The sequence below is a fragment of the Heterocephalus glaber genome, unplaced genomic scaffold, assembly GCF_053883595.1.
Source record: "Heterocephalus glaber isolate CG9 unplaced genomic scaffold, H.glaber_assembly_v1.0 deba00001550, whole genome shotgun sequence".
Taxonomy (NCBI): domain Eukaryota; kingdom Metazoa; phylum Chordata; class Mammalia; order Rodentia; family Bathyergidae; genus Heterocephalus; species Heterocephalus glaber.
The window spans coordinates 14,749,120-15,037,477 of NW_028258343.1; the positions used below are offsets into that span (position 1 = coordinate 14,749,120).

Sequence of the window (288,358 nt, forward strand, 5' to 3'; positions counted from 1 at the left end):
ACTCACCCAAGGACATTCAGAAGTGTGATCCACCAAAGCCCTGAGCAGATCCCAAAACCAATCAATTTTACATTCCACCTAACCACCACAGCCTCTAGTCCAATTCTCAATAAAGTCCTCTTATCCAACTAAAACCTTTTGAGCCTTGACTTTACTTTCTTCACCCCCCGCATTGGGTTTATTGGTACATTTTCGGTATAAAATACAGTTACATTCATCATTGGGATCTTGTGCCTTTACATGAGTATCTTGGTTCTTGTTTTTTTTCCCCTTCCCTTGCCCTCCCTTCACCCCCTCCACCCTTCCCTATTTGCAAAGAACTTGTTTCCATTTTTTTTCCTCTTCTCATATTTTTTCCTTTCTTTTTTTTCCCCTTCCCCTACCCCTCCCAATTCCCCTGCTCTTTTAGACCTTTTCTTCCTGTTACACAATATTAGTTATACATTTTTAAAATTACAATATCAAGATCTAGGAGACATTACCACAGATTTTACAGAATTTAAAAGGATAAAGAAAGCATATTACAAAAATCTGTTTTGAAATAAATTTGACAACTTCTAAGAAGTACCTTGGAAGACAAATTAATGAAACTAACTCTGGAGGAAATATAAAATATGAATAGCACCTATTAAAGAAAGTATATTCCTAGCTTGAAAACTTACCTATATAACAACAGCACGGTCATAAACATTTTAACTGATAAATTATATCAAACAATTAAAGCAGAAAAAAGAAGGAACACTTCTCCCCTCATTTTAGGAACTCAACATTGTGCTAATCCTAAAACTGGACAAAGATAATAGAAGAAAAAAGTATGACCATAGATAGAAATTTGTTTAACAAAACAAACTATTGGAAGTCAGATCTGGCAGGATGTAGAAAGTGGTTTTGTTATAGGGATGGCAGTGTTGGTTCAGCATTGGAAGATCCACTCCCAAAAGTCATCATGTAAACTGAGGAAAGGAAAAAGCCATATGATCCTGTCACTAGTTGGAGAAAAAGTATTGGACTAAATTCTACAGCTGTTCATGGTAAAAGCTATCAGGAGCCTAGAAGTAGAACAGAACCTTCTCAACAGATTAAAGACATGTACACCTTACTTCCAGTGAGAATGCCTTATATAAATGGAGAAGACACAATGCTTTCTCCTTAAGGTGAGAAACAAGGGCAGATGTGCTTACTCTTCATCTGTCCATTAAACTTTGAAACCTAGTCCCCACCAAAATAGTCTGGCAATAAAGTGACACAATTAGGATAAGATTGGCATGGCAGAAGCAAAATCTTTATATGTAGATGAAATGATCATCTACAGAGAAAATACTAAGAAATCTCTAGGAGCCCCTAGAACTTGTACTTGAATTTAGCAGGATTAGAAAACACAAGGTATATGTAAAAATTCAGGTCTGTGTATACTTGCTATAAATGAAGAATTGGATATTGAAATTTAAAAGTTATGTGGGAGTACAAAGGACCTAGAAAAGTTACAAAAAACAAACAAACAGTGTTGGAAGACATTTAGTACCTAATTTTAAGACTTCTTCTAAAGCTACAGTAATCAAGGCAGTGTTGGTGTAAGGAAAGACATATAGATCATTTGAATAAAACAGAGAATCTAGAAATAGAACCACACATATATGGTCCACTGAGTTTTGAAAGATTATTTAACATTAACATTTTATAGAATATAAACTCAATTCAAGAGCTGAGGAAGAGACAGTGTTTTCAGCAAATGGCACTAGAAAACCTGGTATCCGTATATAAAAAATTAACCTCAACCCTTTTTTTTCCATACATGAAAATAACTTGAAGGGATCTATGAACCTAAATAAGAAAGCCTAAAAGTATAAAACTTTAAGAAGAAATTATAAGGGAAAATATTTATGAATTCAGGGTAGGCAAGAACTACCTAGGATATAAAAGAAAAAAATTGATAAATGAGATTCCATCAAAATTTAGAACTTTAAATGACATCATTAAAATGAAAACTAGTCCTTAAACAGACCATATTTACAATACATATAACCTATGAGGAGAATATATAAAGAATTCTTAGAGCTCATTAATAGACAACCTAATTACAATGTAGACATAAGAAGATGATAAATAGCCAGTATAGCACAAGGAATGGTGTGCAACTCTAGAATCAGAAAAATACTAATAAGTACAATAATAAGATTGAATTATACACTCATTAGGGAGATGAAGTTAAAAGTTTTAAAAGCCTTGTCATGACTTTTTCTTTTTGTTGGATTCTCCCCCTTTCCATTTAATTTCTTGTCATGCCAGATGGGTTCATTCTGCTTTGCTTCCTGGGGTTGTGATCCTCAATGTCTGTTCCTAGGATATTGTCTAAAATTCTTTGGAGTGCTGGTTTGGTATTCACGAAGTTCCTAAGGTGCTCTTTGTCATGAAAGTATCTTATTTCTCCATCCATTTTGAAAGATAGTTTTGTAGGGTATATCAATCTGGGTTGGAGGCTGTTTTCTTTTAGGGCTTGGAATATGTCACTCCAAGCTCTTCTTGCCTTGATGGTTTGTGTTGAGAAGTCTGCTGTGATTCTGATGGGCTTTCCTTTGTATGTGATTTGTTTCTTTTCTCTGACTGCTTGGAGAACTTTGTTCTTCTGTTGAGTTTCTGGAATCTTAACAATTATATGCCTATGTGTAGATTTTTTTTGATCAAGGCTATTTGGAGTCCTATATGCCTCACTTATCTGTATGTCAAGCTCTTTTCCCCTGCTTGGGAAGTTTTTTGCCATTATTTCTGTGAAGAGATTTTTTATGTCATCTGCACTCGCTCCTGTTTTTTCAATGACTCCAATCAGTCTTATGTTATTCTCTTTTGCATCATCTAGCAGCTGCTGGATTGATTTCTCATGTTCCCTTATAATTTTGAAGCAATTTTTCTTTTCCTGGTCACTAATTGCAATCTTATCTTCCATATCTGAAATTCTGTCCTCACATTGGCTCATTCTGCTGTGTAGACTTTCAATAGAGTTTTTCATGTCCTGGAAATCTATTTGCATCTGTTTTATGGATTCCATTTGTTTCTTACGTTGGGATTCCATCATGTTCCTGAACTCCTCTCCAGATTTATTAATCATGTCTTGCACTAGGGGCACAATTTCTCCTGTTATCTGAGAAATTATTTCTGATTTCATTTTTTCCAGATCCCCTTTTGTTTCCAGTTCAGTGGGTCCAGGTGGTTGAGTATCAGAGTGTTCCATCTCATTTCCCTTTGGGGTTGCTGTAGGTGATCTGGAAGTCTGGTTTTGAGACTTATTTATGTGTTTTCTCATTTTGACTGGGCCGGGGGGCTGTTAATGCCTGCACGGATTACCTCCTCTGAGCTGGGTGAGGTAGGACAGGGGCTGGGAGCAGCGGTAGGGATGGTGACCCAAAAGCCCTTTCCTGTGGGCTGGGAGCAGCCGGAGGGATGGTGGCGGGGAAACCCCTTCCTCTGGACCAGGAGCAGTGGGATGGTGTCTCAGAAGCCCCTCCCTCTGGGCCGGGAGCAGTGGGACAGAAGGTGGCCCAAAAGCCCTTTCCTCTGGGCTGGGAGCATCGGGAGGGATGGTGACCAGGAAGCCCCTTCCTCTGGACCAGGAGCAGTGGGACGATGGCTCAGAAGCCCCTACCTCTGGGCCGGGAACAGTGGGACTCAGGACCATGGTCTGGTGGTCTGGTGTCCTCTACGTCTTTGTAGTGTGGAATCAGGTGGCTGCCTGTCTGCAGCGGGGTGATTCAGTGTCTTCTGCGTGACTCAGGACCTCGGTAGGGTGTGCACAGACCTGCCTGTCTGCAGCGGGCTGATTCGGTGTGTGTTCTGCATGACTGGGGACCTGGGTAGGGTGTGGGCAGACCTGCCTGTCTGCAGTGGGGTGATTCGGCGTCTTCTGCGCGACTCTATTTATTTATTTATTTTGAGACACAGTCTTGCTAAGTTGTCCAGGCTGGGCTCAAAGGTGCAACCTTCCTTCCTCAGCCTCCCAGAAAGACAGCTAAAGTGCATTTTAAAAGACAATCAAAATTCGTTATTGAAAATGTAGAAAAGGAAACAATTACTGTCATCCCACTTCTAGGGGCCAGGTAACCATGACATTAATACCTTCCTTTTTAGTTTCTAGTCCAGATAGAAGAAAAATTTCCAACTTGTATTCATAGTAGTACAGAAAACGTTCTTCTCTGCTTTTTAACTTATTGTGAAGAATGTTTCTTGTGTATTATTAGTAAAGGCTAATTGATGGTGATTTGGGAAATAAAGGCTGTTCAGTAAAGGAAGTGTACTGAAAAGGTTTGGTGTAACAAATGGAATCTGGGGAAATTTACACCACAGAGCAGGCTACTCAGGCCAGAAGAGATCAATTCAGGGTGGCCATTCCTGGCCTCTGCTCAGCATTCAGATTTCTGCCCAAGGGACTCTGTGACATCCTGACTGACAGCCACCAGGAGGAAGTGCCAACAGGGGAAGGGAAGTATGCCCAAGCTTCGAGGCGATGTGTCCCAGAGAAGGAATCCAGGAAGGACAGCTAGAGCCAGGTGTCCACTTCCATGTGCCAAAGACTGAACTAGTCCAAGATCTCTCACCATGCACTGATGTAAAATTGAAATGGATCAAAGATCTAAATATAAAAACAGAAACACTTAATCTGCTGGGACATAAAATAGGTAAAACTCTCGAAGACATAGGTGTAGGCAAACACTTTATGAACAAAACCTCAACCATACAGGAAATGCTACAAAGAATCAATAACTGAGATCACATTAAATTAAAAAGCTTTTGCATAGCGAAAGAAACCACCAAGAGAGTGAAGAAATGCCTCACAGAATGGGGAAAAAAAAATTGTATCAGCTTCTGCTCAGACAAAGGCTAACATCTATAAAGAACCTTAAAAAAATCAGACACCCCTCCCCCAATTTAAAGGCTCAATCCTAAAATGGGCAACTGAAATGAATAGACACTTCTCAGATGAAGAAGTAGAAAGAGCAAATAAATATATGAAAAAAGGTTCAACATCTCTGGTTATTTAAGAATTGCAGATTAAAACAACACCAAGATTCCATCTCACTCCAGAAGAATGGCTCTCATCAAGAAATCAACCAATAACAAATGCTAGCTAGTGAGGCTGTGAGGAAAAAGGAACCCTTCGCCATCGGTGGGGGTGCAGACTGGTGCAACCACTGTGGAAATCAGTATGGAGCTTGCTCAAAATACTAAAACTAGAGTCTCCGTTTGACCAGTCACGCTCCTTCTAGGATCTTCCTGAAAGAGCTAAAAGCATCATAACACAAAGATATATGCACGCCCAAGTTTATAGCAGCACAGTTTATAATAGCTAAATTTTGCAAACAGCCCTGATGAATGGGTAAAGATTTTGTGGTATTTATATACAGTGGAGTACTACTTTGTCACGAAGGATAAGCTTGAATCATTTTTAGGTAAATGAAAGCGACTCAAGACCATCATCTCAAGTGAAATAAATCAGACACACATGTTTAAATATCACATTGTTTCTCTGTGTGAGGAACCAAAAGAGGAAATAAGGAGCAAAACGGAGTGAGAAGGGGAATAAGGGAGGAGGAGGGGCAAGGGAAGGAAGGGAGAAGGGATTTTAAAAAAGAGAATGGCAGGAAGAAATGGAAACAAAGCTTCTGTAAATGGGATTGAAGGGAGGGGAGGGAAATGGGGAAAAAAACCTTAAGACATATTATGTACAGGTACAAATCTCCTATGATGAAAAAGATCATTATGTATAGCAAATACTGTATGTACTAATAAAACAAATTTTTTTAAGAGGTTATGTGTCCACTGTCTTCGACCTTGGCGCTGCTGTAACAGAACACCTGAGATGGGAACTTTTAAAACACAGAGATTTATTCCTGTCACCTTGCGGCAGTTGGGAAGTCCCGGATGCAGGCACCGTGGTCAGGTGGTGTGGACTGTCTTCTGATCCTCGCATGGAAAGGGTGAGAGACCGCCGGCCTCTGTGTCCTCGGAAGGCAGAAGGCCACAGCGCAAACCCAGCCTCCAGCCCTGTGCTCCCGCGCGGGTCCAGTGGGCCGCAGAACCTGAGCCCTTGCCCTGGGCGTCGCTTCCAACACGCTGCGCGTGGAGGGAGAGTCACACTGCTGCAAATGCCTCAAACATAGTTTTAGATTTTTCTTAATTGCTGCGAGAGCCAATGACTCAGAATGAGAGCCCCTCTCCTCGGTGCCCCAGACCCCGGGCATCCTCGTGTCCCTCTGAGGCCCTGTGGCTATTTTACTAAGACCTTGGAGTTTGCTATATAAATTGCAGTTACTGGCAGTGGTGCCTCAGGGCTCCAGAAAAATTCCGCAATACCTTCTAGTGCACACGGTGAAGACAAGGGCTGCATTTAGAAAGGAAACTTCTGGAGCTAGGAGAGGCGTCTCCTCCTCCCCGTGTGCTCTCTGGGCACGCAGGAGAGGCCTGGGCTCTTCAGTTTGCTCTTGCTCTAAATTCCTCCAACCTAATCTGCATTTGTACAGCTGAACATAGATATGATCTGGGGAATTTCGAAATGCCTCCACTGGTTAAGTTTTCCTTAATTGTGTAATTTAAAAACTACATTAAGTTTGAAGGGTTTTGTTTCCCATTATTAGCATGGCTAGATAAAATCAGGCAATGTTTGATTGATGGCAATGTAATAAAAATGGCTACATCGTTGTCCCTTGGTAAATGTCTTGTTTGTGTCCATATCAAGGGAATACAAACAAAAAGCCTTTCAGAATAATAGATCTACAATCAGAGGGGAAAATCATAAAATGTAACAAAAATAGATAAAAGGTAACAGGCTAAAATTATTATCTTAATGACACAGCACCAATATCTTCATCTAATTAAATAGACAATAACCGGAAAACTGCATTTCATACCACAAACTAGCCATAATAATTTGGGTAATTTTAAACGCCAAACCTTCTCTTGCTTTTTTTTAGTCTTAATTTGTTTAGGCTGTGGGAAACATACCTGAAGTCTAACTTTCGGTGCCTTATAGTCCAGGCTGCTGTAACTGAATACTACAGACTACTTTACAGACATTAGTACCTATGTGTAATCCACTGAATGTAATTACTTTTCCACAACATAACTTTTAAAACTAAATAGTTGAAAAAGTTTTACTATTAAATAAAACTCATTAGTAACTTGTAAAGATCTAGAGAAATAAAATAAGTGCATATATTTAAAATTGTAATAGATATATCTCAGAACTAATTTTGAATATTTTGAAAGTATGACTACAAGTCAATGATTTTATAATTATTTTGTTATGGGTACTGGAGGTTTGACAGCAACTTTACTTATTAGCTATTAAGTTATTTGTCTGTATCACTACATCCAATTACAGAATGAATATAATAGTATTGCTATCATGCCATTAAATCACATAATCCTTGTAAGTCATTTTGCACAGTTCTTGGAACATAAAATTTGTTACTCTTGTTATTATCATGGTTCTTATATACTAACTAAAAAATAGCCTCTACTATGTAATTTGAAGATATTAACCATATTTTATGTGTATTTTAAACAGTTTCAAATACAAAGAAATAATGGCATAATCTTAACTTTTAAGGAAACCACCGATGTACATTCAGTTCCCATGTCTTTTTAGTTTGTGACAGTCAGAGAGCATAGAGCTTTAACCATTTTGCAAACCTCAGGCCATGGTCCTGGTAGAAAACTCCCTTCAGGCACTATAAGGACTGAACAGAAATTTTAAAGAAAATTACATTATTAAAGAAGATGCTATGAAATTTGAAACTCACCACAATGTTCAAGCATAGTAGAAAATCAAATTATTACTTTCAATCTCAGCACAAAAACTTGGAATGGGTTTGTAAAAAGCACTTGTAAAAATAACAGCTCTACACTAAGTTTGAATGATAAGAATACTGCATACAATATAATTTAGCTCTTCCAGAAGACAACGTGATTGCGTATAGGCAAGTTATATCATTTGCATAAAAATTACATTTTGTAGCATCTTATAAATGCTGCTAGAAACAAGTATGTGTGAACATATGTATGTATCCACACATGTGTACACTTGCTGTTAGTAGCTTACTGAAAAACTTTGATGCTTCCCTATTCTTATAAGGCAAAAAAGTAGGAATTTGTCACTTTGACGAGCTATAATTTCTTCATTTTTTCTTAAAATCTATTGTAATTTCAAACAGACCAGCAAAATGTATAGCGAGATCACAGTTCTTTACAATCTCGGAAATGAGCAAATATTGAGGCATGGCTCACCCATTCCTTATGTGTATGGTAGAAGAACAGGGGGAGTTTAAACTCCAAGTAGTTTTCTTGTATCTGTTCAAGGCAAATCTTACATCTCAGTTCAAGTTTGTTATGCAGATTTGATAGTAATCCAGAACATGTAACTTTGGGGGTGAGAGTGATGATTTCATGAAGATTTAAGTAGAGATAGGCAAATATCCATACATTCATGGATACATATGTATATTTTAAAGGTCATCATGTACATTTTTTAAATATGCAGTTTATTGTACATTAATTATAATTTAATAAATATATTTTAAATAAAACTTCATTATTCAAAAGAAATAGTCAAGCAAACTATAAAAGATACACGAACTTCAAATAAAAATACATGGATCTTGAACCTATGAGCAATGATTAATTCTATCCATAAGTGAGGAAAAACTAAACCTCAGCTAACAACTTCAGAGTGGCAAAAAAATCTCACAGTTTGGCAACCTCCAGTGGCAAGAATGAGGGTGAGGAACCACTTTCTCCCTTTACTAATAGTAATAAAAAATGATGAAAGCCTACAGAGGGTAGTTAGGCAGATTCTACCAAAATTTCTACCAGAGTGACTAATGCATTTAATTTTGATCCAGCAGTTGTTCCCTGGGGAATTTATTTCACAAATCCCCAGGCTTGAGATAAACAGCACACACACCAACATGCAGTACTGTTCCTTTTAGTCAGAGTTCAGAGCAGTCCTAGAGGATCCTGTGACACTGGCTCACAAAACTCCACTGTGTTCACACAATATGCACACATTTGTAGAAGGAATAAGGAGACCCTGCTCTGAGTGAGGTAATAGTCCTGAAACTCATCGTTAATAAAGATGGAATAGCGTTGTATTTGACACACTACTGTTACTAAAATGAGAAAACAATGTGTATTTGCTTTGTTATGTTTACATTCAGCACTAACAAAAAAGTAGTAGAATAAAACATGGTTACTTGTAAGGAGAACTTTGGTCAACAGAGACAGGAATGGGAATAAAAGTTTTCTTTATATTTCTTTTTAAATCATTTTTATTTTCAATCAACTGAATGTACTTCTAATCCAAAATAATGAAATGTGGTTTATATTTATTGGGAAGCAATTAATGATCTTACATCAAGGGTTTGTTGTACGAGTTTGTTGTATGAGTTTGTTAGCGCTACAGTTTGGATCTGGGATCTACCTCAAAGGCCCATGTGCAGAAGGTGTGGTTCCTGGGTGCTGTCGGAAGGAAGGCACCTGACACAATCAGATACCACACAGGGACAGAGGACAAGCTCCGGGCCTTAACCTGTTATGCAGTGAGAGCATGAGTTGTGTTTTCCTCTGAGGCAGTGTATCAGTCAGTGCTCAGAAGAGAAAGCAGATTTAATACAAGATACACAAATGAATAAGATTTACAAAATTGGCTTACAAGGGCCTCCCCCAGCATGAGGTGTGGAAGAGCACAGAGGTTCTGTCTGTGCAGTGGAAACCGAAAGATCCAGTCGAAGGCGTGGAGCTCACTGCGGTGCCCTGTGAGAATCTGTATCACGAGGCTGAAGGCTCTGAGCTGGGAGCCAGGAGATGATATCCAAGGTGAAAGCCAAGATTGGAGCTCCTCCAAAGAAAACCAGAGCACTGCTTCCTTCTTCATTTCCCTTTTATGCCATGCTGGCCACAGTCCTCCCCAGGGTGTCTTCCACACCCAGAACTGTGCCGAACCAATTTAGCTGAGCATTACTTACTCATTGACACAATCAATCCACCATCACAGGCAGTTAGGGACTTAAATGTGGTTTTTGTACTTGGGCCTACAGATGCCCAATAGGTAACTAAAAGCAGAGCACAGTTTGATCTTCATTTATTACCTTAAAGCTTGGATCAGGTACTTGTTCATCTCTCCCTATATTCATGTTAATACTTTGGGGGTGTCTTTACTAAAACTTGGCAAAACAAGGTGAATTAGCCCAAATTTGTTTTGTTTTGTTTTGTTTTGGTACTAGGGATTGAACTCGGGACCTTGCATTGGTGAGGTAGGCAGCGGAACCACTGAGCTAAATCCCCGGCCAAGCCCAAAATTTACATAATCTATCTCTTCACTCTTCAGGACTGAGGACACCAAGAAATAAGATAGATGTACATGTCAAAAAAAAAAAAAAAGATTTACAAGGACCTTTAACTGTACCGGAAGTTTCCAGTTATTGCCCTAAGCCTAAAGTCTCCTTGGATTAGAGCAGAGTCTCACAAAACTGTTTCTCACCCAGCAGAAACAACCATTGCATGAAGGCTGAACTTCCTCCTCACACAATAAGGTTGTCCCCTGAGCCATCCTGCAAACCAAAACTGAGACCCTGATCAAGCAGAGCCTGTCACACCCCAGAAAATCCACCCAGCTGTGCCTTATTGTTTTTGCATCAGAACTGTGCTCCTTCAGCTACTCAAACTGAAGTCCCTTCCCTATTTTCTCTTATTGGCTACTGCTACCTAAGAAATCTGTCACTGCCTCTCACTACTGCATCCTACAATGCTTTTTTGTGACGACAGTCAAGGAATCTATTCTGTTGAGGTTCCCATCTCCTTTGAGGGGATCTTTTTAATGAATCCAGTGACAGAATCATTGAGAAATGGAGCCTTGTGGGACATTGTATGTCATTGGATCAATCACTTGAAGGGTATTCTGAGACCCTGGTACTTCCTCCTCACTTCTTTTTTTTCTTTTTGCTTCTTGGCCATGAGGTGAGCAGTTTTGCTCCACTGCACTCCCCCACCATGACCTGGAACCCCTCCCTAGGCCCAGAGCAACAGGGCCAATCATGGACTGCAACCTCCGAAAACCGTGTGTCAGAGTAAACCTTTTTCCATTGTAAGTTGCCTATCTCAGGCATTTGTTATAGAAACAAGAAGTTGACTAATCCAGTTAAAAATCAGGGAATATTATCTAATCCCTACAGCGACTCAAAATTCATGTAATTGCAATCCCTAAATGAAAGGATTCTTTCCTGGAGATACTCTGGGAATTTAGATATTTTGAGAGATGTCTTAGCTTATTTTCTGTTGCTAGATCAGAATAGGTGACTTACAAAGAACTGAAGTTTATTTTGGTCACGATTCTGGAGGCCAAGAGGAGCATGGTGTTCAGCTCTGCTTGGCTTCCAGTGAGGGCCTCATGCTGCTTCAATTCATGGCAGACAGGAGAAGGGCAGGTGGGCACATGCAGAAGAAACAAAAATCGAGGGGCAGCCTTGCTTTAGAACAATCCCCTCTCAGGAAACTAACCCAGACCCTAAGAACCAGAACTCATTCCCATGAGAAAGGCACTCTTAGCAAGCTAGTCACCTCCCAGTCTTGCCACAATGGCAATTAAATCTCAATATGACTTTTGCCTGGGACAAAACATCCAAATCATAGCAATGGAGGGACATGTCCATATTTATACATAGATATAATTAAGAAGCAAAACTTAGTCCCAAAAAACCTGTTGAACGATCATGGAATTGAAGTAGGAGATTAGGGTTAGGACAAACCAGATAATCCCCTGGGCAGAATGTGTCAAAGGTCGTAAAAACCCACAGCTAACAGGTTGAGAGAGACATTTCCTAAAAAGGCAGGATGCATGCAGAGCACAGGACCCAAAACGATTTCAGGCTTATGGCTCCTGAGCACTGTGGACCAATCAGAAGGGTGCTATTTTTAATCCTTCATTTGAATATGGCACTGTTTGGAGGACCAATCAGAAGATGCTATTATCAATCTTTCATTTGCAAATCAAAAGACACTGTTCATGATCCTTCATTTACATCCTGAGTGAGGTCAAGCGAATTTTTGATGGGACAAGTGTTCCAATTTGCATGAGATGGAAGTCGATCTAGGTATTTTGGACACTAAGGATTCCTTTCACTTTATCCTCAGGGTCACTGGGGACCTTTACACCAGCCCACTCTTACCCTGTAGAGGGTACCTGTTTCCCACCTTCAGTAAATGTAACACCTCGCTGCCTTTTGTGTATTTCTGTATTTCGTGTCCAATTCTTTGTTTGGGACACCAAGGACTTGGACAAAAGTCCTGAAGGGCCACCCCCTAATCCAGTAACAGAATTACCTTTTGAATGTATATGTATATATTCTTATTGTATTCTTATTGTACAGGCATATAGAAAGATTATTCACAAATCCCACTTTATTATTATTATTATTATTATTATCATCATTACTACAATTATTATTACTTGGTATTGCTGGGGATCAAACCCAGCTTGGCATGTTCTCTAATACTGAGCTATACTGCCAGCCCCAAAGCTTACTTTAAAAAGAAAGTAATATGTTCTTAACTGCAAAAGCAATTCACTTATATTAAAAAGCAATGTTTCATAAAATTAACTTTAAAAAATAAAGTTAGTTTTTATGTCTTGAACGCTAGATTAATCTTATATTGAGCAAGTCAGCTTTCATGGAATAGAAGTCAAATGGTTTCACTCAGGGTTTAGATTTAAAAAAAACAACAACAACCTCTAGCCTATCCCAAAGGCCAAATATCACCTCTCAGCAGTTTTGTTTTTTAAAGTGATTCCTTCCTAAATAATCATTACTGAATAAAAATTCTACCGATGCTTAACATTCAGTCTTCCATTCAAAGCAGGATCCTTGATGACCTCATTCACTTTTCATTCACATTGCTAGATTGCCGGGAAGACAGTGTGAAGCTTTTATTAATCTGAAATTTAAATCAAATCTTTTCCATTTTTAGCTTAGAATTTAAATCCTCAATGATCATCCAGCAATCAAGGCAGACAGCTAAGGTTGTCTAATGCTCAAGGACTTGTACCAAAATGAAAATTCCAGTTTTCATAGGGCAAATCGAAATGCCTAGTCAACCTGTATAATCTGCATTCTAGGGGAAAAGTGACAAAGAAGAATTTTTTGTGCTGTTGTGGCTCCTCATCCTGAGAGGAAAGGTGAGCACTGGCTGTCCTGCTACAGCAAACTGCCTCCTTAGCTCAGCATAGGCCCCAAGTGGATTTCAGACGTGACAGACAGATTTTGGTTCCAGGTGTTTATTGCTTATAAAGAAGTCAAGGGAAAGGAAAGATTTTGATTTTGGTCTCTACCATTTCTTGGATGTAGAAAAGTTGAAGTGGAAATCAGATTGTGGATTATAAAGAAGGTTCATACATCCTCCTTGTCCTGCATCTGGGTTCACTAAGCCATGTGGAAGATGGCAGCCTATTATTTGGATAATTTCCAAAGAGTTCCATGTCTCACTAGGTTGTGGCTATGATAGAGTTTTACTCATATTTATTTTCCTATTGGACTTTGAAACCAAAAGCATTCAGAGTGGTTAGAAAGAATAAGGGTACCAGGTCCAGTATGCCCAATATTCACAGTGGTTAAAATTCTCATGGTCCAATTACTCTCTAGACTATAATTGGCTGGCTTTTATCTCTGGAAGTAACTTCTAAGTCCTGGGGTCCTCCCAAGTGATGGGAGCATCTGTGTTGTGATTCAATCAAGGATGCCTAAAGAATGAGAACCCCAAACACACCGGGCACTGAAGCTTGGGTGATTCACCACCCTTGCAGAAGGAGATTGTGTGATGAGTGTGACAATTCCTCAGGCTGCCCTGTGTCTCTCTCCCATTGGCTGAATTTAATTTGTGTCCCTTTGCCATGGTAAAACTGAATCCCAAGTGTAGCATTTTCGATGCATTCTGTGAGTCCTTGTAGTGAATGATAAGACTTGAGTTTGGTTGTGTGGGTCTCCAAATGTGCAGCCAGCCAGTTGGCCGGAAATGAGGGTGACCCTGGAAACCCCACACTTGCTATCTGAAGCAGAGGCACCTTGGGGAGCACTGTGTCCCCAGGCTCTGTGGCTTGAGCAAGTCGGAGCACTATCTTTTCACAGTAAACAGTGTCGCACAGTAAATAACTTGAAGCTTGTGCCACATCTGAGAACTGCTCTCTTTAGCCTCCCACCAGCCAGTTTTTTCAAGAACCACCCTGAAAGGGATTCTAGTTTGTCATAAACAAAGTTGACTCATATAGCAAATCGTTTCAGGTGCCCCCTTTCATTACTCACCATTACTAAAAGAAACAATAAAATAAAACAGTAATAAATGCTAAGTGCCAGGATTTGGCACTTGCAAATCCATAGTCCTAGGAGCTGGGCATAGTTATTATCTTTCTTTTTACAGATGAGGACTCTGAAATGTGGGTTATATAGCTTGTCCAAAATCACATATCCACAGAGGGCAGAAGCCAAGATCTGAACCTCAGTGGTCTGTACCCACGACTCAGTGTTTTAATCTTCATGTTTCCAGAGCACAGTGTTTCCGATCATGCCAACAAGTAGGTGAGCTTGGACAAACGGAAGCCCTCTGATTTGGATTCCCCGGGACGCACATCCTTAGATGACTCAAGTACAAAGAAATACCAGGAAAAGGGTGGAAAGCAAGAAATAGGGGAGTAAGACTGTAAAGGTCAGCTAATTAGCCTACCACCATGTAGATTCCTAAACTTGATCCTACCTGGGGACTCTCAAAGTCTGGATACAGCTGTGCCTCTGAGATATCTTCAATGGCATCTCCCATACTCTGCAGGGGTATCTGTACCCCAAATCCCACCAGACCCTTCCCTTTCTGGGACTGTGCATCAAGGGCTCTGCTTGCCACAGAACTCCCCAGGGTGAGAGATGATCTTGCCCACAGTGCTGGTGAGGGCTGCCACGTAGACACAGAGGAGGTCTGTCGCATATTTCTTGTAATTAAAGCTTTAGTGACACAGAAACTATCTCCCTGTACTGTCAGCTACAGCAGCCACATGCCTCTTTGAATTTAAATTAGTTAAAATTAAAAAGCCATTACTTCAATTGCATTACCCACATTTCCTGTGCTCAGTAACCATGTGTCTAGGAGCTACAAATTGGATACTCCAGATACAAAATATTCCATCAATGGAGAAAGTGACATCTTTCTAGAAAGCAGTTTGGTAGAAAAAAAAAAATCAAAAATAGTTATACCTTTTGAGTTTCCTGATTGTTTATGAAAATAATCCTTGAACCATCTATGAGGAGGCATCTATGACAAAAGAGATCACCATCGCATTGTTTGTAATAACAAAACCCTCCTATACACACACCTAGAAACAATGTAAACTCTCAAACTTTGAGGAAGGTCCAATAAAATTATACTTCCATAAGTTGAAATGTGACTCATTCAAAATTACATTTTAAAAAGTTGAAGAGATAGGAGAAATTTTTTGGTATCAGGAAAAGTGATAGAAGTAAAAAAAGTAAATATATCTGTGTATTATAGTCTTCACTGTATTAAAGCATATATGTTTAAGCCCTGTGGCTTTAAATATTTGTCTTTATGTCTTTCATATTTTACTTACTAGTAATGTTATTGCTATTTTGCATAAACAAAATAAAAATATATTACACTCATATTCGACTGCTTTTAACATCTTTGAAATCTTTGTTTACTTAGCTATGTCATTGATAACTCTATTGAAGAAATCATGATTACAAGCTGAAATGAGAGACAAATTACAGAAGATATTTCCCTGGGTTCAATTTAGCTTTATCAGAACTTTGCAGGGACGATTATTCAACCAAGTTTAAATCTCCCTTAGTGTCTTAGGCTCCAACCCATACAACTTTATCTTGCCCACAAGATGGTAGCAAGTCTTCTTCAATCAGGACTGAAATTGTTTGTTCACTTAGTTTGTTACACGGACAATTATGGCAGAGATATCTGGTCCTGAGTGAGACAGGAAGGTGCCAGGATTGTGCACACAAGAGGTTAAGAAAGCCAGCCTTTCCAATCAGCACTATGGACCCGCACCGGGGCATGATTTGGGCAGCCATCAGAATCATTGTCTTCCCACTCTTCTGACTGTCCCTGCCTCCTGGCCACCCACACCTCTTCTGCTTACCACACTGACGTAAGTACAGAGAGTTCTGATATATCATTCTTCTGACGGGCTCGGTGTAATCCCTTCAGTGTTGAGGACCTTGTAAAGGAACTCTATGGAAATAAATCTGCATTATTTTCTTAGTAATTTAAACATCAGCACTGTTCTGCACCACAATTTATGCTACATAAGATAGAAAACCACATATTGCAATTTATTATAAAACATTCGATAGTGTTTATATGAGCAAGTAATCATATGAATTATGATGACAGAAATATTATTCCTCCAGCTGGGAAGCCTGCCTGTATTTCAGTCTGCAGTTACCTGTTTGATAACCATTAAAATTGTCAGTGTAGTGAGGTTTGAGATTTCCTTTTGCTTTGAGCTTCCTCTACAGTCTCCTCCCTATGCTATTCATTAACTTGTCATTCATTAATAACTTCCTTTGTTCCAGGCATGGAACTAAGTACTGGAAACACAGTGTTGAATAAGAAACAGTCCTTGTCCTCAAAGAACTCAGCCTAACTGGGAAACAATAGATCTATAGTCAATTTTATTTCTATGTGATGAATGTCATAATAGAAGCACAACACAATGCTTTGCTACACCTAATTCCTATTGTGTCACCTCCAATTTCTCTTAATACTTTATGACTTACTTAATTTTTAAAAATTGTCAGCACTCGGGTATAAATCTCAGTCCAATAACTCAAGAGTGTAAGACATAAATCTTTCATTGTTGCACAGCAATTTAATATCAGGCTCTGGGTCCCGAATCAACCAAAATAAGGAGAAAGAAGTAGTTTCAGTTTCTTTTGGGATCTCCCACTCTGCTCCTCCGAGCAAGGTTGTGGATTCTACAGCTTGTGCACCGTGAAGGGATTGGGAGTGGAGGGCAAGGGACAAGGTGTGAGACAATCTGGCCATCGGTCATTGAACACAGAGTCAGCCGTCACAATATCCACTGTTCCTGTCAATGTGGGGCCCAGGTCCAGAGCCTCACGACCCCACCTGGACCCTGCTGAGACACAGGAGACGTGCCTGAGGCCTCCGGAGGCCTCTGGAGACCCCCGGTGCAGGCTCTAGCTCAGCAGCGCTCCCGTGGGGATTGCTGTCTTCACTTAGAGCTCAGGCTTTTGCTTTAGAAAAACAGAACCACCCACCAGCAGTCATTTCTGGTTTCCATACTGCCATGTTCCTCTCCAGGGCCAATCGGCCTGGGTGAAAAATGGCAGCAAGGAGGAAGGAATATGGGCTCAGAGGGACCCAGATGCGGAGCAACGCCTGCGCACAGCACGATCAGCTCATGCTGCCCTCTGTAGTCCCTGAGGACAGCCCTCCTTCAGCTGACTGCAGACAGTGCAAGAGAGGCTCTGGGGGTCGGTAGCACACACTCGTAATCGCAGCACAGAGGAAGCTGAAACAGGAGGATTACAAGTTCAAGCTCTGCCTGGGCAATGTAGCAAGACCTTGTCTCATAAGAAAACAAAAAGAAGAAGAAGAAGGGCTGGAAGAAGTAGCTCACTGTTAGAATGCCCCTGTGGTGTGAGATCCTCAGTACTGGAGGGAAAAAAAGGAATTCCTTCCATGGCAAAATCTGTCTTGGTTCCTGGGTATCTGTTCTCCGGTCTGCCTTGCTTAACACCATTAGTTCCAATCCCTGCTTGCCCTGGAATCACCTGGCAGTGCATTTCATAAATACTAGTATCGCTGATTCACTCTGCAGAAATTCTCACTGGAATGAATGGGAGTGGAAGCTGGGTACCCATTTATCTTTTCAGTTCCAATGGAGATTTAGATGCAGCCAGAAGTTACGACTCAAACCATTGCTGTATCCTCCATCCCCTCCCGGATTCCCCAGGCTCCATTTTGCTAGACTAGCCTTTGTGCTTTTCAAACTTTATAAATCGTGTTGTACACAGGTGTGTTTGTGTGTGTGTGTGTGTGTGTGTGTGTGTGTGATGGGCCACAGGACTGAGGTTGCTTGAAGTCTCTGGGCATCTGGAAGGAGCTCAATCTGCAGCAGTGTCTGCAGGCTGGAGCCGTGCAGTGTGCTGAGGCATGGGGCTCAGGCAACCCTGGGTTAATATAGGCACCTGCCCCTGCACACATCTTCACACCGTCATTGTACATGTGTCTGAGTTTGGAATTTTAATTCAGTAAACTTTGAGGGCCTGCTACGTGTTATGCTCAGCCTGGGGAACACAAAAAGGAAAAGACACAGCTGTCTTCGAGCAAGGGCTTCTGGTTTATATCAGGATGAAAGCGTCTTACTGGCTGAAATCATTAAATATAACTCATTTTCCTTGCTCTACTGAGCCTGTTAAAAGTTCATCTTATTCAGCTACCAATGTGGTAAGTCATTTTGCATTTCTGAAATTCACTTTTTCTTTACCTAGAAAATATGAGGATTTTACCACATCTGGAAGATCCACATAGGTTCCCATTATGCTAATGATAGGCAATTAGAATATGGTGAGTAATTCTTGGGGTTTTTATAACTATCAAAATCAGGTTGCTGAGGCTGGGACTTGAACAACAGTTTCACACCCACCTTTGTAGCAGCACTGTCCACAATAATGAAAAGGTAGATACAACCTCAATGTCTGTTGATAAATCAATGAATAATGAAAATGAGGTCACTGGGTGCAATGGGATATAATTCATTCTTTAAAAAGGAAGGAAATCCTGGTACACACTATGATGGAGATGAACGTTGAAGAAATTACAATAAGTGAAATAAACTAGACATGACAGGACAAATGTATGATTCCACTTATGAGTAAATATTAGGTATGTGAAATAGTAAAATGTATAGAAACAGAAAGTACATTACTAGTTACCAAAGACTGGGGATTAGGGGTGGAAATGAGAGTTATTGTTTAAGTATGGTTTCAGTTTGGGATGATGAAAATGTTCTAAAAAATAGATCATAGTGATGATTGCATAATAATTGGAAGTTAATGCAACTGAATTGTCCATTCATAAAATGGTCAGTTTTATGTTATGTAACTAGTCTACAGTAAAACAGCCTACAAAAATCAGGTTGCTACATTTATTTCACGTACTTAGCTTTGTTAAGATTCTTTGTAGGTGCAGTATAGCCACTTTAAGTTCAGTGACACGTACATGAGTTGTTCTACAAAGAGCTACAAAATTTTTCCAAATAGTATACTTTGTGTATATAGTGCTTTGAAATGGTTTGGAAACTTTAACTGTTGAGCCACAAAAACTGTAAATAAGTCGTAATAAACCTTTCCATTGGTTTTCAGATGTGGTCTTTCATGAGAATTCCTGGAAATGACTGGAAATAGTCATTAAAGAATTCACCTCCATCCAACTGGATCAGGGTCTCCTGGGAAAGGGCTTGGGAGTGGATACTTTCATGAAACACCCCCAGATGACTTTTATATTACATAAACTGGAAATACATTTTCAAAAATAAAATTCTGAATTCAACAGAGAGAGAGGGAGGGATTAACTGGAGCACCTGCAGTCGTCAATAACACTGCTCACCGCCCTCAGCCTGAGCCTTCCCTCCGGCTCCACCAGAAACAGGCTGAGAGCTTCACAGATACTCTCTCCCGGGGAGGCCAGGGCTGCCTGGAAATTGCAAGCATTTCTGCAGCAGTGGATGGAAAACTGCACCAGGAAGAGAACCATCTGGTCAAATAACTCAACCAGGGCTAAGAGTGCTCGGACAGGAAGGCTGCTGAGATGGTAGACAGAGAGGCAGGATTAGGCTGACCACTCAGGAGGCATTCTGCCCGGAAAAGGTCCTCACACAAGCATTTCTCACGCTAGGTTCCAAGTGCCAAGAAATTTGAAACCACGAGTTTGTCTTTAGACTGGTTATGGAAATACTGACGTTTTTCATGTTTTAAGCTTTACAAAAGACCTAATTTATGAAAAGTTTATTTTTCTTCCTCTTGTTCCAAACTTCTCTTTATCTTGGTGTTTGGTCACAAATGTCATCAAAGATGGCAAAGTCGGTGGGCTAAGAATTAAGATTGAAATGTAAGGATTGCAAAATATTTGTTTGCAGTGGAATAATATGTTTTATTACAGTCCTTGTGGCCTTATTTCCAGTGTGAGTATTCTTCATTTATTTGTTATCATTTACAGTAACCCCCCCCCCACACACACACTCAAGCACGAGCACTCAGATATAGTGTTGATGGTCTCTCTAGAGGGAGACCTGGAACCCTGGAAAGCATCGACTTTTAAAGAAAGAAAAGGAGACAGCCTGGGGGATGAACAGCAGTTTAATTTCTCTGGCACTATTTGACAATCACAAAGGAAAGAAGCAAGGCTTTTATACATGTAGGAAAGCAGCTTAGTTATTCTGGCTATCGTCTTTCTGATTTTAACCTCTGATGATAACCAGTGACTTTAAGTGACTCAGAAAAGCTACAGGCGAATTCACAAGTCCCCTGATTCCCTTCACCAATCCCATACCACAGCCCTCTTCTTATCAGACAGTATCAAGAGAGCAGGACGATTTCAGCCAAAATCAAGCCCAGCGGCCCACCATAAACATCACAGATGTGCATAGTGAGTCGTATCTCTCTCACCACCCGTAGAATCGTGTAGAGTCATTGGGTCATGGTCCTCTGATCCTGAGCAATGGTAAATAAGACAACTAGGAAAACCTGTTTTTCTCCTGTGAGACTATTACAAGGTCTCAAAGTTTTCTGGCATTCTTTTAACAAACAGACTTGTGGAATTTCCCAGAAACGACCTAATTCTCTTAGTTAACAAACTTCTTGTGATCTATTCTTATAACTAGATAGCTGAATTCTACCATTTCCCACAATATAGTAGTTGACTACATCTTTAATAATGGACTATCCCATGCCAATTGGTGGCGTTTTTATTTTTTTGACCAAGTTTTACAAAGTTAGCTTTGTAACAGCAGCATATTTGAATACCCTGGCCTCACCCAGATGAACACAGGGCTGGCAGAAGCATGAGCATTTGCCACTCACCTTGTACCAATCTTGTGAGGCAACTGTGGAGTCTCACGCCTTTTGGTACCCATGCCTCCTAACCGTGACTTGAGGTGCTTTGTAGGATGAATGACAACTTAGTACTTTCTGCCCTCCTCAATGATGAGCAAGACATCTTGCTTGAGTCACAGTACATCAAGAAAATCCACCACCTCCTGTCCTCTTCTTCCTGACGACATCGACAAAGTCAGACCAACATTTCCTGGAACAGATTGAGAGAGCCCAGGTTGTCTCTACCAGCTGAGCCTTCTAAAAGGAGACAGAAATTACCTGTCAGGTGTTCTTGTAGATGTGTCTCAGAAGAAACAGTTTAATAACTGTAATATTTTAATAATGTAAGTTCCCACCACCATGTAGAGCTCTAAAACAAGCAATTCTCACCTGCACTTTCACATATACATCAAGCTATGTAACAGGAATTACATTAACCCAATACCTATGTTACGTAAAAATACATACATTTCAGTTCAAGGACATAGTTACCAGGAAAAAGCCCCAAGGCACTAAAGAAACCTAACCCTGAGCATAACCTGCCTATTAGTCAACACCTAAATTCTACCATATCTATGATCTGTGCCTTATGGTCTCTGTACCAAATGTTTTTCTGATTGATACTTTCTCCTAGAAGTTACAAAAGTTAATCAATATGGAATATTGAAAGCTATGTTATTGTGCACATATACATACACTATATATACACATGGGTGTTGGTCTAACTTCTCAGAGCCTTCTTCCCCAAAGAGCTGTCAACATGACCATCTGAGATCCAGCCTGCCTCAGAGGTGCTTGTGTCTGCTGGACCCTGTGGCACCCTCATGTCCTGCCCATCTGTCAGAAGGGCAGCCAGTGCCTGGTTGTCATTCAGAAATATGAGCCCAGCAGGGCCATAACTTCTGATTTTCTCAAGAGAAACCAAGATCCCAGGTTTGTGAGATGATTTTAAACAATTATAATTTAACTGTATTTCATGACTTTCTATCTTTCTAATATGATACTCTATGCTGTATATTCCATTATGAAAATCAGTATCCAGCTTCCTCAAAAAGCTAAAACTAGAAATTCCATTTGACCCAGCTATTACATTTCTAGATATCTTCTGGCAAGAGTTACATATATCATATCACAGAGATACATCCACACTCATGTTTATAACAACACAATTCGTAATAGCTAAATCTTGGAAGCAGCCTATATGTCCATCAACAGATAAATGGATAAAGAAAATGTTTTATTTGTACACAATGGAGTACTATTCCATCATAAAATGAAAAATAAACTTAAATTATTTGTAGGAAAATGGATGACCTTGAGACCATAATGTGAAGTGAAATAAATCAGATACGTGAGCTTAAATATCACATGGTTTCTTTTATGTAAGAAGACCAAAATAAAATTAAAGAGCAAAAAATAAAGATAGATAATAAGAAATTGGGAGACAGATCCTTTGCAAAAAAGAAGAGGACCAAAAATGGAGAGAGGGAAGAGGAATGGGATGAAAAATGAATTAAGATGTGTTATATGTATTACCAACTCCTCATGAGGAATGTAACCATTATGTAATGCAAACGTGTACTAATAAAAACTGAAAAAAATAAAAATTGTCATAATTCATTACTGAATTTCTATTGCTAAAATTTACAGAACTGTTTTGCTATTCTACCTATTGGTAAGGAACACGCATACCTTTGTGTTCATTTCTGTTTATGTCCTTTAGGTGTTAAAAATGTTATTTTGGAGTCAAAGGGAAGGGAGACTCTGAAGGGTTTTGATGTAACTAGTAGGCTTTAAAGCTAGTTAGAGTGGAATTCAAAGCCACTCTTTCTTCATGTATTATGGAACATTAGGTGAATTCCTTTGGAAAACTTCAGGATTTTTATCCATGCAGTGGAAATAACGTGACAGAAAAAGCTGTATGGTTTCTTACTCCCCTTCACCCTGGCACTCTTGCTAATCTTTTTCATTTTCACATTTTGGAACACAGTAAATGAAAACAGTATTTTACTTTTTTTTTTGGTATGGAGGATTGAACTAAGAACCTTGCATTTGCCAGGCAGGCACAGTGCCACTGAGCTACATCCCTGGCCTGAAAACAGTATTTAATTTAATTATTTATTATTTGTATTACAAAGAATGTAGTACATTTTTAGATTTAAAATTATTTAAAATTTTGTTTATGAATTGCTTATTCCTATTTTTTCTATGGGGGAATTTGGGTTGCTTTTTTTTGGCACCAGGGACCGAACTCGGGTCCTTGAAATTGCAAGTCAGGCGGCGGAACCACTGAGCTAAATTCCTAGCCCTCTATGGGTGTATTTGTTTTATTGGTTTTAAGGATTATAATACATATTTATACACATGTATTTTTATTTTTGTAGTCAAATCTACCAATCTTTTGATTTTATATAATCTTGTTTTAATCCATTTTTTTTAACTCTTTCATGGTTACATTTGACTACACTAATTGCCAAAGCCATACCATCTGTGTACATATTTAAAAAGTGGAGACAAAATGGCTTTTTCCTTACTCTTCTCTTTAAAACAAATCTAAATGACACGGTCTGATATTACACTTAATTGTTTATATTTGTTTTTTGTTTATATTTAAATATTGACTCTAAGGAATTTGTTTTAGAGATGATATGAACTATTGTCCCAACAATCTGATGAATAATCCCTTCACTCACCACTAATTTAAAAAAAATTCTAAACATTACTGTATGTAAATTTCTATTTCTGAGTTCCTGTCCTGTTTCAATCATGTGATTGATCTCTTCTATTTTGCTCCAGTATTATGCTTTTATATTTCTTATAATTGTGTAATTCTTTTTAAAATATGGGCATGCGGGTCCTTCTGGGAAGCATTTTTATCTCTTTATACCTCTTACTATATCTCTTATTTCTCCAGATGAGCACTGAGTCATAATGGATAAAACATATAATAACCATGTATCAATAGTCACTGGAATCCATAGATTAATTCTGAGAGAAGTAACAGCCTCAAATTCCCACGAGTTCTCAGTAACATGTGCAGCTTTGGCTAAAATTGAAGAGCACAGCTGATAGTAATGGAGCCTGGCCTGGGCCAGGAGGGCTGGAGTTTGCTTCTAATCACCAAGCTTTGGGATTCAGGCAGGTACAGCCAGGATGAACTCCAGGATGGACACCGGAGACCTGAATATAGGTCACACAAAAGTTTGGGACTCTGCCTCATTGCTACTTTGTTCATTATTATAAATAAAGCTTCTTGATATATTGTTTCTTTGTAAACGTAAAACATTTAAAGTTATCAGTCTTGTGTTCATTGCTTCTCCTAGCTCTCAAATTTTGGGATTGTAGTGTGAATTATAGATGACCCTGATGAGTGCTGCTAGAGGAAAAAAAACGACAAAGACTTAGTCATTTTCCCAAAATCAGTACATTAATCAATAATTTCAACCAGAAGAAATTACTGATCATAGTGTCTGGCACATACAAAAATGGCAGTTCCACATGGCTTAGCTAAATGGGCACTGGCCATTCCTTCCGGTATGTTTTACTTGATGTCACACTAGCTTTATAGATTTCCTTGCTTTTCTGATCATGATGCATTAAAAAAAGAAAAGAAAAAGAAAAACTGTCTCTGTAAGTGTCTGAGCTATTAATATAAACAGCTATGTTTTATAAAATGAGGGAAAATCGGCACTTCTATGAATGTTTAGTGAAAGCTAAACTCCCTCGACCCATACAGCATTTACTACTAGAAAGAATCCTTTCCTGGAATTTATCTGACCCGGTGCCTACACAACCTTTGGAAAGCACGGAGCAGCATAGGACCCAGTGCCTCTCCCCAGCTCATGCCTGTCTGTAAACTCTTGAATCAATATTCCAAGCTCCTAGGTAAAATTCAGGCCCTGTCCCCTGCCATCTTCTACCGTGCGACCACTCCAGGCAGTGTGGTCTACTTTTAGGTCCCCAAATACAACTTGCTTGTCTCTGCTCTTTGCATTTAGTTTGTCATATTGATCCTGCTTCTTCTAGCTCCTTCACCTTCATAACTCTAAATTGTGTCTATCATTCACACTCCATACCAAGACTTACTCATTTCCAGGAGTCTGTGGGGGAAATCCAGCCCCACAATGACTGCAAAAGCCACCATGATTAGCTCTCCACAATGTTCTCCTTTTCCAAGTGTTTTATTTTCCTGGTAAGGATTCTACCTTCTTTAGTGTATCATCATTCACCCAGCTCTGGGCTATGTTGATGGCTAAAGTATGTAAAGTATTTCAGCTGACTGTTTTCATTTCATTCCACTTGGCCTGGTGATGGTTTGGGTGAACATCAGCCCCAAACAGAGATGCTAATGTTCCCCAAAGTATGTCTGATTTACTTCACTCAATGTTGTATTTTCCAGGTGCATCCATTTTTATACAAATGCCTCAAATTTTGTTTATCCAGGCATCTATCGATGGGTAAATAGGCCTCTTCCAGGATTTAGCTACTATGAATTGTGCTGCTATAACCATTGGTATGCAAGTATCGCTGTGGTATGATGACTTAAGCTCTATGGGGGAGATACCTAGCAGGGGGGGTAGCCAGGTCACGTGGAATTTGTAATTTCATCCTTTGAGAGATCTCCATACTGAATTCCACAGTGGTTGTACTAGTTTGGATTCCCACCAACAATGTAGGAGAGTTCATTTTTCATCACAACGAGAAAGGGAAGGGGAATTTTTTTTAAAAAGCCAAAATAAACATAAACAAAACAAGCTGGAAAGTACCCAGAGTACAGGATGCCTTTATTCCATGCCCCTGTGAGACGGCTACCCCCACAAAATTCCTAGACATTGTACCAAGTGACAGCCTCGCTCTACTTTTGTACCGAAATTTTCTTTTCTTCACCAACAGGACCTGACTTCTGCTAAGTGACTGTTTCTTCCCATATGCTGTACTGTAGTGGAAGGTGCTCTCTCCCAGGGCAGAAGGGGGTACCCATCCAGGAAATGGTGCCTACCTAGGGAGAGCATGTGCTGCCTGCAAAGCTCCTGGGGAATCTTTGTAGTCAAACAGAAAGAAAAATGACAAAATGTTTTCATATTTTCCTAAAACGTGCATCTGTGGTGGATGCTTTTCTATTACATTGCCTGTGAATAGAACCCATGTTCACAGCTGCTTGCCGTATCATCTTTCTTTGTAGTTTTAACAAATTTGTTAAGCAAAATTTGCTCACATTTAGGGTGCTTTACCCAAAGTTTTATCTCTTCCCAGCTTCAATTAGAGGAAGCCCTTTAATATTTAATAAAAATTTACTTTATTGAAGTATAAGTTAATTAAATAATGAGACTGCTTTGACTGGAGCATTTGCATATAATGCTTTTATTAGTTCCCTTTAGTCATTTTTTTATTACTGTGCCTTGAAATATTTAGGGATAATACTTCCCCTCACAGTTTGAAATCTTTTCAGATGTCTCTGAAATGCAGAGTAAATCTACCAGATATATCTTTTCTCATTTGCAATATAGTTTATTTCTTCATGGTGTAGATCATAAATAATATATCCATTATTTATGGGAGAGGAAGTTACAAGGTTGCTACTTAAAGATGTTCCATTGCCTAAGTGGTGATATTATTTTATTTTATTTTATTAAATATTCAGAGCAACGATAGGCAGAAACTATTTTTCATTTTGTTATATTCATATCACATTATAATTTCATAACTCTTCTGTTTTTACCAGAAGTAGTACTGAAGTAAAAACCTGCAGATTAGAAAATATTTGTTTGACCCTAAGTACTTACTTTATTTTCAAATTTCTTTTTACCTATCAGTGATGGGCTGTGAAGCAGTACCTTCTACTCTGCATATCTTTTAACTTTAGAGTTTAGAGAATTGTTTTTTCTTTTTTTTTTCTTACTTTTCTAGTTTTTTTTCTAAGTCCTGCTCTTCACAAGGAAGCCAGAAGTGTGACAGAAAGGTGTGATTTTTAATTTACACCAGTGTCTCGCAAATAATGACTTTTCACACCCCAGTGTTGCTACTTAGCCTAGGGAGGAGCTCAGTGGCTACTGTCTGTCTTGGAAAATTAAGCCCAGGCTGCAATTCGGAAAGGCTTCTTCTACATTTAACCCTTACTTTTAGTTTTCAGCTCAGCGCTGTGAACACTTATGAGCCTGTGGTTTATTCCTTTGAAAAGTACTTATTTTCCAGGAAATTATTTTTGAAGTCTGTTATTGTCAGATGGTCAGGTATGAAAGATAAACATCTGTTCCCTGTCTTCTGTTCTCATCATGAGATGGTAATTGTAACTTTTTTAAATACACAAAAAATAAAAATACCAGAATATTTACTTGTAGAACTTCCAGCCATAAAATTTGAGTACATAATCCAATTAGTATTTTATTCTATCTCATAATTCTATTTCTGTAAGAGTAGCTTTTCCTGTCTTTACACAATAGTCACTGAATTACTGTACTGATAAATTTATTATTATTTAGATTAAAATTTGAAACTGAAAGTGCTATTAAATGATTAAGATGTTTTCAGTTTCTGCCAAGTCTATTAAAAGTCTTTTGGACTGAATTGTAAAAAAGGAATAAGTTGCTCAAGGAAAATAGGAAAAATTATTCAAATTAGCATGCATGATTTAACATAGAAAAAAATATTAAAATTGCAGAATAGCAGCAGGCAAAAATAACTGGATGTCTAAAGAATCTATCCTACAAACTCTGTATATAATGCTTTCACTTAGAGAATTATTTACGTGTTTAATTATTTTCCAATCTTGAAACTGCCACACTGTTAAAGAAAATGCCAGTTTATCCTAGTTATCTTACTAATCCCAATAGCGTTCAAGAAAGTTCTAGAACTGATGGAGTATGTAAGAATAACATTGGGAGGAAGGACAGACACATTGAGATTCTCCTGAGAAAAAATGGCTCCTGCTTCCTCTCGTTGCTGACTGAGCAAGGAGAAATGGTAGCAAAAAAAGGGTTAAACAGTCTTAGTTTACTAAGTATCTCAGTCAGGCTTTTATCTGATCCTCTCTCCCTTTCTCCCCTGCCCACCCTTTTTGTAAATGTCAACCACTTCCTGATGATTTCACACCTTTCTTTTCTTTGTGAAGAAACCTTGGTGTTAATGGTACAGGATTGGGTACCATTGTATGCTCTGGCTGTCTGTGAGTGAAGCTGAGGGATGTCTGTGGGGAAAAGTAGGAGAAAGTGAAGAAATTTGAGAAAAGAGACCAGGCAATAAGTTAAAAGCTGTCTTGCTTTTAAAATGAGTCTTTGCTTTCTTAGCAAATTGTAAAAAATATTAATTTTACAAAAGCTTATTACTGAGAGTCTAAAAGAGTCTAGCAGAGGAAGGATCTGATTATTTAAAAAAAAATCGAAGAGCAGCAATCAGGAAAAAAACACTGGCGAATCCTTCTCTGACCTTTTATTCTACGGTTGTATTGTTTATAGGGTAAAACAATGGAAACTTGGTCAGTTGATCAAGTCTGCAATTGGTTGGTGGAGAAAAACTTAGGAGAGCTAGTTTCCAGGTTTCAAGGTGAGTTATTTACACTTTCAAATAATTTCATTTGAGCAGCCCAGAGACCCTGTGTCCTCTGCTGTTGAAAATTGCCTTTGTTCCCTCGATTGTTGAGAAGTATATTTGGTCCCCACTGCCTGCATGTATGTGACAGTAGGTGTGGACTTGCTGCATCAGAGAACTTTTCATGTCTTTATGGACTGTGACACTTGCTGTTTACTGAGTGTCTTCTCGAGAATATAATATTTCAAGAACTGTCTTACCTGTTACTTAAAATGCATATTTGATACCTACATTGTATATTGCTTTTGCCTTGTATAGTCCGGTATGTGTTTTATTTACAAATATTGGATATTGGCTAGGAAGTTTTACTTAGAATAATTTCTTAATATTTCCTTTTTGCCTTATCAAATGTTCGTTAGAATGGGAGTGGGGAAGCTTGTGAATGTGTAAAGAAAAGTTTTTATTGTGACTTGCTGCCCTGGTTCTTGCTTAAGAGTCAACATCAATTTGGAAGTATGCAATATCAAAATGTGGCTAATTTGTCAAAAATGTGGCAAATTTTATACCTACAGAGGACTACTTTGCTTTTGCCTGTTTGTAATATCTGTGTTTTACTGTGAGTCCATAAAGAAACTATTTTCTCCCCAGAGGAAGAAATAAGTGGAGCAGCTCTTCTAGCACTTAACGATCGCATGGTTCAGCAACTGGTGAAGAAAATTGGTCACCAGGCTGTTCTGATGGATTTAATTGAAAAATATAAGCAGAACAGCCAAGGACTGAGGCCTCCGGGATCCCCTAGAGACACAGCACCAGGGACACAAGCAGAAGCAGCCCTGGAGTGAGTATGCTCTGAGCCCCCAGAGTTTGAGTCTCAGCTTTCCCAAGGAGCATCTCACTCGGGTTCAAACCCCTTGAAAACTGCAACCATTTTCAGCTGGTTTGTGTGTTTGGTATTTCTAATAATGCTCTTTGCTAAATTTTATGTATCAAGGTACATCATTTTTATTTACCACTCTTTAAACTATGATTCCAGCTGTTAGGGAAGTCCTCGAAGCAGGCAGATCCTGTACAGCTCACTGGGGAACAAGCAGCAGACTCAGATGCAGAGTGGAAATGAATTCCTACAGCTCAGATTCCAATCCCAGTGCTAGCTAAAGGCATCTCTGACTGCTCCTGTATTTTCCCCAAAACTATTTATCTATGTATTTATTTATTTGCTCTAGATTCACCTTGTAACCCCCAAAGGCTTCACCATATAATTTGCGAACCACTCTTGCCAGAGTATTCTAATTCTCAGAATAATAAATGCTATGATAGCACCCCACAGAAATCATAGAGAAAGATTTGTGGTGGCAAATGAAAGCCCTGGAACTTGAGGGAAGTTTTGGTTTTGGTTTTTTATCATTGTCTCCTGCAATAAAAAAAAAAAAAGATATGACTACAAGATTTATCAAATTAAAATTTTCATTTCAGAAATTTATATCCCAATATTCTAATAGGTATTTTGATTTGGTGTTTTCATATACAAGACTTTTTGAAAGATTTTTAAGATTAGATATTTGCCAGTTATTCATTAATTTTAAAAATTAAATGTGATGTTTGATGTTACCCATTCTATTTTTACCTTTTTAAAAACTAAATCTGTAGTAATACATACTTTCTTCTTATTGATAAGCAATATAATGTTACAGAGACTAAGCTTAAGTAATTTGATTTTCAGAATGTTTGGATATTGGGGGCATGGAGAGGTCTGGTTGGTTTCTAGTTGGACTGGAAATTCTCTGTACTGATTTGCTTGAATTATTTCTCCTAAAGATTGTTTTGGTGCACTCTTGGATATGTGATTTTTGGTAAAGTTCCCATTCCAAGCTTCTAATCCTTTCTAGCAAAAGGGAGGGTGTGAATTTCAAAGAGAGTGCAAAGTATTTCCGGCCCTTTTTGGATGAGTAGAGCTTTAGAGCTGGACGTTCTCTCAGTTGACTGGAATCTTGATATTGCCTTGGGCACAGCTTAGAAGCAAACAGGCAGCCTGGTTTCCACTGCAAATCACTTTATAATGTTCTCTAGTAACTGAGAACTGGTTGGGTTGCCAGGAAATCTGGGCTTCATTCCTGGTGCTTCCACTCACTGGGATGATTATATTAAATGTTGGCACTCCTGTTTCTTCATCATGGAAATCACCTAACTCTTGGTTAATTCCCGCTGATGGTAGGGGGATCATAATCCGTGAACAAGTCTTTCTTCCCTCTCCCAGACCAAAATAGTCCTTTGTTAAGTATGGACCTTTGTTCATCTGGTTGAGAAAATTAGTTTCAAATGTAGCCAAGAGTAGGAATATTGTACAGGAATTTATGAGTAGGGGCTTGTTTCCCTACCCAGTAAGCAGCTGACTCACTTTAAGAATTGTATTGTCTTGAATTTAGGTTAAAGAGTGTTCTGGTGCAAAATTACAATTACATGTGAGAAGAAAATGCTTGTTGGCTATACTTGCTTATTGTCAAATATATTTGCCAAACACATTGTGACTTGACAAATACACTGTCAAGTGGGAATGACAGTAGAGAAATAAGAAAATATACTATTTAATTAAACTCTTTGTAGAAAGTGCTTAATAAAGATCAGAAACTAAGTATAAGAAAGAACCCTGAAGTTAGGTACCAAAACACTTGATTTCAAACCTGTTGTGATATTTGCTAATCATTTAACTTTGGGCATTTGTTTTATGTTTTTCCCAGTTTTAGCTTCTTCAACTATAAAATAAAGTAGGTAGCCTTAAGAGCCCACAATGGCATTCTAGATCCAAGATAGTAGATGGTTTCGACCTGAATGGAAATTCCATTTAATGGTCAGTGGTTGTTTGGTATGTTACTTTGCAAAGCATTTGCAGGTCATGTCTGGACAGGATATTTGACATCCTATTTAGAACTAAGCAAATGATAGGTGCTATGGTGTAGATCTAAAATGTCTTTCAAAACTCATATGTTCGGAATTAGGGCATTTAGAAGGTAACTGAATCATGGGGCCACTCTGCATATAAGTGGATTTATAGCTAAATGTCCGGTTAGAAGATGGAGCCTGGGCAAAAGAGGTGGGTCCCTGAGAGCATGACCTATAAGAGTATATTCTTATCTTTGGCCTGGCCCTTCTCTCTGCTTCCTGGCCCCCATGGGTTGAGCATCTTATGTCTGCCATGCCCTTCCATCATGTTGTTTCTGCCTTGGAGCCAGAAAACCATGGACTAAACCATCTAAATCCATGAGTCAAAATAAACTTCAAGTTGCCCATATTTTGTTCTAACAAAGGGAAAGGAATTAATACAATAGGGAATATTGGGAATATTGGCCATTGGGCTTTGGCTGCTGCTGTTGTTGAATCTGGTAGAAAGATCATAGGACAGGAATTTGGGAAAACTGAATACAAAGCCTGGCCCTATCACTGACTAGCCTGGAGCCATGAGCAAGTTGATTCCCTTCTGAATTTTGGTTGCATTACTAGGAAAATGAGGTAGGTAGTGGCATATGGTTCCAGGATGATGAGATATCACAGACAATAAATGTTCTTCCCAAATGGCAAGGAACAGAGGAGAGATCTGACGGGGATAGCCATTTTATTTTGCTAAATGGAAATATTAACTAAGATTGGCATACTCTATTATCACCATCATTTCATAAAGGAAAGTATTATCTTAACACAGTTTAAAAATATAAGATTGGTGGAAATGGCATTGTAATCTGGCACCAGCCTGCTTCCTAGCACAGGAAGCACATGGTGAGATGGCTCCAGAGGGTCCTCCTTGCACTTCTCTGTCTCGAGTCCCATGTGGTCTTGGGTGGGCTTCCCTACCCTCAGAGACAGCGTGACAGCAATGGTTGTAGCTTCAGTCCCACAGCCCCTGAAGCCTCTCTTCCCTTTTGGTAACAGAGTGAAGCAGTGCTGCCGTCCAGCCAGCCTCAGAGAGCAGGTGCCATCTTTCCATCCTGCAGAAAGCCTTGACAGCGGACAGATTGACCACAGAGTACTGAAACAGAGGTGAGGTGGCAACTCTAAGTCATTCTGAGGCCAAAAGACTCCACTATTCTTTATTTTTATGAGGTTTTGTGTGTTTAAATGCCTTTTTATTTTAGAAGGGAATTTTTATCAAATGAAGATATTTGGTGAAATGAGGGTCAAATTTTCTCTGTATTGAAAAAGTAAGGTTTTTAAAATGATGTCATACATCTCTTTTGGATATACATTCTTAGGAAAAACAAAAAAGAATTTCTCCATCGTAAATTGTCCACAGTGATTTGCAGTGGCCAAAACCAGATGCATTTATTCAGTAAATAATGATCTACAGAAACGTGCCTTGTGGAACCTGGCCTTTCATTTTGAATTTTGAACTGGTTGCTCTAACTTTTCTTGACAGAGGCGCTGTTTTGGTAAGGAGTTCCTGTGTGTTCCTAACCTGGGTTTTGCGTGTAATATGTTGGTGTATGGGTTCCACTGGAACAAAGTAAACTGTCGACCTCAAGAACCACACGTAGGAGTGTGGCACTCAAAGACGTGACCGTCATAGTGAGGAAGCCTCAGAAGCCTCCTCAACCTGCGCGGCCACCTGGCCCAGGCAGTCCATGCATCTCTGCTGGACATAAGTTGCCTCCAGGTGCTAAGAAGCGAGTTCCTTTCCTTACGCACACGGTCATTGATAAAAGAGACTGTCTGCTTAGACAGCAGCCAAGCAAAGCCATGGTCCTTGACAATTTTTACAAATCCTTTCCTCTGTCGCCTCGTTTAGTTCTCACATCGGTCATACAAAGGAAACATTATTTTCTCTGTTTTGTAAATAAATCAAACACAGACTTAGAGAAGTACGGGGTTTCCAGCTAGTTTTCCCAAATGAGATCTCCCAGGAGGACGGCTCAATGTCCTTCATCCATGACTCCTGCTTGGGATGGTGGTTGAGAAAGCGGACGGGGACATTCTAGGTGGGAACTTGGATCCTTGGCCTGAACTGTGGTTCAGAAAGTGTAAACATGTCTTAAGGTGGCTTCATTCGCTCCTCTCTGCACATGGGTGTTCATTTATCCCTAGAATCCGCCTTTGCGCCAGGTGTGTGGAGCAGGGTGAAAGTTTTCAGCTGCGCCTTCAGCATGAAGCTGCTCACACAGTCATCCCTCTGTCGGTACGGAAGTGAAGGGAGACGGAATGGTCATCAGTCCTGTGACACCTTCCCTGGTACCTCTGTCTCAGGTCCTTCTCAGACAAATGGCAGCAGCAGCCCTTTCTCTCAAATAGAGAGAGCACTCAATAGACAGTGCCTGCTGAGTGCTCCGCAGAGAACAGGCACAGGGGAGCTATCATGTGAGGTTCTGACCTTCCTCCCCCTGCCTGCTACCCTGCCTGCAGGATCATCCCAGCCAGCTGACTGAGTCTTTTAGGCTCAAGTATCTGGGGAAGAAAAACTAACAGCTCAGTGTGCATGAGACAGCCACCCCCAGGCCCTGGGCTCTGTGAGGGATGGATGGGCGAGGTCAGGATGGGTGGGGTGCTGGTTTTACCGAGCTCCCCTCTGTTCATGCCCTTATCGGGGGCTGTGGACTGGGGTCCACCATGCAGCCAGGTGAGATGGACTCAGGGCAGCCACGCTTGACCTTGTCCTCCCGCCCCTCACAGGGCTGGAGAGCCTATGGCACGTGTGCTGCATCCAGCTGTTTGTTATCATTGAAAGCTCTGAAAAGTTCGCCATCCCTGGCCTAGGGCTGCATTCATTTGGAAGCTGTTGAAGAGGGGCCTCTTTCACTGCTGTGGTATCTGGCTACGTTCTTCACCTACCTGAGTGAGACATGCTTATCCTTCAGGACTGCTTAGGCAAGCCTCAGGAACATCCGGCCAGACACCAACCCCTTCTCACTTGTGTAGCGTCCTCTACATAACTCTTGCTTGGATTGTAAAAGTAGGTAATGAGACATGGGCATGGTGATTGCTTGCCTGTGATCCCAGCACTCTGGAAGGCTGAGGCAGGAGGATCACAAATTTGAGCCCAGTCTGGGCAATCTAGTGATTTACACCCCATCCCCTTCCCTTCCCCCCAAAATACTGGGGAAGTGAAGACCAACAGGATTCAGTTCCCAGTATGCTGCCCCCCACGAAAAATGCAGATAATGAGATTGACTACTTCCGAGTCGAGTCTGTATTCCCTCTTTCGCCGCCGGTGAGCACTCTAAGGACAAAGGCAAGGACTATGCCATTTTGCTACGGTGAACTCAGCATTTTGCTCAGCCTCTGGTGCTTAGAGGCTCACTCTGACTTTTAAATTGAACTAAGGAAGTGTGAGCCAAAGGAGGACTGAATGTACTTTCATGGGATTGGAAAAATATTTGAACAGCATCAGTATCTTTTTAGACCTTTTGATACAATCCACACGGCATGTGCTAATCTTTTAACTTCAGGGATTTTGAAACCATTCACCCACAGTGGGCTACAAAGCTGAAGATGTTTGGCCACAGGGCTTTCATGAAGCCAACTGCTTCCCGCAGGCAGGAAGGGCTGGCTTTGGGTCTCTCACGCTGAGCTCTGTTCCTGACTCCACTTCTCCTCTGAGGTCTGTGCACCCCATGGGGTGGGTCACCTACCTTGTTATGAATGTAGTCCCTGAGGTCCAAGTGAGATGTCTGGCCATTGTCACCACACCACATCACGTGGCAGTTACTATTCTTGTGGTATTTTTCTCTGTGTTCCCTGAAAGCAACATATGCTTCCTGTCCACATGATTTGCAGCCAAAAAGTAAAAGAAGGCTCTAATGGCTGGAAATTGGATGTACTTTTCTCCAGTGACAGGTGATTCTGTGCTCTTTACTGGATTGTTTAATGCCTCTTTCTGGGTGCAATGCCCCATTCTAGTCATGTGTTCTCCATCCTTTGGGAATAGCTTTTCCTGCAGGGGTATTCTTTGCTTTAACTGTACCCTATTGGAAACCATTCACTTCTCTTTTAGTACTTAGTAAGACATAAAATCAGATAAACAGGTGGAGGTTTCCTCCATATTAAAGATACTTCCCTTAAACTTTAAATATATGTGTGCAGATGTTTTGCTTCTGCTTTGGGGCATAATTATGAATTAGTCATGGTTTCATGCACATTTAAAAATTACTGTAATGATTTTTTTCTTAGTGCAGCTTCTGCTATGAAATGATGTTGAATGAGCATACCTTCCTGCCTGTGCTCAGCATGGCAAATCTCCATGGTTCCTCAACACTCTTGCGGCTTTATATTCAGTCTTTTTCCCACATGTGGCTCAAACACATGTAGGGAGACACCGTGGTGCGTGCATGCTGTGCCTGGGTGTAATAAAGGAAGGGCTCAGCGAAGTCCAGCAGCCTGGTTACAGGTCTCTTAGTACCAGTTCCGGTTAGATGCGTGATTAGGCTTTTCAACGCCTGTACTTTTCAATCCTCAGAGTTTTGGGAGACGGGGGTGAAGGTTACTCACCTTTGCAGGGTCTGACACAAAATAGGTGATCAACAAAGGTTTACTACAGGAAGGAACAGAGGTGTGGAACATTTTCTGTGGACCCACTGTGGCTGAGTCAAATCTATGTGACGGAAATAGTGGAGTGAAAGAGACCAAGGGCCACACCTGGTGGTTAAGTCAGCCATGTGAGTCAGCACAGGTGGGAGAGAGGTAAACACAGGGATTAGGCCAGGATGCCAACCCTGCTAATGGCCAGGACTGCAGAGTTTGGAGAAGAATAGAAAGGAGTTAAGAATTTTGTTTTAAATTCTAGTTCTGTTCTGTATCAGCTGAGTAAACTTGAGCACTTGGGACACTTTCTGACCTTAGTGGGTTTCACTTTTCTCATCTGTAGAATGAACCAAAGAATGAGTTCATATATAGAAAACTCTTTGGTTTGGGACCCATGGAGGAGCTCATAAACTTTAGCTCTTGTTTGTGTTATTTGGCCAGCCACCAAAGCACAGGGTCCAGTGAGACTCAGACAGCTCTGGTCTCCACTCTAACAGGTGGTCCCGAGTTGAAGAGCAGGGCTTGCAGCAGCCAGCAGTGCCTAGAAACCTCCCAGTACTCAGGCTCCAGCCAAAGAGGAGATGCTTTGGACCTTGGCTCTCCCTAGCACTGAACCCTCCTCCCACGGAGAACATCTGCAGACCCAGCCAAACAGGGATTGCTATCCAAGGAAACTGGGCTGACAAGACTGATAAATGGCTCTGACTCCTGGCCGTTCCCATTCAATTTCCTATGAAGTCTTCAGAGACAGCCAAAGTAAGCCTGATTCCTAATCTGCTTTTCCCCTGTGTTCAGTCCACAGATCACTGGCTGTGCACCATGAGTTAGTTACCATTCATACATGGGGGCACAGTTCAGTCCTCACCTCGGGGATTAGTGCAGTAGGCAGTAGTGAGACATCTGTTGGAAGATGCAATGCACAGGGCAGAGATGTAGCACAGAGGGAGAGAAGAAGAAAGCTCGAAGGGAAGAGACTACGGAGATGGCCTCTGGGAAGCTTCACACATTCTGAAGGAAGATTTTGAAGCATAATTAGAACTTTGTCAGAAGGAAAATGGAGGCCAGAGATGTAGCTCAGTGACACTGCACCTGCCTGGCAAAGCATAATGTCCTGAGTTCAATCCCTGGTACCAAAAAAAAAAAAAAAAGAAAGTGGAACCAGAGAGGAAAAGGACATTCACAGAATTGCAAATGTACAGCCACTTGAAGCTGACAGAAGGTTTCACATGGATTGTTTTTGGAGCATGAAGTGCAGAGGTAGAGAAATTGAAACTGGTGGAAATGGTAAAGAGACTGTTAAAGGGAAAGGGATGACTTCTACACCATGCTAAAGAGGAGGACAGTGTTTCCTTACCTTAATGCACTTTAGATTCACCTCGAAGGACCTAAACAAAAACTCGCAGTGCCCTAGGCTGGTGCTTCACAAATACTAAGTACATAGAATTGAATCAGCTGATAATTTTTTTCAAAGGCTGATTCTGGTTTTGGAGTCAAGTGTTGAACCTGAGATTCTGTGTTTCTCAGTGCTGTTGCTATTCTGGGGCCACCATTTGGGTAGCAAGGCAGGAGACCAACAAAGAATGGGAGTAGGACTTGTGCATTTATGTTTTCTAAAGTTTCACAAGTAATTCTAGTGAATAATGAGAGGGAAGAGCAGCTGCCATAGGTTATGCAGAATAACCAGAGAGTTCGGGCAGTGGAGTAATTTGATCAGATAGGTCTACTTTTCATCATTTTCTGTCTGGCAGAGATGTAGAGAAATGGATTGGAAAAAAATCAGGGAGAAAAGGAGATTCACCAAGACACTAGGTGCAGGCAGGAGATGATGAGGGTCACCGAGTATGGGGATGCATGCTTAAAATCCCAGCACACCAGGAGGCTGAGGCAGGAGGATTGCAAGTTTGAGCCCCGCCTGGGCAACTTAGCCACTTACCAAGACCTCATCTTAAAGTCAGTAAAAAGGCTGAAGATGTGGCTCGGTACAAAGGCCCTGGACCCAATTTCCAGTACCAGGGCAGTGGGGAAAATGATGATCTAAACCACGGATGGCCAACCATTTGACTCCCCTGAGCTGCACCGAGTTGGGAGGAATTGTCCTAGGCCACAAATAAAATGCATAATATAGTTCATAAACATTCGTAACAAAAACTTCCCTCATATTTTTAATATTTCAACTCATGAAATTATTTTACAAAATTACACAAGCCCAAGTTTAATAATTAAATAAGGAAACTGACACACCTGCTTAATGGCAGTAAATGCCCGTCCTCATGGACACAAGTGTAGGTGGGGTGAAATAGCATCACTGGTGATCATTGCTTTTTATTCACGCAGTCACACGAGTGAAATAGTGTCTGATACCTTGGGCGTGGATTTCATGGGCTGTGCATTGGGCACTGGGGCAGAGTTTGGACTGTGTGGCATCCTCCCCATGCGGGCTCCATGGAGAACCTTGCCATCCATTCCTGAAAATGTTGCTAAATGCCACCAAATGTGAACAGTTGACAATCTTAGGGGGCCATGTTGTTAGCTGTCCAGCAGCCAGCCACTTTTGGGTTGGGCAAACCTGTTCTAAACTAGGAAAGTGACGATATGGATGTTAATATATTCAATCAATAGAACTCAGTGGTCCTGATAATTAGGGGGAGGAGAGGGCTTGCTAGGTGGTGAGTTGTCTCCCAGGTCCCTGACTTGTGTAACTAGAGAATAGATGAGAAAACAAGCATTGAATAGTACTGTGAGGGAAACGCTCAATAGCTTATTCAATAGAACATAGCAAGATAAAAAAAAACAGAGATTCTGATAAAGCCAGGGCTGCTTCTCCCTGCTGACATATTAACATTGCACATAAGTCAACACCAAAAAGGAGCCAGCCTGCACAAGCAGTTCTGTGTCACTATCTCCCTGGGAATGCTTTGCCATTCTCGGTCTGAAGCTCGGTTTTCTGTATTCCGCCATAGCTACTGACTGTTCTTGCCCACTGCAGTAGTTGGTGATAGAGTAGGTTAGTTGAATGCTCACAATGGAAGAGTTTTCAATTTTTTATAAATCTACAGGTAGAGGGACTGGTGAAACACAGCCTGGATAAAGTAGAGTTGGGAAAAGATCAAATCATTGAAGGACATAAAAGCAGAATTCTAGGCCAGACTGGAAGAGTGAATTTTCCACTCCTTCCTCTCCAGTTCCCGAAAGAGACTTTCTGCGTCCACTCAGCCCTGAACCAACAAAAGTCGATACTTCTGACTAGGGAGTGGAAGCACTGAACTGTTTTGAAACAATGAGCGTGTCGTGTCTCGTTACTTCCTCTTATGTATGAATGAGGAAGAAAAAAGAAAAAGAAGGACTGAGATGTAATAGTCCATGAGGCCTGTTTACTTGAATGTCACAGTAGAGTGGGTAAACCTTGAAGGCCAAGGCAAGTTTCTGGAGCTTTGCATTTCTGCCAAATAATAAGAGGAACTGGGGGATGGGAAGATATAAAAGATGTATTTATTTCTGGCTTCTTTTCTTGATTACTCAGGGCCCCAAAAGCTCTTGGGTCCTTGAATTTCAGACTGAAAGCCAAGACACAGTGTTGGGAGGTATCCATCCCACTGTCTGACTGCTATGCCAGATGCTGTTCAGCTCGCCCCCTTTCCTTTGTGCTTGATGATGTGTTCACACATGTATTTCATAAACTAAATTCCTCTGGAAGTCTCCTAGACTGATTAGCAGATGTGAAAGCCTCGGCTATAAAACATAAATTAGAAGCAAACCTTGACAAATGTGGGGCAGAGGTTTTCTGAATGAGTGGTGGGTACCATCCGCGGCAGCAATAAAACAGCATTTCCTTCCCAGTCCCACAAGCAACACCATTCAGTGTGTCAGAGATGGCATCTCGCCTTATTTATCAACGCAACATCTCTTTCGTGGACTTTCCAATGTTTCTTGTTGACTTTGTTTTCTTAGCAGTAGAAACTTTTTCCAAGTTAAAGTAGGGCAAATCATTCCCAGGTTACTGCCATAATTAACACGGAAGCTACGTTTCTGCTTAACTTTGGTAAAATGTGTTCTCTGTGTTGAGGATATAAATCACAACATCTTTTACTGTCCTAGGATAAGATGACAGCAGATTCCTGAAACAGATGTCTAAGCCTTTACCAGCTTCTCCTTCTTCTGTGTTCCAAATACATGAAACCTTTCAGATAGTTCTGAGTTCACATGCCATTTATTATCAGAGTTGCCAGTGTAAAACCGAGCGTCCCAGTCTGTGTGTAAATACTCCCTCTTGCTTTGAACATACTCATCCCATCATTCTTGCTACTTTCTGGAGCAGCTCTGGAAGTCCTCTTTCCTGAGTGTCTTTAGTTCACTTTTGTGGCTGCCTCAATGCCATGAATTGACCCAAACCATTTACCTTTCACGATCTTTTTGACTTTGGGGAAGAACCTGAAGTCACATAGTAACAGATCTGGTGAATGAGACGGATGAGGACACACCATAATGCTTTTGCTGAGTGTTGCTCACAGCAGCATTCACCCTATCCTTGATTACACCTCATGAAGACACTCAGGAAAGAGGCCTTCCAGAACTGCTAAAGAAGCTGGCAAGAATGATGGGATGAACGTGTTTGAAGAGAGGGGGAATGTTTTGAAGGGGATTAATGGCAACAGGTCTATTACTGTGATACATTAAAAAAATTAAACATTCATTATGTTTTTCAATCACTCCTTGTATTTATCTTGTTCTTCCTGTACTGGGGGGTGCAGTATTTCAGATTCGAAGGCTTAAGGCCTTAGGGACCTGGCTCTTCTTTTTGTTGAGTGTTGTCTTGGTGCCTTGCTAGTCAATTGTCCCAAGTGGGTTGTTTTAAGAGAACAGTACTCTCTTGTTTGAAGAGAACGGAACCACAGGGTTATATGACTGTACACTGTCTGTCATAGAATTTTATACTTGATATTCAAACATTGCTTCAAACCCTGGTCTTTTATGTACATCTTTATTCCCAACTGTTCTATTTTACAAGAACATAGAGAAATCAAAACAGATAGGGAGCCGAACATAGCTGAGTGGCCCCAGGATGAGAGTTGGACCATGTGGTGTGGAGGATCATGACAGAAAAGCAACCTGAGGGCCCAGAGCATGGGGAGCAGTGTTCGCCTGAGGAGAGGGCTTAACACAGGCCTGGCAGAAGGGAAGAAACTCAGGGCACTGTGTGAGAGGATCAACTGCTGTCACCTACATAATGGCTCTGGAGAATTAGGAAGGCTTGAATCTTGCCTGAATCTGAGAATTCACCTTTGCTGCTACAGTAGTTGGTAATAAGACGGCATGAGAAACTTTACCATATGACAAATTGTCCTAATTATAAAATATGAAAAATTCAAATTTGAGATAGTAAGGAGTTATATATTAATGAATTTCATTTTTTTCTTATAGAATTTGAAAATTATCTCACTTGCTTTATTCATAGAGATGAGTTAAAAAAAAAAAGGGAAATGTTTCCTTGAATTTGAGAATCAACTAAATTGGGGGAGAAAAAAATCAGTTTCAACCAAGTAGAAAACTACAGCTCACTTAATAGGAAAAAAATTTTAAAAGGAAGCAACAGTTTTGGTCCCTTAAGATTCTTCTAATTCATCAAAAGGAAAAAAAAAACACATGAAAGCTTTATATTTTGGAAGTTTAAAAGCTTTACTTTTTTCTCAAAGCAATTCTGCCAGTTTCATGGGATAAAATAGCTACAAATACTCAATAGCTCTAAATGAGGCATAAATGCAAAAAACAGACTCAAGTTTTTCCTTCCAAATGTGAATTTTCATATCCAAATATATAAACATATCATGGTTATTTTCTCTTCCTGAGAAGCCCCAGGAACCCAGAGGGATAGTAAATAAAGGACAAGCCTGTCTCAAAATTGCCCTCACAAACAGGAAGCAGTAACTCTACTCTCAGAAGATGCTGCTGGCCACAGACGTGTGCATAGTAGTGTGAGTCTGAGATGACAGGCCCACCATGTTCTCTGCATGGTGTCTGATTGTTGGCTAGAGCAGGACCTTGAATCAATGTCACCCACATCCTGGTTACACTGTCCGGGAACAGGAAGATGATCATGCTTACAAAAGGCAGATATCTGGCATGGTCAGGTATTGAACACGAAGCTGCATCTGTCCCACACATAGGGTATTTGCACTATGAGACTTTTAAATGTGAAGTTACACTTCCACATCGGTTCCCAGTACTCTTTCAGTACCTGAGGTGGTATGTGAAATTCATTAACAGATGTAGGAATAGTCTCTAGAAACTCTGGATTCTTCAGTATTCGAGCTACAAATGGCCCCTACATGAAGAGCCCAAAGACAGGCAGATCAGCTCCCAGGAGTAAAGATGGATACCCAGTGAATGGTCCTTCAGAATAATTTCTTCAAGAGGCACCAGTTTAAGTGATAGTTGAGGTGTTCTTCAAAGCAGAGCGAAGTGTACCACATGACCAGGCAAGCGTGAGAGGCCAGCCACGGCCAGCTTCTCATGAACTGTGCTTCTTTCCAAACCCTGTTGGTCCCTGTATAGGGACCTCATTCTTCGTGTTTGTGTTCTCTCTATAGACGGTCATCTATGGATGTACCTCTTGGGTTTCCTTTTAACCATCATCATGAAGCTAGTTCCAGAACAGTCTCTCTGTAGGAATCTGAGAGGCTGGCTCATTCCAGAGAAATGTTATTTCTGAATAATACCATCAGCTTTTTCAACAGTCCCGACTCAGAGTAGCCAACTCTGAGTTGATGTAACTTACCACACTTCCTCAGTCAGACGAGGAGTCATGTTCCCGCAACTTGGGTTGCTTTTTCCTTCCCAGCATGGTCGCCAGGTCAAGTAAGACTGGGCTATTTTACTGTGATCCTGGATTATGTCTTGGGCCGAAGCATTGGCCTCAGAAGCCATTGGCGAGCTCTACCTGGCTCCTGCCCTGAATGGCATGATGAAATCATGATGAAATACAAAATTGGGTACCAGGTCCAAGAGAAGATGGCTTTGTGGTTGCATGGGAGTTAAACTGTGAGAAACTAGAAGTAGAAAAATGGAATTTTTTTTCTCTACTTTCCATTCTTCTCTTCTTATTTAACTGATTGAATAATTTCTATCACCTTCAAATTCACTACTCTTTCATCTTCATGCTTCATTCTGCTTTTAATCCTATCTGGTACTTTTTTCTTAACTTTCAATTTTATGCTTTTCTCTTCTAAACTTCTGTTTTGTTCTTTTTAATCGCTTCTATTTTTCTGCTAAAACTTCTGTTCATTTCAATCATTCCAATGTATTTTCCTTTAAGTCACTAAGCAGTGTAACAGCTGCTTTAAAATCCTTGCCAACATCTGGGTCATCTCAGCATCACACACTGCTAATCATCTTTACTCTCGAGAATGGGTCACATTTCTCATTTCTTTTCCTTTTTTGTATATTACATAATTTTGGGTCATGGACTGGAGATTGTGAATGTTACAAGGTGGAGACTTGAATCTGTTCTCCTCATCAAACTGTGTTGTTTACCTTAGCAAGAAAGGTTTTTGGACTAAAGTAAAACAATTCTGTCCATTGGATGTCAGTGTGACATCTTTTTAGTTTCTTTCTTTCTCTTTTTTCTCTTTCTTTCTTTCTTTCTTTCTTTCTTTCTTTCTTTCTTTCTTTCTTTCTTTCTTTCTTTCCTTTCTTTGTACCAGGGCTCAAGCTTAGGACCTTGCACTTGCAAGGCAGGTGCAGTGGCACTGAGCTACATTCCCGGCCCTAGTTCTTTTTTTTTTAACTGGACTCTGCACATTTGTGATTTAAAGTCATCCAGAGATCTGAACTGTTTGTAGATGGAATTTAAGCTTTCTTTTATTAGATCTTTCTTTTCTGGAATTCTCCTTTTTTTTTTTTTCATAGATGTAGTTGCTCTAAAGGCTACACATTGGTTTGATAGTCCAGGAAAATTCTGGGCTTTCTTTTAGAGTTTTAGCAGCATCTCCTGGGTCCTCCTGAAACCCTCAGTCTCAAAGCCATCAAAAGGGAAACTCAATGTCTTTTTCTTCCAAATCTAGGCTTCTGATTAGAATCTACTTGTTTACTCTCTTGTGCTTTCAGCTATTTTAAAAAAAATTGTTTTTGGTATTTGCTCTTAATGTTTGTGGACTAGCTGGTCCAGTGTGAGCTTGTGAGAACATTCCAACAGCAATAATCTGCTAGTAGACTACTGAAGTTGTGTGGTGAATGCCTGGATTAGCCTAGAACAGTGGTGGTGAACCTATGGCATGCGTACCACAGCAGGCTGTTTGTTATTATTAAAATCTCTAAAAGAGATTTGGTCTAGAAGCATGAATCATAGTGAGAAGTAGACAAATACAGAAGATAAAATGTAGAGAAATTTTTGTGGCTCCTAGGAGTAAGGAATGAAGCTAGAAAGAATGTCAAGGTATTAAACTTGAGTTGCTAAGAGGAAGAGGTACTGTAAAAAAAGCAAGGAAATTGGAGTGCCATATTAGTGCTGATAACAAAATATCAGTGCCTAGGTAGCTTAAACATCAGAAATTTATATTTTTCAAAATTCTGTAGTCTGTCAGTCTGAGATCACAGTGCTGACCATTTTCTGGTGACTGTCCCCTGCCTGCAGATGGCTACCTTGTCCGTATGTCCTTCACTAAGAGACAGTGAGCTCTCTGGTGGCTCTTCTTCTAAGCATCTCAAGCCCCCTTTAATCTATGTGTCCTAGTTTGGCATCAGTTACTTCCCTCAGTGTGACTGTATTTTGACCATATTTTGAGATCGCCCCTCTTAGAAGTAATTTATATTAAACTAGGACATGAAGATCAAAGGAAGTTTCACAGCATAGAATTTGAGAAGGGGGAGCACAATTTAGTCCATAGCAAATGAGTATCTCATTTAAAAGAACAAAAATGGTGGATTATTTGTGGTATTTTGGATATGTTGAGTATGAGATGAACAATGCATAAATTGGTGGAGATCTGGGATGGAAGGTGGCAAAGAGAAGATAGTATCAGATAGATTTGTACTTCATCAACATGGAGTTAGAGCTGAGGATGGTAGATGAATTCCCTGAGGGAGAAACCACAGATCAATAGAAGATTAAGGATCAAGACAGTAAGGACTAAACCACAGGTAAATTCCCACAGATGGTAAAGAGGAATAAATGAAAATAAAACAAGTCGTCAGAGGGATACAAAGAGGATCACAAAAATAGAATAGCATCAAGGCAGAAAAGAAGGTAGTGAGGAAATAAATGGTCAACACTGCTGAGTTTGGTAAGAAAGGTCTTGGAAAAGCACATTGTCACAAAGCTCTTGGTTTGTGAATAAAGAAATCATGTTGGTTCTTGAGGAAGCAGTCTTGGTAAGGTGATTGGGAAGAGATTGGGATAGAAGACATTGAGGAAAAGCAGCGGGCGGGCGGTAGCAGGGAGATGTTTAGGGTTTTGATAGGGAGTTGGATTGGTAAATGCAATAAAGCATTACTGAAAATGTAATGCCTCACGTAACATCTGTATATCTTCTGCTCCCTTTCAATTCAATTTGTGGTCTTCTGTGCATTCAGATTTTCCTTAGCAAGCTGGTAAGGACCTATTCTTAATAGGACCATCTTTCTTACCCTGTGTGACCTCCACTGGCTATATTGTCTGCTCTTTGGGAACAAAAGAAAAACGAATCATTTTTCACTTTTACTATAGTTAGACAAAGTTGGAGTCTCAGTGAGCTTTTCATGAGAACCCTCAACTGACCTTTCTTTTTGGTACCAGGGGTTAAACTCGGGATCTTGGGCTTGTGAGGCAGGCGCCGGAACCACTGAGCTAAATCCCCAGCCCTGACCATTTCAAATAATTTCTCCATAATCAGAAGGTAAAATGTTTCAGTGAGAGGGGATAAATGATAAGAATTGAGATGCTAGATACCTTAACTAGCTTGATACAATAATTCCACATTGTACACATATACCATTACTTCGTACCCCATAAGTACAAGGGGTGATCAAAACATATGATGAATGTTTACATTTTTTTAAAAAGTTACAGTAAAAGGCACATTGCCATTTATCTCTCTCAAAATATTTCTCCTTGGTTTTAACACACTTGTCCTATCATTCTTGCCACTTCCTGAGGCAGAAGTCCTCTTTATAAGTTGTCTTTAGAAGGTAATCAAAAATATGGTGAATGCTGTCCTCTAACAGAGAGGCGGTCTTGTGAAAACATTGTGGTGTATTTGTGCCTTTCACTTTATTCACTGCATCTGGCACCCTGCAGCTTCTGACTCTTCCCCAAAGCCAAAACGACCATAAGGGTAAATGTTTTGGATTGTTTCAGGATACCAAACACCCATGATGGTGTAAAGACACTCGGGAAAGAGGCCTTCCAGAACTACTCCAGAAAGAGGCAAGAACAGTGGGATAAAGGTGATGGAAGCAATGGAGAGCATTTTCGGGAGAATTAATGATAACATGTGTTTTACTGAAATAATTTTAAAAAATTCACTGTATCTCTGAATCATACCTGATCCAGACAATTATCATTTGTCAATATCCAATACAACTTTAAAAACTCAATAATGATGCTGCCAATTATCAAATTGTCAGCTTCACTTTGTTTCATTTTATAAACATCACTCACATGAACAGGGTGGCTGGTAAGCAGTAGGCTGATTCAGTTCATCTGTGGTCAGTCCTAGGCAATAATGTGTTCTAAAGCTTTTCAGCTAATTTTCTTTGTACCCAGAGTTGAGAACCATTGATTTACAAATCTGTTGCTCTATGGTTATGATTTTGTCAAAGAGCCTTGGATCTGAGGTAATAGCAGAATTATCAGTGTTCTTTCTAAATTTGGGAATGCTTTCTGATCCCGCACTCTTCAGGTGACTTCTGCTGGTGCTCCGAGATATTACAGTAGAGATATTACAGTAGATGGTACGAATAATTCCCACATCACAATAAAGTTTTTTTAATGCAATGAAATATAATTTTACAGATGGAACATGGTTGTGCCTACAGTTATCTGCTTCCAAATTAGAATGTGTTTTTAATTTCTGATGAGTCATCTTTCTTGTGTAATAGTTATTTTGATTTGTATTAGTTGGCATAGTAGGGATTGTGGTCATTTCCAGAGTTCTTTTTCATACTGCTTTAATCAAAAGAAAAGGAAAATTTGATGCCTAGTAACTTTATTTGGAACCTAAGGGTTTATCTTCCTTCAGTAGATCCTATATGTGTCTCACTACATTCTGAGTGTTGGATAGAAATAATCTCATACATTGGAGTCACTATTCTAAGGCATGATTTCTCTTATATGAGAAACCCAAATTATAAATAAGGAGCAAAATGAAAGATAGACAATAGGAAGTAGGCAAATAGATCTCAAATAGGAAAAGGATCAAGAGCTGAAGGGGAGAAAGGGGGAAGGAAAGAGGATAAAAAAAGAATGACGATGTATTATGTACATGCACCAACTACACACAAGGAATATAAACATTATATCCTGCAAACGTGCACTAATAAAAAGAAGAAGGACACAGAAGCCAGAAATGGTACCAAGGCTTGTTTTACAGCATGGGAATATTGAAGGGATCTATTGATATGGTGCGAAGTTAGATGAGGGCAACCTCAAAAAGCTAAAGGGAGCATGCAGCTAGCTTAGCTACTTGGAGTTCATTGGGGAAAAGGAGATGGATGCTAAAAGGTACAGAAACCATGCTTAATATCTGCCTAATTGTATTGCTTTTTAAAACCCCTAAGGAAGACAAAACACACAGCCAACAAATTTGTTTTTATTTTATAAACCTTGGTCTAAATAGGTAAGGGAGAGATAATTTGGCTGTGGGAAAAAGGAACAAAATAATGGATTTAGAAGGAAATGGTGCTTACATGAGACTAGCTGGAATATGGTAGATTCCCAGTATATATTGGTTGAATGGATGAAACGAGAGAAAAACATACTTAGAAACTAATTTGGGCTGGAGCAGAGATTTGTGTCTGAGAACTGTCTTTTGCTGTACTGAATTCAGTAGCAAATTATCGATGTGCTTATTTTAGCTAGGACATTTTCTTCACCAGTGATATCGTGAGTGCCGAAGGGAGGAAAAGGCAAAGGAGATTGTCGTCAGAAGGATGAAAGGGATTTCTTCTGCTTGCTTTATTCCCCAAATCCTGTGACAGCTCCTGCATCCTCACTGAAGGGGACCCAAAATGCTGAGAGAAGCCGGGCCTTGCAAAACTCATCTGAATTTTGTTTGCACCACTAAGAACTCCACCATCGTCAGACAGCTGACTTCCTCACTATAACATGGGACGTTTCTCTGCTGTCGTCTGTGCCAGTGCTGGCCCCTGTCCCTTCACTCCCATCCCCACCAGTCAGATTAGGAGACATGTCGTCAGCTATGCAGTGCCTTCGATTAACTTTGGCTTGTAAAGTTTACTTTAGATTCTTTATGCACACAATGATCAGTGCCAAATTTCAAGGTTTTAAAGTGGTTCTGATGCTTCATCTTATAAATAGCCTTACTGATGTTTGATTTCCCTAACATAAAATCCACCCATTGAAAGTACACAGATAAGTTAATTTTAGTAAATTTATAGGGATGCATGGCCATCAACACGATCCATTTTGGCCACTCTCAGCCTTCAGCAACTGCTGATTTGTTTTTTGCAGTTGCAGTTTTCTGTCACCTTGTGCAGAAACTTCATACGAAGGGAGTTGGAATATTTGATACTTGTATTTAATTTAGAAACTAAACTTACCTTATTGAAATAACTAAAACTCACCAAAACTAGGTGGATTTTGTATTCCACTATAAACAGCATAATAAAAAAATTTCTTAATCAGGTACTAAGACTAATTCATTATAGGCTTCATTTGCTTTGTTGAATTGCAACTTACATTTTTCCTGTTAGATGCCTTGCTCAATTTTGAGCTGTGCATTACATGTTACCACTTCAAGATATATGGATTGGGGTCCAGGGATTTAGCTCAGTGGTTTTGATGCCTGCTGCACAAGCACAAGGACCTGAGTTCGATCCTCAGTACCAAGAAAAAAAAAAAACCAAGATATACGGATTGATATCTTTTCCACCTTTAGACTTTATTCTAGAACCTACATTGTTATGACACTTTTTCTAGAACTACAAGTACTTATGTGTGTAGAAAGAGAAGGAAAACAGACACCTCATAAGACTGGAGGTGTTTGTGGATAACGAGTTGGTGAAAGGTGGATCGATGATGTCATATACTCAGGTCTCAGGAAAGGGGTTTATATCATAGGTTTCAGGGTGTAGAGAGCTAATGGATCACACACATATCTGAGATAGAATTTTGCTCTTTACGCGTTTTTATTTCACAGGAGCAACACGAAGCATCTTCTAGCAAGGAATAAAGCGTTGCAGTGGACCCGGTGCTATGTGTTACCAGAGTTTCCCTATGATGTCAGATGCATGCTAGCAGAGCAGAAAGGTCCCGATCACAGCATGAGGATACGGATCATTGAGTTTCTGCAGGCCGACATGACCAAGTATCTCCAAGGCTCACTGTGAGTAGCAGCAGGGCAGATGGGCTGCTTCAGGGTAGGGTCTGTTTTCAAAGAAGAGTAGAATTCCTTTGGAGTCAAGTCTCTTCAGATGTTGCATGATGAACTGGATATAAATCCAGCACACCCAACATTTTAGTGTCGACTTTGTTACGTAGAACACTATGGGGGAAACTGAGTGTGACACAGCCTCCTCTTGCATCTGGCTGTGAGAGGTGAAAGGCATCTTCCTTGTCATGGCACGCAGGTACCCCACCGCCCAGCAGTACAACGACGTGGTCAACGCCCTGCTGCAGGCCCACCCTTTCCTGGATGAGGACGGTTGTGGCTTCGTAAGTGACTTCACACCTCTACCACCGGCTAATCTCACCCCATCTTCAAATAAGAGCTTTATTTGTCCATCTGGGCTCTGATTTTTTTCCCCTTTGTTTCTGTTTCAGCTTCTCTTTCTGTCAGTTGCTACTTCTTACTGTGTTTTGCGTTCTTTCTCTGTGATCCTTTCTGTGTCTCTCTACACCCTGTGTTCCTCTTCTCTGTCTTTCTGGCTTCATCTTTCTGTCCCTCTCTCAAAGCAGATTGGGAGCTCCTTGGTAACAAGGTGTCTCTAGGAAGGAAGGGTCTTTAGAAGATGTGACTCCTGGAAGGGGAAGGCTGCAACTGTGTCTGCATCGAGCTGGAATCAGTAGTGTGCTCCTTGCCCTGGGACTGACCCAGTGGGCGGTCATCCAGCACAGAGGTCTTGCTCACCTGCTTCTCCTGGTCTCTCAGGTCCCCACTGTTCAGAGCAATGTGGATCCCAGGCTGCTCTGGACAACAGTTCTAAGCTCGGGCTGCACCGAGGAGCCCAGAGATTCTGATTCCTGTGATCTAAGGATGGGCTTCTGGCATTAGTGTATTCAAAAGTCCTCCAAATGAGTCACCTGTTCTGCCAGAGACGAGAACTGCTTCTTATTATAAACTCCTCTGTCTGAACCCCCTGTGTCTTGGGTTGAAAAGACCCGAGCCTTCATTGTACAACAGTGTAAAGGCACTTGATGCTACTGAAATATGCAGTTAAAAACCCTAAAGATTGTAATAACAGGGCTGGGGATTGAGCTCAGTGATTTCGCAGCCTCCTGCGCAAGCTCAAGGACCTGAGTTCGATCCCTGGTACCAAAAAAAAAGAGATTGTAATAACAAATTCAGTGTGTTTGACACTAGAAGTTTATGATTTAAGGAACAATTATGAAGGATTTAAGGAACAATTACTCTCATATACGTAAAGATACACAATTAGTCCCTGTGTCTCTATATGCCACATGCATACACATCAGTAGTCGTAGCTAAATAACATAGATGTCCTCTTGTATGTTACTATCTCAGATATCTATCAGAAAACATTTTGTTGTACTGTCTTGAAGACATGGAATTTAAGCAATCAACTCCAGTTTGAACAATGCTTGGTCAACACTCCATCGTCTCTGGATGTTCCCTAATGATTGTGTCTGTGTTTAAACTACGGGGGAAAGATCTGCTCATAGTCCCATGGGTTCCTTTATCTGTCACAACAGGAAGCTCCTAATTTCAGGGCTGATTTTATTATTTCAGATTGATTAAGAGACTTGTTTCCATGTAGAACTTTCCATACCTCCTCTAGATGGAAAAGTACGGGAAAGGGGGATGAGTGTTCTATAATATAAATATTTTCTACTGAGTCTCTCTACCTAAGGCATTTGTGTGGGTAACTCACAGTGCCAGGCATAAGCAGGTGCTCGGCAAACATGCATTGATTGAACACTCATGCAGGAGACTGCATTTGATTGGTTCTTTTGCTGGTTCTGGTCACTTAATAAGGAGAGATGGGAGAAGTTAGAAGAAGAAATCGGCAATTTAACAATGTCCTGGCAGTTGATTGCTATAACACCTCCCACGAGGTTCTGAAGGCTTAGAGACCCTTCAGAGCTGAAGGAAACATGAGAAACCAATGCATCTGCACTCGTTCTTATTTCAGGGCTAAGAAAAATATAAACCGTCAACCATCTATTATTTCGGTATCATGGTAACACAGCAATGGCAGAGTCCCCAGGATGCTGGAGTCAATGAGGCACCTCTGACTCATTCATACCCAGGAGCTTAATCAGTGCTGAAGCCGGGCCCAACTTCAACATGCAGCCAGGACGGCCCTAGTGTTTTATGAACTGCACTTTGGTTTATAAATACCTTCCCTGAGTGGCTACTCAACTGACTCTCTTAAAATCCTAGTGCAGTTGACAGGAAAGATCTTTTTGCTCCATTTTCATAGTTGCAGAAACTAAAGCTAAGCAGAGTTATTGTTGAAGGTTACTTGAGAATTATGAAATAGAGCCACCGCTAGACCCTGGGTCCCCCCGATGCAGGCCATGCACGGTACCTTCTGAAGGGCAAGGATTAGGGTTTCATCAACTTGAGTCACAGAATCAGGCAGAATCTTAATGCCATACTCTTGACAGATGTTATCTCAGTGGTGTTCTCATTTGCTCATAAGGAAATAGAGATCATTTCTCCGACTCTGCTTCCTTAGCTATAATTTTGGGATTTTAATTGGTATGGCAATGTCTCAAGATTGTTCTAAGAGTAAATTGAGGGATAGATATATGATTTATATTACAATAACGTGAAAATAATGTCAAGCCTAAGAATGATAGACAAAGATTTTATTGTTTATACAGAATGAATGCAATCTTCTTAAAGATTCACTGGCCTGCTTTGTTATTTCCTGCAGTTTGCATGGAAAAGAGCTCTCAAAGATCGCTTTAAATATGTTCGAAGACCCATAGAAGACGATGAACAAGTTATGAGAAATAAGTGCAAATTTGGACACCGAAGAGGCCAGAGAAGAAAATCTCTTGCTGATACAAGATTTGATGAAATTAAAACTATCCAAATAAAAGTAAGATTCCACCTTTCGATGTTATGAGGACTTTGACTCACTAAGGGATAATAAATAGTGCCACTTAGAATCATTACAACAAAGTAAGATACCTTTTAAATTCTGAGGTGTGGTCAAGAACTGATACGATCAATGGTTCACATGGCTAATGATGCGAGTGATATTTCCAACAGAGAAATTCCAAAATAGTTTGAGGCAGGAATGTTACTGAATATCTCATGGTCATTTTTTCACCACCTGGCAAAACCCTTATGACCTGAGTCCTTGAAGGATGGCACTTTCTCTCTTTCTACCACACACACAGACTGCTAGAGGAACTGGTTATTGTGCTGCAAGGGTTAGGTGGCCTTCGGTCTCAAGGTCTTAGGGAGCCAGTAACCCACGTCCAGAGTTGCAGAGCTCCCTGCTGGCTTCCCGGACCTGCTGGGCCAGAAGAGGCTGTGGGGGGCTTCAGACTGGGGCCTCAGACAAAGCCTAGAGATTCTAACAGGAAGGCTAATTTGCTGTGATCCTCCAAGTATCCCATAACTACTCCAAAGCCCTAATCATCCTCAGAAACAATTCCCCCTGCTAATAAAGCTCCTTAGGAGAGTAAAATTGCCAAATGTAGATGCTAACTCCCTTGTCTTCCCAATTTTATTTTCTACCTTAATCCACATGAATAAGTAAATCTTAACTCTTTACCACACTCACGTTTACGTTCATGAATGTACTTGATGTAAATTTTCTAGTTCCTTTTTCAGCTAGTATATTCATTTGATAGTAATAGAACAAGCTACTTGGCCACCTCATTTTATTAGTACCAGTTGCAGGCTCCAGGGGGCAGGCATATTTTCACTATGTTTTATAAGCCATTCATCCTAGCATCGTGCATAATGAAAAATTTTGAATGGGTGTATACTTTATATGTCTAATTATAATTTTCAATGATGCCTTCAAAGGAAAGTTTAGTTAAGATAATATGATTCTATATCTGCTTTTTGAAGAAAAGGTAGTGCTCTAAGTGTTTAGAAACTCTGGTTGCAAAACTGCAATAATAAACTAAAATCGTGATGAGATAGAATTATATTTGTTTTAACATATCTCTCATATTCTTAAGAAGTCCCTTTGGAAAGGAACGTAATTGTATATAGATTCATTTTTCTAAAATTTGATTTTCAGTGCACTCTGTAAATGAGCACTAGAAGTCAGGGTCCGTCCACGAAGCCAGAGGTCACCATGAAGGACATGAGACCAAATCGAAGCTCTTGCCTATTATTGATGCATCGTCTTGGGAACCATTTGGTACACTCTTCATTCCTCCTCGAAACTTAGCTCTGTGAGGAACCACAGACTTTCTGCTCTCCTACTCCCTTCCCTAAGCTTCCAAAGCAAGATGAATCTTCGGAGGCCCAAACGGGGGCCTTGGCTTCAAAAAGAATAAGAAACTGAATATGTCCGAGTTAGGCATTAAGTTGCAATAAAGTTTACTTTTTCCCTTCCTGGCAGCTGGGCTGAAAAAGAAATTGCCCGTTGTTCACATCTGAACATAACATTTTTCCTGGCAAACAAATCTAGTAGGAAGGCTTTTCTTTTCTGTCTCTTATAAACAGGGCTTCAAGTTGCTGTGTTTTTAACGTTGGTAGCCTCCTCGTTTGTGATCTTGTATTCTGTAAGCCAAAGGCTCTAGAGGATGGAGGAAAACGTACAATGGGCTGTTACGCAGATGATGTGTTTCTGTGCTTTGCATCTTCCCTGATGATGGAACAAATGTACAACTGCTAAAGGTTAAAGGGGAAGGGGGCTTCTACATGTTGAATTTGTCTTATAGAATTTTACCTTTAAACTCATTGCCTAAATTATTTTCAATCCCCATTTTGACTTTTTGCTAGCTCCTTGTTAATATCTTTAAGATTTCTGAAAAATCAAAGAGTTTTGGATTAAAATACCTTTAGGTATTCTTCACATCTTTTAAATCCCTTGCCTGAGCACAATATTTCCAGGAAAAATATAATTTCATGTACGGTAGAGATGGAAAATGTTGATACAGCCAAGAAACACCAGTCTGTCCAATGAACGCAAGAGCAGGGAAGCAAATTTGACTAACTGGAGAGAGACCTCGTACAGCAAGTTGGAAAGATTTTTACTGTTTTGCTTTGGTTTGTTTCCACTGTTGTTTTCCTGTGGGGGGAAGAATTAAAGGTAGATGTCTCAAGGAAAGAGGTGGGCATCTTTGTCTTGTTCCATGAGCTTCCACAGATATCCCGAGCTGCTGTAGGATTTGTGTGGCTCTCACAGAGGCACAAGGTCTTTTGTCCCTAACCTCCACTTTCCACCTTCATCTCTTGCCAGTTGAGCTCTCCTTAAACTACATTCTCTTTGGCCTCAGGACTAAAAGGATCAGCAATGCCAAAGCTCCACCCAGGCATCATTATGCCTTGTGATTCTTATTCCACTGCTAAAAAGACTTTCACCATCTTAAATGGGTGACTAGACTTGTTGTAACCCTAAACTATGTCTCAGACTAATCCCACAAAATGCTGGCTGTTTTGCAATATTTAAAAATACCCTTTCAATGTCCAGACCCCATGTTGCTGCTTGTAGGGTCCTGCGAACAATGCACAACTGTGTGGTCTCTTCCTATGCATCTGACTTTTGTGTTAAAAAGAAATAAATTAAAACAAGGGAAAGGCTTCACACAGGGCAATGATAATATGCCGTGAGGAAGCAATAGGTACGATTAATTTATGTCTAAATAATTTGTATCCCCATGAGTTGATAAATCTGTTTCTTTTTCTTAATTGTCTTTTACTATATACATCATTATGTGTTTATGAAGAGATATAATTAGATTCTCAAAACAAGTAGGTTTAAGTCCATTTTGTAAGTTGCTGACATCTTGTTTGAATGATGAAAACATTGGTTTTAAAAGCTCATCGGAATTGTATAGAACTGCATGGCAACATACTGTATTCGACTTTATATTGGAGTAAATTTTATAAAACATCTCAGGTGCTAAAGATAAGTGAACCAAACTCCTCACTTCATGGCATACTTCGATTGCTCTGGGCTAAACCTCTCTCTTGTTTTATTTATTCCTTTTTATCCTGTTCCTATTGCTCTGCCGACGGATAGCCCCTCGATAGTGTTTCATCTGTATCTCTTTGTTTGCAAGTGTTCCAAAACATACACTGTTATTTTGAGGATTGCATATGTTTGGTTTAATGTAAATGGTATTCTGTACCTCGTTGACTGTTCAGTTTTTTCTTTGTTTTACTGAAACTCTTTTCAATATTCATTCATGTTGCTGTGTGCATTGCTGGTCCGTGGATTCTCATCATGGTAGAGTGCTCCTTACTCAAGCTCTGTCCTGTGCATCCAGGCTGCACTGTGGAGATCCATTATGCAGATTTGATGGTGGGGCTGTGAGTTATTCTTTTGGACAGCACATCCCGTAGTGGGACTAATGGGACACAGGCGGACACGTATTTATTTTCAGCAATTCCTCTCCAGAATGACTTCGCTGGTCTGCTTCCCCCAGCAGTGTGGTCCCTGTCTTCCCACCACCCTTGGCATGACGTGCCTTGCAAAATCTTGCCAAGTCTCGTGGGTATAAAGTGTAATCTTCATTCCTCATTTCCCTGGATAACTGAAGACTCTAAGCATTGCTTCATATGTTTTTTAATCTTTTGAGCTTCTTCTAGAAAATGACTTCTTTATATCCATTGCCCATTTTTTAATGAGTTGGCATCTTTTTCTTGTTAATTTGTAGAAAGCAATTTTCCCCATGTCCTGAGTCACGAAGATACTCTTTATTCCAAGTTTATAATTTTAGTTTTCATGTTTAGCTCTCTGTCTTAGTTCCTTCACTCTTGATGCTGAGACAAAATACCTGAAACCCAAAGTTAAAGGAGGAAAGGTTTCCTTAGCTCACGGTCTGTAGAGCTTTCAGTCCATGGTTGGCTTTCTCCAAGGCAGGGTGGCACATGGCAGAGGGGCAGCAGCTCATGGCGGTGGAGCACAGCAAAGGAACCAAGAGAAAACCATGCTCTTTCTAGCCCTTAGATCTTATCCAGGCTACGTAGGGCGGGTAGCGCTCACACTCTTAATCCTAGTGCCCTTGAGCCTAGTATTGCACCATGAATCAATCACCCTCTCTAAACTCAGCCACCTCTGAAAAAGCCCTGTCACCACAGGAGGCTTTGGGGGCATCTAGACACAAGCCATAACCATCTCTAAATCACCTGGAGTTCATCTCTGTATATTAAATAGAGGTCTCCATATGTGAGCCTCGTTCTCATGACCAAACAGCCTGCTCTCTCCTTGGTTTATAGGGCCACTTTTATCATACACCAAGTCCCAGTAGAGCCTCTAGCAATAGAGGACCTGAGAAGCCTCTTATTCCACTGGCCTGTCAATCTCTTTTTATGCTATTCCACATGCATTTTGCTACTTAACATTTATCACTTAGTATCAGAAACTCGGTGGAGAGACCTCTTCTGTTGCAAGATGTACTGTGCCAGGGAAACCCCTCTGTGTGCAGTAGACAGGACTTTGGGTCCATTCATTCTCATTTTTAGAATCGGGGAGAACAGTAGGCCTCCTTCTCATGAGTTCATGCAGCATCTGCCTTCTCACTGGAGAGCAGTGCCCTGGGCTGGGTGCTGTGCATAGGTGGGAGTCTCGGACCTAGGTAGGTCCCAAGTGTCTGCCAGCACAGCCTCATCTTGCCCTTGAGGAAGACCTGTTGTGAGAGCATGGAGATGGCCTGAGGGAGGCCCTTCTGATGTTTCCCCGACCTGGGCTGAGGAGTGGAGTCCGTTGTCCATGCAGGGCTGGACCCAGGAGCTCACCACTCTCACAGCCTGATGTCCATCCTTTCTTGGATTCCTTGTAGACCCTCCAAGAACTCCACTAAGTACCTCCCTGAAGCGTCAGGATGGATACATACTATTTGAAGTGCTTAATATTCCTTTAATACTTTTTTGATAATGAATGCATTTTCTTTTCTTAAATTACTAAAATCTCTTTCAGCCAATAAGCACTCCCAACCTACTATCATAAACTTATCATTGATGAGACATAAGCATCAGTGATAACACTCACTAATTTTTAAAATTTTCTGAAAAACAATGGATTGTATTTTACAGATGTTCAGCTCTTTAAATTAATGGTAGATCTCTTCATCTCTTTTGAAAATATTCAGCTTTGCTGCATGGGGCTAAATTCTCTCTAAATTTTGATATTTGGTGAAAATAATTTTGCGTTCTAAAACAGTACAGGGAGGACTGTTTGTTTGTTTGTTTTTTGGTACCAGGGATCGAACTTGGGACCTTGAACTTTCGAGGCAGGCAGTGGAACCACTGAGCTAAATCCCAGGCCCTACAAGGAGGACTTTGAAGTTCCAGCTGTGGCTACAGATTTGCCTCTCTTTTTTCTGTTTATTTGGTTTGTCTGTCTGTCTGTTTTGTGGTGCTGAGGATCAAACCCAGCACCTGGCGCATGCTAGATAAGCACTGGACCACAGCGCTACACCTCCAGCCTCTGGTCATTCTGGGCTTTTGTTTGTTCATTTTTGTTTTCTAATTACTGTGGCAGTATCTCTGTTTGGAGAATTTTAATGTTACCATTAGGAACACATATTATTTTATCTTTTTCAGTTAGTTTAGTAAGTACATTTGGTTCCTTTTTTGCATTGAATTTTAAATTGGTAATTTAATAATGATTTCTTCACAAATGCTTTGAAAAACTTTCATTAGTACATGTTACATTTATTGTGAGGAGTTTGTACATGTAACTAACACAAGTTAATCTAGTTTGGGCCCTTTCCCTTCTAATCCCTCCCTGTTCCCTCTTACTTTTGCTTCCCTTCTCATTTGCAAAAGCTCTATTTCCATATTTTTCTTTAGTTCTCTTTTTTAAAAAAATCCTTTTTCCGGGCCAGGGATTTAGTTCAGTGGTGCCACTGCCTGCCTCGCAAGCACAAGGTTCCGAATTTGATCCCTGGTACCAAAAAATAAATCCTTTTTTCCCTCCACTCTCCCTTCACCTATTGTTCTCCCTTACCATTTGAAAAAGATCTCTTTACTTCCTATTATATATCTTTAATTTTGATCTTTATTGATACTTTGGGTTTCTTATACAAAAGAAACCATGCAATATTTAAACTTAGGTATCTGATTTATTTCACTTAACATTATGGTCTCAAGGTGCATCCATGTATTTATAAATGACTCAAGTTTATCTTTCCTTATGGCAGAATAGTATTCTGTTGTACATAAATATCACATTTTCTTTATCCATTTATCTGTTGATGGGCATATAGGCTGTTTCTAAGATTTAGCTATTATAAATTGTGCTGCTATAAACATGGGTACACATGTGTCATTGCAATATGGTGACTTTAACTCTTTCAAAAAGATACCTCGAAAAGGAGTAGCTGACTCAAGTGGAATTTCTATTTTTTTGTTTTTTGAAGAATCTCCATTCTGATCTCCATAGTAGTTGCACTAGTTTACATTCCCATCAAAAATGTAGAAGGTTTCCTTTTTCCTGGCAGCCTTACCAGCATTGGTTATTATTTGATTTCTTGATGATAGCTGTTCTTTCTGGAGTAAGGTGGTATCTCAGTGTTGTTTTTAATTTTCATCTCTATGATGGCCAGTGATGCTGAACATTTTTTCATGTATTTATTGGTCATCTGTACTTCTTCTGAGAAGTATCTGTTTATTTTTGGTTGCCCATATTTTTATTGGGTTATTTATTTATTTATTTATTTATTTATTTTTACTTCTTTCTATAGATGTCAATCTTCTGTCCATGGAATAGTGGGCAAAAATTTTTCCCTTTCTGTAGGTTGTCTCTTCACTCTGTTGGTGGTTTCTTTTGATGTGTAAATGTTTTCAGTTTGATTTCATCCCAACAACTGCTTTTGATTTGATCTTCAAATAGGTCTTCATTTTATGATGTGTTCATTATTTCCAATTCCAATTTTCTAAAGTCTTTGTTATCTTCTTAAGGGATAGCATTTGTTCAAATTTTCTTATTCTTTGTTTGTTTGTTCTGTTCATTTTTGAAAGGGGGATATTGAAGCCTCCAATTATTATTATTGAATTGTCTTTTCCCCTGCAGTTCTATTGGCTTTTGCTTTATGATTTTGGGGGCACTGTTATTAGGCATATAGGAGTTTGTAATTGTCATGTCTTCCTGATGTGATTCTATTACCATTATAAAATTTCCTCATTTGTCTCTAGTAAATTTTTTTTTGTCTTAAAAAGTTTATTTTCTCCAATACCAGATAGCCACTCATTCTCTCTTTTGGCTACTGCTAACATGGTGTATTTTTCTCCATGTTTTTACTTTCAAGCTATAAATGTCTTGAATCCAAAGTATGTCTCTTATAAACAGCCTATAGCTAGATTATTTTAAAAATCCAATCTCTCAATTGCTTAATGTAATTACTAAGTTAGAATTTATGTGTGTTACTTTTTTTTCTATATGTCATTTCTTTTTACTCTTTTATTCCTCCATTATCACCTTCTTCTATATCTGGTGTAACATGTTAATTTCCCTTTTTCTTTCTTTATATTTTTTAATTAATAGCCTAGGATTACAATTGATATCTTAATTTATAGCATCTAGTTTGGATGAATACCAATTTACCAATTCAGTTACAATAGCAAATAAAAATTTGCTTCTGTGTAACTGTCTCCCTGCCTTTTTTGCTGTTACAGATTACATTTTATACATTGTATGCTTACCAACAAATATTAATGATTGTTGTTTCATGAAATTGCCTTTAAGTGGGATAGGGCAAAGAAAGGTTACAAATAGAAAGTCCATTTATAATGTCTCTTATCTTTACCTATGCAGTGCTCTTCAATGATGGTCTTTATTTTTTCGTGTGGGTGTGAAATGCTCTCATTTCAGCCTACAGGACCAACTACCCTTGGCATTTCTGGTAGAGCAGGTCTGGTAGTGACCCGTTGATTCTCCAAGTTTTTGTCCACCTATCAGTGTCATAATCCTTCCTTCATTTTTGAAGTGTGCTTTTGCAGGCTACAAAATTCATTTGGAAAGCTGTTTTCTGGTTTGGAATTCTGGGGTCTCTGTTAATATGGTTTTAGCTAGAACTAACAGAACATGCTTGGTCTCAGACTGGCTAGAGCTGTAAGGAAAGCTACATTCTCAGATCACAAGAATCCCAGAAGCAGGCAAGTGTGAACATAACTACTGCCCACAAATTCACCCAACTTCTTTTGCTCCAGACAGACAATCACCAGCACTGTGCTTCTCCACTCCCTTGAAGTTAGCTGAAGTCACAAGATGGCCTTGGGGGAAGAACACACACACTGAAGACACAGTGTGAGGTCCCATAGTGCCTGCCTCTCCTTTAGAGACAGCTGGCGGCATTCAGGGTGACAGAGCCTTGTCTTTGGGAAGGAAGTCAAGAGCAGGGTGCGAGGTGGATGCATCACATGAGTGCCCACCTTGTCCAATGTGAGCAGTGCCGGGGGCCCCAGGCACAGCCCAGCAGGCACCGGCTCTGCTTCTCTGTGATCCTTATGTCCCGAGCTACTTCTCGGAGCAATGGAGGCATTTCTGAGGATCTGGCTGGTCCTGCCATCCTCCCTCAGTTCCCAGTCTGTGCCCCTGCACTGGAAATAGGGTTGTCACATGTTGTAATAAAAATACTTGAAACATAGGGAAAAAATTCTTTTGGTTTATGTAAAAACACCCAGGTTTCATTTTCCCTTTCTAATTCACTTGGATATTCTTTCCAGACCTTTGATCTAGGCAGAGCTTTTTCCATTGTGAACTTAGGTTCACATTTCTTAAGGACATTTCTCAGAGCCTGAAACATGGAGGAAACAAAGCTAATACTCTGGCTCATATTTGATGTGAATTACATCGAATATATGTGGAAACACTATGGCTGTTGCCTTAGAGAGGTCAACTTGTCCCCCCCCTTTTTTTAAGTCTTCATGATGTATGACACAGGGATTTAATACATGTTTTTAGGGTGTCTTTGTATCTCAAAGCTTTTCAGATATTTTTTTAGATAAATAAGCAACCATTAGGTGTTAAATTACTAGCACTGTTTTTTTCATTTCTCTCTTCAAATGTTTTCTTCTCCTATTTATTCATTATGTATATGCCCCATACCTTTCAAATCTGTGACGTAGCATTTTGTGTCATCTTTGTCTTAGAAATAAAATGGCATTGAAAGTTATGCAAAAACTGCCCACACAGTCAACTGCTAAGAATTTTACTAAGTTCCTTTAGATTTTTTCTTACTGTTTGTTTCTTACTGGCATGGACACATAATTATTTATTGTATAAATACTAATTATCTTATAGTCTTTTCCATAGATGCTTCTGTCTTGGTTCAAAAGTGAGCAAGACAGCAAAAATTGAAGAAAAATGTTGACAGTTAATGGTATTCTGGACAGAGTGTAATTACTGCCATAGCAGGTGGCAGATTTACTATGCCCTTGGGAACCTGGGGCCAGATTGGGTGGAGGGAACTCTGCCGGCCAATTAGCTGAACCCAGGCCTACATATTACACTAAGAGGTTGTTAGGCTCCACATGGTGACCATCACTTCTGAGTCTACTTGATGACAGTGAAATTGAAACTGGGGATGAGTGGAACCCCTAGCATCCAGCACAGAACTGTCCAACAGAAATGTAATACAAAACACATAGGCAAGTTTTTATTTTCTAGTAGACATTTATAAAAGCAGAAAAGAAGAAGGTGGGATTAATGTGAGCAATGTATTTTACTTAAGCCAATATAATCCACACTATTATCATTTCAACGTGTGGTCATTATTAAAAAAAATTCTTCAGTGAGTCTAAATTCTCTTTCTGCATAGTAAATCCCTGAACTTCAATGTTACCAGCACACATCTGCTTTGGATGAGCCACATTTAAATTGATACAAGCCATGTGTGTCCAGTGGCTCCACGCTGGGTGGCTGAGGCATACACCACCCTAGAGGACTAGAGAATAAGCGAATTGACACTGTACAGAGAAGACATGGAGAGCAGGGAGCTTGACCAATTATTTGCTGGTGATGTTCAGAAACTTTTACAGTCCCCTAATCTTAGGAATAGGACCTTTTGTTGACATAGTGTTTTGTAGTAGATCTGTGATAATATACTTACATAAGATTTATTAACAAAATACTTCCCTTGCAAATTTATTGAGATTGCAGGGTGTAAAACAAAATTATATTTCATAAAAGTCAATTCACCTTTTGTTCATTTCTGGCAGAAAAAAGTCATGACTATATTTTTAACCATGCTGTTTCTTACTGCATCAGCAGACTCAATCTTTTAAATGTACCTTAGAAATATTCTTCCCTTTTTTATGTCCATTCCAGTGGTCAGCTTAGGCTGAAAGTCAGCTAGAGCTCAGCTTGCTATTCCATGACCTGTCTAGGAACTGAAGGCCATGCCACGTTGCAGTAGAAAGCCATTCTTGTCTACAGATGTGAGGAAGTGGGACCCGTGTTGTCAGGATGCCAGTTTATTTATGGTGTTTGTGAGAGGCCACAAATGCTGCAGATGACTCCTCCGCTTCCATCCCATGACTCCTGGCCAGGAGGGGTCTCCGACCACCTCTCTACTTTCTTTCCTGGTTCCCTGGCACATCCCCCATTATCTTTGAAACAGATCCTTCAGGGTGCACTCTGTGCAGCTGTTGCTCTGTAGGACTTGGACACTTGTAACCCACCAGCCCCATGTCCAGATGCACTGCTAAGGAAATCAGACTTTGGGACAAGGCCACACTCTTCTAAGACAAGCAGGGCTCCACTCTCAAGAACACCTGTGCTCAGGAAAGTCAGTGTCCCTTTGAGGATCTCGGTGTGTTCCTAGTACAGAGCGAGGCTTGAACCAACAGATTTCTATGTTTCTTCCAGAAATCATTAAGAAAGTAGCTGACAATATAAATATGGAAAGCCCACAATATGTTTTATTAAAAAGCTGAGAATTTTGAGGATTTTAAATTCTGATGCAGTTTTCTGATCCAAAAGAGTTCATCTCGAATACAACCCATGGATATCATTTTAGTCCTAGGAGTCTAATCAGTTAGAAATTTTCCAGAAATGAATTACATGATTAGGTTGGAGAGGGGGGGAAAGCAATACCTCATGCCCATTATGGTTTGGATCTGAATTGTTCCCCCAAAACTTCCTGTGTTCTGGTCGCTGAGGGTGTGACCTGGAAGTGTAAGTCCTCCTTCCCCTTCCTGTTCCTCCTTTCTCTCTCTGCTCCCTGACCGTCACGTGATGTGAGCAGCCTCCCGCTGCCTAGGCCTTTCCACCATTTGATTTCTGCATTTGAGTGTGCCAAGCAGACTGAACCTTCCAAAACCGTGAGTCAAAACAAACCTTCCCTCCTCTTTTAAGTTGTGGTCGTCAGGTATTTTTGTCTCAGTGAGGGAGAAGGTGATGAAGACAATGTCCTAGAGTAGTTTCTAAATGTCACTATCAGCAATTAGAGAATTTCCATTGCATTACAGTAGTAGAAAGCTGTTTATATCATTAAAATTTTATTTTTTCTTTTACTTTTTAACAAATATGATATCTTCTTTTCATTTAAAAATTGTCATTCTTTGCATCTGAGAGTATACCAAAGAGTGGACATTGTATGGGATATATGTAGTGGTTGTTTGGTTGGTTTTTAAGACAGAATCTTGCTATGTAGCCCAGGTTATTCTTGAACTCATGGTCCTCCTGCTACAGCCTCTTGAGTGCTGGGATGACCTTCAGGGTCAGCGCATAGATTATTTACAAGAGAATGAACCCAACATAAATCTTTAGAACTGGATCACTGCCCATATCATTCTTCACCTGTGTCCCCCACCTGGCACCACCTTTCTGAGCTCACAGGCCTCTAGAAATAACCATCACTCTGAATTTTATACTTATCATTCACCAGCTTTTTTAAATAGATGATTTTTCCATTTATGCATAAATTCCCAAAGAATCTATCATTTTGTGTGGCTTATTTTTGAGGTTTACAAATGAATGTAAAAACTATACATTATCTTTAATGAATTCTTTTTTTCCATCCAATTTAATGTCTGTGAGAGTCACCTGGGCTGTTAAGTTCAACTGCATTTGTTCATTTTCTTAATAATCTATTGTGGCAAGGAATGGCAGTTTATTGGGCTCTTCTCCTATCAACCAATGTTTGATTTGTCACTGGTTTGGGCAGCTATGAGGCCTCCTGCCATGACCATTCCTGTATGAGCACCTTGCAAGCTATTTAATAAAGGAGCAGAATTGCTGTCTTGTGGAGTATGCAAATATTCAACTTTGTAAGATATGGCAAAATTGTTTCCTTAGATAAGTGTAGTCATTTATGCTTCCTAAGCAGCAAGTACTTGTAATTATCAGATTTCTTTCCCTATTGGGAAGAAAATTTGCTTCTGATTTTCATTTTAATTATTTATGAGTTGGTCATCTTTTCACATATTTATGAAATATTTATGTTCCCACCTCTGCAAAATGCTTGTTCATATCTTTTGCCTATTTTTCTATGAGTTTACACTTTTTCTTATTTATAAGAATCCTTTACATTTTTTGGACTCTGCTGCTTTGGCAATTACTTCTATTACAAATATCTTCTCCCAGATTGTGCTTTGCTTTGTAAATTTCTTTGTTGTGTCTGTTGACAAAAATAAATTTGCTATTTAATGTAGTTAAAGTTGTCAGTTATTTTTCTTATATTAGTGATTTTAGGAAATCCCTTGATAAGTAATATTCTTAAGTTTTAAATCTTTAAAAATGTTTTTCCCTTAACATAAGTTCTTAAACTGTGTAGGCTTTTATCCCCCTTGTGGATAAACATTTTTTTGGTTTTCCCAGGGACTTGGGATGCTATCTCTGTTGCTTTCATGACTGTCAGGAAGCTCTGCCATGTTTCAGTAGTGAAGTTGTATACCACGGAATTAATGCCAACTTTTCCTACTTGCATATCCATCTATTTAGATTTCATTAAGATTTTCCAATAATTTTGTGATTTTCTTCATGAAGCTTTTGCACATTGTTGGTTAGTTTTATTCCTAGGTTCCTTATAGGTGTTTTTTGCAATTGTAAAAAAATTACATTTTTTGTATATTAGTATATATTTTCTATTGATCTTGTATTCAGTGGCTCTGAAAAACTCAATTATAATAAAGTAAGTGCATCATTTTGAGTTTCTCTTAAACAATCACATCATCTGTGAATAGTGACAAACTTTATTTTTGTCTTTCAATTTTTTTATCTTATATTTTCCCTTTTTACCATATTACTCTGGCTAGGTACCTAGTACCAGGTTGACAAAGAGTATAATAGAGCATCTTTGTCTTGTCTCTGATTTAGAAATAACCTTTTAAAAACTGCACCATTAAAATTAATACTGACTATAGCTTTTTGGCAGATAATTTTATAGGCCTTTACAACTTCTCTTTATTTTGAGAAACATTTTTTTCCCCTGGTGTAATAACGATTTGCTTATTTTGAGAAAAAAGTCACAGACAACAAAGTGTTCATGAAAATGGCCCAAAATATCAACTTTAGAAAACCAGTATTCAGGCTATTACATGACTTATTTTTCCAGAGGATGCATTTGATATGCCCACAAATATCCATTGTCCTTCTTGTGTTGAGCTCTTGCGTGGAGTAACACACATTCCTCTAACTCACAACTGATCTCAGATGCTACAGCTAATTGACATTGCCTTTGTAGTTAGGCAAGCAACTGCTGAAATCATGTATAAATGGAAAGAACTATACACCCTGCAAAATAAGAGATTATCTCGGAGGCAGTTCAAAAAAATCACACATCTTTTTTTATAGCTAAGTCATAAAGAGGCATCCAAGTCAAAAGCAAAAATTACAGTGTCATTTAATGAAACCACTAGAAGCATCAAAGGAAGGGAAAATGGGACTGGGTGGAGGGCAATTACAAATTCATAAAAGTGGGAAGGGCCAGGGTGGAGAGAGCAGTGAGCATGCGCTGAAGATACAGCGGTGAGGATCTGATGGGATTTGGGGCGAAGACGAGCGCCTAGGTAAAGGAGCGGTGGGACAAGACTCCAAGCCCCTGTGTGCTTAAGAGCCGTTCTCGCCATCGGCACTGCCTCCAGCAGCCTTTCCTCCTTGACCTCGTTTCCACTGTCCTTGGTCAACTCCAGCTACTTGTCCCCCATTGCCATTGGCGCCACCAGGAGAGCCCCTTCCTTAGCTGCACCCCAGCCTACTCTTTACATCAGTCTCACCTTCCGTCAGGGAGCTTCTGCCCTGTTCTTTGTTGACTTATTTTCTCCCTGTTTGTTCTGTTCCTTTTCATTTTCCCCCAGGCTTTTCGGTATGGAATCCACGCTTTGTTTTATCTCAGTCAGTTCCTACCCAATGCCCGGAAGGTCACCTCCTTTCAACTTTCCAGACTTGGAAGATCTCCCCTGAAGATGTTCCAAGATCTCTTAGAATTAGAGTCACCTTTGCCCCTTTGTGAGGTGTTTCCCTGTACATGATGCTGTTTGGAGGGCACTACAGTCCGCGCAGTAAGAGGAGGAGGAACATGCTTGGCAATGGTACATCCTGTCTTGATCCCCCTAAAAGTTGTGGTCCAGGTCAGAGGAGAAGCGCAGCACAGTGATGGGGAAGGAGGTTCTGGGGCTGACCTGCACCTCTCTGCTGCAGTCCTTTCACGCCTGCTTTTCCTCACCTCTGGCTCTGCAGTGAGATTTGCATCTGAAACCTAGCCAGCAATCATTCCACCATCCAGCCCTGGAAGCCCACAGCAGCTCTGGCATTTCGCTCATGAATTTACCAGATGGAGGCAAAGCCCCTAGAAACAGAGCAGCCTAGGTTCACCTCAGTGTCAGATGTCTTGCCCACAGGAGCATTGAGAATGCACAGAAGTTCACAGAGCGAGGAACAGTCTTGGTAACCTTGCTCAGCCTTGCGTTTGATGACGAGACACCTCATAAAGCCAAAAAGCAGGAGCAGGAGGGAGAGATTTGACTCCCAGGTTTGGGGCAGAAAAGCCAACAGCTGCTCAAGGTCAGCCGCAAGGCCACAAGGGCTCCATCTCCATCTCTTCACAAAATGGCATTTTTCTTTAATCATAAAGGGATTTTGAATTTTAAATGATGCATTTTCTGCATTATTTGGATGATCACGTATTTCATCTCAAATTGGGTAATGCAATATAATATTTATGCACATTTAGATAATATAAGTAAATCATAGAACTGTTGCCATATATTTCTCAAAACCTATTGTTTTCTGTCCCAAACTTTTGTATAATAGTGACGCCCCCAAATGGAGATTTCAGTATGACAGCATGCGAAATGTAATGGGTAAATCGGTCATATTTGTCCTGAGTTTAATATAGTTTCTTTACTAACGTCAAAACAATATTGCATTTCAAGGATAAACCCAAGTTAGTTGTTCCTTGTTCCTCATATTTGCAACTCTGCTCATGGCTGAGCACGAAGTACACTCCCCTCTCTCGTGCTGGTTTTCCAGGTGTGAGGGTCATTGTCACAGAGGCTTCTCAGGATGGGTTGGAGAGTAGATTTTTTTAAATTCCAGAAAAAGACTGCGTACATTTAGGATACTCTTTTGAAAGTTAAGTACATTGCTATAAAACCTCCAGGACTTGGTATTTTCTGCCTGGGAAGACTTTTATCTTCTAATTAAATGATTTCAAAGTTGTAGGGATTTTATTTTAATGTTTTGATAAATTATATTTTTCTAGGACTCTGCTTCCTTGACCTATGTCTTGCTGGTCATGTTACATTTATAGCAAATAGGTCTCCATGAAGCTTTTTTTTTTTTACATAAAAATCCAACTTTGTTGAACATAGGAATAGATGGATTTTCAAATTAATTATTTTTGCTTTATAGTTATTAGTATCTGATCCATGGTAGTACTAACTGCTACTATTTGAAGATGCTTGTCTATTCTTAATTCTATATTCATAAACAAATATATTTAAATCTAGAGAGAAACATTTGTGATTGGCTTATTAGTGCATGGTAATCCCTGGTATATGCACTGCTCAAGCTGGTAATAAGGGATCATCCATTCTACTGCAAATTTGAAGCACAGGCACAAATTTGAAATTTATACAAAAATTCACTTTTACTCTTATTCTTACATTAAGTGGGAGCTGACATCTGTAACTTACAGGCAGGCAAATACTTTTGTTTTCTACCTCCTAGCTGAACAAAAACACACATAATGTTTTTAGACAAGACTTAGTTTTTGGGGGTTTTTTTGTACCAGGGATCGAACTCAGGTCCTTGTGCTTGCAAGGCAGGCAGTGGAAACACTGAGCTAAATCCCCGGCCCTAAGACTTGGTTTTTGTATTTTAATGAGAATAACATATAACCCTTCCTTAAACAAAATGACCAGGGTATAATGAAACCATCTCTGGAGGAAATGTTTAATATGCGTATCTTATTTAAATAAATCCCCCAATAAGAAATGGAGAATTCATTGCCTTTACTTTGAAGGCTTTATAGTTATCTGCCAAATTTATATGTGCAGCTCACCACCATTCCCTTATTGGAAATAGCAGTATTTCCACATAATAGTTCTCAAAAGGACTTAAAAGTCTCAAAATTCTGTGTCTCCTTTGGCTTGCTTCTCTCTTGATTCCACCCAGGCTTTATTAATGGTTCGCTTCATATCATCATCTCCATCTTCATAAATTTTCTTTAGAACATTCACTAGGATCTGTTTCAGCATCATAGGATGGCTTTTCTTTTTCTTTGCATTCTTTTTCAACCTGAGTCAAGTATTCCCATCACGTGTTTTCTGCTTTCTTTCTACATAAGATAAGAACTGTATCAGTCTTGATTTTTTTGAACTGCCTTCCACTGAGATGGGTTTTAAGAAATTGTTCACAATCATAGATTAACTCTTCCCATTTAGATTCTTTACCAAAAGATCAAATGACCTCTCTGTGAAATGCACCTGCACATTCTCAGCAGGAACTTGATGAACTCCAGTTAAGGTAATGTAGATTTTCACAAACTTATCTGAATGATCTCATCCATAATTACTGATTTTTACAGTATATCCTGTTGTGATGGGAGCAACCACAGCAGCTGGTTTTTCATTGTCAAGAAATTCTGGTTTCTTTTGTGATTTTTGTTGCACCTTATTCTTTATTTCTGTTTCAATCTTGGATTTTTCAGCTGTCAGGGCATCCTGTACTCTCTTCCTAGTGGCCTTTTCCAACAGCACCTTTACCTCTTCTAGATCATTCTGGAACTCCTCCAAAGCTGAAGCCATGGCCGGGCTGGGTCAGGCTCGAGGCCAGAGCAGCAGGTGTGCAAGCAAGGGACCATGAAGCTTTTTTAATGTGTATGTAAAAGCTTTGACGTAGGAGCATTCTGGGCTCCTTACCATATTTTCATCATTTGCAGGTAACATCTGTTCATATTCTGGTCAGCCAGGCAGCTGATCAACTTTCATTCAGCTGAGAGCCCCAACTAGTTTTTCTAGAGAGATTTTCAATAAGAATATGTGAGATATTCCTTAGCAGCTCCCACCTCACCTGGTGTACTCAGTGTACAGTGAACACAATTGACAGTTTCAGGATTTAGCGCCACAAAAAAACCCCACTGTTATTTTGAATTTTGGGTTTTATGTCTTAGATCAAGAATGGTCCCCCATAGGGCCGGTGATTTAGCTCAGTGGTTCCAGTGCCTACCTTTCAAGCACAAGGTCCCGAGTTCAATCCCCAGTACTCAAAAAAAAAAAAAAAGCCCCCATAGCTCCCTGAGACCAGTGGCAGGGCCTCTGGGGGAGATTGGGTCATGAGAATGATGCTGCACCTAAATGCGATGTTAGGATCTGGGCTGGGAGGGAAGGGGCAGGTCACAGGGGTCGTGACCCGGAAGGATACAGCTCTCTTCCTGTCTGGTCCCTGCACTCTCTGTCATGATGTGAGGAGCTTTCCTCTGCCACTCCTTCCACCATGATATTTCTGCCTTAGAGCCAGCAGATCATGAGCTAAAAACAAGAGCCCACATAAACCTCTCAGGGATTGTGTTCCAGTGAGGAGGAAAGTGACTAAGACAGGCATGGTTCTGAAGCTATAATACAAACAACAGCAATATCAAAACTATAATTTTATAATCTTTTTATCTCTTGACAGTTTTTCTTCTAAAATTTAAATGCATAGAAATAATCAATATTCCTAGCTGGGCATGGTGGCACACTCCTGTAAGTCCAATCCTCAGGAGGCTGAGGCAGGAGGATTGCCTCAAGTTCGAGGCCAGCCTGGGCTACATATTGAGTTCAAGACCAGTGTGAACTACAAAGGGAGTCCCTGTCTTAAAAAACAAACAAAAAACCAAAAAAACAAAAGAAATAATCAGTACTCCTGCTAAGTGTCAACCTTCTGGATAATATAAGTTTCCAGGTAAATAAGTAATGAAGATTTATAGTTACTTTTGGTTCTTCAGGAGCACAGGTTGTAATTCCACGGTAAGTAACTCTTCAGGGTGCTTTCACTGAAGCCTGTCCCTTGGTAACCACATTCAAGGCCAAGTGTGCTCCCTCGTGGCGATGTTCATCATTAGTAAGGTGAAACGCCGGCCTGCAGTTCAAGTTTTCATGAGTATCACACTGCCATTTGCAACATGAAAATCATTGCTCTTTTGCAGGAAGAATCTGTTTGTTTAGATTCTGTGGTAGAAGAACACATTAACTGGTTCCAGCAAGAGTATGTGAAGGCCGAAAAGAACTGGGGAGAAGTTGATAAAAGGATGAGCCAGACCCTGGAAATAAGAAGAAGGATGATTGGCAGCAGAATGCCTCGGAGGGACATTCTTAAAATGTTTCCGTTCTTGAAGTGCCCTTATCAGGTATCTTGATTCACTTACAGCTCTGCTCCTAGTGTCAAACCAATTGTCCTCTCTTTCCTCTTGGAACACCAACCGGGCCACGTTGCAGGAGAGTGGGTGTGGCTCTCTGCAGGGGCGGGCAAGACCTCTGGATAAGAATTTCCGGAAGCTCATTCAGATGACAGGCGTTGGCTGCCTCCAGCAGTTTCCTGTCTTGGACATCTTGTGGGCATTTTGACAGTGCGAGTCATTTCTCCTGGCACGCTTTTAGACAGTCAAGACAGTTGATTAAGGAGCTCTGAGGATGCAGTGTCACTCGAAATCTATTTTTTATGATCTCAAATCATTTTATAAAGTGATCTTTAAAATCTTTGAAGTCTAGCGGGTAAATCAAATATCATTCCACCGAGTTTACTTAAGGGGCCAAAGGCCTAATCACCACATTGCTGTGATTTTAGTAGGGATATATAATGAAAGATTCATTTCTTTTTATCTGAGATCACATTTCATGGAAGAATTCTGTGAGTTCAGTCGACCACATTGAAAAATGAAACTTTTCTCAATCCCCAGCACCTAAAAGAATTTTTCTTTTCTTTTAAAAAAAAAAAATCTGAAATAAGAATTTGCCTGTAAGCATTATTTTAATATAAATAGCAAAATCTAAGTGCTTACTATGCAGCAGGCACATTCTCAGGGCTTTACTTGGGCTAATTCAGCTAATTGGCTCAGCAACCCTACTTTGACTTTTGCTTGTTTTTTCCTAATCTTTGAGTTGCTAGGAACAGTAACAGCCAATAGCCTCTGTCTGTTGATATAGAATGAATGCCAGGCCGACACACCTGCAGAAGGTAGTAGGAAAGCAAAAATCTGCCAGGCTGAGGGTAGATTTTTTTAAACATAGGACTTTTGGAGCTGAGTAAGGCAGCTGGTGGCTGGGATGGCTGCTGCAGCTCAGGGGATCCTGACTCGGGGGGACCTTGAAGGTTTAGGACTGAGGAGGGACCATGGCTACGTAGCCTTGTGGAACCACAGGTGACTGGAAGTCTGTGGTCCATCATGGCCCGAGTGAGGACCAGAGACTTCAGATCTAGGGCTTTATCGCATCTCCCACTGTGGCCTATGTAGGACTTTCCCCCCTTCCCTCAGGATTTTCACTTTTTTTTTGGGTAACAGAGATCAAACTCGGGTCCTTATGCTTTCGAGGCAGGGGGTGGAACCACTGAGCTAAATCCCCGACCCAGGATTTTCACTTTGTATGGATTTTTTATGGATTGGAGTAGGATTTTTGAAATGACTGTACTTACAGGGTGGAATTTTCAGTAGTTTTAAACACAAGAATTAAACATTCTCAGTTTCTCTGTGAAGCACCTCCCTAACCCAGCCTGGTGGAGCTGAAATTTACAGCTTCCAAAGCCCTGTTTTGCTTCCTAAAATTAAAGGAAATTTGGCCTTACTTTTATTTACTTATTTATTAATTACTTTTGTTTGAATTTTGAGAGGTCTGCTAAGTTGCTAAACTGCCCAGGCTGGGCTTCCAGTTGCAATCTTCCTGCCTCAGCCTGTCAGACTGCTGAGATTATAGGTGTGCTTCACCACACCTGACTTGATCTGCCTTATAAACACCTCCAACAAATAATCCCTTTTAGAGGTAGGTTGCCCCACTGCAAGTCACCCCTACCGCTTTTTGCTCCTGCCACTGTGGATGTTTTCTGCCTTGGGACCTGTGGGTGTAGGTGCTGAGGAAGAAAAGCAGCCGTTGGCAGAAGTGGTTCTGGCCTGAACACCCATCCTTGGTCACATCTTGTACTCATGGACCTTCTCCACTGGGAACACTTCCTTTCAACAGAAAATGAGAAAATTAAAAGATCACTGGGCGACCTTGTAGTCTCCACTCAGCCACTTAGAAGGCTGAGGCAGGAAGATCATTTGAGGCCAGGAGTTCAGGAACAAGGCCAGAGCAACACAGTAAGCTCCCATCTCACCACCCATGCAACAACAAAACAAAACAAAACAAAACAGAAGCCCAAATAAAAAAAGAACAGAAACAACAACAAAAAAACTTAAGCAAAGTACATAAGAATAAAGCTAATAAAGTCTTTACGACTTTTTAAAAGAAACTGAATTTGCTTTGGGTTGGATGAAATAACCACTTAGCCTGGGCGCATCTTCCCATTGCTCACAGGGGTACAGCTGTGGGGATGGAGGGGCACCTGCTTCCTGGCATTCTCCGACCAGGAGCTGGACTGCACAGGTGGAGACTGCATGACCCCTAAATGTAGGAGGGTGCTGTAGTCAGAGCTGTCGTCGGAGGTCACACTGTCACCGGGTGTTGTGGAGACCACTCGGTCCTTCCAGGCTCTTCCTGTCCCCTTCAAGGGACTGGGCGGAACCATCAATCAAGGAGATGAAAGTTTAACATTTATCTAAGACAAAAGGAAAGAGGAAGCACAAAAGGAGAGGTTCTCTGGAAAGGAGTGCTGTGCAGAGGAGTGTGGGCCATTACAGCAGGTGAAGAAGCAAATCCTGCAGGGCTCCATAGGGCGGGAGCCATGCCACAGTCTTTTATACCCTCTTCTGGCCTCAGATCCAGGCATCCTTCGAAAACCCACTTGAGCGGTCGATAGAAGATTGATATCAGGCTCAGGGCTCGGCTTCATCCCATGAAAACCCAGTGCCAGAAGAACTGAAGACCACACTTCCTGATTGGTCAGCTCGCTGTCCTATCATTCTCTGAACTTGACAGGCCACGCCCACTTGTCCCAGCCACTTTGCCTTGCCTTAATTTCCTGCCTCCACACAGCAGTGACAAGTAATCCTGGCCCAGAGTGGAGACCTCCCAGAGCACCTCAGTCATATGTTTGATATTCTGAAGTCCATGCCTTTGAGTGAGACCCATGTCCTAAGCTTGATTTTGCTCATTGACTAAGGGCAAAACCCAAATAATCCTGCCTGAACATGATAAAATCGACTCTGAAAGGACCAGAAAGAACAACCAGACATCTGACTGCCACGCAGATCAAAAAGTAAGATCCTTTAAGGGGCACAACTGCAATGGCGTCACTCTGGTGTCTACCCCGTGACTCCTGGACCTGTGAGTGCTGCCTGTGGAGACAGCACCTCAGAGTTTATGCAGCCTAGGAGAGCCTTGTTCCAGCCCTGCAAGCACTACCACTTAGCCAGTGCTGCAGCTTCATTGTCAGAAAGCCAGTCCACGGTTCTGTGAACCCAGCCAGTTCAGGGTGGTGGCTAGCATGCAGGACCAGTGAACCCTATGCATCATCACTATGGGGAATCTCAGCAGAGAAACTGAATATAGGTGTAAGGAGCCAAGCAGATTTAGAAATGGAAAGGACATTTGTCTGGAATGAAAACATCACTGGATAGGCTTAACAGCAACCTGGAAAAAACAAAGAAAGGGTCTGTGACCCAGAAGATAAATTGATAAAAATTATCCAATCTGAGGAACAGAAAGAATTAAGATTGGTGACCTGTGAGACAAAGCTTGGGTTGCGGAGGAGGAGCCTGTCCTGCAACTGGTCATGCGCAGCTGGGCATGTGGCTACAGGGACCTGGGGACAGTTTGAGCCAATCCATACATAACTGGAGGATGGTGGCAGCCAGGTTCCATACTGCTGAAGGGAGCAGGGGAGAGGAGGGTTAGAAAACACCCGTGGAGTTAGATTGGAATTGAAAGTATCAGTATGAACTCACGGTTTTTAATATTTATTTACACAATTATAGATGTTTGTATGTCTACATGTCTGGAGAGAGAGAGAGTGGCCACTAGATTTCAGAAATGTGCAGGAAACCAAGAAGTTGTCTCAGATGTGGGGGCCTAAATCTTACGTGTGATCCTGGGTTAGCTCCTGGATTGATAAAAATTTGTGTTCAGAGCAACCATTAAACTTGAAGGAGATGTGGCCTGGGGATTAGATTTTCCTGATCTGAGAGTCCTGGTAGTTAGGAAACACAACAATGAAGAATTAGGTCATGAGTGTCACCTCCATGGCTTATTTTCAAGTGCAGCAGGAACTGGGGGGAATTTACATGAAGAGGATCTGTGAACTCTCTTCTTTTTGTAACTGTAAACTTGAAATTATTTTAAAATAAATAGTTTAAAATCCCTAGGTTATGGGGCCATGGAAATAATGTTTTCTACCTTCTTTGTGCTCTGTTTCCCACCTGCCCACTGAGAGCCATTTTCTGAAGCTATTAATCTATATTTGCAGTCCACTGAGAGCTTTCTGCTAACAGAACCACTATACCTTTGACAGAATGTGCAGTCCAGCCTTCTGACAACTTTCAGACGTAATCTCTGGACAGCTTAGGATCTATCCAAAATATCCAGCCTGCTGCAGAGTATGTAGCTGTTCTGTCCAGCTTCAGGGAAAGGAGTGACTAAATTAATTCATACTCCTGTGCAGGACTAATGACTTGAAAATGCCACTCCAGCAAGAGAAGAGGGTGAGGGGTGAAGGGGTGGTGGAATTCTCTGAGTGACAGAAGTGAGGCAGAGGTAGGAAAATGTGGCTTTGAGGAGAGGGACTTCAATAAAGGTAACCTCTGTCTTGGCTTGGTAGTCAAACCTGCATTTACACTGCTTATTTTTTTTTAATCTCTGTCCAATCTTATAATCTTATAATCTTTTTTATTTATTATTTATTTTTTGATACCGGGGATCCAACTTGGCTCCTTGCGCTTGCGCAGCAGGCGGCGAAACCACTGAGCTACATCCCCGGCCCCCAATCTTATAATCTTGAAAGGATTCCCCTTTCTCTTTAGGATGCTATGATTACAAGGGCTGCTCCCTAAAATGCAGTTGTTTTTTTATTTTGCCTCTCGATGGACCCTGGCACAACCTACCAAGGGCGTACTTGAAGAAACGTAAGGTCCTAGAATCCTGGCGGGTGACACAATTAGCTAACGCACGCCTATGTACTGTGGAATACCCATTTAGTTGAGTCTGCACCTACAGTTTTAATTCTTAATTGGTTTATTGTTAGTTCATTCCATATAATAGAATGGTTGTTCCTCAAAGTTTTCATTTTATACTTTCAGAATTTTGCCATGTTCATTATTTATCTTTTTCTATTCATTTCAGGCTTTCGTTCTTTTCTCCTTCTTCATCTTGAATCTTTACTCCTCCATTAAAGCTACTAAAATATCCAGTGTGTATTTTAAACTAGCATTCGATACTTAATGTAATTCTAAAGTTATGTACTTGCTCATATTAAAAACAGATGATTTTCTTGTAACCTCATCTATTCCTTTCTTTTATCAGATGTTCAGAGAATTCCAACTTCTTACAAGAACAGATATTTATAAGGAAATGAGGCATATTTTGGAGTCCTATTCAGAAAATATACTGACTGCTTTTCCAGCGGTGGACAGCCCCATCAACACTGCACTGCAAGAAGCAGTGAAGCAGTGCACGGATGAGGGCCTGCTGAAATGTCAGTAGGTGTGCGGGGCAGATGGGGTGAGCGGTCTGCTTAGCTGTGAAATTCAGAATATCTGGAAAAGCACTGCTTCACTAATAAGATTCAGTGAAAGAAAGGATGGAAAGGAAAAAAGAACTTTTCCAGTGGGAGGAGTGGAGCCGTAGATTTAAAAAGCTCACAGAATACTGTAATATTGTATTTGGGGAACGAGCAACCTGCTAATTTTATAGTACAGATCACGAGGTAAAACATCATAAAATTATCCTGGCAGACAGAGTACAGAACTCCTGTCTCTCCTGGCAGTAACCTGGAGGACACACTTGGGGTTTTGAATGTTTTCCTAGATGTTGGTTTAAAAAGGCCGTAAAACTCGCCTCTAAGGCGGCTAGCTGGCCCCCGTGGAAGGTAGCAAAGTGCCATCACCACCACCAAAATCTCGTGTTTTACTATTGGCTTTGCCTAAAATTGCTAAAAACGCCTTCCTACTTGGACGATAAACATGTTCGCTTTGACAGATATGAAGATGACGGCCACATGTTTACTCCTCCCAGATGTCTTTGGGGATGATCCCAGCCTTTTTGCCGTTGTGAATGAGAAGGTAAACAGCGTGTTCATGGCCACTGGTTTGCCATCTTATACAGTCATACGATTTACTTGGAAGGTCAGTGGTAGATTCTGAACTATGCTTTGCCGTATTTGCAAATAAGCCAGTGTCACGAGCTCACTGACTGCAATGTTATTAGTTTCACTCAGGTGTGTTTTAGTACTTAATTATTTTACATGCCAGGGGGTAGTGACTCCATTCTTCTTTTCAGGTCCAAGTGTCCACACCTGTGTTGGAAGTTAAAAACCCTTTTGACGTCCGTGTCTGTGAATTTTCTTTATACTTGGACAAGGAGAAGCTCACAAAGGTGGATGACTGCGTCACGGCCTTGGCAGCTCTAGTGGCTGCCTTTCATATATTTGGGATCAAGTGTCCAAGAAGACTGTCCCAAACCCTCAACTTCTTAGAGACGCTGATCCTCGACACGCACAATCCCCCTTGTCCTTCTTTGAAAGGGAAGGAAAAGGAAGTAGGATTTCAGCCCCCAATCACTTAACAACATGCCAAATGTTAAATCAGAAGTTACCTGTGGGTCAGGTGAAACATGATAAATATCATTCTAATTTAGGGTTGGGATAGAGGTAGGTATTAGCAAATCATCTTGTATCTATCTTTACACTTCCTTCTTTGTGAAATTCTGGAATAAATACTACTTAAGTAAAGAGCTCTTTATTCATTTTGATTTGAGGTCCTAGAAATTCCATGATCAAAGTTACATGTCAGGGGTGCCTTTGTTTTTAAAACACTCTACATTCAGGGCCGGGAATGTAGCTCAGTGGCGCTGCGCCTGCCTTGCAAGCACAAGGTCCTGAGTTTGATCCCTGGTACCAAAAAAAAAGACTATATTCAAGTCCTTTGGATTAGGGTATGGTCTTGCACCTGACTCCAGCGGCCTGAGAGCTGCCTCTTTGTTCTGAACACTGCTTGGAAACTGTTGAGCCTAAGCATTTTACTAAGGGGCACATGCCCTCAGCTAGCCTCACCCCAAGTGGCTGGCCCATCTCCAGGTGTCTAGCTTCCCATAGTCACTTACAAGGGCTGTGGGATCCTGGGGTCTCTCGATGCAGGCCCTTCTTGGTGGCACAGGCTCCGCCTTGTGGCCTGTGTGCATCTCCTGGAGCTTCCTTCTCTAAGGACTCAGTGCCCCATGTGCGCACCCACTGCCCACTGCCCAGAGCCTCTCTTGGAACAGAGATGTGTTCAGATCAATGGAGGCACAGTACTTTTAGGGTCTCACTCTTTTGCAAGTATTTCAGAAGGAAAAATTATAAAACTACGGTTTTAAGGTGTCCCTTGATGTTATAATACTGGTTATATACTGGTTCTCGAAGATTTGAAAGTTGGTTTGGGGCACTGAAAAGAGACTGGGTTATTTCATCAAATTAACTAAAAAGTTTAAAGAAGAATATGAATTATCAAAGAGATATTTTTATAATACACATGTCTGGAAATCTTATAAAATATGTATTCTACCACTGACACAATGATGGTCTGCCTTTCTTTCTATAAGGCTTTAGCCAGTGAGATAAAGAGGAAAGCCAGGCTGCCCCTCCCTGCAATAGTTGTTCATTAACCTAACCAGAATGGACAGGCAACAGAAATGAAACTGGTCACATATCAGTTTTGCATAGAACAGTCCCTATCCCATAGTCTCTATGTCTTCCTCTTTACTGGAATATAAATTTACTTCCTTATAAATGTTCCCTTATTTTTCCCAAATTATTCCCTCTCCAATTTTTTTTTTTTTTTTTTTTTTTTTGGTATCGGGGATCGAACTCAGGTCCTGGCACTTTGGAGGCAGGTGGTGGAACCACGGAGCTGAATCCCCCACCCTCCACAATCTGTCTAATCACCATATCCTCAATGCCTTCAACCAGTTCTCAAAGATGCCTTTTCCTTGTCCAAAGTCACTGGGAAGCTGAATGGCAGCCACTCAGGTGGGACAGTGATGGACTCCACGCGGAGCTGTGGAGAAGCTGCAGGGAAGCCTGGCCCCAAACACGACAGATCCGAGCTGACCCTGACAGCAGACTCGTGTCTCTTTTCTTGTTTTCCAATCGTGTATCTATCCCTAGTGCCTGGCATGGTACTGGTGCTTGGTAAATATTCAGTATTACTTGACATTCCCTATTTGCTTTGGGCCTTAGTCCACTGAATCTAGAAGTTGCAAGTGGCAGGCTGTGACAAATATTAACCTGGAGACAGGTTTCACCTGGCTTGTACAGTGGTTTAAACATTTTTTAAAAAGACCTTTTAGATGGAAGGTCCATATTTCCCAGTGCTCCCTTCAGTCCTACCCTAAGCCTGCTTCCTGTATTTCAGAGATATCTCATTATCAGGGCTTCCTATTTTTTTCCCCTTTCCTGAGGTATACAAAACCTTGTGCCACCCGAATATGTTTAGTGCCTTGCCTCTAACTTACAACAACATGCTGTGTGCAATGAATGGGTGTTTACAGTAAGATTTGAGCCCCTTCATGGCAATATACACTTTACACTGGAAAGCAAAAATTCCCCACGTGGATGAACCCAATTTGATCTAACAATACAATCTTTGAAAATCTTGTCTCATCTTCTTGGGACATAGTTTGCTAAACAATAGTAAACCTTAGATGTGTTGGATAGTTATCTTTCTTATTCTATGCCGAGAATCAAACCAGGGCCTCATGCATGGTAGGCAAGGGCTCTACCACTGAGCTACACCTCCAGCTTTATATTATGCTTGAGAAAATGTTCTTCTTTTTATTTTACCTCTCCTATTTTGAGAAGCTTCCTTAAAAATAATACATAGGTAAAAAGGATCTGTAATGAAGATTTTATTTCATTCGTATCAGATATAACAAATGCGACCTGAATGTATGTACAAATTCTGAAAAGTATAAACAGGGGGAAGGGGACAACAAAGAAAACCTTATTTAGCAGACTCATGCAATGAAATGAAGGTGACGCTGCAGATATTGCTGACCCTATTTTACCCTGAATCATGCCAGGTAGAAATAACTACTAACAGACTCCCAGCAGGGCACTAAAGGAAGTCCTATACTGAAAAAAATGAGGGCAGCTAAGTGGTGGGACTCTGCCTAGAATCCAGACAGCATGCTATGAACTTAATTTCTACGTTTAGAAGAGTCCTTAAATAAAGGTCTAATCCCGCAATTAGAAAGTACATCATAAGACTGACAAAATAATTTTTCCCTCAGAAATATATTTTTATAAAAGAAACACTGCTAGCTATCAGTTTCTAGATCATTTAAAGTGCATCTGAATGCTTATGCATCAAGGCAAAGTATGTTAAAGAAAGGATCCCTCTGGAATGGAGGACCTCAAATAACTGCTTTGGGGTTCACTTCTCTCCTCTGAGAGTCCCGAGAACTCTGCGTGTGTTGGTCTTGCTCCCCTGCTCAGTAAAATCAGTGCACTCTCTCTTCAGCCAGCCCTGAAGAAAACCTTTGGGTTTGGGGTACACTGTATGGGTTAGTGTGTCCACCAACACAATGAGCCCTTCATCCCCAAAAAGCACCACAACTACCTCCATGACGATTACAGAAACACTCAAAATACTCCTACGAAGACTTCAAGATCCTTGCAAAGCCCGCACTGCCCCACACAGAACCCCACATTCTCCGATGCCCTCTGACTCCTGTAAACACAGGGCACCACGGCGTGCAACACTGATGCTACTCATACACACTCCCTAGTCCATTTAGGGTGATATATTTTATTTTTCAATTCCATTCTTTTATATACATGTTTTTGGTAATTATAGTAAAGATGCTGGTGAAAAGTAATCTGTTTAACATTTCATCATGCGTGCAAAAGTAAAAACACCGATTCAAAGTAAAGAAGGTTTTACAGCTATTCAGGCCCACCAAATGGTGACGAGCAGGTGGGCAATATGAGGACTTGCGAAGTTACACTCAGCATAATATTGCAATCAGCATATGGCACAAAATGAACAATATGGGTAACAGTCCCACTGGCTAAACCCAGCCAGGTTTTGACTAATTTGGTTTCAGTGGAAATTCAATTATATAAAAAGGTTTCTGAAAGTATTGAAAAAGAAAGTGTACATGAAAGAGAATTCAACAATGTTTACAAAATGCCAAAAGGTCTTACTCTGCCCCCCTTACCATAAATAATTAATGAGGTCCCCTTCCCCCACCCACCAGCCTCAAAAAGATTTACAAAGATAAATTTAGCTCAGTGAACAGAACCAAAAGATGACTGTTTTTCGACAGTACCTGGTTAAAAGCTCAAGCACTTTCTTAAGAATTCATATATATTGTCTTTCAAGGAATATAAATAATCCAATAGTGTTGCTCTTTTGAGTTTTGCAGACTTCTCATTTAAGAGTCCTAATCGTCCTTGTGCTTTGAATAAAACATGGGCTGTAAAGCAGAAAGCTGCTGGCACTCAGAGATCACCACCTTCAGAGTTCATTGTGAGAATTCTTCTCTGCAGCTTTGAACATCAGAATAGAGTTGAAAATTTTGAGAGCAGGGCCCAGCTTAATGCTCATAATTTTAACAATATCCGTTTGGGTCATAAGTAGAAATGCTTCTCCGTCAATTTGCTAAAACAGGGAAGACACAAAAGAATGTGAATTAGCTGGATGTAGTTTGTGGTAAATATCCATGCTCAAATAATCAGTTGACTTCTACATAATGTGATTAAGAAGGTACACGTGGAAGTTCATGAGCGCAACATTTTCCAAATCTACAGAGCGTCTTATCTAAACCAGCACACCCACCTATGGACTGAGGTGGTTTTTAAGACTTGGTCCATGCGCTAATGGAAGGTGCCTGTGTTTCCCGATTACTCTGAATTAGGTGCTGAATCAAGAAGAATATGGAGAAATCTAGGATGTCCCAAATCTACTTCATATCGTGGTAGGTATTTACATTAGAAAAGATAGCAAACACTCAAATGTTTGTTAACATCAGCAAAAGAATACAGGTGAACAATCAGCTACATACTAACAAGTTTTAAAAATTAGCCTTTTACCACCAAAGGAAAAAATAACCAAGAGAGATAATGTTTATGTCCAGCAGAGCCACACTTAGTTCTCCCATTGAGAAGAACAGTAATCCACATCTCACTTGGAAGGATGTGAGACAGTTTTCAGAGCTCAGATTCTTCTACATTATCATGATCTGCAAAGTCATACTCGGGCTTCTCCTATGATAAAACATCTGTGCTTCTAGAGAACAGGATACTTTGAGGTTCAAACACAACACTGTGAAGATGATTTCTGGTTTGGTGAGCTGAGCAGTAACAGAGGTGGCTTTTTTTTTTTGAACAGTAATTAACTTTATTAATATAGGAAAGTAATTTCACTTGAGAACTGGAAAGTGCTAAGGATATAGGTAGAAAACAGTAATTATTTAACTGTCTCAAGACAATAGCTAGAGGTACTAGAAAGTAGTAAGCTAATAATCTGGCATGTAGCCTACCAAGTAACCACACTGAAGAGATTCACAGACGTACAGAGGTGGTTTTTTTTGGGGGGGGGTGGTTTTATCTTTTAGTTTCTGAAGAGCTCCACTGCCTTGAAACACACTTCCCTGTGGGTTTTCCCACTCTGCACAGAAAGTAAAACATATTTTTGTTTTCTGTCACATTAGAAACTGGTGACAGCAATGTATTATGTTATGGGATCGAAAATCCCCTGAAAATTAATATGTTGTTGTCTAACTCTCACAGTCCCTTAAAATGTGATCTTATTTGTAAATAGGGTCCCTGCATACATAGTCGGTTAAGGTGAGGTCGCAATGGAGTAGGGTGAACCCCTAATTCAAAATGACTGAGGTTCACAGAAAGAAATGGGGAGATTCGGACACAGACACAGAGAGGAAAGGCAAAGAGGACACCATCTACAAGTCGAAGGGAGAGCCCTGAACAGGTTATTTCCTTGCAGTCCTCAGAAGGAAGGAAGCCAGCCCACACTGCGGCCTCTAGCTTTCCTTATATCTCTAGGGTCCAGATCTGTAAGATAATAAATCCCACTGTTTAAGCCACTGACTTGTATTTGTTATGGCAGCCCTAGAAAACTAATAAAACTCTGAATTCTGCAGAGTTCATTAAATAAAGGCTGACAATTGTGTACCTGTTTCTTAAAATCTTTTCTTCTAAAAATTAAAAAGAAAATCCTATCATCTAAATGTCCTACATGGTCTACTTTATTATTAACAACTAGAATTTTACTGAACTTCAAATAATAATTATGTGGGGAAAAGTTGACTAATTTCAGTAAAAACATACTGCTACAGTAAGCTACAACGGAAGGTATTCCCATGTGTACCCCAACCCCAAAGACGGTATGAGGGGATTAGGTTGTTAGAGGCACCGACTGCGGTCTCATTTCCCTGAGCTCTGACAGCCTCTCCTGTCAAAGCGAAACCGGGAGGAACACACGCCCCTTAACACTGCCCCAGCCCAGGCAGACTTCCAGAGTAGGGACAGGCTGAGAGAAGTCTTCTAAGGCCTTCATGAAGACGTCAAACAACACACTGGTTTCCCAAAAGGCAAACTATAGAGACTTACTGATTTATTACAAATGTGGAGCCTGGTGAAGGCTGGCAGCAGCCACTGTGTCTCCCCCTACATCTACGTAAGAGGTCACGTGACAAGTGAGCGACGGCAAGAACATCCAGAAAACTGAGAGGCTGCGATCTGAAGAGTGGGGTGAGGAGGTTACAGTTTGGTCGATTATGATTTATACGGTTATACTAGAAAGAAAAAATCTAGAAGCCAGTGCCAAACTCTGCATATTACATCAAGCTGGTCTGACGTAGGGCCATAGGACAAGCCTCAACAGGAAGGAGATGAACTTAATTTAAGAAAGTGTACATTTGAAGAACCATGATCCCCGCAATGCATTCCTCAGCTTACTTTATGTTTGCTCTTGCAATGCACACACAGTGGCCTAACTCCAGACAGGAAGTGTCTCACTAAAGGCCCAGAAGGAGGAAGAAGGACTTGTAGCTCAGCAGCCCCTCATTCTGTTCCCCTCCTCCTCCTGTGGGCCCAGGTTCTCTTCCAATGGTCTAAGTCACAGTGATGCTCTTTGTCTTTCTCCGAGTACAAACGTATGAATATATTCACTCAATAAAAGCGCAGTAAATGTTCTATTCCAAACACTCCTCATGAGCCTGCGCACGTAGCCATACATACCACAAAAATACGCAAACAGGCAAGCGAGCAGCAACTCTGTGGAGTCCACATTCTGGCAGTGGGAAACAGACTACGACCAGCAACAAGCAAGCAAATTAATTAGTAAGTTGGAAGGTGATTAGTGTTACGAGAAGACAGAGCTGGTCGTGGAGATGAGTGGGCAGTCAGGGTAGACACATGGCTGGCAGCAGATGGCACTTCCAAGTAGGGGTCAGGGCAGGCCTAACTGGAAGATGGGCATCTGAGCAGGGAGTCATCTGATCATCCAGATGGAGGGAAGAGCTGGTGCGGGCTGGACAAGCTGAGGAGAGCAAGGAGGCCACCATGTGCAACTGAAGGGGCAGCGCACACAGGCCAGGAGCCGCGGGTGCTAAGGAGGCATCGGGGCGCAGGCTGTCGGGACTCCGGGTTTTACTCTCAGATGTGAAACTCTGGACAGAGGGGGCACGATCTGATGTCAACTTTAGCAGGACTACTGGGCTGTGCTGGGAGTGGACCGCGCCGCAGTAAGAAGGGAGGGAGAGAGACGGATCAGGAGGCTACTTTGTGAATCCAGGGGGTAAATGGCAGAGGCTCCCACCAACACGGAAGCGACGAAGGTACAGTATCTTTCCGTGTTAAAAACACACTCAGCAGGATGTGCATCATGGAAAACAAAGGTCAAGGATGACTTCCAATAATGGCTGGCTATTATTGGAATATATCTACTTTGCCCTTTTGAGATGACTTATGAAACTTTAAATTTGTAATGATTTACCTGTAGGACTCAAAAACAAAACCCACTGATTGCGATAATCCTAAGCAAGAACTGTGTTTTATGACTTTTAAGCACCCTTCTTATCAAAGCATTTCACAGAATAACATCCACAAGGTTCTGTGATGCGGTCTTATCTTGGAGCCAGTGAACTATAGACTGAAAACATAAGCCAAAATAAACTTCCCTTAAGTTGTGGGTGTTGGGTATTGTGTCCAGTGATGAAAAGTGACTAAGACAGATTTGGTTGCTGTGACCACAGGACCATGTGGTTTTGAAGCCTTTAGAAGTAGTTCAAGCAAGGAGTTGGGGAGGATTTGGAGATGCAGCCCCAGAATACTGTAAGCTGAGCTTAATGAGAGATTCTAGTCAGCACAGAAGACTAGAATGCTAATGAAAATGCAGGTGGTAAAGACTAGGCACAGGAGGTTTCAGTTGTAAACAAGGACTTCATTGGCAGTTGGACTAGAGACTATGTGTGTAATGCTCTGGAAGAAAATTTGTCTGTTTTGCTTATGTCCTGAGATTTTTCAGCAGACTGAGATTAAGCGTGGCAGACCAATTAATCTGGCAGAAGAAATTTCAAGATAGCCCCATGTTCAAGCTGTGGCATGGGTACTGCTTGCTTTTAGCAAGATTTACACTGAGAACAAGTGCAAAGGCCCATTTAAAAAGTATTTGGTTTTAGGGCCAGGGATTTAGCTCAGTGGTTCCAGCACCTGCCTTGCAAGCGCAAGGTCCCGAGTTCGATCCCCGGTACAAAAAAAAAAAAATACCAAAAAAGTATTTGGTTTTGCTAGAAAGGCAGGGCCTGTAAAGTTGAAGCAGAGGAGAGGCTGGTTGTTAAAAAAAATTAGCATGAAAAAGAAGCCAAGTGCTTTATATCAGGATAATAAGAAAGATAAGATCCCTTGAGGCCATGTGAGGAGCTATCAAGACTTTACACTTTGTGGGCTCAAGGGTCCAAAAGTGAAAAACTTTGCTTTGAGAAGAGAACCCCAGGGCACCCTCCTAAAAAGGGGCTGGGTAGGGTTACTGGTTTCCCAGTATTTGGTTCACATCCAGGTACTCAGAGGCCTCTGCAGCTGAGATCCAAGGTGGCCTGGCTACTCAAGCCAGTGATGTGGCCTTATCTACAAGGGGCTGGTTTTAGGCGCACGCAGAATGCAGGAGCTGTGAGGTCAGGAAGGCTCCACCCAGATATCAGAAGGGCTGGGACACCAGGCAGTGTGCCTCTGAGAGGGCGGTGTGTAAAGCTGTGAGAGTGAAGTCAGGAATTTAGAGCTTACAGGAAGGCGGAATGTCTACTGAGAAAGGCCACAGGCAGTGAGCAGAGCTTGCCCAAGACCCACAGGGATGGGGCCGCACAAGGCATCTGGAGTTCACATTACACAACTGGTCCTGGGCGCTGGACACAGAGCCACAGGATTTAATGTTTGCCCTGCTGGGTTTCAGTATCGCTTTGGTCCCATTCCTTTCTGTCCTCCTGTTCTTCCCTTTTGGAATGGGAATGTTTATGCTGTGCCATTGTTTGTTAGAAGTGTTTAACTTTCTTTTTGATTTTTAAATGACATGAATAAAAAAATTATTCAGAGAAAGACCACAGGTGGGTGTAGTGGCACACACCCCTATAATCCTAGTTTGAGCCCACTCTGGGCAACTTAGGCTCTCTCTCAAAAAACCAAAATTAATTAATTAATTAAAAGCTCAGTGAGAAGCCTTTGGGTTCAATCCCCAATATCACACACATGAAAAATACCACATCATTTTGAACTTGAATTTTTATTAAATAGTAAAGCAGATCTTTATGGGTTATGTAGTTGTCCACAGAATAAAACACAGAATTTATGAAATATACTATAAACTTACTTTCAAAACCTATCATTTTTTAAAATAAGGACTCCTCCAAGAAGGAATGACGGTTCCTGCATGGTTCTCAGTCTATTCAGGGACTGAAAATTCACTGAGAGTGGGCTCCACAGACACTCAGGAGTTAAGGAAAGAAGCTCAAACTCTGAATGAATGGCAATGAAAGATCACCTCAAAAAAAAAAATGTGGCATTTCTGGAGTAAAAACACACATCAGAGTAGAGATGTTGAAAGCCAGACCCTTGTGTATTTTAACAGGCATCCATCAACAGCATCAACTGCATCTGAGTGCAATGAGGTGACAACCAGCTGCTGGATCTGCAGCTGCCCCCACGCTCTTGGGATGTTCCTAACTCAAATTGTGCTATTCTTAACAGTTGAGGATCACACTGGGGCACATGAGTGTGCATGTATGTAACTGCAGGCAGCAGATGTTGCAGAGAGCCTTCCAAGGTTACTCAGTCTATTTTCTGCCTCATTGCAGCACTACTCAGAGCCCAAATCAGAGCAATAATGATGGCTCTGCCTGGAGCAGGAGACAGGCAAGGGGCTTATTCCTACAGGTCTCCAGTGGAGCTCCTACTGTCCTCTACTCCCATCACTTCCAGGGTAATTAGAAAGTGCATTCCTTTTTATTCTAATGCTCCGTGTAAGTGATCATTATTAATCATCCCTTATGGTGACGTTTTGAAGAAGCAATGGAAACATTTAATAAAATAATCTTCCAGAAGTGCACTCTGACAAACACCTTGTTATACAAGAGCTGATCAAAACATATGGTAAATTAAAAAAATTTATTACAGTAAAAGACACACCATCACTAATACCCCTCAAAACACTCTCCCTCACTTTGATGCATTGATCTCATGGTTCTCGCCACTCTCTAAAGCAGCTCCAAAAATTCTTTTATGAGTGTCTTTACAAAGTGTGATCAAAAATATGGTGAATGCAATGCTGCTGCTGCATGCCATCTAATGGAAAGGCAGCCTCATAAAACACTGCCATATCTGCATCCACCATATTCACTGGATTGGCACCGTGCAAGTTCTGGCCTTCCACAAAGTCAAAATGACCACGAAAGGTAAAGGTTTTGAATCAATTCAGGACACTGAGGCAGCCACGACAGCACAACTAGAGACACTCCAGAAAGAGGGCTTCCAGAACTGCCTCAGAAAGGAGCAAGTGATGGGATAAGTGTATCTTAAGTGTGTGTATGTGGGGGGTATTTGAAGGGAACTTGTGTCTGCTACTGTAAAAGTAATTACTTTTAAAAGTAATCCTTCACTGTATTTTTTTGATCATAAATCATACATATTACTGAGAAATATATATAAGATCCAAGGAATTGTTTTCAGCAATAAGATTATTTATTATAAGCATCAAAATGAGTTAATTTTGATATTGTTAGATTTTAAAATAGAATATTGGGGATTAATTTTACTTTATTAAAAATGTTTCTTATTTCTTTCTTTGGCTTTTTTCTATGTTATGAACTACCATGCATGTTACTGTATTTTGTGGGGGGTTTTAATAGTGCATCTAGTGATCAGAAAATAACACCTACAAACATCTCCTCTCAAGACACTTTTACAACTGTTTAATGCAATTAGGTGTCAGTTTGTCAACTTCACCCTAGCCCATCCCTGCCTGACTCGGCCAGTTCCACACCTTACCCCACCCACCGCACTTCAGGGCTTTGACCTCAGTAAGTATCACATTGTAATTTAGGGGAACACTTACTTCATCCTTAAATACCTTTCCGTGTTCTTCACAGCCAGGCAAGCTCTGTATGAATTCTGACACCTGTCAAAAATAACATCAAAATATCCCGCTTAAAACAAAATCAGAATCTAAATGCTCCATGTTCAAAATATTAGCAGAGATGGTTTAGGCATTTCTCTCAGGATAATTTCTTCTCTTTAAGGAAGAAGCACCCCCCCCCCCCCACGGCTAAACCCTACCTACATTCAATGTGTCTACCACCCCCTTCAATCCAATACTACTGTATCTGGTACTTGACAGGCCGAAAAGAAAAAAATGTGTATGTACCTCATCTGTGCTCCATTTGGACACTCTGCTAGCAGGGATTCCAGCGACAGTTGGAAGAAGTTTGCTTTGCTGCTCCCAGCGCAAGGGCAGACACGGAATCGGGGACTTGAAGGACAGAAACACAGCCGACCGACGCTGTGCCTGCTGCATGGTAGATTCCTCCCGGGCACCTGATCAATTGAAGCAAAGGGGAAATCACTCTGTGAGACGCAGCAAAAACGCTCTACATGCCGTGCATTTCTCCCAGAAAATGAGATGCAGAATAGGGCAGGTAAAGCACTGGTTCCTCTCAACATTACACTCACTGAAGGATTACACTCTCCTTTGTCTTCATAGAACTTGTACATTCTACTTACACTCTTGCTACAGTACCTATCGTTAGACACTCTTCATTGTGTGACTCAATGTTAACTTTTGGATGTTTCAAACAGCAAAGAGGTTTAGGGGCAAGGAAAGTTAACTCTCACCTTAGGAAACTGTATCTGTCTTGTGTTCTACTTTGGATGTCCTAAAGGTAACAGCTGCCAATTTGCAGGTTTAAGCACAGCAACTGAGTATCAGGGATAGCTACCATTTGTTCTCTTTTTGTCTCAGCCTTGGTTTGTTCTTCCCAACTTACTAAACATACTGACTTTGTAAGTGGCCAGTAAATGAGATAAATCATTGCAATAAAAATAAAACAGCAGAAAAACAAATGGTTTGTCACTCTTTGAGAAGATAAGAATTAAAACTACAGAATATTCTATTTATGTTCTAGACACAAATCAGGAACACAAACCAGGTTTGCTGCTGCTTCCCTAAGACAGGAATTGCTAGCCACTGCCTAGCCAATGACTTTTGTCTTGAGACTGTTGACTTGGAGCTTGTTGAGGATGATGTCCTTGCAATTCTCCAGAATAAGAAACCTTTTCTGGAAACCACTTAGTGAAGTCCCACAGAAGAAAGGCACCTGCTTTGCATTTACCCACCCTTCACACATGGCTCAGTTACAGGATACTTCAAGTCCACCACAAATCCTCACCGAATGGCTGCCTAGCTTAGGCTTTTGCATCTCTAAGAATAGAGTCAAGTAAGACTTTTTTCTTTCCTCAAAAATAAGATTACAGAAAGGTACACAAATTGTTTTTGAATTTTCATTAAGTGAACATACCCAGGTAACCAACAACTGGATCAAACTACTCTGCTGTAAAAGAAGATAAATGTGGGCCAGGGATTTGGCTCAGTGGTTTTGCCGACTGCTGTGCAATCGCAAAGACCCGAGTTTGATCCTCGGTACCAAAAAAAAAAAAAGAAAGAAAGAAAGAAAGATAAATGTGAATTATATAGGAAAATGCTTCACCTTAAGACCATAATGTTAACTGAAATAAATCAGACACACAGGCTTAAATATCACATGGTTTTTCTCATATAAGAAACCTGAAGTATAAATAAATTAAAGAGCAAAATAAAACAGATAATAGGAATCAGGGAGACAGATCTCTTGCAAATGGGAAAAAGGAACAAGAGATATTGGAAGGGGGGGAGAAGGGACATAAAAGGAATGAAGATGAGTTACGTACATGTACCAGCTCCCTATGATGAACAAGACCATCACGTACTGCAAATGTACGAATAAAAATTAAAATTAAAAAAATAAGAAAACGTGGTCGGCACAACCGTCCAGTCACCCTCTTCCCCTCATCACCATCATTTCTCCTGTTCTGGAACAGTCGTAGTTAAATGCAAGTGTGTGCTGGCTTCCTTTCCCGACAGCATGTGCAGACTCACCTACATCGCTGCCGTTAGCTGTAATTCACTTCCTCTTTGTTGTACGGTTTTTCACGGTTAGAATATTTAACAGTTTGAAACTGATAGGCACCGGAGTTGTTTTTCATTTTTGGTATTACCAACAATGCTGTTGAGAACATTACTGTACGTGCCGTTTTGTGAACATATGGATGCATTTCTGAGGCATAAATACTGAAGGGCAAAGCGTTGAAGTCATAGCATTTGTGTACAGTAAGTTTCAGCAAATCCTGACAGTTTTCTAAAAGTGTTGTATAATGTACACCCACCTACAGCCTAAGAGCTCCACTGCTGCACATCCTCACCAATGCTTTGTACTGTGTTCTTCACTCTAACCATTATGATGGGTGCACAGGGATATACACTGTGTTAACAATTGTATTTTTGTATATTTATTGTATTATTGTAGTTACAATTGGATTTATAATTGCTTCCTAAGTTTATGGCCATACTAAGAAGCTCTCTTATGAGGTACACATTGATGTTTTATGTCCATTATTTTCCATCGGATTGTCTTATCTTTTTCGTATTGATTTATAGGTGTTCCCTAAATATATTCTGGATGGAAGTCCTTTGTTGGAATGCACATTATAGATGTCTCCCCCACTTTGTCTTCCTCTGTACCCTCTTACTAGGGTATTTTGAAACACTGATGTTCTTAACTATGTTTAATTTGTAATTTTTCCTCTTTCATGGCATTTTATATACTTTCTGAAGAAATAACTGCTCACCTCAGGGTCATGAAGCGTGCCCACTCTGCTTTCCTCTGAATACCACATGGCCTCCCTCTCATATTTAGATCCACAATCTATGTGAAATAGGTTTTCTGTATGTTTATGAAGTAAAGATCAATATTAATGCTTTTTCTGCACGGATTTCTAATTGCTTAACCACAATTTCCTTCCCCACTGTAATGTAATACAGGCCTTAATATAAACATAAAGGTGGATTTCTCAGATTTTTTATTTTGTCCCTTGGCCTCTCTACTCCGACTCACAGTTAATTATTAACATTCATTACGTCTGTGATGTCAGTCTTCTTCAAGACTAACATGACTGGCCTTAATCCTTTTCATATATATTTCAAAATCAGGTTGTTAAAAAAAATGCTACAAGTCTGATTAGGTTTCCCACTGCATACATGTAAATTTGGTGAGAAGTGACAGAATTCACAATACCACGTCTTCAATCCATGAACACTGTGTATCCCTCTATTTCTTTGAGTTTTCTTTAATAACTCATTAATGTTTTTTTCAGTTTAACTAAAAATCTTTTTTTTTTGAGATGATCATGTTTTTTTATGCTTCTTTTTTAAAAATTAATTTTATTGGTACATTTTAGGCATACAATATAATGACATTCATCATTGGGAATTTGCACCTTTACATAATCTCTCTTGGTTCTTATTTTTCCCCTTCCCCTGCCCCCCCCTTCAACCCCTCCACCCTTCCCTATCTACAAAGACTTTGTTTCCATTTTCTCATATTAATTCCATTCCCTTCTTTCCTTTCCCTTCCCCCTCCTATTTCCCCTTCCCCTTTGCCCCTTTTCTTTCTATTTCACATTATCCATTATACCTTTCAGTCCTTATTTACACTTTGTTTCTCACACTAGAGAAACTATTCGGTACTTACACATGTGTGTCCTATTTATTTCACTTAAGAGTATTGCCTCAATGTGCATCCATTTAGCTATAAATGTCTCTAATTTCTCGTTTTTTATGGCTGAGTAGTGCTCCATTTTATAAAACCCCATTTTCTTGATTCATTCTCCAGTTGATGGGCATTTGGGTTGTTTCCAAGCTTTGGTTATTACAAATTGTGCTGCTATGAACATGGGTGCACATATTTTGCTGTGATATGATTCTTTTAATTCTTTTGGGAAGATACCCAGCAGGGGAATAGCTGAGTCAAATGGGACTTCCAGTCCTAGTAATTTGAGTTAGCTCCATACTGATTTCCAAAGTGGTTGCACCAGTCTACACTCCCACCAGCAGTGGAGCAGTGTTCCTCTTTCCCCACAGCCCCACCACCATTTGTTATTGGTTGATTTCATGATAGCAGCCATTCTTTCTGGGGTGAGGTGGAATCTCAGTGTTGTTTTCATTTGCATCTCTCGAATGACCAGTGATGTTGAACATTTTTTCATATGTTTATTTGCTATTTCTACTTCTTTGTCTGAGAAATGTCTGTTCATTTCAGATGCTCATTTTTGGATTGGGTCTTTAAATTTGGGAGGTCTGATTTTTTTAAGTTCTTTATAGATTCGAGATAGTAGACCTTTGTCTGAGGAAGAGCAGGTGAAGATTTTTTCCCACATTGTGGGTTGTCTCTTCACACTGCTGGTGGTTTCTCTTGCTGTGCAGAAGCATTTTAGTAAGAACAGATCTCACTTATTGATTCTTTGTGCTAGTTCACAGGCAACTAAGGTTTTATTCATAAAATCTTTTCCTACACCAATGTCTTCAAGAGTTCTACCTAACCTCTGTTCCAGCCAGTTCAGTGTTTCTGTTTTAATATTTAGATCTTTAATCCATTTAGATTTTAGTTTAGTTGGGCTGGGGATGTAGCTCAGTGGTGTCACTGCCTGCCTTGCAAGCACAAGGTCCCGAGTTCGATCCCCGGTACCAAAAAAAAAAAAAGAATCCCTAGATTTTACTTTAGTGCATGGTGAGAGATACAGGTCTAGCTTTAATCTTTGGCAAGTTGAAACCCAATTTCTCCAGCACCATTTATTACAGAGGCTATCTTTCTTCCAGTGAGTGTGTTTGGCTCCTTTGTTGAAGATGAGGTGGCTGAATGTGTCTGGAGCTGTTTCTGCATCTTCTAATCTGTTCCACTGGTCCTCAGGTCTGTTTCTTAGCCAGTATCATGCTGTTTTTATCACAGTAGCTTTGCAGTATATTAACTAAAAATCTTGCATATCTTTTGTTAAATTTATTCCTATGTGTCTGATGTTCCTTGATATTTTTATAAATGGTACAGTTTTTTCACAATAATTCACTTGCTATTGGTATGTCATTATCTAGTAATTTTTTTTTAAAAAAAACCTAATCTAATATAAAATTAAACCAAACATAAATTTTAAATTGCCCTGAATGTTAGAAAGTAACTATGCAGTGTCAAGCATTTATTTTACTGGAGCTACTACTTACTGATCCTGGCTATTTCCCCACTGGGCTTATACAGAAAAATTGCTGTCACCTCATAGGAAAGACTACAAATCTTCAAACATTTAATTTTTCTAAGTCATGAAGATCTCTCTTTCTACCTTTGATTTAACCATTCTCAAAGTTGCAGATCCTCATCTTATTTTACCTACAGTAATCTATTATGAATTAAATGTCTAAATCAGCATGCTTGGTTTTATTCTTTTAAAATCACCCACAGTTCAAGATTTTGTTTGTTTAGCAAAAGTAGGAGTAGGGCGGGGGTGCAGTTCAGGGGCAGAGCATCTGTCTGGCACACACAAGGCTCTGAGTTTGATCTCCAGCATCTGTGCCTGCACACACACACATGCTTGCATGCACATGCACACACACAGTATAATTTAAAAGCATTCCTTTCATCTCAGATATTCCCAACAGTTTAGTAGTTGTTCAAAATACAATATTTGTGCATACTTCACAAGACAGGCTGTATAAAATGGAAGATTTCCAATTCCACAGTGGAGTAAAACAACAGACCTTACTTTATAATCTGTATACTGATTGCTTGACACACAGTCTCTTCTAAACCTAGCCTGCACCCTGTAACTCTATCACTGGGCACTTTCATGCCATCATTGTAACCTCATTCTGTTTCCTGATAAAAATATTATCCACATATCATTTTTAATGCACTTACATTAATCCTTAGAAAAATAGTGAAGCCATCCTGAATAAATGACTAAAAAACCTAAAGCTTCTCTGTCTTTGTGGGACTCCGATGTGTCTTCGAATCAGGTGCTACAATAGGCCTTACGCATGGATACCAGTCCAGTCCTAGGACCAACTCTGAACCTTCACCCTAAGTCTCTCCTTCCTCCTGCTGACTCTGCTGTACTCACTGATGCCCTGGGATCAGTGCCATTTTGACAAATGGGGAACAGTAGTGTTTGCGTCACAGAATACATGGTCTCCCGTGGTTTTAATCCAGAAGGAATTAAGTGACTTCATTTGAAGGAATCTGTATTTGATTCCTTGAATTGCACAGAAAAGTGACTCCAGAGTTTCAGTTTTAACAAAGTGATATGGATTAAATAAATCTGAACAGGGATGGGGATTTAGCTCAGTTGCGCTGCACCTGCCTTACAAGCGCAAGGTCCAGAGTTCAATCCCCAGTACCCACCCCACCCCAAAATCTGAACAGACTTTGCCTCCAGGTCAAGAGTAAGGAAGGGTAGGTTTGAGGGTGCACAATGGCTTGGAAAACACAGCCTTTTGTCCCAGTAGACATTTCTGCCATGGCCATTTCACAAGGGTTCTACTTCTTAACGCCTCCATCTGCCTGAAGGAGAAAATAATCTGAAGGAGTTTTCCATAGCTGTAAAGTTTCTTGAAGTAAAAGTTGTCCATAAATGTCTGGTCAAGCTCTTTTTCTCACCACCCCATTTGGTTTGTTTGACTCATTCCTGAGCCTCTAAGCCAGTGACAAAGGTGAAACCATTATCTCCCAATGCCTTGCCTCGTGTTAGTGTCAACTGGCAGCGCGAAGGAGTTGCTTGTAAGATGAGGAAACAGACCCAGCCCTGCCGACCACACCACACCACGAGCAGGAGCCACCTCAGGATTCTGGGGACAGCATGTCATCAGACAGGGCAGCCAGGACACCCCAGCTCTTCTGTACCCCGATAGAATATATAGACTGAGGGTGAGTTTTGGAGCAAGCTGGATTCGAATCCCTCCTCTATCACAGACAACCTGGCTGTATCCATTTAACAGCATTCCTGTAAGGATTGCATGATAGTTTCTAAATGCTTATCCCAGTTTCTGATACATAGGAAACACACGACAAAGAATAAAATTATTCCTACCCTGGAAGAAAGGTAAATTATGGAGAGTACACTGGACATAAAATGGCAAAAATTAAGACTAGGCTAACTTTTAGGGGGCTTTAAAATCAGCTCTTACTGTGAAAGAGCAAAACAGGCAGAAGAAATGAGATACATCTGCTAACAATTTTTTAAATGGGGTTACCAACCGATAACTGAAGGATGAGCAATATGTGTTAGAGGAAAAGAAATGGATTTGAAGTACTAAGGAATAGAGATACAATTAATTTCCAAGAAACTCAATCTCAGGCATGAAAGATTATTTTGAAAATCATTTCAAGGTTAACAATCAAAGCAACAAACCAAATGCTACAGACAAAAATGAAGCTGGATTTTTTTTTCGAGTGAGAATCGAGCACACTATAAAATACCATTCAGCTCTTTGTACACAGAAGCCACCCGTGAGAGGCTGCTTGCAGGAGAGAAAACACAACCGCACCTTCTGCAGAAATACAAGAAATTTGAAGGCTGATTTATAGAAACCTTTATTATGGGCCTTTCCACAAGGGTGGAATGAGCTATTTTTACTTTCAGGTAGAGGAGACAAAAAACAACAGCAACAACAAATTATATTCCGTAAAAGTCTTTAAAGGTCAAATTCTTCAACATGGCAGGAATTAACCAAAAGGGGCTCATCATTATGCTTACTTACACTGATTAAATTGAATTAACTGAAGAAACGTGGGGGGGGGTTTCTTTTTTAGAGAGAAGTTTCTTTTTTTAAAGCAATTTGCTCCAAGGCTCCAAACGAAACAGTTCTCAAGGACCTCCTGGGTCTTAAATCCTATTGGCCTTGGAAGGAGATTTAGTGGCTTCAAGGTCCACTTCCTCTGCAGAGCAAGGGGTTTCTCTCGCCTTCCCAATGGCCTAGCCCAGCTGGAACTGGAAGGCCGCTCTACCATGGAGGATGGGACTGAGGATACCCGCGGCTGAGGGCGGGCTCAGGTCCGGAGCGGAGCCCAGCACGTGGATACCTCCTTGGCTTTCGGCCTTCCGTCTGGAAGAGGAATTCTGCCGGGGCACAAAGTGGAGCGATAAGCGGTAAGTGCTCTTCACAAAAGACACGGGAGCTTTCTTTGGTCTTAAAAATGATAGAGCAGAACATGATCACCACGGGGCTTCTGACAAAACGTTCCAGAAAGCATCGGAAGAGGAGCCCTGATTTACTGACGGAAGTTTTGTGATTTCAGTGAGCATTTTCAGTGAGTGCCCTCAGGGGCATCACCTCTACAAACAGCAAGCTCTGAAAAGAGAACGAGCCCGTGTAGCAAATCACAGGAAAATAAAACTCTGTTGTGAAAACCTGTGCTGAAGGCAGCAAAGAGCAGACTCGACAACAAGAGGTTACATAAGCTACTGTAACTTGAGAAACATGTCCATAATACCAGGAAGTGCGTATGTTGTGAAAATAATAAAACAAGTGTAGTTCCATGCTGGTTGGTGAGTCACCTCCCCACCCCACAGCTGTGACTCTGTGGGGTTCCCTGAGTCCCACCAAAGTCTCAGGGAAACCCCTGGCCCGGCAGGCACCCGGCTCCAGCACGAAGGCCACTGCTAGTTTAATGATCCCGTGTCGCACTGGCTGTCAACTAGTTCACATTCTGAATATCAGCCTTTGGCTTCAACCCTTGGAGAACAGGTATGACCAATCATGAAAGAGATAAGTGGACCAGAATCAATCATCTAAACTATGACTAAAGGTAGCTTCCTAGAGCTAAAGAAGACCTGGGTTTAAAAAAGGAAAAAAAGAATACTCATTAGTTTCCAGGTAGAAATTGTGAAAGAAAATTGAAGAGCCAGGTTTATTTTTTTTAAGCCAAAGATTGGATTCAGTTTGACTGGCCTAACCCAGGACGAGTGAAATGATATTCTGATTTTGATTGTTTGTTTGTTTTCTGCTTGATTTTCTTTACAGGAAAGAACAGAAGTCAAACAACTGGAGGGAGGTGGCGGACACCAACAGGCCGCTCAGCTCGCCCTTCGGAAGGAAGGTGCCCATTCTCCCACTTGCTGAACATGGATGGCCCGGCTGCCTGCCTCCTCTTCCAGGAGCTGTCTAAGCTTCCCTGGCTTCCCTGGCCAACACCTGAGGATTAGGCCATTCCAAGGCAGAAAGGCCAGGTCCCCACGCCTGAACGTGGGACAGCTCTGGGGCAGCTCACTGGCACCCACCAGGGTCTCTGCTGTGATGACATCACACCTCACCTTCTCATCCGCACAGCCTGTTTCTCTCTCTCTGCTGCTGCTCCCAAGAATGCGCACCAATGAACTTCCCCCAGGATCCTCTGCGTGTGCTTCCAGGGAGCCCAGCCTAAGGCAAGAGATCACGGCTCTGCCAAGCCCCAAGCCCCAGGAGGCAGGCGGACACCCGACGCCCAGGGTCTGAGCCACGCCCAGGGTCACCCTCACTGAGGCACATAACTCCTCAACCCTGAAAGACCTAGCTGAGGACTCAGAGGCCCTGGGTTCAGATCCCCATGACCAGCACCCCGCTGGATGGGGAGCCGAGAAAGGGGAACCCAAATCTCTCCTGTACAAAATGGTTCTGTATAGAACACATTGATTTTAAAAATGAAAAGAAAGTTAAAGCTAAGAAAGATAGTATGTGAAGTGCATCAAACAACATAAGATTAATTTTATGAAAGTCTTATTAAAAATATTTTTAAAATATGAAAAAGAAGAAAAGTTATCAAATTAATTTTAGGGGGATAAAACTGGATGAGATAATAAAGAAAAAAAATCATAGGCCAAACTCACCTAAAGACATACGAACAGTTTTCAAAACAACTTATTTTTATGAGAGTTTCTTTCACCAATGAAAAGTAAGACAATAAGTAAAATATGGATATTGAACTACAGGCTGTGTAGGTAAGAAAAATAATAAAATTAAATTATATGGAAAACCACAAAATTAAGAATTATATATGAATTCTAGCAATTTCTTTGGAAAGAATTACAAAACAAACTCAGGTAACTCAAAAACAATAGAAAAAAATCAGAAACTATTAAAAATTAGATAATCATGCACATCAAATGTTAAAATATGAAATTCCCCATTAAATAGATAATTTTGAAGAAAAAATACCAAAATTGGTTTAGCAAATAAAAATGTAAACAGGTCACTAAATTAAATCAGAGTGCTATTAAATCTATTCCCTCCAACAGTTCAGAGCCCAGAAGCCTTTACTCTGACTGTCTGGGCCTTCCATGATCACTTGTTGATGTACAATTAGACACATATTCCAGGATGGCTCCGCTAATGACGGGAGACACTTTCGCCACAGACGCATTTAATCCTCAGGGTAATCCAACAGCGGAGCACTAGGACCATATCAGCTCTCCATAAGGGGAAACTGAAGCTCAGCCACACAGCTTGTGTGTGGCAGAGCTGAGGCCTGAAAGACCTCTACCCTGCCTACCCCAAGGAACTAATGTTCTGTACAAATAAAGGCTTAAGCCCTGAAAACTACACCTTTGTAAACTAAACATTTCTTTCCCCCTTTAGATAGATGGTCATATGCTTGCTCGGGGTGTGCTATATGGCAAGCACTGTTCCAAGCAAGCACATAAGGTACTGCTCTCCAGCCTCATCGTGAAGTTTACACATCATCATCGTCCTTCTGGACAGACATAGAACAATGGAAGTGCACAGAGGTGTTTAGCGACATGGCCAGGGTCACACGAGGATGTGGCGGAGGAGGAGGAAGCCCTGGCTGCCTGCAGGGTCTGCACATAGCGCTGCACGAAACACCATGAGACACGGCAAATTCGGCACTGATCTTGACTTTGCGATTAATCATTAATTACTGCTTTATGACAATCAGATACAGAAACTGGAAGACCAATTATGGAATGTGCCGCAGCAGGCAGCCAGTCATTAGGGGCTGCTCTCAAATCTTCCATCATAATCTGAACAAAAAACACATACGAAATGCAAAGTCTGCAGGAACAGTCATTAAACTGATATCCAGACCAACATTTTCTTGTAAAAAATAAATAACAATTATACAGTTATGTTTGAATTACAAGTACAATCTATATTATGACTGTCGGTATGACTTCACTGCTTAAATAAATCACCGTTTTTTTTCAATAAAGAGATGAGAAATTATTTTCTCCAGTACAACTTGAAACATTTGTTCAAATGATTTTCCTTTCACTTTGTGGTATTAGATTAAAGACCATATTTGGTTTGGATTTCAGAATACATTTGGAATTCAGTTTTAAACATATGAAGCAAATAACACCAATAATACTAAAGAAACTGTATGACAAGAACCAAAGACAGTCTTACTAAACTGTATACAATACTGTCCTGCTAGATGAAAGACACTGCTAATAAGGCCACAGGTAAATCTGTATTATGAATTACATGCTATATTTATCCTTGACAATAAAATTTTATTGCCTGCAATAAAAAATGAGCCAAGTGAATGAAGCTTATCTTTAATATAAATGGGACTGCTGTATTACAGTTAAGTTTTTATTTTGCTTATTTACCAGTGCTAGAGACTGAACCCAGGGTCTAGGCAAGCACTGTACCACTGAGCTACATGCCCTTGCGGTCAAGCTTGGACTACTGAGTATTAGTATTCATATCCATCAATCATGAGAACATCATGGCTACCTCTGGCTTCCTGTGATGGTTTTCTTTCACCTTCTGTTCTCTCTTCCAAGTCTTCTTTCACCTCATCAACATGCTGGTCTCTGAGAAAAACAGGTGTTTCAGATTTAGTTAGAGAAGCATTTTAAAAAAAAAGTTCAAAATTGCATCTTAAAAACTGTTTCTCTTAATTTAAAACAAATGGTACCACTAAAATGCTAGATACGATCTGCAGTTCTATCACAAAGCCAATTAATATGAATAGCATCTATAAATGTCTACTTTCCTTATTATCAATTTCTGATTACTATTAAGAAAGGAGATTTTTAAAGCTAAGAATAATATTAAGATGAACTTGTTTGAAAAATGTAACTATTAAATAATTCAACTGTGATTTTGGGCATGAATTCATGAGAAATATTATTTGTGCTCTGTGGCAAACTTCATCTTCAAGAAAGAAAAATGTTCTCACAGTCTCCTATATTTACTGGAGAAGCCTTCTTTTTTTTTGGTACCGGGGATCGAACTCGGGTCCTTGAGCTTGTGCAGCAGGCGGTGAAAACACTGAGCTAAATCCCGGGCCCAGTCAAGCAACTTTATTCCTCTCAACGCTGGGGCTGGGGTTGAAGTTGAGACTAAACCATGGGAATCAGTCCCAATTCTAGGGTCAAATCTACAGGCTCCAATGCTTCTGTCTCTTTTTGACCAGCAATGACCTAATGCTAAATTAAACATGTGAGGGATGTTCTAAAACTGAATGGACTCATTAAAATCTTAATTCAGAACTTTACCATTTAAGTCAGGGGCAAAAATGGCTTTTTACCATCAAAGAAAGAAGCTGGGTATGGTGGTGCATGTCTGTAATCCCAGCTCTCTGGGAGGCTGAGACAGAAGGATCATAAGTTCAAGAGCCCAGCCTAGGCTACTTAACAACTTACTCAAAGAGAAAGAAGAAAAAAAAAAAGAAGAAGAAAGAAAGATTGATTGCAGGGATTTAAAAATTTTCAGCTGAGTATATTCTATCCTCAGCATTCAAAATATTCAAATTAAACCTTAATTTGCAATTTCCTCTATCTAAGATATGATATCACTTTGGTCCTTTATAATATTTTGACCCAGATCATGCTTTTAAGTTTAAGAACAAGAAAAATAAATCTAAAACAGAATGTTCCAACAAAATATAAAAGTAGCTCTATAGTTTTAATTACAAAGGCACTGGCTTATTCTTCATTTGAAATTATAATAATGTAACAGTATGACACTAATACAGTACACATGCAAAAAATGTGGCTTTTAAAAAAAGATCATTTCCAACAGCAAATGTGAAATTTCATTTGAACCTGAGCTTCTTGGCTGAGTTCATACTAAAAACGACTTGTCACAATTGTTGAAGATTATCTGTGTTCATTTGAGAACGAGGAGAAATCAGTTATTAGGCAAAGAAGGCACCTTTTTGAGAGAAATTCAGAAAGCTCTGAAGTAGGATTTAATGGATCTATTCCATTTAGAGCACCCCTAGCATTTTCAGTTTAATATTAGGTCAATTCAATGACTACAGAGGTCCTTACTCCTTAGAAAGCAGGAGAGAGAGCTACTGTAAAAGCAAATGTGAGACTATCACAGATAACTGCAGAAGGACGTTAGGTGAGATTGTCAATAGAAGGCTTTGTCTTCTCTAGAAAAAGGGCCGACATCATACTTGGTAATACAATTCGTTAAAATCAGCTTACTGTGTGCTAAAATTAACTCGTGAACTTCCAAACTTGTTTTATAGTAAATTATAAATGCTAAGAATAATCAGAAACTATGATTCAGTTTAAGACACTGATCACAGTAAAAGACCCCCACTGCCATCAATTCCCCTCTGAATAACCCCCTCATTGGGAACACCCTTCGCCTGTCATTCTCTCCACGCTGAAGCAGCTCTGGAAGTCCTGTTTTGTAAGTTTCTTAGTTGCATTGTGGAGGCTGTCTTGATGTCCTGAGCGGATTCAAATGTTCAGCTTTTATGGTCATTTTGGGGAAGAGCCAGATTCAATGAATGAGGCTGGATGAGGAGACACCATCATGTTTTTACACGCCTGCCTTTCTGTTCCATGGCACTTGCTAGCAGAATTCATTGCATCTTTTTAAACCACATCTCTGGAAGACACTCTTGAAAGAGGACGTCCAGAACTTTGTCAGAAAGTGGCGAGAGTGATGGGATAAGTGTGTTCCAAGTGAGAGGGAGTATTTTGAAGGGGATTAATGGCAGTGTATCTTTTCCCGTAACAATTATTTTTATTTAAATACTCACCATAATTTTTTATCAGCCCTTGTAATATTCTTTGAACTCACAAGTTCTAGACCAGTAACCACTGTGGCCAATGGAAAAAGCTTCTTGTGGGTAGCTAATATTAATATTTATTACAATCACATATTGCTGTGCTATAACTTGAATTTAGCATGTCCACGAGTCAAAGAAAATAAACTCCCAATTAATTACTGTGGCATTCCTACAGACTTTGATGAGTGACTGAGTTGTTTTGTTTTTTTTTTAAAGAGAAGGACAAAGTGAAATTAAAAGCTAAAATTAGCTTTTTTGTGTCTATGTTTATATGATCAGAAGTACCCGCTGATTATCAATGGTTACTATTTGTGGATTTAATAAAGCACATTGTTTCTTAAAGTAAGTTCCTCAAAGTAAGACTATTTTCTACCTAGGAAAGAACAGAGATAGAAAAGGAAAATAAAACCCCCAGCGCAGTTTCTTTTACGGTCAGACCTGCTAAAATCAATTCCTAAAGAGATGGAAAATGGAAGCTATGTGTTCCTATATATGCTACTTCATTGAAGCATGCTCAATTTTCACTCATGACATTTCATTAAATTGGACCCATATAAACCTGGGAATATATAAACATGGATAGTTATCTTTACTGGAAAATTCAATGAAGGACTCTACGAGAAACGTTAATTGAATGTGTTAAGTGATTCTGTGAATTCTTTGAGTTTAGGAAAGGGACAGGTCCCCTGTGTTCCTATGCTGTTTCCCTTAGCTAGAGTCGGAGGGAAAGGGCCGCTCTGCAGTCTATGACAACAGCGCTGTGAACAGCTGCGTGGACAGAGCAGAATCTTAATCGAGCACCTTGAGACACGTGGAAGTTGTCAATACGAATAAAAAAAAGTTAGCATTCTCGGGAACATAAATGAGCAGGCGGTGTAGTGGAGCTATTAACACCCAATATTTCCCACCAGCCTGTGCAGCAAGGCTCTCCTATCACAACCAATGAAACACAGAGAAGCCAACTTCAGAAGGCACTAGAGGACCAGGTCTCTAGGCCCAGATCCGTAACTACGTTCAACTACTCTGATTTTTACACTTGTGCTTCTCCAAAATAAACAACACAGCCTTGTTCTGTGGAGATAAAAGGAGCATGCCTTCTTGTACTGCAATCTTACTTTCAAATTATCCTTCACCGATAAGGTCAGGAATGAGGATGCTAACTCCACAATCTCAATTGTCTTATATTTTATTATAAAAATTGTTTTCTCAATTGGGTAACCATTGTTTTTCTTTTCTTGGGATTAGAGATTTCATTACCCTAATTCTAGTTGAATCAGTGCTGTGATGGATTTCTTTCTCTGCACAAAACTGAAATCCTTGCTCTAGAATTTAAATGTCCTTAGCAAAACGCTATCCCAGCTACAATGTCTTCCAATTACAGATAAAATACGATTGCATCAAAATGTGAGATGTCTGGGATGGTATCGTACTCTAGAGCATAATATGAGATGTTTCTTGATAGATTTAAAAAAAATGAACCAGAGCCGGGTGTGGTGGTGCATGTCTATAATCCCAGCACTCGGGAGGCTGAGGCAGGAAGACTGCCACGAGTTCAAGGCCAGCTTGGACTACAGAGAGAAAGCCTGTCTCAAAAAGCAAACAAACAAACGAATCAGAAATATTTTATTCCCTATTTTAATATTCTAATATTGCTCGACATAAAGCTTCCTGATCAGCTGTCCTAGCTCAGCACTTCCCACAGGCAACGGCTTCCCCTAGGTGGGCACAAATGCTGCTGAGACACGTGTGTGCCTCTCCACGTGGGAAACAACCCGGTTGGGCTGGCCACGTGGTCCCTGGAAGGAAGCAGACCCGCCTCAGAATTCAGCTCTGCTACTTACTGCTCCGACCCTCAGCAGACCTCACTTCTCGAGCTCTCAAGTGTATCATTTACAAAATGAGGATAATCGAGCCTCACGAGCATTCTGAGGACTGAATAAAATAACGTACTGACACTGCTTAGCACAGAACCAGGCGCATGAGCAGGACAGCAAACATGGCAGCTATTACGTTTCACCAGTTACTACACGTTAGAATAAAACGATCTGCTGATATGCGCTCCCCCTAAACTGCTTTCTTCAGGTACCGGAGCAGCCTGCGGAGGAGAGGTTCTGGGCTGCCTGGGTAAGACGGCGGGTCAACTCCGGGGGGCATGGGGTCTACAACCAAAAGTGGTTCTGCCCAGTGGGAGGGGACATAAGACAGCACCTGTACCGCAGAGGGTCCAGGAGGGGCAGTGAGCTAGCAGAGGGAAAGCACCCAGGATACAGCTAATTCTCTTGGGATTTCAGAATTTTTCAAGAACCACAATGTAAAGGGATATAAATTAGACACAAAAGCGTAAGTATATATGGTGCCTCTCATAGGAGAAACTCAAGGTATAAATAAAGAGCAAAATAAAAGGTAATCGGAAAGAGGGAAATAAGTCTTTTACAAATGTGAAGGGTCCCAAAAGATGGAGGGAGGTGGAGGGAAGTGAGAAGGGGCTGAAAAAGGATGAAGGTGTGTTATGTACACGAGCCAGCTCCTCAGGAGTAACGTAACCACTACATACTGCAAATCAAAATCAAAATCAAAATCAAAGAACCAGTTTAACATTTCTTTAGCTTAAAATATAACCATCGCAAAATCTTGCAAATACTCTTCGGGCTTTTAATTAATAGTGGAATCCACTCGGATGGAAAAGATACTCTTTGTGAGTCAGTGCTCTCTTTATCTCTATCTCTGGGATTATGCATCACATTTTCGATGTCTTCCTATCTTACTCTCATTATGCCTTATGGTAAATATTAGGGAAACAAATAGGAGAAGAATAAATGCCCAGGAAACAGGATGGCATCTGAATGCATACAGCTGTATTTCCTCAAGTTTGTTTACTTTTCATTTAAAAACAATCCCCACCCAATTACGTGACAACTGGCCTCACTCTGCTAAAAATAATATTGAGAGAAATCTGAAACAACACACTGTTCCATCTCAATTCAGGGCTGGACTGATTTTAGCCACCTCTCTAAATCCAACCTGAAAGGAGGCAGCGGAACATGAAATGCAGACAGGAACATGCTGGACAGCACGCCAGGCAAGCTTGGGCTGCAGCGTTATTGCAGCCCAGCCCCGGAGAAGCGGCTGTTTTAGCCACAGCTCAAGTGCAAAGAGCCCACGCCTCAGACGGGCTGGCTTTACATAATACGCTCACCATGAGGGCCTGTGTCACCGCAGGCTCAAACGCAATGGCGCTGAGTGACCATGGACTGAACCCTTTGAAGCCATGAGCCCAAATGAAGCCTTCCTCCCTTCCTGTACGTTGAAGTTGACTGTCTCATGTAGTTTCCACAGTGATGGGAAGCTGCCTAACCCAGAAACCCACTCTTCTGTTTTCAAAGTGGCCTATTCTAGCCCCACAGGGGCTACGTGACGACTGGAGAAGACCGGTCCCCCCCAGTCACAAGTGGAAGCACAGAGAATGCTGGGGTGAGCTGTAAAAAATGTAGGGTTTTCTATTTTGAATGTTCAAAGTCTGTTTCTTTGCATAGCCTGAGTTACCCCCAGGATATTTTTTTTTTAATTCCTAGAGTGCGGTCACTCACAGGATAAGATCAAAGATGGAGAATCTTAGAGGTTACACTTTATGAGTGGTTTCAAAGAGTACTTAACTCATCTCCAAAATACCTCCCACAGAGGAAAGCTTGAAAGCTTCATGACAAGGAAGCCATGGCCTCCTATGGAATTTGGAAAGGATGACAAATGAAATGAGTGGAGGAAAGGCCTTACGTTTCTGGTTAGCATCTGAATAAGGAGTCTAAATTTCTTCTGAGGTGATACTGAAACCCATTTTAGTGAATCACATTTTCATACCTCTGGCCTAGAAGAGGTAACTATGGCTAACCCTTTAATGACTAAAAATAAGACATTTTGATTAGCAAGCCTATTAAATTAGGATTCAGTATAAGGAACATATGTTCATGAAGGAACACACTAACAGGAATAAAATGAGTGAATGGAATGAATATTATTCAAGATACCAAGGAAAAACAATCCAGAGAAACTCACTCTGCAATGAATCAATCAATCCTCCTATGAAATGAGAAGGTCAACCTAATACAGTTGGATTTGGAAAGCCAAGATAATGTATCCTAAGAAGAGTTTAACTGTGGGATGTTTGTACTGGTGTGGAAAAGAGAACAGATGCTGCTGCTTCGCTGCTTTTCTGCTTCATACGGAAGAGTCTCCTGAGTAGGAATTAGTGTTACAAAGGGTGATGAAGTAAGATTCCGTTGCAATATTGACCCAACAACTTCACGGTCATCTAACAATAACACTCACCTGTCTCTTGCACTCTGAATGGCTGCCTTGCTGTCCCAGTGCTCGGCAGCAGAACTGTGAGTGTTTTTACTAACTTTGAGCTTCCCTGATGTACACAAGACTGCATAGCTTAGACGGAGCTTCCCAAGCGCCGGAGTATTTCAGAACGTGCACGGCTCCTAATTCATACCTGGTAGCCCATTGGCCCAGCCAGGGAATGAATGCCGAGAGAAGGAAATGACTTTCTCCAGTCTTCTCCACCAAGCCCTCAGGACCAGAAAACCCCAGGAGGCAAAACCAACTTCCCCAGGACTTCTAATTAACTTGCATAATCTTGTAGAATCGGGCTCTAAATTAATTTCATTCTGCTTGTGTGACAGTTTTGCAAAGTAAATCGATGTATACATGCTTATAGTTTCATGTTTTATGTGAGCTCATTTTCCCATCTGTTTGACAGAGTACAGACAGACTTATGCTCCGACTGGGGAAAACAGATTTGTGTGAAAAATACGTATCAGATTGAAGGGCAGAAACACAGGTCCTAGGACTGAGAAGACATTTAATGGCCTATAATGAACTAACACACTGGAATTTTTCATTAGATTGGCCGAGCAGTGGGCATTTGCCTCATAAGCATTTGCCAGGCACTTTAAAGATGTTTTGCGTTCCTGTGGCTATGTCTAAGCAGCCTATAACAACACGGGAGCTTAGAACTGTACATGACTTCTAACAGAGATAACATCTAATTTAGAACACAATTACAAGCAGCTGTAAGACAGATGGGTGGGAATAAGACTCGGTAGGGTGGATGCCCGATGCTTCCCTATTGATGGGACACTCTGGATGGGTGCTCACCATTGGCCTCGATTCCCAAAGCCTGGCATATGGGTCGTTCAGCATGCGTCACCTGGTGCTGACGTGAGGATTTGTGGGTGCATCTGTGCTTCCAGGTTCAGTGTTCCTGGGAGCAGTGCCCTCAAAGCTACATTTTAAAGAAGCACCCCCGATTATCTGGGTGCAAAGTGTTCATTATCTACATGGGCCAGGGAGTTCAAGAACAACAGAGAGGGAAGTTGTTCTTTATAACTTAGGTATCACCTGAAGTCACATGAAAGTCCAGCTATGCATTTGGGGAGTGGGTCTCACCGCTTAATAATCATTTCTTCAATATCTGGTGTGGTGATCTTACGAAGCTGAAAATGTAGATGTTTTTGTTTTGTTTCGAGGTACCAGGAACTAAATCCAGGACCTCACAAATGCTAGGCAAGAGTCCTACGACTCTGATACAACTCTGGCCCATAAAAATACGGGAGTTTTAAGTGAAGAAAAAGGCCACACAGCTCTAAGGCTACACGACTGGAATAACGGAAGACTGATGCCCCCGCCAGCATCTGAAGCAGGTACAGAGGAACCTCGTGAAACCACACAAAGCCTTGCTGAGGAAAAGACAGCGGGAGATGAGAGGCTAGTGAGAAGACAGACAAAGGTCCCAGGCAGAGGGGAGAGGGTGCCGAGGACAGGCAGGCTGAGGCACTTGGCTGACAGGAGACTGGCAGAGACAAGGCTGGAGAAACAGACAGGGACCAGACAACCCGGGCCACTGGCCACATAGGAATCAGGGTCTTAAAGGACTACTACCTAGAATATACAAAGAACTCAAAAAAGCAGACCCTCAAACTTAGAGACAGTCCAAAAATGGGCATCTGAAATGAACAGACATTTCTCAGAGGAAGAAGTAGAAATGGAAAATAAATACATGAAAAAATGTTCACCATCACTGGTCACTCAAGAGATACAGATGAAAACAACACTGAGATTCCACTTCACTCCAGAAAGAATGGCTGCTATCATGAAATCAGCTGCTGGGGATTTAGTTCAGTGGTTCCAGCGCCTGTCTGGCAAACGCAAGGTCTCAAGTTTGATCCCCAGTACCCCCCCCCCCAAAAAGGAAATCAACCAATAAGAAATGCTGGCAGGGGTGTGGGGAGAAAGGAACCCTTCTCCTTTGTTGGTGGGAGTGCAGACTGGTGTAACCACTGTGGAAATCAGTATGGAGATTTCTCAAAAAACTAAAACTAGAGGTTCCATTTGATCCATCTATTACTGTTCTTGGTATCTTCCTGAAAGAATTAAAAACATTATACCACAGCAATATATGCATACCCATGTTTATAGCAGCACAGTTTGTAACAGCTAAACCCTGGAAACAGCCCAAGTGCCCATTAACTGATGAGTGGATAAAGAAGATGTGGTTTTTCTATAATGGAGTACTACACTGCCATAACAAACGATAAGCTTGAGACATTTATAGCTAAATGGATGCACCTTGAGACCATATTCCTAAGTGAAATAAGTCAGACACACATGTCTAAATACCGCAGTATCTCTCTGGTGTGAGAAACCGGAAGTATAAATAAGGACAAAAACATATAATGGATATTGGGAAATGGGAAGAAAATATTTACATGAGAAGAGCATCAAGAGAAGGGGGAGTGGGAAAGGAAGGAAAGGACAAGAGAAAAAGAGAATGGAAGGAAAAGATGGAAACAAAGCCATTGAAAATAAGGAGGGGAAGAGGGGTTGAAGGGAGGGGAGGGAAAAAAAGAAGCAAGATGTATCATGCACAGGTGCAAACTCCCTATGATGAATGTGATCCTCATGTATATCTAAAATGTACCACTAAACAGATACAAGTGAAAAAGAAAAAAGAGAAACAGGGTCTTCATCCTAAGTAACAGGATGGCCCTGGAAGTGTTAAGTGGGGTGATACAACTCAAACGAACTTTCAAATGCAGACTGCACAGGTCTCTTGAAAGATTCTGGGGGTGAGCTCAGGCCCCCGAGTATGAAGTATAAAGCAGCTGCAGAGGAGATGACTGGAAGCCACACTGGGAACAACTACCTGGACACGAGTTGCCCCTGGCAGTCTCTTGAGGGGGCCCTTCAATATTGCTGCAGTGTAAGAGGGACACACATGCTCCTTGCGTTGCTCTTTTATTCTTGGCCATGCTACATCAGCTCCTGGACCACAGGTGAGACCAGCCCGCCCCTCACTCCGGGGACTACCTGGCATTTGGGAGAGGGGTTGGCCCAGGTCAGGGGGTGGTGCAGAACACTCCAGAGCCCTGCCATGTCCCTGGCCTGAGGCTCACCTGGTGCACCTGTGCTGGTCCCTCCACCCCACCCCCAGCCCGGCTCCAGGCAGCAGGGCTTCCTCGGGCACCTCCCTGCCTCGTTCCCCTCTGATGTCCTCATCTCCCAGTCACTGAAGCCACGTGTGGTCACCTCCTCTCCTCTGTGTTTGTTTCTGGGAGAGCAAATTGTCTCTCTCGCTGTCCCCAAGTGCATTAAAAGCAAAAAAAAAAGGAGAGACTGGCAACCAAATTTAGTAAATTAAAGATGAAGGAAAGAAATCACATGAAAACCTGAGTGGGAAATCACATTCGGGTGAACAGTGAGTAAAGGCGAGAATGTGATATGGTATTATGAGCATTATCTTATTTCAGCAATTCACTGAATGTTTAACCCAGGAATATCAAGGATATCAGCTATTCACTGTTTTGCTCCTAAAAAGAGAAGGAAAACAGGCTGAGCATCCCTAACCCAAACACCCCGGATCCAAAATGCTACAAAATTGGAAACTTTCTGAGGGATTTTGGACCATTTCATATTAGGGATGTTCAATGGTTAAAGACTATAAAAACACTCCTACATCCAAAAAGTCCCAAATCTGAAACACTCCTGGTCCCAGGTGCTGTGAATAAGGGATACTCAATCTATACTATGAAAAAAATAAGTAACCCATTCTTCTTTTAATAACATTAATAGAAGTAACATTTCTTAAGGGATTATTACTTATTAGTCACTATGCTAAGAGCTTTATATTAACTTAACTCTTCATTGCACATAATCCTGATAAACCGTGAGATTCAAAGCAAAGAGCTCCTGCATCATCACAGGTCACATACCTGGCAGGCAGGAAAGCTGAGAGGCAAAACCAGGCAGAGTTTACTCAGCACGTGGTGCTGCTCCTCTATGGAGGAAAGGAAAATCCCATGGGTGCTCCTGTCAGGCTAGACCTAAACTACTTCCTTCCCCATGAGCTCCATGGGTCTGTGGGAGAGGAGTATCTAATCTTAAGCCTCACTTTAAGAGACCAGATGGCCATGCCTCAAGGATGACACAAAGCAAAGTGTCCAAGTCGCATGGGGTAAAGAAGTTGGGATGTACCTGTTTTTTACATCCACTGTTTGTGTCTCTCACCAGCTGCGTATCTTTAAGCCCAGGGAAGTACAAAACAGATAAGGTCTGAATCTCTGCCAGCCTACTTTCCAGAAAATGACACTGGAGGAAAGTTTCTACAAGAAACAAGAACCATCCCTGAATAACACCAAAAATGCTCGATAAATGTTTTTTTAATGTCAGTAATAATTCAGTTTTAGAGTTTTACTTTTCCACCAGGAATTATAGAAGCTTTTAATGAATCTGAGATTACTTACTAACTCTGGGCTTTAGGGGACAGGATTCTTTTTAATAAAACAGAATGCTCCTAATCCTCTTCATCTTTTTTTTTTCCTTTTTCATCTTTTTATTCTGACCCTGTGGTGCCCTGCTGATTTGTCCCAGGCAGAACTGACTCCCTGTTTCTTGGTTCCGTGGGAAGACATGGGAAGAGCAGAGTCCCACAGAGCTGCAGTGGAGTCTGCACGGCAGCCCTCTTACATCTCCTGCATATTCATGCGATATCTTTGATGAGGACAGTGAGAGTCAAGAGCCTGTGAAAGCCACTCAGTGAGTTGCAGAGTTTCTGACTCTGAACCCTCAAGAACAAGGTCCAGGGTTTCTATGGAGTGGGATAAGTCTTCCCTCCACTATGACAAGTGGAGTCCTACACTGTGACTCACCCCTGCTGCTCTGTCAGCATCCTCCTACAAGTCACAGTGAGAACTCTGAAATTACTAACACACAAACACATACACATCTACAAATGTAGTACTGTCATCTACGTCACATGCTGAGGATTTTCCTGAAAGAAAGCTATGGACAGTACTGGGAAACAAGTAGAAGACTTTTTTAAACCTCCTCAAGACATCATTTCCAGCCCTGGATTATACTCAAGTTAAAGTTAAACTCTTATTTTTGGTGAGACTAGCTTTCATTATGTTTTCCAGGCTGGCCTTGAACTCCCAGGCTCCAGCAATGTGATTCTCCTGCCTCAGCCTCCCAAGTAGCTGGGACTACAGATGCACATGGCCACAGTCAGTTTTGCTGTTTGTAGGAGACTGACAAGAAAGCAGAAAGGCTCTGGGTTTCTTGGAAAAACATAAGTCAGGATGGATGGTAAGGCTTTCAGATAATGATCTCCATCATCATTTTACATCGAGTCAAATGCATTTTCAACAATGCACATGAACATGGCCACAGAGCACAAACAGTGAAGACAGACAAACTCTTCCATCACAGTGTTTCTAAACAACGGGAAGGTTCTCACTTCCGTTACCTGATTTCAGGAGACGAAGAGCTTTCATTTGTGTCCGTCCTTTTATTTCTTGGAAATGATGGACTGGTTGGAGGCATCTCACCACTTAAGCGATCTGGGAAAATGCGGTCTTTATTCAAATTGATATCTGAATAGGGACAGCTGGCAGCACTAATGAATTAAGAGAAAAAGAAAAGGACGTCTGCATTAGGCCGTAACTACTACTCTCAGCGAAAATGATGGGCTACAGAACATGAAATTCCAAAATTGAACCGAGTACATGCTATGTATATTTCTGTATGTGTAATACGTGATTAAAACATTCATACGAACACATATACATTCCATCTACAAAACATAAATTCAGTATATTCTGATTGGAATATATCTTTTTTTCCCCCTAAACTGCCTGAGCAAGGGAGGAATTTCAAACTCTCAACTGAAAGTAATAATACAACCACAATTCTCAGCTGTGAGGCTGAGGCAGGAGGATTGCTAAGTTCAAACCAGACTGGGCAACTTAGTGACTTAACAAGACCCTGTCTTAGAATAAAAAAAAATTAAAGAATGAGAGTGTAGCTCAGTGCAAATGCCCTGGGTTTAATCCCCAGTATCGAGAGGAGCGGGGGAGGTGGTTGACCTCTATTGGTTCTCCGAGTGCTGCTCCACTCACCCCCATGAGAGCCCACCACACCCCCCGAGATGTGGGAACTCTGTCCTCCGTGTGCCGCCTCCTGCAGGCGGGACACTAAGTGGGCTCTCACGGTCTGCACCCCATGCACAGTGGATGGGGAATTAATGAGGCCCACAGTCTGCACTTGCAAATTTTAAACTATTCCACGGATTTCGGAAACACGCTTCAGGGGTATTGGAAATACTCTTTTGTCACCTTTTTAAATTTCTCCAAGATCAAACTGTACACAGAAAAGATAGAAGAAATACTTCTATTGGCATTAGGCAGGTAGAATGTCTACTTTCATCTAACTTTAGCTCCCCCGCAAGCCCTTCATACTGCTGATTTCTTGGTCGTCCAAAGGGATGCACTGACCAAGGGAAACGCACGACACAGCGGTGGGAAAGCTCCCTTGCCAGAGGAGACTGCCGCACCCACGCCCACGCGGACTCTGGCTATCACGGCTGTCTTAGAATCTAAGAGAAAACAGGGCCACCTTCTCGGGCTTCATTCCTGAAATGCAAGCTCCGTTTCTAACGCTTCTTAGACCAAATTCGATCTGTAACCCTTAGAGACGCTCACAACAAATGCTAGCCCAAACAGTCTTCTGCTTATGTGTTCACGAAACGGACGATTCTTGCTAAAGGAGCAACTTTCTTTGTTATCTTAGCAGAGAATTCGAGTTTCGATTTAGGCAGCGTCTCAGTAAATTAATCCGAAGAGAATTTCCCCCATTACGGTTCCCTAGACACAGTATGTCTTAGCAAGGACAGAAATACGTGCCAGTGAAATGAACCTTTCAAAGACTGTCCCCGATGAGCAGCTCTCCCACAGGGCACTAACGGAGTGGGACACAGGCTGTGCCTGCTAAGGATCAATACTGAGGGCAGTGAGTGTCCCCAACAGGACGGGAGTCCCGTTCAAAGGCCTGCCCCACTCGGCTCCCCCTGTGGGTGGCGAGGCGGATGCAGCTTCTCCCAGGCGCTTGCTTTCTCAGTCACAGGGTGCATTTCTGTTTCCTTCAAGAAACAGTTCGTTACCACACCTCTCCATAAACTCTTCCAAGAATCTTGGCAAAATGTCTCCCTTCTCTTAACCAGCACAGCGCTGCGTCTGTGACAAAATGCCCCAAAGATAAACAATGAGACTTAGGGAACACAGGCAGCGGAGGTGAGGGAGCCTCCAGGTTCCCCTGCACCGGGGGCACGGGGCCATTGGGCGCCGACAGGGCCGTTACCCCAGACTGGCTGTCGCCCGCAAACTCCCCCACACGGACTAAAGCTCTCCTGAGGAGTCTCCGGACATGGCTGGAAGGTGCTTTGCTTCCAGAAGACCAAATTAAAACTTTAAATATTCAGTTGCATCCCAGCCACATGCTGTTAGTTGTCATGTATGTTTTTGTTTCTTTATTCTTTTTCTCCACAATTTGAACAAACTGCCTTTAGTCCAACGAATGTCACGGGATTGCACAGTAGTAGGAAGGTAAACGTGCCAAAGTTTCAATATTAGTGATTTTGTATCTTAAACTGTAATTAATGCATAGCTTTTATAGTTTCATTACTGCATAACATCTGTGATTCATTCGTGGGGCAGTGTCTTGAGAGGTGGGTGGAGGGGACTCATCAAGAATCCAGACAGGGCGGGGATTTAGCTCAGTGGTTCCACTGCCTGCCTCCAAAGTGCAAGGTTCCGAGTTCGATCCCAGGTACCAAAAAAAAAAAAAAAGAATCCAGAGCCCCAGCTGGGCGTGGTGGCGGAAGCCTGTCTTCCCAGCGCTCTTGCAAACGATACAGGGGGATAAGCAAGTTGGAGTCCAGACTGGACAACTTAGTGAGACCCTGTCTCCAAATTAAAAATGAAAAAAGAGGGTAGGGGTGGGGAGATAGCTCATTGTGAAGGCCTTGGGTTTAATCCCAAGTGCTGAAAAAAAAACCAGATTCTTGAGGTTGCACTGGTCTCCGTCCACCAGCTGCTATCTAAGGCAAGCTAACACGTCTCTCAGCATTGTGGGGAAATAATAGTTTCTAAACTGCAGCGTTATTCTGAAAACTATCTATAAAACAATTATAGCAATTCCTTGCATAGAGTAAATAAGCGCTCAAATATTCATCCTCACTGAAGAACTGCTGCTCAAAAATATTTATCAGATGAAAGAAATTCTGAGTGTACAATGGATATTTACCAGGCTGTTGAATTATTTCTAGCATTTAGGCCTATACAGCTTCTGAAAAATAACCAGGCTGCCTTGACAAGGCAATATTTCACAACTTCTAAAATGTATTTCCAACTCAGCTCTCTTTTCATATATCTTCTAGTTCACAGCCCATGCAGGCAAAGAAAAGGATTTTAAAATGGATATTTGCAAATGGAATCATCATCCTGTCTACGCTCAGATTTTTTTCTTCTGGAATATACCAAACTTCATTAAAAAAAAATCACAGAGGAGTGTTGCTAAAGGAAGATAAGCAGGATCTGAGGGTGAAAGATGAAAGAGGAAACTATATCCAGATTACATTAATTACACCGGTGCTGCAATTTCTGTTAACTCTTGAGCATTAGGTGGCGCAATTTCAGAATCTTAAAGACCTGGATTCATAACTTACACAAACTAGATAGATGAAAAATCACTTTTCTTACTGGCAATCCAATTAACATGCATTTATCACACTTACAGAGACAAACTGTTACTTGAATACATACCCAAAGGCGGCATGTTGTTCCTTTAACATCTCAGAGAAATCACAGGAATTTACTGGTATTTTAGTAATATTTTTTAAATGTCTACAAAAATTCCCAAGTTCCCTTGGTTTCCTTTCGAATTTATTTAGGAGGGGTAGAGAAAATATGTGAAAAAATGGTTTTCTGACCCTTACATTCTCACTGTTGACTGTATTTGTGCTTTTTTGTGATCGTCACTACTAATCTGCAATAATGCCTTTTATCATTCAATCTGTCAAGTCCCCCAGTCACAATATTTTACTAAATAATCTCAAGAGAGTCTATCCACTTCTCATTATCCTGGTAATGGTCAACCCATACTCTTTCAGAAGCCATGTATCTGGAAAACGAGTCAGGTTACCAGGAAAAGCCAACTAACTAAAGTAAATAAGTCTATTTTAAGCCACAAAAGCATTTTTCTCTCAGGAAGATTTAACTTTAAATATATCCTTTATTTTTTCATGGTCACCATGGCAACACTATTGCTTATGGATCCAAGTTTAAAATTAGTTCACATCTGTTCAGTAGCCAAGGAAATCATCTTGAACATCTGTGGGGCAGGTACCAGCTAATGACCCTGTGAGGCATCCCTATGGGAGTCCTGGGGACCACTTACCTCTGAGGGCTCAGGTGCCTTGATCTCTTGAAATGGCCGATCCCTTTACAGCCAAGGGTTGGGCACCCACCTTGATCAGAAGCTTCCATTAATTCTGCGGCACCTATGAAAAAGAGAAGAAATGTCATGCAATTTTTGAATGAACCCAAACAGGAAAAACAAACAGATAACAGGGAATAGGGAGATAGACTTACAAACAGGAAGGGGTCCAAGACATGGAGGGAGGGGAGAGGAGGGGAGAGAAGAGGAAAGTAAAAGGAATTAAGAGGTGTTATGTTCATGTATCAATCCCCTATGATGAATGTCATCATTATGTACTGCAAACACATACTAATAAAATTTTAAAAAATAAAATTAAAACTATCCTAAAAATCACTACGTTTGAAGGTTTTCTTCTCTGATTTCATTCACACAATTTATATTACTGCAGCATTGAAATGATAAATTTTGATCTAACTTCTTAAAAATTGTCACAAATTACAGGTACCCAAATCTGCCTTATGAATTTCAAAGAAATTTATAGAGTTACTAACTTAACTTACCTGGGAATACTCAGGGACGGGATGTAGCTCAGTGGTTGAGTGGCTGGATCTCATACTGCTGGTCCTGGTTCATCCCTGGTACCGTAAAACCGCCCCACATACTGTGAAACACTACACAGCCCAGTACAGCATAACAGGTGCAAAGCCCCCTCCGGCCCTCTGGTCTACACCTACACTCTCCCTCTTCTGAGGACACAGGTGCAGGTGGACTCTCCCTCCTGGATGTGTGTAAGCACTCAAGTACAGGCCTGCATTTGTACAGTCACACACGTCGGTTTTAGGTTTTATTTTATTTTGCCATGTGAAAGGTACAACACAGATGTGCACTGTTTAGAAACTTGTCTGATAAATCTTTCTGGGGCAACATTAATATTCTTTATGACTTCTGTATAGTGTCTATAGTATGGTGCACCACAATTTATTTAACCAATATTGTTTCTAGGTTTTGTTATTTTAGACAAGCTGCATGAGTACCCTGGATACTGTGCAGATTTATTTGCCCTTATGTGGTTTATATGCACCCAGAGTGAAGTCACTAAATAAAGCACACTAGAATTTTAAAAAAACTAACTATATATTTTTCCTGATAGTATATATGTTATAATGTAAATATTCTCCAAAATTAAGATTCATGCTATGTTAAGTTCTGTGTCTTTTTTGAAAACAGAGTTTAGGTGATTTTTTTTTTTTTTTTTGAGATAACTAGATTCACATGCAGTTGCAGGGGAATAATATAGAGGAAGATTTCTTTCACTCTTTTCCCAATGTCTCCCAATGATAACATTTTCCAAAGCTACTGTATAAAGTTATTAGTAAGTTACCAGCACTGATACAATTTTGATAGTCTGCCAAGTTGCCTTCCAAAGATTCCATACTAATTTTAAAAGGCAATGTTCACTTCTAAGTGAAAGCAGAAGGTCTATACATGACTTTTTCAGGTAGTAGATTGTTTCTTTTATGTTTTTATGACTATGGTAATTAAACATATATCAAAAAGGATGACCTTGAGAAAAAATATACAGTAGACAGAAATAAAGAAAGAGAAGGGAAGGTAGTGAAGGATATTAAGTATGCTACACTAGAAAGTGGAAGAGCTGTCAAGTTATCCTCCCATCTCTTACTCAAAGGAGGCTGAAGCGCATGTCCAGTTTTGGAACACCAGCCCACTGGGTGAATATCAGGAGAATCGGCATCTATCCAGTAGTCATAGGTACTGCTCCAGCCATCAAAGTGAACCTGGAGAGCAGGAGGATACGAACAGTCACAAAACGTTCTACAGTAAAAGTGCCGCCCAGGGCACAGTCATTACTATAATATTCTTCAAAAACATACAGGAAATTTACTAGCCAATAAATCAATTACACATCACTCCCAGTAGGAGATAAAAGGTCCTTTTGAATATCTTCAACATATTATAATCAACATATCAATAAATGTCTCGCCACAGGCACTTGTGGGGCACCAGGGCTACAGGCACTTGATGCTTATCTTTCAACACTATGAGCAACTTGGGTACAGGAACTGTTGTCACATCTTTGTAGGCTCAACATCAAACCGCCAGGGCATACGGCTGGAGTGGTTTAAAGATCAGAAAAGGGAAGAGGAGGGCATGGATGGCAAGGGTGGAGGGACAGCAGAGGGAGACCTTTCAAGCACTAAAGTGAGGTTTAAAAACAATTCAACATTCTACTAAAAACATCCAAATTATAAAATGTTCCTCCACCAAATGCATTGCTGAGTATCATTCTCGTGAATAACTTAAACACCTCTCAGAGACGGGTCACCGCCTTTCCTGGGGAAAAGACAGCTGGTCCTTCAGTCATCATCACTAGCACCAGCCACATAACCTCTGCGATGAAAGCACACACTGAAGCTCTTTTTACATTTTACTGTTCAGTCAAGTTTGCAAGTGAGGTTTCTTTCTTTAAAGTCTATGAATCTCCACTCTTCACCAGACAACAGATGCAGATGGATAACAAATTTAAACATTAAAAGCTGAGTGACAGAGCAAGAGCAAGTCACCAAGTTCAACAGCCATAAAATGCAAGACTGATCCACTGGACTACATACAAATTTAAAACTTCGAAGTGGCAAAAATGACCACAAGCAAGACGCAAGGCCCACAAGACCTCCAAAAAAACCACCTTGCCACACAGGTAACAAAGCACTTTCTTCCTTAATTTATTAAAACAACATGTATCAACAGAACAAGATGAAAGCCCTGAAAGAAAGTCTGGAAAGAGATATGGATTGTTCAATATCAAGAAAATAAAGAGCTCATAAACACGTGAAGAGACAATTTTGCTTAAAACTATGAATTAAAACTACAGGATGCAGCAATTCTCCAGTATACCAAAAATATTCCCATTTCTGGTGATCTTTACAGCTGGAAAATATGAAAATAAATGGCCATTTTCATAGACTATCATGAGAGGTGTTAACGGGGGCTATTTCTGGAGAGCTGTTTGGCAATAGCAATCAACATTATAATACATTATCTTGGAGTTGGACATCTCAATAACTCACTGTTTATAGTAAAAAGCAATGAGAAATAGCCAGACTGCCACTACCAGGAAACTGGCTAAACAATGTTCAAACAGTATGCCTTTATTAATAGTACATATTAATGGACTCAAAGTAATGTCCTCTGCAACGCATCCACTTTCTCAAGCTTAGAAATCATGTTCCTAGACTTGAAACCATAGAATGCCACAACTAGAAGTGATCATTTACATTATCCTAAAGAGGAGAAAAGACTCACAGAGAGTAGCTGGCTAGCTGACAGCCACAAAGCTAGTTAGGAGGGGTAACTAGGCCTAGAATTCAAGAATGGGAAAGGAAAAGATTCATCATTCACATACATTAAATATACACAGCAGTTAAAGAAAGTTAACTCATTTATAACCTTTCCCTTCCTCTGATGAATAATAATGCTCAAGGCAGACAGACCTCTTTCAAAAGGGAAGGGGACAAAGAGATGAGTGGATTAAGATGTATCTGTATATTTACCAACTCCTCATGATGAATGTAATTACTGTGTGCTGCAAACGTGCACTAAATAACAATGAAAATGAAACAAATAAACCCCTAAAAATAAATGTTCAAATAATGAGAATGATATTTGTAATTTTCTGAAAATATAAATTTATGGTATCAATGCCACCAATAAATGAGTGATCATAGGGGCCGGGGATTTAGCTCAGTGGTTCTGCTGCCTGCCTCACAAGCACAAGGTCCTGAGTTTGATCCCCGCCCCACAAAAAAAGAGTGCTCATAATGTACACTGGAAGTTTCAAGCATTCTAATTTTCGACTAACCATAGTCAGTCATCATTTCTGTTTTACTAGTAACATGAAGCCCCATGTTTTCTGATCTTGCTATCCCTGAATTCCTTTTCTTTTACACAGGAATCAATGTTCACATAACTCATGCTCCCTTTATCGTAAATTAGCAATTAAATTTAATGGAAGTTAGCTCTCTGCCTGTGGTAAATGGACTCAACCCTATCAAGGGAAATGGTCCTCCACCCTGGATACACACCAGAAGAACCTGAGAATACTGCAAAGAGGAGGGGGGGAACTCAAGAGGAAGCCGGGCATGATGGCACACGCCTGTAATCACAGCACCTGGGAGGCCGAGGAAGGAGGATCACCAGGAGTTCAAGGGCAGCCTGGGCTACATGGTGAGACCTTGCCTCAAAAAAACACAACAAAACAAAAATAACAACGACAACAACAACAACAACAGCAAAGCTCACTTGAGTTCTATTCAATCTACGATCTCTATGCCATTTACTAAACTTCTATGTGGTTATGATGTGCACTTAGAATCAGGAACCACTGACCCTAAGTAGGACTTTACTGTATAGCAATAGAGCTTCCAAAAGCCTTTCCATCACCCCAGATCAAAAGGTTCCTTCTAAATTTTTCTCAGGTGTCACCACAAAGAATGTTTTCTTGGACGCTACTACGTCTGGGTGACACCATATCATTTCTAGTTTTCATCTAGGCTGACACCCCAGTCTGTAACTGGAGTAATCTCTCCCAGATTAACACATCCTGGACTCGATAAATGTGACAGCATTTACAAACTAGGCTAGTAGACAAACTGGAGATTTACGTTTTAGATATAAAATTAGCTTCATTATTAAGAAAAGATATAATCATTACATTCTCTCTACTAAGGAGCAAAAGTATTTAAAAATATACTACTGAATTATGTAAATATACACAGAATAAATACTGATCCTCCTCAATATTTATACTCTGGAAACGCAAATTAAACGACAGTTTTATTAAAGTTTCTAGAATTTCATTTCATCATCTATAATTTTTATGACTTCGGTCTGCAGCATATTAATGAAGAAAAGAAACCCCACCTTCTATAGTTAAGTAAGTTTCTCTTGCCAGATGTTATTTTGAAATGAAACCAAATGCCTAACAAAGAGCAACAAGGGAGGGAGGAGATATATTAACATACAATATGAAGTACTTGAAAATTTTATAAATACAAAAGAGAAATATAAAATTTATGACAGACATTATTCCACTATAAACATATTCATATGTAAAAGCAACTTAGCAACAATGCTGAATTCATTTAAATTTCTAAAGAAAATAGACTACTATAGATCAAAGTATAGCAATGGATACCCTGTTTACCCAGAAGCACAGTTTGGACCCTCTGTAGAAACCTCCTATATATTACTGACAATTTTAAGATTAAGATGGTATTTTAGAAAACATATTGTATCTTTACAAAGAAAATCTGGCACAATTTTTTGTTCATTCAAAAGGGAGCTCAGTCAACAAACACATTTTGCACGCAGGTGTACAGACCCCAGGAAAAACAAAAAGTCATGAGGAAAAAGACTATTTGACTCAGCAGTGAACAAGATTTCCTGATTCACGGGCCGGGGATTTAGCTCAGTGGTTTTGATGCCTGCTATGCAAGCGCAAGGACCTGAGTTCGATCCCTGGTACCAAAAAAAAAAAAAAAAAAAAAAAAAATCACATTTAACCAAGATTTCCTGATTCACAATATAGTACACTACTCTAAAGAGTGGAAAAATCAACATTATTTTACTAAAAGAAGGAGGGAAAAAAGAATGGCAAGATCTATGTGTTGAACTACTAGTCTAATGAGAAGAAAATAAACCATATTTAAAATTGAAGAATTGAGAAATACCAGGATATAGATAGTATTTTATTTTAAAATCCTTTCTCTTTCTCTCTTCTATAAATAATGACGGGGCTAAGTTACACCCAAAGCTCACCCTACAGAGTATTTCCTCAGTACATTACAGAAAACGCCAAACAAAAATGCCATTTTAAAAGATAATATTTTAGGAAATCGGGGATAAAATGTCATAAGAAACATCCCAAAGTGCCTGACATTGCTGCTCGTGGGCAGCCAGATGAGACATGGATTGGCCATGAGCGGATTCTTTTCGGTCACCGAAACACGGAAAGACAAGAGCAAAAGCATTCTGGTCACTTTTCTTCAGCGACATCTGGCAAAATATTCAAGTTTTAAAATTACTCACTGTGATGGCTCATGGTATGAAATATTATATCTTATACGTAACTTTAAAAAATTGATTTTATTTAACTTCAGTTGATTTTATCCTTGAGAAACTTACAATATTAAGCTACACTAACTTAGTTTACATTTTCTCCCACTTTTTCTTCCTTTCTGAAAAAGAAAAGTGAACTTTCTTGTGGCATCATCTGCTATTATTACTAGAGAAAGTCCTACTGTGAGGAACTCTGTATATTTTCAGAAGCCTCTAATGAAGGTGGAACGGAGTCAGTGCCCCTGTTTATGATCTTTGGGGGATTCATAAACAGCAGGACACAGGCTCAGCAGTAACTGGGTAAGGAAGATGGTCAACCGCACACCGCCCTGTAACACCGGTACCCTGTAACCTGCCCCAGTGTTAGGGACGGACCAGGGTGTTGTTTCAAAAAGAGAAACCAGCTATAAGTCGAGAGCTGGGCTCTACCTAATAAAGCCTCCTATTCATCAACTGAAACATCTGACGTCTAGCGGCGCTGGCTTCCTCACATGTAAAATCATAGCGGTGACCTAAACTTTTGTTACCAGAGAAGGAACACAGGTTTCTGCAAGCAAACAATGAACAAGAGAAACATGACAGTGTGGTGTTGCAGAGCCCCATGAGAGGCACTGTCTCTACTATGGTATGTTTCTTTCCAGAGCTGGTTATGCATATGTTTTTTTGGGAAAACGCAATCAAAACTGAACATAATGTAAAACTGGAAATTTTCACTTGCCAACAGCAAACATTCTTCTAAAGTATTTAAATTTACCATCACTGTAGATGTACGAGGATTTATTTTGCCTACCAGAGACTGTAGTTGTTCTCAACATTAAACACTACCTCCAGCATTGCTCTTACCATGCCTGGAGCTTAAATCTGTGACTATTTCCAAAATAGATACCAGGACTGAACTTCCTGAGTTAAAGGAGGAACAACATTCTATGATTCTGATGCCAAACTGCTCTTCAGAATCCCTGGGATACTTAATATTATGCCCAGCTGTTATATAATAAACTTTTCATATAACCTAACTAAAAACAGTGTTTTCCCCCAATCTGAGCAATCTGTCTCATAAAAATAATATTGTGCTTAATTCTGCATTTGTTTGGCTATCTAGGTTACTTAGAAAATACTTCCAGTTTTAATATATTCTGATTGCATTATGATTTAGATCACAACCAACTGAAATTAACATGAAAATGCACTTGAAAGAGGTTAACACACGCCTTGCATTATTTATAGTTTTCCGAAAGTGTTATATAATTTAATCTTAAACAGTGAATTGAGTGTTAAAATTTCTCTCCGATAGGTATATATTTGTACAGGTTTTAGCATCATTTTAAAGCTTATTTTCTTAGCTGGGCGTGGTGGTGCACACCTGTAATCCTAGCCCCTGGGAAACTGAGGCAGGAGGGTTGCTTAGAGTTCAAGGCCAGCCTGGACTGCATAGTGAGTTCAAGGCCAGCTTGAAATATACAGTGAGACCTTGTCTCAAAAAACAAAAGAAAGAAAGAAAGAAAGAAAGAAAGAAAGAAAGAAAGAGAAATTTTATTTTCTTACATATTTTATTTTCTCACTGGATATAAGTGAGATTGTGATTTATTAAATTTTAATTTTTATTTTTTAAAAATTCTTTTATTGGTACATTGTAGGTATACAACACAATTACATTTCTCACTGGGAATTGTACCTTTACATAATGCATCTTGGTTCTTATTTTTTCACCATTCCTAGCCCTCCCTTCACGCCCTCCACCCTTCCCTATTTACAAAGACTTTATTTCCATTTTTTCCATTTCTCAGCATTTTTCCTTTCCCTTCTTTCCTTTCCCCTGCCCCTCCCACTACCCCTACCCCTTTGGACCTTTTCTTCCTATTTTGCATTATCGATTATTCATTCTAATCATTGGTACATTTTAGGTATACAATATAATGACATTCATCATTGGAAATTTGTACCTTTACATAATCTCTCTTGGTTCTTATTTTTCACCCTTGCCCAGCCCTCCCTTCAACCCCTCCAGTCCTCCCTATTTACAAAGATTTTCTTCCTATTTTTCCATTTTCTCATATTAATCCCATTCCTTTCTATCCTTTCCCCTAGCCCTCCCACTTCCTTCCCCTTTGCCCCTTTTCTTCCTATTTCACATGACCTATTATACATTTAGTCCTTATTTACACTTTTCAGTTTCTCACACCAGAGAAACTAACTATTCGGTATTTATACATGTGTGTCCTATTAAATTTTAAAATAGGTATACATCTAAATTCCCACAGTGTAGAACTGAGACTCAGGTCTTCTGCCAGTGCCACTGCTTGTAGCTTCAGAATGAAGTCATTTATTTAATCTTTGAGTCTGTCTCAAAGTGACGCCAGCCTATTTCCCACACTACAGTGACAGCAAGTGGCAGGTAACAGAGCTGCCGCCCTGTACAAGGCCATGTAGGAGGAAGGTCTTGCGGGACTACAATTACCATCATTCCTAACGAATAATGCTAAGGGTAAACAGTCCTTGGTGGTAAGCAACCAGACAGCATTCTGGCCTGAGAGAGAAGCAAACGTGGAAGGCAGCAGTAGATAAGGCCTCAGGCCTGACCAGAATCTCCACATTCGCTGGCCCGGCCTGGATACAACAAACCGAATCCTGCGTCCTGAGTGGTGGCTTACTTCCTGAGAGGTACCTGATTTTATTAATCCAACTCTAATAAAAATATGATTGTACTTATTAAACTATCTTTGCTTTCCTTATATTAAAAGACTGGATATTCTTCTGAAAAAACTACCTAACGCATCTCACAAAAAATTAACCTTTTTTTTTTTTTTTTTAAAAAAAAGTGCACAATGTAGGAGAATGGAGTATATATTTCCTTCTGAACACAGAATTACCTTAATGTGCTGTGTCTACTTCATTTTTTAAAATACACATTCAAAATATTAAAAGTCACTCATAATTAAAGAGAAAGCAGCCCGGTGTGGTGGCACATGCCTATAAGCCCAGCACTCTGGGAAGTGGAGGCAGGAGGACCACACGTTTGAGCCCAGTCTGGGCAACTTAGTATCCGTTATCAAAATAAAAAGTAACAATAACAAGAACAACAACAAAGATGAGGAGGCTAGGGATATAGCTCAGTACAGTACCAAATCCCTGGATTCAATCCCTAGCACCACAGTGTATGGAGAAAGATAGATGAAAAGAATGGAATGGAATAGACAGGACAGGACTGGACTGGAATAGAATGAAGAAAAAACATCCTAAGCATCTAAAGGAAGAAGCTTGAATGAATGACTGACCTACAGGACTCGCAAATGCTTACTGTATATATTCCTATAGTTTTATTAATTTAATTCCAGGACTTTATAAGTTAAATATCTACTGAAGTTTCCATTCAAGACGACTTTAACAGAAGCCAAAACCAAACCCCAACCAAGACACTTACTTTTATTCTGTGATCGTCCGTGTCTGCAACAGTTGCGACCCTAATAAACATGGGGTTCCTTTTATCGACAACTTCCAGCTTCATCTTTTTCTGGAAACCATGTGGAGGTTTCTGCCATTAGAGAAAAATTTCACAGTCAGACTTAGAAGGAAAACAGGAGGACCTGGTGCTGCACAGAATAGAAACAGATGAGCTATTTAGGGAACCAGCTTTTCAAACTCTCAAATTCCCAGAGTGGCTCTGGGTAGCAACTTCCCCAACAGAAAAATAAAATCCCAACACACAGAGGAAAGACAGCTTGAGTGCTGAGCTGAGGAGTGAAAAGAGGGGTTGAAGCACACACACTGTGGTTATTTCCTTAGCTACAGGGGAGGCCAAACAATTTTCTCATTGGTCGGAGCAGTCTTAGCAAAAATCCACAAGCAATAACTTTATTTTTAAAAGAAAATGAAAAACAAGAGTGGCTGAAACAACGCACCAAGATCTGTAAGTACTGAGGGCAAAAAGCAGAAGATAACTTCAGAAAAGAAACTTAGTAAGATGGAGTAGCTCTTACAAGACAGGAGTGGGAAAAAGGGATCCACAACCCCTACAGATCCATGCTCAGAAGAAAACCATAAACCTCTGAAAAACTTACAGGTGGGGGAAGGCAAGGTGATAGCCCCGTAAGGGGTTACACAGATTAGTTATAGTTTCTACCTCCCGGTCCCTCTTCCGGAAAATGAGTGCAATGAAAGCGCTGCTCTAAACATTAAGTGTGAAAACTGTGTAAGCAAAGCTAGGCATGGTGGTGCACGTTTGTAATCCCAGCGCTCGGGAGGCTGAGGCAGGAGGTTGGCTGAGAGTTTGAGTCCAGCCTGGGCTACATAGTGAGTTCGAGGCCAGCCTGAACTGTATAGCAAGACCCTGCCTGAAAAAAAGGAAAGAAAATCAAAATTATGTAAATGATATGGAACAATCAATGCAAGTCATCTAAAAGGTCAGATGAGAGAAATCTTAATTTTCTCTCTGATATAATAGTAGATATGTAAATTGATTCTGATGTAATTTTATATGGCTTAAGGCAAGGTTAAAAAAATAAACTCTGCACTATGTTAGACTCAAAGGTAGATAAAAATTCATAAATATGCGAAGAACTCTAAACATTAGTCTTAAAAGTTCCAAACTATCAGATGAAGTCATACAAATTCTTGGATGGTGTGTGTCTTCATGTAATACGCTTTTACTCTTTACAGTTCTTTTTTTGCGGTGCCAGGGATGAAGCCAGGGGCTCATATGCTAGGCAAGTGTTCTACCATGGGGAGCTACGTCCCCGGCCATTCAAATCGCTCATGTTCTTCTCTCTATATTTGCACTCATAACTGCTAATTAATTCTGTCATTAAAAATCCTAGAAGTTTATACATAAAAGTATCATTTAAAGAACATAAGACTATGCTACTTTTTAAATTTTATTTAATGATATTTTTCCTTCAGATTTGTGATAAAATACAAATGTTAAGCAAGTTATTTGAGATGAAAAAACAACAAAATGCATTTCATTTATTATTCTTCTCTTGCACAGAAATGAGGTTTACCTCGCATCTTAGTAAGTCATGTGCAAGAAGTAATGACCTTGGGGTTCTGAGATACAGTACTATAATAAAAGCAGATAACCTCACTTTAGAAAAAAATGCCGATCTGTAGCAATAAAATACAAAACAGTATCTCAACTTGGCACAAACAAATTCAAAGGAATTACTAATGTAATTTTTTTTTGAGAACATTTTTCCATCCAGTTTGATCTTAAAAATATCTATCTAGAAAAACAAGTTTGCTGTAATTTTTCAACCATTCTCCCCACACAGTCTTACACAGGATTATTTTTGAGGAAGATTTTAAAGTCTAAAAAGAAAAAATTTTTTTTTATATGTCAACAATCCTAGTCAACAGTTTTACTTTAAAAAATTGTAAAATTTAAAAACTTCTCCTTTGGTCTTCGGTTTCCTTCTCTTTCCTTTTTTCGTTTACCAGTATCATCTTTTTTGGTTCTTAAATTTCAGTGAACAGATGACAGCATGAACGCAAATTAATCAGGTAGTACAAGACACGAGAGTGTTAACTCACCACTTTGAACGCTCTTGCAGGAGCAGGTAAAGAATTGGTTTCTTCTAAGTATTTATCCCAAGAAAAATGCTTCACATTTGGATAACCTAAGAAACAAAGAAAAATATGAATCCTATGAGATTTAACCAAAATGATAATAAGAGTAATAAACTGCCCTACAAAAATTATATAAATAATTTACATAGGGAAAATATTAGAAAACACATAAATGCCTTGAATCTAGCTGTTTTATTTCTATTAATTTATGACAATCCCATATGGGTGTAAAAACACAACGCACAGTTGTTTTTGCACATGAAAATACAAAAACAAGTTACATGATCCTTATATGCAAAAAATAAAGTGCATGTGAAATAAAAAGCATTTATTAAAAAGAATACTAATGGTGTGTGTGTGTGTGTATGTGTATCTAAATATATAAACTACTCTAGATATCTCTTCATATTGTTAGGTTGAACAAAGAAATACACCCAAATCATAAGACATTATTAATAGAATGTATAAAAATAACTATCCTTTCCTTTCTCCTGCTGCCTTTTGTTTCCTCCAGTGCACAAAATCCATTAGGTGGGCACAAGCAGGAATTAAAGTGGCCCAGGAGGGTGGAAGTTAGCCACATCAAGGGGACTGAGAAAATATCCAAGTATGCAAGAGATACCAGAAGCTCAGCTTCTCCCTGGTTGAGAAGTACAAGAAAGGGGTATGGAAAGAAGAAAACTAGCAACGAAGCCAAGAGTGCTGGATTTGAATCAGAGCTAATGGCATCGATCCGCAGTTTTCAATATACACAGATGCAGAAACAGGCACACATTTGTGTACACATTTACATTACACATCTCCGTCCACGGAGAGGAAGTTACGTGCCAGGAGCAATAAGCACACCAGCAACCAGACACAGGTTTCCGAGTATCATTCTCTACTGAAAAGAACTTTGGATCCGTGGAGAAACTGCTACTGCAGGGATGAGTCAAGGCATGTTCATCAGTCAGCTGTGCTGGAAAGTAAGAAGTTCTCCAAAAATGGTAAGAACACATCAAAGGACAGAGGCTCTCACTAGCTAAGCTGTCACAAAATATGACAGGAGAATAAATAGTGCCAGGCTGGGGATTTAGCTCAGTGGTTCCAGTGTCTGCCTTGCAAGCTCAAGGTCCTGAGTTCGATCCCCAGTACAAAAAAAAAAAGAGAAGAAAATAAATAGTGCCACTCAAGGATTATAATTCTTTGTTAAAAATAGTAATCTATGGGTCCACACTGGTATAAATAAATGCAATAAATGAGAAAGCTGTTCTTTGCAGAATAATATTACTAATTATGTACAAAGACTAATAATAAATGGTATGATTCACAATAAAAAATTACCACTTATCTAGAAATATCAACATGTGCTAAAACTAGGAGGCAAAGACAGCGCCGTATCATTTCTGTGATTCTCCTGCCCGAAATGTGTAGCCCGGTCCTGACAAGGAGGAAACAGCAAGCTTATTCACAGTAACATTCCACACATGACACTGTGACCCTCCAACAGACTGACGTGGGTAAGAAAGGCAAGGAGAGCCTGAATGAGGGAGGCGAGAAGGGCCGCAGTGGAGCTCGACGTCCGACCTTCTGTTGCAGAGCACAGCGTCGGTTCAACTGACTAGCTGAGTGCACTTCTGGGTCAAGGGTATAGACGGATTCTGTGCCATTCTTGCTACTTTTCTACATTTGAAACTCTTCCAAAGGAAAATGTTTGAAAAGTACCTTTCTTCTTTGTAGGAATCTTTTTGCTTTCTGAGTGACTTCTTCGAAGATAATGACACACAGTGCATTGACTATTGTTACTCTCTTATTATTTTGTTACGAAATTTTGTTTTTTCATAACAAAGTAAATATGCAAGCCTATCTCTGTATTTTACAAAACACTTTACAGCATGTTTTTAAGGAACATATCTTGCACAATTCAAGTAACTTAAGTCAGAATAGTCTATCAAATGAAATTGAGGGGTATGCAGGCATGTGCACTTAAATAGAAGAAGGCTAATGACAAACTAACTACAAAGAGAGATAATTGTGGTTATTTCTGTTTTTCACTCTAAATTTAAAAACAAGCATGTAGGAATGTATAACTTAGACAGTTCAAAATAAAAGTAATTTTAGAGATGAAGAGTTTAATTTTAGAACGAGAACAACAGAGATGGAGCACAATTCACAGGAGCTAATTCCTGGAAGCAGCCTGTGTGTCTATCGCAGATGAATGGATAAGGAAAACATGGTGGTTGCATACCATGGAGCACTGCTATGCCACACAGAAGGATAAACCTGAGTCATTTGTAAGAAAACAGGTGCACTGCAGACCGTAATGGTAAGTGAAATAAGTCAGACACACAAGCTGAGATATGGTCTCTCTTATATGAGAAGCCCAAAGCATAAATAAAGAGCAGATAAAAGCTAGATAAGAGGAGGTAGGGAGAGCTTTTTTCAAATGGGAAAGGGGTCAAGAAATGGAAGAGGGAAAGGAAGCGGACGCGGTATGGATACGTTCTAACTCTCCATGAGGAATGGGGTCCCTGCGTAGTGCAAACATGTGCTAATACAGAACAAAACCTGAAGAAAAGGAAAAGGAGGCTTGTGTACAGAAACTGCCAATGGAAGGCCAACAGGGCTCGTCAAGGGGCGGCCAGACCCATGAGACAACGGGGTGCTGAGGGGAACTGGGTGGCCAGGACGGGCTCTTCAGGGAGGAGGGCAGGGACTCAGCGAGGGGACTGAAGAGTGTGTCTTTTGTCAGGAGGCAGAGAAAGAGCAACATCAGCACATGTCCAGTAAACCATTTTCATAATCTGACGGATTTCTGCTGTTGTTACATTTTTACATTGTGATACCGCATGGAACATAAAAGTCACCATTGTAACCATTCTTAGGTATACCGTTCGGTGGTTTCAAGAACATTCGCACTGTTGGACCTTTGGTATAATTTTTCACATGAAATTGTGATATTTTAAAAACTTGCCCAAAGCTGTTATTTCTCTTTTGCTGAATATAACAGTCACTAAAAGGAGACAGATGACTTGGTTCAGCCTCACATAAGAAGCCAGCAGCAGTGCCATCCCCGATCGCTCCCTGGGCTCGTGGTCAGGGACTGGTATTCCCAGGCTCAGGTTTACCCACCAGATCTCTGACTACGACCCAGAACAGTACTGCAGAAGGGAAGGATTTATATCCAACCAGGAAACCCCAAGAATCCTCAGGGTAGTTTAGATGGTGACAGTGACAGAGGATCAACTACACAATCGCCGGTCGCTAATATTCTATAACCCACAGGACACAGGAGGCCAAGCTTAAGAAATCTTCCAGATAGTGCATTTGGAAATTAATTTGCAGAAAAGTAGTAACTAATTATGTATAAAGAGTAAGGAGAAACACAGTGATTCCTGCTGAAAAATTACCATCTAGCAACAGTGAAAATAATAACTCATATTAGAAATATCAACGGATGTTAAAACTAGTTAATGGTTCTGAAATGAGATACAGCATAGTCACACCATTAGTATCTTGCTTTCTTCAAATCAGCTCTGGAATTCAGGGCAGAGGCTTTCCTTTCCTCCCTTCAACTCAGGAGAAAATTCAGACAGTGGGAGGGGCTAGGCTTGCTGGACCCGAGTGAGAAAAGACCCAAGGGAGATGCTGTATGGAGGAACAGGTGACCAGGCTAGAGATGCAAGCGGCTGTCAAGAGCAGAATGAAACTAACATTCAGCTCCAAGCTGCCCCCCCCCCCACCCCCTTAACCGCTGCAGGCTGCACCCGCAGCTGATCTTAGGAAACCGAAGATCACCCTTCCCCAGGATCCAGGGCGCCTGCTGTGCTCAGGGCAGCATCTGCCGGCCTGTGCAGTGAGGCAGTCTGAGCTGCTGGCCCTGCCTTCTCCTACTGGGAGGAGCCACGACGCCTTCAGCATTCACACACTCAAAGAGGTGTCTTGATTATGACGAAGCTGTGGAATCTGTTCTTTAGCACAAGATGACAAACTCAAAAGGACATAAAACGAGGATGCTATTAATCAACAGTAGCACTGCTCTGTCACTGAGAAAGTGAAGACGATGAGAAGCCTCTAAGGCCAGAGGCACACAGCCACAGGCCCCCAGACCTCAGAGCAGAGCCACCGGCACAAGACAGGTACCATTGGCATATGGCTGCAAAATCTACCTTGGAACCAAGAATCGCAACAGAAGAAAGAAGCCGATGTGTGAGCCCTCGACTAAAACCGTCTGAATTTCATGTTCTCATTTAAATGTGAGCATTGTGCTTTCCACCAGACCTGACCCTCGTAGGGAGGGCACGGTCTGTCCGCCTTGCTGCGTCCCCCAGACCCACATTCCGGGACCTGCCCTGGACTAGGTAATTCACATCTGCAGTTAGGCAACATCTTTAGATATATGCTGATATAAAGTCTTAAAAGGAAATTTCAAGTTGAGAAAGGAAAAATATTTTTAAATTGAGCTTATTTTTCCAAAGAAGACCAAAATTTGAGACTCTGCTATACACTAAGCCAGTGCTCAACATACTTGAAGGTCAGGAAGCACACAGCTGTGGCCAGCTGCATACTTTTGTAAAGAAAGCGTTGAAAAAAAAAAAAAAAAAAAAAGAAAGCGTTGATGTAGTGCAACCACACAGTTCATGAACTGCCTACCGCTGCCTTTGTACTACGCCCAAGTTGAGCAGTTGTCAGAGAGGTTGTAGAGCATACAAAACCTAAAATATATACTATGTGGCCCTGTACAGAAAGGGCCTACTGGCCCCTGAAGTCCATGAAGAATATCAGATGCATAATAAACACAAACCTGGTGGAGTAATGAGGGTTCTTCTGTGATCTTTACACCAACCGACTGGATGAATGTGTGGGCTAGATGCTTCACACCTGCGGGTTACATAAAGGAAAATGAGGTAGTTATTAGATGAGCTCACAAACACGAGTACAAGTGGTTTTTTAAAACAGCACATTAGAGATCATGAACACCTTACACGGTTGTTTGTTACAATCTACCTAATTTGCCAAAAGTTGCTAAACCAAAGGACCTTTCACTTTTCCAATACACTAAGGCCAAGTAGCATTTCAGTAGATAAATATCTGATGGATTTGACATCATATAATTTTCTTCCCCCTGCAAATATTATTTATATTCTAAACTTCAAATATAGCAGAAGTACAAAGATTATATCATTAAAATCCAGAATTTTCATTCATAACCACCATAGGGAAAAATAGACTGCACACTGGCAAGATAAAATTATTTCACTATCTCTACAGGCACACCCGCAAACCCATGAGGCTCAGTCACTCCCAGAGACCAACAATATGCCACTTCTATTATCCATCACAATGGCAGAGACCAGCTATTAAAATAACGATTTCTTCCTTCTCCCTCCATCTCTCTTCTCCTCTCTATTACCATCACTACAGCTAAATGCAGATGTTTCCTGAACCTTTTGCTAACATTCAAACTTGGTACTTCTGATTCCCTGCTCTAACCATAACTGCTCTGCATGTTTCTCATCCCCACATGTGACAGGTTTCTCCACTCATTTGCTTACTTGTTCATCCAAATACTGAGGTGGGGATGAGGTGCCAGGAACAGAGCCTGAGCAAACTGCAGCGAATAAAGCAAATGCGAAACTCCTGCTTTTGTGGCACTTACACTATAGTCAGAAGAGACAGGAAGTAAACAACAAATAAAATACAGTTGTCCCTCTGTACCTGAAGGGATTGGGTCTGGGACCCCTGCAGATACCAAAATGAGAGGATATTCCAGAGCCTTATACATGGCAGTCACCTTTAGATTACACTTAGAACACCTGGGTATAACATGCCTCGGTGACACAGCACTAAGCAAACGAAGTGAAGGAGCAGACCGTGTAAACTCAAGAGTGCATCTCAGGGAGCCTGGTCAAGTCAGCTTCTTAATGCAATGTTTTGAGGAAAAATTTGAAGGATTTGAAGAAAGAGAGAAGGGAGCCACACAAAGACAGGAATGCAATTAGGGCATAGATGACAGCAAGCACAAGGTCATGGAGCGGGAACCTGGCAGGACTGTATCAGGAACAGGAAGGAAGAGTCTGGTGGAAGCACGGCTGACCATAAATGATGACAGACAGGAAATGATGTCAGACACAGGCTACACTGAGGTTTGGGATCTTATTCAGAGCAAACTAGAACATGACTATGGAGGGTTTTAGGCACAGTAGTAGCTTACTCATACCTGTATTTTCATTATTCTGGCTGCTGTGAGGAAAGTAATCCACACAGGTGGCAAGAGAGGAGGTGGTCAAAAGCTATGGCAAGGGTCAGTCATGGTGGCCTCAATCACAAGGGTGGCAGTGAAGAAAGTAAGAAGTGGTCATGTTTTAGGTATGCATTTGAAAGAGCCAAGAACCAGCACCCATTCATGATAAAAACCCTACAGAAAATTGGAATAGATGGTCTTTATCTCAACCTGATAAAGGCTATCTATGAAAAACCAACTGCCAATATCATACTAAATGGTCAAAAACCGAAAACGTTCACGCTAAAATTAGGAACAAGACAAGGATGTCCACTATCACCGCGCCTGTTCAGTATAGTTCTGGAAACATAAGCCACAGCAACTAGAAAAGAGAAAAATAAAAGGAATAAAGATAGGAAAGGAAGAAGTTAAACTGTCATTATTTGCTGATGATATGATACTCTGCATAGAAGATCAAAAAAACTCTGCCAAAAGACTTTTAGACTTAATTGACAGATTCAGTAGAGTAGCTGGATACAAGGTCAACACTCAAAAATCAATGGCCTTCTTGTAAATAAATAACAGACTCACTGAGAGAGAAATTAGGGAAACAATCCCTTTCACAATAAGATCCCCAAAAATGAAATATCTAGGAATCAATCTAATGGAGGAAGCAAAAGACCCCTACATTGAAAACTACAGCACTCTGAAAAAAGAGATTGAAGAGGATATAAGGAAATGGAAAGGCATCCTGTGTTCCTGGGTAGGAAGAATCAATATAGTGAAAATGGCCATACTTCCAAAACTGCTATATAGATTTAATGCTATCCCAACTGAAATCCCAACAGTATATTTCACAGAACTAGAGAAAACAATCCAAAAATTCATTTGCAACAAGAAGAGACCTAGAATAGCAAAAGCAATTCTAGGCAACAGAGACATGGCAGGGGGTATCACAATCTCCAGCTTGAAACTATACTACAAAGCCACTGTGATAAGAACAGCATAGTATTGGCAAAGTAACAGACCTGAGGATCAGTGGAACAGATTAGAAGATGCAGAAACAACTCCAGACATACTCAGCCACCTCATCTTCAACAAAGGAGCCAACTACCCTCACAGGAGGAAAGATAGCCTCTTTAATAAATGCTGTTGGGAAAACTGGATTTCAACGTGCCAAAGATTAAAACTAGACTCATATCACCATGCACTAAACCAAAATAAAAATGGATTAAAGATCTAAATATTAAAAGAGAAACACTAAACTTGCTGGAAGATAAGTTTTAAGTAGAACTCTTGAAGACGTTGGCATAGGAAAAGACTTTATGAACAAAACCTCAGTAGCACAGGAACTAGCACAAAGAATCAACAACTGGGATCTCATCTTATTAAAAAGTTTCTTCATTTCAAAAGAAACCACTAAAAGAGCTAAGAGACAACCTACAATGTGGGAAAAATTTTTTAGCAGTTGTTCCTCAGACAAAGGACTACTATCTAGAATATATAAAGAACTGAAAAAAATCAGACCCCTCAAATTTAAAAGACCCATTTCAAAAATGGGCATCTGAAATGAACAGAGATTTCTCAGACAATGACGGAAAAGCAGCAAATAAACATATGAAAAAAATGCTCAACATCACTGGTCATTTGAGAGATGCAAATGAAAACACTGAGATTCCACCTCACCCCAGAAAGAATGGCTGCTATCAAGAAATCAACCAATAACAAATGTTGGCAGGGTTGTGGGGAGAGAGGAACCCTTCTCCATTGTTGGTGGGAGTGTAGACTGGTGCAACCACTGTGGAAATCAATATGGAGATACCTCAAAGAACTAGGATTAGGCCCCATTTGACCCAGCTATTCCTCTGCTTGGTATCTTCCCAGAAGAATTAAAAGAATCATAGCACAGAGATATATGCACACCCATATTTATAGCTGCACAGTTTGTAATAGCTAAAGCTTAGAAACAGCCCAATTACCCATCAACTGGAGACTGGATAAAGAAGATGTGTTTTGTTTTGCTTTTATAAAATGAAGTGCTACTCAGCCACAAAGAATGAGAAACTAGAGACATTTATAGCTAAATGGATGCAGATTGAGGGCATACTTTTAAGTGAAAAAAATAGGACTCACATGCGTAAATACCAAACAGTTTCTCTGGTGTGAGAAACTTAAAGTGTAAATAAGGATTGAAATGAGTAATTGATAATGCGAAATAGGAAGAAGAGATCCAAAGGGGTAGGGGAAGCGGGAGGGGTAGGGGAAAGGAAAGAAGGGAAAGGAAAAAATATGAGAAGAGGAAAAATTGGAAACAAAGCCTTTGTAAATAGAGAGGGGTGGAGGAGTTGAAGGGAGGGTAGGGGAATGGGGAAAAAATAAGAACCAAGATGCATCATATAAAGGTACAAGTATACAATGATAAGTGCAAATGTACTGTATACCTAAAATGTACCAATAAAAGAACTTAAAGAGGAAAAAAAAAAAGATAGAGCCAAGAGGATTTGCTGATAGATTTAATATGGGACTTCCACAATTGCTCCAGGAAGCAATTTGGGGTTTTACCAGGCAAATACAATGTGAGGAGATGGAGTCTGTCCTTGCAAGTAGTTATAATAGCATTACCAAACACACAAGCAGGTAAATAAATCACAGTATCTTTTTAAAAAGTGAAGAAGTGATTAGAGGTGTGATCAAAATAAACGGTGAATTTTAAATTTAAAAAATCTATTTCAGTAAAAGATACACTGCCATTAATCCCCAGGAAAATACTCCCTCTTGCTTGAAACACTCATCCCATATTCCTGCCACTCTCTGAAGCAGTTCTGAAAGTCCTCTTTCCTGAGTGTCTTTACAAGGTGTGAGCAAAAATGTCGGGACTACTGCTGCCATGAGCCAGCCGAGAAAGAGGCAGGGTCACTGAAACATCAAGCTGGGTGCTCGTCCACCTTGTTCACGGGGTCAGGCACAGTGGATCCTCTGGCTCCTCCCAAAAGTCAAAATGACCATGACCAATCTAAAGGTTTTGGATCGATCGATCAGGACATCGACACAGCCACAACGGTGCAACTAACAAGACGTGACGAAAAAGACTTCCAGAAGTGCTCCAAAAGTGGCAAGAATAATGGGATAGGTGTCTAAAGTGTGGGGGAAGATTAATGGCAATGTGCCTTTTACTATAATAAATGTTTTAGAATTTGAATGTCCACCATATTTTTTATCAGACCTGTTTGTGTGGTGTGTGTGAGCACATGTGTGTCTCAGGGTCATACAAAACTTATTTCAGAAAAACATAATACACTACTACTTAGAGATTTACAGTACACATACAGCATGAGCACACTAAAGACTGAAATTACACTGTAGAAACTAGTTGTGAATTGTTCGGCGCAGCGTGTTCTAAAGATTAACTGTGAAACACTGCTTTGTTAGAAAAACTATTAACACAGAAACCTAGTGGTCGGAAGGACTCCATTTGGGCAAAGGTGGTTTACGGAAGCCAAGGGGCCCGCCCAGCCTTGGTCCACTGACCAAGTCTATGGTCTCTGTCCTGAGATCAAGGGAGCAACGCAGCCCTGTGGATGGGAGCAGAGCTGGACCAGCAAGAGGACAACAGTGCTTGGAGATTCTAGCGAGCAGAGAGTCTAATGAACACAGAAGAACAAAGAACTTTCTAAGAAAGGTTCTCAGTGAACGAGATTAATGTACTGTCACCACCTTCCAAACCGCCCTTCTGCAGGGGAAAGCCTTACAGGATAACACACTGTAACCTGAGGTATCCATCAGTACTGCTGACTTTTCTCAGCACTACCTTCAACAGAAAACACCTTTAACATCTTTAACTTTACAGTTAAAGATTTCTTCTGTTCTTCTCTTAGTCACTTGTGACCTCATACCCTCCTCCTCTACAGAACTATTATTTTTCCTTATACTGTATAGCAGGGTAACAGGTGTGCATGACATTCTTTTAGAAATATGAAAGGAAACCAGGTACCACTAGGTCATGCCAAGTTCCTATGGTCATTGCTACATTTCTTACAGTATGTATTTTCATAAGAGACATTTTAGTACACCATTTCTTAAGATGTATTGCTATCAATTGTATAAATGGAGTCCTGGAGCTCTATTTCTAGCTATCCTAATTTTTTCTAAACAATAATTTGGTTTATGGATAATTACTAATGATGCACTTCTTTATTTTAGGGAAAGTGTTAATTCATATACAGCTTCTTCAAGAATAAAAATAAATATACGACATGTATTTAATTTTCCATTTCCAATCTAACACAATTATGGAGTAGCTTTTATAATTATCTGTCAGAGTCATGGTGATTATTTTAAAGCAAGAACATTAAACATTACTCTCGGTGTTACTGGATTTCTGTAAAATGTACAAGTAAGGAAAATAATATGACATATTATGGCTATTCATTCTTATACTACCTCAATCATACAATAAGGTTTTAATAATACTTAAATATTCCTCAAAGTCACTATTTAAAATAAAAACAAAGCCATCTCAATAGAGAAGATAAAAATGCCCCTATTTTTATCTACTTTACTTCTATCTTCTCAATACACAGATACTTCATTCAGAAGTTGGAAGGCTGTGAACTCCTTTCTGCTATTGCTGTACTAGTCATACCTTAGTCCCATCTAGTGTTCAAAGGCAGAAATGTAACCGAAAAGAAATATAATGAAGAGTTAGTAGTGAAAAGCTTAGTGAGTCACTGATCACAGTACCTCTTTATTACTATTTTTTTTGTTTTTGTTCAGTATATCATGAAAGAAGTCCATTTCAAAAAAAAATTTTTTAAGAAAGTAAATCTTATTCCAAAAGGCTGCTAAAATTCACCCTAGATCCAGGCTGATGCATTTTGAAAGGGTGAGAAACTAAGTAAAATATTCATGAAAAATCCATGTTTACTATATAAAGATAAAGTGAGCAGACATGAAGATTATTTTATGGAAACACAAAGAGGTTAAGTGAGTTCATCAAGCCTTTGGGTGAAAGATAGACTCTACTTTATCAGCCACAGCCAAAAACTGAGCAAAACTAATGCACACGTGCAGGGTTCCACAGACCGAGCAGAGTCAAACCAGGTCATCGCAAGGAGCTTATTTTGTGTCTGTTTCAAGCAGTCATGGTGTGAGTTCTTTGGAGAGCTGCAGAACAGCAGCCTTTCCCACTCTCTCAACTCAGAGCACGACTCTGCAGTGTGCGAGTCCGTATCCAGCTCTCCTGGCTTCCTGCTCACTCTCGGGTCTCTCTCCCTCCTGACTAAACCCCAAACCTCAGCAGGCTGAGTCCCAATTTCCATCCCTGATTTATAGTCAGTCTCATTCTCCACCGCAGCTCTTGTAAATATTAATTAATTTGCTTCAAGATGAAAATCTCTCCTAACATAGCAACTTGGGAAACACCAAGGGGATGCTATGCCACCGCTCTGCTGCCCGATTTTCCTTTGATTTCTTTTTCTCCGGGCTGAGAGAGATGAGACTTTACTGGTGTCACCAATAATCCCATTTTAAATATTTGCACACTCTCTCTTCACAGTGGTTTGAGACCTTCCTCCTGCCTAAAAACCCAGCTCAAATTGCTCCAAGTGCAAGGAACCCTCTGTGGACACAGACTGCCCTGGGAATCATCTTCTTTTCCTTTCAGCACCAAACTCCTCTGCCGTCCCTGATGGTCATCTCTCCAACCTTCTGCAGGTTAGTTTCCTAGATCCTAGAACTCCTAATCCTCACAATGCACGGTAAGATAGAGGTTATTCTTAATTTATTTTGGAAAGAGGGCAATGAAAGTTTAGAAGAGTTAAGTAATTTACCAAATAAATTAGTTGTCATTCTCTAAATACACCCTACCCCTGGGCCAACACAATGGTTTCCTTGGCCAGGCACACTCCATGCCAACATCTAAGAAGCAACTCCTTTCTTCCTTCATGGTCGAATGCAAATGCTGTGACACCCAAGAAGCCTTCCTCAAGAACCCTCCAGTGAGCCTGAGCTGGTCCTTCCCTTCCTGTGCCACCAGACAGAAGGAGATGGTTTCTAACAAGTAAGCACTCATTACAAATCCAATTGGTGCTGTTCTGCTTCTATTCTTCCCCAGGTCAGTCCTCGGGGCTGAAGTTCAGAACTGCCCAGGGTCCCATCCATCTCCATAGGCGTCCTCTCTCAGCCTCCTGCTTCTCCACTCTAACCGAGTGGTGACAAGCCTGTTAGCTAAGACACTGCTCAACTCACTGCCCTGCAAACTCTCAGGCATTACTATAGGGAGACATGCAACATCACCATTACTCTCAATTCATAAATGTAAGAGATCCACCTCTAAAAGCAGTTTGTAATGCATGTGGCACAAGCAGGAAAAGAGACCGCCTAAGGCTTATACTAATTCACTGAGTTGCCCCTTCTTTTTCAGATCTGCTCATTGCTGATTGATCCCCGACTCACCGGGCACCATCGGAAAGGGTTCCAAGCTGGCTGATCCTGCGATCTCATTTGTTCTTTCTACTTAACAACAGGATACGTCCTGTTGTTATGCTTCTTCCCAAAAGACAAGGTCACAAGAAAGTAACATTTCGTAGAAGGAAGTTCTTTCCCAGTGCTGGGTGTGTGTGTGTGTGTGTGTGTGTGTGTGCGCGCGCGCGTGCGCTCTTGTTCCTGGCTGTGGCCCAGAGCCGAACCCTAAGCATCCAGAAGATGAGAAGGGTAAGAGGCTGCACCCAGTGCGGGGAGTGCTGGGACTATCTCTCTAGGTCCTTGCTTTCCTTCCTGGATCTTTATAGTCCCTTCTCTTCCTACAAGAATATTTTGTGGTCTTTAGAATTATTCTTAGGTCCAAAGATTGTTGAGGCAAGAGAGTTAAAACAGCTGACAACCAGCTCAGAAGAAATCTAGAGATAAAGCTATTTTTACTCTCGTGCATACTATTTTCCTTTCATAAAATACTTTTTCAACCCTACATAAATTGCCATCATGTTCCTCTTTAGAAGAAATGCTTCACTGAAACTAAACCTGTACCACAAATATATACAGACATATATATATATATATATATATATATATATACACACATATATGTTTTCAAATTCACACTAATGTAAAGATATACAGGATTGCTATCCATTCAAACAAAAAATTTTTCATTTCAAAGCTATTTTAAATCAAGAAAGGCAAGCTGATCTGCAGCCTCAATTACACACCCAAGTAAGTTATGCAAATAAAAACCATTCCAAATGAAAAGATCAAAGAATACAGTGTTTAATATACCTGGAGAAATTCCAGCGCATTTAAGCAATTTTCTAAATATATTAACCGTGAGTTGAGGAAGAAAACATACTGTATTCTTTCTTTGACAGTTAACAAAATATGATTTCATGTCACCAGTAGTAAGTAATCCTCAAAGTATATTCTATCCTAAAAAACAATTATGAGTTTGTGCTCACAAAAGTGCGAAATTGGAGTTTATAAGATATTAGTACTTTCTTTGTCCTTTCTAAAAAAGAACCTATAAGATCTGTTCTGTTTGATCCTTATAAATTTGGCATCAAGGAAACCCGGTGTGACAAATTCTTCTAGACCGCCTCATTATTTTTTTCCAGAATATTATGAAAAGCAATATGCATCAAATAATCAATTTGTATTTTTAAAATACTGTAGGAAACTACTATCCACCCATTTTTTCAAATCACAAAAAACCTTAAAATTAAAAAAAAAAAAACTCTCCCAAAATGAACCAGAACTTTAAAAACAAAGCAAAGGCTAGGGGTATAACCCAGTGCTGAGCATTTGCCTGGCATACGTGAGGCCCTGGGTTCCATCCCCACCACTGCTCAAACAAAACAATCGATCAATCAAACAAAGAAACAAAAGCCACTCTCATCTCAACAAAACCTAGCAACTGACTCAGTATCACTTATTACTAAAAGGCCTGTATCCAACATACCACACTGGTACTTCCAGTGTCAAAATCCATGCAATGCAGAGAAGATAAATATGTTCAACTCAGACAGACTAGGCTATTTCTAAATTTAAAGTTTTCTCATCCATTCACCCATGCAAAATAAATATGGACAATTTTAAATGAAATGAATGGCATCGATTTACAGAGGAAATCTCAGGAATGGAAAAACATGGCATAATGAAGATTCAACCAGCAAATCTGGACTGTGAGAGATGCAACTGTACCAACTGCCTGGTCTCTTCAATAGAGGGTATAAGCAGAAGAAAAAACGAGAGAGGAAGAGGGATCTGAAAACTAAGCAATCAAGAAAAACATCAAAGCAATCACAAAGCATATAACTTATTTGGACCTAAAAACATTTTTAAAAAATGCAATCACTGGGGCCGAGGATTTAGTTCAGTGGTTCCGCTGCCTGCCTCACAAGCACAAAGTCCTGAGTTCAATCCCCGGTACCAAAAAAAAAAAATGCAATCATTAACACAACTGGAAAAAACACAGTTAAGCATGTTGGTGACATTATAGCTATATTTGTAAAAAAGAAAAAGAGCTCTCACTTTTAAAACATACAAATTGAATCATAGAGTTGGCATCAAAACAATCTTAGAATTGAGGTTTAAAAGTAGAAACACAGGAGGGACAATACTAGATATAAGTCGATAACGGTTACTGTTAAATAAAGGTCACAGAAAGACCACTTTGTCACTAGTTTTGCATATACCTATAGTTCAATAAAAAATTTTCATCACAAGCCAAATATGAAGACATTCTGTGAAGAAAAACAATGCCTTGGACAAAAGAGCTAGAGAAAACCACAAAAACATTCTAAAAGACTTAATTAACCTTGTACTGTAATCATGCAAGGACTTGTCTACATTTTTTAAAATTTCTGTAAATCACATACGTAAAATAGAGTGAAAAGTACTTTAAGAATGTGAAGAGCAAATGGATTTCGACTCACTTTTTTTAAAAACAGTGCAAGGAAACGGATATTCGAGTATCTAGTAATTCAGTTTGAGGAGCAATGGAAATTACTGATGTGTCTATAGAATATTTAAACACATGTATACTAAAAAAAGTATTTCTCAGAAATTTAGCTATATTTACATAAATCAATATTCACTTGATACTACATTAGCCATATTTTACAAACTCATTAGTCACTTCTCTAAAATAATTTCATTTCAAGAGTCATCTAGGCTGAATTGGACGGTACAAATGTCTTTCATCAGAAAACTGAATTCTAGAGGTCAATGAACATGAGTCAGATATGGAAAATCCTTAGTTCAATTGTTTAATCAAAATATGATGGCTTTATTACAGCTATTTTATAATTACATCATTTATATTTCTATTTATCATTTATATTTCTCTTACTGCTTTATGCAGACTATCTAAAAATGGTAAGAATTAAAAATATTACTCCTCAATTAATACATTGGTACTCAGCTATCATGAATGGTTAAATTAGCTACTGAGCATGAAAATGTGAAAGAAAGATTAAAATAAGTTCCTAAAAAATGATAGAAGATACCCAAGATGAGGGGAAAGTGTATGTCTGGGTGCACATGCGTGTCAGTTTATGCTGGGAATGTGGGGGTCATGAATGCCACTTCCACAGTACAAAGACAAGCAAAATACAAATCAGGAAGTAGTATGGAAGGATGTTACCTAGAAATACATGCAATATGGAACATGTTAAAATTTAAAACTCTGAAAAAGGAAAAAGTGGGGCACAGCACTGTTATTTTTGGTTATAAGCTATTTTTAAACTGTACACCTAGTTTACCTGGATACACATTAAATTTTTGAAAAGCACGCATTAATGGAAAACCTCTCACCAATAGTCATAGCTCTCATCCCAGTTGTCAAAATGCACCAGGAAACGATTGTCCACCATATCTGTTACCGTAGCAACACAGATGAATGCAGGATTCTTTTTGTCTACAGCCTCAAGCTTCATTCCAACTCGGAAGCCTGATGGGATCACTGTCTATGGAACAATGCAGATTTAATTAGAGATAAGCACACACTTAACAACAGCAAGACCTGCGAATCTGCACCTCCTGCTACCCATCCCTGTATTCACATAATTTAAAAATCATGTGCCAGTTTGACAGCAGGGTTGCTTTCCAACCAGCAGCAATAAAACAAAACAAAATTTTAAAAAATGCTCATGGCTACACCCAATTAACTCTCTGAGCCTCAAAACTAAAACACTCACAACCTTGCAGAGATTAAGATAATTTTAACATGCATGTTGATACCTTACTTAGAAAACTACACTAGGAGGCTTTATTCACCCTACAGTTCACATTTTGGCCTTTCTTTTTTTTTTCTTGATTACAGATTTAACAATGAAAATGACTTCACACGAAATATGCACTTAAGTTAAAAATGTGCATGAGTCAGTACAAATTCTCTCCCACTTAGATTTCCCAAGAGTACTCTACAGAAAGTAGGTCATCTTAATATACGAAAAGCTGCAGATTTCAAGTTTTACTTAACACTCCAGATATTTGTTATTCATAAGAGCAGCAAATAAACTGGCTGTTCATCTACACAGCCCTCCAAAATGGCTGGTAACTGGAAGGAAATTCATAGCTAATCAGCCATCGGGGACTTAAAAGGAAAGCAGCAGCAGTTCAGTTAGAATTAGCGTTTGAGGGACAGTAATATGCAAACATCTTGTATACTCTTTTGAGAGGAGGAACACCCTAATCTCAGAGTAAGCTGTCTGGATCTGAATTATGTCCATCACAATATATCCTGTAACTAAGTCACTTCTACCTTTCTTAAAAAATAACCAAAAGCCTTTCTGTACAGACTGGCATATAGGGGAGTTATTCTAAGTACTTTAAGCAAAATAAATGTCATCTCTCATTTTACTATCATTATACAATGTATACCTATTATTGCAAAAAGGAGGTCACATATCTGAAAAATATTAGAATAAGTCCTGTGTGAACTGAAGGAGTAAACATAAATACTACAGAGAAATTTTAATTTTAGTTAAGCCCTGAAATTATTTATCAGCTAGGACCATAAATATTTGACTATTTGCAGGTAGATTATCTAGAAAAAGAAAAATGAGCTTCCTCTTAGATCCCAAGCACAGAGCCTACTGACCAGTCCGTACTTCTATCTCAGCAATTCAGCAGCTCTGGGTGATGAAGATATTAGGAAATAATAACCTGGCCCATTAGCTCTACTACTTTCCTAGCCCCCTCTCCACTTCTTCAGTTCTCTCGTTCAGCCTGGCTTATGTTCAGTCCAATCAGAGAGTATTTCATCCCTGAGCCTGATGCCCTCATGCCAACTCATTGCTGTCATCTTCCAAATTCAGGGTTTTCCCCACTCCCGGTATTGATTTCCATTTAGAGGGAACCCTGTTAGTGTAACGTCACTGCTCCTCCCCGCCTGCCTGTCACCCGCTGATCCTGGCAGGCAAAGCTGGGAAGCAAGAACTGGTCAGACCCTTGAAGGGAAGACAGGCTTCAGGGGCACAGTTTTGCTCTGTCTGAGAAGGCCCAGTGCTCTCTGGTCTTGGTGATGGGGGCAGCAAGTCCTTTTAATGTGGGGCTCAGAATTAAGAAGCTCATTTGTCTTCAAGAGACAAGATATGAACGTCTTCCAAGCCAGTCTTTATCCGGTGTAAAGATGCTATTTTGATTTTCTACCCCATTATGCCTGTTCTTTCCAGTCAGAGCAGAACCTGGGAAACTATCAAGTCCTGTCAGAGACAGCAGCAGAGGAACACGGAATGGAAAATGGGAATACAGGTCAAGAAGCAGGAAGACACACACATCCAGCCTTTGCTGATGCTACACGGCAGATAAAGGTGTAAGCGGCTGTGGAAGAACATCGCAGTCTCCAGCGACCTCCACCTGTCAGCTCACACAGGGCCACATTCATCGCATTGCGCGAGTCCCATCTGTACCACGCTCCTAATTAAAGGATGCTAACAATAAAATATCACAGTCATTTAATGCTTGTGCATCTTAATTGTAAATTACACCTGGATTTTGTACTAAGTTGCTTTCTATTATTCAATAAAGACCATAATTTGGCTATAAAATATTTATTCATGTAGATTTTAAACTAATTTTAAAATTTAATTAAAATAAGAGAACTCTATTTACCAAGGCAATAAAATTTATTATAGCTCCATATTATCACTTGTAATTTATCCAATGAGATGCTCAAGAATCACTTCCTTTGAAAGGAAAAAATATTTGTATGTACTTACTATATTCTGATTTTCAAATAACGACTTAGGGGCAGCTTGGGCTTTGCATGTCTTAAGATAGGTCTGCCAATTAAACTCTTCTTCTTTATATCCTAGAGTAAGCACACACGCACAGACTTACTACAATATTCAAGTATTTTACACTTACTTTTCCAACCCACCTTTCTAATTGCAGCATGCCCAATCAATCAATGAAATGATTATTTTCAATATACAAAATTAAACTCATAATTTATAACTGTGTATTTTTTAGATACAGGCTGTATTTATTATCAACAAATTTTCCTATTTTTTTTCATTTTAAATAAACAGTAATGAATAGGAAACAAATACTAAGGAAACCAACAAATTTTACACCTGGGTTTACTTTTTATATAGTTCCTTCCATCGGTATTTAGTTAGGATTTCTCAGCAGTCTGGACTAGTGAGCTGGGATAGTCAAGTTTTTCCCTCATCTATTCTATTATGGGAGACTCACATATAGGAACAAATAGAATATTGAAAAAAATTGTAATAAAAAAGCAGGTAAAAGCTTTTCAGGTTATCACCATAAAAAATGACAATTCAAGGTTTGTGAAGTAAGAATATTAGCAAATTATAATAAGGGAAATGTCCATTGCCTTAATTTTGCACAACTTCATTAGTCAACTTTTTTTAAAAATAGGAAATGGAGCATTTTACTGGTCTGCTGTTAGCTCTTGTTTCCTTTCATTAAAGTCCAGCAGGCAAGTGAAAAGATCAGCTCTTGATGCCCCACATGTACGAAGTTACTTTATAACAAGGCTTACAAATTTTCACCACCACCTTTTTCGTTTTTTTGTTTAATCCTTTAACTATCTGAAAATACTGTTCTGGCATTAATTGTTTACTTAAAAGCAAAGATGCTCAGTCCATTAAAAACCAATGCCCTTGGGGCTGCAGGGATAGCTCTACTAGACACAGAGAGCTTACCCAGCATATGTGAGCCCTGGGTTCAGTCCCCAGCACTGCCAAGAAAATTTTAAAAGTCCTAAAATGGGAGAAAAATGATGAAACTAGTAACTTGAACTTTTGACATCAAGTACACAATATATAATAGTTGAAAAAGAAGGACATATGAAACACTGGTGATGGACCAAAAACAATGGTATCTGTTTTTCTTGGAACTTTATATAAATGTGAAACACACAAAATCACTGGTTTAGGGGTATGGCTCAGTGGAAAGGCACTTGCCTAGCACAGGGGTAGCTCTGGACTTGATCCCCAGCACCAAAAAATGAAATATAAATGAACAAACAAATGAAAGAAAGAAACTGCTATGAGTTCAACTCCCACCTAACCCAATTTTTAGGGTTAGTCTCCTTTTCAGTTTCCTAAATATTAAGATCTGTATGTTCAAGGCACTATCGCTCAGGATTTGCAATACAAAGAAATATGACTAAATAAAATTAATTATGTGAAGTAGTTAAAGCTAATTTTTCAAGTTGATTTTTTCAAGAACACATATATATGAAATAATAGAAATTTGTAGGTAAAAATTATTTATGGTCAAACTTAAGTACCATTACCACGCAAGAGTTACTTCAGATGGAAATACATAGTTTATTCTTTTGGGGTAGAGTCTGCTTTTTTTTCTTTCTCTTTAATAAACGTATTTTTATTGTGAATAATAAGCTTGAATGAGGACCTATCTGAATTATCATAAAGACTTAATTCTTAAAAACTCCAAACTAGCATGTAGGAAAATGAGTCTTTAGGGTTCCCAAAACAGGAAACAAAAAGTGACCCTACCTTTTGGAGGGTGCAGTTTATGGCCAGTTTTCTCACACCACCCAACGGGGTGAATGTCCAGGGCATCTGCATTCACCCAGAAGTCATAGCAATCCGAATACCCATCAAAGTGCAGCTTTATCCGGTACCCACAGACCTGAAACAGGGACGTATTTGAGACATTAAAAGAAACAAACCACAATATTTGTACACAAGAACAGAAATAACACGGGCATCAGGTACTACACAGCCTATGTTCATCAGACCACCCTTAACAGCAGCAAAAGTAGCCACACAATTACAACATCTAAAAGCAACACTGCATGGGCTGGGGATTTAGCTCAGTGGTTCTGTCGCACCTGCCTCGCAAGCACAAGGACCTGAGTTCAAACCCTGGTACCAAAAAAAAAAAAAAAAAAAAGCAACACTGCAGAGAGCTAAGCTGGGGTGTTCTGGCCACAGCTCTGGTCCCAACAGGAGCACAGAGACTGGGGTGAAGAACCACACTCCCACAACACACACCCTCTCTCCAGTCGCGGACTCGGAGCAGCACGAGCCACCAGGGCCAGAGGCAGGGAGGCCACCAGGCCAGGGTACAGGAGCAGAACTGGCAGGGCCAGGGGCTGCCTGCCATACACCCAGGTTGCCAAGGGACAGACAGAAGTCACTGGTTCTCCTCTCCATGGGCCGCTGGGCTGGGCGAAGAGAAAAGCCACTCCCAGCTCCCCGACCAGGCGAGGAAGGCTCTCTGCAGCCCTGGGAAGAACTCAGTGTCCATAACACATGCCCTGCAGCTGACTCCAGGGCCGCAGCTGGGGACATTCTGGGCTTTCAGGACCTGAGTTGGTTCCTGTTCTGTCTCGAGCTCTCTCAGAGAAAGTCCAGCCCCTCTCTGTTCTTCCCACCAGCAAAAGCAGGGGTGTCCCGAGTGGCCGCCCACGCTGCAGGCCTCTGCCACTCCAGGAAACCTGTCCAGCAGAATCTCGCACGGAAAGGCACCTGAGTCCGAGTGCAGCCAAGGCATTCAGTTACCGTCGTGGAAAGCCCTCTATTAAAACTCAAGTGGCAGAACAAATCATACAGGATCAGTCAACTTATGAGATTATATATGCGAGAGTGAGTCTGTGTACTTCTGTATGTATGCTAGTGTGTATATGAAGTCTACCCCTTTATGTGCACACATACATACTAACACATGCATCTGTATACACGTAAATTCATACTAAAAGTCTTCAAGAATATAGAGTTCCCCCCCAAAATGTATACATATTTCAGGAAAAGAAAGACTGAAGTATGTATACATATTTTTGGCAGATTCTGTCTGTCCAACTGTTAACAATGATTTCTTTTCGAAAGTGGGAGTGAGGAGGGGCGAGAAGTGCATGATTATGTTTTATATGTTAGTACTTTTTCAATTGAAAGGTACTGCCCTACTGAAGATATAAAATCTACAGCAGTGCGGAGAGGCTCGATCGCTGGGAAACACAATCTCTCAGGAGGGGCAGCCCCCATCCTGACATCCTCTCCGGCCCGGCCTGGGCAGCTGGGGCGTCATCTCCAAGCCCAGAAGCAGAGCTTCGCAGGCCCTGACAGGCCCAGTGCTCCGAGCTTCTGCCCTCCGGGACTCCTCCCTCTGCTCTCCGCACGGTCTCTGCTGTGCTCTGCATTCCGGGCTGCCGAGCTTTGTGAACAGTCTCCCACACGCACAGCCTCCCCAGCTCGGCCCTCAGAGGCCTTTCCTCAGGTGCGCCCAACTCCGCAGACTTCGAGGAGACCGCCGAGGGCACACCAGGTCCTGCGGTCCAGCCCTCTTGGCTGAGGGTAGGGCCGAGCCACCTCTGGCCACGCCACCCTCCCCTCCCGGGCAGCCACTGGCTCCTCAGACATGCGCCCAGCTCACCCCTCCTGCCCGTCCTGAGGACTTGCAACAGCCACCAGAACCCTGGTTTCTTCTCGCCCTGCATTTCCTCTTCACTGCAGACGCTTGTTCCCCACATCCGGTCCCAGCCAGGAACTGCTGTCTCATTGCCCACACAAGTGAGTCCCACCCTGAGACGGCATCGTCTGCTCCTCCACTTTGCTGGCCCAGCTACGCCCAGTACAGCCCGCCTGCATCTCTGTGAAAGCTACCGGTGCTCACACTCATCCTTCTATTTTCTTCCCAGCAGCCCCCTCATGCTGATGGTTCCTTTCCTGGCAATCACGTAAAATATCATACATTTTTTAAAGTTTTGCCCTCATTGTCCTTTTCAAGTCCTTTTTGCCTAGCAAAATCCCATCATCCTGAGTTTGCACCTAGATCCAATCTGGCGAATGCCATATAGTCGCTTTTCATTATTCGAGAGTTCACTGCTTATTTGTGAATTCCCCTTGCTAAAGCATATTTTTCACCAATATAATACACTGCTTGTGACCTGTGTGTCAGCAGTGGAAAAAAATGAGTCTTGTTTTGTCTCTCACACTGTAAACAGGTGCCCTCGTGTGGGGTAGTTAGGGCCACGTTTTCCACATTTTGTCCTCCTCATTGGTGATTTTGCTCTTTAAAAGGAGTCCTGAATGCCAGAACACTGTAATGCGCCTCGCATAAACAATACGTGTGTGACATAAGCTTCAGTCAGATGTGAGCTACAAGGCTGTTGGCTCTGAGTTCAACATTAATGAAACAACGATATATATACTAAATAATGTGTCTTTAAATAGAGGTATACATAAACAAGGTAAGTAGTGATCAGCAAATGTATGGTGACCAGAGGCAGGACCCTAGCCTGGCTCTCCTTACTCCTCTGAGGCAATGGCCTCCTGTGCTCTACTCTATGGACCACAAGCTGCGGCACCGTGAATAGTCAGAATGGACTCGGGAGAATCTGCCGTACCCACTGCCGGCTCTCCCTGCGGCATGGGAATGCTCTTAGCCAGCCCTGTCCAGCACTGTCTTATTCTTATTTTGTTTCCCTAGTGCTGGGGATTGACTTGGATACCCAGCTATACCCCAAACCCTTCTGGATTTTTTAAGATAGGTCTTGCTAAGTTGCCCAGGCTGGGATGGAACTTGGAATCCTTCTGCCTTGACCTCCAGGGTGCTGGGAACACAAGCGTGTACCACCCTGCCTGGCTCATCTTTCGTTGTCCTCAAGCCATCTTCCTGAGGCTCCCAATCCCATCACCATCATTCCTCACTCTCAGGCGACAATTCACCTTCTGGGTCAAAAAGTTCCTCAAACGCCTGGCTCCGAACAGCTGTGCCCAGCTGTGCTGCTGACATCACTCCTCTCTCCCTCCTCCTGGCTAAGACTTCTACCTCCTCGGGACCTAGATTCCTCCTGCTCCTCTGTCTCAGCTCTCTCCTGCCTTCCAGTACTCAACCCTCTAGTGGCTAGAATTTCAAACACTTTATGGTTTCTTCTCATTGAAGAGAAAAACAGAAAGAGAAGAGGGGGGAGAAAAAATAAAAAATATAATGTCTCTCAATCTTAAGGAAACAAATGTTCTTGCATCCCTAGTGAGAATGTAACAACTGATATATATTTAGATCAACACACAACGGAAATGTAAAGGTGGGCCAGGGATTTAGCTCAGTGGTGCGGCTGCCTGCCTTTCAAGTACAAGGTCCTGAGCTCAATCCTCGGTACCAAAAAAAAAAAAAAAAGAAACATAAAGGTAATGTTTCACTTGGCAATTCTAAGGTTGGATTTCATAGGAAAAAACAGACAAATAAAAAGAATATTCACATATACTTTTTGTTAATAATGAGAAAAAGAACAGTTATTATCAATGTGAGAACAGTTAAATGAATTAAAACAATTCTATGAAATGGAGTACTACCCAATGAACAAAAGTATCAAAAGATGTATAATATACCAGATGTGATCAGAATATACAGTGAATGTTTATATTGAAAAAATTCATGGAGTGAAAGACACATTGCTATGAATTCTCCTCAAAATCTTCCTCTTCACTTTGAATACACTTATCCCATCACACTTGGCACTTTCTGAAGCAGTTCTGGAAGCCGTCTTCTGTGAGGGTCTTTTATGAGGTGTGATCAAAACTACAGTGAGAGCTGCTCCGACTGCCATCCAAATGCAAAGGCATGCTCACCAAGACAGGGCCCTGTGTCCTCATTCCCCTTATTCACTGGATCTGTCACCATGTGACTTCTGGCTCTTCCCCAAAGTCTGAATGACCATGAAAGGTCAGTGTTTCCAACTGATTCCAGGACACTGAGGCAGCCGCAAGAGTGCAGCGAAAGAAACGAAAGTGGACTTCCAGAACTGCTCCAGAAAGTGGGAAAAACGATGGGGTAGGTATGTTCGAAGTCAGCAGGGGTATTCTGAGGGAGAGTATGACAGTGTGTTTTTACTAAAGTTTTTAAATTTAAATATTCACTGCACAACTCAGTCATACCTTGTATGTCACAAAAGCTGCAGAATATCACGTAGTCTATCATTTATAGGTAAAAAAGAAAGATATCCATGCACACATCTCATACATTCCGAAAACACTTGGGTGGACACAACAAACTGCTCTGGGTCACACATTCAGTGTATGTAGGGTGGGGAATGGAACAGACACTAGTGCTCTTACACTAGCTGAAGTTTCTGCCATCTGAAACATAACTTTTATTGTATAAAACCTAGCTGAAGTACAGTAAATATCCTTCACAACCCAAGAGCAGAAACGCACACACACACTAGTAAACGGCCCTTCTTATTCCAGCACTAACTTCTCCAAAGCAGTCTCCACTTCCTGGATTACTTCACACAAATGCCCTGGCTGGGGATAAAGTGGCTTCCAGGTCGTGGACAGCAGCCACCCCGCTGACACTGCTTCTCATCCCTCCTCCACTAAGCCCTGCGGTCGGTTTCCTCGTCTGCAGCCCTTCTGTCTCCAGCTGCACCAAAGCATCTTTCTCCAGCTCCTTCCCTCTGCCTGGCCCTTACTGCTCCAGGTCAGCAGCACACACCTGGTCCCCTCCCTGGGAATCACATCCACTTTGAAGGACAAACACCACTCACCCACCATGAAGCCTAGCTCTCCCCTGCCAACTCACAGGGGACCAGCACAGGGTCCAGAAGGGAAAGAACCCACAATGTCCAAGCAACTTGGAGAGCTGCAGGACTCTCACTCTCTCCATGAAAGCCGCTAAACGGCTCTTTTCGGATGCATGAAAACTCAGCCTTGCCCTTCGCGGCAATTACAACAAGAGGAACTGCAGGATGACTTTAGCTCTTGGGCCTCGGTTTTCTCATCTGAAAGATGAAGAATGAGCTCTGTCTCGAAAGGTTGCTGCTTCAAGAATTAACCTTTGCTCGGCCCTGGGCCCGGCACGTGCTATGCTCCAGGCAGCCATGGCAACGGCTCAGGGTGATCGCCCCCATCCAGACCTCGTGTGCTCCCGTCCTACAGGAGCCAGGGAAAGAGCGCTGTGATAACCACTAGCACTGGTATTCTTCTGGGGGGAATTCCAAAAGGCGCACAACCCTGGCTCAAGAGAAAGAAGAAGGCCAGCCCGGGAGAAAAAACACAAAGGACGTATTCTCAGTAATCCACTGGAGTCTTACCATGCATGGATATAATTACACATATTTGACTTAATTACTTCTGCCTGAAATTTCCAGAGACACTCTCAAAATGCTAAAGAAAGTAAATATTTATCATTCTGTTCCTCAGGTTAAGGAACATAGTACAGTAAACTCTATGGAGTCAGACAGACTTGCATTAAAATCTGGGTTCTGTAACGGCTTGAAGCTGTGTGGCCTTGTACACATAGTTCATGTCTCATAGTTCAGTTCCCTCATCCATTGAATGGGTGCAAGAAAAACCTGAGTTGCACAGGATAGAATTATGACACAGATCAGGTGAGATGATGTACACAAGACACTAAGCACCATGCCTAGTATGACGTAAGCACTCAACCAATGAGAGGTTTTCTCATTACTAAAGCCCCAGCAGACCCAAGTGATGCAGGCAATGCTGGAGGCTGAAGCAGGAAGACTTCAAGATCAGTGCTAGCCTGGGCAATAGCCTGCGTCAAAATAAAAAACGAGAAAGGCTGAGAATGTATCACAGTGCTCCCTAAGTTTAATCCCTAGTATTTCAAGCAAAACAAATCCATGAACACCATTTTCTTTAAAAAATAAAGATGATGGGCCGGGGATTTAGCTCAGTGGTTTTGCTGCCTGCCTCGCAAGCCCAAGGTCCCGAGTTCGATCCCTGATACCAAAAAAATAAAAAATAAAGATGAGGCGAAGCTTACCTCGGCCACGGTGAGGACACAGTACACAGACTGATGTTCAGGGTCCACGCCTTCCAACTTCATCCCAACCTTGAATCCATTCTTGTTATATGGAAAGGACTGGTGCTACAATGCAAAATGACAGCAGCTTAAATACTGCCCCAAAGGCCTAGTTAAAAATGTGAATAATCGCCATTCTGGGACTAAGAAAATACATAAATTACTCCTAAAAGTCCAAAAGAAAAGGACCGATGAAAACCGGACAAAGGCTATAAACGAGTCTCAGCATGGAAAAGTAATGTTTCTCAGCCTTTGTCTTATACATGTGAAAAGATACTCAACCTTATCCACCAAAGTTACACAAAGCAAATTAAACTAAGATCTATTTTACCTATCAGATTGGTAAAGATGGATAAAGTCCCTGACACTGTATCGGTAAGGTACTTGGAAAACTGACAGGGTCAGTGGTGGGCCTGAAAACGAGTCAGTCTCTGGCAGTGCCATAGTATCTATGAAAATCTGAACGTTCTTTTCAATTCGGCAACTCTTTCTCTAAGACCAATAGACACACTCACACATGTGCAAAATGAACAGGTGTACAAGAATATTCAGCAGCAAAAGGCTTGAGAATGGGAAGCCACTGAAAGTTCCATGGAGTGAGCTTTCAAGAGTGAAGTATCGTGCCTTAGTGGAGAAGGATGAAAGGATTAATGAACTGAAATGGAATAATCTCCCAACAGGCAAGTTAAGCAAAACAGCAACAGTCAAGCAGTGTGGGACACGTAGGACAGGGAGGGAGGCTGTGTGGATGCGGATGCTCCCGGTGCACATGATCTCTAGGAAGGAAATAAAGGAACTGGTCACAGCAGTCACTCGAGGAGAAACAACCCGGTAGGAGGGAACAGGCTCCTCACGAGGGATTTACTTCATGTCCTTTTACACTCTGGATCACATGAGTGTATACTGATGCAAGGAAGTAGCCTCACTTTAATTACAAAAAAATGTGAAAAAGTTTGCTCTGTAAAGGTCCAAAATTACAGAAAAGTTACCCAGAATAAGTTCATATGTCGCTGTTATTATGTCTAAATTAAATATTCTCAATGTAGATGTAATCATCCTATCCCGTACCATTCGCTACTTTTTAAAAATTCCTTATAGTCATTCATATATAAAAGACGCCTACAGCAGATTTATTACCTACCGTGGTGAAACATAATGCCATAACTAAAAAAGTCTACAAACTACTGTCTGTGAGTCAAACCCAGCCACCACCAGTCTTGCTCAGGAAGCTGTCCCAGGACACAGCCACGGCCAATCTAACAGAAATTAGGAGTTCTGCAAAAGCTAAAATATTTACTATCTGGGCCTTTGCACAAAAAGGCTTACTGATCTCTGTTTCGGTCCAGGGGCAGCGGCTCCTCCTCGGAACTACACCCGATAACCTCCATTTGTAACTGATTTTAAATTACCTATGAAAAAATATTTCTTTTATGCTCATGTAATATAGAAACCCGTTTTTAGATATCTTACTGTTTTAAGATATAAATCCCTACCCCACTCTCTCAAAGCCATGATGCTGACATAAAATTCCATGCCAGTTTTTCTTTACTACTATTCCAGTAGTCAGATTCTCCCTCAAAGTCAGGAGTGCAAGCCTAGTAGACGTTGAGGGAAAACAGCGCGTGTGTGCATTGTGTCCGTGTGTGCATGCATGCATGTGTGCGTTAGTGCTGACTGCCCTTGGAGGTATGCAAGGGGCAACAGGAAAAGCAGCATGTCTGAGAAACGACTTCAAGTCACAGCCCTACACAGGCAGTGGAAATAACAATGCTGACCGAAGGGCCCGTACCTCCCTGAAGAGCTTCGCAGGCACAGCTACAGCCTTCTCCTCTTCCAGGTAGGATGCCCAGCACCAAGCTTTCTTGCCTTTAGGAGGCAAACCTGAAAGGCAAGTGAGACGGAATGATAGAATTTCCAAATCTACGAGTAATCAGTGATCTATTTTGTAGCCTCTCACTCCCTGGTTCCTCTCCTGTTTCCATGGCTGGCATTTCTCAGTCTCTTTTCCTGGCTCATCTTCCAAGGAAATGAGGGCTGAGAAGTGAGCCGTGGTAAACATCCACAGATGTAGAGGCAGAAGAAAGAAGAGAATAACTCAGAGGTGAAGAAGGCCAGCAAAACAGCACTGTGCAGGGCCGGGGATTTAGCGCAGTGGTTCCGCCGCCTGCCTCCCAAGTGCAAGGTCCTGAGTTCAATCTCCAGTACCAAAAAAAACCCCCAAAAAACAAACAGTACTGTGGAAGCCACAGGAAGTGAAAGCTTCTACAAGCAGGATGCTCACAGCATTTTCCCTGAGGCACCAAGCAGCTGAGGGCTGTGCGCTTAAAGGCAGACAAAATAACTGATCCACCAAGAGTCAGATTTTTAGGTTAAAAAAAAAAGTACCTAAGCGTTCAAAGTGGTGAGGGGGGCAGTTAATATCAACTTTATTTTGGATCAATTTGATGAAGTACTGGAGATGAGAGAAGGAGTGTAACAACTTCATGGGTAGCAGAGTTGGGGAAAGTATTTGGGTTATGCACTTGAATAGGCAAAGAAGAGACACAAAGAAAGAAAAAACTGAATAGTTAAAGAAAAAAAGCCAATAGGCTGAAGTGGAATAGAAGACTCTTAGGTCTCTGTGGGAAATAACCCAAGGTCCATTCCAAGTAAGGGGAAAAGTTTCTCCAGCCAAATATTCAAGGGAAGGGCCTGAGGGCTGGGCTCTGCCAGAGGATAAAATCCTGCTGGTGGAACTGTAGGAGAACAAAAGGGGTGTAGAGCTCAAGGTTGTATCTCTGAGAGGGAACATGGGAAACCTAAAATCTTGAGAAATGAGTAAAGACAGAGGTTTTCCAAGGGTAAAGACACAAGTACCATCTCCTTGACGGAAAAATCAGTAGATGAAAGAAGATGTCCCCATACTTAGGCTGAACCCACTCCCAAGTTACCATTTTCCCTTTTTTCCTATTTCACTCTTCCTCAAGTCGCTGCTTTAATTCAGAGAATCAAAGGTCATGAGCAAAACGCCAGTCAACATATGTACTTATAGATGGGAAAAACAACGGGGCACGTGTGTTAAGTGTGCTTTTCCCATCCACTGGAAGGGATTTTGGGTTTCTGGGAATGTCGTCATCCATGAAGAAACATGACCACCTACTTCCTCTTTCTTCATAGCCCAATGCTCTTAAACCTTAAATGTCCTATTATAACTATGACATGTATTAATCGTATAAATTAATGCATTTCACTGTGGCATTTCCATACATGAATATATCATGCTTTGTCCTTTTCACCCTCCCTCAGGCCCCCATTTTTCCCGACAAACTGAATCAAAGAAAAACCCAATGCAATCCTGTAACTACAACCATGTGCAGAACAGCAAGACAAGAACTTCTGTTTGCGTGAATCGCTTTAGGTTTCCCAGGTTCCAAGCAAATCCTCTCATCAGCTCACCCTGCTTCAAGGCAGCCGGATCCCCTCGCCTTTTCCTCCTGGCTCTCTGCGAACCCCTGAGGACTCTTCCATCCTGCTTGTTGTCCTACAGCACAAAAGAAAAATGACGACCTATAAGTTCATGAAATTGGCACCAGTGTAAAGTTACAGAGCTGTCAGAAAGCTTTTTTCATTGTTGTCCTTTTCTTCAGTTTCACTTCCTAACTTCTAAAGAAAGTAAGAATACAGTTCACTTGAGAGCCATGTTGCTTTCGGCCTGAGCTCATAAGAAAAGAAGATCGGTTCCAACAGTTACATCTGAGGGGCCTGGGTGCTGCGCCTCCTCCACACTGTTCTCCTCACCCACGTCCGCTCTGTCCTGCTTCTCCTCAGACCTCGCTGGCACCTCTTTCTTGGGCTCCTCTGCTGTCTCTGCCAATCTGGTCTCTTTTCTTCCCCACCTGTCACCAGCCTTGGGCTTCATGGTTACTTCAGTGCCAAATCCTCCCAATCACTGTCTCCACCTCCCTGAGCCTGCCTCCATGTGCCTGCATCCGATCCCCCCTACAGATGTCTACCTGGCTGGCTGAGGAGCATCTCAGACCCAGGATGGCTGAGGGACTCCTGATTCTCTACTCCAGCCTTGCCTTCCCACTCTCAGTAAGTGACGTGATTATCTAGCCAATGGTTCGATCCAACCTCAGAGTCTTAGAACCCCTGGCAACCCTACCTCTCACTGTCTTCTATCTCACACGGCCCTCTTACCTAGTTTATTGCAAGAAACTTCTAACTGGTTCCCTGATTCTACTCTTCCTCACATATATCAAGGCCACAGACTACATATGTTCTCATCTTAGGGATTCTCCCTAGATATTCAGTTGCCCTGAAAGCCCAGATCCAGTTCCTCCCTTTTATTCAGACCATAGTGCTTGTGTCACCCATCTTGGGAGGCCTCACTGAAAACCCAATTCACAGCAGTAACCCAATCCTAATGTCTTGTTTTAATTTCAAACTTTGTGTAAGCTGATATTTCACCATTCGTTTTGTTTGATTATATGCACCCCTGACAAGGACAAAATATCTCCGTGTGCCAGGTACAGTGGCACATCTGTAATCCCGGCACCTTGGGAGATGAGGTGGAAGACTGCCAAGGTAGAGTCCAGTATGGGCAACTTAGTGGGACCCTATCCCAAAATAAAATTTTTAAAAAGGGTTGAAGATATAGCTCAGTGGAACAGCACTTGCCTAGCATGTGTAAGGTACTGGGTTCAATCCCTAGCATGGAAAAAAAAAAAAAATCTCTGCAAAGACTGGGTCCTTTCTACTTTTGTTATTCATCTGTGTATTCCCTGCTCGTAGAATAGTGACTAACAGTAACAGGTGCTCAACATTGGTCAAGTTCTCTTTTCATATTGGAATCATTAATACATACTTTAGGGAAGATTCTCATGCTCTCATTAGCACATTTTGAATGCTTTCACCAAGAGTACTTGACATTTATGTGCCATTTCCTAGTTGCTCCCCTAGTTTTATGAGATCTGTCTGCAATTTACCAAAATGGGATTGGCATTTTCCTGGGGAGGGGAATTTAAGATTCATCCACAAAACTTCAGGTTTTGTTGTTGCATCTTCCCCGAGGGGTACACCCCAGAATACTCCACCTCTTCAGCTGGAGAGAAGGATCCTGTGTCTAATATTACTACCCTGCGAGCAGGATGGCGAGGCATAGAGAAGCCGGGAACTTGCCGATCATGACAATTTCAGAACCAACACTGAAAACTCAGCCAACGGGCCTAGAGCCCTGGTTGTGACCGTGACTTCCCCAGCCCAAGAGCCAGTCCTGTGACTCCCGGTGGCTGCAGAAGAGGTACTAACCATTTCATCCTCTCTCTCGTCTCCATCCTCCTTGGGGTCGCCTTTCAGAGACAATTTCGGTTTTTTCTTCCGACTACATTTAGAATCCTCTTCCTCGTTGTCTTCTCCTGTGTCCCTTTCTTCCTTCTGATCCCTGTTGTGTTTATAACCCCCAAACAGTGACAGGAAACAACACCTATCAAACATCTACATGGTGATTATCAGTGCCAAAATTATTTTTAAGACATCGTTCTCCAAAGGAAAAATATTTCATTGCCAGGAGCAAATGGCAGGCATTAGCATATTAGGTACAGGGACTGCTTTAAATCACTAAGACACAGGACATGCGTCAGGCCAGAAAGTGGAAATTACCTTGCATGTTAATTTCAAAAGGAGCCCAGCAATATATGTGAAATAGGTTCTAACAAGCTTATAATTATTTGTCTACCACCTCTGCCAACTATACTAATAAAAGAATTAATTAGTTAAAGATACTTAGCTTCAGGGTAATACCAAAGCCAGGATCTATTACTAAGAAGGGCAAATCCAGCTGGAAAGGCCAAGTGCAACTTTGGAAAGCACCAGGTGGCCAACACAAACAATCTCCAAGGTCGTGCTGATAAAATACGTGGGAAGCTACACGAAAGCATAACCGCGGTGTCATCCGTTTATAGCACAGAATGACATTCACAAGTACACCTTCCTGCTGAGAAGCTGAATTGGCCAGGCCGTCCCCGCAGGGGAGGGTCCCTGGGTCTGCGCATCACTCCTATGTCCTCAGCCTTCCTGAGGTCACCCTGACACCACTCACCACGCCACCTACCGCGGCCAGTCCCACCCACTGCAACCCACCAGCAGGAGCTTGGTTCCCTATGTGGAGCTTCGACTGAGTCACCTAAGAACTCTCAAATGTGAACAGAACTGCTTTTCCATAATCATGAGGATCGTCAAAATGTGTGTGCAACCCAGGAAAATCTAAATGTTCCCAGCAGAGGGCTGATCAAAGGAATGGAGACGTGAGGCCAAGGCAGGGGCAGGGGCTGTGCTGCAGGCGAGCGTCAGCCATGCGACTCAGACTGGGCTGACAGAGGTTCCAAGGGCTGGGTCTCCAGAGAAAGCTCTGGAAAGGGGTGGGGCACGAAAAGCTGCCAGACCTCAGAGGGCGGAAGAGCTCTGTATGTTCAGGCACCATGATCTTGAACTCTACAACCCACTTCGAAGATGGGACAAGGCCAAACCTACTTGTCTTTGACGTGCCGAGCACAGTGCTGGCTGCAAAAGCTTCCTCCAGAAAGACAGTCCTCTACGTTGCCATACTGACAGCAGTTCTCACAGAGCTGAAGCCCGTCTACTCTCACTGGTTCCTTCAACCTGAAAGGTACCCCGGTCTTCTCTGAAAAGACTAGAAGAGGAGAAGAAGGAGAAAAGAATTAAAACCGTGACAAAAGACATTCCAAAATACATGTGAACTTTTTCTTTTAATCATTTGGTTAGCAACACAACAAGAAGGAAAGTTTGTTGAATGAATGAATGAATGAATGAGTAAGCTATAGAATCTGGAAGAGAGAGGGTTTAGGCTTGGCAGGAAATCACTCAAACCATTTAGACAACAAAAAAATAACCGGCAGAAAAGATATAAAAAGCTCGTGCACGGCTTTTCCCACAGTGTTCGCAGTAAAATTAGAGAAAACTCCCTTAGTGACTAAATTGAGAAGATGAAATGGTCCATCTGTGGAACTGTGATCTATAAGAGCATGTCTGATAAAAATGACAAGGGTCATTATAGGATTTCACGTTTATAACCTTTTGATGAGCAATTCTGTTTTACTTAACTGACTAAATCAGTATCTGTCTTATTTTACTTTTCATGTAGTAGATCTCTTGAATTACAATCATCCAAATCATTTAGGAAGCTACATTATCCTCTGCCTGAGTCATTACCAATCATTCATTCAACAAACATTTGTTAGGCACCAATCTACACTAGACACTCACAATGACAGCACAGACTTTGCCCAAGACAGCTCACAGTCAAGAAGAAAAGACAGGCAAGAAAACCGATGCTTAGAACAAAATGTGAGGCATGCACTACTAGAAGCACGAACAAGTTCAGAAATAGTGAAAGGAGGAAGGGATTCTTTTGGCCTGGGGCGAGACCAGGGAAGGACATTCTGATACAAAGCCAAGGGTTGTGAAGGCCAAGGAGAGATTTACCAAGTGGACAGACAGAAGTGGAATTTGAGTCAGAAAAAACAGCATGAAGAAGGCAAGAAAGCACAAAACCACCAGATGAAGCAGGGAATTACACACAACTCTGCGTGCAGGCATGGTGGGAACACAACACACAAAGGGGGACACAGAGGGAAGAGACAGAGGGGCAGTAGGTGCAGGTCACCAGGAACCTTGTATGTTTTGCCAAAGAGACGGAGAGAGATCAGCAAAGTATCAGATAAGCAATCTCCATACTTTCCTCTGGCTTCAGGATGAAGAGTAAGTAGGAAGGAGGTGAAGTTGCAAGCCCAGTGACTGCTGAAGAGACCCCGAGATAGTTCGAGTGGGAGTTAGAGTCAGTGAGGGCCTAAACTGAGGCAGAGGCGAGTGACGACAGAGAAGACCAGATCTGAGACACACTTAGGAAATAAAAACCAAGAGCACTAAGTGACAGGGCCGGGGATGGCAGGATGAATTCGGGATGGCGCCTCTAGCTCTCGCTTTGCCTACTGGGTGCATGGCGTTACCATCAACTGAAATAGGAGTTTCAGAAGAAAGAGCAGGACTGGGGGAGGGGAGAGAGAAATAGGAAATGAGCTGCATTTCAGACACGTGGAGTTTGAGGTACCTGTGGGACAACCGGGTGGAGATGTCCAGTAGGCAGGTGGGAATACCGGCCTGGAGCTCGGGGGAGAGGTCGGGGCTGGAGATACAGATTTAGGAGTCATCAGCATATAGGTGTTAGTTACAACCATCGGAGTCGATGAGCAAAACAAAGCGGCAGGCTTTTGGCTAAAGAACCTGGGTAGGCGACTGACTTGGACTGACTTGATAATTTGCGACTAACCTTGTGCTATTGCAGATCTGCCATTAGGAAAGAAGGCAGTTTATAGTTATTTTAAAATTTAAAATCTGCTCCTAAACATTTCATTACAGCAATGTATCTAAGAACACGAGACCCTAACAATCATCCAGGACTCTCAAAGTTCCAGCCTACTATAAAACCTCAGCTATTCTTATTTCAAATCTTTCCATAGGAAGAAGTAAAATCCCAATGGCTCTTTCTTACCTTCTTGAGCGGTCGGTACCATCCATGTGGTGGTGGCAGTTGCTTTTTTAACATTTTCCATCTCACTCTCATCTGTAATAACTTCCAGGGCTCCAAACTCATTTACCCGAAACTAGAGACAACATAGTAAAGAGAAGCAAACTACAGAAGTGCTCAGGGCAGCAACTATTTTGTGGCTGATACGTAAAGTCTCTAAGCAAATGCACTGTTACAAGTTATTTTTTTAAAATTATATGCTGGATAAGCCTTCTACCAATGTGAAGACCTTTGTATATTACTCATTTTGGAATTGGGGAAGGAGACTAGAATAACGAAGCACCTATTACTGAAGCTGTATGTTCTATACCAGCGATGGGGACCCTTTTAGAGACGAGTGTCCACACTGCAGCCCAAAACCTAGTTATTTATTCCAAAGTGGCAGCACCACAACTAAACCTCAATACTGAAGTTTTAGTTTAGAAAAAATAACTCATACATTAACACCTTTTGTCTTAAAAGAAAAACAAGTAACATGAGTGCCGTAGGTTTGCCACCACTGTCCCATACAGTTCCCATTTACTTGTATTTCAATTGTCCTTACAGACATGATTTTTTACTAAGAGTTGTTTTTTATTTCATTTTATTGCTTATTTAATTATCCATTCATAAAAAATTACTTTTTTCTCAGGAATCAAATTACCTCACCAAGCTCACCGAGTTCAGGAAAAGGAAATAATGCCTCCTTATATTTCAAGACAAGAATGGGTGAACCACGGGATAGCTCTCCTGCCCAGGACCACACATCCCCCTCCCTCACAGTCCTTTAAACTTCTCCATCGCCTTCTCCTCGAGTCCTCCCAACCCACTGGAAACAGCTGTGACTGCTGACCAGGTCCCCTGGCTATGACCAATTTTATCCCTAAAAAGTGAGTGGTGTTTCGATTTCCCAGACTTCTCATTCTGAATCTTGAAAATCTCCTCTGTCTCATAGCAAGCTTTCAACAAAGTATGCTTGTGCAACAATCTGGTTGCAGCCCGTGTGCTGAAGGTGTAACTAGTAGCTGTGTGCGGAACCTGTTCTCTCTGAACCGTGGAGGTCCACTCTCTCAGTCATGATTTCAAGAATCAAAGTTTTCTGATTTCTTTCTGGTTGTCTATAAAACATTTCTTTCTGGCTTCATAAGGGCAGGAGAAACTCATGAATTTTAACAGATGATGAACAGGTGGAAACTCAAAATTCAAAAGGACAATAAAACTTCTTTAGGCCTTTCATCAAAACATAGACAGGCATGCATATATATAGTATTTAACCAAGGCCCTCCATTTCCCAACCTGAAAAATCGATTGGTTAGCAAGCCAACTAAATTTTTATTTTATCAAATGACAGTCTGATGGTAAGTCAAAAATTTTAACCAATATGCACCAAACATGAATTACTGTTTCCACCAGGTGCAATTAGAACTATAAACAATTTTCTGCACACGGTTTCTACTTTCTAGGCTGAATGACTTAGAAATAGTTGAGGAAGTGAGAATGTCTTCTCCCTACTGTATTCCAAACCAAGTTCTCAGGTAATGCCTACGTAGTTCATGTTAGTCTAGGAAGTGGTAAAAGGTAATTAGATGGGAAAGAACTAAATATAACTTGACTTTTTGGAAAATGATAACTTAAGCTGAAAAAGCAGACTCTTAATGATCAAATCTGAAAACAGAATATTTCAAAATAAGGCTGACAGTACCATCTACTGGGCAAGAGTAGAAAAAACAGGCCGTTGTGATAATTATTAATTAATGCCATTAAAGAATGTGACAGAAAATAAATTCTGAATTAAGATTTTAAAAAAACAGACATAAACTTCATAATTCACTCCAGGTAATTTTACTTTTATTAAATGTTACTGGTGTTAATGAGTGTTTATTTGACAAATACAAAATATGAGAAATGGCCTCAAACATTCACATTAAACAAAAAGGATCCCATGGCTGAAGTCTTCAAACTGTTGCTGAACTGCAAGCCACCTTGCATTTCAGATGCCGAGAAAGAAAACCACAGGGTATAACATCTAAGTAAAAATGCAGAACTGTGGGACTCGGCAGTGTTTGGCTCAAATACTTTTAAAGCTAAAAGTGAACACCCCCCCCCCCCCATATAACATTCAATCTCAGTCACTTTTTCCTTCTCCTAATATTATTTGCCAAAAGCTGACCCATCGTCAAAATAAAAAGTAGAAATGCAGTATCACTCAGAGACATGGGGAGCGCCTCTAAGCCACAGATCCACTGACAGATTTCAAAACACGATGGATGAAATATGAGCAAAATGATGGTACATGCATATATATATATATATATATGGGTGGGCTAAGACTCATCAGATCCTCAAAGGCAACTGATAACTGGAAAAAGTAATGCACATCTGCTCTTCCAAAGTCATTCCTCTCAAAAGTTCAGAACCTCAAAGCATTTTTCCAAGTACTCCACCACAAGCAAAAACATACAGGGAAGAGAGTACTCTGTGGGTTCTCCACTTGGATTTCCTGAGTCTTCCCCAGTGCCCCTACTGCAGATGCCAACCTTGCTGGGGTCCCAACTATACATAAATCTGCAGAAATACTGACAGATTTCCTAACTTTTCTTCCCAATTAAACACTCTGGTCCTGAAACTGGTAAAGCTTTTACAAAGCTATTTTTTAAAATTATCAGTTCTTTTAACCTAAAAACAGAACGAAAATTTGTCAAGTGGCTCCATTCTACAAAGAAGAATAACAAAATTATAAACTTTACAAAGGTGACTAAGTGAATGAAACACGACAGCTGACATGGTAACTCTTTCTGCATATGGATACACCCACGTCAATCAGCAAACAATTATACCTGAGCTATTCAAGGGGTGGCTAAGGGCTTGTTTGTTTGTTTGGCATGGCTTGAACTATCTTGAATTGATTCAATTCTCTTCTTTATTTCTTTGCCCTAATTTTGCTTATTGCTAATAATAGATCATTAAGAGGCATGACCAAGGGTATTATTTTTGTTTTATTATTTTCAATGTTGAAATCTGAATTCTAATTACAGTACCAATGTGTGATAAGGGCAAAGATCTTTGATAACGAAGCTGTTTTAAACATTAATCAAGGCAAGGCACACTGTGCATGGAGAGTGAGGTGAATTCTGCTGCTAGGTTTCTGCCTGCGCTGTTGCAGGGTTGTTGCTTTCTGCTAAATGGCAATTATTCTTACTAGATAAGCTCTCAGGAGAGTATCACCCTCTTACCCAGGGACTCGACCCTCAGGAATAATTCCCTTTGGGTAAATTTCAGACACCATCAGAAGTTCAGGTACATAAACTACGTAGGCACAGGGGGCCCTGTCAGGCACCTTCCTACTGCCATTTAGTCACCTACCTGTCCTGAGACACTGATCTACACGTACTTATTTGCATCTTAAGAGAACAAATTAGGCAGTGGTAAAGCTGCCTACCTTGCTTAGGCAGAAGCGCCTCTTTAATGATCACAGTGTTCGGGAATTAAAGCTGTGACCTCTTCTGGAAGCCCGCCTCCTGCCCGCCTCCCACTGCTGCCCCCTGGAAGTCATCATGGAAACTGCTGCCTATGTCCCAGCATTCGGAGCCCAGTGGTACCGGCTTTTCAAAGCCTTCTTGATCTCTCCAGCTGAAACAAACTGTCGCCGCCTCCAAGTCCCTGTAACACTTTCCTTTCGTCTCTGTTGACAGGAAGATGCTCTCAGTCTTTAGACAGCAGCAGAGCAGTGTTGAGAGAATCCATTTTAATGTCGGAGAAGCCTGGTCTGAGACCCAGTCCTGCCAGTATCTGACTTGAGCAGATGAGTACAGCACTCTGTCCTGACAGATGCTGCCTAACGTTGCGCCGTGAAAGGATTACACAGAGACGGCTTGACTCACCAGGCAAGGTCCCCATCTCCCCACGACTGCACCCAGAGAGATGTCTCGCCCTGTTTACTAAGGATGTGAGGGTTAGTTAGCCCGAGCTGGAGAGGGGAAGGGACACTTCCAGCAACAGGAACAGCAAAAGGGGCTCAGAGTGTGGGGAATAAATGAGATGTGGCCAGAAAGGAAAGGGGCCACATCTCTCTCTCTCTCTTTCCCGTGAGACAGACACAAACATACAGATACAGACATGGACACACACACACCCCCTCCTGTGGGAAAGTTAAGGGACTTGAACTCTGCCGTGAAAGGTCCCGGTTGCAGCTCACGGAGTTGCAGCCATGCCTTGACACCATGTGACTGGTCAGGAATCCTCGGCTTCCATGGAGGAAAATCCTCTTAAAATAGCAAAACCTGAAGCAAATAAAAACCTCCTCCCATAACAGAACATTGACCTTTATGCACAAGCTGACCGTATCAGCTGAATGAACTTGGGCTGACCGTCTTAGGCTACCACACTTAAAAATTCACAACCCTTACTAAAAACCAGAAGCCTGGATAGTGTGAAACAGGCAATGCATGGTAGGAGAGAATAGTCATGGTTTATTCAAAGCTCTTTCCAATATTTTAATTGCAAGAAAAATCAATTTCTCAATCAGCTCTCTAAGGCAACTTAGGTTTTAATGTAAGATGCAAACGAATTAAAAATCCTAAGCAATATAATCAATGGGCTGGTCTCTAAATCTCAGATCAAAAGGGTGATAGAGTTGAAAGTAATTTTTAAATTATTTTTTAAAGTGACATACTGAATTGTCTACAACAGAGAACATGAAATGACCTGGATACCCAGCAATCATCCCAGTAATTAGGTGAATCAAAAAGTCATAACAAATAATTCAGATTACAATGCCCACTAAATGGTTTAATTACCTGATTAATGATGTAATTACCTATAATTCATTGCTTAGAAAATCTTAAAACAATCCAAATTACTTAGGGTTGGGAACTTTAATGTCAATGCTAACTCAACAAAAGTTACAAATTTCATCATCCACCTGACACTGAAAGAAACAGCTACTGGAAAATAAGGAGATAAACATGTACAAGATAATTTGACAAAGCTCCAGTGGTCAATATGTGGTTGACATTATCAGAGTTTAAGAAACAATATTTCTCTCAAAAATTTTCAAAACGCAGGCATACTGTATGCAGATGGGCATTTGGAAGTGTTAGAGCAGGTAAAATCCCCAAAGAGATAAACTGACTTGGTCAAGGTCACTAAAAACCCAATTTCTTTTAAAAAAATAATTTTAACTGATGCATAATATTTCTGCATATTTACAGGGTCTGGTATATAATTCCATAATGTATACAATGTACAGTGATCACATCAGGGTAAGAGGCACTTCCATCTCCTCCAGTATTGATCATTCCTATGTATGAGGGGACTGTACACTCTGCAGTTTTACTTTGAAATACCATATGTATATAGTTCAAGATTACAGTCACCCTACTGTGCTGTAGAACACTAGAACTAATTCCTCCTATCTAACTGTTTTGGTGCCCATTAAGAAAAATCCACCCCTTCTCCAGATTTCATGAAATGTCATCACATTTTTTTACCCTTCAGATGTCTCGATACTGCACTTAACTAAACCGAAGCTAACTAAAACCTCAAATGTCTTTCCAAACTGCACCACTGTGGAATAGTAAGGGCAGGCTTGGCTACGATACCGGTCAAACAGCCACCAGGGGGAATTAGATTCCAAGAAACCTGCATTGTAGGGCAGAAATTTCTATTTGAGGCAGTGCCGACCAAGCATTGCAAAGGCCAGCCAAGTGCCAGCCTGGCAGGGAGACGAGAAGTTCAAACACCTGGATGACCAAGTACAAATTCAAAGTCTAAAGGGCCACGGGTAGGTTCAAGGTCTCAGCGATAGGATGAGAGGAAAAGCAAATCGGAAATGAGAAAGGGGTAGCCGTGTCCCCAGAGGCGTGTTTGCACAACCATGTCTCTTGGGGCAGTGGAGGCGGCCCCAGCGTGGCTTTGGGGGGCTGGAAAGGGTCTAGAGCAACCACCTATAAAAGCAACAGACTGACTGAATGAAGCTCCTGAAGAGCATTCTCATCAACCTGACTTATAGGAATCACCTGCTACTGAACATGTGATTGTACAAAAATCCATTATTTACACTGTAACTAATTTAAGGGAAATGAACAGTCTTATTTATTCAACACTTTAACATTATTTTATTGAGTTTTTAAATGAGAACACTAGGACCCAGGGAATGTAGTTACTCAATTACAAAGCCAATACTCCAAGAAGCTAGGACCTCTGCCTTAATTGGCCATCACGATAGAGTCAAAACTAAGTCATATAGATCAATTTGCAAAATAAACACAGGCTGCAGAACTACCCAAGTGACAAACGTTTCTGCTAGTCCACCAGCACTTCAAACTGTCATGAGAGTTTATTACAGATATCTAAGCATTACTTAAACCTGAAGCACTACACTTGATGTTTTTAAATCTTATTTCACATGTGTATTTATTTTAAAATAAACACAGATGTGCAGCACACGTACACACGTAATTACATGTAATAAAGGTGGCTTACCTTTAGGTCACTTCCTGGTAAGGTACCTACTCCATCTTTCCAGTCCATAACACTGAACACATCGAACTCTTGACCGCTTGTGCTAGAGGCAGATTCAGTCATGATTTCTTTTTTGACCTCAAAGGAGGAAAAAAGCAAAATCACTAAAAATTCCACTGGCAAGTTAGTTTGTAACTGAATGATCATTATTTCAGTTTCCCTTAATTATATGATTTTCTTGCCCACCAGATCCCTTATCTACAGATCTAAATCAAGCACATCAAAAATATCTTTAACGAGGCTGAGGATGTAGCACAGAGACAGCCTAGACACATAGCCTAGCGCGTGAGGTCCTGGGCTCGATCCCCGGCACTGAAGAAAACACATGCGTGCACACACGCATCTATCATTTTCTCCCAGCCAGGGCAATTTCTAATAGAGTACAGAAGAAAGAGGAGTGTTACAGTACACTTCTGCTGTTCTTAGAAGAGGAACTCACTGATTGATAGTACATTCACTTAAAATTTTTTTAAATGCATGATGCCATATAGGTAGAATTCCTTGCCCTCTAAGAAAGCTTTTGTTTTTCATTGGCAGTGGAATGGTAGTAGGTATGGATAAAAAACAGAATTTATATAGTAGTCCTCTTTTCTCCTTGGGAGATGTGGATACCTAAAATCACAAATCGTACAAGCCCTAAATATAACTATGTTTTTGTTTCCCACACATACATACCTGTGATGAAGTTTAATTTATAAATTAGGCAGATAAGAGATTAACATCTTATTGAAGATCTTAGCAACCTCAGCACATGACCTGGGTTTCTTTGCTTATTAAGATGTTTCACCTTCTTGGTTATATGAAATAATTTCTGACTTGACTTTGGCATATTCAAAGTCAGTATATTCATAGTCAGCACCAGTATTCTGCCGGCCTGGGGCCATTACTGAGTAACATTAGGGTTATTGGAACACAAGCTCTGTGATACCCGAGATACCTACTATGTGACTGACAGTGGGGTAGTATATACAACATGGACACACTAGACAATAGGAGGATTCAGGAATGGACAGGATAGCACAAGATTTAATCATGCTATGCAGAATGTAATTTAAAATTTATCACTAATTTCTGGAACTTTCTATTTACTATTTTCAGACTGCAGCTGACCTCAGGAAACTGAAAGCTGATAAATTGAAACTATGGATAAGGGAGCACCACTGAATAAAATATTGATAAACATAAAAGAGGCCATTTTGATAGCTGAAAATAACAGGAAAATTCAGTCCATTATTGACTGTCATATACTAAGTTTCTCAATTAAGTATCTGCTCCCTAAACACAAATGGACAATGTGACTGGATCTTTTAGAAAGCCAATATTCAATTCAGTTGAAATATCTGCCAGTTTGTTGTTCTAAGAAACAAGAAAAGAATCTTAAAATATACAGCAAAAACACTAATAATTAGGCTATGTTAAGATAACCAAGCTGGCTAGTCAAACTGTGATAATATCTTTATTTTCAGTTTTTAAATGGCAAAATGAATTTGCAGTTAGCTTTCCATAATCACATCATCCGTGGCAATACTGAAAGTGTTCTGAAACTGTCATCTGTTAGTTTGAGAGAAAACAAGCAAGTGGCTGGGAATCATACACAACTGACAAAGGATCGCTGGACCCTAAATTTGATTGGAAAGTATCAGTATGAATTCATATATTTTACTTTAAAAATATGCATATTTTCTTCCTTTATCCACCGATAAAAGTCTGGAAATAATCACCAATCCATGCTGAATGAGCAGGCTGGTACTCAAACTGTGGAATCTAAATACCATTTCTCCCAAATCTCCCCAGAGATGGAACAGGTTTCTGCTCAATAGCAGGAAATGTCCAAGATGAGCCCGGAGCATCTTGTCAACCAAGAAGGCAAAGAAGTTATTATCAAAGATAAGAGAGTCATACACAAGAACTCAGGGCCCACCCAGCGGGGCTCCTGCCAGCCACAATATGGCAAAGCAGGTACATCCATGTCAGCTGCAGTGTACTGAAGCCTACCCACCCAGTAGGTTTAAAACCATGAGCTCACAATGATCCTCAAATAGAAACAAACAAACAAATAAACACCTCACTGGCCATCTTCTGAGGGCACAAGGGAACCAACTCCTGGTTTAGAAAAAGAAAAAAGCGCCTGTGAATTATGTGACACGCAAGCTAAACAGGCTTTTTATATGAAATGCCATTTTCACTTAACAAACTGTATTTATTTGGGTTTGGGTATTTGACAAGTATTGTGCCAAAAGTAAATGATGTAAGCCGGTCCCACAAAGAAAAACACAGACAGTATTTGTTGCTAACGATAAAACTGGAGCATTCACAGGAAAATCAAGATTTTGGAAAACTTATGTCCAACAACATGAATTTGATGGCTTTCTAGTTAACGCTTCCCTGAGGAGGTAGCTGGGCAGTGCTAAGAATGGGGGATGATGGAAATGCTTTGTTACTAAATGTGTCAGCATTCGGGAAACCCACACCGTGCAGCACAGTAATGTCTTCTGCCTTTACCAAACTATGCATGCTTAAGGGATCCAGTCAAAGCCAAAGCCCCAGACCGACTGCCAGATTTTTTTCGTTTTGGTACTGGGAATCGAACTTGAGTCCTTGTGCTTGTGAGGCAGGAATCACTGAGCTAGACTCCAGAGCGCAGGATTTTAATGCACCAGAGTCTGAAAAGCTCTCTGGTGAGACTTCAAACTACACATTCAACTGACCTCCAAGAAACTACCACCTGGCAAGTTTCACGTGGTGTCAAAGAAGAATGCACACTATAATTGTAAAGACCAATAAAATACTTCTCTCTTTTCTAACTGCTTTACAAGGGGTGATCAAAATACACGGTGAATATTAAAATTTTATAAAGTACCAAAGTAAAAGATGTATTGCTTGGAAACCCCCTCAGAATATCCCCCTCACTTCAAACACACCTTATCCCATTGTTCTCACCACTTTCTGAAGCAAAAATATATGGCAATTAAAAATACGGTGTTGCTGCTGCCAGGCACCATGCACTGGAAAGGCAGGTTCACAAAAACATGACCCTGAGTCCCCATCCACCTCATTCACTGCATCTGGCACCAGGGGACTTGTGGCTCTTCTCCAAAGTCGAGACAACCACAAAAAGTAAACATTTTGAATCAACTGTGGACATAGAGACAGCCGCATAGTGTAACTCAGGGCAAAGGACTCCTGAAATGCTTCAGGGTGGCAAGAATAACATGTTAAGCGTGCCTGAAGTGAGGGGGCGTATTCTGAGGAAGATTAATGGTAATGTGTCTTCTCCTGCATTTTTTAAGGTAATAACCATTCGACATATTGTTCAATCACACCAGCTATCTACGTGAGGCCAGATTTTCTTCATAAACTGTACCTCAACCAAAACACTGTATGGCAACAGACAACGGAGAAGTAGCTGAAGGAATCCAGCCTCCTCCTATTATGCTAGATGTTAAACAGATCTGCAGAGGTGTGAAACAATGCCACCTTTCTCACATACTTTTTATTTTGAAACTATGACTATCTTTCATAAAAAATGTACCTTCACATAATATGACATACTGGGTTTATTACTGTCATTTTAAAATAAATAGTCCAAATTTATTTCTAATACAGTACCCATACAAACAATACTTGTTTGACCTTTTAAACACCTCTAACTGTAGAGACATGAGACAAAAGTCTGAAGCCACTGCTACATGATTAAAACTACCCCCCCACAAAAAAAAATTGCAAGGAACCAAAATCAAAAACAGAAACAAAACAAAAAACAGAAAAGAAAATCTGAAATCTAGATTAAAAGAGATTAAGAGACAAATTAACCAATCATACTATCACAATTCACAGATCTTGTCTGGATCCTGATTTAAACTTCTTTTTAAAAATGATTATCAGGGGCTGGAGATTTAGCTCAGTGGTTCCACCACCTGCCTTGAAAGCGCAAGGTCCTGAGTTCGAGCCCCAGTAACCCCCCCCCCAAAAAAGATTATCAGACAGAAGGAGAAATAATACCAATTGCCTGATATCAGAGAAATATTACTGTTTTAAGGGATAATGATGGTGCATACTCTCTGAAGGGCAGTTCTCCCTCATATTTCTGTGACACAAACTGAAATGGATAGACGAAATGACATAATGTGAGAAATTTGCTGTAAATTAATCACGCGGGTACAGTGGTAAAATAAGACTGGCCACATGCTGGGGATTGTCTAGATATAGGTAGTCTGTGGCAGTTTACTATACTACATCCTAGCTTTGTATTTGCTTGGGAAAAAAACCCCAAGATTTCTTTTGAAGTGTTGTCTCTTTCCGTATACATGCATTCATTTTTGAAGAGTCAATAGAAAAACAAAAGCCTGTGCTTCTTTGAACAATAGCTATCTTCTGTTGGAAATTTCTAGATATTTTCTTTTTTCTCTTTAACTAGTGAAAATATTAGAGACTTTGAAATGTATGCAATTGGAATCTGAATAAGAATCAGATTTTACTATCGTTAAGACGTAATCCTCGGAAGCTAAGAACTAGGATATAAAGGCCACAGAAGAATTAAACTAAGAAATTGTGGAAATATGAAATGAATGAAGACTTGTACTTACATTTTTATTGGGTTCCTCTCCCACTGAATGGATAAAGGTCAGCAATGAAAATGACTCCCTACTAAGTGATGTAGGAATGGCAAATTTTTCCTAGTAGACTGTAGAATGACAGAATAATTTCCTGCCTGCTGGATAAACTGAGTGCAACCATAACCTTAGGTGTTTTTCTACCTAAAAGTTACACATGCATAAAATGCACAGCAACAAAACATTCTCTATGCCTAGGAAGATAAATCTAAAAGCTAGGACTGTACAAAACCTGCTGTAAATGTTCATTATGGGCTTCCAGATATATCAGAGTATGCTTCTGCTATTCAAAACATTAATAATTGCATAGTGTACTCAGCCTGTAAGCACATATCTAAAACATGTAAAAATGGTTTTCATCCTTTTTTTTCATTTTAAGGTTTATGGATATTTTGTATTAAATATGATAGCACAGAAACATTTACTACATTATCTTTCCCATCATCTAATTTTATTAAAGCCACTGGCTACTTTCACTGCCACGAGAAGTCTGGATGACTACAGCAGATTAAATGTTTTCCCCTAAAAGTTAATCAGGTAGAACAGCTAGCAACCAGTATTAACTTAACAAAAGCTGCTGTTTCTAAGACCTCCCAGTCTTCCTCCCTTACACACGTTAGGCAAGTGTTCTACCACCGAGCTACAACCTCGGTTTGCATTCCACAGTCCATGTCAAAGGGGTAGAGGTGCAGTTCAGTGACAGAGAGATGCTCTGCATGCAGAAGGTTCTGCATTAAATTTCCACCCCCCAAATCTTCTGTTTATAGATAACGGAGAAGAGGGCCCTCTCATACTCCTTGATGGGGCATTATAAGTTGGAACAGTCACTATAGGTATCGATATTCAAGACCCAATCTTCCAACTCAGCAATTCTACTTCTAGAAATTTCTTTCATAGAATTGCATTTATGTATCAAAATAGTAAACAGCCCAAATGTCCCTCAGTGGAGGACAAATGTAGTTAATTCACACAGAAGTAGGCAATGCCACACTAAACGACGAGAAAACTCTTTACATCTCGAAATAGAAAGAACTCCAAGGAAATACGAACCCTAGCAATTTTACGCATGGCACAAACATTGTGTGGCACCCTCTCTGTCAGATAAAAGGGGTGCCCATACAGAGCCGAGCTGCTTGTGTATACACAAACTGTCTCTGGAAGGGTTTGTCAGGAACTGGCGCTGCTATCTGGGTCCAAGAGGAGGCACCGTGGCTAAACCACAGCCATGGCAGGGATCCTGCCCCCTGTACACTCTTGGGTGTACTTGGCAAATGTTCAAATAATATTTTAACTATGAAAATGAGTTTTCAACATGTTTTGTGTTTATTTAAAATGGTAAGAGGTGCATCTTTCCATGAAAATGTCTGCTATAATGTCAGCCACTGAGGCTGTCATCTTAAAGTCACCGAGGGGAATCAACTTCAGCAAAGCTCCTGGGTAACCATCTACGCAGTAGGTGTTAACTGTCTATGCGTGCGGATCAGCTCGACAGATGGGTGATGGAGGAAGTGCAGGGTTTGCTGCTTCTCATCAAAGGTATGGATTCCCAGACTGAACATTTACGGCTTCCCCCGTTCCTGAGTAACACCTGCAGTTCTGGTGACACTGTAATTCGTCCTTCTGCGGAGACTTGACTCAGGCAAACTGTTACGGCCAGGACCAGGGATGCTTTTCATCTCAGTGCTGTGAACACTGTAACTCAAGTGATAACACCTCTGTCCCTTTTTAAGAAATGAAAGAAACTAAATTAACTGCTACTTGAGTTAAGTCTAGGGTTGCCGACAGAATGAGGGAATATGGAAACATTTATGAAACAGGTCGTAGCCACAAAACAGAAGTTTCAGAAAAATTAAAGACTGAAATGTCAAACGCAGTGATGAGTCAGACACACTGAACAAAACTACCAAGTACTCCAGAAAGAAAGAAGTAGAAAAGATGTGTGAATTTGTTTCCATACGTGCTCCAGACAGTACAAAAATCACTCATCAAAGTGAGCTAAGTGGTTAAGGGTCCATTTAAATGTTTCAGTCATACTCTGGCAAGTTTATAAAAAGGAATAATGTGTTACAGTGATTTTTTTTTTCAAGTTGAGACCTGCAATTGACTTGGGACCTAGCCTGCCTAAATATCAAGACTCTACTGTATCTTCTTGACAGGAGATGAACAGAATGCACGTGTCCCTCATACTCCTTCCTTCTCGCTCCTATCTACCATGCACGGAGGAGAGAAGCTCAGAGCGAAGGGTGTGGATCCTCCAGCAACAGCAGCCAACTCAACTTGGGGCCTAGAGGAGAAGACAGCAACCAACCCAGCACGCAGAGCTCAGAGCAGAACAGCGGTGGGGTAGAAGGACCCCTGTGGAAGGGGATCAAGTGCGGTCTGCTCATTCCTGCACAAACCACTGTTCTCCCCAAACAAATGATACTAATAAACATGCCAGTGAGCCGGGCGTGATGGCGTGTGCCTATAATCCCAGCATTTGGGAGGCTGAAGCAGGAGGATTGCCAGCCTGGGCTATGTAGTGAGTTCGAGGCCAGCCTGAACTACAGTGAAACCCTTTCTCATTAAATAAATAATTAAAATTAAATTAAATGCCCAGTCGATGGTCATTAGATTAGCTAAATAGTTTTAATCATTTTATACTTGCTTTCTTCAAAGCTGCATTTAATAGCTTTGCGGGTATCAAGTGTGCTTTCAAAATGAAGGTGTGGGGATGCTAGAGCTTGGGGCTGAGTGTGGTCATAAAATGAGGGCAGACATACCTCAGAAGCCAAGTCACATTAAAAGTCTGAGAATCGGACTAAGATTCCATCCCTCAGAAGACAGCTGGTGTGGATGTGCTACGCTGGTTTGGGGCTAACAAAGTGGTTTGGGGTTAACAAAACAAGGGCCTTTGGGGACGAGTCAGTGGGGACGCAGACCCCAAAGTCACTACCGGGAACCACAGAGCAGACAAATCTGTAGGAGAGCAACAGGGCCAAGGGGAGCCCTCCTTCTCGGGTGGGTGGAGCCCAGCACACGGAGAGCTAAGCAGCGCTGTCCCTGGCTCCGAGACACAGGGCCTAGGCCAGACAGGCGCGCTGCAGCAGAGGAGCGCCCTCTCACGGGTGCAAATCACATTATTTCACGAATTACCTTCGCCTTACCACCCTCCTCCACCCTATGCTCTCTTCTTACACGACCTCTTTCCTTTCGTCCTCTTTCTTGCAATTTTTAAAACCTGACAATTATCTGTTCTGTGACTGCAGACAAATTAGTCGGTTCAAGTCTCGATTTCCCCATCCGTAAGCTGTGGAGAGCAACTGAACCTTTCTTCATTGGGTAACAGCGAAGATTAGATAAACCAGGCAACACCTTGGCTGTCTCACAGAAAACAGGCACTAAAATGGTAGTTTCTTATAATTATCTAGTTAAACAATTGTTTCGAGTTCATAAGAGCTACTCAGCACCCTTAAAAAAATTAGGAGGCTGGGCGTGGTGGTGCATACCTGTTATCCCAGCCCACAGGAGGCTGAGGCAGGAGGATCGCCACGAGCTCCAGGCCAGCCTGGGCTGCATACTGAGCTCAAGGCCAGCCTGAACTGTACAGCTAGGTCCTGTCTCAAAACAATAAAAAAGAAACTAGTAAAAGAATTAAGCTGTGTTACGTATATGCACCAACTCCCCACGATGAATATAATCATTATGTACTGCCAATGTGGGCTAATAAAAAATTAGTAACTTTTCCAATTATTTTATTCCAATAGCATCTACGATAGTAAGCCACCTGCCTTCAAACCTATGTCACATGAAGTGAAGATTGCTACAAGTGGATGTTTTAGCCGGGCATGGTGGCACAGGCCTGTAATTCCAGCACTCTAGGAGGCTGAGGCAGGAGCCTCACAAATCTGACAAATGAGTGGCTGAGCATGATGTTCTCTCAAAGTAAAAAAGGGGTGCGGATGTAGTTCAGTGTGAAGGCCCTAGGTTCAATATCTTGTACCCCAACACACACACACACACACACACACACACACACGCACACAGGCACACAGAGCAGACATCTTGAAGAGTCTGCCACACTGGGAGAAGGGTGACCCTGAACCCCACTCCCCTGGAGGAGCCCCTTTAGTGGCCGCCACACTGGGCTGCCTGCACTCGAGCCAGACTAGATGAAAGGCTGGGGCGGCATTCTCCAAAGTCTGCTCGCTCACACCCGCTACTCAGGAGGCCGTGAGGACATTGTGTCCCGAGCAGCCCGTGGGACACGCATGGAGCAGCGGTGCAGCCACTGCACAGCGCTGCCCACAGCCTGTGACCACGCCCCCAGGAGGCGGAGCCCAGCAAACAGCACCATGGAAACGCGCGCAGCCAGACCAGGACAGCAAGGAGAAGCATCCGCCAGTCCTGTGAGGCCAGCCTTGGCAGAGTGACCTTCAGAAAGGGATCAAGAGACACCACCACCACCACCACCCGCCCCCAGCTCTGAGACAGACGCTCGGGTCACCTCCTGTCAGAGCAATCTTCAGCCTTCACTGGAGAAGCCCATCCCCACCAACGCAGCCCACGTGGGAGGACCACGCCGGGCCAAGGAGCCCGACACCATGACGGCAGCCTGCCACACCGGGCCAGCAGGGTTTCCCAGTGCTGTCCTCTAAATATCCCACACACGCTACTTGAGCCTCACAGCTCCCTCTTCAGACATAAGAACTGCAACCCCCATTTTACAGATGAGAAAACTGAGGACACCTGGCCGAGAAACAGACTTTTACTCCCCGAGACGGCAGCAATACATTGGGTTTAGTTAGCAGAGGACGACTGAACAGGATGGGATGGTGAGAAGCAAATGCTGTGCAGCCAGGGCCCCTGGCGCTGATCCTCAGCCTTAGTTTACGAGCTGTGTGATGGATCCGGCAGGGCCCCTTGAGCCCTGCAGCTCCTCCCGCCACACAGCGGATAGGAACATCTCCTTCACAGGGCCATAAGACCTTTTAATAAAAATGATGGGAGCTGGATGCTTTCCACAGTGGACGCTCCGCCCACAGAGCTACACAAGGCAAACACGCTGCTCGCTGGTGTCCACTGCCATCGAGCCCCCGGCTGCAGGGCTCCGAGGAGGCGCAGTGAGGGGCAATGACCACAGGGGGCCACACCCTGGCAGCACAGAGCCACCCTCCTCTCTGAGGAGTCCAGCGTCTGGGACGGGGGAGGGCAGAAAGGACGACAGCTGGGCTGAGACGTCAGGGCTGAGGAGGTCGCACAGGCTTTGTAAGGTTTCCCCAGTGTAAGCCCAGCTGCTGGTTTTGCAAAGTTCTTCTGAAGAAAAAGAAGATTTAACGACAGGCCCCCCCAACATAATTTCTGAATTTCCGACCTAATTTCACCCCACCTGGCTGGGCCTCTGGCAGGCTTGCTGTGACACAGGAACCTCCCTGCATAGCAATGGCGGCTCCAGGGCCCAGACAGCTGGGACAGAGGTGACAGGAGTCCCAGCAGGCCAGGGGCCATAGGCCAGGGGAGAGGAAAACTCCAGAGCCTCCAGAGAGAGGCCCCGGCGGACTAAGGGGCACTCTTCCTACCCTGGACAACGCACGTGTACGTAAGACCTGGAGGAAAGGCTGAAGACGGCTCCTAGCACCTGAATGGACACCTGACAAGTGCCATCCTCCTGCAGGGGTTTCAGAGGACGCCTTGATTTACTCACATTTAACCCCTGTGAAGATGCACGACTGGCAGCCAGAGAGTTTATGGAATGAATGAATGAATGAATGAAAGGGGGAAATGCAGCAGCCTAGAGAATAGGATATCAGAGAAAGGAATCTGTTTGTTCATCCATTTTACATTCACCAGAGAGAATTCCAAGTACCGACACAAGGCCACTGAGTATTTATTTACCTCTTTGGCAGAAGCATAACATTACTGCTCCAAGAAACTCTCCTTATTTAAGCACCAGTGAAGAATACATCAAAGGAAGTTAAATTCAAACCTCTAAAATGAGCTTATTCAATAAGGACAAGAGAAAACTCTACACTTGCACTTGAAGCATCTCTCGACAAACACACTGCTACAAAGGAAATGTTTCCTTTCAAATCAAGCGTGACAGCTACAGCTCTGATAGTCTCCTGACCCTGCCTGATAGAAACTCTGAGTGGCACACACATTGGCATGGAGATCTCTTCTGGGGACACGTGAAATTTTGCCCTGAGGGCCCCAGTTCCTATATTCGAGGCAGACAAAACTCTAGATTATTTCAACATGAGAAGTGAAATCTCAATACAATCAAGAACAAATGCTTCAACATCTGGGTCTTCTATTCAAAACCTTGCTTGGATAACAGACACTCCAATGTCAACTAATCCGCCGCCTTGAAGTATGAAATCGGGCTAGGCATGCTAGCACACTTATGAGGCTGAGAGGCAGGAGGATCGTCACAAGTTTGAGGCCAGTCTAGGTTATATAGTAAGTTCAAGGCCAGCCTGAACTACATAGTGAGACCCTGTCTGAAAAAAATAAATTAAAAAACTAAATAAATTTTTAAAATATAAAAACAAATCAGTTCTTAGAATGGTTCCACCTTACTGATATTTTCTCAAACACACCTCCATTTTAATGACTGGTCATATTTTAAGGTGAACACTCCCAATTTTAAGGTACAGCAGTAATGACTTATCTGGATTGGTATCTGTTCTGTGATAGAGAACTGTACACAAAGGAGTAGTCACCAAGGGCAACCTCTACAAAAATCTCAACTTCCTGCCCCTCCACTAGTTACTGTAACAAGGACAAATTACCTAAGATTCTGTGGCCTAACCTACTTACTTCCTCTAAAGGAGGAACAGAAAATGAAAAATGCCTTTCAAGAAAAAAAAATGCGCTCAGAAAGTAAAATCACACTGACATTAGCAGGCCTATGGCCTATTTAATATATTCTCGTCAAATGCTTTTGTTTGAAGTTCATGTTCAATGCATAGACTATACCTCCATGTGAGGCAGAAATGTCCTTAAAACTGCTATCATCTCATCAACATACTACACTAGAAGGGTAATAATAGGAATTTTACACCCATTAGAGAGATTCAAAGGCCATAAAAAGAACAAGAACCTGACACAGATATTTCTAAGCTGTTGATACATATGCATGAACCTAAATTGAAAAAGAAAAACTAAAAGTAGTGTCTTGTTCTTTTTTATTTCACTTCATAACCGTTTTTTAAAAAAAATGCTAAAAGTGGTAACTTACTCTAATTCATATTTTTATAGAACACAGAGCTAAAATTAAAAGATTTACACTTGATTTCTCTTTCACGTGTAATAAATTCGATTTGACCAGATTTGACTTCTCTCGCTGAAGAGATGCCTATGGGCTTAAACTGACAGCCATTAATTACCAATCTTCTTATCAATGCATCAGACAGCTCAGCTTCAAGTCTACCAAAGGAGAACACAAACCAACAGTGCGAATTATTTAGATCCCTGAACAACCGGACCAGACAACTGGCCACGTAGAAATTTCAATTCACTACTGAGGATTTTGCAGTGTAATAGAGGGGGGAAAACCCTGAACCCATTCTGGTGCCTGATCACCTTTCTTAAAATGTTCTAGACACTGAATGACTTTCATTCTGCACAATTATGTACAGAAAGCTATGGCACCAGCTTGAAAAGGCCGAGCACACTGTGAGTGCTCAAGAAAAGTACGGATTCTCAGAGCTGCAACAAAGAAACGGCCCATTGCTCAGTAATCGGCACACGCAGTGGCATCCCTCGCAGTCAGACCGAAGACTGTTTGACGGGCCGCTTCTCACAGCAGAGAGAAAGAATCCGCAGTGCCACCCGCCAGCACAGCCGACTTACTTAGGGCTAGGGTGCGAATACGGGACCCAGAGTTCCGGTTGAGGATAAGGCAGGTAATGAAAGCACTGTGCTTGAGTGTCTTCCTGTTCATATCCAATTCTCATTTTTTATTCCAGGACACTATATTCCCAACCTGGCTCCTCTCCACTATTCTCTCTAGTCCTCCATTTTCTTCTTTCCTTTTAACATCCTGGCTTCTGAGTCTACTTCAGCAAACTTAGGTCCCATTCTTTCTGATTTTGTGTGGTCATTTCAAGGCCATGGACTAGACCAAGTGTTCTTTTCTCAATTCTTGGTTTAAAAAAGAAAAAAAAAGAAGTGGAAAGATGGTTTTCTTCCCAGTGTCACTAGTACGTGTTCATTGTTGCTCAACTTAGCATAAACTAAGGACAAATATATTAACCTGGAAATGGGATTTCTTTGAAATCTTCTAGAATTACTGTTTTGAAACTCAGAAACCTACAGATGTAACAATGCAATCCTGAGCTAGTAACATTTCCCTAGACCCATCCCTTTCCAACTGCAAGATATGAAGTCAGAGAAGTTACTAAGTATCTCTGAAAACCATTACTTTAAAAAGAAAGAATACTAAATGCCCAAGGTTAGTGAAAGTTGTAACTGCAACGGTAGCTAGGCACACAGAAGCTATGCAGTAAGTATCCTTAGATGAATAAATGAGCAAATCTAAAGCACCTAATCAGTGCTTGACATTCAAAAGGCACGTACTGAGCAACTGCAGCCAAACCATCAATACTTCAAGGGCTCTGCAGAGCACGCCCTCTTGCCTGGCCCCTAGCACGGGAACATGTTTGGCATCATGTCCAGAGGCTTCACCACAGTGCCAGTGCCTGTGCCTCTACCACCATACACTTCGTCTCACTCTGGCGCTCGGCTTCACTCTGTAAACGGCCATTCCATACGCACGGCCGACCTCCAACTCAATCATGAATATGCTAAGGCCAAGGACTGATGCTCTCTTTCTTGGTAGCTCCAACACTTTGTTCATTCAACACTGCTCTAGGTGTTGATTATGTAAATCACTCCCTGGTATCAATTTTCATAAAACAGATGCCCAGTGAATATTTGTTACCTAAATACAAAACACTGCTTTACAACAGTATATATGAGAGAAAGAAGACTGACACAGAAAGAGTATTTTATTATATTGCACAGAATACAAATGCAATCTTTACAATCACCATTCAACTCCTTAAGTCTAAATCCACTTGAGAAAACCTGAGCCCACGCAACAAACCTCTCACTCAAAATCACCCAACTCGACTCAAGCTCCCTTAACCTAAATGCTCTGTTCTTTCTTCCCAACTCCCCATCTCCTAAGCGGGGACTTCCTAGCCTCATCAATCAAATGTAAGTCTCTGTCGAGGGTACCTGGCCCTGTGCTTCCTTTCATTCACTGGTGCTTAACTGCTACAGTCAATACTAACCGGTTCATAGTCTGACTCATATCCACACCTGTCAATGAAGTAATTTTACATGGTAAAGAGAAAGCCTGAGAATATTTCCACTGGATAATGATTCCCTTGACAAAATACATCTTTTAAAGATTCCTCACATTTCAAGATATCAGCAAGGCATGATGGTGCACACCTGATATCCCAGCACTTGGGAAGCTGAGGCTGGAGGTGTGCCATGAGTTCAATGACAGCCTGAACTACATACCAAGACCCTGTCTCAAAAAAACAAACAAAACAATCAAGGTAAATATATATATATATGAGCATATAAATAATTATCTTCACTCATGAGGTGCAATCGAAAAATAGTGAATACTTAAATTTTAACACATTGTCACAATAAGAGACACATTGCCTTTAATGTCTCTCAAAATACTCCTTCTCATTGCAAACACACATCTCCCATCACTCTTGCCACGTTCTGAAGCAGTTCTGGAGAATTCTTTCCTGAGTGTCTTTAGATGTGCTGTCATAGCTGTCTCAATTACCTGAATCAATTCAATTAGCAATAATTGTGCATCAGATAAACCTCGTTGGCTATGATACTGCCACTGCCCAAAGCTACCTGAACAATTTGAAACATTTGTTTTCCATGATCATTTTGACTTTGGGGAAGAGCCTGACCTCATGAGGTACCAGGTCTGGCGAGGACACACTGCTGGTATCTTTTTACCAGCCTCCCTTTCCATTAGGTGGCACTCAGCAGCAGCATTCACTGCATTTTTGATCACACCTCATAAAGACAGCCTCGCGAAAGGACTTCCAGAACTGCTTCAGAAACCACGAACAAGGCAATAAATGTGATCAAAGTGAGGGGAACTATTTTGAGGGGGGTCAGTGTATCTTTTGCTGTCAGTTTTTCATGTAAACATTCATTGAGTATTTTAATCACCCTTGAATATCGTAAGAGCCCCAAATCCTTTCGAGGAATGAGTCTCTCGGTAGTAGCAAGCAGGACAGTGGTAGGGCAGATCTTGTGAGGTCAAAGAGGAAGAGTCAGCCCAATCCATCTCCCTCCCTACTTACAGGAGTCAGTCTGTCCTTAACAGTGAGGAGGGGTCGCTTACTGCTTTCTAAAGGGCAAGTATTAAATAATAATAATAAGGAATGCACTGTCTTTGTCATATATATAATTACATGCAAGGCCCTACAACAGGCAGCCCAAATCCATGTTTCCTGACTCACTGGCCTAAAGCCCTTACTCTTCTTTACCTGTCCCATGTGCAAATGCCATGCAATTTATCCCTCACAGAGCTCAGACTTGTGCTAGTCCTAGGGAACTCTACCGGGTCAAAACCCAGTCTTGTAGGGTTCAACACTGTAAGATTAAGTCCCTTGAAGTGCTGCTGGAGGGATCACCCACTTACCCACCCTTGGGACCCCAAGAGCAGCCTTGTCTTGTAGCACATCAAGTAACTTCTCTTATGAATTTCCCACTCTAACTGCATCTGTTGTAAGGGGCGCTGGGTGAAACAGCATACAACTCTTGGAAAACAAAGCATCAAACTGACCAGTGGGAATTACCCAAAAACCAACACTTCTCTTATGCGGGGACTAGTTAAATAGGACATATATTTCTTTTCTTTCCTCCACTTACGGGCTTTGGATTCTTAGAATATTAGAGACTCTACAAAGGAAGAGAGATGAAGTAAAAACAACACATCAAGGTTTATTTTGCCAGGCTCAGTATTATTGAGTTGAAAATAAAGACAAACAGAACTCGTAACTTTTTTCTACCTAGATTTTGGACAGTTGGCTATAAATAAAATGTAACAGCAAAGGGGGTCTAGAAAAGGAGTGGGAAAGGCCCTGACATGGATTTTCCCTACACCTAGTCATCTGCAGGCATCGTTTCTGGCCCTATAGTTCGTTTAAATCACTACTGCCCCAGCTACCTCTTTGCTAGCCTCTTCTCTCGGTGGACTCCCGCTGCCAAAATATTAATTACAGTACCTGAATTCCCTTTGACTCTCACTGCCCTACATTTCCACAATAAGGCATTGCTCTCAAGTATTTCTGTCATTTATTCTTTTTATTTATTAAATGACTAATTGGGGGTACATACATTTCAGGCTTTGCATCTAGCACCATGTTAAACCTCAGTCCCTCTGTTCAAGGATCTGATATTATCAAAAGTATGATACTCTTCTCAAGAAAAACATACTGCTGGAAGTTTTTTCACACACGCGCGCGCGCGCGCACACACACACACACACACACACACACACACACGACATACACCAGAAACCAATCTAAAAATTCTAGGCAAGAATTAAATCAGCATACCCTACACAGCCTACCTCCTCCCCTTCATAAAGCCTGGCTAAAATGAGAACACAGCGAACACACACTCGAATACTGCTTTATGAGTCTTAAAATCTTATTTTATTTTACCCCCCCCTTTTGTTTTTCAAAAAGAAGCAAGGCAAGAACAGTTGTTCTCATTTTCCAGATGACAAATCTAAGCGGAAGGAGGTAAAGGGCTCCCAAGGTGGTGCCTTAAGTGAAGAGGTCCAGCCCAGATTCCCACTGCAGCCTGCCCTCCCCGCAGGAAGAGAAACAGGCGCTGAGTTCAACTCACCCACCGCGTCTAAACAGCTCCTCACACGGCCAGCCGAGCCCCAGGCAGAAAAGCACAGCACACACCTGCCACGGCGCGTTTCATACCCTCGGCCTGGCGTCCAGGCCACGGCGGGCCGCCAGGCGTTAGTCCTGCCCACGCCAGGAAGGGCGGCTTCGCCTTCACGTGGGTCTGGGCCGAGTGGCCTGAGCTGCGCCTTCTGCAATCGGTGCGGGAGCCCACAGGTCCAGGTCGCCGCCGCATGCCCCGGAGCCGGAGCCGAGTTCAGAGGCGGACGCGCCGGGCCTCGCCACCCCGGCACAGCTGTCCGGGAGGACTCAGCCCTGCTCGAATTAAAGCCGGAGGACTGACTCAAATACTCCAAAATTCTCCTTCTAAATTTCAGCTACAGAAGTTTTAGCACAGACCGCCAACACATTTGAAGTTCTGGAATCTTCCATATCACCGGATATCCATATATATAACAGTTACCTGAACTGACAGTCACTTTTTCCAGTTTTCCCGCTTTTTCCATTCCAAAGAAGAAAACAACTTGCTTTTAGGACAAGACAGAGGCTGAAAGGCTAAGAATCTTTTCAGTATGTCTGTCTCAAGGCTACCCAGACAAACCTCGTGTCCCCTAATGTTTCAGTCAACCCTCAAACACACTTTAGTGTAAATTCCTGCATTCAAAGCAACCCCTACAAACTTAGGCGTTTCTTTCTTTTTTGAGACAAAGTCTGGCTATGTAGTTCAGGCTGGCCTTGAACTCACTGTGTAGCCCAGGCTGGCTTCCAACTCACTGTGATTTTCCTGCCTTGGCCTCCCCAGTGCTGGGATTTCAGGCGTGCACCACCGTGCCCAGCAAATTTAGGTGTTTCTGCTAACCCCACCCACACTCTCCTTCCTGATTTTCAAATGTAGCTTCTAACAGTTGCAAGTGTATCAAGCAATTTATACCACGAAGCAAATCTTACCTTGTAGCAGCGAAGAAAGAAACGTCAGGGGATCCTCACAACTCTGTACACTCCCAAGCCTCCCTCGTAAGGACCTGGCACTGATTTTAAAAGAGGAAAGGTAAAAAATCCAATCACTGTCGTCAAAAGAAGCCTTCAAGTCCACAAACCACAATTAAGCACTTCACATTTCCAAACACTGGCATGCTTCGCTCCACACATCGCTCTGCATGTTAAAATAAACTGGTGCCGGTGAGGTGAAATTGATTTTAATTATTCATCTCATTCCCATATCCTAAATTCAGCCCCAACAGATCTCTCTCATCGTCTAACAGGCAGGTGAAAGTTACAGGATTATTTGGTACAACTTGAATTTCCCTCATTGTATTTATCTTTAAAATTAACCCGGATACTTTACAGGATACACACTGGCAAAAGAATAGATATTATGTTTACGCGCCATTCAGATAAAGGTCTACTATCTAGAATATATAAAGAACTCAAAATATATCAGACCACGCCAGATTTAAAGACCCAACCCAAACATGGGCATCTGAAATGAATAGACATTTCTCAGATGAAGAATTAGAGACGGCTGGGCTGGGGATTTAGCTCAGTGGTTCCACTGTCAGCCTCACAAGCGGAAGGACCCAAGTTCAATCCCCGGTACGAAAAAAAAAATAATCACAGGCAACTAACATTAATGAGAAGGTGGGGAAATCTGAATCCACATACATTGCTGTGAGCTTGTAAAATGATGAAGAATTAGAGACAGCAAATAAATTTATGAAAAAATGTTCAACATCACTAGTCATTCGAGAGATGCAAATTAAAACAACACTGAGATTCCATCTCACTCCAGAAAGAATGGCTATTATCAAGAAATCAACCAATAAAACAAATGCTGGAGGGATTGTGGGGAAAAGGGAACCCTTCTCCACTGCTGGTGGGAGTGTAGACTGGTGCAACCACTGTGGAAATCACTATGGAGAGACCTCCAAGAACTAAAACTAGAGATTCCACTTGACCCAGCTATTTCCCTGCTGGGTATCTTCCCAAAAGAATTAAAAGAATCATACCACAGCGATCTATGCACACCCATGTTTATAGCAGCACAGTTTGTAATAGCTAAAACTTGGAAACAGCCCAAATGCCCATCAACTGATGATAAAGAAGATATGAATAAAGAAGATGTGGGGTTTTCTTATAAAATGGAGTACTACTCTGCCATAAAGGATGACCTTCTGACATTTATAGCTAAATGGGTGGACCTTGAGCCGTAGTCTTCTTAAGTGAAATAAATCAGACACACATGTTTAAATACTGCATTGTTTCTCTGGTGTGAGAACCTGAATGTGGAAATAAGGACTGGGATGTATAATGGATGTTGGAAAATGGGAAGAAAATATTCAGATGGAAAGGGGAACAAGGGAGGAGGGAGGCAGAAAGGAAGGGATAAGAAAAAAAGTGAAAATAGAAGAAAAATGGAAATAAAGTTTTTGTAGGTAGGGAGGGGAGAGGGCTTGAGGGGAAAGGGGTGTAAAAAAATTTCCTTAAAAAAAGGGGGATTGGGCCGGGGATTTAGCTCAGTGGCACTGCGCCTGCTTCGAAAGCACAAGGTCCTGAGTTCGATCTTTGGTACCAAAAAAGAAAAGGGGATAGATACTATGTAAGCAGTGTTTACCCACGTGTTAAATTTTTAAGTCACAGATTATACAAAGTATTTGTTCATGATTTTTTAACCAACAAAACAAAATTACGCCCTTAGAACTAGACGGGACGTCTATATACATTAACTATACAGCTAAGAAACGGAACGTGAGTCTTAAAGTACATTTCCCAGACAGTAAAATGACCAGCTCATATAAAAGGTAAATAATCTTCAAAAGGTTTCTTTTTTCAGTTTTAAATATCTCATCTTGTCCTTTTATTAACATTCAAAATGAAATCACTCTCTTTCACTCATGATTAAAAACTGATGAAACACACAGGCGAGGATCCGTGGGAACACATGCAATTGCTCCTTCACCAGGGAATGCCCAACCTCAAATTCCAGAAGGAGAGAGAGCAAAGCGGCTTTCTGACACCCAGAATAGCGGTTGGGAACGACGGGGCCGGGTCCTCAGTATGCACTGCGCTCCGATTTACCAGACTTATTTCTGACCCGCATCCTTCCCCAGGACCCCAGGCGCCCGCCCCTCCTGTAATCGCCTCCACGTCGGAACTGACTGCGCAGCCACAAGTAAAGGCCAAACTTTGCTCCGGCCTCCGAACTTAGGACGCGTCCGACCGCTAGAGGTCTCCCCGTGGCCAGTTTTGCGCGATCGCTATTTTGAGGCACTTGAAACTTTCCGGAGAAAAGCTCTCTAGTGGAGTCGGTGTTTTTCTAAAAACTTGCGCAAAAATCCACGCGACCGTGAGCGCCAGCGCAGCGCCTCGGGGCTCCCGACCCCCGTGGGGCCGTCACGGACAGCGATCGGGGCCCACAGGGGGTTCCGCGCCCCGCGCCCCCAAATTCTTATTTCACGTCCCAGCCTCCCCGCTCCAAGAACAATCCCTTGAAGCCGGTTTGCCTCTGCGCACCCGGAGCGCTCCCGGGGTGGGGGTGGGGGGGCCGTGTCCGGGGGGCCCGAGCTGGCGAGGACTGGGGTCCGGGGAGGGCGCGAGGCAGCCGCAGAGGGAAAGAGGCGGCGTTTCTGGGGTCCCTTCCAAGAGAGAAAGATACCTCGGCTGCGGCGAGGGCGGAACGGGAGGAAGCGGGGCGGCGGCGGCGGCGGCGGCCGGGCCCGGGAAGGGGAAGGGAGCGCCGTTTACCTGGGTCTCCCCGGCCTGCGCGGCTCCCACGTCTCGGGAGGGGCCCGCCCGCGCTGAAACTTTCTCTCACGCTCGCGCAGTGGGCCGCGCTGGCACCGCCGGATCGGGGCTCCAGTCCTGCCCCCCGTTTTCTTTGAAGGCGATCAAAGTTTCCCCACCGGCGCCGAAGTTGCGCCCCGCCCCGCCGGTGCCGCCCCCGCCGCCGCGGGCTAGCTCGGCCCGGGCCCGGGACGCGAGCGCGCGGAACCCGAGATCCAGCCGGCGGCCCTGCGCCCACCGCTGCCTCCCAGAGGACCAGAGCGAGGCGGGCGTAAACAAGTTGCAGCAGGCGGCCGCCCCTGCCTGCGATCGGCCGCGCCGCACCGGCACCGGCACCGGCACCGGCAGCGGCACTGGCACGGGGCGGACGCCGCGACGGCGCGGGCTCCAGGCTCGGCCCGCGGCCCGCGCCTCCCCGCGCGCTCGGCCTCCGAGCACTTTCTGCCTCGGGCACGAATGGACCGGAGGCTGCGGGTTTTTTTGTGTGTGTGCAACTTTCCCAAAATGGCGGAAATTGGAGCCGATCCGTAGGAAATTCTCACACCCCGGCCAGGAGCGCGGCGGCGGCGAACGCAAACTCTCGGCCGCCGAGCCGGGCCCGGGCCGCGTGTGCGTGCGTGCGAGCGAGGTGCGGGTGCGCGCCGACCGGAGGCCTCGCTCGCTCGCTCCCGCGCCGCCGCCGCGCACACTCGCACTCACACCCGCGCACACGCAGCGCCGCGGGCGGACGCGCCTGCACACTCGGCCCGGCGGGCGGGCGGGCGGGGAGAAAGTGCCCGCTCGGCCTCTTTCCCACTGCCGCGCCGCCCGCGCCCGGACTTCTCGCGCCCGCCGCCCGCTCCCGGTGCGCGCCCGGCACAAAGGCCGCACGGGCGGAGGGGCCGCAGGGGCGGCGCGCGGGGCTCGAGCCTGCTTCTGCCGCCCGATCGCGGCCCGCCGCCCCCGCGTGGCGCCCGCCCGCCCCTGCCTTGGCCGCCGCGCTCCCCGCCCCAGGCTGGCGGCGCCCACCGGACCCGCGCCCCGCGCTCCCGCGCCGCCGCCGCGCTCCCCACCCGCGCCCGAGTCACGGAGGCGGCCGGTGACGGGCGGGGCGCGGGCCGGGGTCGCCGGGTCCGCCGCCTGCGCGCCCGGCCCGGCGCCGCCTCCCGCGCGGCCCCCACACCCTGCCCGGGTGCGCGCAGGGAGAAAATACAAGTCTCTCCTCCCCCCATTTTTTTCCTTTCTCTTTTCTCGCTCTTTTGTTCCTCTTTCGCACTCGCACTCACTACTTCGGGGGAGATGCCCGGGGGCCCTGCAGCCCTTCCCGGGCCCGTCGCCCACTTTCCCTCCCGGGACGAAGTTTGCGGCTGTTTCCCAGAGGCGCGGGAAGTGGGGGAGAAGCCCCTGCGCCTGCTCCCCGCTCCGCTCCTCCGGCCGGGCAGGGTGCGCCTCCTTCCCCCGCAGGGCTCTGCAACTTTCATCCCCGGCCGGAAAAAACAGCCCCGCGCGGCTCGGGCCCAGACCCGGCTCCGGCTCCGGCGGAGATCGGCGCCCGATCGCCCGCTCCTTACCCCCCAATTTTCTCGCTCGCTTTTTCTCCGTCTCACGAGTAGTCCTGACAAATGGTCCAGGGCTGCGGGCGCAGTGCGCATGTGCGCGTGGAGCCAGGCTGGGGAGAGGGGAACTGCGCTGCCGCCGGAGCCGCCGCCGCCGCCGCCGCCGCGGCCGGGAGCTCGCGCTCGCTCCTGCGGCTGCCGCCGCCGCTGCGCCCTCGCCGCCGGGAGCCGCGGGGCCGGCGCTCGGCCGAGGAGCCGCCCGCGGGACCGGTTCAGGTGCATCTGGGCGCGATCGCGGCCCCGGCTCACCGCGGCGGCCGGAGCACATGGGAGAGGCGGCTGGGCTGTGGATCTATTTGTCTATTTTTCACTTTACTTTTTTTTTTAGGCGAGCCTGAGAGCTGCTCAGCCACCGTGTGCAGAGAAATGCACGCGTTCAGCCATTCGGCTTTGGGCCCGAGCCTTCCCGATCGCTGCTGCTGGAAGGCGAAATCCGTGCCACAGGTCAGGAAAAATGAGAAATAAAGTTTTAAGCTTCTGACGGAGTAGCGGTCTCCCCCTCCTTCGGGACTGCAGGAATGCAGCGGAAACAGTGCCTGCAAACTTGCACCTCCCGGCGCTGCCCAAGCGGGTCGGCGTGGACAGCGGCCAGGGAGGGCTAGGCCTCTGGAGACCCGCCGCATCCCTACCCCAACTCAGAGCGCTGTTGAAGTACCTTGGGATGGCAGGCCGGGGCTGCCCTCATACAGACTTCAGTCAAGATGGCTGAGCTGTCCAAATTGCAAAACCTGCCTTTGTCAACGCGTCCCAGGGACTGGAGATCGGGACAACATCACAGGGTGTGGTGTGCACGCCTGTGATCCCAGCATTTAGGAGGCTGAGGCAGGAGGATCGCCCTTCAGTTCAAGCCCAGACTGGGCTACATAATAGTGAGTTCAAGGCCAGCCTGGGCTACATCGGATAACTGTCTCAAACAAAACAAAACAAAACAAAACAAACACGAAAACAAAAAAACAAGAAACGTATTTTAGATTGACAGCTGTCCCTTTATTGATAACCAGCTGTCTTGGGGCCGTTCACTATTCTCTACTAGACAGGTGATGAGTGCAGACAAAATAATCCAGGTAATTACAATTGTGCTAAGCATTTTGATGTCAATAGCAGAGTTCACCATGCAAAAAAAAAGTAGCGTGTGTGAGCTCAGGATTAGTGAACCAAGTCGTATTTTTCAGGGATGAGGAGGTAGAGAGAGGCCTCGCCCCCGCCCCCAGCAGACTGTTTGTTTTGTATCTAATAAAGGGTGAAGGAAGCCCTTTTCTGAAACTGCTGCCTAAGGCCTAGAATTTAAATATATCACAGGTGGAAATGCTGTATTAAAAATCCTCCTCCCCAAAATGTAATATTATTCTTGATTGAAGTTTTTCATTTAAAGACTGTTCCGTGAACCCGTTTAGAAAGTCAACTGCCGAATGCTTCCTTCGGACCGTGAAATTCTCCTAGAGAAGCAGGTCGCCTGACTATGTCTTCTGTGGGTAGGTGACCAGATTCTCCAAACCAGAAATCGCGGCGTGTGGCTTGCCGTGTGCTCCGGAAGTGACCTGCAGACCTTTCGAAGCTGAAAGGGGCCTAAAAGACGCTCGCGTGTCGGCAGCAGTGGCCTGGGGTGTGAACTAGCGAAGGCTGGGCGCGAGAGAGCAACCGAGTCTCAAACCGCTAGCTGGCCCGGGTTTCACTCACCTCATCCCACCTGCTCCTTGCGGGAAGGAAAGGCCGGGAGTTACGTGTCAAACTGAGACCTTGCCCCAAAAGAAACTGAGTTAATTTTAGAATCCACGCCGCCCCAGCGTCTCTGCCCCGTCCGGACGTGGCGGTCGTGCGCGAGCTTTCAGAGAAGTCTGTTCAAGCGGCCTGACGAATGCGGATGGACAGCCTGCCTTATTCCAGCACCTTACGGGCTGGCGGTGAGCAGACATGGAAACTGGACAGCCCTGTGCTCAGGGGTTGCGCCCGGGAAATCGGGTCTTATGTCGCAGTGTGCTAAGTGTGATAGAAGGGGTGTGTAAAACAAGTGCAGTTGGACTTGTGCAATTGGGCAAGTACAAGGGGCGCTTGTGGCAGCAAGGAAAGGCTGATCTTGAACTCACTGTGTAACCCAGGCTAGGCTTGAATTTGCAGTGATCCTTCTGCCTCAGCCTCCTATGCTGGGATTATAGGCCTGCACCACCATGCCAAGCTCTTTACTTTTTGAGACAGGATCTCACTAAGTTTCCCAGGGTGGGTTCAAACTTGAGACCCTCCTGCCTCAGCTTCCCAGAGTACTGGGATAACAGGTGTGCCCACCTGGAGGGCTAAACTGATTCTTAAAGTGCAGGCCTCCAGGGTGTGTAATGCCTCACTTATTCTCAGCAGGTGTCTGGGAAGGTGAGCAAATCCGGAAATGCCTGATAAAGCCCCACACATTCAGACAGCAAGGTGTGCCCGGAAACTGCAGGGCCTGGGATTGGGATTCCCTAACAGAAACAAGAATGAGAAGGTGAAGGCCATCTCCAGGACATTGTCTTTCTCCTCCTGAGACCAGTACTAACAATCCCACCCAGGTTGTTCTTAAGGTGTGGCTCACGGAGGTAAACATCTGCAAGTACTCGCCTGCAAGAATAACGACTTGAAGGCTGCTAGCAACTTGGCAACTTCTTGCTTTATTTTTTGTTTTTTAAGAATCCTTTTTGTTACCGCCTGAGACAGAATCAGATCCTTGGACTCTAGGTCACAGTGTTTCATCCTCCCCATGTCAATGGGTGTGTGTCACGCACCTCTGGCCATCTGGCCCACACGTGGAAATACACCAGTGGGGGCTTCCTTGCCACATGAGCCTCGCCATCCAGTCCCTGGTTAAAACTTTATGTGAACGCCTTCGCTCAAGCGCTGCTTAATCCCCTCATTCTCTGCCCTTCTCCTCCCGTCCCACTGTACTTCTCATACAAGTGCATCCATCCCGGACCTGTCCTTCAGACCCAGTGATCTAACTTCCCCAACACCCCAAACTAAAGTATTAGTTCACATCTTTGTTTTGCTTTGGATGTATTTATTTATACCCAAACTTCCATTCACCCCAAAGTGATTACAGGCTACGTGGTTCCTAAATATACTGAAGCCAAGGTTATTTTACATGGAAGGTGTTTTAAACTGTCGGGAGTAATGGTGCATGCATGTAATCCCAGCACTCATGAGGCTGAGGCAGGAGGATTGCTGCGAGTTCCAGGCCAGTCTAACCCTGTCTCAAAAAACAAACAAAAATAATAATAATAAAATTAAAAATTTTAAAAAACAGGTCACTGCACTCATTATTCAGAGACGGTTTTGGTTTTTTGAGAGTCTCACTATGTAATTCAGGCTGGCTTTGAACTCACTGTATAGCCCAGGCTGGTCTGGACCTCGAAGGAGTCTTCCTGCCTCAGCCTCCTAGAGTGCTGGAATTACAGGCATGCACCACCATGCCCTGCTGTTCAGAGATGTTTTATGGCTTCTTCTCACCTCCCCAGATAGTGGCCATTTGAAAGCTCTCACTGGCTGCATCCTGTAAGGCCTATGCTTCATAAACCTCAGTTTAGAAAGCTGACCTCCCTGTTCCTAACACTGAGCCTGTTTTGCATGGATTGGACACTTTCCTCCTGCATGGGACAAAGTCCGGGCTTCCCCTGCCATAGCCAGTTCCCCCTAAACTGAAGTGCCCTAGAGTGAGGTCCAAATGGGTTCTGTTCTAATTCAGTTCTGCCACCATGCCTGGGGGCCATTTAGCAAGTCTTATCACATTTTCTTAAATTCCCTGCCTTGTTTGAGCAAGAGTGCATAGTAATCAGATTCTAAGGTCTGTGAAAGGCTTGCTCCTTCACATCCCTCCTGTGTGACATTTTAGTATGGATAATATAGGACAAAGAAAGGAACTTTCCGTGTGGAGTGAAGCTTCATCCATCTGCTAGGAATCAGAGTATTATCAGTGGCAGGTGCACCCCTGGCCTGAGCCAATGCCCAGGACATGAAGGCCAAGGGTTCTGGCCCTGGTGACCAGTCGGTTTGGCTCTGTTTCGTAGACAGGCGCTGCTTTCATAACCCCGGACACCAAGTCGCAGTGTGTGCCATTGGTCACAAATTTTATGATAAAATCACATCTTTCCAGAGACATTTTCTACATGAACGATATTTGAAATCATTCTTTTTAATGTATTATCTTTGTTTTATGTATGAATCAAGTTATTGATCTTTTTTTAGCCTACGTAATTGTGTACTCCATGTTTTTCCCAGTACGAGAATGACGTTAACATTCAAGATTTGACCAAGAGTTTTTATTTTTGTAAACACTGAGTTTGATCTTCCTGTAAGGTTCCTGATTCTCTGACTTGTGACAAGTCTGCATACATCCTTAGCATGGAGTTTGTGATAGTAAAATGTAACGGAAAGGAACTGCTAAAGGAGAGAAAAAGGGGGGCTCGTTACTCACCGGGTAAGGAAAGGAGTATAAGACGTGCCATATTCTAAACATCCTGAGGAAATCATACAAAAAGCCTCTGGATAGATAAGAACATTCAGATACAAAGAGGGGAGAGATCGAAATATTACAGACACATTTAAAAGAGTAGAATAATATGGGGCTGTAAACTGACTTCTAAATTAAAAAGAAAGGACTATTTTAAATTTTTCATAGCACACTCATTTAAAACCCTTAAACCCAGAAGCCTTAGAACTAAGTCACGCGTCTGTGACAGTGGCTCTCATTGCTCCCTAGGGTCCCTGGAAGGCCCTTTCCATGTGCTCGGCCTCCTGGCCTCCTCCGTGATTGGCCTGGGAATGAGCATTGAATCCAAGAACTGAACTGGATTACATGGGAGCTGTGAGTCAGCCCGGAGCACCGGGCCATGAGTATTCACACACTTAGCCACCTGAACCAGAGATACAGGGATAAGCCAGTGGCAGGCATTGCAAAGGCTAAGTGATTCCTTGGAAAAGGTAGAGAGGGCAGAGGTGCAGAACCTATAGGACGAGCAGAAATTAGCTGGTAGAAAGCGGCAAAGATAAAGGAGCTAGAGGCCCCCTGGGCTGCGAGTGACCGCTTCTCGGAGAGGCCTGGCCACGTGGGTCACCAGGATGGACACCTGCATGGCGGAATCCTCATCTGCTCCTGTGCATCCATGGTAACTCGCCGCCACTTAGGGAGAATCCAGGAGGCTTTCGAATCCAGCGGAGAGCAAACGACCCCAAGCAGTGTGGATGATGCAAGCATTTTGGCCTTGCAAAATTGTAGAGGACAATTTAGGCACTCACTTTGGTCAATCCAATTCCCAGGGTTTTTTCATTGGTGGAAAATGCAAGCCAGACTTAAGAGTCAAATCCCAACTCCACTGCTTGCTGGCCACTGCTTGTGGTCCTGGGCATATCCCGGAGCATCTCTTACCTGTTTCTGTATCCATAAAGTGTGAATACGACAGTCCCTAGCTCAGCGGCACTTAAGAGGTCTGAATGGATGACTGCAAGAATAATCCTGGGCATTTAGTTAGTAATCAATAAATGTTACCTTCTTCCGGGTGTGGTGGCACCTGGCTGTATTCCCAGCACTTGAGAAGCTGAGGCAGGAGGATTTCTTCGAGTTCGAAGCCAGCCTGGACTACACAGTGAGTTCAAGGCCAGCCTGAACTGCACAACGAGACCCTGTCTCAAAAAAAAAAAAAAAAAGTTAGCTGCTGAGTAAACACATTCCTGCTTTTATTATTTTATTAGATATAAGCAAATTATAATTGTGTGTATTTATGGGATACAAAGGGATGTATGTATGTATAAATTACTGAATTGATCTAATTGACTCCTCTGGTACTTTTCCAGGACACCGTTCTCCTGTCTCACTGAAACCCTGAACCCTCTGGCCAACATCTTCCTCCTTCCTTCCGTTCCCATCCCCAGGTAACCACCATTCTGCCCCCTGCTTCTGTGTGTGCCATCTTTTTAGCATCCGTGTATGAAAACACACTTGGTATTTATTTCTCTGCGCCTGGCTTTTTCACCTAGCATAACGTCCTCCAAGTTGATCCATGTTGTTCTATATAACACAACTTCGGGCCGGGGATTTAGCTCAGTGGTTTTGCTGCCTGCTGCGCAAGTGCAGGGACCCGAGTTCGATCCCTGGTACCAAAAAAAAAAAAAATGTGCTCGCTTTGGCAGCACATATACTAAGATATATAACACAACTTCCTTCCTTTCTAAGGCTGAATAGTATTCTATTGTGTGGATATGCCACAGTTTCTTTATCCACTCCTTGGTAAATGGCACTTAAGTTGATTCCATAACTGGGCAATTGTGAAACATGAGAATGTAGACATCTCTTCGGTATACTGATTCTAAATCCTTTGGTTACACACCTAGAAGTGGGATTACTGGATCATATGGTAGTTCTATTTTTTATTTTCAGGGTTTTTTTCTTTGAGACAAAGTCTTACCATGTACCTCTGGCTTGCTTTGAACTCTCATCCTCCTGCTTCAGCCTCCCAAATGCTGGGATTATGAGTAAACCATGCTGGGTTTATTTTGTTGTTGTTGTTGTTATTGTTTTGTTTGTTTGTTTTGAGGGAGGGTCTTCATATGTAGCCCAGGCTGGCCTCAGACTCAAACTTGCAGTGATTCTCCTGCCTCAGCCTCCCTGTGCTAGGATTACAGGCGTGTGTCACCACGCCCAGCCTCTCCCTCTGTCTCTTTATCCTCTTTCGCTTTGAGAAAGATCTTTCTCCCTACCTCCTCTTTCCTATCTTTTATTTGGCTCTTTATTTATATTTTGGGTTTCTCCTGTAAGAGAAACCATGTGATACTTAACCTTTGGGTGTCTGATTTACTCCATTTAGCATTATGGTCTCAAGGTGCATCCATTTTCCTACAAATGACTCAATTTTATCTTTATGGCAGAGTAGTACTCCATTGTGTGTAAATACCACATTTTCATTATCCATTCATCCGTGGATGGACATATGGGCCGTTTCCATGACTTACTTGTTATGAACTATGCCTTTTGGCTTTTTGCATGTCTTCAGAAAAATGCTAGTCCATGTCCTTTGCCATTTGCCTGTTTTTTCCTTCTGGTATTCCTAGCATCTAGCACTACCTGCACATAGTAAGTGTGCAGTAACTGTTCATTAAATAACTCAAAAATATTAATTTTTGCATTGGCACTTTACCTGGCCCTTTCCTAGCTGGTTATTGGGCCACAGGTATCAATGTTATAGAATGTTCATGAGCAACATCCTCCTAGAAGTTCCTAAAACCATGTAAACAGAGGGTGCTAAAGGAATTCATAGGCCTTATTTCAAAGGAGCCTGCTGTTCAGAATATATTATCTTTATTTAGCATTTATATTACACTGTACATTTTCAAAGCCCTTTTCAGTTTTTTAACTAAATATTTGTTATAACATTCCCACATTATCTTTCATGATGGTGGTAACACAGGTATACTGCCCATCGCTAATGCCTGTGTCTGGATTGAATTTGTCACATAAACACAGTCAATGTAACTGGATGTAAAAAATCTGGAACATTGCTTTGTTCACGTAGAATGTGGAACGGAATGTCAATGTAAGAGGAGAAGACAATCTGTTGCTTTAAATTATACTCGCTCTGCCTTGCACTTGGTTCTGTTTCCCAAACTAGAATCAATAGGAAGGTTTGCAAACCAAGGTTTCTCAGTGAGCTTGACTTCTTTAAAGAGTAAAATTTTGCAATTCAATATCGAAGCATTTTGCTGTATCTGAGTAATTTCTCAATGTTTTCCTCTTCAAGGCAGTCTCTTTCCTCGTGTCTGTGTGGAGGGTTTTGATACCTACAGCCTTGGAATTTGTTGACAGTGAAAAATGAAAGTGGTATAGGGCAGGGGATTTAGCTTCTGGCACCTGCCTCAAAAGCGCAAGGACCCGAGTTCGATGCCCAGTACCAAACAAAAGGAAAGTGGTACAAATCAACATACCATTGACGAAATCAGCCCAGGTGGATCTCACTTAAGAGGCTATGAATTGACTAAGGAAGTACCCAGGCCCAATCAGGTGTCCATGGCCGTGGAAGGCAGTGAGCTCTGATCGCCCGCCCAGCTGACTGGCTTCACTGCGGATTAAAGCAGTAGGAACTCGGAGGAGCCTTAGTGACGCTGGAAACCTACTCATTTGACCTGAGGTGGCCCTCTTCGGTCCCACCTGGTGTCCACTAGTTCCTGGGGTCCCCACAGCCTCCCAAGGTGGCCCCTCCATGCCAGCGGAAAGCTCCTCTCCTTCCCGTGTCCAGGGCAAGAACAGCCCCACTTCCTCCACAGGCTGTGCTTTTCAGTGCATGCTTGGCCACACTCCTTCCTAGTCCTCCATGAGCTTTTGTTGTTCTCCCAGTATTCAGTCTGCTATCCTCCGCTGGGTTTTTCTTCCCAGCCAAAAAACACGCTCCTACCTTCCCAGTCCTAAAACAGAAACCCTTTCCTCAGCTGTGCTTCCCTCCACCAGCTGTGCTGTCGTTCCTCCTCTCCTTTCTGCCAGCCGCCCTGAACAAGCAGTTCGCACCCACTTTCTTCCGTTCCCCACTTCCTCATGGTCCTTCGACACTGCGGTAGGCTGCAGTCTCCAGTGACTTCCTAAATGTCGAGTCTATGGCGCTGGTCTGGTTCCTCACAGTTCTAGATCCCCGAGACAGTGACAACTGCTCCCTGCCCTGAAACTGTCCTCTCAGGCAATTCTCTGTCAAGTCAATGTTCTGGCTGACTTCCAGTCCCTCGGATCCGGTCCTGTGCTAAGAGGACAGAGAGCTTGCAGAGAGCTGCTTCGAGGAGGGATGTTTGTGAGCGACGTTGGCAAGGACCCGGATGCTGAGAGTCAGAGGGCTGAGTGGGGAAGAGTCACCCTCCCCAAGGTGGGCACCATCCAACCAGTGGGCCTTGATAGCGAAAGGAGGCGACTTCCTCACTTTTCCGGAGCTTAGACGCACTCTTCCCCTCTCGACCTCAAACATCAGAACGCCAGGCTTTCTGATTTTGCACGTGGGGACTTATACCACTACCGCACCCCACCTCCTCACACACTCTTCTCAGGTCTTGGGCCCCAGGCTGAGGGTTACACCACTGGCTTCTCTGGCTTTGAGGCCTCAGACTTGAACTGAGCCATACTCGGCTCCAGTTTGCAGGTGGCCTTTGTGAGATGTCTCAGCTTTCATAATCACATGAGCCATTTCCTCTTATAAATTCTTTCTTTCCTTCCTTCCTTCCTTTATTTAATCCGTCCATCTGTCCATCCATCCATCCATCTAGCTATCCATCCGTCTATCTACCCATCTGTCCATCTATCCATTCATCTCTCTGTCCATCTATTCATTTACCTATATATCCTATGGGTTCTGTCTCTCTGGAGAATCTGAACTACCATTTTGTGTTTCTGGCATTGTGTTCTAACCTTCTCTTCTGTCATTATGTTCTCTCCTGAGTGAATTCATGTAGCTCCTCAGCATCACTTGAATTCATCTTTCGTGGGAAGAACAGGACTACGTTTTTGTCATGAGCATTCTACCGAGCTTTATAGCCAGAATTACATTTCTAATTTCTTAAGTGATAAATACACATGGATATTCCGTGTGTTTGATGACAGTGGAATAGTGTGGTAGTTAAAACAATGCTTGAACTTTGCAATTAGTCTTGCATTGGAGTCTCAGTTCCACCACTTAGCTAGGCATTTGACAGTAATTTAATCTACGTAAACGGAGTTTCCTCTTATGTACAATAATCCCCCCTTTACAGGGTCGTTATCAAGATTAAATGAGATAATACATGTGAGGTGACAAATACATTAAGAGCTCAATAAATAGCAACTTACTTTTGCCTGCTGCTTCCTTCTTCATGCTCCATCCCAGTTTATGATGCCATGGATTTAACAACCACTTCCCTTTCCTGCCACCCACATCCAGCCCATCCACAGATCCCTGTGATTGTTCCTCTATAACATCCCTACTCCCTTCCTCCTCCTTTCACTGTTTCCTCTGCCGATGCCCTAATCTGTCTCCTTCCAGGATTATAACCCTGTATTTATAACTACATCTTTACTGCTCCAGTTAACACTCCTTAAATATACAGTGGGTAAGGCTACTCACCTGCCCCATCCCCTAAGTGCTTCTTCCTAACTTTAGAAAAAGTTTACCTCCTCAGGATGGTACTTGGTGCCCTTTAATTACTCGTACAAATCGACCCTTCCATCTCCAGCCAGGGTGCCCTGCAAACCTTACCTAGTAAGCCTTACCTAGCAAGCACAGGATGCTGTTGACTGTCCTTGATTATGTTCATTTCCTAAGCTTGAGAAGTCCTCTCTGCCTATCTTGATATAATCAAAAGTTCTAACTCACTCCAACAGATATTTATACACTGAAGTTCCTGTCTGTAATATTCACAGTAGCCAAGATATAAGATAACCCAAATGTCCAATGATGGATGAATGGACAAACAAAAGGTGTGTGTGTGTGTGTGTGTACACATACAGTAAACTCTAGCCTTAGAATGGAAGGAGATTTTGGGACCACTTGGATAAATTTTATGCTCACTGAAATAAGCCAATCATAAGAGGACAGATACTATATGAGTTCATTTAGCAGTTTAAAAAATGAGCTAGATTGGGCAAATTCATACATGAAGTAGAAGGGTAGCTAGGGGCCAGGAGGAAGGAGGAATGAGGAGTCATTCTTAGACAGATGCAAATGTCAGTTTGGTAAAATGAAGTGGTTCTGCAGATGGATGATACATGATAACATGAATGTACTTAATGCCACTGGACTTTACCCTTAAAGGTTACTTTGCCCCTTTTCCTTCTACTTAAACAATTTTTAAACTCACCATTAGTTTCACAAATTAAGGGCAACAGACTGTGCTAGGCACGAGAGTACAAAAACAAATAAAATGTTCCCTCTCCTGGAGGGTTCTTGATTGGGAAAGGAAAAATCCAGGTAACCACAGTTGAAATATAAAGCTGCTCTCTGTCTCTGTATCCACTTTAGCCCTTGTCATATCTTGCTCTATGTTGTGTCAGGTCTTTGTAAAGTTTGTCTCTCTTTTGAGATAATAAAATACCCTCAGGTCAGGAGCTCTGTCTTATCTATTCATTTTTTAATCTATCAAAGACTGTTATACAGTCCATTGGACATAATGGGAGCTCAATAAATACTTGTGGAGTGGAGAAAATGGAAGGGAACTGAACTCCTGTGATGCTCTGGCAGGAAGTGATGACACCTGAAGGACAGGCCTTTCTCAGATTGCCTGCTGACCAAAGGCCTCTCAACTAGAGATCACAGCAAAGCCTACTTCAAAAGCAGGGGCTAAAGGTACAGCCCAGGGTAGAGCTCTTGCCTAGCATGCACAAGGCCCTGGGTTCGATTCCCAGCCACGCAACTACAGTATATCACACTCAGTACCAGGTAGTAACAGGTTTTATTATGAGTTTTATGGATAGGGCCAGATACAAACAGGTCATAGAGTATGAAATTTTTTTTGAAGCCACTATTTAAACATGGCTTCGGCACATCTATTGTATTTATGATCAGAATCACAGGCCAACGAATGAGAAAGGTGGGTGAAGAGACAGAGCTACTACTAGCTGGCTTGACTCGGTGGGAGTTGGAGGAGTCTACGTCATGAGTATTTGGCTGTGGCTCCTTAGAAATAATCAGCACAAATAGCCTGTGAGGACCTGCAACTCCCTGACCTCTCCATACGTCCTTAATTATGTCATCCAGGTGTCAACAGCACTTCAATCTGTCTTCTTGTGTGTTAGGCAGTTCTTCTCATCAGGATGGGATTTCTCTTCTCATCTCCAGGAATAGAATTTTTGTTTTACTGTCCAGGTGAGGCTCCAGTCTCAAGATGCGTAGTAATGATGGTTAACATGTACTAAATGATTGCTGCGTGCCAAGATCTTTACATGTATCATGTGACGGCTCTTCTGAGCATCCCTGGGCGACGGCAAGGAGGCCGCCTTTGTGGGTATCTGGGCCACATCTCTGGGGTTGAAAGCCTCACACTTCCCTAGGGAGCTCCATCTTCGCCTCCTGTGGTCTCAGGCTGTCCCTCCTCAAGCCCGGTGACAAAGGGAGCTCAAGCCGGGAGGGGAAGGCCAGTGAGGCTGTCAGGAGACTCGGATTCCTAAGATGACTGCTAAGGGCGGGATAGAAAGATTATTTCGAAAGCTGTACAGGAAGCTTCCGGAATGGCAACCTCAAGTCACCCCCAAGGCCCGAACGCTTACCTTTGTCTTCCATTTTGTAACCAAACTTTGTTCCAGTAAATTCTGCTTCCTTCAATCTAATGCTCTTCTTTCTCTCTAATGCTACTTAGAGCCAAATTGCTTATAAAATGGAAATCTTCCTCGAAGTGGAATGTTTGTTTTCTATTGCTGCATAACAGCCGACCTCAAAGACCCCTGACTGAAACAGCACACGGTGTTGCCTCACGGCTTCTATGCTCAGGGCTACACTGCGTCCCCCTCTGAGGATCCTACGAGGTCGCCATCAGTCTTCGGCTAAGACTCCTCAGTGGTTTGAAGTGCTGTTCCAAGCACACAGTTGTGGGGAAATGACTTGCCTTGCAGTTTTAGGACTAGAGTCCATTTTTCTTGCTGTCATGGGGAGCCTGCCTGGTCTCAGCCCCAGGAGTCTGAAGCCTGGGTCATGTGGTCCTGTCCACGGTCCTCTGTCAGCTGGCTCTTCAAGCCCCGCAAGAAAATCTCTCCCTCAAAATCACCTCCTCTAAAGGGCTTACCTGGTTAGGGTTGTGAACCCTAAGTCGAATGATTAAGGACCTTAATTATATCTGCAAAACCCCTTCGTCTAATCAGGGTGGCACAAACCCTGAATTCACTCCCCAGTACTACCAAGAAAACAACAACAACAAGACACACAAAACAAAACCCTTCCTCTTTGTTAAAGAACACAGCCACAGAGTAAAATCCCATCACAGGTCCCTCCCAGGGTCACCTGCTGGGGCAATCTGGGGAGTCCGATTATAATTCTGTCTCCCAGGCAGCTACTACCATTTCCCCCACTTTACAGATGGCAAAGTTTAAGCTAAGCCATCTGCGTAAGTCTATAAACTTCTAAGTGTTCTCACCGAGATTTGAACCAGGCCTGCTGCCCATATCAAGCGCATTCATGATATTCTTGACTTTTTTTGTGTGTGTGTGTGAGACAGGGTCTTGCTATGTAGTCCAGGCTGGCCTCGAACTCACGTGATCCTCCTGCCTCAGCCTCCTGAGTGCTGGGATCACAGGAGTGTGACACCGTGCCCGGCTCCTTTTGATCTTCTTCATCCAAGTCTCGTCCTTGCTGAAACGCTCCTGCATTTGTAAGTGTTTGTCTAGAAGCCTCTTTCCACCGCACCCGCACCCGGCTGTCCACATCACATGCCCATGCAGAGGGCCGGACCAGACAACACGAGACAGGGACGCACCCAACAAACATCTAGCAAGCACAAAGGCACATGAATCGCCCTGCCAGACTGCACGAGAAGAGCCAAGGTCGACAAGTAGTGCCGCTGCTATAGAAGACACCAGGTCCATCACACAAGTCTTCCAGGATGTGGAGGAGGAGGGAAGCGGTGCATGGAAGGGAGCAGTCTCTTTCCACCGCTTTCCAGAGCGGGAGGGAAGGCTTCCCGAAGGAAGCTAGTGGGGTTCACGTACAGAGACGTGAAGAGCCGGCCGGGAGCGTGGCGGGGCTTCCCAGGGCTCAGGCCCTCTGTGAATCACTCCTCTGTCCTTGTTCCTGATGAGTTGACACCTAGCACGTTTTTAAAATGGGTGCCCGGAGAGCATGATGGTAAGTGGAGTGCATCAGATGCTCGAGCTTTAATGCCATGTGGTTTCTCGTCTATGAGAAACTGGAAGTATAAATAAGGAGCAAAATCAAATAGGTGACCGGAAGTAGGGAGACAGATCTTTCTCAAACGGGAGGGGCATCAAGAGACAGAGGGAAGGGAGGGGAGCAGAGGGAAAGGGGACGAAAAGGAATTAAGGTGTGTTATGTCCAGGTGCCAACTCCACACAAGGAATGCAAACATTGTGTACTGCAAACGTGTACAAAAATGAAGAGAAAACATAGTGGAAGCCTATTGTGGTGCCGCACACAGCACCTGGGAGGCTGAGGCAGGAGCATCGCTGTGAGTTTGAGGCCAGCCTGAGCTACACAGTGAGTTCAAGGCCAGCCTTGAAGAGGTCTTCTTTTTTTTTTGGTACCGGGTATTGAACTCGGGTCCTGCGCTTGCGCAGCATGCGACGAAACCACTGAGCTAAATCTCCGGCCCCTGATCACGTCTTCTTAATAACACTACGCCGCTGTCTTCACAGGCACACACTCGTAGGAGGAGAGAGTACTGTCCTCAGTAGCACTGCGTCTTACTGGCCAAGTACACCATGGGTGTAAGGTCTGATGCCCTCGGACTTTGGTCTGAGTGTGTGTGGTTGTGGCGGACACATCCGAACTGTGACACACTACTGCACCGGGCTGCAACGTGAATTGCACCAATGTATCGGCCCCTGATTTTCTTAGGCGATGTATCCTGTTGTTCTTGGAGAACGCACCGTCTTGTGCAAAGTACCATTGGTGACCAAGGCGAGTAACACCGGGGTCATTGGAGAAGGTTGACAAAGCAGAAGAGAAAGCATCATTCTGCGCTGTTTCAGGCCGTAGGATGTCTGCAGAAGAAATTCGACGCGTATTTGTATTGCTAGGAATTTTTTAGGAGATGGTAAAACAAATAAGGTGAGGCTAGTACGACTAGAGTAGTTGCTAACAGATTTTGAAAATGAAGTTTTTCAGATACTTGGAGCCTATATTCTAGACAAAATTGTCCTCCTATTTGTTCATTTACTCAACCAACATTTATCGAGTACCTATTATGTCAGGTGCTAGATTAAGTTCTGGGAATACAGCATTAAATAAGATACATAGCATCACTCTGCTCGGGGTGTGAGCAACAGGGATATTGTCGGTAAGCAAGCGATTGTAACATGACACCACATATATCATGCAAGCGATTGCGAAGTCTTATGGGAATGCAGGGAAAAGAACTTTGCTGGACTTGAAGCGACGATGTGAATTTTCTCTCGAGGAGAAGTCGTTTAAGGTGAGATGTGAAGACGGAATGGGAAGAGTAGACGGGAAATACAATGAGCAAAAACTCGACGAGAAGCCCGTGAGACGGTGATGGGCACCGGAGGCGGGGAAGAGTGGTCGCTGGGGATGTCAGTACTGATCAGTCTACTTTCTGCCGCGGTGACCAAGTATCATGTGCTGGGGAATTTACTTACGAGCTGAGCTGTGGTTTATGAGCCTGTGGGCTGGTAGCAGAGAAGCGCGGGGTTGCAGTGCTGGATGCCGTGTGGGTCTTCTAGCTGCATCTGAACAGAGTGGGCACAGGGCCTTCCCCAAACCGGTTCCCTCCAGAGACCCGGCCTCCAATCCCATCCACTGTGCACCTGGGTATTCACTTTCCAACCTGGGAACTTGGGGGTGCATTCAGACTGCAGCAAGCCTTTTAAAAAAATCATTTGAAAAAGTGAAGATCTTTTTACGAAAAGCCCATCACCCTACACGTGAAGTGCTTCATTTGTTGCACAAGCCCATCCTTAGAATGAGATGTGCTTGCCTGTAGCACCCAAGCTGGAACTCGAGACCTGGTCTGCTTGTCCCCAGCAGCCTGGCCCGCCTGGAGTCCTCCTTTACCAGTCCTGAACTCTGACTTCCGTCAGTCCCCACTGGCCACTGGGGACCTGGACTTTTAAAGCACCGGGACCTTGTGTTCATTGGCTCAGTTTGTGCCGCCCACTTCAAGGCCTCCAGGAAAAGTTGCCCAATTGTTGCAATCATACACCAGGAAAATGCCCAAACTTATGACTTCTCCTACATTATATTCATGATTCAGGAAATCAACGATACATCTTCATATTACAATAGAATGAGAGAGAGAGAGAGAGAGAGAGAGAGAGAGAGAGGATCCCAAGGCCTTCATGCTGAGCTACATCCCCAGGACATTGTTTTACTTTTTATTTTGACGCAGGGTCTCACTAAATTTCTCAGATGGTACTCAAACTTGCAACCCTCCTGCCTCAGCCTCCTATGTAGCTGTAATACAGATTGATCTTTTTTTTTTTTTTTTTTCTTTTTGGTACCAGGAATCGAACTTGGGGCCTTGTGCTGGAATACAGATTAATTTTAATTTTTTAATTTAAATTTTGCTTCCAAACATCCAAATTGGATTTGTGTATACATCCTTGCCACTCCATTCTATTGTATTCATCTCACCACAACTTACACATGACATTGATGTAGTCTTTATCCTTTATTTTATTTTAATTTTCCTGGTATGGGGATTGAACTCCAAGAGTGCTAATCCCCAGGCTTTCTTATGTTTTATTCTGAGACAGGGTCTTGCTCAGTAGCCCTGGCTGGACCTGAACTTATGACACTCCTGTTTTACCCTAACCAGTTGCTGGGATTAAAGCGGTATGCACAATTGCTGGGAAAGTAGCCTAGTTTTACAAAGCTGCAATATATTTCTTACTTCATACAAAACCATGCTCTTATACATTGTGCAACATATATCAAAATTACAAATTCATTCAGTCTTTGACCAGCATTTACACTTCTGCCCTGTGGACCCCAGCACTCGTGTGACATGACAGGATTACAAGGTTATTGTTGTGGCTTGTGTCTAGATGCACCCCCCAAGCCTCATGCAGTCATGGGGAGTGCTTTTCAGAGGTGGCTGGATCTAGAATGTGTGATGCTGGCATCAAGGGTATATGATTGCTAAATCAGTCCACTGATTTTTTTTTTTTTTTTTTTGAGACAAGGTCTCACTGGTGAGTTCAGGCTGGCCTTGAACTCATGGCAATCCTCCTGTCTCAGCTTTCCAAGTGCTGGGATTACAGGTATGCGCCACCAGGCCTGGCTTCCACTGATTGGTTTGGCACAGTTCTGGCTAGGATTAAGGGTGCAAGCGCTGCACCTATCTTGGGATGAATAGTCTGGATCAAATAGAATGGACAGAAAGAGGGCTAATGTGCTCTTGCCTGTCTGCTTGCTGTGGACTGTTTCTCCCCTGCGATGCCCCTCTGCCTTGGAACCGGGCGGCTATGGACCGATGTCTGCAAACTGTGAGCCAAATAAGCCTTTTCTCCTTTCACATGGGTGCCGGGTATTTTATCTCAGTAAGTAGAAAAGTAACTTAGACAGTTATTCACTGTAGCATTTCTTATAAGAAAAAAACAATATTCATCAGTAAAGTACTGGTTTAAAAATTATGGTAAAGCTTTACAAGGAGACAACATGTAGCCATAAGAAGAATAATAAGCTCTGTATGTCCTGATATGGAACTATTTAGTAAATGCAGAGTGTTTTTAGAAGAATATAAGAATACATAAAATGCATGCACATGTAGATATTTGGAGAGTAGTAGATAAATAAACAAATAGTCTTCAAATTTCAGATGTTTTAGTTAGATTCACCTTACATCAAAAAAGAAATATTGGCCAATCATGGTGATACACTCCTATAAACCTAGCACTAGGAGGCTGAGGCAGGAGGATCACTGTGATTTCAAGGTCAGCCTGGGCTCCATAGTTCAAGGCCAGCCTGAACAACATAGTAAGACCCTGTCTCAAAAAAAAGAATTTTCATTATGTTGATTATATTTATTAATATTTACCAAATAAGAAATTGAAACTGGGAAAAAATTATTTATTTCAAGATAGCAACAATAAGGCCATTACATGGCAGTATAAATACTGTGTCAGTGGACCCTCGAGTTATGACCAGCCTGACATAGGAACAATTTGAGTTACAACCAGAATTTTAGTTTTAACTTATGACCAAAGTTTTGAGTTACGACCTGAATGCTGGCCGCTTGTGCTTGCAGATGGTATCAGATATAGATTTAACCCTTAAAGAGTTCTGGAAGGAACATTACAGCATCCTTTCCTGTATGGGGTTAATTGAGAAATCATGTGACCACATACTTGACATGCACAATTTACAGGAGAAACTGTTTATGGATTTAGGCTCATGGGTTCAGTCCATGGTCTACTGGCTCCAAGACAGAAACATCAGGGCAGACGGAGTAGCAGAGGAAAGCTGCTCAACTAATACCATCCAGGAAGCAGAGAGTGGGGGCAGTCAGGGGCAGACAGAGCACCCAAGGTCATGAGCCCACAGCCCACCCAGCCCTACCCCAAATTTCTTGATCTCCTAGGCAGGCATCTCCAGCCAATCAAGTGGACTTCAAGATTAACCATCCCAGTTGCTCAGTAGTCTCAGTAGTCTCCCTATCAAAGAGCTATCCACACTCTCTTATGGATTCACCTCCCTTCGAATGTCTTTTTAAATAAAGTATGATTTTTTAAGATCATACATTGGTCATCTTTCCAATGTTAATATGTATCATTTCACAGTATTAAAAAATACATAGATTATATCACCACCAAGTTCATCAGAAAAGTTTTTAGATGTTGAGAAGTATTTGAATCGACATTAATGGATACAAGGTTTCCAAAATTCTAACTTTTACCCCCCCCAGAAAGCTCAAATTTTATCACTTGTGATTTATATCATCATTTTAGAACTAACAGGTTTATTTTGTTCACTTTCAAAAGATGTTTGCCAAACACTCATCATCAGTCATCTGTCATTCATTGAAGTAGAAATAACAATCCAGGCAATAATCGGCTCGTTGAGTTTTCGACTGAAGCCATCACACAAATGCTTTCCTAAAGCCAACCAAGATACTTAGGTGTGCACCGGGAGTTATCTTCTATGCTTCACATGAACCTCCTGGTGCACCAGGCAGATATGGTGCAGCCAAGATTGAACACAGTTATTGGCTTTTCCTGCATTGTCAAGCATATCCTGTAGTGGAATTTGAGTGTTTTCATCGCAGGGTGCTTGGCACTGAGGAATGCACTGGCTCCCAGGACAGTTTCACACCCTCTTGCGTCCATGTCAAGTTGTCCCCCTCTGCTTCTGCATCCCCAGTGCAAACACCAATAGCTACAATGACAACTGATGTTTTACTATCTTACTATCATCAAGAGAGTAATGTTGATCCCACCCACCCCCTTAAGGACCCCCGGGCATGCACAAATCATAGCTTGAGAGTCACTGGAATAAAACATCCCTAGAGTGACAGAATAGAAACTGGTAACATTGTTGACCATTAGTAAAGAGAACTGGCTAATTGGGGTCGGGAGTAGAGGGAAGATGTATCACTATCTACCCTGTGTGCTTACTTAAATTGAAATAAGGGGATGTATCAATCCCCAAATTAACTTTAAAATGGTTTCAGAGGGCATGAGAAACTCGAAAGCTGGACCAAGGGGAGTGGGTGACGACTTCCTGGTGTGTTCATTCCTGTGCAGTGCTCCGTGTGGCTGTGAGGTTACAGAGAGGCGCGCTGGGAGAGAATGCCCCGTACACTAGCAGACATCAGACATGTTCGCTGTTTCCCCGGCACAGAGCACCTGACTCTCCTTGTTCGTCCACTGTCCAGAGCAACAGTGGTCAACAGAGATGCTTGGAGGTCCCCAGCAGGCAGTGTCACCGGGAGAGGCTGGCCCAGAAAAAGACCCCCAGCTCTCTCGCCCTGTCCCACATATTTCTGTGTATGCTGCAAGCAGAGTGTAGAAAATAGATTGCTTGCCTCCTGGCTCTATCATAAAAACAGAAGTTCTGGTGCCGAAATGAATCAGAAGTGACAGCCTCTGCGCCTGAGGACAGTCACCACGGGTGGGGACCCCGGCCAGCAGGAGGGCGCAGGCTTTTGTCAAGAGAGTACCTGTCCCACTGGCCTTTGCATCAGGATCCGGTGCTACCCGTGGAAATGTGCACTCAGCGTGATTGCTGTGTCTTTCATTTTACAAGAGAAGATGGCAATCGGGGTTGTTAGGTGACACCTCCCACCTTTAAAGATAGGCAACTGATTACGAAAAGCCTTTTAAGTACTACGCAGTCTTTGTGTGCAGGCAAACCCTCCTGTTGGCCAAAGAAAATATGCCTGTGGACTGATTTCAGACATAGCTTGACATATCTGATCTAAATTAACTTTCTCATGTCTTAGTGACTACTAGGGAAACCCACAGAGGATTCTACGCAGCTCACCTGTTTCCCTTCATCAGGGCTGCTCTTTCCGACAAAGGCTGACTCCTCAGCGAGGGCAAAGAACAAGGACGATCCCGGGCATTTGGGCAAGCTGCTACATTCAAGGGGCTCCGCAGGCCGGAATAGGCTCTGAGCGGTGCAGGCAAATTTGACAGCTCCGCTTGCGTCAGAGGCGGAGAGTGCTCTGTTACTACCCCGGTTCACGAGGCCGGAGGAGTTCACACAACCCGCGGACACGTGGCTCGCCAGCAAAACGGCAGCCCAACACGAGAGACATCCTAATGCCCAAACTCCTTGATCCTTCAGCCTCAGCCAGAGTTAAGGAGGGCAGTCCGGGGGACACTGGCCGAGGGCTGCGTGTCCAGAATTGGGCGTGGGCGGGAGACTTCCTAACCAGCCTAGCAGATTCCTGTCTTGGCGTCAGCTGCGCACCGCACCCCGGAGCGCTGTGCTTCTTCCCCACGCCAGGACTCCGCCTTCTCATGTTAACATCCAAAGTGCAAATTCCCGTGTTACATACACAGAGGCAGGATAGGTCTGAGAGTCTAGAAGAATCCCTTTAAGGCCCCCTGAGCCCCTCTGAGAGAGTCTTACCTTGATTTTATCAAGGGCTGCCCGCCCCCCTCCTTTGGTGCTGGGGATCGAACTCTGGTCCTTGTGCTTCCGAGGCAGGCGGTGGAACCACTGAGCTAAATCCCCAGCCCTCAGTTCACCTTTTTACTGCTTAGACAGTATCACCTTGGTGGCAGCAAATGCCCTCGCCAAAACCAAGCGCATCAGCTCTGTGTGGGAGAAACCAAAGGCTTCTTTATTTACAATGGAAATGTTTCTCCTCCATCCATTCCCAGTCACTTCATCTACCATTGTAGAAAGAAAAGCTGTTTGGACCCTATTAGCTATCTGTGTGTGTGCGTGTGCGTGTGTGTGTGCGTGTGTGTGTGTGTGTGTGTGTCTGTTGGTCTCTCTTCCTAGGCAGAAAAAAAGTCTTAGAAAACTGATTTTGCTGATGATACATCTGGTCTACCACGCTTGCTATGTACAGAAATCTATAGAACTCCACTCTCCCCCATCAGCAGTAATTTCTACTCCTATTACTTCTTTACAGCGCCATCTTTCCAGGGGCTACTGGGTGCATACAGTTACTGCAAGCTGGCCAAGAGAGGCTCCAGGGCTTGCCTGAGTATAGCAAGGAATCAAAACCAAAGGCAGGAGACCTAGGAGGCAAAATCAGAGTGAGAGAGACCGTCTGGTATTCTTTGTTACATATTCATTCTCCCTACCTTTTCTAAGTTGCTAGAAGATATTTTTCAGGACCGCCAAAATCATAAGAGCAATAATCGAGTCTCAAATTGTGATAAAATAATCAGGTAAGAAGCCCCAAGACACAAATGGTGCATTTACTGTACTTAAAATTATAAAAGTGAGTTAATCCAATACCTAGACAGAAAAACAAATCACCTGTGGGGAAAAAGAAAAGGTTAGCATCACCCTTTTCTCCACAGTATTATTTGTTTTACTTTTGGTTTTTGAGACAGGATCTACTACATAGCCCAGGCTGACCCCAAACTTCAGACCTCTCTGCCTCTCCCTCCGGAGTGTTGGGATTATAGGCAGGGCCTGCCACGCCCAGTCTCCCCAGCACTATTCAATGCAGAGGCAATGGTAAAATATACAAAGAATCTGAAGTTACGAAGTAGGGTAAAAAATTATTTTCCCAAGCCTGAGAAATGAGCGTACATGAACAAGAAAGACCCCAGAGAATAGAATACACTCAGTTCTTCTTGAAAAAAAATAACATTTGATGACAGAATCCAGTTGCTTAAGAAGTGAATCAAAATTAAAAGCTGAAGAATGAATAAGTGATGAGCGAATTCATCTATTTCTATGTGGAATATTGGAAAATACCCATTGCAAATAGGTCCAGGAATCCTTTTTTCTTTTTTCTTTTTTCTTTGAGACAGGGTTTCGGTTTGTAGTTCAGGCTGGCCTTGAACTCACTATGTGGCTGAGGCTGGTCTCTAACTCATGGTAATCCTTCTGCCTCAGCCTCTCAAGTGCTGGGACTATAGGCATGTGCCACCATACTTGGCTAGGACCAGTAAGTCATGACAGTTTAAATACAATAGCTCTCACCCTTCTTGCAAACTTGAGAGAGGAAGGTAACAAGAAGCATAAGAAGGTTGAAGAACTCATCTTTAAGAGCAGTGGATCAATTGATACTAAAACCAAAACATTTTGTTGAAGTTTTTTTTTAATAAAGCTTTGATCTTTTAAAAAATCAACCCCTTTTTAAACGAGTTTTTCAGAGGAGGAAATAATGTTATTTTACGGTGAATAAACATACTTGAAGTCCAACTATATCTCCATTTTTTTCCTGTTAAATAAAATTCAAATTACTTTAAAAAAATGAGACCATGTAACACAAGATGTAACATGTAACACAGACGTATCAATCCAAGATGACCACGTAACACAGATTTATCCATCTGTCCATCCCTCCATCCAGAAGATTCATATGCATTTTCTTCCTTTCTCTCTTCTTTCCCCTCTGTCCTCTGTTCTTCCTTCCTTTTTTTCCTTTCTTTTCCCTTCCTTGCTTTTCTTACCATTTTTTTTCATTACTTGGGGTTGAACTAGGGGCACTGTACCACTGAACTACACCCCCAGACCTTTTAAAATCATTTTTTTTTCTTTTGGTACCAGGGATCAAACTCAGGACCTTGTACTTGCAAGACAGGTGTGGTGCCACTGAGCTAAATCCCCGACCCCTTAAAATTAATTTTTATTTTGAGTCTCATGGGTCTCTCTAAGTTGCCCAGGCTGGCTTTGAACTTCATGTCCTCCTGCCTGAGCCTGGCAGTAGCTGGGATATGAGTATGTGCCACCACGCCCAGCCTAATGCCTATTGGAAGCAATTTAAACATTTTTCTTTGCATTTTAAATTTTGCTTAAAATTATTCAGCATCTACTCTTCTCACAGATATGATTTATCTTTAAATATAAACAACTACATGTAATTTTATGTGGACTACTTAACCCTGCATCGTCCTCCATGTGTAATGCAGTCACCTGAAGCGCAGCTTGCCTTTGCCGTCCCTGGCCTCAGTCCTATCTCCCCAGTCACAAGCTCTTGGCTCTGCAATCCCAACCTTGAGCCCTACCCTCAGCCTGTCTTCTCTAGTACCCGGGACCTAACCATCCCCGCTGGGCTTCTGTTCATTCTCCAGGTGTCCTGGAGGAAGCCACCCATGTTCTCCTTTTTGCCATTTAAAGACTTCCTTGCTCCTCTTCTTCTTTGAGCCTGATGCCATAGTACATAGTGAATGTTGACATTTTACTCAGAAATCAATTTATCAGAATCTTAGGGTTTGTTTACAGTGTGTGTGTGTGTGTGTGTGTGTGTGTGTGTGTGTGTGGTGGTACTTGGAATGGAACCCAGGGCCTTTCTACTGAACAATATCCCCAGCCCTTTTATTTAGCTTTATTTTGAGACAGGATCTCACTAAGTCACTAAATCTCCCAGGCTGGGCTGGAACTTGTAATCCTCCTGCCTCAGCCTCCCAGAGTGCTGAGGTTGCAGACTCTGCATTTTGTGATCCACTGAAAGTATTTATTCTGACTTTTTGTTTGAGTAAAAAGATTTTGATAATATTATACATTATACTGTATAAAATTAGAAGCTTTAAAAAAATTAGCTCTCCAGTATTCAAACCTCTGCCTTGAGTTGAAGAATTCACCAAAATATGAGACTTTATTTCTCACGTCCAAAGTGTGCACTGCACTATTACATATGTCAGGACCTGACCTTGCGCTGTCACAGGGACCAGCTCCATATTCGAGTGTTAAGTGAGTGAGGTGAAGGTAGAGGGCACGTGGATGTCATCTGGGGGACAGCAGGGCGGCAGTGACCAGGCAAAGTGGGGGACCAGCGGCGTCCGTGCTCCACGCAGACGAGGCAGGTAGGTGAGTTGTAGCTTCTTTCTCAGCTATGGCTGTGATTCTAGCTGCTTGGTTTCCTTTGTTTCCACCTGCTTTCAACCCCTGGCCCATTGCAGCCTTCCTTGGAATGCTGTGGGCCAGCTAACACCTTTCTCTAGGTTCCTTTTCTCTTACAATCCGTGTGCGTCAGTGTCTACTGTTTGTCATCGGAAAACCTTGACTGAAGCTGCACTCATGCCCTGTGCATGCCTACCTGTACTTTAGGTGATGGGTACAGAACACCTCACCTTAAATTCAAATTCTGAGTGTTGCCTGCATTGCTAATTCAGCCTATGCCTTTGACAACCTACAGTTACGATCAAAAATATGATGAACAGGGCTGGGGATTAGGGTTAGGGTTAAATACAGTGAATGTTTGGGTGTTTCAAAAAATGTACCACGGTAAAAGACACATTGCCATGAAGCCCTTCATGAAGTGCCCCTCTCATTTTGAACACACCTGCCCCATCCTTTTTGCCAGTGTCTGAAACAGTTCTGGAAGTCCTCTTTCTTGAGGGTCTTTAGTTGCACTTTTGTGACTGCCTCAGTGTCTTGGACTGATTCAAAATGTTCCCCTTTCATGGTCACTGTGACTTTGCAGAGGAGCCAGGAGTTTCATGGCACCTGGTCTGGTGGATGCAGTGGATGAGGACACACTGTCATATTTTTATTTGACAGAAATTCCTGCGAATGTTTGATCGGCCAAGTGTGATCAAGACTTATAGTAAGTATTTAAATAAAAAATGTATTACAGTAAAAGATACATTGCCATTCACTCCCCTCAAAATACTCAACACTCCCTCACGTCACACACACTTATCCAATTATCGTTGGCAATGTGTTTTTTTCAGAAAGAAGTTGTTTAAAATTTAAACATTTGCTGTATTTGCCTGCTTTTATTTGCTTAGCAATGGACTGCTCCTGTTTCGTTTTCTAGTAATTAATCCAACTAACATTTATTGTAGGAGCCATTGCGGTGGGGGCTGAGGGTGCAGTGGAAAATGACGCTGGGTACTAGCAACGAGCTCAGATCCTAGTCGGGGAGAGGAAAAGAGAGTGACAGTGGAATACACAGTGGAAGAGGAATGCGCCCAAGGCACGTGCGTGGCAATTGAAGGGCACAGCAGAGTGGCATCTTCGGAGGCAGGAAGCCTCACCCCAGAAGAGGAGCCTGAGGGCAGATTAGAAGTGTCAGAGAAGGGCACAAGCATTCTACACTCGCAGGGCCAGAGTGGAGGGCAAGAGTGGATTTGGGAGCTTCTTGCAAACTGGCTTGCATTGTAATTTCTCCTTTCTTTCTTCTTTTCTTTCCTTCTTTCCTTCCTTCCTTCCTTCCCTCCTTCCTTTCTTCCCTCCCTCCCTCCTTCCTTCCTTCCTTGCTTTCTTCCTTCTTTCTTGTACTGGGGATTAAACTCAAGGCCCTGTGCATGTTAGCCAATCTCTTTTCCACCACTGAGCCACACACCTAGTCATTTTTATTCCCATTTTGATACAAGGTCTTGCTAACTTGTCCAGGCTGGCCTTGAACTCGTGATCCTCTTGCCTCAGGCTCCCAAGTAGCTGGGGTTACAGGCCTGCTCCACCATGCCCAGCTCATAAATTGGCTTCTGAAGTGACAAATACAATGGTGATGTCTGAGGGCTGTGTTTCCCAAATGTGCCTGTGGTCCCCAGAATCACTTAGGGCCCCTTTAATCTTAGATACAGAGCTTTCTCCAGGGACTCTGATTCAGGAGGGTGAGGGTGAGGCCCTGGTGACTCACATGGAGGGAAAACTGTGTCCCAAGAAATGAGACTGCTGGAGGCAAAACCCATGAGGGACATTGGGTGCTAGGAAGTTCAAATCTTATCCTAGAGGCAAGGTGGAACCATTAAAGGATTTAATGAAGAGTACTGACAAATCAGATTTGCATTTTAGAAAGGTCACTCCAGTAACACTAAAGAACTGAAGACAACAGAAGAGCGTGCAGTTAGGGCACTAGAAGTACCATGGTTGAGAGAGTAGATGTATTTGAGGCTGCAATCTTCCAAACAGAGTATCAACAGGAGGGAATTTAGTGTGGTAGACCTGTTGCCTGTTGGCTGTGGGCTTGAGAGAAGGATCCTAACATGGTGGTTGGGCTTGGGGACTGTACACCTGTGTGGATAGGGTGCCCTTTATCTAGATGAGACAGAGAAGAGGAAAACACAACAAAATCCTCAAACGAGATCAATTTTGGCCATGTTGAATGTGAGGTACGTGTTCGATGACGATCAAATGCTTTGATGGGGTCTTGTATCCATGAGTCCTGGAGCTTGGGACACAGATCTGGAGAGAGGCTACATACCGACAGTTTTCCAAGTGTGGCTGGGAGTTTTTTCAGTGCCATTCAAAGAGCTGGAAGGCAGGCGGTGGTGACCCGGCTGGAAAGACTCATTCTAGGTGGTGTTTCTGCCAATGTTCACCTGGAGACATAAAGAGGGAGTTTCTGGATCCCACTGGCTGAAGTCTAAGGAAGAACCCAGAAAGGTGTATTTAAAAAAAAACTCCCTAGGGGCCAGGGATTTAGCTCAGTGGTTCCACCGCCTGCGTCGAAAAACACAGGGTCCCAAGTTTAATCCCTGGTACCAAAAAACCCAAAAAACTCCCTAAATGATTTCAAGAAATTAACCACCAATTTGTCACACATTGAATCATCTGGGGGTGCAGGAGCTTTAAAAAGTCCAGAGTCCTAGTGCTACCCCATACCAATTAAATCAGCATGTCAGAGTGGGCCGGATGTCAGTCCTTTTTAAAGATCCCCAGTATAATCAGATATGTAATAAATTTGGGACCCACTGATATAGATTGCTGATAGCTAGATGGGCCAAGTGAAGTTTTTACACAGAGCAATCGGAAGCCATGTGATTAAAGGCATAGGTTTGAAAACAGTCGAGGAGCAGAGCCCAGATCAGAGCGGAAGAAGCAGCACCTAGCATCAGATCTGCAGAAAAGAGGAAGTTGGTAAAGCTGACCCATGTGACCTTCTCGGAAACCAGTCAGCCCAGAGCTATACGGATGTTACAAGCTTAATGATGTTCCCCTGAATGGAAATGGTATGATCACTAGACAGAGCCAGGCCCTTTTCTTTCTGCAGACTGACAGCTGCAAAAGTCTCAGTAAATTCATTTGAAAGTGTGGTGGAAGCAAATGGAGAACTAGAGAATGCAGAGCAAAGGCTGGGCTGTGTGGGCCTTCAAGGGGATCAAAGAAACAAGCTACTATTTAGGGGGAATAGGAAGACACATACATCAGAGCGGTAGGAGGAAAATCAGCAAGGGTGATGTTTAGAAGTTAATGGAACCAGGAGTTTCAAGGAGGGAATAATCAGTAGTGGCAGCTGCAGAAAGTCGCGGTAAGATAACTGAAAAATGTCACTGGGACTTATCTCTCCATCTGTTCAGAAGCAATTGGAAGGTAGGATGCCTTTTCCCTTGCAACTTGCCTGATAACCACTACCTCCGTCCCGTTGGATTGGGGCAGTACTGAGGGACAGAGGCGTCCTACATAGCTCATTGGCGTGGTCCTTTCCTAATTTACACTGCTCAGGGATGATGGCCCTTCCAACAAGCATCCTGAAACAAGCCCCTAAAAAAATCCAATGGAAAGTGATAAAGGGCAGGCTGGAAGCTCTAAGAGGAGGGAAAAGTGCTTCAGTTTAGAGAGAAGGCTGAGAGGGCTGTGATTGGTGGGCCCGCAGCTCGTACCCCTAGGAAGGCTCTGTCTGGACCCCGTTTCCACCAACGAGCGCATCAGCGTAGGACTCCCTCGGGCTCTGAGTAGATTGCTTGGGCATGGATCTCTGCCCTATTGCCACCTACCTGTCCTGTGACCCTGAGAAAATGCCGTAAGCTTCCTGTGCCTTATTTTTGTATGACTTTGTGCGACTTATTTTTATCACAAAAGGCAGCAACAGCGCCTACCTCTTCGGAAGACTACAAAATGAAATGCACTGCATGTAGGAGGTGTAGAGTAAGAGTTGTGTGATACAATTAATCTCTTTCGGATTCACTTTTCTCATCTATAAGATCCCTTAGAAAGGAAGCTGGGGATGGAGCTTAGCGGTAGAGCATTTGTCTAGCACGTGCAAGTTTGAGTCCCAGCACCACAAGGAACAAAGAAACCAGAGCCTATGAAAGTCCTATCTACCTTGTGTTGTTATGGAGATTAAAGAACGCACCTGAAGTACATCAGCCAAGTGCCTGGTACATACTTAGTGCACTGACAAGAGCTTGTGTTAGGATTATTAAATCCCACATAAAATGAAACCGGTACTATGAAGGCTTTCCTAGTCTCAGTTCAAATAAATTACTCCTTATTCTCTGTTTCGCTCTTCCTCTTAGTTTTAGTATGGCCTTTCCTGCTCTCATGTCCTCTGCTTTTTATTGCTACTTGTTTACACTTCATCTGCTGCTCTGGATCATTAGATAGAAGGCAGCCCTCTTTTATTAATTTAAGTCTTATACAGTATAGAATCATGTCATGATTTTAAATTTCTCATAGGAGGCTCTTGTTAACTGGCAGCTGAACTAATTTGTTTACATTTTATATTGAGTTTTTATTTCTTTTAACTTTATATGTGAATTTTTATAATGCTCAGTGTGGATGCAAAAAGAATGTGGGAAAATTGTGGGCTGGAATACAAATTGGAGTGGTTGTTTAAAGAAAATATGGCAACCGTAGTTTCCAAAAGTAGGGGGCTGGTTAAATAAATTAGAGTCTCTTGATATGGTGGGATAATAGGGAATATTATCTATGCCATATTAAACAACAGATATGTACATACATATGCTAATATTGAAAGATCTCTAAAATAGATCACAAGTGAAAAAAATAAAACAATGTAAATTTCATGCTTCCTTTTGTGTAAAATTAAAGATAGATATGTGTTTATGCAGATTTATGCTTTTTTAAATTAGGAAGTATAATAAGCAATTGTTCACTTGGAGAAGGAGTCAAAGAAAGAGAGAAATTCAGCCTTACATTTCCATTTTGGAACTTTCTGCACTATTTACATTTTTAATCTCATGTATATTACTCTTTTAAAATGTTGATGGAAGGGAGATTAAAGTCTATCCTCTTTGGTTGTTTTATTTTCACCTCATTGTTTTCATTTTTTTTTCTGTATGTTTGGTGCTGGGGACCAAACCCAGGGTCTTACACATGATACATAAGCGCTCTACAACTGGGTTATATCCCCAGCTTCTCTCATATATATATACATACATACGTGTGTGTGTATGTATGTATATATATGATAAACACATATTTAAATATATACTTTTACATACAAAAGATAAATATACATTTATAAATCATATATTTAAAAATATAACTATGGTCCAGGGACATAGCTCAGTGGTTCTACCACCTGCCTCGCAAGTGCAAGGATCCAGGTTCAATCCCTGGTACCACAAAAATAAAATAAAATAAAAAAATATATAATTAAAAAGTATTGCACAAATTTCCCCCTATTAAGCCAGGCATGGTGGCGCCTGTCTGTAATCCCAGCATGTGAAGGGTGAATCAGGAGGACTGAGAATCAAGGCCAGCTTGGACTACATATTGAGATAGTCTCGAAACAAAAATAAGCAAAATTTTACCCAGATTCAATGTTTTTTGAAATCGTATTTTAATAGTCCCACATTACAGCATTCCACATGACACATACGATTCACTAACTCTTTTGGGAAGTATTTGTCTTAGTTACTCTCTCTCATTTGTTGCTGAGACAAAATACCTGACCCCCAAAGCTAAAGGAGGAAGGGTTTATTTCGCTCAAAGTCTGTAGAGGTTTCAGTCCGTAATCGGCTGGCTCCAAGGCAGGGTGGCATGGCAGAGGAGAAACAGTTCATGGCAGGGAGAAGGTAGCAAAGCCACAAGGGATGCCCACAGCTCTTTCTGTCCCCAATCTTATCCAGGCTACTGGGAGCTGGTAGCACTCACACCTTTAATCCTAGTGCCCTTGAGCCTAGCATCCACCATGAATCAGTTCCAGCGTCACCTACCCTAGATCCAGCCACCTGTGAAAAGCCCCACCTATGACTGCAGGAGGCTTTGAGGGGACATCTACACACAAGCCCTAGCAGTATTTAAGTTTACAGTGCTTCAGTGGTTATAATACTGAAATGAGTATTTGATTATTTAGATCATTTCTGGACGTGGAGTTGCTAAGGCAGTCGTACAGTGTTGTCATTGATCACCCTCAAAAGAACAGTAGGTCTTAGAGTACTCTTCTGGGTGCCTTCAAGGGTTTAGTATATCACTTTGGAAGTAGAAATTTGTAAAATTCACAATGCTCTATACAATGGAGAAGAATTTTGAACCCCCAGAAGTAATGTTGGAGAGAATAAGAGTGGGGAATAAGATGTAAGATTGGTGTTTCTGGGATGTAACCCCCTTCCTGGGAGTGGATTTCTTGAGACTTGTGAAGAAGCAAGTGTTATATAGAGAGACAGAGAGAGAGAGAGAGAGAGAGAGAGAGAGAGAGAGAGAGAGAGAGAGAGAGAGAGAGAGAGAGAAATAGAAATGCAGGAGCCTGAGGCCAATTACACCACAAAGCAGTAAACCTGGGAATTAACAGAAAGCAGGGGAAAGGTTGAGAGTGTCTCCAGGGAGCTAGGGGTAGAGTCAAACGTCACTAACTACAGTGGCTAGGGGCACCTTTCACCCCCTTTACCAAACACATGCATCCCACCGGAACCTGTGTGGTTGGCAGCCTACATCTTGTGAGCACAGTGCCCAGCTGTCTGGGCAGAAGAGCTCCCCGTGTCTAGCCATGAATCAGGAGCCTGGTTCACACCCCCATCACCAAGAGTGGGTGCCATCATTTTCACATCGTTAGCAACTTCATAGAGCATGATTCTCCTTGTTTACTTACTTGAATTTTGGGTTCTAGAAAGGCTTACAAAATTTTATCTTCATCTGATTTCACAGAGACAATACAAGCCATTGGACTCGATCTGCTTCATCAAATCACATGGATACAATAGCATACAATACAATACATAACACAGCTCTTGGTGTGTGCTGGATATTTTTAAAGTGCTCTTATAAACATTAGCTCATTTAAAAATTCACAAAACACATCTATGACATAGCTAATGCTCCCCCTTTTCATTCCAAAGATGGCATAATTGGGTCAATTTATAGTAAAAGGAAGAAGTTGGAGTTAAGCCTGGTTTCCTAGTCTCCACTCCTGATCATCATGTTACGTCCTCTTTCTTTCTCCACCCACTGCAGACCTAACCACATTGTCATTTCCCCATGGCATTTAGGTTCCTAGAGTAGTCCAGTCCTTCTGTTCTTTGGAAGACAATGCTCCATGCCTTCCATAAGCTCTGCCTCTCCCTCTGTCGTTTTCATCTTCAAATCTCCCTTCAGCTCTAGTATTCCCAATTTAAAAAAAAAAATCACAATAAAAAGCAAACACCAACAAAAACTGTCAGATCTCTATTTTCTTTCCACTAACATTTTCCCCATATTGTATTTTCTTTTTTAAAAAATTAATTTTATTGGTGCAATTTAAAAATACACAAGGATCACATTGAACAAAGGGAATTTGTAACTACATGGTATATCTTGATTCCTCTTTTTCTCCTGTTTCCTTCCCTCCCCTCAACTCTTCCCCCCTTATTTACAAAAGCGTTGTTTCCATTTTTCCCATTCTTTTTTCATTTTTCCCCTTTTTCTCTTCCTTACCCTCCTCTCCCTTCACAGTTTCTCTTTCTTTTTGAAGAGTCTCTTCCTATCTTATATTATCTATTATGCATTTTGGTCTTTATTTACCCTGTCAGTTTCTCACACCAGAGAGACAATGTGACATTTACACACGTGTCTGATTTATTTCATTTAAGAGTATATAGTCTCAAGTTGCATCCATTTAGCTATAAATGTCTCAAGTTTATCTTTCTTTATGGCAGAGTAGTACTCCGTTGTAAAAAAAAAAAAACATTGTTTTTTTTATCCATTCATCAGTGGATGGACATTTGGGCTATTTCCAAAATTTATTACAAACTGTGTCACTATAAACATGGGTGTGCATATGTCATCGTGGTATGATGCTTTTAATTCTTTCAGGAAGATACCTAGCAGGGGAATAACTGGATCAAATGGAACCTCTAGTTTTAGTTCTTTGAGAAATCTCCATACTGATTTCCACAGTGGTTGCACCAGTCTACACTCCCACCAGCAGTGGAGCAGGGTTCCTCTTTCCCCACAGCCCCGCCAGCATTTGTTATTGGTTGATTTCATGATAGCAGCCATTCTTTCTGGAGTGAGGTGGAATCTCAGTGTTTTCATCTGCATCTCTTGAATGACCAGTGATGTTGAACATTTTTTCATATGTTTATTTGCTATTTCAACTTCTTCATCTGAGAAATGTCTGTTCATTTCAGATGCCCATTTTTGGATTGGGTCTTTAAATTTGGGAGGCCTGATTTTTCAATTCTTTGTATGTTCTAGATATTAGTCCTTTATCTGAGGGACTACTCGCTAAAATTTTTTCCCACTCTGTGGGTTGTCTCTTCACTCAGTTGATTTCTTTTGCTGTGCAAAAGCTTTGTAATAGGATGAGGTCCCCGTTGTTGATTCTTTGTATGGTTTCCTGTGCAGTCTGGGTTTTGTTCATCCAGTCATTGCCTACTCCTATGGCCTCAAGAGCTCTAGCTATTCTCTCTTCCAGCAGGTTTACTGTTTCTGTTTTAATATTTAGATCTTTGATCCATTTTGATTTTAGTTTAGTCCATGGTGAGAGACATGGGTCTAGTTTTAGTCTTTGCCATGTAGAAAGCCAGCTTCTCCAGCAACACTTATTAAAGAGGCTGTCTTTCCTCCAGCAAACATGTTTGTCCCCTTTGTCAAGGATAAGGTGGCTGAGTGTGTTTGGTGTTGTTTCTGCCTCTTCTAGTCTGTTCCATTAATCCTCAGTTGTTTTTGTTTTTGTTTTTGTTTTTTGCCAGTCCCATGTTGCTTTTGTCACAGTGGCTCTGTAGTATAGTTTCAAGTCAGGGACTGTGATGCCCCCTGACTTGTCTTTGTTGCCCAGAATTGCCTATGCTATTCTAGGTCTCTTCTGTTTTGTTTTGTTTTATTTTGGTTTTTTTGGTACCGGGGATCGAACTCAGGTCCTTGAGCTTGCGCAGCAGGCGATGAAACCACTGAGCTAAATCCCTGGCCCTCTAGGTCTCTTCTGGTTCCAAATGAATTTGAGGAATATTTTCTCTAGTTCTGTGAGATAAGCTAATGGTAATTTGATTGGGATTGCATGAAATCTGTATAATAATTTGGGGAGTATGGTCATTTTCACTATGTTGGTTCTTCCTACACATGAGCAGGGGGTGTCTTTCCATCTTCTGATATCTTCTTTGATCACCTTTTTCAGAGTACTGTAAATATCTATGTATAGATAGGCCCTTTATTTCCTTTGCTAGATGGATTCCTAAGTATTTCATTTTTCTCAATGCTATTGTGAAAGGTGTTGTTTCCCTAATTTTTTTCTCAGTGAGTTTTTTACTTGTGTATAGGAATGCTGTTGATTTTAGAGTGTTGATTTTGTATCCAGCTATGATACTGAATTTGGTTATTAAATCCAGAAGTTTTTGTGGAGTTTTTGGGGTCTGCTATGTGGAGTATCATGTCATCTGCAAATAATAATAATTTAAATTCTTCCTTTCCTATCTTCATTCTTTTTATTTTTTTTTCTTCTCTAATTTCTCTGGCTAATATTTCCAGAACTACATCGAACAGGAGTGGTGATAATGGGCATCCTTGCCTTGTTCCTAATTTTAGTATGAAAGCTTTCAATTTTTGACTGTTTAGCGTTATGTTGGCTGTTGGTTTGTCATAGATGGCTTTTATCAGATTGAATTAAAAACCATCTGTTCCAATTTTCTGTAGGGTTTTTATCATGAATGAGGTTAGACTTTGTCAAATACTTTTTCTGCATCCACTGAGATGATCATGTGGTTTTTGTCCTTGGCTCTCTCTTAATATGGTGTTTGGGATGAATCCTACTTGGTCATGGTGTATGATCTTCTTGATGATTTGTTGCATTCTTTTGCCAGTATTTTATTGAGGACTTTTGCATCTATGTTCATTAGGGAGATTGGCCTGTAGTTTTCTTTATTGGTTGGGTCCTTCTGTGGCTTTGTTATCAGGGTAATACTTGCTTCCAGGAATGATTTTGGGAGTATTGCTTCCCTTTCTATTTCACTGAAGAGAATCGGCAGCAGACCTCTAAATTTCTTGTAGAATTCAGCAGTTCTTTGTTGGTAAGTATTTAATTATTTTTAATTTTATTGACTGATATTGGGTTGTTTAGAATTTTTATATCTTATTGATTTAGCTTTAGTTATTCAGATCTAGGAATCTGTGCATTTCTTCTGTGTTTTTCATCTTATTTACAGTACAGGTTCTTGAAGTAAGTATTGATGATCATCTGGATTTCCACAGGATCTGTTGTGATTTCACCCTTTTTATTTTTAATTTCATGAATTTGAGTTTTTTCTTTCCTCCTTTTGATAGAGTTGGCTAAGGGTTTATCAATTTTATTTAATCTTTGGAAGAATGAACTCTTCGATTCATTGATTCTTTGTGTTGTTTTCTTAGTCTCAGTTGCATTAATTTCTGTTCTGATCTTTATAATTTCTTCTCTCGTGTGAGCTTTGGGGTTGACTGGTTCTTCTTTTTCTAAAAGGTATAAGAGAAAATGTGAAATAGGAAAAAAGGGGCAAAGGGGAAGGGGAAGTGGGAGGGGTAGGAGAAAGGAAAGAAGGGAATGGAATTAATATGAGAAAATGAAAAAATGGAAACAAAGTGTTTGTAAATAGGGAGGGATGGAGGGGTAGAAGGGAGGGCAGGGGAATGGGGAAAAGATAAGAACCAAGAGAGATTACGTAAAGGTGCAAATTTCCAATGATGAATGTCATCATATTGTATACATAAAATTTACCAATAAAATTAATTTTTTAAAAAAAGAAGTTTGAGGTTCAACATTAGGTTATTTATTTGAACTTACTCTGTTTTCCTGATGTGAAAGTTCACTGCTATAATTTTTCTTGTAGGACTACTTTCATTGCATCCCATAAGTTGTGGTATGTTGTGTCAGCATTATCATTTAATTGTAGATACTATTTAATTTCTTCTTTAATTTCACCTGTGACCCATTAGTTGTTCAGTAGGATTATTTGATTTGTTTAGTTATTTAATTTCCATCTGTTATGGAGTGTTTGTGATTTCTTTTGCTGTTGATCTCCATTTTCCTTGTACTCTGGTCAGATACTGTGCCTGGGATAATTTCAATTCCTTTGCATTTGCTTAAGCATGTTCTGTGGGCTAGTATGTGGTCTGTCTTGGAGACTGTCCCGTGTGCAGCAGAGAAGATGTTTATTCTAATGTTTGAGGTTGGAACATTCTGACCCTACTGCACTTTTGTCCACACGCTTTCCACTTTTTCTCACTCCATTACTTCTCTGCCCATCTGCTTCTGTCAGCTGCATAAAACTATATTTTCCAGGTGCATCAAGGAGGCTAGTTTCTCACATCCAATGGATCCTTCTTTTATTTAATGTGGAGCAGTTGAACTTTCCCTCTTCCTGGTGTAGTAGGCGTTCCTGGTTTTTATTCCATGTTCTCTGTCTTGTCTTAGTCTTCCCTTGCTAGCTTCCTCTTCCTTTGCCTAGCATCTAAATCTTAACTTGCCTGAACATTTAGACCAGAGACCTCTTTTCTTCTCGATGCTCAGTCTCTCAAAGGATCACAGTCAGTCTCCTCATCCTAACTGGCGATACTTCCCTAATCCATGTTACATGCCAGTTCCAATGGGTTGTCTCTCAGGCACCTCAAACCTAACCTATCAAATTGAATTCTTTGTTTTCCTTCCCAATCAGAAAACCTCTTCTTCACCTCCTACACTTCTGGTGTCAGTGGCCAATGTTGTTTTGCTGCCTATAACCTATCACAGTTGCTTAGCCAGCGGAGGTGGTCTGTCAGTGTTTAATGAGTGAATGACTGAATCATAATTTTGTTCAAGATAATTCAGAATCCAAACAGTTGCTCCTCTACAGACTCATAACTGGTTAATAGTGCATACCAAACTAGTGGAAGAACTAATATATATAGGAAATGAACTTGGAAATTTAAAAAATACTTTAGTAGTTTTTAGAGTAGAAGGTCTTCGAGTTGAAAGGAATTCATGTTCAGTTCAGATTTCATATGTTATAGACAAGGAAACTACTGGTTAATTTTCTTATCCAGTCTGACATCAGTCTTGGTCGAGCTGTAGTAGGACCCTTGTGTCTTGTTATGAAATAGAAGGTGGTATGTTATGTTTATAGGTTTATGTTATATTTGCACACATCACATTACTTTTTCTTACTATGAGTGTCTGTATCACTATCAGGAAACATCTTTTTCTCCATCTGGTCCTCAACAGGATTGCCAGACCTAGAAAATTACCTGACACATGACCTGTGGTAAACAAATATTTTTGACTGTGACCTATAGACTTTGTGTGTTTGTTTTGGGGTTTTTTTTTTTGGTATTAGGGATTGAACTCGGGTCCTCACACTTGCACAGCAGGCGGTGAAAACACTGAGCTAAATCCCTGGCCCTGTGACCTATAGACTTTTGAATTTAGTAACAACTTAAAGAAACTCTAAGATATATATATATATATATATATATATATATATATATATATATATATATATGAAATGATGGCATTTCAATTCAACTCTGCAACCCTAGTCCAGGTTTTTCCACCCCTGATAGTCGTCTTTTCTTAAACAGAAGAAAGTTTCATTTTCCACTTACTACACTGCTGCATTCAAGTTAATTTTGAAAGAGGCAGAGGTGGAGAAAGGGAGAAACTATACCTCTTTTTTTCTCTTTTTTCTCCACCCTCCCCAAAAAACAATAAAAGGAAAAACTAAAAGTTTAGAGTTCATAAGAACAAAACTCTAACTTACTTTTCCATGAGTGAATCAACTCTATGGAGGAAGATTTACATAAAATGAAATGCACCCATCTGAGTTTATAATTTAATGAATTTTAACAAACGTACATATCTGTGTAGTCATCACCCCAATCAAGAAATACCACATTTCCATCGCACAGAATTTCCATAATCTCTTACTTTCTAGCTCCAGGCAACCACTGATATGTTTCTGTCATTTTAATTAGTTTTACCCATTCCAAAATACCATATAAATTGAATCATATGGCATATATGTTCTTGTGTCTAACTTGTTTTCAGTCATTATGTTTTAGAGACATGTATATGTTACATGGATCAGTAAGCCCCTCTGTCTTATTGTTCAATAATATTACATTTAATGAACATGCCATACATTTTTGGTGCATTCACCTATTTTCAAAGAGTTGGGTTAGCTCGAGATTTGGAGTATTTTGAATAAAGCTTTTGTCATCACTCATGTGTAATCTTTGTGTAGCCTAAATATCTAGGAGTGTGATAATGAATCATAGCATCTATGTATTAAAAAATGGTCAAATTATTTTCAGTATATTGTACCATTTTATATGAGGGCTTCAGTTGCTTTATATCTTTCTTAATGTTTGATATGATCAATCTTTATCACTTTGATGGCTGTAGAGTAATATTACATTGTGAATTAATTTGCATTTCCCTAATGACCAATGATGGCAAGTATTTTTATATGTTTATTTGCCATCTGCATATCTGTATTGCTAAGTAGTATTACATCACATGAAGATACCATAAGTTTTTATATGTTGGTATATTAGGAGGTTTTGCTATTAGGTACACATACATTTATATCTCCCTAACCAACTGTCCCTTTTACCATTGTAAAATCTCACTTCATCTCTGGTAATAAGCTTCATTTTTTTTTTTCTGAGACAGGGTCTCACTACATAGTTCACACTTTCCTTGAACTTACTATGTAGCAAGGCTGGCCTCAAATTCTCAGAAATCCCCCTGCCTCAGCCTCCTGAGTGCTGGGATTATATGCATGCACCACCACACCCAGCTAATATACTTCATTTTAAAGATTATTTATCTGTATTAACTTTTGCAACCACACCAAACTACTTTGAATAGCTTATCGTTCCATCTATTGAATTTCAACTGAATTGTTCTTTTATATTTAAAATATATATATCTCACAGGCAGCATATGAATGAATTGGTTTTGTAAAACCTGATAATTTCTCTTAATTGGGGCACTTAGGCCTCAATTAACTTTAATACAAGCCCAGATGAAGGGGCTTCCAGGCAGCCATTCCACTGCTCCCAGCCCAGAGGAAGGGGCTTCTGGGCTGCCATTCCACCACTCCCAGATTTGAGGAGGTGAGCCATGTGGGTGCCAACAGCACCCCCAACCTTCTTGAAATGAGAAAATACCTAAACAAGTCTCAAAACCAAACTTCCAGATGACCTACAGCAACCCCAAAGGGAAATGAGATGGAACACTCTGATACTCAACCACCTGCACTCCCTGAACAGGTCATAAAAGAGGATCTGGAAAAAATGAAATAAGAAACAGTTTTTCAGATAACAGCAGAGATTCTGCTCATAGTGCAAGACATGATTAATAAATCTAGAGAGGGCTGGGAATTTAGCTCAATGGTTCCAGAGCCTGCCTTGCAAGTGCAAGGTCCTGAGTTCGATCTGCGGTACCAAAAAAAAAAAAAAATCTAGAGAGGACCTGAGGAACATGATGGAATCCCAACATAGGAAACAAATGGAATCCATAAAACAGATGCAAACAGATTTCCAGGAGATCAAAAACTCCACTGAAAGTCTACACAGCAGAATGAGCCAATATGAGGACAGAATTTCAGATATAGAAGATAACATTGCAATTAGTGACCAAGAAAAGAAAAATTGCTTCAAAATTGTAAGGAACCATGAGAAATCAATCCAGCAGCTGCTAGATGATGCAAAGAAGAATAACATAAGGCTGATTGGAGTCAACAAAGACACAGGAGGGAGTGTAGATGACATAAAAAACTGTTCACAGAAGTACTGGCAGAAAACTTCTCAAGCAGGGGAAAAGAACTTGACATACAGATAAGTGAGGCATATAGGAATCCAAATAGCCTTGGCCAAAAAAAATCTACACATAGGCATATAATTGTTAAAATGCCAGAAACCCAACAGAAGAATAAAGTTCTACAAGCAGTTAGAAAAAAGAAACAAATCACTTACAAAGGAAAACCCATCAGAATCACAGCAGACTTCTCAATGCAAACCCTCAAGACAAGAAGAGCTTAGAATGACGTATTCCAAGCCCTAAAGAAAAACAGCCTCCAACCCAGATTGATGTACCCTACAAAACTATCTTTCAAAATGGATGGAGAAATAAGATATTTTCATGACAAAGAGCACCTTAGGAACTTCATGAGTACCAAACCAGCACTCCAAAAAATTTTAGACAATATCCTAGAAACAGACAATAAGGATCACAACCCCAGGAAGCACTGCAGAATGAACCCATGGGGCATGACAAGAAATTAAATGTAAAGGGGGAGAATCCAACAAACAGAAAAAGTCATGACAATGATAAGTCAATACATATCAGTTAAAATGATCAATGTTAATGGTCTCAATTCACCAATCAAAAGAAAAAGACTGGCAGAATGGGTCAAGAAGTAAAATCCAATAATACGCTACATACAAAAAACACTTTTAATTCAAAATGAAACACATAGACTGAAAGTTAAAGGGTTGAAAACATCATGTGATGGGAACCTGAAAAAAAGCAGAAGTAGCTATCCTCTTTGCAGATCAAGTAGATTTCAAATGAACACTGATTAAGAGAGACAAAGAAGGACACTACCTCCTCCTTGTAAAGGGAATAATCCAAGAGGAAGAAATGACAATCATAAATACCTATGCACCAAACACTAGTGTGGCCAACTATATAAAACAAATAGTAATGGACATGAAAAGTCATATATGCACTAATACAATAGTAGTGGGGGGCCTCAATACACCACTGTCACAAATAGATCAACTGGACAAAAAATAAGTAATGAAATACAAGAACTCAATCGAATTCTTAAACAAATGAACTCAGCAGAGGTTCACAGAGTGTTCCACCCCACAAAAATCAGAATACACATTCTTTTCAGCTGTACACAGGTTGTTCTCCAAAATAGACCATATACTAACTCATAGAACATGTTTAAGTAAGTGAAAGGTAATTGAAGTTATCCCCTGTATATTATCAGACCATAGTGCGATGAAATTGGAGATCCAAAGCAAAAGAAACTGGAAAAATTTCATAAACACGTGGAAATTGAACAACACACTTCTGAATAACCAATGGATCACAAAGGAAATTAAAGGAGAAATCAGACAGTTCCTTCAATTAAATGACAATGACAATACAACATATTGGAATCTATGGGACACAATGAAAGCAGTCTTACGAGGAAAATTCATAGCAGTGAATACACAGATTAGGAAAACAGAGCAAGCCCAATTAAAGACCCTGATGCTGAACCTAAAACTTCTAGAAAAAGAAGAGCAGGACAAACCCAAAGCTCATACAAGGGAAGAAATTATAAAGATCAGAGCAGAAATCAATGCAATGGAGACTAAGAGAACAATACAAAAAATTAATGAAGCCAAGAGTTGGTTCTTTGAAAGAATAAACAAAATTGACAAACCCCTAGCCAACCTTATCAGAAAAAGGAAAGAAAAGGCTCAAATCCATGCAATTAGGAATGAAAAAGATGAAATGACAACAGACCCAGCAGAAATCCAGAGGATCATCAATACCTACTTCCAGAATCTACACGCCAATAAGATGGGCAACACAGAAGAAATGGACAGATTCCTAGATACATATGAATTACCAAAGTTGAACGAAGAAGACCTAAAAATTCTGAACAACCCAATATCAACCAATGAAATTGAAAATGTAATTAAAAACTTATCAACTAAGAAAAGCCCGGGCCCTGATGGCTTCACTGCTGAATTCTACAAGACATTTAGAGAGGAACTGCTGCCACTACTGTTTAAACTCTTCAATGAAATTGAAAGGGAAGCAATACTCCCAAATTCATTCCTGGAAGCAAGCATCACCTTGATCCCCAAAGCAGAGAAAGACCTAACTGAAAAAGAGAACTATAGGCCAATTTCACTAATGAACATAGATGCAAAAATCCTTAATAAGATAATGGCAAACAGAATGCAGAAGATCATCAAGAAGATCATACACCCTGATCAAGTGGGATTCATCCCAGGGATGCAGGGATGGTTCAATACACGCAAATCAATCAGTGTAATACAGTATATCAATAGAGCCAAGGACAAAAACCATATGATTATCTCCATAGATGCAGAAAAAGCATTTGACAAAATCCAACATGCATTTAGGATAAAAACCCTACAAAAAATTGGAATAGATGGTCTCTACCTCAAACTGATAGAAGCCATCTATGAAAAACCAACAGCCAGTATCATACTAAATGGTCAAAAACTGAAATCCTTCACACTAAAATCAGGAATAAGACAACGATGTCCACTATCACCATTCTTGTTCAATATAGTTCTGGAAACATTAGCCATGGCAATTAGACAAGAGAAAGAAATAAAAGGAATAAAGATAGGTAATGAAGAAGTCAAATTGTCATTATTTGCAGATGACATGATACTCTATATAGAAGACCCCAAGAACTCCACCAAAAGTCTTCTAGACTTAATAACCAAATTCAGTCAAGTAGCTGGTTACAAGGTCAACACACAAAAATCAATAGCTTCCTCTACACAAATGACAGACTCACTGAGAGAGAAATAGGGCAAATAATTCCTTTTACAATAACATCCAAAAAACTGAAATACCTAGGAATCAACCTAATGAAAGAAATCAAAGACCTCTTCTCTGAAAACTATGGCACTCTGAAAAGAGAGATTGAAGATGATATCAGAAAATGGACAGACATCCCCTGCTCCTGGGTAGGAAGGATTAATATAGTGAAAATGGCCATACTTCCAAAACTGCTATATAGATTTCATGCAATTCCAATTGAGATCCCAGCAGCATACTTCATGGGCCTTGAGAAAACAATCCACAAATTCATTTGGAACAAGAAGAGACCCAGAATAGCAAAAGCAATTCTAGGTAACAGAGACATGGCAGGGGGTATCACAATCCCCAACCTGCAACTCTACTACAAAGCTACTGTGATAAAAACAGCATGGTACTGGCAAAGAAAGAGACCTGAGGACCAGTGGAACAGATTAGAAGATGTAGAAACAATGCCAGACACACTCAGCCATCTCATCTTTGACAAAGGAGCCAAACACCCTCACTGGAAGAAAGATAGCCTCTTTAATAAATGGTGCTGGAAAGATTGGGCTTCAACTTGCCAAAGATTAAATCTAGACCTATATCTCTCACCATGCACTAAACTAAAATCAAAATGGATTAAAGATCCAAATGTTAAAATAGAAACTCTGAACCAATTGGAACAGAGATTAGGTAGAACCCTTGAAGACATCGGTGTAGGAAAAGATTTTATGAACAAAACCTCAGTTGCCTGTGAACTAGCACAAACAATTAACAAATGGGATCTCTTCTTATTAAAAAGCTTCTGCACAGCAAGAGAAACCACCAGCAGTGTGAAGAGACAACCCACAATGTGGGGAACAATCTTCACCTACTCTTCCTCAGACAAAGGTCTTATTATCTTGAATCTATAAAGAACTTAAAAAGATCAGACCTCCCAAATTTAAAGACCCAATCCAAAAATGAGCATCTGAAATGAACAGACATTTCTCAGACAAAGAAGTAGAAATAGCAAATAAATACATGAAAATATGTTCAACATCACTGGTCATTCGAGAGATGCAAATGAAAACAACGCTGAGATTCCACTTCACTTCAGAAAGAATGGCTGCTATCATGAAATCAACCAGTAACAAATGCTGGCGGGGCTGTGGGAAAAGAGGAACCCTGCTCCACTGCTGGTGGGAGTGTAGACTGGTTCAAGCACTGTGGAAATCAATATGGAGATACCTCAAAGAACTAGGACTGGAAGTCCCATTTGACCCTGCTATTCCAGTGCTGGGGATCTTCCCCAAAGAATTAAAAGAATCATACCACAGTGATATATGTGCGCCCATGTTCATAGCAGCACAGTTGTAATAGCTAAAACTTGGAAACAGCCCAAATGCCCATCAACTATAGACTGGATAAAGAAAATGTGTTTTTTTAAAAATAAAATGGAGTCCTACTCAGCCATAAAAAATGAGAAATTAGAGACATTTATAGCTAAGTGGATGCACATTGAGGCGATACTCTTAAGTGAAATAAATAGAACACACATGTATAAATACTGAATAGTTTCTCTGGTGTGAGAAACTGAAAGTGTAAATAAGGACTAAAATGTATAATATGTAATGTGAAATAGGAAGAAAAGGGGCAAAGGGGAAGGAAGTGGGAGGGTTAGGGGAAAGGATAGAAGGGAATGGGATTAATATGAGAAAATGGAAAAATAGGAACAAAATCTTTGTAAATAGGGAGGACTGGAGGGGTTGAAGGGAGGGCTGGGCAAGGGTGCAAAATAAGAACCAAGAGAGACTATGTAAAGGTGCAAATTTCCAATGAGGAATGTCATTATATTGTATACCTAAAATGTACCAATGATTAGAATGAATAATTGATAATGTAAAATAGGAAGAAAAGGTCCAAAGGGGTAGCGGTAGTGGGAGGGGCAGGGGAAAGGAAAGAAGGGAAAGGAAAAATGCTGAGAAATGAAAAAAATGGAAATAAAGTCTTTGTAAATAGGGAAGGGTGGAGGGCGTGAAGGGAGGGCTAGGAATGGGGAAAAAATAAGAACCAAGATGCATTATGTAAAGGTACAATTCCCAATGAGAAATGTAATTGTGTTGTATACCTACAATGTACCAATAAAAGAATTTAAAAAGAAAAAAGAACCAAGAGAGACTATGTAAAGGTGTAATTTTCCAATGATGAATGTCATTATATTGTATACCTAAAATATACCAATGATTAAAATGAATAATTGATAATGCAAAATAGGAAGAAGAGATCCAAAGAGATATGGGAAATGGGAGGGGTAGGGGAAAGGAAAGAAGGGAAGGAAAAACTATGAGAAATGGAAAAAATGGAAACAAAGTCTTTGTAAATAGGGAAGGGAGCACAGGTAATGGGGAAAAAATAAGAACCAAGATGCATCATGTACAGGTACAAGTACTCACCTTGAAATGTAAATGTATTGTACACCTAAAATGTACCAAAAAAAGAATTTAAGGAAAGAAAATTAACTTTAATATAATTATTGTTATTGGTATTCTTAATGAACAGTTTGTTATTGTTTTCTCTTTTCTTCCTTGCATTTTTGTCTTTCTGTTCCCTTTTTCTGCTTAATTTTAGATTCGTTCAATATTTCTTGGCATTCCATTTTAATGTATCAATTAGTTTAGGCCTTTTTTTTTCATTTCTTAGTGGTTGATTTAGGACTTAGTATATATTTAAGTGTTAGTAAAAATAGAAAGTATATCATTCTTTGTTACTCTAAGTTGACATTGTCCTAACTACTTTATAAATTATGGAAAATATTCAATATAGGGCTGGGAATTTAGCTCAGTGGTGCTGCTGCCTGCCTCTTAATCGCGAGGTCCCGAGTTTGATCCCTAGTACCAAAAAAAAAAAAAAATTAAATATGGATTACGTCTCTCCCTCCTGCCACCATTTATGTTACAGAAATCATGTGAGTTAATCCACATACACTGAAAATAACACATGAACACATAACAGTGTTATAACTATTGCTGTAAAAGTCATATACATCTTAAAACACTCAAGAGGAAAAAACACTTTTTTTGGTTAGCACTGGGCAAGGAACCCAGGGACCCTCTACTTTGAGCTACACACACCCTCAGCCCTTTAAATTTTTGTTTTGATACAGGGTCTTGCTAAGTAGTGCACCCTGCTTATGCCTTTGAGTATTTTTCCACAGAATTTTTTGGAGACTGGGCCCCTCTATGTCATTCAGGCTGGTCTTGAACTCTCCATGTAGCCCTGGCTGGCCTTGAACTCACTACATAGCCCAGGCTGGCCTTGAAACTTGGTGAGTCTCGGCCTCTCAAATGCTAGGATCACAGGTGTACAGCACTCTGCCCAGGTCTCTGCCCTTGGGAGTCGAACATTTCAGAATTAGCTCAACAAGTTGTATTTTTAAAAACTGTTATCATTATGTACTGCAAATAGGTACTAATAAACATTTTAAAAGCTGTTGAAATGCTTATTGGAACTGAATTGAATATGTACTTGATTTAGGGAATTGCCATACAACATTTGGTTTTCACCTCCAATAACAGAATTTATTTTTACATATATTTAGATCTTTTCATTTCTCTCAGCAATATTTTATTGATTTTAATGCATAGAATTTGCATATAATTTGTTGAGTATAACACATATTTTATGTTTTTGATGCTGTTGTAAATAATATTTTATTTATCTCTTGAGACCAGATCTTGGTACATAGTTCAGACTAGCCTTGACCTCACCATGTAGCCAAAGCTGGCCAAAAAATCATGGTGATCCTCCTGCCTCAACTGAGATCCCATGCCTGGCTTACTATCTTTTTTAATGTCAGTTCCTTAACATTTTTTACATACATACATAATCATATCATTTGTAATTTAAACAGTTTCATCCATCTATTCTCTATGCATTTTTTTCTTGTATTGGCCAAGAGATTCAATATATTATTTAGTAATGATAGCTATTCAATTGAATTGAAGAGCAATTATAAGAAAGCATAGCTTTGCCTTATCTTTAATATTGGAAAATGGACATCAAGACTTTCAGCATGATATATATTAGTTATAGAGTTTTTATATAAAAACTTTATTAGAGGTTCTTGTATTTCTAATTTGCCTCAAGTTTTTAAAAAATAAAGCAAATGTTAAACTTTGTCAAATGCTTTTCCCGGTACCAGGGATCAAACTCAGGACCTTGCTCTTGCAAGGCAGGCGTGGTGCCACTGAGCTAACTCTCGAGCCCTGTCCAATGCTTTTTATATGTCCATTAAAATGATCATATGGCCTTTTCTAATTTATTCTGTTAATATGGAAAATTATCTTGACTGGTTTTATAAATATTAAACCAGGCTTACATTCTTGATATAAATCCTAACTTGTCACAATGCATCATTATTTTTTGTATCATTAAAAAAAATTTTTTTTTGGTGTTTTGAGACAGGGTCTTACTATGTTGTTCAGGCTGGTCTTGAACTCTCCGTGTAGCCCAGGCTGGCCTTGAACTTGCAGTGATCCTCCTGCCTCAGCCTCCAGAGTGCTGAGATTACAGATATTTGCCATGACGCCTGGCTGTATCACTTTTTTTTTGGTAATGAGGATCGAACTCAGGACCTTGCGCTTGCGCGGCAGGCGCTGGAACCACTGAGCTAAATCCCCAGCCCTGTACCACTTTTTTTTTTGGTTCTGGGGATTGAACTCGGGACCTTGTGCTTGCACGGCAGGCGCTGGAACCACTGAGCTAAATCCCCAGTCCCCCTGTACCACTTTTTGATGTGGTAATATTTTATTAAAGACTAATTTTTGGTTTATGTTTAGTTTTGCTTTCTGGTAATATTTTTTTCTGGCTTGGATTCGGGACAATGATGTTCTCATAATCTGAGTCAGGATGTGTTCCTTCCTCTTCTGCTAAGTGAATTTATCTAGAATTATGTTATTAATTTTCTGTCATTATAGTTGTTATTATTTTAGTTTGGTAGACTACCAGTGAAGCTATCTATGCCAGAGACTTTTTTTGTGGAAATATGAAATTTAATTGTTCAATTTCTTAACAAATACTGTGATAGTTAGAACTTCTGTTTATTCTTGAATCGAATTTAGTACTAGAATTTGTTCATTTTATCTAATTATCAAATTTATTCTCCTCAGTTTGGTCTTAGGTCTTAATATTTCCTTACGATTCTGTTTGTTTGTTTGTTTGTTGCTTTGAGACAGGGTCTCACTTTGTAGTTCAGGTTGGGCCTGAACTCATATATGTGGCACAGGCTGGCCTCGAACTCTGGCGATCCTCCGGCCTCTGCTTCCAGAGTGCTAGGATTATAGGTATGTGCCACCATGCCTGGCCTTATGATTATTGTCAAATCTGTAGGTTCTCTAATGATTTTTCCTCTTGTATTTCTGATATTAGTAATCTTAATTTCTCATGTATTCTTGCTCAGCCAAGATAGTAGTTACAAATTTTATTGATCTTATGGGCCAGGGATTTTTGATTAACTAATTTTCTTTGAAGTTTTATCTTTTTCACCTTCATTGGCATCTGCTTCTTACTTTTTCTTTCTTGGTATTTTACTTTTTTACTTAATCAGCTCATATTTTTTCTAGTATAGAAGTTTATTTAATAAATTTTAGTGTCTTTTTCTTGAGTGAGCATTTAAAATTATTTCTCTTCTTACAGCATGGGGTTAGCTGTACTATGTAGATTTTGTTGCATTTACATACTTAGTCAGTTCAAATATGTTTTAATTCATCTTGTAATTTATTTTTGAACATGGGTTATATATTCATGAGTTTTAAATTTCCAAATAACTGGAATTTTCTGTGTATTTCTGTTAGTATTCTTTAACTTAATCTCATCATTAGCAAACATATTCAATAAAGAAGTCCCTCTCCCTTTTACCTTTGAGGGATATTTTCCAAGATTCCCCATGGATACCCGAACCTGCAGATATTGCTAAACTCTCTACACATAATGCCTTTTTTACCTGAAGCATTTATCATGCACTATGGCCATAATTTGTAATTTAAAATATGATTACAAAACTAGCCCAGATTTCCTTTTTCACAATTTCATGGATAGAAAATCCATTCTGAGGATAGACCTTAGTGACCTCAGCATGAAAATGTTTTCTTTCCTTAGCAAATGGAGAGCTTTGACTTTTTTACTTAAAGGAAACACTTTATGGTTCTCTTTGGCAAGTCTGAATTGCCGGCATCACTGATTTTACATTTTTGGACCATTATCAAGTAAAATAAGGGCTGCTTTCATAAAAGCATTGCAATACCTTGACAACTGATCTGAAAACTGAGACATCTTTAAACAACTAACTAGTGGGTAGCATATATAATGTGGATACACTGGACTAATAAATGATTCAGATTCTGGGAAGGATGGCACAGAATGGTGGGAGATTTCATCATACTACTCACAACAGTACACAATTTAAAATTTGTGAATTGTTTATTCTTGGAATTTTCCATACATATTTTCAGACCACAGTTGGCCAGGGGTAACTAAAACTGCAAAAAATAAAAACTTTGATAAGGAGAGAGAGAACACTGCATATATGTTTCTACTCAAATGCCAAAAGGTTTAATTTTGGGCTTCTACATGGTCTATTTTGGTGTTTCATGTGTATTAGAGAAGAATGTGTATCCTGATTTGGTTTGATATAGTGTTCTCTACATATCAATTAGGTCAAGTAGGTTGATAATAGCATTTAGCTATACTGAATTCCTGCTAAATTTCTTTTTGCTTGATTTATCAATTACTGAGACAAGAGTATTTATCTTTTCATATATATCAGTCTTGGCTTCATATATTTAAGATTTATATTAGGTACCTAAACAGCTGAGTTTTTTTAGTAACATAATCTTTTAATTATTTTGAAATGTTCTTTATTTCTGGTAATATTCTTTGTCTTCCAATCTACTTTTTGCTGATAGTAGTGCTAGTTCAACTTTCTTATGATTAACGTATACATCATATACTTTTTTGCTTGTAACTTGTGTCTTTGCATGTAACATGTGTTCTTTTATACATAACATATAACTAGGTTTTGTTTTCTACCCAGTCTTACAGTTTCTGCGTCTTAATTGGAGTGCTTAGCCCATTTACATTTAGTTAACAACACAAGAATAGGATTTAATTCTGCAATCATGTGAGTGTTTTGGTTCCCATTGGCTCTTCTGTTCTTTCCCTTTTTCATTCCTTTCCTTCTTCCTTTTGCATTTCTATTATTCTTTTCTATTTCCACTATTGACCTATTACCTATACATCTTTATTTTTCAAGATTTTTTCAATGGACCATGATTAGCATCTTTTTAAAGTCTCTCTCCAAAAAGTATACCTTTTAAACTTTAATGTAATAACATAAAACAGTGTACTTCAATTTTCCCTTCTGTCCTTTTAAATTATCATCACACACTTATGTTTTACCTATGTTTGAAACTTCATAATGCATTATTATTTTCATCTCAACTAATTATCATTTTAACATATTTAAAATTTAGAAAAAGTCTTTGTGTTTTGTTTTGTTTTCAGAGTTGCACTACGCAGCCTGGGCTAACCTCAAACTCACTATGTAACCCAGGCTGGCCTCAAATTCCTGAGCTTCCTTTCTTAGCCTCTCTAGTACTGGGATTATAGGCATGTGCTACCACAGCTGGCAGAAAAAGTCTTTTCTATGTATTAATGTATTTACAATTTCTATTACTTTTCATTCCTTTGTACAGATAAGGGTTTCCTTCAGTGTAGATATATTTTTGGTTGGTGTAGAATTCTAAATTGTTACCCATTCATCTATTTTCTATTACACTGCTGCAAACTCTTTGCCCATGTTCTAAATTATCTTTTTATTATTATTTGAGCTTATTATCTTTTTATTGTTTGTCAAATCTTTATATGCTTTGTCAATCCTTTATATGCTTTACAAATATTTTCTAACAGTTTTTGGCTTGCCTATTCAGTTCATTAATAATGTTTTTTGATAAACAGTAACTTAAAATTTGGTCAATTTTTCTTTTACATTTATTGTTTTCTTTGACCTAAGAAAATTTTGCCTGTGTGCATAGATTTATGATCCACCTTGAGTTAATGTTTGCATATGATGTGAGATAATTGTCTATTAAGTTTTAATTTTGCTTATTCTTTATTTACAGAAGTTCTATTTGGTCCTTTTTGAACCTGCAATATGACCTATACCTTCCTGCACTGCACAAATATCTTCAACTTATTTCATTTCTTTAATCACAGCGAGAGCTGCTGTTTTATGTTATGTGTGACCCGAAATCTTTGTGGATCTGTTTCTGTTGCATGTGGCTTCTGTTGGATCTGTCAGTTTCCTTCGCTTATTTGCCTCTTTATGTTGGACATGACTCTTGCAAAATTTTTGTGGCAGTAGTGTGAGGTCTGTGATGAGGGTACCTCCTTCTGGAAAGGGTTTACATTTGCTTCTGCAGACACTTGGGGGCACCGCCTGACTGGACTGCATTAAACCAATCCAGGTAATGTGAACTTGGGTTTTAATTCCTCTTCACAGTTCTGTTTTGTTTTAACTTTGATTCACCCAACCTTGATGATATAGCGCATTGCAGTGCTAGCTTACTGTAGGCAGAGCGTCTATCTCGGATGAGTTACAGGTTCTGATTTCTGTTCCCCTCGTCCTGTGAGGTGTCAAACTAAGATGCTGTCTTTCAGATAGCAGAAAGCATTCTCAGAAAAAGGCACATTTGAGCTAACAGATTTATCTGGGTTCTACTTTCTTTCATTTTTCGCCTAGAAATCTTTTCTGTCCTATCATCCCATCTATAGTTTTAAGATTTTTTTTTGCATTTTGTCTGGGCTCTTTAGTCATTCCCATCTGATCTGAGTCAATCTCAGTAACCTGGTCCATAACTGCTATCTGGGTCCTCGCATCCCTTTCCTGAAAACAACCATTTGCCTGAAACTGTTGAAAAATTCTCCTATCCAACAGGTGGCAAATGTCACATTTGTATTTTGCTAAACAAATACATTGGTCTGGTTTGTCACCTTTTCCTGTCCATTCACTCCTCATCACACGAAGTGGAGATTAATGGTTGGAAAAGTCTGAGCTTCTTTCTTTCCTTCCTTCCTTCCTTCCTTCCTTCCTTCCTTCCTTCCTTCCTTCCTTCCTTTCTGGGCCTTCTTTAATAGGTTGGCTTGTTCATGTGAAGGGAGAGGAACTGACTCAAATGCTGGATGAGAACATGTGTATTAATTGCTCATGGAAGTGCCAAACGGTACAAGAGAATTCAGCTATATTTTTCTCTCATTTTTGCCTTAAAATATTTTTTTATTCACATGTGTTTGTAGTACATAATAATCAGACTCTTTGTGGGACGTCGGTACACGTATATAACACGTCTTGATCCCTTTCTTTTTTAACCCTGTCTCCCTCCCTCCATGTCGGGACCCTTTCCATTTGCAAAAGATCTATCTTATATTTTCCCATTAGCTATCTTTTATTTTGCTTTTTATTTATACATTGAGTTTCTCATGTAAGAGAAACCAAGCAGTATTAAGGCTTGTATGCCTGATTTCTTTCATTTAACATTACAGACTCAAGGTGCATCCATTTTCTTACAAATGACTGAAGTTTATCCTTCTTTACAGCAGAGTAGTGCTCCACCGTGTATAAATATCACAATTTTTATCCATTCATCTGTTGACAGACATATAGGCTGCTTCCAAGATTTAGCTACTGTGAATTGTGTTTACACAAGCATGGGTATATATGTATCACTGTGACACAATGTCTTTAACTCAGGAAAATACTTAGAAGGGAAATTGCTGGGTCAAATGGAATTTCTAGTTTTAGTTTTTGAGGACTATCCATACTTTCAGCTACATCTTTTAAAGCTACTTATGAATTAATGCTTTAATACAAAAATACCATTTCTAGGAATTTATCTGAAAGTTGTACTTCAAAAAAATTCATATGTACATTATTTATTGGTATTATCTGTATTTTAAAAGCATTAAAAGGATCTCAATGCCTATACATAGGACACAGGTTGACTAAACTATCATATGTACCCACACAGTGGCAGTGAGAGTTACGAGGCCATGGAAACAGTCATGAGATCTCTAGGAACCAGAAAAAAGCTTTCTATGAGATGTAGTTAAATGACAAGTGTAAAACGCAAAAGAATTTACATGGTATACTACGATATGTATGAGAAAAAACATATCAAATCAGATGTGTTTACCATACAGAAAATAATCACAGAGCAAAAACACAACCTGACACAGGAAAAACACAGCAACAAACTTTGAGTATAGTGCTTTTTGTACTTTCAGTAAGAGACAGTCTAGGGGGAAAAGAACTGAAAAGAATTCTTGAACTTTCCTCCGTAATTAGTGATTGCTGTTGGTGGCATTAGTGTGGTAATTCTAAAACTATCTTGCCTTTATTTATAAGATAGAGCTAATGAATAAATACCTTGGTTTTGTTTTGGGAACCAAGATTCTTACTGTCAGAGAAGGGATATATAAGAAGTGATGTTGGGGAAGAGGAGGAATAGAATAAGTCCATAGTCCCCAAACATTTCTTATTGATTATGTTACTTATTAATTATGAAGGGAGGAAATGATACATTCATATGAAGAAACTGACAGATGTTCCCTTAAGAGATCAAAGTCAACATCAGCAATATTGAGACAAATTGACATCATGTACCTTATGCTAGAAGGCATGGAAAAGAACACAGTATCATTTCTGTGACATTTCTGCCAAAAGTGTATAACTTGTATCTGATAATAAGGAAACATCAGTCATATTCAAGTTGAAGAACAATATATAAAACACTCTTCTGTATTCTTCAAAAATATCAATGTCATGAAATACAAAGAGAAGCTGAGTAAAGAGGCATGATGATTAAATGTAATTCGTGATCTTACATGAGCTCTTGGGTTAGCAGAGAATGGGACAATTTAAATACTGACTGTACATGCACAATAAAGTTAGTTACATTTCCTCAATTTTACAAATGTACTACACTATGATCATAGGAGATGTTGTCCTAGTTCTTAAGTTACGCACAATGAAATATCTAGGAGTAAAGCGACATATCTGTTTCTTACTCTCGAGTAGTTCTAAAATGTTAATGAAATATGTATGTGTATATTCATATATTTGCCTCTGTAGTACATGTATATGTGCACATATAGAGAGAGTATATGTGCTAAAGGAAGTAGGAGGAAAGGTTAGCAGTGGGTAAAACTGAAGTTTTTAAAATGTAGGTCATAGGGATCTGAGAGACTCTGACATAGAGTCAGATTTGCCTGGAATCTCTAGTTTATGGAGAAAGCAGCTCATGTGTAGCATGGTGAGTAGGGAGGGATCTGGTAAAACTTAGAGGATTCAGACCCTGGCTTCACAGACTCTACATTAGAACACTGGTCAAAAGGGGATCAGGAAAAAACATAGTAAAACTTCCAGGAGATGAAATTTCATATTCATTGAATGGGGAATCATTAAAAATCTTCCAATTCAAGAGGTCAAGGAAATAAATATTCTCACACATTGCTGGGATCAAATAGTCAATTGGTGCAATCATTTTGGAGACTAATTTGGGCAGGTGTCATTTCTGAGTCCAACCAGGAGACTATTAGAGACCACACAATTATCTGAACAGGGAAAGTTCAATATAAAGAATTATTAATTTAGCAGGTTCAAGTGACAAGCAAGAAGGGAATACAGGAACATCGGAGATAAGCGGCAGTAGCTCTCCTTGGTTGAGACAGACGTGCACGGAAGAGCTCCCGTCCATTATGGCTGAGACACAGGGGCATGGCTGACGGGGTGGCTGGGAACTCATTCTGATGCCACACCAGTCGAACTGGCTGGAATTCTCTGGGATTCTTACCTGTGCATCCTCTCTAATTGTGCCCAGGCCTCCACCTCGCCCAGGTACAGCTGCCCTCTTACCCCAGGTTACTTGCAGTTAGTTCATCTTCCCATCTTTGAACTCTCCTCTGAAGGTTCTGCTTCCCCCCAGTCTTGAAAAGTGATGACAGTTATTTCTTGTATCCAAAGACCGTTTGTCCTTGAGGTAGAGTAGAGATCTTTGTCCATGCTTCCCATTGCCATTCCTAGGAAGAAACAAAATCAAACGCATCCTCTCCCTTAAAACAAATACAAAAAATCTTTTCTCCAAATAGCATGTTTTGGAGAACTCATGCCCCTTCCCTCTGTTGTACAGTGAACTGTGGCTTTGAACATGAGAAGGGTGCAATTTTTCAGTTTGCAGAGATAGAAACCACTTTCCAAGCCTGGTTTGAGCAAAAGGTTTTATTTGTCGAGGGGGTTATTTGCTGGTTCTGTGAAGGCACACACTGCATGGCTGGCAGCTCCCCTGAATGGACTGTGCCATCTCCTTACTGTCCCCTTGCTCATTAGAGGTTTTGGCTCAGATTCACTGCCTTTCTCTCTACCACTGCCTTGGCCTTCACTCTTGATGATATGAGTACCCATCCAGAGACCAATCTCTAATAATGTCACTTCCAAAATTTCAATTTCAAGTATGTAACAGTTAAGCTACTCTTCTTCCTTATCACACCCTTGGTATAGTATTTCAGTAATTCTTCGAGGTCTCCAGGACATGCCTTCAGCATTGTCAACTTGGATGAAACCCAACCCCTAGTTAAGTCTGGTATTGTGTCCCTCCTCTTTTTCCATCCTCGGGGCTGGAAGTGGCAAGAGAAAAATGAATGACGACAGAGACTGTTGGGACTCTATATTTATCACAAAAATACTCGTATGCATGGCAAATATGACCTAGCTGTGTTACATCCACACCTGTGAGTGACTTCATGCTTTCAAGCTAAGAAGTGAGTGTACCAGTTTCACAAATGCCAGCAGAATACACAAGACTCTGGGCTCCCTTTTGCACAGAAAGAACATGAGCAGCAGCATATATACTACTCCCGTGTTCTTCAAAGATGAGTCTAGACGAAGCCCTGTGTAAGTGACAAAGGTCGTGTTCAGGAGATGAACCCTGAGTCGGGAACGCATATTTTTTTATGATGTGGAGCGAGCAGGCCCCACCATGTTCCAGAGGGAGATAATATCTCCATCTTCTAAAGTTGTTCATCATACCAACATCCTTAAAAAGATAGTAGAAAATAAAAGGAATCACTGCCTCTACTTGCAGATTTGCAGTTGCAGAAGCCCATGGAAAGTTGTCTTCCAGTATTGCCTGGGCCTGGATCACAATCATACGCTAAGATTCCTACCCAAATGTTCCACTTGGACGTGGATCCCATCTTTTTTTGCCCACTCTTGGATGTCTTTCTTTTAAATTTGTTTTCTCACCTGGATCATTACTTCCAATATTTTCTAATATAATTCCTAATATTAATTCCTATAATTAAAAAAAATAGGAAAAATCTGTTGACTTTACATTTCTGTCCAGCATCTGACTTTTTTCTCTTTCCCCTAGAAAAAGTCACCTACAATCTTTCCTCAACCTCATCTTCTCCACCTTCCATTTGCTCTTGAGTCTACTCTAGTCAGGTTGTGTCTCTGCCTATCGATGCCATCGGTGATCTTCACATCACTTAATCCCATGGTCATCTTGATTGACTTTTCAGCAACATTTGACACAGCTCTCTGGCCTCCCTTTTTGAAACCCTTTCTTCACTTGGCTTCCCAATCCTCCTAATTTTCCCCAATTCACTGGCTACCTTCACATGTTAAGTCTTTCTCACTGAATCCTACAGTGATCTCATTCTATCTGATGACTTCAAGTCCCATCCATGCTCCGATGACTCCTAAATGTATTTCTACAGCCCACGCCTTAGAAAGGTGACTGTATTCACCTTTTCCTATTAGATGCTTAAAATTAACCAATCCAAAATAAAATTCTTAATTTAATTATTCCCCTTTCTTAACCTCTACCAATCCTGATTCTCCTAGAGTTTTTGCTACTTCATTAAATGGCATCACATTTTAAGTTGGGGACCATCTTTCTTTTTCTCCCATCTCCATATGCAACTCATCAGTAACTCTTATGAATGCTGCCTCCAAAATGTACTCAAAATCCAGTCTCTACCTCCACCACTAACCTTCTTGCACAAGTGACCATCATATTTTCTGTGGATTACTGGCATAGCCTCCTGCATTATTCTTTGTGGAGCATCCCACATTTAAAAAGTCCTCCATGACTTTCCATCACATGAAGGACAAAAGCCCAGATCCTTGCCATGGTCCTCTAGGTCTTCCTTATCTTGTATCCCATCTGACCCCAGTTACTATCCACTTCTCCCTTGCTGGCTATCCACATTCCAGCCACGGGAAACTTACTCCTCCAGCACTCTGCACACGTGCTGTCTTTGCAGAAGTTCTGCCTTTGTACTTCCTCCCATGTGGGAAAGCCTTCCCCTAGAAATCTGCATGCTCACTTTCTCAGTTGTTTGCATCTTCTGCTCACATCCTTCTTGAGCAGAAAGGCTTTCTCTGAACAGCACATCCCAAAATAGCATAATCTGTTCACTACTTTCCCCCTACCTGTTTTATTTTCTTTATGGCACTTAGCACTGACATTATAAAAAGACTGAATTTCATAAACTCTGATATGTTCTCAGTTGAGACATCCACTGTTATTTTAGCCAATAATCAAGAAAGAGAAACACTAACAAATAAAACTGATGTCATTTTATCCTTCAGAATTTTTATTTTATACACATTGAAATAACTCTTCTAGACTTCTTCAGACAGGTGGCTTCCCTTCACCCCCATGGTACTGAGGATTGAATCCAGGGGTGCTCTCCTACTGAGCAACAACCCCAGGCTTTCTTATTTTTTACTTTGAGACAGGGTCGCACTAAGCTGCACAGAGAAAACTCAAACTTGTGACCCTTTGTCCTCAGCCTCCCAGAGTGCTGGGGTTATGGGGTGTGCCATATGTAACCTTCACACAGAGCAAGGAAACCATAAATAAATCAAGGAAGTTATACAGAAAGCCTCTTTACATTTAGAATTTAATCTTCTTGTTCACTCTTCAATTAATAGTTGTCAGTATCCGTGTTTTCCAGTATAATATCTCACAACTAAAATGGAATGAAGCTTCATCTACTTGTGGTTACCTGCTTTTCTTAGAACCCATAAAGGAAGAGATATGAAATTGTGGTCAATCTTCATATGGTGGTACTCACTTTTCTAATATCAAATTTATGTCCCATTTCTCTAGTTCTGAGCCTGGCTAGTTCTACATAATAGCTTTTCTTTCTCAGCCATATAATAATATCATCTTTTGAAGACAGTGCAAATAGTACTTTAGCTCCACAAATGTGGTACTGACAATTTGTGTTTACAGTTATAAACAGTTATGAGTAAGTTTTTATAGGAACTGACTCTATGAAGATGCCTGAACAAATGTGCCTGTGAGATACCACTGACTATCAGATGCATTCCCTTTTTTAGAGATCTGAAAATATGAAAAAAATACATGTCTTCACATCATTTAAATATAGCATGTATTTGTATTACTCAGCTTTCCAACTTCTGGGACAACTTCAAGGAGGAGAGATTTATTTGGCCTCACAATTTCAGTGGGTTCAGTTCATGGCTGGCTGGCTCCAAGGCAGAAATGACACGGCAGAATGGGATAGGAGAGGAAAGCTGCTCACTGCATGGTGGCCAAGAAGCATAGAGAGAAGGGAGGAGCTGGGGACAAGAATACACTCTGCCAGGTCACATCCAGGGACCCACCTCTTCCAGCCTCTTCAGCACTCAGTTATGAACTCACTGGTGGACTAATCCACTGATAAGTATAGCCTTCCTTGATCCAATCACCTTCCAAAAGCCCTACCTCTGAACACAAGACTGTGGGGGAAACATTTTATATTTAAACCATAACATAAGAGTATTGTTTGCCTCTTGCACCAAAATGTGAGTACTAGATTTGTTTTGTTCATTGGCTATTTATCATCATGTAAAAGAGCATTTGGAAAATACTCCATAAATATAGAGTAAAATGTTGGATTGTAAGTAATCTGTTCTGTGAGTGTTCCACAAGATAAGCAAATACTTTTAATAAATTTTAACTTGATAAATGAGCAATGTCTTGCAATATGAGTAGTATGTGGTACTGAATGTCACATGATCACAATTAAGCCAATGAGGCCTCTCTCTCTCTCTCTCCTTCACTGCAGGATTGTGGGTGATCATCTTCCAACAGCATGAGGTTATAGAGAAGATTTTGTCTGGAGACAAAAAAGGTGGAGGAATCCCTCACTTCAAATGAGATTAGGGAAATAGGTAAAATGTGGGAAACAGTGCAAAATTTTGTAGAAAAGCACCACCTAAATTAGGCTGTAGCCATACAAGCAATGAGCCTATCTAATGACAATGCAATGTCACATTTCCACAATATCTTCAAAAGGAGGCAAAAGCAAGTATCATTTGATAGGTTCCTTGTTAAAATTTCATGGAAAAGAAAAGATTCCATTGAGCCAATAGAGAGCAGCAGCTCCACCAGTGATAGTGAAAACTGTCCTACATAATATCCTTCCTCTCTCTTGTCTCTCACACCAGCCATGAAAATTTTCAAAGGTATGTGTAGGTTAATTTCTTTATTTTCCTGTATTATTTTGTATTAAATTACAATATAATAACCTAGTTAATGAATAGTTTTGGGTTGTAGAATGAATCATCTGAATTTCCATCATCTCTTATGGGGAAATTTGTTTTGATATATAAGTGCTTTGGATTACAAGCATGTTTCCAGAATGAATTATGCTTGCCAACCAAGGTTTTACTGTATAAGTTCCATAAATATTAAATAAGTGAATGGATGAATTTCTGCTCCCCTTACTGACTGGTGACTCTATGTTACTTTGTATCTAAAATCCCCAAGTCAGAATTCTAATTGGCTTAGTTCAGTGATGGTGAAACTTTTAGAGTCGGAGTGCCCAAACTGCAGCCCAAAACCCCAGTTATTTATTGCAAAGTGCCAACACTGCAATTAAACCTGAACTCTCAACTGCTAGAGCAATGCTGAGACAACTTGGTTCACTGGGGGCACTTGGCTCCCATGCCAACAGAGAGGGCTCTGCATGCCCGCTGTAGCATGTGTGCCTAGGTTCACCACCGCTGGCTTAGTTGGTCACCAGCCAGTAGAAGGCACCCCTGCTGGGGCCAGATACAGTTCTGGTCACCTCATGTACCACCAACAGCCATCTAGTCACATGGGTAGATGGCCATCTTTGACATGGGCACCCACCTCAGAACCTTGCCTGCAGTAGTTATGGTTTCTGGGGAAACTTAGAAAAAGACAACTTAGTGCTCATAAATCTGTGGTGTTTTATTACAACTGGGAAGACTTTGAAGGGAGCCATGGCCAAGGCAAACACTTAAAGGTATCAAAGAAAGCATACTGGAAGGAACAAAACTTGCCTGGTCTGACTAATAACCATTTTTTTTTTGCTTTTTGTTTTTCATTTAATCCCTATGACAACCTTGTGAGATAAAACTTCTTTTCAACATTTTAGAGATAAGAAATTCAAATTTAAAAAATGAATAGTTCTCTTATTTAGTGCTAGTCAATGACATATTTTAATGGGGACTTGGTGTATTTCTGTTTTACTGTGCACCTTCCAGGTTCCAAGCACTTGGCACTCAGTGGTGAATAAAAGCAACCATGGACCTTGAGTCCATTGAACTTAGAATCATTGATGAAAAGAATCTCAGCCCAAATACTCAGTGTGTTCCATTATGAAGTTCTCACTTATTTAATTCTGACTCCAAACATCTCCCCTACTGGGCATACTCTCTCTGGTTGTTGTTTCTGACTGTGCACACTCGTACTCTAAATGGTACAAAGATTTGGGATTGTAGGTGGCACCAAGGCATATTAAAAAGTCTCCCCCCATGTCGTTAGACTGTATTGGTTTTTTTCAATATATACATTATTCCTGTTTATATGGTCACATCCTGTTCAAGAGCAACTATCATCATGGAGCAGGTCCAGGCATGTTAGCCCAGGCAGACGCCCTTGCCTGGAGTCCCTCCTCCCTAGGCACACCACACAGCTATGCCTTCCCAGACCATCTGCTCCTCTGGGCAACTGCCAGACACCCAGGGCCCCATCACAATCTATAGAAATGCCTTGCATCCCACGCAGCCTCTTAGGAGCCCTCTCTCTCCCCTCCAACCCACCCCAAAAGTCTCTTCAATGGGAATTACCAAAAAGTTGTTGGCTTCAGCATTGTCTACTAAAATTCCTTGTCAAGGAATTAAAAAGCCCAGCTACTGCATGAAATAGGTCAAGAGAAAAATACAGGATCATAAACAAGTTATTATGCAGAATGTTATTACGCCAATTGACCCTGTCCAGGTGTCCCTCATGAGGGAGGGCCCAGTTGGGTTCTCTACAGTCCTATGCCCAAAGCAGGCCCTGGCTGAAGCCTAATGACTGGAGTCCTAGCTGCTCAGGTTTGGTGCTCCCCTGGGTCCCACTGTCTTACTTTCCTATATGGTATGGGTCTCCATAAACCCAAAGGTGTGTAATACAAGGAGTGAGTGAAATACAGAATGTGGTATATGTTCAAATTTTTAAAAATTCAGAACTATATTGAACAAGAGGGTGATAGTGGACATCCTTGTTCCTGATTTTAGAATGAAAATTTTCAGTTTTTGCCTATTTAGTACAATGTTGGCTGTTGGTTTGTCATAGATGGCTTTTATCAGATTGAGATAAAGACCATCTATTCTGACTTTTCTCTAGGTTTGTTTTTATCATGAATGGGTGTTGGACTTTGTCAAACACTTTTTCTACATCTATTGAGATGATCATATGGTTTTTGCCCTTGGCTCTATTAATATAGTGTGTTACATTTATTGATTTGCATGTGTTGAACCATCCTTGTATCCCTGGGATGAATCTCACTTGGTTAGGGTGTATGATCTTCTTGATGAGCTGCTGCATTCTGTTTGCCAGTATCTTATGGAGATAGGCCTATAGTTCTCGTTTGTGGTTGGATCCTTCTCTGGTTATGGATTCAATGCGATGCTTGCTTCCAAGAATGAATTTGGGGGTATTGCTTCACTTTCAATTTCATTAAAGAATTTGAGAAGTAGCAGCATTAGGTCTTCTCTAAATTTCTTATAGAATTCAGCAGTGAACCCATCAGGACCTGGACTTTTTTTGTTGGTAAGTTTTTAATTACATTTTCAACTTCATTAACTGATATTGGGTTGTTTAGAATTTTTATATCTTCTTGGTTCATCTTTGGTAAGTCATATGTATGTAGGGACCTGTCTATGTGTCAGTAAAAGATACATTATCATTAATTGCCCTCAAAATACTTCTCCCCCTTGCTTCGAACACACTTATCTCCCCACTCTTGCAGGAATTTTAAGAAGCCATTCTGGAAGTTCTCTTCTATGAGTGCCTTCAGGAGGTGTAGTCAAAATATAGGAATGCTGAAGCCAAGTGCCATATAACGGGAAGGTCAACTTATAAAAAACATTGTGGCTTTATCCACCTTCTTCACTAGATCTTGCATTGTGCACCTTCTGGCTCTCCCCCAAAGTCAAAATGACCATGAAAGGTAAACATTTTGATATCAAGGCAGCTATGACAGTGCAACTAAAGACACTTAGGAAAGAGGTCTTCCAGAACTGTTTCAGAAAGTGTCAAGAAGGTTGGGATAAGTATTTCCTAACCAGAGGGAGTATTTTGAGGGAGATTAATGGCAATCAATGTATTATTATAATTTTTGAAAAAATGTTGAAACATTCACTATATTTTCGTTATCACACCTCTTAAAGCCAGAAGAGGAAGCTCAGAGGCACAAGAGCTACCTGACATTTCCTATGATTCTCAAATATTAAAGTAACTTTCCCATAATCTCTACTTAGGCAGAAACATTTTAATTTGATTCCACAGATATACCGCCTAATTCCAAAGGGAATTTAAGGCAGCTAAAAATTTTAAAGAAGTTATTTAACAAACTCTGAACCAGAAAAAGGTTGCTGCTTGACCTGAAAATACAATTTAGTGAAGTAGTTCATTTAAAATGTTCCAGTTAAGCAAGATTGGATTATGCTTTATGTTTGTATTTACCAATGCATTTTCTTACTCATACAATGGAGAGTGGAGAGTTCTTGAATGATTTGTCGACCTAGACAGAAAGAGGCCTTTGGGGTTTTTTTTTGTTTTTTGTTTTTTTTTTTTTTGGAATGAAATGATTAGTGGTCTCTGTTAGTTTTCTAAATTTTTAATCATTTACTAAGAAACAAAAACTATTGGAGGGGGAAGCAAGCAATTATAGTAAAGTGATGGAAATTACACTGCTTAGGTTAAGATTTCAAAAACTATATATTACTACACATAGTACTATGTAAAAGTATAATATTAATATAGTACATATAGTACAAGAATAATATATTATACTTAATGTGGAGAGAATTCATGTTAACAGGTTAACTGGATTTTTTTTCTTTTTGGTACTGGGGATCGAACTTGGGACCTTGTGCTTGCAAGGCAGGCAGTAGAACCACTGAGCTAAATCCCTGGCCCTGGATTTTTAAGTCTTTGTTTGGGCTGAGGCACAAAGATGAGTAACAAAGCAGCAGTTTCCCAAACTCCTGGTGTTTTAAGAAGTGCTAGAGGACCCCCCACACTCTGATTACTTAAACCCCTACCCACTAGGCACTTGAATGCATCAGCTTATTGAGGAGAGTGAGGCGGGTATTTTGGGGTTTCTCTGACAGGAGAGGAGTAGTGTCTTGTCACTCCCCCGTCTTAGGTCAGGGTGGACAGGGCCTTCAAGGCCACCACTCAAAGAACTTGGCCTGTGCCTCTGGAAGTCAGGAGCATGAAGACTTGGAGAAGCCACAGCTACAGCAGCCCAAAGTGGCAGAGCAACAGATGACAACAGTGGTGCCCCGGGAACAAACTGCCTTTTCAGCAGTGGTGGGCAAGAATGTGTGTCTGGACCTTCCGGGCCCCAGGACACTTACCCATGCTGGAGGAGGTCGGTTGACAGCGCTGGGGTCAGGCTGATGGGAAGGGAAGGGAGTCTGGCCGAAGGGGGATGAGGGTGCTGTACGCAGCCTGCAAGGCTGCGGCTCTGCTCCCCTCAGGGACCGCAGGGGCCTCCAGTGGAAGAGCAGCTTCCAGGAGCAGCTGCCAGGCCTCGTGCAGCAGACACCGAGCACCCAGCACCCAGCATCCTCATGAAGGCAGCCAGGGTGAGGCAGCCTCGCTCCACCCCGTTCTCCTTCTCACTCACACCAGGGATCTGCTACACCCTCCTCCCACCTGTGCCAGGCAGTGCGATTACATTCCCTCGCGCCTCCTCTTGCCAGGTTCACTGTTTTAGAAAGCCTGGGCTTCCCCTTGCATGCCTCTGTCCTCTGGCTCTTGGCTGCACACCTTTGGCCAGCACCAACTTAATTAAACACATTCTCTTTTTATTTGAAAGACTTATTTTTTTAAAGTAGTTTTAGGTTTGCAGCAAAATTAAAACAAAAAGTACAGAAAAACTCCTTGTACTCTGTGAATTTCATATATGGGAAATGTATATGTATAAAGTGTATGCTACTTACATATGAAGAAATAAATATAGTATATTTATGTATATGTAAACAAAATTCGCCATTTTATCCATTTTTAGGTGTACAATTCTGCACATTCACACCATTGTGCGACCCTCACCATAATCCATCTCTACATTGTGTTCTCCCTTGCAATCTGAAGCTCTGTGCCCATTGAACAATGACTGTCCCTCGCCACTCCCCTGGGCCCTGGTAGCTGCTACTCTGCATTCCACCTCTGTGACTATTCTAGGAACTTCGTGTAAGTGAGATCACACAATTTCTGTCCTGTTGTGTCCATCTTACTTCACTTGGCCTAATGTTTCAGTGTTCACCCGTGCTGGATCTTGTGTCAGAACCCCCTTCCTTTTTGAAGGGAGAATAACATCCTTTGTGTGCGTATATTGCATTTTGCTGATCCATTCATTTGGTGGACATTTGGGCTAGTCTCACTTTGGCCACTGGGGATACTTTTTGTCACTTGACATAAGGGTTTTCCACTGACTGCTACCCCTCAAAGAAAGCCTTCTTTAATGCTTTCACCCTTTGCTGGGCTTGTATTTTTACACAGCATTTATTCTTTACTCAAAATCTTCTAGTGTTTTCTTAGCTCATCCAGAGTACAGATTCCAAACTTTGCTTTTTCACAAAATGGTACATCAGAGGATCTAAGCTCCAACTGAGCATATGAATTGTCTGGGGACTTTTTAGAAAGATACCAAGCTTGGGCCCACTCTACATCAGCTCATTGGGCTCTCTGTGTGGGGTCCAACAGGAACGCTTTGTGAACAGGGAGCGAGCAGGCCGGGCGCTCTGTCCACAGCTACTTCTCTGTTCTCACGTTTGCCACTTCCTGCCCTTCTCACTGTGCTTCCGGCCCTGTGGAGGCCACATAATTTGCTGGTTTCCTTCCAGTACCCATGCTGGGAGGCACTGGAATTCTGGATGTTGGAAATACTCGCTCACTTCTTTCAGGATCCTGCTACGGGAAGCTTTCCGTGACCACCCGAAATTAAATCGCACCCTGGATCTCACCTGTCCATTCCCCTTTCCTTGTTCATTTTTCTCCTGGGGACTTATCACGCTTCCAAATACACATTGTTCATATTTCCTGCCTCTCCCCTTTAGTTGTAAATGTCAATAGAACAGAGACTTTTTCATCAGCATTTCCCTAGTCACCAAAATAGTCACTGGCAAAAAGCAGACCTTCGACAGCTGTGGTCAGTGAGGCGCTAGTCCTGCCTCTTCGGAGCAGAGTACTCCACTTAATCCAAGCAGCCTGGGGTAGTCTAATGTCCAGAGTTCAGTGTCGTCATATCACACACCGCGGGACCTCGGGGAGAAGCCAGCGCCTCCAAACTGACGGCCATTGGGGCTTTCTCTTTACTTTCCTTGGTCTGCAAGGGGCTGTCTTACATTCCCAGCACAGAGAGACTCTCCTGTGGTTATTGTCACACGATGGTTGTCAGCACTCTGCACTCCTACAGCCTGACCTGCACGGGCAAGGGGGCCCCGAGCCCTGATGAGGCGAACAGCATACCCAAGGCTATGTTTGCCGTTGAGAAGCAAATTAACAGTGCAGAAATCCTGCAAGGGAGGTGTGTCAGATCATGGCGCACAGAACCTCGAGGTGGAATTAATAAGGTAATTCTACATATGCCACTCCTACCAGAACTCAGACGGGCACATTGGAAAGAAAAAATAAATTATGAGAGAAAATGTGCTCGAGTAGCAAGAGACTTGAGTATGTAAGTTAACAGAGCGCACCAAATTTTAGGAAAGGTTGTTTAGAAACACACACACACACACACACACATTTTTACTCCTGGCTGTGTTAGAGTGAGAGACTAGATCTAGCCCCTGCATCAAGTCATTGGGAAACCAGCTGAGATGTTGTCACACTGGTGACCCCTGAGGCAAGGGAACCAGGTGGGTGGGCTCTGACAGTGTCCTGCTGCCTGCCTAGGCAGATTCTGAACATATTGAAATTCTTGAACTTTAAGCATAAGAATACTACAAGACAGGAAGACTAGAGCATCCAAGAGTGAAGAATGAAAACTGTAATTCTCAATGGAGAAGGAAGAAAAGGAGAGAAAGTATATAGAATTTGTTAGAATTATTTTATTTTGATATAATACACATGTAAAGATTTAGCTATTCACCTAACTGCCAGTAGAACTTCAAATAGAGAAGAAATTCCAAATGATCAATTTTGAAAAAGCAACAAAGAAAAATTTAGGCAGAAGAGGTAATAAAGAGACAAAATAATAGTATCAGAATAATAAACTCTGTAGAAAACATGTAACATAATGAAAAGAACAATATATAACAGTTCTCTCAATTTTTTAAACATGGCATGTTGCAAAATGATTTTAAAATAAAATCATCGCTTAAAAGGAAGTAGCAAAGGAATACTGAAAATGAGGATTGAAGCAAAGATACACCAATAGATACAAACAAATAAAATATAAGTATTAAAATATCAGTAAGGTCAAAGACACTACATGGAACGAGAGAGGCATTAACGGTGAGAGAGACAGCTCCACCCAGGTGCAGGAAAGCCATCTGTTATACGGTGTGTATAATGTTTTATGCACAAAACAACAAATTCATCAAAAATATAAAACAGTTCCATAAGTACTGCTCATTATTGAAAGAAATATAGTGGGAGAATTCAATATATCTTTTCCAGAATTTGATAGACTGAGTAGATAAATTACAAGTGGGAACATAGATTATTTTAACAATGCAGTCCACAAACTATGTGAAAACACAGTCTTACATCACAGAACATATATTCTTTGCTTAAACCCAAGCAACACTCAGAAAAATCAATCAAGTTCTTGGTCACAAAGCAGAAATTAATACAGTCTAAAAAGCAGAGATTTTATGAGCTACATTTTCTAATAATAATTCCATGTAGATGTAAAAACGATGATCATCACAAACTCCATGGAAATGAAAATGTGCTATGTTTTAGAAAACACTAACTCAAAGAGGAAATCAAAAACCTAGGAAAAAATGATCTACAAATGAAAAACTGAGAAGTGTTAATACTAAACCTGGGGGACACATTAAAATTGGGAGGGATTTTTATAACAGAAGCTTTTATTAAAAATAAAAAAGAAATATTAAAGTTAAATGAAAAATCACCCAACTTATCATATAGGAGAAACAAAGTACATTGAAAGAAAACAGAAAGATTACAAATTTCATGGGAGCAGGAGGTCTCTTTGGTTACTGCCACAAAAGTTCATTTTCTTACAATAGTGTTTACTGGGTATTTGTGATCTCAGTGCAAATAAATAAAAACAAAAGCTTGTTTTTTGCAAACATCACTGGATGAGTGTCAGCCAGAATAGACAAAAAAGATAAAAATAAATTATACAAAATTGAGAATGGCAAAGAAGATATAATTAGAGATAAGGATACAATTAAAATTAAAATAACCGTCAAAATCATTGTGTGTAATTCCGTGGTAATGAATTTGAAAACACAGAGAAGCCTGGTGATTTCTAGGCAAAACATAACTACTATGGCATAGGGATGCTATTTTATTTCTTCACTATTTCTCCTTCTTAATCTCCTTCTCCTCCTTCTTTTGGGACAGGTTCTTGATACATAGTTCAGGCTGGCCTTGAATCCACTATGTAGCCCAAGCTAGCCTTGACCCTGTGGCGATCCTCCTGCCTTAGCCTCCTGAGTACTGGGATTTCAGGCATGTACCACCACACCCAGCTCACTATTTCTTCTTTATGGACACAGAAACTCTTTTTTGTTAACTTGAGACCATGAGACAGATCTAGCCAGAGGAGTGAGAAAACAAGTGATATAAGCCTCTTTCAGGACCTTGCCAGGCATGGTGGTGGCGCATACCTGTGACCCTAGCACTGTGGGAGGCTGGGGCAGGAGGACTGTAAGTTTGAGCCTAGCCTAGGCCTTGTCTCACAAATTTTAAAAAAGAGCTGGGATGTAGGATGTAGCTCAGTGCAAAGGCCCTGGATTCAATCCCCTGTAACACAGAGACAGACAGACACAGGCATGCACACACACACACACATACACACACGCACACGCAGCCGTGCTTATTCCTCTAGTCTTCTTTAGGATGGTTTTAGAAGTCACATATTCCAGATAGCATAACTATAAGCTGGAGCATGACCCTGACCCATCTCAGACTGTGATGTGAACCAGAAATAAAAGTTTTCATTATGTTAAGCTTCTGCGATGTAGTGTTTTCGATACTGTAGCCTAGTATAACCTACCCTAATACACCTACAATATTTGACTAAGAAGAAATATAAACTCAAACAGAAAGAAAACCCTCTATGCATTTGGAAAGGATGAAATAATCAGGTTTTAGTAGCACATGTCTGTAATCCCTCCACTCTGGAGGTTGAGGCAAGAGGATAGCAAATTCAAGTCCCGCCTGGCAATGTAGGAATTTAGCAAAATCCTGTCTCAAAACCACAACAAAATAGTAATTTTAAGAAAGGGCTGGGGATGTAGCTCAGTGTGAAGGTCCTGGGGTTGTCCCCAGTAAATCAGAAAAACAAGCATCAAGTCCATGTTGACTTTAAGCTAATAATAACATTTGAAGCAGAGATAATACTAATCTTAACTGTGTCAACTCCTAAGGGAAAAAGACAGAAACACCCTAGGTTCATTTCATGAGATCAATTTAACCTTAACTCCAGCACAGAGTGCAGACAGGAGAGCAACAAGAGCAAATGCCACAGAGCCCGAATTCCTCAATATATACAGATGCAAACTTTGTACATAAATTATGGACAAATTGAATAGCAGGACGGTCAGAGAATACTACTCAATATGAATAATTTGTTCCAAGAAAGTATGAATGATTCAAAACCAGGAACTCTTACACTATAATCACTGTCTCAATAAAGAAAAGGAGAACAGCTATGCAATATATCCTAGAGGCTACAAATGATGTGATACAGACCTTTTAATGTTAAATATAAAATAAAAGGAAATTACTGAAATATGATCAGGACTATTTACTGAAATGAATATTATTGCCATATTGATAACGAAATATTCTCATGCCATTTGAAAAAAATGTGGATGATTTAGGAATAAGCATAACGGGCCAGTTCTTTTGTAATCAACAGTTCTTCTGAAAGTTAAAAATCTCAAGCAGTAAAAATGTTCTGAATGTGGTACTCCCCTGGACAAAGATGGGGAGTACTTTTGTATGTCCACATGTATTCCTCCCACACCTTTCAAATATGTTACTACTATCCCTTCAGGTTGCCTCTCTCAGATTTCCTAACTTAGATGATCCCTCCTCTCTCCTCCCTGTGGGACCCGCTATGCATTCATCCTGTGCTATGACAGGAAACTGCTTGTTGAATGTGACCTGACTCCTGTCAAAGGCAAAGCCATAATTTCCATCTTTCAGGTCAAGAAATACAAAACAATTCAATATATTAACAGATAAAAATAAAGACAGGGCCCCTCCCCCATCTACAAGGGACCAAAAAGATGAATGCAAATATAAATACAGTTTTAGTAAATCCTCTTACTGTTTCATTACAATAGACATTTTTAGCTGCTGGATCTCTTATGAATGTATTTAAATGGCCGACATGACTATTTTTGTGAATTCCACTGGAGATAAATTAAATTCTACGAGCAAAACACAAACTACTGTAAAACATAAGTTGTTTATTATATATTCATATTCTACATGAGCCAAAGGTATTCAATCATAGACAACAGATATTTCACAGAACTGTAAAATCATACGGAACACTTGATATAAAAGGGAATGGAATATTATAGTCAATATTTTCCCAATAATAGGAAAAGATCAAATGTGCCTTCTCTTTCCTTAGAATAAAATTTCCTTTCTTTCTCTCCCTCCCTCCCTTCTTCCTTCCTTCTCCATCTCCCTTCTCCTCTCTCTTCCTCTCCCCTCCACCTCTTTTCTTTCTTTTTTGGGGTGCTGGAGCTCAAACCCAGTGGTCCTGCGTGCTAAGCAGGTGCTCCCCCACTAGCGCACCCCAGTCCCGGAGAAGTTTCCTGGAGTAGGAAGCGAGTTTCCTGGGCCTGACAGAGCGGAGGCCGGGAGGCTCCGGAGCACAGCCTGCTCCTGGGCGGCCGGGTGAGCTGGGCCCGGGCTGCGGAAATGTGCGCGCACAGGACCCTGAAGTCACTCGCAGGAGAAGTACTAACACTTGGGTTTATTTTCTTACATACAGAAAGCCGGGCCCCTGCTCCGAGGTTCCCGAGTGCCCCGTGGGAACGAAGAGACCACCTCACCGCGGCCCTGGGTCTGCAGGCCAGGGCAGGGACTACAAACGCGCGCCTTGTGGGGCCCAGGGCCCTGACCCCGGCCCGGCCCGGCTCTCCTGCCTGGGCTCCCTCTGGCCCTGCCAAGCAGAGCAGGCCGCGCCTGGCTCCCACAGGGCCTTCCTCCAGGCCTGCCCAGCCCCGGGGCTGCAGCGCACTTCTCTCTGCTTAGTCCTGAAGAGCACGCACCTGGGGTGGGAGCATGTTGTCTTGAGTTGTGCACCACATTGCCTAGAGTTTGAAGTAATTTTTTATCTCCGGCACGGTTTCCACCAAAGTTTCTCAATCACGATGTTAACATTTTACCATCTCAGTGTTTTAATCTTTTCCAGTTTACTGGGGGAAAAAATGATCCTTTAAATCTGCATTTTAGTGGAAGCAAGTTTGAATATTTTTCCTGATAGCTAATGATTGGTTTTATTTTCTCTCTCATTGAAAAACATGTTTTTGTACTTAAAAACATTTGAGAGCTGGGCGTGGTGGCATACACCTATAATCCCAACACTCGGGAGGCTGAGGCAGGAGGACTGCCACAAGTTCGAGGCCAGCCTGGGCTACAAAGTGAGTTCAAATCCAGCTTGAATTACAGAGCGAGACCTGTCTCAAAGAATAAAAGAAAAAAAAAACTCATTTCAAACAATAGTTTTAAAATTTAATGAAATAATAAGGTGCACTGTATTAAATAAAGAGTAACAACAGTTACTACATTATGCTTTAGCCAGATTAAAAAACAAAAATGAGGGCCAGGGATTTAGCTCAGTGGTGTCACTGCCTGCCTCGGAAGCACAATGTCCCGGGTTTGATCCTCAGTACCAAAAATAAATAAATAAAAATGAGCAGTAGAACTGATGTCCCCGTGGACTCTTACCTAATCACATTCTTACTCTCTTCCCCATTAGACATAAGCTTTCTACACACACACACACACACACACACGCACACGCAAAAAATTCATACAGTCATGTGTGTACGTAAACATATTTTTTGGAATTGCGTATTCATTATCCTAAACAGTGTTGTGCTTTACGTGTTTTGTCAAGAAAAATTTCAAACAATAGCAAATATTGATAGAACAAGGAGCCATCACCCGTCTTTAACAATGCTCAGTTCATGGCCAGAGGTGCTTCGCTTCCACCGACCGTCACCACCCTTTATAATTCTGAAGCAAATCCTGGCCTCATACCATCTCATTTGTGAATGTCTCAGAATGCATCGTTTAAAAATATGGACTGTTTTAAGTGAAAGACATCACATTGTAGTGATACATGCATACCCATATTAATACTGGAACAATTATAATACCTACATCTAACGAATGTCCTATATGTCCACTATTAGATGAATGGATAAAGAAAATGTGGTATTTATACCCAATGGAGCACTACTCTGCCATAAAGAAGGATAAATTAAGCCATTTGTAGGATAATGGATGCACCTTGAGACCATAATGTTAAGTGAAATAAATCAAACACACAAGCTTAAATATCACATGGTTTCTCTTATATGAGAAGCCCAAAGTATGCATAATTTAAAGAGCAAAATAAAAGACAGATGATAGGAAACAGAGAGAGATCTTTTGCAAAGGGGAAGGGGACCAAAAGGTGGAGCAAGGGGGAAGGGAGGGGAGAGGAAAGAGATCCAAAAAGAATTAGGATGTGTTTTGTGCATGTACCAACGTCCCATGATGAATTTAATCATTACGCACTGCTACATGTACTAATAAAAATTTAAAAAGGACTCTTTTGGACCCTCACAACACGAATATCCAAACTCATAATTCTTTCTATTACTAAATATCTAATGAAAATTTCCAAACTGGGCCTGGTGGTGCACACCTGTAATCCCAGTACCCAGGAGGCTGAGGCAGGAGGATCACCATGAGTTCAAGGCCAGCCTGAGCTGTGTAGTGAGTTCAAGGCCAGGCTGAACTACAAAATGAGATCCTGTCTCATGAAAGTTTAAAAACTTTTTCCAGTTGTCTTCTAGCTCTAATTATTTTGCAGTTTGCTCATTGGAATCAAGATTTCAATAAAGTCCACACATTGTGGGTCTTATTTATTTTTAATAGTGTTTTCATCTTTTTGACTGTTTTTTTTTTTGTTTTTTTTGTTTTTGGTACCGGGGATCGAACTTGGGTCCTTGTGCTTGTGTAGCAGGCGACAAAACCACTGAGCTAAATCCCTGGCTGATTTTTAAGACTTATTTATATAGTATATATATTTTTCCTGTTGCACTGTTGAAATATTGTGTGTTGTTTGCCTTGTATTTGCTTACATTCTGTATTTGTAGAAATTTTAAAGAAAATTTTGATAATCAACTCAAAAGTTCTCCCTTTTTGACAGGTTTCTTACCAAGACCTTTCTCATCCCAATATCAGATACTCATCCACACTTTAGGCTGATACTTCCTCTATATTTAACTTCACCTACCTAGGGCTTAAAATTATACATGTTACAAATTACTGTTCTAATAGTATTTCTAAAATAGCTTATTTGCAAAAACACCCTCAATCATAGGGAGAGATGGAGGGGTTGAAGGGAGGGCAGGGGAAGGGGGAAAAAATAAGAACAAAGACAGTATGTAAAGGTGACTATCTCCAATGATGAATGTCATTATATTGTACACCTAAAATGTACCAATAAAAGGATATACAAAAAAAAAACCCCAAAACACCCTCAATCTTCAGATGAGGAAACTGAATCTCACAGTTTTGGTTTTTTTTTAACACAAAGTCTAGAATTTAAACTTCCTGACTAACAAGCCAAGGCCCTTATTATCTGCTCTGTTTCGTCCTTTCGAAATCATAGGGAATGCTTGCAAATCTAAATGATCTAAGTTTTAAAGCTACAGTGCTCTCAAAAAGACTTGCCTCAGGTCAATCTCAGATACTCCAGCCCAAAAGAAAAGACACGTTCTTGAATAAAAGTACCATTTTAAACCAGGAAATAGCAGGACTGTCACTGTGTCCTCTATCAGTACTCATAACAGAGCCAAATATGAAATGTACAATTGTATCCTCAGACCTGCATTCATAGACTCAACCAACCTTGAATCAAAAATATTTTAAAAACTATTGTGATTGTACAAACATGTACAGATCATTTTTTATTATCATTATTCTCTAAGTAATAACAACACAGATGATTACGTAGTACTTACATTGTATCAGGCGTTATACTAATGTACAGATGACCTAAAGTTTATGAGAAGATGTACATAGTTTATATCTAACTGTTACATCATTGTATCTAAGGGACTTGAACATCTGGGTGAGTAGGGCATGGCTGAACCAATCCCCTATGGGTGCCGAGGGAGGACGTTCCCTTTTTTCTTCTAAACTCTACGTTAGTCTTCAGTAAAACAGAACAGAAATCTCTGAAAAACCTGGTTAATAATAACTAACTCTAATCCAGTGTGAATAAGGAGCCAAGTGCTGTCTGCAGAATAGGTGCTGATTCAACCAAACCTCTCAGCAACTCTGTGAGGTAGCTTCTTTCTTTTAAATCTCAATTTATAGACAAGGAGACTGAGGCATAGGAAAAGAAAGTAACTTTTATGTGGTTTATAAGCAGACTGCAGTCCATAGAGCTCGTTTGAACTTCACTGGCCTAGGTTGAGAGTCTGCTCAAATTTGCTGCTCCCCGTAATTGCAATGTATGACTCTAACACTAGCTCAGCAGACATAGATTTTGGAGAAATCTTGAGCTCTCCATGCCTGGCAGATGTATTTAATGGTCGCAGGCCAGAGGGACATACTCTAATGTCAGACAATTCTATGTTCTCCTGTCTCTCTCTACACACGTCCTTCTCTCTTAGGTACAAAGACAAAATTCAAGACATAATATGCTAATCTGTATAGAAAGCCATTTCTAGAGAAAGCATTCAAGATGCAGAAAGCATTAGCTGCAAAAGGAGATACACAACGAGAGCAAGAGGGAGAGTAAGGAAAAAGAGGAAGGGCGAGGAGGGAGCTGGTGACAGGAAGCAGACAGTTTTATTATCACCCTAAGGGACAGACTTGTTGTAGGCAATGAGCTGTATTGGTTTCCAGTTTGAATTTTATTTCGATCCAAAGCAGATATTTTGTCAAGCAGTGCCCAGCCACAGCCTTCTTGGCTGGAAGACCCAATGGCTGGCTACTCACGTACCGTCGGATGTCTGAGTGTGTTTAGACAACTGGGTATTACAAAGGAAAAGTCACAAGTCGGCCTTCTCTGCTCCTGCATCAGCAGCAGACGTGGGCTCACACAACGGGTCTGGAGATTGACAGGAAACGCGAGTTCCGTGTCTCAGCTGAGTCCTCTCTTTTTCATCACTGAGCTACTAAACTAGACTAAACTAAGAAGAAACAGAGAGAGATTGCTCATCAAGAGGGGGCACGGCAGTTACACTCCGCAGGACTTTCCAACTGCGGCTGCCAGGTGCTGCCACTGCATTTCAAGGTTGCACTAAGTCACGTAGTTGAGAGGGGACTCGTTCTTCTGAAGCCTGTGGCTAAATTATTTGTAGGAAGTGGTGGCTGCCAATAGCCACAAATGCTGTGATCCATCTAAGGATCAAATTCCAACTTGAGATTTCATATCGGAGCAGCAAAGCAGACCCAGAGGCTGGGCCTCCGTGGATTCCTGTGTAAATATGCAGCCTGGTGAGAGGTGATGAAGGGGTAAAGGAAGGGATACAGCGTCAGATGCAACTTACTCTTTAGAAAAGAATTCTGGCAGACTTGGGGGCGACACTTATTTTCCTAGGTCTTTGCTCCTCCTATATAAAGCCAAATAATTTAATAAGACTCCAGTTCATGTCAGCTCTCACTGATGTAAGGTAATCAAAAGAAGTACAGAGGAATATCTAAGTGCTTAAGGGCAAACTTGTGTGCTCTGAGTTTGCTGTCCCAAAAGAAACCAACAGCTTGTCTGTGTTTTAAAATGCTCCGTGTTTAAACCCTCCCTCGACCCTCTCCCCACGGATCTGCCATGTTTCTTCCCGTGGGCTGGGCGGGAAAGGACAGCTTCTGATGCTCAGACCAGGAGGAGGTGGTTGGGATTCACTCAGCCCGGGGGCACAGCTGTGTTTTCAGGGGCTGAGAAGGCGGGAGAGCAGTGAGGCCCCAGGGCGGCACAGACGTAGCTCTGACACCACATGTCTCCGGGATGTAGTAGGGATGTAGTAGGACCTCCGACTGGCTGGCCTGTAGGGGCCTCGGGTGTCTGAACCCTATGCGTGGCGGCCTTGAGGGCAAAGCAAACATCATAGCGGGTAGAGGACCCTCTAGAGCACTGATGGCGAACCTTATAGAGCTTTCAATGATACAAACAGCCCGCCGTGCCACACGTGCCACAGATTTGCCACTCCTGCTACAGAGGGCAGGACAGCAGAGAGGTCTGACTCTGAAGAGGGCACGAAGGGGGTGTGTATTCATCAAGGCTCTCCAGGAAAACAGCGCCCAGCGAGATTTGATTTAAGATTTGAAAAAGTTAACAAATATTTTTTGTTATGCTCAAAGGTGATGGAGCAAGTTCAGTTATACCCCTAAAATGGAACTAAACAATCTTCGAAGTCATTTTTAACATTCCATGTTTCACGCTATTATGCAGCTCGGAAGAGCCTGACCTGAGACAGTGCGAAGGCTGCCCTGTTTTCTGAGGTAGTATTTACTGGGTAAACTGGAATGGCAAAACCTACTTTGAAATAGCTGTTCAGTTTTTTCCCTAAGAATAGTCATTCTAATTAAAAACTGATGAAAGCCAATTCTTAAAATAATTTTAACATCTTGTCGACAACTATTCACTTAAGGTGGATAAATCTGATTTTATCAGAACCCGCAACCTTAAAACATTCCAGATTCCTTATAGTAGTGAGAGGAGACTAAATCAGCCAAAATTTTATCCCTGAGATGATAAACCTTTTTGTGAAAAATCACCCTAGGGCCTTATCTATGTCATATGAAATAGTTTAGTGAACAATTCTGTGGACATACTTTCATATTAATTTGTAAAAAACTGATTTAAACTAAGCATGGTGGCATACACTCATAATATCAGCACTCAGGAGGCTGAGGCAGGAGGATCACCTTGAGTTCAAGGCCAGCCTGAACTACATAGTGAGACCTCTATCTCAAAACAAACAAACATGTAAACACAAACTTCTAACTTACAAATTTATGCCTGGAATTTACAAAAAAGTAAGAAAACAAAAATATTTTTTCTAAGCCCGGACTTAGACATAAAAGCAGCATTTACAAGAAAAATGTAATGCATTTACCCACGGTAAGATATGGCAAACAAAAGGCTTGATATCAAAGTGTATTTTAGAAAGGAGGTCTCGCATCACCACCACTCAGCTAGGAGGTTCAAAGACCTCCTAGCTTGAACAAAATAGAAAAGGGCCATTTTATCCTTCTCTGGGAAGAAAGAGTCTTATTCTAGGAAGCCATTCCCTGCTCTCCCTAACTCAGAGGTCAAATTTTGCAATAACAAATAAGCCTTGCACCATCACCACCCTATGTCCACACCACCCACTCACACACCCCACACAGTCTCCCTGCCATCTCCCCCTTTGCAAAAGCATTGAAGGCCAGAAATGCTAATGAAGTTTGCAGCCTAGAGAGAAGACATGAGATTCTGTTTATGATTCTAATAAGGGACACAGTACCAGAGGAAGAAGCTAGTGCTAGTGGAACAAGTGATGCCTAAGTTAGTTGTTAAGCAGGATGACAATTTTTGTCAACTAAAGTTGAACTTCTTTTCACTTGTCTTTGTCAAAGTGATGATTAGAAGAAAGGCCTTAACAAAGCACATATCCCCTTCTTGGTGTCTTTCTGAAAGAGTTGAAGACATCATAACACAGTGGTATGTGCATACCCATGTTTGTTTGTAGCAGTACAACTCATAATAGCTAAATCTCGGAAGCAGCCTATGTGTCCATCAGTGGATAAAGAAAATGTTGTATTTACACACAATGGATTACTACTCTGTCACAAAGAATGATACATCTGAGTCATTTGTAGGAAAATGGATGCACCTTAGATCATATTGTTTTTTTATTTTTACAGTACCTGGGATCGAACTCAGGACCTTGTGCTCACAAGGCAGGCGCTGTGCCACTGAGCTAAATCCCCAGTCCCAAGACCATATTGATAACTAAATCAGACACACAAGCTTAAATATTTGACAGTTTCTCTTCCACATGAAGCTCAAAGCATAAGTAATTAAAAATAGAAGATAACAGGGTACAGGGAAATAGATCTTTTTGTAAATGGGAAGGGGTCCAGAGACAGTGGGACAGGCCAGGGGAGGGAGAGGAAGGAGAAAAAGAAGAAGTAAGATTTGTTAGGCACATGTCCCTGCCCCTAAGATGAATGTAAGCCATATGTACTGCAAACGTGTACTCATAAAAAATTTCAAAACAAAACAGAAAATCAAAGCACAGAGCACAAAGCAAAGGACACCTGTGGAAGGAGCACTCAAGGATGTACTTAGACCTGGTTCTGTCACTTGCACCAACCACTGGGAGACCTTGTCTATGATTTTCTGCATTTTGGGCTTGTGCCTGAAATAATTTATTCACATATCCATCTCTCCAGTACTGCAGAATCCTTACTGTGGTTGAGGCGGGCAGTGCTGTGCACCAAGGAAGCCAATGGCGCACAAGAGGGGCAGGGCCCGTGTTCTCACGTGGCTTCAGCGACCACCACACAGGTGTAATTACAGAAGCAACAGGGGATGTGCAGGCAAAATGAGCATCGGGAGCGCTCCTCATTTACTCCTGATTTTGTGAAGTTGTTTGCTTATTTGGAGTTTACTCTTTAGTTCAGTGTAGATAAAATTTAAATCAAGAGATGGGCTAAGAAGGCTGCAAAAGTACACACATGTACATTCTCTCTCACTTCCAATCCCTTAAGGAAATGACAAACAGTTTCATTTATTTGTTTCTCAAGGAAAAAAAAAATCTATATTGGTGCTAGAAGATGAGAACAGATGCCCAGAAAATGAAAGTTTCTAGGAAGATAAATAGAAACAAAATGGAATCAGGTTGATGAAGAAACAAGGTTAGAGAAAACCTCAGGCTAAAACACAGGTAAGAGAAAATTGTACAGTGTCGAAGGAATTTCAGTGATTATCCAAGCTCAGAGTCAACACATTCTTGAAATAGTTGGATCAGTAGGGCACCTGACTCCTGTCTCCCCTCCCACTTATTCTGAGTGGCAGAGCTTAGCAGCAGTTTTTGTCCCCAGATAAAATCAGTGAAACCTTCTGTGGGGGGTGAATGGTCTGCCTCAGGGAATTGCCTGGCATTGGAAAAGCTGAGCAGAGCTGGGCTGACTCCCTCGAAGTCCAGCATAGGCACAGAGGAAGCAAAAGGGACATATGTTTAATGACATCCATGGGATCCACTCCAAGTGAGAGCCTTCTCGAGTTTGGCAACTCGAGGAGAGTCCCCAGGCTTCTTGGCTTCTTTCTACTGAGAATGAAACATGGCAGTCAGGATGCCCTGCCAACTTCACATGCTGCACAATTAGGTCTGACTTTGGAGAAGGGGCTCATTAGGGAAGGAAAGTAATGCTTCAGAGGAGACTGTATCCCCCTGCCTAAATAGGAGTCAGCAAAATCTTTGTCACGCTTGATCAAGATAAAATGAAAAGGCAAAATTACAGCATAAAAATGGGCAAATAAACTATGCAACAAATTTGAAAAGTCTACATGAAAGGTAAAGATTCCTAGAAGATACAAATGGTTGTGTTTGACTGATAAGTAACAGGCCAGTGACTATAGAAAAGACCGAGGGTAGTCAAGATTAGTCTTAAAAAGCACAAGTCCCAGATGGTTTTACAGGTGAATCTTCCAAATTTTCCGTGGGGACTTTTCCTACAAAATATTGGAATAAAAATTGGAAAGCCATCCAAAGAAAAGGATGTCTCATAGAATTTGACTGGAAGATATTCAAGTTAATTTAAAAGATAAAGATGTTTAATACTGTCAGGAAAAGTTTTAAAAACCACATCATCAAAACATAATGGGCTGAGGATTTAGCTCAGTGGTTTCACTGCCTGCCTCTCAAGTGCAAGGTCTCAAGTTCAATCCCTGGTAACAACAAAAAAAAAAAGTAAAAAAAATAAAGTTATGATAAGTGAAACAGCCTAGCATTGTCATAAGAGTTGAAAAGTACAAGTGAAAAATAAGATTGGGAAACAGACTAACTATATATGAAAACTTAATTTATGAGAAAGGTAGTTTTTTTAAAGTCAGTGAATAAGTATTTGTCAATTCCATAAATAAGACAGTTGACTACTCATCTAGAAAGAAAAAGATAGCTCCCAGTTTACAACAGAGATATACACAAATAATTTTAGATTACTTAAAAAAGTTTAACTTCCAATACACGTGTGTTCCATGTGACTTGCCTTAGGGTACCTGTGCTGCCTCAGGACTCTGCCAGCAAGAAAGCCATCACCAGATGTGGCCTCTCACCCTTGGGCCTCTTTTCTTTATAACTTAATACAAATCTTTCTAAACATCACACAATATCTAGAAACCATAAAGAGAATGACTAGTCATGTTTACTGCTTAAAAAATTAAAATTCATTGCTAAAAATGCCATGAGAAGAATTAGAATTGGACAATAGTTGCAATATATTTCATGACAGATCAACAGATTGTTCATACACATTGATTTTTTAAGAATAGGGTAAAAACTTCAAGAGAATAGAAAGAACATACATGAACAGACAATCCAAAGAAGAACATGCAAATGAGCAATGAACACATAAGGAGACACTCATTCTCACCAGGAAACACAAATTATAACAGGAAGGAAATTTTTTAACCCTTCAGACAGGCAAAATTAAAAGAGATAGCTGATACCTAATATTGTGGATATTTTTCTCATTGTGTGACAAAATATCCAACATCCAAAAGTTGAAGGAGGAAAGGCTTATTTTGGCTTACAGTTTGTAGAGGTTTCAGTCCACTCATGGCTGGCTACTAGGCAAGGTGGCATGACAAAGGGGCATCAGAGAGAAGAAACAGTCCATGGCATGGTAGGCAGAAGGCAGCAGCAGCAAGCAGCTGACCTGCTTTCTTTCTGTCCCTTTCTGTTCTATTCAGGCTACAAGCCTGTTGATTGGTATCACCCATACCCAGGGTGGGGCTTCCATTATCCACCCACTTAATGTCAGTATCATACCCTTATTCCACATTGACACACCCTAATCCAGCCACCTTCAAACTCCCCACCTATGAGCACATTGGGCATTGTGGGCTGGGGGGCATCTAGTTACAAGCCATAGCATTTAGTATTGGCGCAGTTGTGTGGAAATGTATGTTCTCATATACTGTTGGTGGCAATGAAATTATTACAGGTTTTCTACAGAAGCTTTTTGTAATACTTGTGTTCCTTTGACGTAGAGGATATATTCTTTAAAGAGCATACAGAAATATGTACAAAATATTCATCACACTTTTATGGGGGGTGCTCTACCACTGAGCTATACCCCCAGCTCCTTTACAATATTTTTAACAGTGAAAAAATAAAAACAATAAATATCCACCAATAGAGAAATAGTTAAATTTTGATTTATCTTAGAATTTTCTATGGACCTACATAGAGCCATCTGCAACACTTACCTGGAAATGTTGTAAAAAGTCAAGTTGTGTTTAATCTCTATACTTTGATCTAAATTTTGTTAAAATGTAAAAATCCTAATTATATTTTTATATCTATGTGTTTATATAAGTAGAATGAAAAAAAATCCAGAATGATACATAATGAATTGTTAATGATAATTTTGAGAAAGCAAGTAGAATTAGTATAGGTGGCAGATACTAACAAGGAATTTTATTTTCTACTCTATATGCATTTTCAATGTTTTATAAAGCAACATATTTTTAATAATAAGTACATATTCTTGGATTGATTCAAGTTGTAGAGCAATATATATACACCGTCATCCTAGAAAGGATAATAAATGGTAATTCAGAAGTTGTGTGAAACAGAACTTTCGCTTTTTCATCTTGCATGATCTGTATTACTATATTTTCCTAACAATAAAAATGCATTAGTGTATTGCTAGTGTACCTTTAAAATGAATCATTAAAAATATATAACTCTAATATATGAGATGTATTGTTATGTGACAAAATAGAAACAAATTGCAGAACAATACCTCCAGAGAGATTCCCCCAAGGAAAGGTGTAGAAATTTACACAATGGATGCAAAGAAAATGCATTCATGTACTATTAATATAATTCTCAAAACAAGAGTGGTAAGATGAAAGTCACACTTGGGAGGAATTCAGAGCCTACTCCAGCCACTCAGAGGGCCGCAGACCAAACCACAAGTGTGGGGTGGTCTCCTGCCCTCCAGTATGAGTGGGGAACCAAGCTCCCAGTTTTTATCAGGTGACCACACCCTGGTCACAGTCCCGGGCACAGGACTGAGGCTCTGAGTCGTGTTCACTGGTAAAAGAGGCTGGGAGAGAATCTACAGGTCCTGTGGGTCTTGGGGCTTGCGGGGCCGAGGAGTGGGGAGGCTCTCTGAGTACAGGAGGAAGCACAAATCCAGAGGGCACAGCTGGTGAGGTGAAGCTTCTAGGGTAACAGGACTTCCTGTTTCCCCACTCCCTCCTGATCCCAGTCTCCACAGTTCCTGGGCTCAGCAGTCCTGCTCTGGGATGAGGTTGGCTCTAACCCACTGTAAATTTCCCTCCTCACTGCTGTTGGCAATATTAGCATTTCCCTGCCTGACCATGGGGATGTGTTCCAGTAAATTGGGTCCGTCACATTTTATGGTTCCTGTGCTATTAAAGGGCCCACGAAAGCATATCTATCTATATCTATATTTATATCAATATAGATATAGATATTGCACGTGTCTGTATTTGACACAAGTTCAAAGTTAAAATAGTGGAACTATACATATATTTAATAACAGCGAAGGTCCACGTATGGGCTATTTTCAGGCTCACCTTTTTTTTTCTCTTGTGTGCCAAAGTAGAAAATAGTGTCTACAATTTCCCACTACAGTCTTCCTGGGACATTACTATTACATGCTCAAAAACAAGGCAGCTCCCCCCTTCCACCTCAAATTTTCTTTCGGAAGTTGCTTCAGGACCAAGTTCCTATGAGAATCCTCAATTAATGTTTTAGCGGCAACAAGCATGTTTCATGGAGGCTAATTAGTCTGAAACGTCCTCAGCCAGTTACAGAGGGTTATGGAGATCACCTGATTAAATAGTAAAATGTCATAGAGGAATTTGACACCATTTTGGTCATTATTTTTGAGGGGGTGGAGTATGATTTCACAACTACAAGTATTAGATGTACCGTGGACAAGACTGACAAAGATTACTTAAGCAGAAAATATATGGTACATTGTGGGGATATCACAAATTTACCACTACCAAACAAATTCAAAAGGTAATTAATGACATGGGAAGAAAAAAATGAAGAATATAAAACTAAGTTTATATTGTGATCCAGATTTTATTTTAAAGAATTATAACTACATATACAAAAATGTATATGCTTAAAACAAATGTTAGTGGTACTCATTTCAGGATTCATTTAATTCTTCTTTTGACACATGTTTTACAGAAATAATGAATTAGTTTTTTTTGATGAATTACTTTTGGAATCAAAAATTAGTTAATAAAATTAATATACAAATTTTGAACAGAATTCTTAAGATTTCTGGATTTCTGATGAGACTAATGTATAACTTTCATACAACTGCAAATATGTTTTTTGTTTGCAAGTATGTTTTTATTTATGTGCTAAGATTTAAATATTGAAAGTTATGTGCTTTGTATTGTGTTAGATGTCTTACTACTATGGGAACATTCAGGTTAGTAGTAATGTTACAGAAAAATAACTTATACTTAATTTTTATGTATGGGTTGTCTTTAAGAATATTGACATGCAGTGTTTCAAATATTTCAGTACATTTCTTATTCTACAGAGCACATAGTATTATTATTAAAATGGAATAATTACTGATATTTGCTTTGCAGAAAGTTATTGCATATCAAGCGAATATTTGGTACTGAATTGTCTGTGATTTTTTGTGTGTGTGTTTGTATTTCTAAAATAAACCAAGTAGCTTGTCTGTTTTGCTTTAGATTAAGATGATTTCAGAAATAAATAAAAATATTTTTCTGAATTATCTATTTCAGACCAAAATGAGTTAAAAATTTATTTTAGAAATACTGAAGAAAAACCATACCATGCTAAAATCAAAAGAGTTTTGAAACTGACTTAGAAACCAGATGCTTTTGTTGTTGTTATTGTTGAGAGGAATGAAAAATGACTGGATCATGTACCAGATCAAGTATGTCTTCTCTCAAAGATGGGGACAGTGTGATGTGACAGGCGCTGACTAGGAGTTGGATGGCGAGCACCTGAGATGGGTGCAGGTCAAAGCCATGGTCCTAGTGCATTTCTCATCTTTGTGTCTGCATTCACCTTGCCTTTTTGGCACAGAACAGCTTTCCCCTCCCAGAGGTCCTTTTCCCCAGTTACCCATCACGTCCAATTCCCCAGACCATGTCCCCCTGCCCCACAGGAAGCTCTCTCCTTTTGGGGCTTCCCCCCACCACAAGTCTCTGCTTCCCTTTTCCCTGACATAGGTGATGTGATCATCTTAGTATGAGACATCGAAGTCTCACGGTGGTCTGGACAGGGAGGGGACCCATGATGAGATCCTGGCCACTCACGCCTAGAAGTGTCTAAGGAGCATCTCCTATGAAGTCTGGGGATGTGATATTCTGATGGGCCAATTTTGACAGTCTTTTTGTTGTTGTTGTTGTTTGCTTAATTCTTTTATTGGTCCATTTTAGGTATACAATACGTTTACATTTATCACTGGGTACTTGTACCTGTACATGATGCATCTTGGTTCTTATTTTTTCCCCATTCCCTGTGCTCCCTTCATCCCTTCCACCCTTCCCTATTTACAAAGACTTTGTTTCCACTTTTTGCCTTTTCTCATAATTTTTCCTTTCCCCTTTCCCTCCCACTTCCCTTACCCCCTTGGACATTTTCTTCCTATTTCAAATTACCAAATATAGGGGGCCAGGGATTTAGCTCAGTGGTTCCACCACTTGCTTTGCAAGCACAAGATCCTGAGTTCAATCCCCTGAACAACAACAAAAATTATCAATTAGTCATTTTAATCATTTTAATCCTTATTTACACTTTCAGTTTATCACACCAGAGAAACTATTTACACATATGTATCCCATTTATTTCACTTAAGAGTATGGCCTCAATATGCATCCATTTAGCTATAAATGTCTCTAGTTTCTCATTCTTTATGGCTGAGTAGTACTCCATTTTATAAAGCTTTTTTTTTTTTGGTGCCAGAGATCGAACTCAGGAACTTGTGCTTGCGAGGCAGGCACTGGAACCACTGAGCTAAATCCCTGGCCCTCCATTTTTTTAAAAAAACCCACATCTTTTTTATCCAGTTTCCAGCTGATGAGCACCTGGGATGTTTCCAAGCTTTAGCTATTACAAATTGTGCCACTATAAACATGGGTGCACATATATCACTGTGGTATGATTCTTTTAATTCTTTTGCGAAGATACCCCGCAGGGGAATAGCTGGGTCAAATGGGACTCTAGTCCTAGTTCTTTGAGGTATCTCCATATTGATTTCCATAGTGCTTGCACCAGTCTGCACTCCCACCAACAATGGAGAAGGGTTTCTTTCTCCCCACACCCCTGCCAGCATTTGTTATTGGTTGATTTCTTGATAGAGGCCATTCTTTCAGGGGTGAGGTGGAATCTCAGTATTGTTTTCACCTGCATCTCTCAAATGACCAGTGGTTGAACATTTTTTTGTATGTTTACTTACTGCATTTACTTCTTTGTCTGAGAAATGTCTGTTCATTTCAGATGCCCATTTTTGAATTGGGTCTTTAAATTTGGGGGGTCTGATTTTTTTCAATTCTTTATATATTCTAGATAGTAGGCCTTTGTCTGAGGTACAGCTGCTAAAAATTTTTTCCCACATTGTAGTTGTCTCTTAGCTCTGTTGGTGGTTTCTCTTGCAGTGCAGAAGCTTTTTAATAAGATAAGATCCCAGTTGTTGATTCTTTGCGCTAGGTCCCATGCTACTGAGGTTTTGTTCATAAAGTCTTTTCCTATGCCAATGTCTTCAAGAGTTCTACCTAACTTATCTTCCAGCAAGTTTAGTGTTTCTGTCTTAATATTTAGATCTTTAATCCACTTTGATCTTAGTTTAGTGCATGGTGATAGATATGGGTCCAGTTTTAATCTTTGGCAGGTTGAAATCCAGTTTTTCCAACATCATTTATTAAATGAGGGTGGTTGGCTCCTTTGTCAAAGATGAGGTGGCTGGGTATGTCTGGAGTTTTTTTTTTAATCTTCTAATCTATTCCACTGATCCTCAGGTCTGTTTCTTTGCCAGTACCATGCTGTTTTTATCACAGTAGCTTTGTAGTATAGTTTCAAGATGGGGATTGTGATACCCCCAGTCCTGTCTTTGTTGCCTAGAATTGCTTTTGCTACTCTAGGTCTCTTCTGGTCCCAAATGAATTTTTGGATTATTTTCTCTAGTTCTGTGAAGTATATTGTTGGAATTTCAATCAGGACTGCATTAAATCTATATAGCAGTTTTGGAAGTATGGCCATTTTCACTATATTGGTTCTTCCTACCTAGGAACAAGGAGTGTTTTTCTTTTCTTATATCTTTCCATTTTCTTATATCCTCCTCAATCTCCTTTTTCAGAGTGCTGTAGTTTTCTTTGTAGAGGTCTTTTGCTTTCTTTGTTAGATTAATTCCTAGATATTTCATTTTTTTTGGATGCTATTGCAAAAGGAATTGTTTCCCTAATTACTCTCTCAGTGAGTCTGTTATTTGTGTACAAGAAGGCTATTGTTTTTTGGGTGTTGACCTTGTATCCAGCTACTCTACTGAATCTGTCAAGTAAGTCTAGAAGTCTTTTGGCAGAGTATTTTGGGTCTTCTACATAAAGTATCATATTGTCAGCAAACAATGACACTTTAACTTCTTCCTTTCCTAACTTTATTCCTTTTATTTCTTTCTCTTTTCTAATTGCTCTGGCTAATGTTTCCAGAACTATATTGAACAAGAGTGGTGATAGTGGGCATCCTTGTCTTGTTGCTGATTTTAGCATGAAAGTTTTCAGTTTTTGACCATTTAGTATGATGTTGGCTGTTGGTTTTTCATAGACGGCCTTAATCAGGTTGAGATAAGGATTTTCTATTCCAATTTTATGTAGGTTTATTTTTTTTTTATCACGAATGGGTATTGGATTTTGTCAAATGTTTTTTCTGCATCTATTGAGATGATCATATGGTTTTTATCCTTGCCTCTGTTAATATAGAGTATTACATCTATTGATTCACAGATATTGAACCATCCTTGCATCCCTGGGATAAATCTGACTTGGTCAGGGTGTATGATCTTCTTGATGACCCTCTGTATTCTGTTTGCCAGCATCTTGTTGAGGATTTTTGCATCTATGTTCACTAGGGAGATTGGCCTGTAGTTCTCTTATTTGATTAGGTCTTTCCCTGGTTTTGCAATCAAACTAACACTTGCTTCCAGGAATGAAATTGGAAGTATTGCTTCCCTTTCAATTTCATTAATGAGTTTAAAGAGTAGTGGCAATAGTTCTTCTTTAAATATCTTGTAGAATTTAGTAGTGAAGCCATCAGGACCTGGGCTTTTCTTTGTTGGTAAATTTTTAATTACTTTTTCAATTTCACTCATTGTAATTGGGGTGTTTAGAATTTCTGTATCTTTTTCATTTAACTTTGGCAATTCATATGTATCTAGGAATCTGTCCATTTCTTCTGTGCTTTCCATTTGATTAGAGTACAGGTCCCTAAAGTAGGTATTGATGATCCTCTGGATTTCTGATGGATCTGTTGTGACTTCTCCTTTTTCATTCTTAGTTGTATGGATTTGAGCCTTTTCTTTCCTTTTTTTGATAAGGGTGGCTAAAGGTTTATTGATTTTATTTATTCTTTGGAAAAACCATCTCTTTGAGATTTTTTTGTATCATTCTCTTAGCATCCATTGCATTGATTTCTGCTCTGATCTGTATAATTTCCTCTCTTGTACGAGCTTTGGGTTTGCCATGCTCTTCTTTTTCTAGGAGATTGAAGTTCAGCATCAGGTTATTTATTTGAGGTTTATCTGTTTTCCTAATATGGGCATTCACTGCTATGAATTTCCTGCATATAACTGCTTTCATTGTGTCCCATAGATTCCTGTATGTTGTATTGGTATTATCATTTACTTGTAGAAACTGTCTAATTTTTCTTTAATTTCCTCTGTGACCCATTGGTTGTTCGGGGGGTATTATTCAATTTCCATGTGTTTGTGGGGGTTTTGCGGTTTCTTGTGCTATTGATCTCCAATTTCATCACATTATGGTCTGATAATATAGAGGGGGTTACTTCAATTCTTTTACATTTGCTTAGACATGTCCTATGGGCTAGCATGTGGTCTATTTTGGAGAATGACCCGTGTGCAGCTAAAAAGAATGTGCATTCTGATTTTGTGGGGTGGAACATTCTGTAAACATCTATTAAGTCCATTTGTTCAATAGCTTGGTTTAGTTCTAGAATTGCATTGTTGACTTTTTGTCTAGATGATCTGTCTATTTGTGATAGTGGGGTATTGAGGTCCCCCACTAAAACTGTATTAGTACTTATTTGGTTTTTCATGTCCATTAATATTTGTTTTGTGTAGTTGGGGGCATTTGTATTTGGTGCATATATATTTCTGATTGTCATCTCTTCCTCTTGGGTTGTTCTCTTCACAAGGATGTAGTGACCATCTTTGTCTCTCTTAATTAGTTTCGGTATGAAATCTACTTTGTCTGCAAATAACAGTCCTATCCCTGCTTTTTTCTAGGTCCCTGTCACGTGGAGAACTGTTATCCATCCTTTTACTTTCAGTCTATGAATTTATTTTTGAGTTAGGTGTGTTTCTTCTATACAGCATATTGTTGGATTTTGCTTCTTAATCTATTCTGCCAGCCTATTTCTTTTGATTGGTGAATTGAGGCCATTAACATTGATGGTTATAATTTTTTTTGCACTTTATTAAATTCTTTTATTGGTACACTGTAGGTATACAACACAATTACATTTCTCATTGGGAATTGTACCTTTACATAATGCATTATGGTACTTATTTTTTCCCCATTCCTAGCCCTCCCTTCACGCCCTCCACCCTTCCCTATTTACAAAGACTGTATTTCCATTTTTTCCATTTCTCATCAATTTTCCTTTCCCTTCTTTCCTTTCCCCTGCCCCTCCCACTACTCCTACCCCTTTGGACCTTTTCTTACTATTTTGCATTATCTATTATTCATTCTAATCATTGGTACATTTTAGGTATACAATATAATGACATTCATCATTGGAAATTTGCACCTTTACATAGTCTCTCTTGGTTCTTATTTTGCACCCTTGCCCAGCCCTCCCTTCAACCCCTCCATTCCTCCCTATTTACAAAGATTTTGTTCCTATTTTTCCATTTTCTCATATTAATCCCATTCCCTTCTATCCTTTCCCCTAGCCCTCCCACTTCCTTCCCCTTTGCCCCTTTTCTTCCTATTTCACATTACATATTATACATTTAGTCCTTATTTACAGTTTCAGTTTCTCACACCAGAGAAACTATTTGGTATTTATACATGTGTGTCCTATTTATTTCACTTAAGAGTATGGCCTCAATGTGCATCCACTTAGCTATAAATGTCTCTAATTTCTCATTTTTTATGGCTGAGTAGTACTCCATTTTATAAAAAAACCACATTTTCTTTATCCAGTCTCCAGTTGATGGGCATTTGGGCTGTTTCCAAGTTTTAGCTATTACAAACTGCACTGCTATGAACATGGACACACATGTATCACTGTGGTTTGATTCTTTTAATTCTTTGGGGAAGATCCCCAGCAGTGGAATAGCGGGGTCTAATGGGACTTCCAGTCCTAGTTCTTTGAGGTATCTCCATACTGATTTCCACAGTGGTTGCACCAGTCTACACTCCCACCAGCAGTGGAGCAGTGTTCCTCTTTCCCCACAGCCCCGCCAGCATTTGTTATTGGTTGATTTCATGATAGCAGCCATTCTTTCTGGAGTGAAGTGGAATCTCAGCGTTGTTTTCATTTGCATCTCTCGAATGACCAGTGATGTTGAACATTTTTGCATGCTTTTATTTGCTTTTTCTACTTCTTTGTCTGAGAAATGTCTGCTCATTTCAGATGCCCATTTTCAGACTGGATCTTTAAATTTGGGAGGTCTGATCTTTTTAAGTTCTTTATAGATTCGAGATAGTAGACCTTTGTCTGAGGAAGAGCAGGTGAAGATATTTTTCCCACATTGTGGGTTGTCTCTTCACACTGCTGGTGGTTTCTCTTGCTGTGCAGAAGCCTTTTAATCAGAAGAGATCCCACTTGTTGATTGTTTGTGCTAGTTCATAGGCAACTGAGGTTTTGTTCATAAAATCTTTTCCTACACCAATGTCTTCAAGGGTTCTACCTAACCTCTGTTCCAACTGGTTCAGAGTTTCTATTTTAATATTTAGATCTTTAATCCATTTTGATTTTAGTTTAGTGCATGGTGAGAGATATAGGTCTAGTTTTAATCTTTGGCAAGTTGAAGCCCAATTTTTCCAGCACCATTTATTAAAGAGGCTATCTTTCCTCCAGTGAGGGTGTTTGGCTCCTTTGTCGAAGATGAGATGGCTGAGTGTGTCTGGCGTTGTTTCTGCATCTTCTAATCTGTTCCACTGGTCCTCAAGTCTGTTTCTTTGCCAGTGCCATGCTGTTTTTATCACTGTACCTTTGTAGTATAGTTGCAGGTTGGGGATTGTGATACCCCCTGCCACGTCTCTGTGACCTAGAATTGCTTTTGCTATTCTGGGTCTCTTCTTGTTCCAAATGAATTTTTAGATTGTTTTCTCAAGGTCCATGAAGTATGCTGCTGGGATCTCAATTGGAGTTGCATTAAATCTATATAGCAGTTTTGGAAGTATGGCCATTTTCACTATATTAATCCTTCCTACCCAGGAGCAGGGGATGTCTGTCCATTTTCTGATATCATCTTCAATCTCTCTTTTCAGAGTGCCATAGGTTTCAGGGAAGAGGTCTTTGATTTCTTTTGTCAGGTTGATTCCTAGGTATTTCAGTTTTTTGGATGCCATTGTGAAAGGAATTGTTTGCCCTATTTCTTGCTCAGTGAGTCTGTTGTTCGTGTAGAGGAAAGCTATTGATTTTTGTGTGTTGACCTTGTAACCAGCTAATTGACTGAATTTGGTTATTAAGTCTAGAAGACTTTTGGTGGAGTTCTTGGGGTCTTCTATATAGAGTATCATGTCATCTGCAAATAATGACAATTTGACTTCTTCATTACCTATCTTTATTCCTTTTATTTCTTTCTCTTGTCTAATTGCCATGGCTAATGTTTCCAGAACTATATTGAACAAGAATGGTGCTAGTGGACATCCTTGTCTTGTTCCTGATTTTAGTGTGAAGGATTTCAGTTTTTGACCATTTAGTATGATATTGGCTGTTGGTTTTTCATAGATGGCTTCTATCAGTTTGAGGTAGAGACCATCTATTCCAAGTTTTTGTAGGGTTTATATCCTAAGTTCATGTTGGATTTTGTCAAATGCTTTTTCTGCATCTATGGAGATAATCATATGGTTTTTGTCCTTGGCTCTATTGATACAGTGTATTACATTGATTGATTTTCATATATTGAACCATCCCTGCCATCCCTGGGATGAATCCCACTTGATCAGGGTGTATGACCTTCTTGATGATCTTCTGCATTCTGTTTGCCAGTATCTTATTAAGGATTTTTGCATCTATGTTCATTAGTGAGATTGGCCTATAGTTCTCCTTTTCACTTGGGTCTTTCTCTGCTTTGGGGATCAAGGTGATGCTTGCTTCCAGGAATGAATTTGGGAGTATTGCTTCCCTTTCAATTTCATTGAAAAGTTTAAACAGTAGTGGCAGCAGTTCCTCTCTAAATGTCTTCTAGAATTCAGCAGTGAAGCCATCAGGGCCAGGCTTTTCTTAGTTAATAAGTTTTTAATTACATTTTCAATTTCATTGGTTGATATTGGGTTGTTCAGAATTTTTAGGTCTTCTTCGTTCAACTTTGGTAATTCATATGTATCTAGGAATCTGTCCATTTCTTCTGTGTTGTCCATCTTATTGGCATATAGGTTCTGGAAGTAGGTATTGATGATCCTCTGGATTTCTGCTGGGTCTGTTGTCATTTCACCCTTTTCATTCCTAATTGCATGGATTTGGGCCTTTTCTTTCCTTTTTCTGATAAGGTTGGCTAAAGGTTTGTCAATTTTGTTGATTCTTTCAAAGAACCAACTCTTGGCTTCATTGATTTTTTTGTATTCTTCTCTTAGTCTCCATTGCATTGATTGCTCCTCTGATCTTTATAATTTCCTCCCTTGTATGAGCTCTGGGGTTGTCCTGTTCTTCTTTTTCTAGAAGCTTGAGGTGCAGCATCAAGTTGTTTAATTGGGCTCGTTCTGTTTTCCTAATATGTATATTCACTGCTATGAATTTCCCTCATAAGACTGCTTTCATTGTGTCCCATAGATTCCAATATGTTGTATTGTCATTGTCATTTAATTGAAGCAACTGTCTGATTTCATCTTTAATTTCCTCTGTGACCCATTGGTTATTCAGAAGTGTGTTGTTCAATTTCCACGTGTTTATGATATTTTTTTATTTTCTTTTGCTATGGATCTCCAATTTCATCACACTATGGTCTGATAATATACAAGGGATTACTTCAATTCTTTTGCATTTACTTAAACATGTTCTTTGTGTGAGTATGTGGTCTATTTTTGAGAATGACCCATGTGCAGCTGAGAAGAATGTGGATTCTGATTTTGTGGGGTGGAAGACTCTGTAAACATCTGCTAAGTTCATTTGTTGCAGCATATTGTTGGATTTTGCTTCTTGACCCATTCTGCCAGTCTATTTCTTTTGATTGGTGAATTGAGACCATTAACATTGATGGGTATAACTGAAACATATTGACTTGTCATTGCCATTACTTTTTCTTTTTGTTGGGTTCTCCCCATTTACATTTAATTTCTTGTCATGCCAGATGGGTTCATTCTGCTTTGCTTCCTGGGGTTGTGATCCTCAATGTCTGTTCCTAGGATATTGTGTAAAATTCTTTGGAGTGCTGGTTTGCTATCCACGAAGTTCCTAAGATACTTTGTCATGAAAGTATCTTATTTCTCCATCCATTTTGAAAGATAGTTTTGCAGGGTACATCAATCTGGGTTGGAGGCTGTTTTCTTTTATGGCTTGGAATACATCATGCCAAGCTCTTCTTGTCTTGAAGGTTTGTGTTGAGAAGTCTGCTGTGATTCTGATGGGCTTTCCTTTGTATGTGATTTGTTCTTTTTCTTTAACTGCTTGTAGAACTTTGCTCTTCCATTGAGTTTCTGGAATCTTAACAATTATATGCCTATGTGTAGATTTTTTTTGATCAAGACTATTTGGAGTCCTATATGCCTCACTTATCTGTATGTCAAGTTCTTTTTCCCTGCTTGGGAAGTTTTCTGCCATTATTACTGTGAAGAGATTTTTTTATGTCATCTGCACTCTGTCGTGTTTCTTCATTGACTCCAATCAGTCTTATGTTATTCTTCTTTGCATCATCTAGCAGCTGCTAGATTGACTTCTCATGTTCCCTTATAAATTTGAAGCAATTTTTCTTTTCCTGGTCACTAATTGCAATCTTATCTTCTATATCTGAAATTCTGTCCTTACATTGGCTCATTCTGCTGTATAGACTTTCAGTGGAGTTTTTCACATCCTGGAAATCTATTTGCATCTGTTTTATGGATTCCATTTGTTTCCTATGTTGGGATTCCATCATGTTCCTGAGCTCCTCTCTAGATTTATTAATCATGTCTTGCCCTAGGGGCACAATTTCTCCTGTTATCTGAGAAATTTTTTCTGATTTCATTTTTTCCAGATCCTCTTTTGAAGCCAGTTCAGTGGGTCCAGGTGGTTGAGTATCAGAGTGTTCCATCTCATTTCCCTTTGGGGTTGTTGTAGGTGATCTGGCAGTCTGGTTTTGAAACTTATTTATGTGTTTTCTCATTTTGACTGGGGAGGGGATCTGTTGCCACCTGCACGGATTACCTCCTCTGAGCTGGGAGAGGTGGGACACGGGCCGGGAGCAGCAGTAGGGATGGTGGCCCAAAAGCCCTTTTCCTGTGGGCTGGGAGCACGGGGAGGGATGGTGGCTGGGAAGCCCCTTCCTCTGGTCCAGGAGCAGTAGCATGGTGGCTCAGAAGCCCCTACCTCTGTGCTGGGAGCGGTGGGAGGGATGGTGCCCTGGAAGCCCCCTCCTCTGGACCAGGAGCAGTGGGATGGTGGCTCAGAGGCCCCTACCTCTGGGCCGGGAGCAGCAGGACTCAGTACTGTGGTCTGGTTGTCCAGTGTCCCCTGTGTCTTTGTAGTGTGGAACTAGGTGTCTGTTCAGAGGAGTGGAGGGGGGGTCCAGTGGATTGTTGCTGGGGCACTGGCTGATTCAGCATGTTCCGCTCGACCATTGATGGTTATAATTGATACATATTCACTCATCCTTGTTATGATGTTTTACTCTTGTTGGCTCTTTTATTTTTTATTTTTCCCCTTTTCCTTTTAGTTTCTTGCCTTGCCTGGTGGCTTCCCTCTGTTGGGTCTCATGGAGTCGTGACCTTCATTGTCTTTTTCTAGGCTATTGTTTAGAATTGTTTGGAGTGCTGGTTTGGTGTTCTTGAAATTTCTCAAGTGTTCTTTGTTGTGGAAGTATCTAATTTCCCATTGATTTTGAAAGATAATTTGCAGGATACAATGGTCTAGGTTGGAAGTTATTTTCTTTTAGGGCTTGAAGTACTTCACTCCAGGTTCTCCTTGACTTGAGGGTTTGTGTTGAGAAGTCTGCTGTGATTCTGATGGGCTTTCCTTTGTAGGTGATTTGTTTCTTTTCTCTAATTGCTTGTAGGATTTTGTTCTTCTGTTGGGTTTCTGGGATCTTGACTACTATACGTGTAGGTGAAGATTTTTTTGGTCATGACTAGTTGGAGTTCTATATCCCTCACTTATCTCTATGTCCAATTCTCTACCTCTGTCTGTTAAGTTTTCTACTATTACTTCTGTGAGCAGTTTTTTTTAATGTCAATTGTGCTTTCTCCTGCTTTTTCGTGGACTCTTATCAGTCTTATATTATTCTTCTTTGCATCATCTAGCAGCTGCTGGATTGATTTCTTGTGGTCCCTTACTATTTTGAAGAGATCTCTGTTTTCATGGTCCTTCACTGCAATCCTGTCTTCTATATCTGATATTCCATCTTCACATTCCATTAATTCTCTGTGAATAGTTTCAATGGAGTTTTTAATCTCCTGAATATCTGTCTGAATCTGTTTCATGGATTCCATTTCTTTCTTATGTTGGGTGATCATGGTTTCCCTTTCTTTCTTATACTGGTCATTCATGGCTTCCAGCATGTTTCTGAGCTCATCTTTTTTTTTTTAATCTGTTTCTGTTCTAGAGCCTCTAATCATGTCTTTCACTCTGCTCACCATCTCTGTAGTTATCTGGGAAATTATTTCTATTTTGAATTTTTCTAGAGCCTCATTCATCTGTTGTGTTACTTCCTGTTCTATCAGTTCAGGGTGTCCAGGTGGTTGATTATCAGACTTTTCCACCTCATTTCCCCCAGAATGTTACTTTGGTGGGGTGGAAGTCTGAGTTTGTGCCTTGCTTAAATGTCTTCTCATTTTTGTTTTTGGTATTGTCCTTTGTTTAATTCCTGGGTTGATACTTGGAAATTGCTTATTGTAAGTATCTTTGTTGCTTGTATTTAGAACCCTTATGCAATGATTGCTTCTCAGAGGTGTCTTCCAGATATAGCTGGTCTTTAGGTTTTGAGTCTCTAATGACTCTGAAGCTATCTCATTTTTATTATACCAGGAAGGACAACTGATTAGGTCAATCACAACTCCTTTGCCTAAGTGATACAATTATCAACACCATGGCATCAAGCACAGCTTAGAAAATGACATTTTGGGGTGGTTATTAATCTATCACCTTTAACTGTGTGAATTAAATCAAAATCGAGGACCAACCCAACATATGTTTAAAGTGTCTATACTCTTCTATATAGCAAATTTACCCTTTGAGATGGGGAGTTAGAAGGAGTTAGGGAGGGAGGGATAGATAGGTAGGATAGGGGAAGGTAAGCAGTGAGGCCAGAGGACACAGAAAGATCATGCAAACTCTAGGAATCTTTTGAAGACAAGAGGAAAAGACAGAATGAAAGAATAAAGATGAGAACAGAATAACCTAAGAGCAATAGGGAGGCTAGAGACTGTATTTACTTTCCTTTAAAACTAATGACAATCGAAGGAAGGAAATAGTGAAAAAAAGAAAAATAAAGAACAAATTTGAATTAGGGCCAGAACAGGAACAAAAAGGGAGATGAATAACAATGTGGGATAGTGAGAGAGTGAGTGAGTGAGAGAGAGAGACTGAAAGAAAAGAGAAGTGAAAGAAAAAAATAAAGAGAAAAATAAAAATTTGAAAAGACTAGAAAAAGAAAAAAAATGAAAATAATAGCAGAAAAAAATAATAACTTTCATAATAACAAATAAAAAATAAAAGTGAAGGGCCTACTTCAGGGTACGTCTCTGCTGTCACAATAGACAATGTGGGCAGCAGTGTGCAGTTATAAGTCAATGAGTCAGAGCAAGCCAGTAGCAGACCCATGAGATTCAGGCAGAGTTCTGGCTGCAAGTCCCAAGTTGAGCTTCCTGTCCTCCTGCAGTGTTGAGCTCTGCAAGGTTGCACTGCAGGTTCCAGCTGCCCTTCCCCTGAAGATAGTCCAGGTTCCAATGGGAGGTGATGATCCCTCCAAGTATGGTGGTCTGGTGTGCCTTTATTGCAAAGGCTCTCTTCACTTTTCCTGTGGGCTTCAGTTTTCATCAAGGAGCCTGAGAGTGGTCCTCTTTCTGTTGTTCACTTCTGCTCTATCTTCTGGAGCTCAGGACATGGCCTTTATGACCCCCTGTGCCTCTGCAGTGTGGAACCAGGTAGTGGCACGGGGCGAGGGTGGGATGGGGTGGGGCTCCACGCAGCCGCTGAGGTCCTTACTGTCCTCTGGTTGGTTGCTGGTGGGAGTGGCACGGGTTGGAGGGAGCCGGGCTCCATGTGGCCAATGTCCTCTCCACCTGCCTGGCTAAACTGGTCCCTGGGGGCGGGGTCCTGACAGTCTCTCTGATACCACCACCAGCATGCACCTGTTTCCACTCTGGTGACTTTGAAGTACTTTGGCATAGCATTTTCTAAGGCTTGGGATATTTTAATGAGATATTTGGATACAGTTTATCCTGGTATTTTCTTTTTAACAATTGGGCTACTAGGTAATCAGGGATATGAGCTCCTTTGCCCATTTGTTAGATAAACATCTTTTTTTTTTAACCTCTGTCCATAGGATGGTGGTATGTTGGGGAGTGGACAGAGATGGAGGAA

General features: G+C 41.2%; 2 protein-coding genes and 1 pseudogene across 8 annotated transcripts; 1 reads left to right on the top strand and 2 right to left on the bottom strand.

Annotated features, from left to right (window-relative positions):
• The first annotated feature begins 28,320 nt into the window (after positions 1 to 28,320).
• Positions 28,321 to 78,188, top strand: Samd3 (sterile alpha motif domain containing 3). The gene is made up of 10 exons (XM_004845978.3): positions 28,321 to 28,712; positions 29,346 to 29,535; positions 32,619 to 32,726; positions 49,547 to 49,732; positions 49,977 to 50,061; positions 52,470 to 52,637; positions 71,305 to 71,505; positions 76,766 to 76,937; positions 77,441 to 77,523; positions 77,741 to 78,188. Exons 1-10 carry the CDS (start codon positions 28,634 to 28,636, stop codon positions 78,023 to 78,025), a joined length of 1,557 nt encoding a protein of 518 aa, XP_004846035.1. The 5' UTR covers positions 28,321 to 28,633; the 3' UTR covers positions 78,026 to 78,188.
• On the bottom strand, positions 66,744 to 67,604 carry LOC110349437 (heterogeneous nuclear ribonucleoprotein C pseudogene; annotated as a pseudogene).
• A 3,038-nt stretch (positions 78,189 to 81,226) lies between the features above and the next one.
• Positions 81,227 to 192,118, bottom strand: L3mbtl3 (L3MBTL histone methyl-lysine binding protein 3). Of its 7 annotated transcripts, none has more exons than XM_087190136.1 (23): positions 191,968 to 192,012; positions 187,586 to 187,665; positions 170,089 to 170,205; positions 163,591 to 163,702; positions 163,150 to 163,224; positions 161,553 to 161,712; positions 160,332 to 160,464; positions 158,478 to 158,562; positions 156,832 to 156,923; positions 155,004 to 155,108; positions 148,769 to 148,904; positions 146,999 to 147,090; positions 144,591 to 144,742; positions 133,368 to 133,444; positions 128,549 to 128,634; positions 126,444 to 126,554; positions 118,569 to 118,683; positions 116,906 to 117,008; positions 112,920 to 113,069; positions 100,816 to 100,895; positions 89,374 to 89,543; positions 89,065 to 89,127; positions 81,227 to 82,101 (listed from the first exon to the last, which is right to left on the bottom strand). In XM_087190136.1, exons 3-23 carry the CDS (start codon positions 170,188 to 170,190, stop codon positions 81,958 to 81,960), a joined length of 2,343 nt encoding a protein of 780 aa, XP_087046262.1. In that variant the 5' UTR covers positions 170,191 to 170,205; positions 187,586 to 187,665; positions 191,968 to 192,012; the 3' UTR covers positions 81,227 to 81,957. The 7 variants fall into 7 exon arrangements, with proteins under 7 accessions (XP_087046262.1, XP_087046263.1, XP_004846031.2 ...); XM_087190137.1 differs by lacking the exon at positions 191,968 to 192,012 and adding an exon at positions 190,379 to 190,414; XM_004845974.4 differs by lacking the exon at positions 187,586 to 187,665 and having other exon boundaries at positions 191,968 to 192,118.
• Between the last annotated feature and the right edge of the window lie 96,240 nt (positions 192,119 to 288,358).

What these genes read in the sequence shown, in the direction of transcription:
- L3mbtl3 (XM_004845974.4), bottom strand. Translation starts at nt 192,048, where the DNA reads ATGCGCACTGCGCCCGCAGCCCTGGACCATTTGTCAGGACTACTCGTG. An exon ending in AACCCTCATTACTCCACCAG is followed by an intron (nt 128,635 to 133,367) that starts GTTTGTGTTTAT and finishes TTTGTTTCTTAG; the next exon opens with GTTATCCAAATGTGAAGCAT. An exon ending in GAAAGGTATTTAAGGATGAA is followed by an intron (nt 82,102 to 89,064) that starts GTAAGTGTTCCC and finishes TCCCTGTTTTAG; the next exon opens with CAAATTGACGGAGAAGCATT.
- Samd3 (XM_004845978.3), top strand. Translation starts at nt 28,634, where the DNA reads ATGGAAACTTGGTCAGTTGATCAAGTCTGCAATTGGTTGGTGGAGAAA. An exon ending in AAGTATCTCCAAGGCTCACT is followed by an intron (nt 49,733 to 49,976) that starts GTGAGTAGCAGC and finishes CATGGCACGCAG; the next exon opens with GTACCCCACCGCCCAGCAGT. An exon ending in TTAAAACTATCCAAATAAAA is followed by an intron (nt 52,638 to 71,304) that starts GTAAGATTCCAC and finishes GCTCTTTTGCAG; the next exon opens with GAAGAATCTGTTTGTTTAGA.